General features: G+C 38.3%; 4 protein-coding genes across 5 annotated transcripts; 2 read left to right on the top strand and 2 right to left on the bottom strand.

Moving 5' to 3' along the window:
- The first annotated feature begins 1,622 nt into the window (after positions 1–1,622).
- On the top strand, positions 1,623–10,292 carry LOC134743856 (uncharacterized). Of its 2 annotated transcripts, none has more exons than XM_063677483.1 (9): positions 1,623–1,685; positions 2,241–2,381; positions 2,717–2,788; positions 3,628–3,708; positions 4,662–4,788; positions 5,108–5,294; positions 5,932–6,105; positions 6,712–6,784; positions 9,944–10,292. In XM_063677483.1, exons 1-9 carry the CDS (start codon positions 1,635–1,637, stop codon positions 10,088–10,090), a joined length of 1,053 nt encoding a protein of 350 aa, XP_063533553.1. In that variant the 5' UTR covers positions 1,623–1,634; the 3' UTR covers positions 10,091–10,292. The 2 variants fall into 2 exon arrangements, with proteins under 2 accessions (XP_063533553.1, XP_063533552.1); XM_063677482.1 differs by having other exon boundaries at positions 2,229–2,381.
- LOC134744048 (NADH-ubiquinone oxidoreductase 75 kDa subunit, mitochondrial-like) lies at positions 7,360–9,602 on the top strand. The gene has a single exon (XM_063677708.1). It carries the CDS (start codon positions 7,408–7,410, stop codon positions 9,538–9,540), a length of 2,133 nt encoding a protein of 710 aa, XP_063533778.1. The 5' UTR covers positions 7,360–7,407; the 3' UTR covers positions 9,541–9,602.
- A 639-nt stretch (positions 10,293–10,931) lies between the features above and the next one.
- LOC134744046 (thrombospondin type-1 domain-containing protein 7A-like) lies at positions 10,932–176,271 on the bottom strand. The gene is made up of 29 exons (XM_063677702.1): positions 176,181–176,271; positions 130,553–130,648; positions 44,529–44,625; positions 35,537–35,644; positions 27,944–28,089; positions 26,165–26,293; positions 25,807–26,015; positions 25,178–25,283; positions 24,311–24,519; positions 23,282–23,477; positions 22,922–23,073; positions 22,193–22,305; positions 21,892–22,001; positions 21,347–21,532; positions 21,112–21,259; positions 20,772–20,870; positions 19,586–19,686; positions 19,089–19,269; positions 18,727–18,888; positions 17,689–17,839; positions 17,382–17,535; positions 15,666–15,754; positions 15,367–15,509; positions 14,899–15,022; positions 13,945–14,115; positions 13,644–13,795; positions 13,026–13,150; positions 12,828–12,918; positions 10,932–12,645 (listed from the first exon to the last, which is right to left on the bottom strand). The coding sequence occupies exons 2-29, from the start codon at positions 130,638–130,640 to the stop codon at positions 12,603–12,605; spliced, it is 3,783 nt and encodes a 1,260-aa protein (XP_063533772.1). The 5' UTR covers positions 130,641–130,648; positions 176,181–176,271; the 3' UTR covers positions 10,932–12,602.
- On the bottom strand, positions 163,680–166,295 carry LOC134743977 (uncharacterized). Its single transcript, XM_063677608.1, has one exon. The coding sequence runs from the start codon at positions 166,293–166,295 to the stop codon at positions 163,680–163,682; it is 2,616 nt and encodes an 871-aa protein (XP_063533678.1).
- Positions 176,272–208,713: the final 32,442 nt, after the last annotated feature.

Genomic DNA, 208,713 nt, shown 5'->3' with positions numbered 1-208,713 from the left:
AACAGCTATGATATCGAATAGGTAACTCGTTGTATAGGTGGGTATAGTAAACGTGTTACTCACCTATTCCACTAATGATGTGTCGTGATTGTGACTAATTTTATACCTATTTGCTGTACTGTCCCATGGAGCTATTAATGTAATGCGGTTTTGGATAGTTAGACCAAAGAGTACCTAAAGTAAATATAATAGGAGTTAGACCAAGTTAAGCTGGCAGCGATTTTGATAGACTGTGCAAGTGTTGTTTTAGGTCCCTACCCCGTCCCTACTACTATTTAGGTAGTAGTATGAAATAAATAATTTTATTGAATTTATTTTACAAATTCAAAACATACCTAGAAATACCTATATTCAATTATTACATTAATAAATTAGGTACATTAAAATTAACTATAAATAAATAAATAAATAATTATTCTTTATTCAGACACAGTGTTCCAAATTTGTTAGTTAGTTACTTAAAAGCTAGGTTATTTATACTAAAACTATTTTTATTACACACTAACTTAACTTAAACACTAATTTAGTTTTACTATAAACTAAATTAAAATTAAACCAAAGCCACAACTAAGACCTTAGTCAAACAACTCGTCCCGCGCCCTTCCAGACGCAAAGGTGCCCATCACACCATTACCATGCTGGATCGCGATAGACAGCCTCTGCATAAGGAATGACCCGGAACGAGGGTCATGGTCTCTCCCTCAAACGCTGCCCTATTTCGCCCAAGAAAAGTTTGGCCTCGGCAACTAAATATGTAAGTAAGTAAATATTCTATGTACCTAATGGCCAGGCATTTGACGGATTGCAAAAGCGAGTGTGTGAATTAAGAAGACGAAGTGCGCTTGCTATGCATTAGGTATACATCAAGACCTTTCCAAAAAGTCCAAAATTTTAAGCTCTAGCATCTAGCTCAATACCCAAAAGTCTAACTCAATCGGAGATCAGAAACCGCTACAAATCTTATTTACATACATTTTACCTAAACTGACAGAGCTAACAACCACGACAGTTAAGTAAAGCCTGACCAGTAATACATGATCATTGTCAAGAGGGCGCTGTAGTTGTGCATGTATAGGGTGACAGTTCAATATAGTATGAAAAAATAAGTTCCAGTGAAATTCCGCAACATGGCGCGTGATCATATATTCCTGGTCAGGCTTTAAAAGTTTTCTGAAACACGACAGCTTTATGGGGCACAATAAAGAATATTTACTTACTTACTTACTTACTTTCTGAAATTAACCTTTTGGACGTCAATGGCGGATATATCGGCAGCGTAGGTCCAACGCCAAAGACCGATTAATCCGCCACAGACCACAGAGCAACATAGACCTACGTGCATTCGCATAAAGTTAAATTTCAGTTTTGACACTTCGGTGACAGCTTTTGTGTTTGAATGGCGTCGAGAAGGTTAACTGTGGATACCGCATCAAATAAAGCTCCTTCGCACATCCAAACGGCTATTTATTTAAATAGTAGCCACTCGGTGCCACCCGACACCGCTACCCTATTGTGCGCGGATCGCATATTTGCCAAACAAATAGTGACCTTGGCACATTTACCCACTCATTAGTCTCGTGTAAATACTTGTAAGATAGCATTTACGTAGTCAGTATTAGGGTGATGGTCCTAACATGGGCTGCGTGCCGACCACACCGAAGGTTCACACGGACATATCGTCACCAGTGAGTTGGATTGGATTTTTACAGTTTTTACACTACGCAGTACAAATGTTATCAGCCCTCTTACATAGTACCTATATCGTGCATTTGCACGCCGTTTGTATCAACGCAAAAAAACAGTGCACTCATTATTTAGATCCTCATTCGCATCGTATCGCTTCACCGTACCTAACATTATCCAGGACATGCACGGTCGTACGAACTTTGCAAGATTAACGGAGAGGCGCCTTGGTTAGGGTTCCGTACCTAATGGGTAAAAACGGGACCCTATTACTAAGACTTCGCTGTCTGTCTGTCCGTCTGTCACCAGGCCTTATCTCACGAACCGTGGTAGCTAGACAGTTGAAATTTTCACACCGTTTTATTTGCGTAATGGTACGGAACTCTTCGTGCGCGAGCCCGACTCGCACTGCCGCACATTAAACTAATAAGTGCAATAAATAATGTGCTTCAAAAACCGACACGACTTGAAAAATTACACACTAGTAACATTCACATAACCATTTGCAACTGTAGTCTTGATCATTGATCAAAAACATTATATAGTTTCCCCAACAGATGGCGTGGCAATCAGCAGTCAAAGGCGAGACGCTGGTGGCGGCACTTGCGCGGCTCGACGATGAGATCGCGAGCAGCGAACGCACATACCCCGCCGCCAGGCTTGCTGTTGTATCCGCCGAACTTACTAGCATACAGGAGGTACGAATTGTCCGCTAGATGTCATTGTATCTGTTAAGACAATTTCTACATCGCGCTTACGATGGGTCGACGAACATGTGACAACATACTAGGCTTCCAGAATACCTACATGTGGGGGAATCTAATCTACATCCATGTAAATCGTCCATCTTCACTAGCTCGGATTTATCAAGGAGGTAGTTTAACTACCTCCGTCACAACGGTGCTTTTGGTAAGTTGAGACGCTGATGTTACTGATCATTCACTTACAACAGAGGATGTTCTTACCCGCAGCAAGCAAAGGGAAAGTGTAACATTATCCAAAAACATTTATTTATGATTTTTTTTTCTTTCAGGAAATCAAAAGTTTCGAGGACGCCACATTTACGATGACGAACAAAGACAGTTACGCCAAGACGATTCATCAGGTAATTACATTGATAGATTGTCTTACCAAATAACGAATGTTAAATCTAGATAATAGCTAGGTGCCACTACAATGATTTATTATAACTCAAGATATGTTATAGGCGTTCCAATATTGAAGCGCTTACCTTCTGGGCAAATTGTACAATTTGCCTTTAGTCGCACCTGGCCAAGCGAGAAATGTGCACGTGCTAACGAGCTCCCACTCACCGAAACCGAAAAAGATGAAGTATGACATGGATGGATGGAAGATGAATGGAAAGCAAAAATTAATCAAAAATAACAGATTTCTTCGTGGGTATAGAAATAAATATGGAAGTATTTTTTTGTACTCCTTATGTATGAGTATATAACCAAAGAGAATTTTAAATAGAGGCGTATTGACAAAGTCAATTTTGTAGTCACAGTAAATTTACTGCCATCTTTCGACAGATGATTAAAACTTTAAGAACGCTATTTGACTTTGATCCTTATTCGTTTACTAATATGTGTTAAAGTTGTTAAATATCAAAAAGTATCGCCATCTACTCGAGTATAGGCCAAAGGTATGGTGTCATCTTTTCTATCTATAAATAGTTACTTAAATACATAATATCATTGTGTCACTAGCGCCATCTGTTCTTTGCGAACGCAACTTAAACTTTAATTAGGTTATGGGCTCAGTACCTACTAATACTAGCCCCGGAATAGTTATAAGTACCTACAACGTTGACAGCATACTATTCTTATTTTATTACTTGATACAAGTGGCAGGCCAGGAAATGGTAGTAAAATTAATAGGTTGTTAACCCTTAGGGTTTTCGTCTACAAGTTTTTATGAGTAGGTATTCTTTGGTTCTAGGTTTTCGTCAGCTTGGACATATACAGACGTCCGGTGCTCGCGTCAGAAAATGAAGACTTCGTGGCTAATATTAATCGGAAGGTAGAGTAAATATAGGCAGTTAAAAAAAAACTTCCACATCAGTGTGGAAATGTCAATATAAACGTCCTATTTTTAGAAATTGGTCGTTTATGGTGACATGTCCATACTTTATCATTGTCTGTGCATAGGCTTGCTCTATGATGAGTTTGTGGGTGTGCAGTGAGATGATGGCGGAACATTAAAGAACGACCGTGTTGTGTAGAATACAAGGTTTATTAACTGTAACGTACATAAACTTATATAATATTAGTTTTATAACCTAAAGATACACGTGTAGAATATAATTCTCTGGGTTATGGACGTTATAGAAAGGACGACAATCTCTTATTGCAAAAGTGACCAGCTTTTAGCTGTAAATAATAGTTCCTAATCTCTCCGGTCGCGCTAGTTAGGCTCTGGGACATGAGTATTACATGAACCATATAAGGCAACAAATAACCCGACCAAATTACGTAGGTTGTTTTTGGTAGTATATCGGTGTATGGTGGCGCCGCCTAATTACTGTGCTTTGATGGACACTTTTCATACATAGAGATTTGGATATAGTCTCCATGCTCTGGGTTATGGATGGTATAGAAAGGATGCCAATCTCTTATGGCAGAATTATTGCAAAAGTGACCGCTTTCAGCTTTAAATAATAGTTCCTAATCTCTCCGGTGGCGCTAGTTAGGCTCTGGCACATGAGTATAACATGAACCAACAAATAACCCGACCAAATTACGTAGGTTGTTTTTGGTAGTATTTCGGTGTATGGTGGCGCCGCCTAATTACTGTTTTTTGATGGACACTTTTCATACATAGAGATTTGGCTCCTTTATATAGTCTCCATGCTCTGGGTTTTTATCTCTCTCTCTCTACATGACAGCTTAGTGTTGCCGTGGTTTTTCTGTAAAGGTGGCTTCACACGAATGTACGTGGTCGCCACAAGCTGATGGTTTTCGGGTTTGGTTCAGGAAATGCGTCGACTGGAGCTGAGCTGGCTACAGACACGGCTGGGAGAACTTCAACGAGAGCGCCGCACTCTACACGCTCAGATTCTGCGCACGCGCTCCCTTTACGCGCAACTGCAGCAGCTACTAGGTAAATTTTATATTCATTCATGTCATATTAGTACTTAGAACAGGCTAGTCTCCAATAGAACAATTAAGTTAAAGCCAGTTTTAAATGGTTCAAACTGTCTTAGAACCTGTGCTTGAATCAAACAAAAGTCTGTAGTCTAACGTCCTGGCCACGACATGGCGCGACTGGCATCGGCTAAGGCGAAAACCATAGGTGAGAAAGAAAGGTCCGATCGCTGTGTCACACTCCAATCTATGGTTGTCGCCGTTAAGGCTATTAAGCACCTTGACATTTTAGCCTACCAATTCTAAAGAAAAAAAAAACCACGTGTTATCTGCAGATAGCGTCTGGGCCAATACTCTACGTCCCGGCACGCCGCTCGAAGATGCGCTATCACGCGCTCGCGGGCTGCGAGACGCGCTGGCGGCAGTCAGCGCGCGTCTTCGCGCCGCGGCCGAATACGCGCATGCTGCTGTGCGGTTGCTGGACGACGCGCTGCCGGCTTGGAAGCTTAGCGGCGTGGGCAAGTCAGTGTATAAACCCTTTTACTCTATAGCCAACTTGTTAGCACGATGCTTGAAGACGCACTACGAGTAGGTATCTCGCGCTCGCGGGCTGCGAGACGCGCTGGCGGCTGTGAGCGCGCGTCTACGCGCCGCGGCCGAATACGCGCATGCTGCTGTGCGGTTGCTGGACGACGCGCTACCGGCTTGGAAGCTTAGCGGCGTGGGCAAGTCAGTGTATAAACTCTGTTACTCTATAGCTAACTTATTAGCAAGATGCACGAGAAGACGCGCTACGAGTATCTCGCGCTCGCGGGTTGCGAGACGCGCTGGCGGCTGTGAGCGCGTGCCTCCGCGCACGCTGCTGTGCGGTTGCTGGACGATGTGCTGCCGGGTTTGAAGCTTAGTGGCGTGGTCAAGTCAGTGTCACACACTCTATGGCCTACTAACTCGCCTATATTAAGTTAAGTCAAGTCAAATTTAGTATCTAAACGCACTAGCGGCAGTCAGCGTGCGCCTTCGCGACGCTGATAACTATAGGTACGTGCATTCTGCATGCAATGAAAAAAAGTAGGATGCCGGGAAACGGCTATAATATCTAAACTTTTCCGTATTGTAGTTGTTTTTTTTTAGTATTTTAATTATGAACTGACATTCGCAGAACTGGTTGGGAGCGCACAGCAGCTTGCGCCGACGCATGCAGACTATTCGTCCAGGCGCGATGCCTCGAGCGCGGAGCGCGGCGCGTACTTTCAGCGCCCGCAGCTCCCCGCGCTGCTCGCGCCCTGCGACTAGCACTAGACTACGCGTTCACAGATACGTCACATGACTATAAGTAAGTAAATAGTGTGTCTACTGTAAAACCGCCATTGTAGGGTGTCGACTATTCGTAGGTACAGGTTTGTTTTTGTTGCCTCGAACGCGGAGCGCGGCGCGTACTCTCAGCGCCTGCCGCTCGCGCTCTGCGACTAGCGCTATACTACGCGTCCACTTTTTGTACAGGCGATAATGTGCTTATTCAGCTCTCTATCGCGCCAATATATCTAAGAGCGATTGAGAGGCAGATAGAGTTAAACCAAGAAAAATCTGCAACGATTTTGATAGCACACGCAGTGCAAGTGTTCTTTTATACGTCATAATTTCATAGAAGTATGGCGTTTAAAATAGTGTTATTTTGTTTGTTTGTATTAAGTGTTTGCACTGCGTGTGCTGCCAAAATCGTTGCAGACTTTTCTTGGTCTAACTAAACTCTTAACTAAATTTCGATTTTCGTTTTTCGTGGCAGGCCCTCTGGCCTCGAGGCCTTGACGTTCCTAACCCACTATATGGCAGACTACGAAGCCGAAATTACGATGTGCAAAATTTATCGCCGGGTACTGGACTTATTTTCTTTCTCATACTTTCGGGTTACGTGAAGTCTTACTTAGGAATTGGTTTTCAGGTACCAAAGGGCTACGGAGATATTTGTACAGTTTAAAGAAGCACTCGTGCAAATGATCAACTCCATTCATCAAGTAAGTGAATAATTACATAAACATTATAGGTACCTAATACATAGTAATTAAGTTACCAATAATTAAACTTAACAATAATTAACATTTTTTTCTTGAAATCATTTCATTTTAATTTACTGCACACAATTCGTCGGTGGCAACGACCCCACCAAAACTCAGTACAAGATACAGTCACCATCAGATATATCGGAGCGGCCAAGGTGCTCACAAATATCTGAACATGCCTCTGTTGTCAAGGCGTTTTAGAATCCGTGTTCAGATATTTTTGAGCCCCCGGTCGCTCCGATATATCTGATGGCGACTGTACCTACAGAGAGTTTTGGTAGTCATCTGACGATTTAGTCTGGTTTCCCAAGAGTAGTATAATAAGGCTGGTTTCTATCAAACTTCACAATGGTCAAATAAAACCTGCCTAGCTAAACTATTCCTTCTACATTTCTACATACATTTGATTGACAAAAATGAAGGCTTGTCAAAAATAAAATAAAAATACTTATGCGTGTCATGTTCGTGTCATTATTCCCTGTTATGTCAATTTTACATATCAAACGTAAACACAACAAGATTTTATATTTTAAATTATTATACTTAATTTATAAGGCACAATTTAACGTGTTTGAACAATGCTCAAAACGTCTAGGAACTTATTGAAGCGTAACATTATTATTACTCTACAAAAGAGAAAGCAGCAAACGGGAACAACGCCTATATTTATAAATGGAAAGCCTGTGTCAGTGCCAAGTTACTACAGCATCCTTCAAGCCTGCCGCAGCCAGGGAATCTCTATGCCAAGCTTCTGCTACCACGAGAGACTCTCGGTCGCTGGAAACTGTCGGATGTGCCTCGTCACGGTGGAAGGCATGTGGAAACCACAGATAGCCTGCGCTGTCCAGGTCGGCAAGAACATGAAGATACGAACCAACAACGCTGTCACTCTCAAAGCCCAAGAAAGTGTCCTCGAATTTCTACTAGCTGACCATCCTCTCGACTGCCCAATTTGCGACCAAGGAGGCGAATGCGATCTCCAAGATCTATCGATGAAGTTTGGGAACGATCGCACGAGGTTCACCGAAATACATTTCACAGGAAAAAGAGCCGTCGAAGGCAAAGATTTAGGACCTCTAATCAATACTGAGATGAACCGCTGCATACACTGCACTCGGTGCATACGCTTCGCGTCTCAAGTCTGCGGGGTCGACGTTCTGGGCTCAACTGGTCGCGGACACCACATGCTCGTAGGAACCTACGTTGACAAAATGTTCCTTTCTGAACTCTCCGGTAACATCATCGATCTGTGTCCGGTTGGAGCGTTGACATCCATACCTTATAGGTTCAAAGCTAGACCATGGGAATTGAAAACGACAAATTCGATCGATGTGACGGATGCTACTGGAACAAATATTGTACTTAATAGCAGATACAATAGAGTAATAAGAGTGTTGCCTCGCGAGCACGAAGAGATCAACCAGGAATGGCTGTCGGACAAGGGTCGATGGGCCATAGACTCTACAGAGATGCAACGATTAGTAACTCCGATGATTAAATGCGGCAATTGTTTAAAACCCGTTGAATGGGACGTAGCATTGTGTGAGGTCGCTAAAATAATTTGTCGATCTGACGCCAAAAAAATGATGGCCATAGCTGGTCCCCATACCAATGTGGAAACCCTGGTAGTTGCAAAAGATTTTCTCAATTTGCTCGACTGCGATAATACTTACATCGAGCGAAGCATGTGTTGCACCGAGTCGGACACAGATATAAGAGCTGCTTATGGATTGAATATTAATATGAAAGATGTAGCAACCGCAGACAAAATACTATTAGTCGGTACCAATCCCCGTTTTGAAGCTCCCATATTAAACGCGTGGATACGTCAGGCATACAGGACCAACGAATGTGATATCTATGTAGCCGGACCACGATGTGACTACAACTACCATGTGACATACATAGAACCCAATGAACAAGGGTTGAATTCGGATTGTTTGAAAGGTGCAAAGAGACCCCTGATATTTGTAGGTGTTTCCCAGCTCGGTACGCCTGTGAGCTACCAACTTATGTTTAATGTGTACAAGTACGCTAAAAAGTATATGAATATTAAGGATTGGCAAGTCGTACACGTAATAACTAAAGAAGCCAGTTTTGCTGGTGCTTTAGAGGCCGGATGGAAACCAAATGCGCTGCAGGCGCTGAGTACGGTCAATCCAAATGTAGTTATTTCTCTGGGAGCGGACGAGGTCTTTTACCAATGGAGTCCACCGGGTGCGTGTAGTATCATTTACATCGGTTTTCAAGGTGATCGCGGCGCTCAGAGTGCGTCGGTGGTGTTACCAGGCTGCGCATATACGGAAGCCGGGGGCACATACCTGAATATGGAATGCAGGTCGCAGTACGCGTACCCGGCGGTGTCTCCTCCCGGAAAGGCTCGTGTTGATTGGAAGATTATCAGGGCTATTGTAGAAGTATGTGGTTTCTGCATGTCTTACAGCGACATAGCGGGTTTGAATGTGAGAATGGGTCAGTTGAGCCCTATCTTCAACTGCCTGGGTAACTTCGAACCGAAGTTGTTCGTGGACTGTGTTATGTCGACGTGTAAAAACGTGTCCGCGCCAAATACGAATGTAAAATTGGATGTTTGCATGAAGACTCTGCCAGACTACTACTGTTCCGATATTTTCTCGAGTAATTCGTGCACCATGATAGAAGCCAAGAAGGCAGCTACCAAGTTTCTGACCATGCCCTACAACAAAGTCTGATGTAGTTGGGATTTGGTAAATGAAACAAGAATATACATATAAATAAACAACTAGTCTTAAAATACTTGAGTTGTATGTTTTTAACCCCTTTTACTTTTATTTGCGATCATTTGAGAAGTTTCAAATATTTTTAGAAAGCAACCACTTACGAGTCCAACATTTTGTCCTATTGAATGTATCCCAATTTCAGGTTTACTTTATTTATCTGTGTGTCTAATTTCATCACAAAATAAGTTCATAAATAGTAGGTATATTGTGTAACGAGGGGGATAAGTTAAATTTTGGAAACGAGGGTAGTAGATAATTCCCGACAGCCGTAGGCTAATCTGCCGTTCTAATTTGCCGTTGTTTTCCACTGACAACGGTAGCTTGCCAGAGTATAGTATTATTTTGTATTACGCAGGTGCTCCTCACCAACCTGGAGAACCTGGCGCTGGCGGCGAAAGACGTAAAGGAACGGCGACGGGAACTGCGGGCCGCGAGAGTCAACGCCATTGCTGGGAAGGGATTGGCGGATCTGCAATATGAGCCACTAAAAAATCCCCAATAGATATTCCAATCGTCCAACTCCTATGTCTATACTGCTCATAAAGCTACTTGTATTATTATTTGGTATGCAGGTGCTCCTAATCAACTTGGAGCATCTGGTCCTTAGTGGCGAAAGACGCGAAGGAGCGGCGACGGGAACTGCGAGCCGCGAGACTCAACATCATTGTGTTGAAAGGGATTTGTTGGATCTGCGATATGAGCCTGCTAGTTTGAACTGTTTTAAATTAGTCGTCACCGAAAAATGCCCTTATTGACTCCGTTACCCCAATCTTTCAACCTTTTTATGGCAGAGCAATGTTTGTACGCGAGGTCTACAGTTCACGAGCCACTTGTATTATTCAATCCTCACGAACTTAGACAATCTGAGGGCCTACCGAGAAACACGAAAATCTAAATTATCTGCCTCTCTATCGCTCGAATATTCAAGAATGATAGAAAGGCTATAAAGGTATTTAAATTTTCCTGTTTCGCGGTAGGCCCCTATACACACTTTACCCCTACCCTACCTTTACCCTATATATACTTTACTCATTATTAGGCCCTCTGGCGCTGGCGGCGAAAGACGTAAAGACGGTTGACAGAAAAGAGTTTTAAAGACTAACAAAAATTTGTGTTACGAATTTGACAGCTGATGTAGATGGCGCCACTATGTAAATTATACGGTAACTGGCTGTCCAGTCATCATTTGACAATCGTGTCGAACAGCGGCTTGGTCTATACTATACAACAAAGGGTTGGAAGTAAATTATTTTCATAATATTTATAGGTGATTGTTTGCACCATCATAGAAATTTATAAGTAGTTTATTTACTTACTGTTGTATGTTGAAAATAAAAGACAAGTTTATCAAAACACAATCAAATTTTATTAAATATCAAATATTGTATTGTCTAACACGATCCCTTAACTATCATGTTTCACATCAATATCTTGTATGGCGTAGGTACATACCTAATGATATACATGGTTACGATACGGTACACGAGTCAGTTCAGGGCGGAAACTATAGCAGTGACAAGAATAGAAAAGTAGACATAGTAGCGAATCTCTCAAACAAATGTTGCTTTATAAAAATAAGTTATTTCAATATTGTCGTAAAGGAACGAGATGAGGCGAACAATTTGCCGTAAGCAATAACATTAGATTTTATAGTAGACATATAATAACTTATGCGTATCGGAAAATAAAGATATTTTGATATAAGTACATAGAGATTCCTTTAGACAGACGAAGACCAAAGAACGGAAACGTTGAAGGTAGTCGAGAACACACTCACATTATAAATACCCGTCACAATACATGGGTTTAAATGCAAAATCTACAAAAAAGTGTTATACACGATTATTATCTCGAAACTGTATGATCAGGTTAATATAAGTACTTAATCTATTCATAAATTAGTTATTTGTGCGCCAAAGCTCTACGCAATGATATCTGAAGCTGTTGGTCTTCTGCGAGCGGGCAATATTCCCGTGACCTATCAGTCGGTACAGAAGACGATACGACTTTATAAATTTAGCTGATATGTGGAATGATGTGTCACGTCTTACTTGGTCTCTAAGACAATCTAATCAAATCTCCTGCGCCTACGCTAGACTTCTACGCCCAGCGTTTGGCGGATAACACACGCCACCGCATTTTCCTATTTTCCACGCGGTATTTTGACCACATGGTTTACTTTCCTATCTAAATTAGCATTAGTACATATTACTTCTAGTGTTGAAAAAACTCGAGTCTTTGTATTTAGATTTTTTGTAAGAAAAATTAGTTCTAAATCTCTACAAAAGCCCGAGTCTACAAGTTGTAACGACTTTAGACTTAATTATATGACCACGACCAGTGAAACTTGTGTCGAAACGTCGGTAAATAAAGGTAACATAATAAATTCGCGATAGACCCGATTAATATATGAGTCTGAAAAACACAGTCTATTCATAAAGCAGATGACTCAAGGGATCCTAGTCTTAACCGACACTAATTACTTCGCACGAAGCGCAGTACCGTGTGTAATCCACCATACGCTGCCATTAAAAACAAGTCTTAAGGACGAGTGATACGGGCGGACCCCACGCTAAGTGGGTACGACCACTACACAATACATATTGTCAATCCAGAAGCCCGAAGCCGTCACTCGGTGATCGTTTGCTTGGAAAAGTTATCAAAACCGTCTAAATTAGCATAAGTCGTATAATGGAAGCACTCCTGCGGACAGACTGTTGCTGGCTATAGTTGATATATCAATAATACTAATTACATACTGTCATACACTGTAAATGTAGCATATCTTAGATGATATGAAGTTACGGAATCCCTTATTCGCAATACATTAACAAGGAAGAGAGCAACATATCACAAACGTTAAACGTAATCTTTGGTAAGCGGAAAGTAAACTTAACGTTTAACAGACACGTAAACTTAAGGGGTAAACAGACAACAAAAAGGACCTGGGGAGGTCCAGTAAAGGGCCTGGCTTGCGCTCAGGGTGACGAGTCTCAGAGTAAGTCCTTGTTGGCTTACACCTTGGTGACGGTCTTCAGCTTTCGGCTCCGAAGACATCTACACAGATATAATTAAAATTACTTCCAGGTACTAGGTACTCTGAACAATTCAGTGATTAAGTAACGAGATGGTTTTCAAACTTTTTGTACAGATATAAGCTTTACGATATAGGCAAAAAAGAAACAGTAGGATAGAGTGGGACACGGTATTTTTGTACAAGATGTGCTTATTATCCGTACCTGATCAGTCCGCGGTACAACATGAAAGCGCCGTACACGCTGAGTACGACAGTGGCGGTCCACACCACGGCCAGCAAAGAACTGCTTCCCTCTGTCAAAATAATAAAGCCCAGCGTTATCGTTAGCAAATAACATATTAGGACATTAAGGAGGTTGATAGCAGTGTGAGAAACAAAAAGGATTGCAATAAGAACACACCGATATAACCATCGTGATAGTCAGTGTCGAGCCAGGCGCGGCGCGGAGTCTCGTCGCGCGGCTCATACACCAGCAGGTCAGTTTCCTCGCCTACGGTGCAGTTCGCCCACTCGATCGTCACGTATCTGGAAGTAACATAACATATTTAAATGTGAAAAAGTTAAATAAGCAACTGTACAAGTAGGTCTCCAAAATCGGATGTGTTTGCGAACGTGTATTATTTATGGAGCGGCATTTCAACGATGGGCGTCTCATGGGACGAAATTGAAATAGCTCCTACGCGCCTAACCATTCTGTTTAGTAGAATCGTCTCAGCACTTCTCTTGGTTCATGTTTTTTTTACTCCAAGATCCATAATTATCAAATTTCAGTAGTGGAAACTGTTTTGGCTTATGTATGTATTTAAGTGTAATTATCTATATGTGTCATTTTTCGCTGTTTGTTTCCCATTATCAATATAAAAAAAAAGATAAAATCGATGATAGAAAACACCAATCAAGACTTAAATAATGTATCAAACAAAACAGTCACGTGATAATTCGTAGCATCTGTCATCCTGATACATTTATCTTTTTGTTTGGTGTTGTGCGATTGTAATGTTAGCTAGGCCCCCGGTACCTGGCGGGCGTGCGGCAGGCCTCCCGGGGCGGCACGAGCAGCTGCCGCGAGCGGCTGCGGGCGCCGCCGCGGCACGGGCCCCACGCGCCCCACGGACCCGGCTGTCCCGTCTCTGACTCCTTGCAGCCGCACTCCACTTCACACGTCTCCTCCTGCAAATGAACAATCGTTTAAACAAAATCTAAGTATGCTTTGAGGTAACGGTTGTCAGCGACACTGTAACAGATCTCGACAATCGAGATCTTCAAGCTTCAGCTACACATACGGTCTCCTTCCAGTCTTTATCCATACACCAACTTACCTGATAGTGCAGCGGTGGCGCCACGATGCGACCGGGCAGCGCGGGGGCGCAGCGCCAGGGCTCCAGGTACGCGTCGGAGCCGTCGTCGCCGGCGCCCGCCAGCTCGCAGCGCACGCGGGAGATCTTCACGCCCCAGCCGCAGGCACCGTCGGCTTCTTGACCTGATGATGTCTGTAGAAAAAATGGCCGATACAGTTCAAGTTCATCAAGTTTGGACCCTAGGTAGATTTTAGAGATTTTTTTCTCGAACTACATATAAGTAAATTTCTATACCTGGCAATTTGGGTAGTATGTGACATAGAACAACAGGATTAGTCCAACTTGAAGGTGATACGCTGATTGATTACTTGTCAAAAGAGTACAGAAATCCTGCTTGGTGGTAAATGACAACAACCAGAGACCTTCTATAGCCCGCTTTCGATGGGTGTTAAATATTAAGTTAAGCGCGTCAACTTATAGTATGAATTTTCTCAAATGATTTTTACGCCTGACAACCTAATCTGTTAAACAAAAGCCTTTGTTTCTTTTGCTCAGCGGTTACCAATGCTACCGCTACTGACTGAACGCGAACAAACTCGTTTAAAAATAAATTTTACCGTCCTATTTATATGGTTCAAATTTATGTAACAGCTCATTCTACACACAGCCAACCGATGGTCCTTCATTACCCAAACTCGTTATCTCAGAATGAGCTCTTACATTTTGAACCTTAATACTATCACGATAGTTGCTTTTTAACGACATAGTTGCTTTGGCACGCGCCCGGTACACGACTAAGGCGCCTCCCAATAAAATAAAAGCTTTTGTTTAACGGATTAGGGTCTGAGGCCTAAAAATCATTTGAGAAAATTCATAAGTACTATAGGTACCTACTAATCAGAAAAAGCCGCACTATTCGTGTGACGCATTAAACGCGTTATAATGGTACATTGGTAGAGGGGTTATCATGATCACCTGCACGTGGCAGCCGAGCACGGGGCGCGCCAGCAGGCGCAGGCACGGCGCGCGCGGGCACGGCGCGCGCTGCTCGGTGGCCGGGCACGAGCGCCCGGGCCACACCGCCATAGTTAGCCGTTGTCTGCAAATCATATCGACATGGTAACTGGGACATACATTTCGATATACCTACTTTCATAGATAAACACATCGAAATGAAAACTTACCTGTGACATATTTATCCAACTAATATAACGCATAAGTAATAAGATGGCATACGCATAAGTGCGGTTATTTACGCATTAGAAAAAAAATGGGTGCAGTGTAGAAAGGGTGATATTCTAATAACAAAAAAAAATTACAATTACAACCTTTTTTCCTTCAAAGGGCGTTAGGAGGGAGGAAACTTCCTTTTTTAATTGTGAGGATTTCTCTTTATTGAATGGGTGATTAGGAAGTAGTAATAACCACTAGTAGATGAATTACCTGATGCGTCTCATATGTCGGGCAGAGGCCGCGTCTCCACAGGAACAAGCGGAGGCGTCCCAAGCGCTCCACTCGCTTAATTCGCAGTCCACTCCGCATGGCACATAGCACCAAGACTCACGCGCTTCCGTTGATGTCGTGTTCTGAAATAGTCATTAAAAATAAAGCATCATCGTCATACCATTTCTCTACCATTCTCCAGATAGTTTCTACCACTATTTGCTTAAGCAATTGTGTGCTGGTTAGAAAGTGTCATAACATAATCGAAGAGTTTCAATTTAAATAGAAGAATGGCTTACGGGACAGAAAGTGTCGTTGACAAAGACGCCATCACTTCGCAGGCAGCGGACGGATCGTCTCTTCGTTCCTTCACCACACGGTGAGCCACCTGGACATGAAATAGTAGATTGTGTCACAAGGGAGCAAAATGACATATTTACGGCGAGGGCGTACAATTGAATCCTAAACGAAGCGAAGGATTCTATAATAGAATCCTGAGCGTAGCGAGGGATTCTAACATAGAATCCTGAGCGTAGTAAGGGATTCAAGTGTTAACGCCCAAGGTGAAAATAATTTTGCTACCATGTGACACATACTGCTTTTCACATCACCTATGAGGAAATTACATACATATATTAGGTTTCAAAACATTATTGTTTTAAGCAAAAATCGATACGGACAAAGTGCCAAAAATATGTATACACGACCTTAGTATAAATTAAATAATCATTTATTTTCAGGCATGGCCCATAGAAGTGTATAGGTAGGTAGATACATACTTTGGCACTTTGTCCGTATCGATATTTTCAGACGTGACTGTACTGACAAATTAAAAGTACCTACAGCTCATAATTATGTACCTAATATATTTTCAAAGACAGCAGCAAACACCTAAAATGATACAATGAAAATCAAGTACATTATTTTTGTAGATTTTTCTGGTAACAAATTAATAGCTCTTACCCCTTTGAACCAAATCTTCGGAAGAACACTATGATATGATATGATATGATTTATTTATCTCACAATATACAATTGCACTTAAAATTACACATGGTAAATTCTTAGGAATTTATATTGTATGAAAACTGATATCACTTATATTTATTATTATAAAGTTATTGATTTAAACTAAGTATTTACAAATTTATACACAATACAGAACCGCATAATTATGCTTTGTGAAATATTTGTGCAAAACTTTTTAAATATAAACTTTTTAAATTGCATAGACAAGTATGGCTGCGTTTAAGGAGACCTAAAATGTCAAAATAAAAATTAAATTATTAAACTAATGTTTTTTTACGTTTCTTTGTAAATATTACGCTAATTAATGAATTTACTTCATTTAAATATGCTACTTACGCTAATTACATTTATTGTTTACAATTACAACAAAATATTATTTAAGTTAGAAAAATTATATGCACGTAATCGATTATAAAGAAATTGTAATCGATTATATGCATACTAATTTCATATGTCTGTGTCAATATTTCATACTGGCAACAAAATGTCCTTGAACAGAAAAGTGCCACTTTGATCCCTCCTAGCAGGGAAGAAAAGTTCCCTTTTCGAATAGGTGATGTGAAAAGATAATTACTTACATGCCCTGATATACTGAAAGATAGTTACTCGTGAGAAAGTAGAGTTTGTTGACAGGCAGATATTTCTTTTTTCATTGCGTACCACAAAATGACCCTATGAGGTACAGTCGCCATCAGATATATCGGAGCGGTCAAGGTGCTCACAAATATCTAAACACGCCTCTATTGTCAAGGCGTTAAGTGCGTGTTCAGATATTCTTGAGCACCTAGGTCGCTCCGGTATATCTGATGGCGACTGTACCTACGCCGCTCAACCCTCAGGACTTCACACACAATTTCTGTTAGGTCCATACCTCTGGTGACAAACTAGTCAACGATTGTCTTACATTCTTAACTAACAATTTATGAACCTTATTGTATAGGATTAAGGTTCACAGATAGTTAAAGAATGTTGCTGTAAGTCCATACCCAACGGCTGGCAGTCATCCCAGGGCGACACGTGCCAGGAGTAGGAGTGCGGGGAGCAGGGTTCTGCGCTGACAAGTGCAGGGCAAGCAGTTCCACCTTCAGCCGCTGGACGTAGTACCACTCGTGTTCTGTCACGTCTACCACCCCATTTAGTCTGATGACAAGAATTTACACGTTAATTAGTGCACAAAGACATTATTGCTGTCCTCGAAAATATAAATGATGTTGATGTCCTATTGTCGTCGGTGTTCAAGGCTTTTTAAAATATGAATTTTCTTAAAGGATCGTTGTGTAACGGTTGCCTAACCTGTTCGCAAGGGCTCCAGTCAGACCAGGCGCTGACAACGCAGTCCCCCGGGCAGGGCGCGCGGCAAGTTGCGTCACGTGATGGCGCGCCGCCTGCACCCGCTGCTTCGCACGCTGGGTCCTCGAGGACGTTGCCTTCGCCGTCTTCACATCTGCAACAAACAAATATATGAGACATTTAATCAGCACAGAAGCCCCGTTTTAAAAACTTGAAATGTTAATTCCGATAACATAAGGTGGTAGACCCTTCGTCGCGATGGCTCTCTTGGGGCCACTGGCACCATTCCACTAACCCGGGGTTAACCCGTTAAACCGTTAACCCAGTGTCAAACTGTACTGTCCAGGTTTAACCGGTTAACCCCGGGTTAGTGGAATGGTGCAAGTGGCGCTTAGTTGGGTACCAGGAAAACCCCGCTCAACTAGAGCAAATCTGGGGTGATCCGAATGGATGGCTGCCATGGGCCTGCTGCAAAACAACATAAGCTGTTTACGTAATTTACACATAAGCTGTTTGCTATTATCAAAGAGGACATAATAAGATAGAGCGGTACTGTCATAGTAAATTTTGTAACCACTGTAAACTCACTGCCATCTATCGACATACTTAAAAACTAAAAATGAAGATTTATAAAAATACGTCTAAATGTATTTAAAAATGAATAAATGATTTTTTTACTTGCATTAATTATTTTTATATGATTTTGACCCATGTTCTTCAACAGATATGCGTTAAAATTATAAATAACAAACGAAACCGTCAACGCCCTCTATACTAGAGTAGGCCAAAACTAATGGCGCCATCTGATCGAGAATCAAATTTTCGTGATTTTCGAGGCACGTTTTTTTCTTAGACTGTATCCATCTATTACGGAGTTATATCTATCTTTGCTATTATTCTGTTCTACTAATCCGGGTGCTACACTTTCTCATACTTATGGATCTAAGTGGGTATTGCACAAGGTAAGACATACCTCGTCATTTTTTTTGGGCTACACTCATGTGTCTATTAAATATTATCTGGGTAATCTATGGTCCTTACGCGATGGTGCGGTTGATGATGGCGCGGCCGCAGAGAACACGATGCGGGGCGCACACCGACCACTCGCCGAGCACCCAGCGCGGTTCGGAGACGACACAGGTTGCTCGTTGGAGAGTCGCACCGCACTCACGGCCGCCCGCTGAGCCTTCTTCTAGCACTTCCCTATAGCAGAAAATTACGTTAAAAAAATGTCAATGAAAATTCACCTCTCACAATACAACCAAACCAAAATTGACATGAACCTCAGCAAGCAAGCAATAATTCCCTTGGACACGAGTTCTTTTATCAACTTGCCAGCACGGTATACAACTGATGTCCGTGGGAACAGAGATCCCGACAAGTGGATTGTACTGCTGTCATACCTGGTCCGGTACCGGAAGGCGGCCCGGGAGCCGGCCTCGGCGGCGCAGGGGCCCCACTCGCCCCAGGCGCCGGCGCCGCAGTCGCGCGCGCAGCGCACGCTGCACGCTCCACGCAATAGTGATGGGAACTCCTCGTCATAGGTGTAGCCGTCGGTGGATGCTTCGCGGACTCGACTGGGACCTGATGTACAAAAAGATCGCGAATAATATTATAAGTTTAAAGCATGGTTTAAACGATCAAAATAAGCTTGAAAGTACCTATGTCCATATCCAGTAAATAATACGATATGTACGATAGAGTCGGAGATCAAGCTAACGCTGCACTAATTTGGCAAGCGACACAATTTTGAAGGGCCATCATAAGTGTCAAATTCTTGTGAAAATACGACACCTTATCATTGTAGTCTGTGCAGAGATATCTAAAATGGACTCTAAGCTACATTGCGTAAAATCTTATTGCAAGGAAAGGAAAACGGGAAACGTCGGGGCATTTATACCAGTGAGAGGGTGGAACTTCTTGCACACATCCATGGGCACATCTCGTCCGCCGAACATGCAGCGTGCGGCTCTTAGTGCTCTCCCTTCTCCACATTCAGTGCTGAAATCACAAACATCATTAAAATATTACGCAAAAAATATTGATCAATAATTGCATTTTTCTTGCCCAGTGACACTATTTACCAAAGCAACTACGCAGGCTCAGCGTTTAAAGCGGACCATCAGAGAACGCCACTATTTATTATTCTGAGCTATGAGATACACACACACACACTCACACCAGTTGGACTTTCCAATTGTTTTTAAATCTTTAAGAGATTAGATTATATTTATAATTTAGTTAATCGCAGGCAACCAGCCGATCCTTTTACACTAGGAAGCCCTATTTATATAATAGGGCTAAGCCTAGCCTAGCATGATCGTTTCCCATCCATTACTTATCAAGTAAATGAAAACTGAATATTTAATATTGTCTTCGGTTACCGCGATAGTTACTCATGAAATAAAACTATGAAAACGGATTATATCGCGTATATTGAATTTATAATACATCCCGACGTTTCGAACTCTTTACAGCGTTCGTGGTCAACGGGTGACTGAGGAAAAATTACAAAATGCAAAAATACCCACATACTAAAATAATGAACAATCATAGACTACAAACTTTAAGGCTGGTTGTACATGCAAAATCGGTTCATAAGGCTAGTTATACACTATAATTATTTTTCAAAAAAAAAAAAAAAAAAAAAAAAAAAAAAAAAAAAAAAAAAAAAAAAAAAAAAAAAAAAAAAAAAAAAAAAAAAAAAAAAAAAAAAAAAAACTATGCCGGCTCCAACCCTACACCACGGACCCGAGAAGATTTAATTCCCTCCTAAATTGTAGGAGGGTATCCCAATATGGGACCGGCAACAAACTCGGCGGGACACATCTTTTCAAAACATCAGAATGTCCAGCATCATCCAACACTACCGATTTTGCATGTACAACCAGCCTTAAAGTTTGTAGTCTATGATTGTTCATTATTTTAGTATGTGGGTATTTTTGCATTTTGTAATTTTTCCTCAGTCACCCGTTGACCACGAACGCTGTAAAGAGTTCGAAACGTCGGGATGTATTATAAATTCAATATACGCGATATAATCCGTTTTCATAGTTTTATTTAACTGAATATTTGTGAATTGTTACCCGGGAGGCAGAATGCAGTCAGAGTCAGTAGGCAGGAGTTCCAGAGATACGTTCTTGCAGGTGCATGTGGGGATGTCTGGGTCAGATGCGTCCAAGAATCTGAAACACATTGCTGATATCAGAGAGCTACTTAAATTTTCAAATGTGAGATATCCTCAATGTAATGCAGAACTGTAGTGGAAGCATTTTCATTTTTTACAAAATACTACTCTTTTTGGGCGTTAAACTAGTTCCTCCTGGAGAGCCCGCATGGAGGTAGTAGTGATAGCTGTTCTTTAATTTGAAATCTAATAATCAATGTTAAGTAAATATCAATGTTAAGAACTCTTGGAAAGCTTACTTTAGTGGGTCAGCGCAGACGTGCTCACAGGTAACCGAGGCAACAACAGTGTCGTAAGGCACACGACAAGCCGCGACACTCTGCGGCACCAGCTGCCCGGCGCAAGCTCCCGCGTTCACGCGATGAGAGGCGGAGCCACACCAGATACCTGCAAAGCACAGAAAACATCAATTAACCAGTCGCACAACGCGAGCCCGCCACGGACATGCGTGGGATTCACGCGCTTATTACTCACTTCTGACTCTATGCCCGATGCCAGCTCTCTCCCCAGGCGGCAGGCGACACGTGCTCCACTCGCCGGCGACCCAGGCCGCGTCACGCGCACGACACGAGCGCGCCACGGGACATGCACGAGTCTCCTGTGCGGGACCGCAACTCGGCCCGCCGTGCACAACGCGGACGCGGATCTGCTTGCCGGGATCTGTGGAGGTCGATGTCAGATGATAAGGGACATCGAGAGTCTAATGCTTGTAGCTGCACTTATAGCATAAATTTAAAATCCTATTGTGAAGTTAGAATATTGAGAACGCGATGTAAACCCATAGATTATCAATTTATCACTAATCAATTATATTTGGGATAAAAACGTAACCCTCTCAAGACGAATTTTAAAGACCAAAAAGCATTACAGCATATTCAAACAGACCATCCGCTGTTGATTTTATGCAACCGAAAGGACATGACAAGTGATTTAAATAATATGTAATAATAAATGTATTACACAACAAATGGAATTACTCAGTAATTAGAATATAATATATCCAAATACATTAAACGTACCACAAGTATTAGGACAAGGAGACCACGGCATCCAGGCCTCGACACGGCAACCTCGGCGACACCGCACCGTGCAGGCGCGGTGGGAGGCTGGCCGACGGAGCGGCGCACATCTGTAAAATAACAATCGGTTAAATACTTTCTTGGGTTTTGAGCAAGTGGCATGGTATAACCCATTTGCTTCAATGTCCTTTTCTTCATTTGAGTTTAAATTAATTTGTTTATAATTGAATCTCGCAGCGAAAATGCCCAGAAGCCTGAGGATCAGTTAACAAAGACAGCTGTTTATACAGTGGGTACTTACAAAGCTTCACGGACGACGTCTGCATTATTTTGCACGCACATCACGTCTCTGGTCATTTCTCCTTCTTCAACGCAAGGCTCTTCGTCGGCGCTTTCGTTAAATGCTTCTCCGTCCTGCAAAAAAACAAGGTAAATAAATTAAGAAAAGTAGCTTTCTGCAAATGAATTACTCTCATTATATTCAGACACGCGTAAATGTCATATTATTTTTGAGTCCTTACATAATGAATCAAATATTGGCTTTTCCCTATCAATAGGCCAGTCAATAGGAAATGCCAGAACATCATAAATCAAAATTTACTACTCACTTTGTTAAAAAAAATGACATTGTTCTATAGTCTTATGTAACGTATGTATGTTTGTAAGCATGATTGATACTTAGGTGCTTTATTAGTTGTGTATCCAATTGTTACTTTTGTGTATCTTCCTATTTATAGGCAGTGCCGAAAAAGCCATGTTTCTACTTGTTATCATTGTCAGTATGTTATAATTAATGGAACTATAGGTCTTATCGTATATCTGCAAGTTTAAAAGTATCTGTATGTGACTGTTTGTTTCCTAAATAAAAAAAAAAAAAAATACTTCTGACATTAGACGGCATTGTCCCCGTTGTCTTGGAGAAGACTGGCTAAAGTTACCATCAACATCTTCTAGCTGTGCGAGTTTTTAAACTACCCACACTTGGTCTTGTTTAATTTTGTTTGCATATCAGAAACAATATCCATCATACCAGCAGGTCGGTGTAGTTGGAGACGGGCATGTAGTCCTGGCGGCGCTCGCAGGGCCCCCAGGGTGTTGCCAGCCAAGAGTACGTGGCACAGGCGTGTGTGTTGCAGGTTTCGTGTTGGACTAACTGGTCTTCGGATGGACACGGCCAGCCATCTGTAGGAGACGAAATTTATCAATTTAACTTTAACCAAAATGGTAACCCACCCGAGTTTCATAAGTTAAGCGGCAGACAAAAGCAACTGATGAGGAACATTCTTCCATTCTATACTAATTGTATTGGGATTGGGCACCTCAAGTGCAATCGCCGGAACTAGGAACCACAACGAAGGTAAGTTTCCCTCGTCGGGTGTATAGCAGTTACCTGGTGAGGCGTGGGCCAGGATGTGGCGGGCGCGGGTCCGGGTGGGCGGCGGGCGCGCGGCGGCGGCGCAGGGCGCGCGGCACGGGCGCCAGGCGGCCCAGGCGGACACCACGCAGTCGCCGGCGCACGCGATGCGGCAGCGCTCCGTGCGCGCCGGCGCGCCCGTGTCGCTGCACCATGCAAGAGGGGCCTCCTTCTGCAGATGATAAGGGAGTTTTCAATTCAATAGGAATGAATGATGACACACGTTGAATTTTATAACAAAATCTAGTAACATATTCTTTACATTTTATCCAAAAAAATATTGTACGGCAACTATATACATAAACGCAATATTTCACCGACAAAAACGCAATTTCCCTTTTTTGTCCATACACACAAGTTCATAGCCATAATTAACCGTATTATCATCCGAATAAGGTTGATTTTTGTTTAACTATTTTTCAGTAATTAGTGAGTTTTGCTTGTCACCTGACGAAATGAAACCCTTTGTTTTCTTTATCCCGTTTATCCTTCATAGGTATTGATACCATCATTTGGCTCTTTGGGTCCCTTGGGCCTTGAGTAGTCCGTTGTCCCTTGTCACAGCTCTAACCTTTTTTTGGATTAGAGAAGCACCCCTAGTTACAGTAACCTTTTAAAGAAAGTAGACTATGGGCCAGTTTCTAAACTAATGGGCTGATCAACATCAATCAGCAGATAGCTTAGGAAATTCCCATAAAATTTTATAAACTTTTTAATGCGCGCGGCAGCACCAACGGGCTCCTGAGCGCGGTCGCAGGGGCCTATGACAGCCAGACAGTCGAATATCGACCACTCGGCGAAATCGCACGCGCCACATGCAATCTATCAAAAGTAACTTTTTAAATATGTTAAGTTTAAGTTAATTTTAAGTTTAGTATTAATTTATTTAATTTTTTTAATTTTAATAATGTGTAATTCTATGGATGTAATATGTAATCCGAAATAAAAGCTTTTTAATTTTATTTAATTTAATGGTAACAAAACCTTTGGCGAACCGACCCTTACCCCATTATGTCCAATGCATCTTAGTTCTCGGCTTCTCCGCCCAGGACCACACGTAGTGTGCGGTTGGTTTAACACACAAGAACCCCAAGGCAGGGGTTTCCACGCTGCACAGCGTGGGGCGGCGCAAGTTCGCTTCTCTTCTAGAGGCGGGCAGGGCGCGCCGCCGCCGGACGCGGCTGCGGTTACGCGGCGGTGACGGACGCTGTAGCCTGCAGGGCAAACCATAAAGGCTTTAAAAAAATGTCGAAAGCATTAAAGAGTATATAGCCAGATAATCCTCGTGGTACTTTGGTAATAGAACTGATACTTTTGGTAACTTCCCTAAATCATTTAGACACAGTTTCTCGCTACTATGGTATATCGTTAACCCGGTTTTTTTATATTTTATGCCGAATGGAAGAATTTATGAGGTTGGATGGTTCAGAAGAATTTTATAGATTCTGAATCAGAAAAATTAATAAAACAACACCCCGAAGAGACTTTTTGTCCCAGTTCTACAACAAAGAATGGACAATAATTTTTCACCACACAGCATTAAATAAAAAAAAATAAAAAAAATAATAAAAGCTGGTACAGGCTCTCTTAATTCTTCAAAAACTGATAAGAAAATTGCATTTTATTCACATGTAAGGAAAAGTAATCAAATCCAAATGTTGAGTTGTTTTCTTATGTTTGCTGGTAGAATTGACTTAAATTATAATTTTGAATGATAAATATTTAATAACATTCATTTTCAATCGAGTTACTTTGATTTTGTTTGATATTTTACAGTTAGTAGTTTCTCTTTCGCTTGCTCGGGTATTAATATTAGCACGAGAGGTTAAACAACAACTTTGCTCCCTTGTGAAACAAATAACTATTACTTACCACTGCTAGTTAGCTGCTGCACCGGATTTAAGGGGCATTTATCAGTAGGTTGGCAGGCTTCCCATTCACTCCACTCCCCTACTTCACAGTCGCGTGGGCAAGGGACCTGGAACAATAATTAAAATAAATATGATATTTTACGTAAGATTCCATGCAAAAGATACTAGGCATAAAATACTAAACGTGCTCTCCCAGGTAGCAGTGACGTCAGTGACATCATAATGACGTAATTATGACGTAATTATGCCATAATAATGACGTCGGTGACGTCATAATGTCGTATATATGCTGTTAGGGCTGACACAAAAATTAGTAAACCGGTTTGTTTATTTTGAAGTAATTAAGCAGTTACAGTTACTCATCTCGCAGGGCTGCACAAGAACGGTGTGTACTGTTGCGTAATACCCACAGACTTTGCTTTTCGTCTTTTATATACCGCCGCCACCGCTTTGCCAGAAAAATATTAACATATTGTCGTCAACGCTCTTCCATCAACCCTCACCTCACACGTCGCTTCTCACTTCTCTACGACGCCGCCGCAACTCACAGGACTCCCTGTAACTACTGGTATAACGTCACCTAACTCGCTTTTACTACTAATAACATATAATCTTGTGCCTCGCTCTCACCTCACAGGGCTGCACAAGCGTAGGCATCGGCGCATGAGCACACTGGACAGGATGCAACGCTCTTCCATCAGCCCTCACACAACTCGCTTCCCGTCTTTGTACGCCGCCGCCGCAACTCGCGGGACTTGCGTCACGATCGTCCAAGTCGTCCGACTCGTCGTCGTCGTAGATTGCGTCGTCGTCTGCTTCGTCGTTGTCGTCGTCGTTTGCTGGAATTTGGAAAACAATGTTGTGGTGTATCGAAAAAAAAACACATGGGGCGGCGTCAAATGGCAATAATCCCTCTGGTGTTGCAAGTGCGTTGCCAGCCTACACCCTCCACTTCGTAGTATGATGTTCGTTGGTAGTATGTTCTTACCAGGTTTAGGCGTAACAGTCATCTCAATGGCCACATTGCAGTCGCCCCATGGTCCAGGGGTCCAGTGGGCTGTCGCTTCCAAAGCGGCTGGTCGGACCTCTTCCACTACGTCGCATTCCTTTCCGTTGCCTGGAAATTAATTATAGAATAAGATCAGAGTACCGGCCAATATTATTTTTAAATAACTATTTCGAGCAAGGCTTTCCTAATGGAATTACATTTTTCCCCTCACTAGCTCGGAAAGTTGTCTTTTATCCTTCAATACAAGCGGGGAAAAACGCGTTTTATCCACTAGTGGGGAAAGTAATTTGACCTTGGATGGAGCGTGTTTAAGTAGCTTGACAGATAACAAAACGTAAATCGTTTATGATAATGATTCGTTCGATATTAATTATCATTAAATAAATGGTTTGAGAATCTAATGAAAAATACCAAATTTAGCTTTATTTAATGATTTTAAGTCATAAACCTTAAAATTCCATAAGAAACGTTTGTTTTTTTATAATGATGTTAAATATAATTCTGAACGCACAAGTTGAGTCGATGCAATTTCAAAACGCATCGTTGACATTTCGTACGTCAGAAATGTCAACATTGTCAACAAATTTTTGCTAAAAAACTTTTCTCACCGACTCGCATAAAAATACCCAACTTCCAGAGTTTTCTGTTATAATATCGTAAAGAAATGAGTGATTCCAGTGATGAAGATGATCTAACGCCTGTGGATGTTGCATTTCCCTCGCTATAGTGAGGTGAAAAGTTTTGTGTTATACACGGGCGCAAATGTATTTTACTTCTCGTGTGTTGAAACACTCGCTACGCTCAGGATTCTATTTTAGAACCACTCGCTTCGCTCGTGGTTCACCTATAGACTCCTTTCGCTTGCTCGTGTTTCAATTCTACACTCGCGGGTAAAATACAACTTTGCACCCTTGTATAACAAATAACTATTTCATGTACCTAAGAAGTTGAAATTTTTTGTCGTTTATAACACTAAGACGTCATGATTAAATGTGTGCAAACATATTCATATTGACTACACCCAGAAAGAGCAATGAAAAAGGGTCACTTTTTTGGATAAAAAAAAAATAGAAAGTGACTCACTTGTTGTGCTCGAGTGTATATGTGAAGTTCATAGTGGGGGATTGATTCCTTTTCTTTTGTGTATGATATCTATTTCAGTTTATAATAATATTTATATATAGTAGTGTAAATACTTAAAAAAACACAAATAAAAAATATTTCACAATAGTTATTTGTGCAACAAGAGAGGAAAGTTGGTTTTTCTTGCGAGTGTTTATTTTGAATCCCGAGAAAGCGAAAGATTCTAAGCTAGAATCTTGAGCGTAGCGAGGTACTCAAAAACACGATATGTAAAATAACTTTGCTCTCGTGTTGCACATATTCTAAGCCTTATTCACGTTCCTAATCCCTAATCTACATATTTAAACAAAATGTAGTCACCAAATTTCGACATTGGTGCGGTGACAATCTTTTTGATTTCATGGTGTCAATCGATCCTGATTTTTGCTTAAGATCAAATAAACGCATCAAAGTAATACAAAAGTTATACGTTGTTTGCTATCGTGCTTGTGTACAGTATATACCTACAGGCTTGAAACATGCCGAGTCGCTTTCTGTATGTATGCTTCAAAGGAAGCCTGATGATAGAGGACCTCAGAAGAGATATTTTGTGTGCTTCCTGAACCGTGCTTACGTAATATTTTTTACCAATTTTGTTCAAAAAATCGTCAGTGGAATATCTGAAAGTCGTCTTACCGTGTGGTAACCTCCGAACGCGCCTCGTCCGTACCAGCGCACCATCCGTCCGCGGCCTCCAAGGCATCCATTCGGCGAGAGAGCAGTCTTCTTGCAAGATACAGATGCGTGAGGTCCCGACACGTGCTAGAGCAGCGCCGCAATACCTGTAATGAATATCAATCATATTCAATAAAGAATAAAAATAGGGAAATTATACGGATTGAGTTAAATGGCTTTTACGCGAACGTAGTGCCCAGAGGCTAGTCTGTCAAGTATATAAGAGCCATAGCGCGCGTACCTTAAACGGACTCGGCGAAACCCCACTTTAAATCATTAGGTATTTTGACATTGCCTTCACTTTTAATCCTGCAAATGGCAGTGACTACGCGAGAAGAGGTAAATGCGACACCCGTGATCAATGATGTGGTTACGCGCAGGTACGCGACCCGCAGCGCTCGCTCTGGAAAGTTGCCCCTTGTCTCACATAAACTCGCAAAATCGAGAAAACTTACGAACGTCATGCGTCGTAAGGTGCTCAACCACCTACTAGCTGACATTACTGCTGCACCAAGTGCGCCTATATTTAAGACTAAGCTCAAAAAATGGCTTCTCGAGCAGGCGTTTTACGACCATAGGGAGTTATTCTCTAATACATAGTGTAAGACGCTCTAATAATAATAATGCTATATGTAATATATTTTATATTAAGGTTGACATGTAATTAAATATTACCAAATAAAATGAATATGAATATGAATATTGAAAATACCAATTAGTAATTAAAGAAACTACAATTCTCATACAAATGGTCTTGAACGATTCTTTTCCCAAAATAAAACTTCAATACACACGTACTGACATATAGCATATTCCCGAATTAAGCTCACGATAAAAAAAAAAACATTTATTTCGAGTAACAGGGACTCATAATTACAATAATATTATATTACAATTTAACATATTATTATTATTTTGTACCCCTGGCGTTTGAAACTACTGGGTGCTGGGGGTCAGAGGCCATTGCCTTTATCAGGGAAGTGGGACGTCGCGTTAGGGAGAGGGGATCTGACGCCCGCGCGGGTTCGTACCTGGTGCAAAGGTTGTCCATCGCAATTCAACGTGGTAACGCGGCTAGTGTGATGGGCACCTTTGCGCCGGGGACAACTCGTGGGGGATTCTTTGACTAGGCTTAAGTTTAGTCTTAAGTTTATTGAATTGTTTTTGTTTTTGTTTTGACTTTTACCTGAATAAATGACTATATTCATCGTAAAAAAAATAAATATACAGAACACTTTATATTTGTTGATATACATAGTGTTACATAGTAGCACAAAGGTTCTTTATAGTATGCATGCTGGAATACTGATTGGATTACGTAAGGCTTTAATGTTAAGGTGTATAGGTACAGGGTGCCTGTAATCATGGGGTTGCGAATTAGAGAGTTATATTTACTTGAATCTTCTCGGGGCAGAGGTGTAGAGTTAGAGCCGGCGTAGCTTTATTTGACGTTCATAAGCGCATTGTGGCGAGCCTTGGGGGAGGCCTATGTCCAGCAGTGGACGTCTATCGGCTGACATGATGACGATGATGATGAAGCGCATTGTAATATGCCTACATAATAATAAACTATCCTTATCTTTAAATATAAATTTTGATATAAAATACAATATTTGATCTTATTTAAGATCGTACATAGAACTTTGCAATAAATATAGAAATATTGAAATTTCATCCAATATTTGTTACGGCCGACTTATCAAAATACTTATATAAAACAGTTACGTCGCGTTTGTTTACTGATTATTCTGTATGATGTTTGTGTTTTGCGTTTTTTCTGTACAATACACAGTGTTTGAGTTAAAGTTTACGGCAAACAATGTGAAACGTTCATGTCGGCGTACGATCGATAGAAGGTTACGACTGTGCGAATTAAAATATTCATATTCATATTCATATATTTTATTGGTAATAAATAATTACATGTCAAAATAATTACATGTCAAAATAATGTAAATACAATTGTAAATAACATTCTTAGTTTAAGGTACTATTGCTAAAAAATAATTCTTTATGGTCATAGAACGAAATGAAAAATAAATATTCCTTCTAATCAAACGTAAGAATAGAGTTAACAGACATAGACAGACAGACGGGTATATTATAGTAGGGATAAGTAGGGATTAAAATTTCATACAGTGTTTGTTGTAGTGAATTTATCAACTTAACAGTTGCGTTAAATTGATCTTTGTAAAGCTTATTGTGTATGATTGTTGTTCGGGCATTGTAATCTTTTTAATATGAGGGTATGCCGTTTCGGAGCAAATTCGGAGGTAGATTCATCACCTCTGACTGTCAATCACTTCGGCTCGGGCGCGGCCTGCAACGCATGTTCCTCTGTGTGTTAATATTTCCAAAATTCGGTATTTCGGTGGTGTTTGCGAACAATCAGTTTACAAGGCGTGTGTAACGACCTCTCAAGGCCCTGGAAGTGCTAGCTAGCTGAAGAAGGACCAGGATCCCTGAAAATCATCGACGTGTGCTCAAGGTCAGTTGCTATCCCATATTGGTTAATTGTAATGCCTGTCCAAAGTTTTTAATACGCTAGGGAACCTAGGACCAGCTGAGTTATCGAAGGGTTCATAAATACGTGAACAATTGTTTTGTGTTTATTTTGTACTAGCGACCCGCCCCGGCTTCGCACGAGTTACACAAAACCTTAACAAATTATACAACTCAACCTTCCTCAAGAATCACTCTATTGATAGGTGAAAACCGCATGAAAATCCGTTCAGTAGTTTTTGAGTTTATCGCGAACATACATACACACAAGCAGGCAGACGCGGCAGGGAACTTTGTTTTATAAGGTGTAGTGACAATAAAGTGTTTATACATTACACACAGTGTTAGGGCTAAATTAGATAAACATTGTGAAACGTTCATGTCGGTGTAAAATCGATAGAAGGTTACGACCTGTGCGAATTAAATATTCCTTCTAATTGTCAGCGACGGGGGTATACTGGTATGCTAAACGCGGCGCCCTTATGAAGGTTATACATTATAAACACTGTGGCACTGGTTTTTTGTAGCTAACATACACAAAAACAATTGTAAAAATTATGATATTAGAGACAAAATAACAAGATCAATATAAATTGTGTTCATCTAATCTAACACTGCACCGAGTTTGAAAGAACAAAGCGTAAGTATGTTACAATTTTTTTTATTTTTTTATAGAAAATTGACGCTTTTGATGACACTTTCAGAGTTCGTCGGTGTTAAGGCTAAGTAGGGTTAGCTTGGTCTGACTAAAGAAAAATCTAAATAACCTTTCATTTGGTCTCGTTTAAGGTTCAATCGTTTAGATAAAAATTGTAATGAATTCTACACGGACGAATTTGCGGATGGAGGTTAGTTTCATAAATCCTCTGCCTACTTTACTAGCCGCTTTTATAAAATTAAAGGCGCGCTCTTTAACGACATTAAAGTAATAACCTATATGTCGGGTACCTAATAACATAAGAACATGAAATAAACACATATTAATCGATATTCTAAATAATATAATCAATAAATTAATGAGGGACAGGGGGTGCGACCCTCTGTCCAGATCATACCTGGTCCAAGAGATCTCGTGGGCCATTCAGCGCGGTAACGCTGCCAGCGTAATGGGGACATTTGAGCTAGGTACGATTCGTGACGGTTATTTTATTTAACTAAGGTTATTATTTAAACAAAAAAAATGATGAGGCCTGTTGCGGATATCATCATTGGTATTTTTGGGACGAAACATGTTGCTGATTTGCATTTGTAGCCACCAGACGAAGCCTGCGTTGCGGATTTTTTTTACATGTAACTATAGGTAGATTATTTTTTTAAGATATAGTGTGCATAGACGATAAATTAATAATATATTTACATACATATATTTATATATTTTCATTTTTATGTAGTGTATCTTTTTTATGTAGTGTGCACAATAAAGCATTTTATTATAATTATTATAATATGTGGACCTATAGATTCTTATAGGTGAGAAACTTTGGCCAGGGCTATAGTTTTCTATAACCACCTAATTGTCAGCGCCGGGAGTACACGGTGTATGCTAAACGCGGCACCATTCCGTAATGGGTTGCCCCACTTTGTGAGTTATTGCTTTAAATTACTAACAACTGTGGCAGCTTTTATAGCAATAACCCTAGGTGTTGGAAGAAATATTGTTTAATACCAAGAATAATGAAAATAGGATTATTTTTATACAAATTACCGTTTCAATTGTTCTTACGAATGTTTAATAGGTTTTACTATAATCTATAATCCATTTATTTACATACAAGATATATACAGTGGTACTACGTAAACGAAATTAATAAGTAAGCTTAAATCTAATAAAATAGGCCCTTGAGGCATTGTACCTTGGTACAATGCCTCAAGCATCCTTGCAGCATCCTTGGATGCTGGCGGCAGGATGCAGACGGTGGCTGGTCGATACAAACCCGATAGGATTTCACGGCACTTCTCTGTCTGATTTAATGTAAGATTTTAAAATAGAATAAATAAATAAAAAAATAGCACAGATTTCCTCGCTGTATCGCAATGCTGATACGTTGTGCGAGGAAGCCGCCAGCTCTTCGGTTTAACTTAGGTATTTAGGTGGTTGTGTCGTTTCGAGCGAGACCCACGGGTTTACAAACAATAGTTATTTGTGCAACAAGAGAGGAAAGTTGGTTTTTCTTGCGAGTGTTTATTTTGAGTCCCGAGAAAGCGAAAGATTCTATAATTGAATCACGAGCGAAGCGAGTGATTCTAAGGTAGAATCTTGAGCGTAGCGAGGGACTCAAAAACACGAGATGTAAAATAACTTTGCTCTCGTGTTGCACACATAATTTTTCACCTCAGTAGTGAGAACATATTAAAGGTTCAAATGTATTTCGAATTACACAGAATAAACAGAAAAAAAAAGTATTATAATATGTACGATACGATAAGATACGAGACGAGACCGGACCGGACCGGACCGTACCGTACCATAAAAAAAAAGTAATAAAAGTATGAAGTTCATGGCCTTCACTAAATTAAAAAGCTACATTGTTTCACTCCCTGGAGTGAGGAAAGTCGCACTTTCCTCACTCCAGGGAGTGACGAAAGTAGGCTTGTTCGAGCTGCTGAGGTGAAAAACAAAATTACATTACTAAGATATAATTTTGATAATCGAATTTAAACTATCGTGAGACATAAAACTTTAAGCTATATATGCGGTTGCAAGACATCAACCGGTTATCTCATAGCGCGCGCAGCGTAATGTTTATATTATGTCATAACAATATCAAAACTATATAACAAATTGTAACACTTGAATACCGCTCTCGGTGGCACACAATCACAATTTCTCAATCAAAATCCATTCAGTTATTTATAGTTCTATAGTAATAATATCGGGATGGATTTTGATTCTGAAATTGTGATTGTGTGCCACCGAGAGCGGTATTCAAGTGTTGTGTCTCTAGACGACATACCAAACAATGACATTGTCGCAATCACAACCTGTACCACGCGACCAAACGTCGTAAGCGCCGTAAAATTCATGGCGCTTACGCGTTTAGGTCGCGAGATTCACGCTCCGCTTCTATGGTTTGATCCCAAAACGGCAGCAACTCATGGCGCAAAATACCGGTTCTCTGTGCCGGTTCTAAACGTTAGTAATAATAGTTCAATGTCTAAGTACCAGTTGCACCATCCGCACTTGAAAGACTGATCAACGTCACCCGGCGCGCCGCGGCGGTTCACTATGAAACTTTCCATACAATACAATTTAGCGAACTCTTTAACGATGACAAACAGTTGGTGCAACCGACCCTAAATCTAAGTAAATACTTATAGCAGGGAAGTCAATAGTAGCAGCAACAGTTACAAGAAAATGCAAATTTACATTACTCTATTACGTGCTACGAAACGGGTAGACCCTCTTTCCGGCGTAGCGCGTAGCTTCATTCTCCCCAACATTAAGTTCTTCATCACTTTCATCTCAATTCGACATTAGTCTTACAACCTTGAGCCCGATTTAGATTAGACGATTTGTTACCGATTTGATCTTATTTTCACACGAATTTGAAGATCGCTCACTCCGATCGGTGCATGCGAAATGAGATGTGAGACTCGCGTCAATCATCAAGGTCGTGTTATAACCAGTTCAAAACCAGAACAAATGTTAAATTGAAATCGACACAAATCCTGGATTTTGTTTTACCAACTTGATAAGTTAAGGTTTTCATTTTGTTTTGATACGACACTGAGTCGCTTACGATAAGCGCTAGCCGGACACGACTAAGAGCGTTTTCACATTGCCGATCCGATATCGAATGTCGGAACAAAGTAAAATGTAAGAAATATGTGTTCCTCTGTATTACTAATATCATTATTCCAAAATATTTAGATCAGTACGGTTTTTACTCACTATTATTTTTAGTCGCTTTTGGCGACATGTTTCGGATTCTTTGGGAATCCTTCTTCAGGCACGAGTGTCCGCGGCGGTTGTACGTCGTGCACTGCCCGCACCGCCCGCCTCGTCGCTCGTTGCGCACGCGCTGATGGGGCGGGGGTGGGGGGCGCGGGGCAGTCCGCAGATGGAGTCGTCAAGTGAAGTGAATATTTTGAAATATGTCTCACGATAGTTTAAGTGCGATTATCATTATTACTAAAAAATGATAGATAACTCAAAAAGGCGGACTTAATGATATGGCACTCTCCTCCAGCTGTTTCTCTCATAGGTCATAGGAGTCCGACATCCGATATCGGAAAGGCGCTTTCGATCAATTCAGCCATGTCGGAGCCCCGCGTCAGCTGTCGGACCGATAATATTTGTGTGTGTGTGTGTATGTGTAGGCATAATGCCTTTTGTAATGTGCGTGACCGCTAAAGACGGCGCCCGGGCCGCTTCTGCGGCCTGATGACACGTCTCACTCGTATCAAAACAAGATATAAACCATATCACATTGTTAAAACACAATCGGCCTAAAGCTCCGCTATCGGGAAAAATGCAAATGGCGGCCATAAAACAACCGCCAAGTTCGCCGGGATTGTTCTCAATAAACCCGTAAGTGGTTACGTAAGTTAAGTTAAGGTTAGTTTCTAGGACGGATTTAGCTCTACATTCAGCTGTGACCCAGTTCTTAAAGTCGTGGATGCACGCGACCTGAATTGAGATAAGTTGGTTATGGGTTATAAGTTTTAGTTATATGCAAACCTGTGATAATTCAAGGCACATTCTAAGGATTTGATAACGACAAAAAAGATATTGATATATATTTTGCATCTGCCAGCCGCCCATTAGTCATTATATTGTCAAAATAGTTTTGATAAAGAACTCCTTCCAGGCATATTTTACAAAAAAAATAAGGTTTTGCCTTGAAATCGTTTAAGTAACATAAATCATACTTAAATTAACTAAATGTCCATAGTTTCTTTCATAAAATGTCTGAATGTCACAATGACTTTTATTCATGTCATTTTGATGTCAAAGTGTACGTTCGAATTGTCCTCCAGTGTCGTGAGCTAGTGAAAGCTTATTATACCACTAGGATAGCATAGGGGTACAGGAATTCAACAATTACTTACATGTTCTCCACAAACTGGCCATCTTTTTTCCGGCATTGCACCTGCCGCCGCTGCAGCCCCAGCCTCGGAGAGTGCACCAGGGAGTCCGACTCAGCGTGCACATTGAACCTGCATCAAAAATGTTATTGTTAAATAATTTAATAATTTAAATAATTAGCGGCATGACAGAGCAAAGGTCCGTCTCAAAGGACTGTGAAATCAATATTATGGATCATATACATAAGGTATACTTATATAATACAATGCCTTATTAGTCTTATTAAAAATGGCATTATAAAGAAGCCTCTTTGCTCATTGAAATATTAACATCATCAGATATTTTTGGCCTACTTTCGAAGTACATTACTTATCTAGATTTTAGTGGTATATGGGCGTGTTTAAGTAAGGTCATACACAATATTTAAACTACTTACTCACAAAGGAAATACAGAAACAATAGAAAGGTTACATCTCAAATCCTATCCAATAAACCAAAGGGCAAATCCTAGGTCTTTCAATAAATTAAACTAGTAAATTAAATTAGGTCCCGTTATCGGGCACGGACAAAAGCGAAGACCGGCGGGTACGATTTGATTACTAGACACAATAAATTACGTATTAGATTTGTACGAGCTCGGTCCTTAGCGATGAGATTGTCTGATTGTCTAGGATAAAGGCACACACAGGGTAAAGGTAAAACAGTTTTAGTTCTTATGATACTCAATGTAGCATAGTTAAACTCAGATAATATTACAATGTTCTAATTCAGTGTTTTTCAAACTTTACGGTGCCACGGCCCTTTATGATCATTAAAAGTCTTTCGCGACCCCAACACTCTGTTTCAAAAAACCTTGTTTAAAAAATCTGGCTCTTCCAATTAGAATCTAATTGGAAGAGCGAGGCTTTCTGATACAGGTGTACACTACATCTACTAGAAGGTCTCAACCCCCTGTATTATGTATTACTTTAAATTGTTTGAAAAATAAACAATTATTATTTATTATTAAAATGAGAGCGTAACTACGTTTGTATGGAGAACCGAGTTTGCCGGGGACTTTTAAGAATAAGCGTCAAACTTTTTAGATCTGTGTGTCCTTCAGCCCCAGTAAATAATCGATCGAACGCCCCTATCCCTATCCATACTATACTAATATTTATAAATGCGAAAGTCTGTCTGTCTGTCTGTGTGTTACCTCTTCACGCTTAAACCGCTGAATCGATTTAGTTGAAATTTGGTATACAGATAGTTTGAGTCCCGGGGAAGGACATAGGATACTTTTTATCCCAGAACTCACCCCTCAAGGGGGTGAAAAGGGGGGTGGAAATTTGTACGGGGAATCAATAACCGCTGAACCGATTAAGATGAAACTTGGTATGGGGATAGTTTGAGCTGTGGGAAAGGATATAGAATAACTTTTATCCCCGAAATCATCCCTTAAGGGTGTAAAAAATGGGGTGGAAATGTATAGTGTAGACCAATTTGGGGGTGAAAAAAGGGTGGATTAAAAAGCAGATTTGTTTAAGAATTAAGGTACCCAAATTACTAATTCCAAGCAGACGAAGTCGCGGGCAAAAGCTAGTGTAAAATAACGATAAATAACTTAGTTTCCAAGCTACGGAGTAAGCCTAAAGACAAAGACTGCCTCTGGGCCACTGCTCTATTCTTAGCAATGGTAAACAACCCCATTTCACGCCGTAAGCTTGATTAAGTTGAAACTCTCGTGTGGGTTATATTATTAATTAGTTACAATAGGTAAACAAGTTATACAACGAAGGTATACGCAACTCTTGTGTAATTACCCGATTGTTATTCAGTTAAAACAGGTAAACAAGTTATGCAACGAAGGTATACGTAGAAAGGTTTAGTTATATTCTTAATTTTTCATGGTTGCTTATATAACAATTCAAGTCTTGAAGACCCATTACACCTCTAAGGATAATTTAATGATCGTTTTTTTTATTATATATATTTTATCTCTGACACCTAAAGACTTTTACATCTCTAAACAATTTTAGTAATTGTCTGTTGTTTGTATATTTTTTATTAGTTTTTTTTTTGTGTTATTCGACATTTAGAATGGATACATCTCTAACAAAGTATCCAATATTTCATTGATTCCATATTTGTAATTGTTTTTCGTAAATTTTGGTTAATTGTATTGCTTGAAAAAATTGACATGTAAAAGTGCCCCTGTGGCATAAATGTTTGATGTTGTCTGGAAAGGATCGCTTTTTAGCGATAAGACCGTCTGTTGTCTACCTCTACTTTAGTTAATGGATTCATTGCATTGTTTTTTATATTGAGGTACTGACATATTAGTGCGAGCGAGATGTATAGAAAGTAAGTTACGTAGACATTAGCGTATATGTCAGTGTTGACATTGTCAGGGACTCATGATCATTTGTCAGTTATTATTATGGTGAATCGATTTTTTTCACTGGTTGCTTATGGTTACGCTTTCCTGCGTTACTCTTAAAGCCCTAATTCATGGAGACTATATAAAGGAGCCAAATCTCTATGAATGAAAAGTGTCCATCAAAAAACAGTAATTAGGCGGCGCCACCATACACCGAAATACTACCAAAAACAACCTATGTATTTTGGCCGGGTTATTTGTTGCCTTATATGGTTCGTGTTATACTCATGTCCCAGAGCCTAACTAGCGCCACCGGAGAGATTAGGAACTATTATTTAAAGCTGAAAGCGGTCACTTTTGCAACAATTCTGCCATAAGAGATTGGCATCCTTTCTATACCATCCATACCCTAATTCTTTTGCATTCATATTAACCAATCATACATTAGAATTATTAGAACAAATTAAATTATTTTCAGAAAATATTTTAATTTGATTTTATTTCAAGTAGAAACACTACTATATAAATTATAAACTGAAATAAATGTCATATACTAAGAAAAAGTGACCAAGGCCTCCAGTGCCCTAGGCTGGAATCGAACCACCGTCCTCTGCTACCGCGGCAGATGCCTGTGCCATTCGGCCACCGGGCCACAGCGGCATAGGTAAAATTTTTCCAAGTATATACACTCCTTACTGAAGCCCTTACTGCAGGCCTTGGTCACTTTTTCTTAGTATATGACATTTATTTCAGTTTACAATCATGCATTTTTGTGATACCTAATGTCATGATTTATTTATGTTTACATGACAGATAGCAGCTGAATAATAATTATAATGTGGCAACATCATTGCGTTACCCCGATTAGTACGGGGTAGTTGGGAAAATACCTGGCAACACGGTAGGTAGCTAGACTAGCTAGGTAGTGGGTAGTGGGGCACAGGAGCCAGTTGGACCGGCTCGTGAGACTCGTTCACTTAGATCGAGGGAGTCAAAGAGGACGCATCGTGAAGGATCAGTCAGGTCAGAGTACCTGCAAGTACCTCCATTGTTGTATAAGTAATAATTAGAGTAACCCATAGAATCAGAATCTTCACACTAGCTATAAGCACTTTCCGTAATGGACCATTTACTTAGTACATATTTATATTATATATTTACATGTACCTACCTACAATGTTTTCATTTAACAAATTATGTTACTATTTAACCCCGGGCTTAAAGGATAAAACAACAACATGAAATAGTTGATTCATCCATTATGTAAAATTAGAATACTAACCTTAGTTGTAAGACTTCATACTGCTACTAACAAATGTAATTTATTGTAATTTATTATATAATTTAATATTAATTTTACATGTTATTCAATTGTATATGGACATGGTCCGAAATAAAGAATATTCATTCATTACTTAATGTTTTTGATCTCATCACAACAAGTTCTTAACAAATCCTAAAATGTAAAATTTTATCGTCGCCGTCATTATATTTCTTCTCATTATTCTTCAAAGAAAAAACAAGAGGTCAAGTTTTTCAACAAAACAATGAGCCGCTGAGAGCATTTGCCAATATTGATGTTGTAACTTAGTTACCGAGGAAAGACATTGCTGAAGGGCTGTTCGATTTTATTTTTAGCCTTAAACATCGAGCCGCCATTTAAAACTCTGTTATTGATTTGTTACACATATTTTATTACTTTGCGTGAAATCATTCACATCAACTCTCTTGCCGACAATTATATAAAAAATATGCTTAGGTTTTTTTTTAAATTCCCGACAATATTTTGCGATGCGAATATATAGGTCACACTGAACAATTTTTCCTATGGGACCAACCTCAAATCGTGAAAAAAAAATTGGTTCTTCCATAGAAAACATCAATATCTGACCAGTCAAACGGTATGAAACAGTCAAATTTTTCTCATGATTTCGGACTTGATCCCATAGTGGAAGTTGCTCATGCAGTATGACCTGTATATTCATCACGCAAAATATTGCCCACAATTAAAAAATATATATAAAAACCCGCCAACTGCGAGTCGGACTCGCGCACGAACGGGTACGGAACATTACGCAAAAAAACGGCAAAAAAATCACGTTTGTTGTATCGAGCCCCACTTAAATATTAATTTTATTCTGTTTTTAGTATTTGTTGTTATAGCGGCAACATAATTACATCATCTGTGAAAATTTCAACTCTAGCTATCACGGTTCATGAGATACAGCCCGGTGACAGACGGACAGACAGACAGACTGACAGAGCGAAGACGTGGCAGGCCCAGACGGAGATGGCGGGACGACTTAGACACCTTCATCAGTAACTAGCCGGAAAAAGCACAACAGCGGGTGTTGTGAAGATCAAGGGGAGAGGCTTTTGCCCAGCAGTGGGACACTTTAACGGGCTATTAATTAATTAATTAATTAATTAGGTAAGTACGAACAAAATACACAGCCAAGGCACGTCCAACTGAGATCAAATTGACATCGACTGATAAGTTCGAATCTGCCTCATTGTGTTGGAAACGTAAATATTCCAGAATTATAACTTTAATAACGAGACAGGATCCAATTTATTAAATTGAAGCTAAATCCTATTAACTGAGTTTGTCGTTTCCGCGCCAGCTTTCGTTTTGACGTCGTTGTTTAGGTATGGAGAATTGAAGATTAATATTTGATGGTCTTTGAATAAAAATCTGTGGAAAGCATATAATTTGATTTATGCTCAATTACATGTTCAATGGTAAGGTTTCGTGACTATTTTAGTATATATTCATTTTAAATCCGCTTTTTGTATGTTAAGCTTTATCTTTTATGCAGCAAGATCATTTAATTAAATAAATTATGCGGGGCATAATGAAATCGACTACCTATTTTGAAATAGTTTTTTCCCCTCACTAGCTCGGAAAGCCGTCTATTATCCTTTAAAACAAGCGGGGAAAAACGCATTTTATCCACTAGTGGGGAAAGTAATTTGACCTTGGATGGAGCGTGTTTAAGTAGCTTGACAGATAACAAAACGTAAAACGCTCATAATAATGGTTCGTTCGATATTAATTATCATTAAATAAATGGTTTGAGAATCTAATAAAAAATACCAAATTTAGCTTTATTTAATAATTTTAAGTCATAAACCTTAAAATTCCATAAGAAACATTTGATTATTTATAATGATGTTAAATATAATTCTGAACGCACAAGTTGAGTCGATGCAATTTCAAAACGCATCGTTGACATTTCATACGTCAGAACAGAAATGTCAACATTGTCAAAAATTTTTACTGTTCTTCTCACCGACTCACGAAAAAATCAGAATTTCTAGTGTTTTCTGTTATAATATCGTAAAAAAATTAGTGATTCCAGTGATGAAGATGATCTAACGCCTGTGGATGTTGCACTTTCCTCGCTATAGTGAGGGGAAAAGTTTTGTGTTACACACGGGTGCAAATGTATTTTACTTCTCGTGTGTTGAAACACTCGCTACGCTCAGGATTCTATTTTAGAACCACTCGCTTCGCTCGTGGTTCAACTATAGAATCCTTTCGCTTGCTCATGTTTCAATTCCACACTCGCGGGTAAAATACAACTTTGCACCCTTGTATAACAAATAACTATTATTTCAGCTTAGTTAAATACATTTAACTAGAGAGATACGAACAGACATATCGGACGGACTTATATATACGCATATACCTAACCTATCTATAGTATTTATCCTATAGCTGCTGAGGCTGTGCATAAAATCCGAGTGGCACAGAGAGCCATGGATGCTCGGCATCAAACTTCAAGACCGAGTGAGGAATGTCGAGATCCGACGCCGCACCAAAGTGTAAGACGTCGGATACGTCATTACCAAACTTAAATGGAGCTGGGTGGGACATGTTGCCAGACAGAGTGATGGCAGGTGGGCTAAAATGTTAACGGAATGGTGGCCGCTTTCAAACGAAAGGAGTGCCTGGCTTCCGTTGGCTCATTGGGTGGACGATATTCGGAAGACTGCGGGTCACTTCTGGATGAGATTGGCTCAGGACCGGGATAAGTGGCGTACTCGAAGAGAGGCCTATGCTCAGCAGTGGGCGATAAAAGGCTGATATGATGATGATGATGATGATGAGTATTTATCCATCAAAAAGTCTGATAGAAAATTACAAGAACCGATTTCCGTCTGCGATTCCTTGTAAATAAAAAGATGTGCGGCTCCCGGTGTTCACGTTCCGCAACTGTTTGTTCAGTTTCCGTATTGTGGCATGTATAGGCTCTGTCTTAGAGGCCAATTTCAATATACATTTTAATCTCAGTTGGTGGTTCTGTACAAAATAAATTACAGAATAAAATAACACTTACTTTTATAGATAACTGAATTATTCGCACTTAACCCAGATCCGCACTCACGGCAACACACTTTAAAATAGCGTACGTTTTCAAAATAACCTTCATCTATTCACATGTTTTTATTTATTTTTCGATAGTAATTAACAAATTACCCGATATAAGAATAACAATAGAATAGGAATAAGAAAACCGAAACTACGACTCGTCTTGTCTCGTCTTGGCGGGGGCACGGCTGTGCCCCCAGATATTTATAAGCACAAATTAGATATCGATAGTGTAATAATGTATTGAATTCGTTTTAAAATTAATTAGTTTTTTAAATTTCCTTTCCGTCTCACAGAAAATCTAGTCTCAGGTTAAAAATATACATAGTTAAATTTTCCAAAACCTTATTAAATGTATACGGGTCACTCACATTTTTTAAGTAGAAGTTTGCTTGACATATTTCGCTCCATTAGGTATGAACGGTTTGATCTAGAGCGTTAGCTAACTGATCTCATTGTCATAAGTCATAATATTGGCCTTATTGTCATACACATTTTTTGAAGAATCGCCCGCATTGATATTTTAATCAGACAAAATTGTGGCAGTTTCATTTGTACACAGTGGTGCGGTCGGGTGGATGTCTTTGTCTCGACCGGGCTATTATTTAAGCTACGTTTGGACGGCTGAAATTGCCTTCTATGTTATGTGCGAATTTCGACTTTATCGACATGTTGAGGTATACTATATTCAAGAAGCGTTCAATATCCCTATCCCTACTAATATTATGAACGTGTTGAACGTGTATATGAATTTGTTATGGGAATAGTTTGAGCCCCTGGTGAGGTGAGGTAAGTCATCAAGTTTTTCTTGTTACCTGTCGTGATTCTTTCACCGGATGGTCTCACCGGAAGATCAGCGCTGGAAGTCGCCAGCAACATGCTGAGGTGAGACCATTTTGTGGCACTTTTTCTTTTTTATGTTTCTCTGTTTGGTATAATTTTGCTATTTTTGTGTCTGTGCTAACGAATAAACTATTTCTATTCTATTCTATTTCCATTCATCAATACTTTTACCGGAATTCGAACCCACGGCCGATCTTTTTGTACGAAGAGTTATATTACTACGCTAAGCGGCCCGGCCGTTTTCCTCAGCAACTCATTGTAAGTTATTCTTAGCACCTTTATAAACTTGTCACTGTCCATCCCTCCATCTAAATAAAGCCTAACCAATAATATATGATCACGCGCCATGTTGCGGAATTTCATTGGAACAATTTTTTTCATACTATACTTACTGCACTGTCACCATATGAATGAGAATGACAGCGCCCTCTTGACAATGAACATATAATACTGGTTAAGCTTTAAATAATAAATAAAAAAGCCTCTTTATTTCCTTATCAATTACAAACTTGGTTATAGGTACATACTATTATCTCTTAATTTATTTTAGCTAATATCACTTTATTTTTATTTTCATTTGTTAGTAGCATATTTAAACTTAATTTTTATATTTGTGTATTTTAAATTAAAACTTCATAGGAACCCCTTTTTGTTGGGTAAAGGCCTCCTTCAATTTGTTCCATTCATCGGTGTCTGTAAATACTGTTTCTTTTTGTTTTCAATTGGAGGGTTCCCTCTACTTTTATACTGTTATAAAATATATCTCAGGGTCACTCCAGTAAAGACCTCGTGGGATGTTCTTATGAATGTGTCAATGTATCCATCTGGCTGTCTATTTTGTGATGGATGCATTACAGCGCGCGTAGACAACATGCCAATCGTTAACGCTTAGTAGCGAACGAAGCGGAACTGTCACTGTCGCATTAATATGGAAGAGTGATAGAGAGAGATGACTACGCTACGCCAGGCGTGGAACACTCCGCGATTTCGTCGCGTCGCTACAAGTACATGCGGTCCACACCAATGCTGGTGTCTAGCCATAGTAGTTGCCGCGCACCGCTACGGAACGGACTCTTGCTCGCGCTTGCGCCACCTTGCGGTCATATCTGTCGTAATAAACGCGTTTTGTTAGAGAGTGAACCTTCTGTACTTGGTACTATTATTCTGTGGCTACGCTTGTCTGCGAGACAGCGTTATATTGAGTGTCTATATCCTGTATATGTATTATCTTTTCACAATTACGCTTATTTTAAAGTGGGTAACGACATCTAATAATTGACGACCGGTCTGGACTACTCGGTAGTGACCTTGCCAATGAAGCCGATGGTCCTGGGTTCGAATCCCGGTAAGGGTATTCATAGGCAAGGTCACTACCGAATAGGTCAGACAGGCCGTCAGAACCATTTGATTATAAATACTAAGTATATCTCAGACTGACCTCAGTAAAGACCTGGTGGCATGTTCCCCCTCACCTAGAGGGGAACACTCCGTCCATCGCCCCACGTACACAGAGTAATCTGTGTTAGGCACCGTTTCTGTAACAAACAAAAAACTTTATTAATACTTACGTATACGTATGTATAATTTGGATATCTACTTTAAAACCTTTCATTTGTGTGTGGTGGTCAAAAATCGTGAGTTCAAACCTCAATTCTGCTGTATAGAGCAGAATAAAGACTAAAAAATGCAAATAGATAACTAAAACTTCGGTCAGGATCCTTATCATACACAGACAAGGGATTGAACCATAGCCTAGCGTTGAAGGTAAGACAAAGAAGTATGAAAAAAATATTCTTCCAATTTTCTTGAGCTGTACTAAAAAGGGATTCCTTGAATACAACTCTTTGGGGAACAAAGACGGTTAAATTTTTAACAAGTTACGAGCAAATCCGTACTTTGAATTTGGTGCTAAAATCGAACTTGATTTTTTGTATTTAATATATTTGTGAAATCTATTTTAGCCAAAGTAAATACACATACTTAAGTCATTACTTACTATGTACGTAAAAGCAATATGAAGTTAAATAATTAAAAGTTTTTACATTATGTCTGTAAATTATAAAGAACCTGTATATTTAATACCCTAAATTAAAATATTCTGCAATGTCGTTAATTAATACAAACCTCATTAAAATATTCTTGGAAGTTACAAAAGTGCTGAAAAGCTAATTTGCTTCATAAATTTTAAAGTCACCTTGGAACAAATCGGTCTACAACACTATCCTCAAACAATTAAGATTAAGCTGACAATGAATACTGTTTAATTTGATTACATTTTTATTACAAAAATAAATCCCGAGCAAAACGATTACATATTCAAACAAAACACGTTCGTTTACACTTTTATTTTAGTAAAATAAATGGCCAGCTACTTAGACGATTAAAGAAGTTTCTATTTAATAAGTACGTAATACGTCCTCATCGATAGGTGGCGCTTTACTACTTACTCTCAGTGTCCTCGTCAAAGAGTAGTATAATGTCCTCGGTCTGCTGAGTCTTTCTTTACCTATGCTACCTTTCCCCTGTTACCGTTCCAATAGCTAGCCATACACGCACGGATTTGCCCGTCGGATCTGCCTGAAAGATGTGTCTGGCGGACACATCCGTCAATGTGTGGCGAGATATAGACACAGATGGGCAGCAGACGGGCATCCGGCGGACAAATCTGTGTCTATTTCTCGCCACACTTTGACGGATGTGCCCGCCAGACACATATTTCAGGCAGATCCGACGGGCAAATCCGTGCGTGTATGGCTAGCTAATGACTTGTTGCCTTTTTGCTACGTTATTATGTCATGCTACACCGTAGAGGGGAGGCGTAGACAAATCCATTGTTTTTATCCGACTACGAGACGACTACGAGAGGGATGTGGGTTGCAATATGGATGGGTGGTTTAAATAAAAACTTGTACTTAAGGTCACTTTATACTAAGTTATTCTGAAGTCATTAGTAGAAGCGGTAGAGCGTCAATCATACACATTGTGAAAGCTCGAGCCAATATGGCATTACTCTGTGATAAAACAACGAAACCTAATTGTGTTTGGGGTTTTTAGAATTGTCTCGATGAGTATTAGTTGCCTGTTGAAAGAAAAGTACAGTCAGCGATAAAAGCTTGTATCAAAAATGAAAATTTTGACAAAAAATATTATAACTGTTTTTAACGCCCTATGCTAGAATCCCATGAACCTTTAGCTATTTGAAATGATTACGGTTAGAGCAACAGATCAAGCGCTAACAATATCGTAGCATCCAGGCACTTAATTAATTACTTAATTAGTATGAAAACTCCGTGGGCGCGCTACTGAGCGCTCGATAATGTAATAAGGGGTAATTTTATTGTCTTTGGAAAAGCAAAGAGTATAGAACTTTATATATTAACGTTTTTATTTGTAAAACAAGGGTGTAGTTGTTATTCTGTCCTGTCAGATTATATACACCAGTACAGATGTATATAGTGCATAATTGTTTTCCATCGTATTTTTTCGGAAACGTTCGTATTTGTCATGCTAGTTCAGTCAATGTTAGTACTTTTTAGGGTTCCGTACCTCAAAAGGAAAAAACGGAACCCTTATAGGATCACTCGTGCGTCTGTCTGTCTGTCTGTCCGTCTGTCACAGCCTATTTTCTCCGAAACTACTGGACCAATTAAGTTGAAATTTGGTATACATATGTAAGTTTGTGACCCAAAAACGGACATGTAACGTAAACAAATGAATTTTAAACATCAGGGCCACTTTTGGGGGGTAAATGAGAAAATGAAAAAATGAAGTTTTTCTAATTATATCTTGTTACATATCAAATGAAAGAGCTCATTGCGAGAATCTCAAATATATAATTTTTTTTATAATTTTAGGATTAAACAGTTTAGAAGTTATTTAAGAAAATAAACAAAAAATGACCATTCCCCTTTTATCTCCGAAACTACTGGGTCTAAAATTTTGAAAAAAATACACAAAATAGTTATTTACCTATAGATCACAGGAAAACCTATTAGAAATGTGCAGTCAAGCGTGAGTCGGACTTAATAATATATTTAATAAACGGTCTGATTCTTATTTTAATAATCGTGAATAATAAGATCTCGATACGATATGGAACGGATCTGTCAGTGTCAAAAGTGACGTTTTTGTTGGAAGAAACGTCATTTTTGACACTGAGAGATCCGATCCATATCGTATCGAGATCTAATTTTTGACATTTATTAAAATTACAATCAGGCCGTTAGGTTAATGCTTTTAAAACGCTCTGCTTGTAATATCTTCAAATCGTTCTATACAATACTGAAGAGTCATTACACTCGTATGGATTACCATTAAACGTACACATGTAGCCCATAAAGAGTTCAATACACGCCACAAGGCTATTCAAATGAAAACAATAAAAGCTGAACCCTAGCCTAGGTTACACATACAATAACCTGATCCTTAGCCCTAGGGCAAACATAAAATGCGATCACATGTACCTATATAGCTAGGTAGATATATTTGTATTCCACTCACGCACTAGTTCAATGGTCTCATTACTCGGGTCCAGACTGACCACACAGAAATACAGTTTGTTTTCTAGCTACTTGTAAATTGGCCATTTTATTAAAACTTTTAGGTACATTTATTAAAACTTACGTACATTTATTAAAACGTACGTAGTTATTAAAACTTGTAATGGATATAATGTAATGTAATGACTGGAATAGTGTGCATATTACTTATTTTATTTGGAAATGTTTATTACAGTACATATGGTGCTACTTTCTCGCACTAGTGCGCAAAGAGCACTTTTCGTGCATATGTCCAAAGTTTAAAGGGCCATATGTACTGTAAAACGTTGTACGATACACGTCGGTCGTGTTTTAATTTAACGCCACTCGTTTCGAATTTCCTCTTTTCCGCACTTGTATCGTAAATAACTATTATGTCCACTCAGAATCATGAGCTCTTTTCATCCTAATATACATTATATACATTTTATCTCTGACACCTAGAGACTTTTACATCTCTAAACAATTTTAGTACTTCTGTTATTTGTATAGTTTTTATTAGTTTTTTTTTCTTGTGTAATTTAACATTTATATTTATGTAATTGTTTTTTGTAATTTTGGATTAATTTTATTGTTTGTAAAAATTGACATGTAAAAGTGCCCCTGTGGCCTATTTGCTGAATAAATGTTTGATGTTTGAATAGGAGAAAAAAATTATTCTAAAATGTTTAATTTCCATTCCGTTACTATGCATTTTTCATGCAATTTGTAAAAACTATTGTGAATCTGTTGTGAAAACTATTCTATGTCCTTTCCCGGATGTCAAAATATATCCATATAGCTACGAACTTTGTGAAGAGGTAACAGACAGACAGACACACTTACGTTTGCGTTTATAATATAGTAATCATAATCATAATCATTTTATTCATAAAACCAATTTACATGTCAAAAACTTATAATTACAATACAGTTAAAATATAAATCAAGATAAAACTTAAAATTAATATCTAAACAATAAATATACAATTAGGTGTAACAAAAGCAAAAAATTAAATAGAGTAAATCAAGGTCGAAATTAGAAATAAATATCAAAAAACAAAAAAAGAAAACAAAAGTCAATTCACATGTCACAAAAAAATTAGTATATTAGTAATAAATTTAGTATGTATATGGGCAACGGGTGCCTATCTCGTCGTATAATAATTGATTGTCCTAATGTAATGTTACGCATAAAACTCTTTTCGCATAATTTTTCTCCAGCTGAAACAGAAAGTATTTTCGAAAATGTTTTTCATAGGTTGTGTAAATAGGGTAAGATAGATAGATAATAGTTTATTCATCAACACATGGTAATAGATACATTTAAAATATACATAAGTTAGGTTAGGACTTATGTTTGTTTTATAATTTTTCAGAAATTTGAATAGTTTCAGCACAATAACAATTATGCGAAATGAGTTTTATGCGTAACATTACATTAGGAAAATCAATTATTATGCGACCCAATATAGACCCGTAGTCGAGGTAAAGTAGGTTATATAGTATCACATTATAAATACTATGTATATATGTTTAGGCGTATTCCACATTTCGTTGAAGATGATGCACCCTCGCTCGGAGACGCTGTAACCTCGTTGTGCACTTCACGAGTAAAAGCACACGACGGTTTGGTAATTCGATTTATACCGTGTCTTTGCCTGTTTGTTTCAAGCAATTTCATTATGGCAGGTTAATGTTTTGATGCACTACGTTTATTCCTTGCATTTTCATGAACTTACATATCAAAAATAATCAATATTGGCTTCACACCATAAAAATATGAATAATGTAACAGTTTTGAATGATTCACGGTTGTTTTCACTAGACTTATGTATATTGACCGGGATTGTATTCACTAGACTTATATTGACCGGGATATAGACCGTGATTATCTTTTGTATTATTTTTATTTTAAGCGCTGTCTACACAACTTTGACACCCACCCGCTATCTTCAGTCACCCGTGAACAAGATGCATGTAACTGCGTCGAAATATCGGGAGCTCACAAATAATACAAAAGGTAATCACGGTCTATATCCCGGTCAATATAAGTCTAGTGAAACTAACCGTGAATCATTCAAAACTCGGGATTGTATGGTTTTCTAGCTCCCGATATTTCGACGCAGTTACATGCATCTTGTTCACGGTACAAAAATACAAAAGGTAATCACGGTCCATATCCCGGTTAATATACGTATAATGAATAATGTAGTTATTATTACAAGAGTTATTTCGTATATGAAGGCTACCGCAATCATTTCATGACTATAACCTATAACTTACAAATATGAACCCAAATTAGGTTAATGTTGGCAAATATTAACAGGTAATGTTGACGGAAGCTAACGACCAATTTTAGCAACCCCTATTTAGGGGCTAGCGCCCTTGTATTAAACAATGGGTACACACGAATTAGTAAGGTATTTTTGATACTAATGGCTGACATAAATTATTTTGGTAAAATGGTGCAAAATTGGCATTTGTTTAAAATTGTCAAGAGCAGTGCATGTTTTTATCTAAAATAAAGGCACAATTCTTCCTGTAATCAGTTGTGAGAAGGCTTAGGCTACGGCGCAAACGATTGTCATCTTGGTTAGGCCCTCTGGTCAAGTTCGTTCTTGGTTACATCAAAGTCGAGGAATATGTATATACTAGACTTATATTGACCGGGATATAGACCGTGATTACCTTTTGTATTATTTGTGTAAAAAACCAGTGATATCCGAATCAAACACGCGTAGTGACACCGTGAGTGTAGTGTGTTTGGACAGACCAACGAGTGTGAACGCGACCGGACCAACAAGTGTGAATGCGACCGTTAGTAACGTTGAAAGTGAACGCAGCCGACGCGCAAGAATGAGGGTAGACAGAGCGCTGTCTACACAACTTTGACACCCACCCGCTATCTTCAGTCACCCGTGAACATGATGCATGTAACTGCGTCGAAATATCGGGAGCTCACAAATAATACAAAAGGTAATCACGGTCTATATCCCGGTCAATATAAGTCTAGTGAAACTAACCGTGAATCATTCAAAACTCTAATATGTATATAAATAAATATTTGGGGACAATCTAGATGACCTAGACTACGAGTCGGACCACGATAAGTTTTCATGCGAAGTGCTATGTCAAGAATGGAGCTCATAAGTTAGCGTGTTTAGAGTATATCCAAAGACAGATATAACTTCGTAATAGATGGATACAGTCTAAGGAAAAAACGTGCCTAGAAAATCAAGAAAATTTTATTCTCGATCAGATGGCGCCACTACCTTTGGCCTACTTTCGTATAGAGGGCGTTGACGGTTTCGTTTGTTATTTAACATTTTTAACGCATATCAGTGAAAGAACATGGGTCAAAATCATAAAAATAATTGATGCAAATAAAAAGAATCATTTATAACACATTCAAAAAATTCAAATTCAAAATGTTTTATTTGCATTTTATCGTATTTTTATAAATCTTCATTTTTAGTTTTAAAGTGTGTCGAATGTCGATAGATGGCAGTGAATTTACTGTGGTTACAAAATTTATTATGACAGTACCGCTCTATTCTATTATATCTTCTTTGGTATATCTTAGGTTGTGTTAACTTTAAGTGCTAACTTTTGTCAATCAAGTTACCTCAAAACGTATGACGACGCGTTTTCTTTTTTTTTATACCACGTCGGTGGCAAACAAGCATACGGCCCGCCTGATGGTACTCGTAAGCAGTCACCATAGCCTATGGACCCCTGCAACTCCAGAGGTGTTACATGCACGTTGCCGACCCTTTTGAAAACCTGTACACTTCTTTTTTGAAGAACCCCATACTGTAGCTCGGTAAAACCTGGGAAGGGAGCTCATCCCATAGCCATTTGTGAAGAAACAGCAAAATAGGTATTTTTACATTCCGATTTTAACAACGTAGGTAGCTATGGCAATATCGTCAGCTGCAAAATTTGTAAGTTTTCTAATTCCTGAAATCCTTCCCAAGTTTTACTAAAACCAATTAAATTAACGGCGCTCCGGCGAATTTCATTAAGAACGCCGAACTCTGTCATTACGAAGCAAAACTTGTGTTCTCCGGACAATGAACACTTCTGGAGACATTCGGGTTTATAAATTATGATACTAACACTAATCAATCTCGGTAAGTAACGGAGAGAATGATTTAGATTTAGATTTAGATTCATTTATTTCTCAATAAGTATTACATGTTTCTATTACAATCGAATATAAAAATGAATACATATTAAGATCGTCAATATATAATAATGTACAATTAAAGTATTTATAGAATTAATTGGCAGATAATATACTATAATTTAACAGTACATACCTTACACATTATTCATTTACAATTTACGGATAAAATTACTTAAATAGTTTAAATTACATATTTGCGGTGGAATCATTGTTTAAGTATTCCTTTACACTGTACAATGTCCTATCGAGTAGCAATTTCTTTACTTGGCGACTGAAGGTGTTGATTTTAGTTTCGGCTTTAGTTTCTTTTGGCATTATATAATTTCTGAGCCATTATCTTGGGGCATTTTTTTGTAATGTTCAATCTACATTTTACTGGCCTCAGATCGTCTGGATACCTTGTCGGTGCTTTTGCATCAACATAGTCAGTGCGAGTGAGGGAGAAATAATAATGATGATTAATCAAAACAAAATTATTACTATGCTAATCCGCGAAATTTAACATGCTAGTCGATTAGTGCCAGTTATACTTACTTGCATATTTTATGCATGCAATTAATGTTCCCACCCTTCCCCGCAAAAATAAATACGCAAATAAATAATATACCAAACCACCACCAAAAGTACAAAACTCGACAAGTGTTACCTCTCTAAGTGAGGCATCATCAGGAGATACTGGAGATGTTGACGGTCCGGCGTCCGTTTTTTTCGTTCTGTTTTATTTCGTTACTTTGTTTTTTCATTTCAACATGATAGTCGATACCCTCCACGCGTTCCCGAGATATATAAAGGGTATAGACGGACGGATGGACGAAGGGTTCCGTTATCTTTTGAGGTGCGGAACCCTAAAAATTACATAATTATTACATAAAAATTCGCGATAAACCCGGGTATAAATATGTTTTATACCCGGGTAACAAATAAATATCTTATCAATCTATCTTTTAATAAAATAAACTGAGTGAGTAACCCTTTTTAAAATACATAATATATCTGTATAGGAATTAAATGGAGGTTTCATGTTTCATTGAAATGTTTGTGGCTGTGATTGCAAACTTGCGTTCAATTCAAAAGTTGGAATTAATTTAGGTTTTAGTTTGCATGTATTCAAGTTTGCGTAAGCGCGAAGCGATGTACCTACGCTATTTAATAGTTATGGGAGCAAGTTTTGCTTTAGAATAGGCTTTTGTGTTGAGTACAGGTCCTAAACGGGACTTGGCGTAGTGTATACAGTGGTGCGCTTTATGCCTTTTTATAAGTTTTTTATATAAAATAAACTGTAATAGAAAAAACCGGCCAAGTGCGAGTCGGACTCGCGCACCGAGGGTTCCGTACTTTTTAGTATTTGTTGTTATAACGGCAACAGAAATACATCATCTGTGAAAATTTCAACTGTCTAGCTATCATGGTTTATGAGATACAGCCTGGTCACAGACAGACGGACAGACAGACGGACGGACAGCGGAGTCTTGTAATAGGGTCCCGTTTTTACCCTTTGGGTACGGAACCCTAAAAACTTGAGATTCGAGTTAATTACTCGAGTCTGAATAACATAATCGAGTCTTAAAATAAAGAACTCGAGTCTTAACATTAAATGGCCTTCAGGCCAATTCAACATATAATTATTATTTAGTGCGACTCGCCCGCGCCAATACGAATAAGTACGCGCGAACTGCCAGATATTTGAATAACATCAATTAGAGACATTCTGATATCAGTGTACGTTCAAATTGGCCTGCTAGTCAACGCAACGATAAATCGGTTCCCAAGGTCCAACGTACCTATGTAATTTAAACGTTCAAGTCGAGCCACGCCGTGATATATTAGGGTATAATGGCTTTGGCTGAAATAAAGCTATTATATCAATTTAATAATGGGAGGGATAGAATTACACACGTCACGTTCAATTTGAATTTGAAACTTTACCCTTATGGAATAAGATCGGATTTAAATTGCTGAATTTGATGCGAAAGTTCTGCATTAATTAGTAATGAAAAACGAGTTATGTTATAGAACTACACATTTGCGTATTGCATAATATTAGTTCTAATTTATTGTTATAATAAGCAAGGCAACTAATATTGGGTAATATTTACTTGCTTATATGTGGGCTTAGTGAAGCTACAATCGTTTCACACCATTGACACAGTATTACAATATCCATTGACGAGGGCAATTTATGGTATGACGTTAAATAGTGCAAGAAAAAATTAAAGTTGCTTTACAAGTATTTTATAAGTCGATATCGATAAACTTTAACATATCATCATATCATATAATTACCGCTATTTTAGATCAATCCAAAATATTATAATCATGATATCAATAATATGAACTGAATTTATATTTAATGTAATTTAATACTTTTGTTATAGTGACTCGAATGAAAGTCAGATGTTGGATATTTATAGTTTCATCAATAAATGAAACATGTTTGCAAGCAGGTAGAGAAAGGGCTTGACGCTTTTAGTTAATAACGCAGAAGGAGCCACATTTGTTATATTGAATACAATTTTTTTCGATCGATATCGATAGTCGATATTTAATTAATCACTAGCACTGGTGCATATTTGCCCCCGTCAAACCGGGGTATTATGCCCATATTGGCCATGAACCACCAAAATTAAATAGGTAATATCTGACGGAGACTTTGTTTTTGATACCTACTAGCGACCCTAATAGAATGAATTGCTGATTGTGTTTTTCTTTGGACAGTCAAAAACTACGAGTAGGTATTCATCGTTACATTCAAAACTGTGTTGATATTGAAAACGAAAAATTGTATGAGCAACGCTGAATGGCGCGGACGCGTGCCGCGAATTTTTAATTTTTTCACTACAATGGCACCCGCGTGCGTGCTCCCGCTCCGCTCCAGCTCCGCGCCAGCTAGCGGATGCCCTTAAGATTTTAAAGGTTTGAAGAAACATCTGTTCCTGACTTTCAAACCTTTCTTTTGTCTCGTTCCTTTATTAAAATGAGTAAAGTTAAACAAGTTTCCAACTTTTAACAGGTAAGCATTAAGATGTTTGGAAGTTTGTATCTGTTTGTAAAGATCGTTTTTATTAAGAAAAACGCGGTGAAGTGGGAAAGTTATTAAGGAGAGCGCGTAATGAGTTAGATTGGACTTCGAAGAAGCCCCGGCTTCGATTACATTTCGTCAAATTAACGCTCACGGCGTCGGCAGTGCAATAGGGGATGGGACTGTAATTAAATTCACATTAAGTAATAAAAGAAAAACCAAACATATACAATAATGTAAGTTTGACTTGTTTAAGTACTAAACTTAAGTTAGATCAAACTTAGTTTGATCGTATTTGTTGTTGTTCCTCATTTTCTCTTATATTATTGCCTATACCTAAACTATTCCCGTCAGTAGAAAAATGCGTAAAAAACTTAGGTGCAACTAGAACATTTGTATTTCGCGCCTTTTTCTACTGCTATAGTGGGTTTGCCAAAATATATCTAATATAAATATATTGATAGAGAAATAAGTACCTACCTAAGCTTATTTATTTCATTATTACATTCTTAGCCATTTCACTCTTGAAAGAGTGGTCGTGGTCATACATATACGCAGTTTTGGCCAAACGTTAATTGCAATTAACCATTAACCAGTACAAATTGAACCGTAAACCGTAGCGGACGGTTACAGTTTACGGTTCAATTTGTACTGGTTAATGGTTAATTGCATTAACGTTTCGGCCAACACTGCATATATGAATATCTGTAGAATGATACAAATATTGAAACACGAACTGAATTATCAAAAACCGATATCAGAAGAGCTTGGTGACCGTTCACCCCTCATATCAGTTGATCAAACAATTAGTATAATCAATTGCATGTAGCTCATTTAGTACTTAATGTCAATACGGTATTTTCCATTTCTATAATTAATTGTACTTAATGTAATTTATGTGCGTGATCAATATTTGCCAGCAAATATTGTTAGTAAAAACATACTGCCACAGAGCTAAGCTGTATGTGCTGCAATGTAAATAGTAGTATATAATAGTAATCCCTTTTTATTGTACACATCACATACACAACACAGGTTCACATACAATTTACAGAAATTGAGGCACAAAAGGGAACTTATTCCTATAAGGGATCTCTTCCAACTAACCTTCGAGTGGATGAATAGACTATTGTAACGACGATTTTAATGATGTGTAAGAGTATGGTACTGTAGGAAAATCGTGAAGGTTAATTTTATTATTTGCTTCATTTAGATTCTCTCTTTAGATTACTTAGTTATTTTATAATATGAGCGCAAAAAATCAATATTAGAGTCGGTTAACGCTAAGTTTTTATGCCAGTCCTGTCAAGTTTGTGCAAAGTTAGTGTGGTTAGTCTACATTGTAAAAATACCTCGACACTAAACTAGAACGGGGATACTCGTTTCTCTGTTAGCAGCTACAGTTGTATGCAATATAATATAGCAGTCAATAGGAAAATGAAAATTAGGGGAAAACTATAACTTTAGATCAATTATATTGGATCTTTTTTTATAATTCTTCTGCATTACTTGACATTGTTTCTAAATTAACTGTAAAGGTTACAGTAAAATCTTAAATAACATTGGAACATTGATTGTTAGGGTTCCGTACCCAAAGGGTAAAAACGGGACCCTATTACTAAGACTCCGCTGTCCGTCTGTCCGTCTGTCACCAGGCTGTATCTCATGAACCGTGATAGCTAGACAGTTGCAATTTTCACAGATGATGTATTTCTGTTGCCGCTATAACAACTAATACTAAAAAGTACGGAATCCTCGATGCGCGAGTCCGACTCGCACTTGGCCGGGTTTTTTTGATATTAATTTCTAATTTAGATCTTGATTTACTTTTTTTTGTTACACCTAATTGTATATTTATTGTTTAGATATTAATTTTAAGTTTTATCTCAATTTATATTTTAACTGTATTGTAATTTTAAGTTTTTGACATGTAAATTGGTTTTATGAATACAATGATTATGATTATGATGAAGTAAAAAAAAATATCATGAAAATCGGCTTCTTTACTACCGCGCGGAAATTCTTATAAAAACGTAATGACTTATAAAAATCACATGCTCCATCTAGTAGTTGAGGTGATCTGTGGCATGACCTCTTTCCACGGTAAATATTTGAGTTTGAATTTTAAATTTCTACTTATAGCTAAGGCCCCGCTTAAGTAAAGGGAGCCCAAGGCTTTAATTTGTAAATGTTTAACTTCAATTTAAAATCATAATTATTCAAGACTTTTTGCTTTCTCGTAATAATTTCGATATTAACCTGCAATGATAATATATAACTATTGATAGGTTACTCATAGATAAGGAGCACAGAAAATACTTCCATAATATTTATTTAATTACCTAAGAATAAATCTGTTTTCTGTTTCGGTTGTCAATGATATGCCAGGACCAAATGCTTACATACTTCGGACACCTCTCACGTCGTTCTCCGGATAGCCTGGAAAGAGTAATAATGACGGGCAAAGTTGAAGGCACGAGACCTCAGGGCCCTCCTCCCACTAGATGGTGTGCTCAAATTACGGCACCTATGCAACTAAAACTGCACGAGGCCATGCGCTTGGCGAGGAACAGAATATGGAGGAACCTGGTCTTCAGCAGAAGGACATGACGTCACGATCCTCAGTATTGAGGGAACTGAAGAAGGGTAAATCTGTTTTTGTTGGTTTTCACATACCATTCATCTGTGTTACACTCGTTGTTGAAGATAAGCTTGTCTCTTTCTCTTGCGATGTGCACATCTCTCGCTTCCCTAGGTGCGTCTAAAGAGCAACTGTACATTTTAGGCGCTTCTGTTTTGGAAAGCCTATAACCTATCTGTAGTTATAATAATTATTGTTAACCTACATTTATACCACCATATGTATCTACACATACGCACACACACAAAAGTAATTTAATTAACTTGTGAGCGAAGTACTTGCAATTTTCATTTAGCAAATTGAGCAACTAAAATGATTACAGTCTAATTGACCTGAAACTAATGGTTTTATGTTGAACTTTATTCCCGAGAAACGAGATAAAATAACAAGTTTTCGGTTGTATGTAGGTAAGTAAAATGTTCCAAAACCTACAAGTATGTTTCACTCGCGTTTTGAACACATATTTATGTGGTCTTTCCGTGACCACAGCTCTGCTGACACATGATTGGCGCGACAGCATCTCGTCGCGAGATAGACTACGCGTCTTTTGCTAACTGTATGAATTAAAGAGGGACGGGTAGTCTATGTCGCGGCGAGATACTCTCGCGCCAATCACGTGCTAGCCCGGCTGGTGCAACTCAGCTGAAATGTCGGAATTTCAGGTAAAAACAATACAATTAAATCGCGGTAGACCCGTTCGTATAATTAAATATATATGTTTCACTTTCACAGTTCTAATAGAAAAGATTACCGGTCAACACGAACAACGTGATAATTACTAGATACGAGAACAATACGAGATCTAATAGATACGTTATAGTTTAGTTCTCAACTAGTTATCTTTTGCAGTACGATTCGAGAAACCAGTTTAATATCTAGATGACATAAAGATCATTGTTCGAATTGGCCCGATAGACTATGAAAAGGAGACACAATGGCGGTATGACTTCGACGCATTGTATCTTCCAAAACAGTTTGAAATGCGATTCAAAAAAATTACTACCATAGTGCTCCGAATATAATCCTTTTGATTTCATCATCAGAACTCTTCTCGACAAAATTCTTGCTTGAAAACCTAACGTGTACGAACGAGTAAGGCTTTATAAAACAGTGGCCTGGCTCTCATAACCCTCGAGATACTCGCCCATCGAGTGCACTGGATAAATCAATTGCGCGCCAATCTGCGGCGTCCGTAAATGGCTGCGCTGCCGGGTTATCTACGAGTATGACATGTTGGTGCAAAATATCAGTTACAGTGGAACCTCGATTAAACAAACTAACCGAGACTAATTCGGATAATCGAAATGTCAATAAAAAAAAACCGGCTAAGTGCGAGTCGGACTCGCGCACGAAGGGTTCCATACCATAACGCAAAAAACGGCAAAAAAATCACGTTTGTTGTATGGGAGCCCCACTTAAATATTTATTTTGTTCTGTTTTTAGTATTTGTTGTTATAGCGGCAACAGAAACACATCATCTGTGAAAATTTCAATCGTCTAGCTATCATGGTTCATGAGATACAGCCTGGTGAAAGACAGACGGACAGTGGAGTTATTTATTTATAATAGTAAAACTTTTTAAACAATCTGACAATCTTCGTTATTAACGGTCCCTTACCCCAGTCGGTGGTGACCTAGTGAGTCCTGACTGGGATCGAATCCCGGTAAGGATATTAACAAGTAATTGTGTGTTTAATCTAAATAAATATTTATTAATTTAGCTACGAGGGGCGTTCAATAAATTCTCGGTATGTGAATGAAAACAAACAAATACGATAAGTTTAATATTTTTATTTTTCAATATACTCCCCCCCTATGTTGATACACTTAAAAGATCGATCTATTATTTTTTTTAATCCCTCATAAAAATAATTTTTATCTTTGGTGTCAAAATGCTCCTCCACTGCCGCCTTCAACGCTTCATCGTCAGAAAATCGATTTCCACGCAGATCCTTTTTAAGATTGGGGAACAAAAAGAAGTCACTGGGGGCTAAGTCCGGACTATACGGTGGGTGAGTAATAGTTTCAAACCCAGATTCAAGAATAGCCGCCTTGGCAATATGAGCAGTATGCACAGGGGCGTTGTCATGCAGAAGCAGAACACCTTTGGTTAATTTTCCTCGCCTCTTGTCTTTGATTGCAGCCCTTAATTGACGTAGAATATTAGCGTAGTACTGTCCTGTGATATTTACACTCTTTTGTTTGTAATCGATCAGTAATATTCCTTCACAATCCCAAAATATTGTGGCCATGACCTTGCCAGCTGAAGGGATGACCTTGAACTTCTTGGGATGAGCTGTACCCTTAACGTGCCACTGCATGGACTCCTGTTTACTTTCTGGGTCATAATAATGAACCCAGGTTTCATCTCCAGTAACTATCTTTTGCAGCACCTCATCAGGATTTTCACCGCACAGGTCAATAAAATCGGAACAACAAGTTACTCGCATATCTTTCTGAACCGGTGTCAGCATTCGCGGAACCCATCTCGCACTTACTTTTGACATATTAAGATGGTAATGGATAATATCATGTATGGTACCAACAGAAAGACCGGTTATTTGAGCTATTGATTTTACCTTCACTCGGCCGTCTTCCAATATAAGTTTTTCCACTTTGATAATATTTTCTTGTGAAGTAGCTACTACAGGCCGGCCTGGTCTAGGATCATCTTCAATACTCTCTCTCCCACGTTTAAATTCACTTGACCACTTTTGAATGGTAGATAAAGAAGGAGCAGACTCACGGTAAACACAATCCATTTCTTCTTTTATAGTTTTTTGATTTTTACCCTGATTGGTCAAGAATTTTATTACGGCTCGATGCTCTAATTTAATTAACATTGTTAAATCGCTCATGGTGCTCACGTTTGTTCGGCAATTGCAGAAAAACAAGAACATATCGGTTTGAATTTTACTTTTTTTTTTAAAGTCTATGAATGACTCTTAGTGGCCAGTAACAAAAGAAATACTCAAAAAGGTTGTAAGATATCAATATCGAGAATTTATTGAACGCCCCTCGTAAATACATATTTTATTTGGTAGGAATTAAGTAGGTGTATTATGCATATTCGTCGTATAGTTTTGCTTAGTCAAGGGTTGTGTGTAACATTGTCCCGAAATGATTTTAGCTTTCTTATCGTTCATTCGGAACGTGTTTGTACTTTTGTAGGCATGGAGAAGAAATCGCTAGAAATTACAGTGATAATTTTTTCGACTGAAAACTTTTAGCGATCTATATGTAAGTGAACAAATACAAAACTTGTGCCACTTCAAACCGAAGACATGACGACGGGACTTTAAATACTCCAAGTGGAAACCTAATCAATCGTACACATATTCTGAACAAAAGCTATAATATAAGCTATAAACCTGTGCGTTACCAAAACCCTATTGATGTTTATATCAATGGTTGATTAGAGCGGATCGAGGACTCACCTCATTTCCAAAACCTCTTATCTTTGTCTCAATGTAAAATGAGTCTTAGGTGTAGAAGATAAAGTAGATTTTGCGTGTACAGTGTTAGGGGCCTGTGAGGTAGAAAGGACCTTCATTAAATCCGCCGGTTCGATGAACTACGGCAGAGTTTAATGTCTATCTGGGATAATGGTTGCATTAATTTAATATTCGAGTTAGAGGCGTTTACATCTTAACTTGCTTGATAGAAGGTTTTTTGAGTTTAGAGGGCACGTCGGTTCGATTCGTTAAAAGTTGTTTTCACCACCCTCGCAACGCTCAAGATTCCATTGCATTTTTTGGATCTTTCGCTTGCTCGGGTATCAACGGGAGGTTAAACAACAACTTTGCCCCTTTGTTAAACAAATAACTATACAACCAAGGCGTTACGAAAAACTAGTTTTAACTAAAAAGAACGCGTCTTCACAAAGACAGGCGTTACAGAAAACTAGTTTTAACTAGGAAAAACGTATTTCACTTAAAACGGGGTTTTACGGTAGCATATCTAACTTATCTAGGTAGGTAGGTAGGTACAACACCAAGGACATTTTGTAAACAAAGGACAGTTAAAACACTGGTTTATTGCAGATAGACACCATTACCTCTTTTGATATTCGCGTGCAGATTATCTCGACGTTTTTGCCTTAAGTCTCCTTATTTAAAGAAGTGAGTGTTTTAACTCGACACGAGTTACGAATTACCTATTCGTACACGTATCGTATAACGTTATACAGTACATAGTACATATGGCTCTTAAAATTTTCAACATAGGCACGTAAAGTGCTAATTACCACATCAGGGCGGTAAAGTAGCACCATAAAGGATGACTTACGTTAGACCGGGCCGTGTCCGGGCCGGAGCTTCCGGCGCTTCGTTTTCTATGGAAAGCATCACGTGATCATCTGTCATGTCATAGAAAATAAGCGCCGGAAGCTCCGGCCCGGACACGGCCCGGTCTAACGTGAGTCATCCTTAAGAAATAATAGTTGATACTCTAATATACATTTCAAACTTCTACTAGTTCTTTCGAAGCGAAAGTTCGTCACCGCTCAGTGAGCAACGTGAACAACAAACAGTTGCTGGAAATGAAATGCGATAAAACGGACAGTTCAAATAAATAGCTTTAAACGATAGCGGGAATATACCTGTCTGTATGCAGATTATATGCATAAAGCTTGATAAACATTTCACCTGTAATAATGTAGGTAATTGTATGGCATGCTCTCCATTATCTTTCGTAATGAATTCGCCCCAATGCTCGACATGCTACTATGCTCAAAAGATGACAATCTTCTGTCACCTCTATTTCTAACGACGTAAGATTAAAAATTACCTTATTAATTTTTTATTAACAATTTGCAAATAAAATTAAATGAAACTATAATAAACAGAATAAGTAAATGCATTATATTGTATATCATTTATTTATTTAATCTTTGTTGCACAAAAGAAATACTTATCGTACAAAAGGTGGACTTAATGCCAAAAGCATTCTCTACCAGTCAACCTTAGGGCAAAGCAGAGAGATTGTGGGCGGTGCTACTACTACTAACAAAATATAATACGCAAAGCTAAATTAAAATTTAACATACATATGCAAGACCATCAAAATACATATACAATAATTTGGAAAGTCTGAATAGGTATGACAGGCCAACTAACCTTAGAGTACTGTTAAATAAAAAATATTTCAATATACCAAGTAGCAACAACTATTATGGGCAAAGAGTCTGGTCGAGTTATTTGCCACACATCTTAAATAGTCTTCCTAGAGATATAATAGATAATTTAGAAGAGGGTAAGCCCCATAAAATTAAAATCATGATAAAAAAGCACTGCCTGAATATTTAAGTTAACCTCATAATTGTTATATATAGCATATTATACGTGTTAAATAAATAAATAGTAATAATATAAATGTAATAGAAATATTAGAATTAAGACCATACTTAGCATACAATCTATTAGAATGTAGATTAGGCTAAGTCTGTAAATAGTCTTTGTAATCTTTCTTGAAATAAACAGTTAAAATTTTTTTTTTTTTTTTTTTTTTCAATATCATTATTGGTACTTATCACATATTTTGGTGATATGACTTTAGAAACCCTAGCCAGATTTTGCTAACCTGTTAAACTATACCTAGCTATAATGTTAAAACCTATACCTACATATCTATCAATCTGTTAGATACCTATACATAGCTCCAGCTTATCTCCAGACAAATTTACTCACATCTATTCCTACCCGCTTCTATTAAGAAAGGCCTATGAATTGTGTAACCTTACATGCACTTACGGCATTTAAAAACTGCGGGTATGGACCAGAGTATCAGTAGTATGCAGCCCAGGGCCCAGAAGAGGTTTATGCAAATGCTTTCACCTCGGATATGCGCGAACGTTGCCACAAGTATTTGTGCGAGATTATGCATGGGGGATACTTGTATTGATTAGTAGCCGGAAATTATGTACAGGCCTTCTAGTTAGGTATCTAACTAGTTAGGTATATGGTACGAAAAGGAATTAAGAGGAATTGTGAGATGGGGTTTTCTCTACACAAAAATTCAAAATCGAGCTTGCTTGGCCGCTTGTACAAAAATATTTACTATAAGTGTACCGTTCGGATTCAGACTAGGTTCACCAGCATTTTACTGCTGCAGTATTGCAGCGCGACATTACTCTTGACTACACACAAAACACACTACACTTAAAATAGACACAAGATGTAAATATGTATAATAAAATTGACATGTAACTCTTGTTATGAATTAAGAAACTGAACTGAACTGAACTGAACTACTTTTGCGGCAGTAATAGTAATGCATTCGGCATGGAGTAATGTCACGCTACAATACTGTTACAGTAATACCGCCGACTGCATTGTAGGTACACTTTTGAAGGAGCAAATAATGGCACATTGAAACTTGTCATAGAAGGTTAGTTGTAACAGAATACATTTGTACATTTGCACGTTTACAAGTTTTTGCGTCCTGTACACGTTATAATTTGTAAATTGCACAGACAGCCTAGTCTCACCTCGCAGCCGTAAATCTCAAAAAATTAAAGAAACAAAGAGTCCACGTTTCCAAGCGTTATGCATTACAAAACGCCTACTCACTAGCCCCAAAAAATCGCATTATCACAACACCGCACCCGACACGTCTCGCTAGATTTATAACAATCCTGCATCCCAAACACGTGTAACAATATGTTACTTATACCAGTTGGTTAAGGTCCAAAATCGTACAAGTGTTACAATTTCAACTGTAACAACAAGTCTTCGCAACTTTATGTCAGAGGAGCAAGGTTCAAAATTGTCCTTCTTTTGGTACAAATTCAAATGCATTGTCCAATTTCCGAGGTTATCGTGGCTCATACGGTAATTGTGATATATGCCCGGCAGCTGCGACGTGTATGCGTTGCACGTTCAGGTGATATGAGATGGAGATGAAAATATGGCAAAGAGAATTTATATGGGAAATTTTCTTGGTAAAAAGATCGGCCATACCGCTGCTCAGAAGATGTTGATGCATAAAATGATTAAAATGTATGACAAAAACACAACAACTCACTAATCTAACCTATATTATGATAAGTTCCAAGTTATAGGAATGCATACACTAGCGACCCGACTCGACTTCGCACGGGTAAACCTAAATAAATTATACACTAAACAGATTTGTTTAAAAATTAAGGTACCCGAATTACTAATTCCACGAAGTCGCGGGTTAAAGCTAGTGGTTAATATATACTTTGTAAAATACCGGCAATACTCACAATGATGTTGCGAAAACATTGTATTAGGAACAGGTTAAATATTTTAACTTAACATTTTATACACTTTCTTTGTAGACCAACAAAGTGGTATTTACGGGCACTAGTAATTTTATGACTCCGAAAAGGCTATCGCACAATAAGGATAATGGAAAACCATTGTATTCGCCAGATCTAAACAGAATTACATAAATAAGGAAACCTTTTCAGCCAGAGTTGTGATCCGATAGTTCTACATACCTATAATAAACTACCATCAATAGCTACAACATAAACAACTTTGTAACTAAACATTTGTGACGTTTTCAAGCAAAAGGTACCATATTGTGAATTATAATAAGGACGAAATTTGCGTGTATTTTTATACGAATAAACTGTCAGAGCAGAGGTACAATAGTTAATATAGAGAGGAAATGGCCCCTCCCCCATTTGCCTGAATGAGATGCTTTTATGGAACTTGTTGCAGTCTCACATTTTTTTTATTCCCCACCGTACATTTGTATGGTTTATGGTGGGCTACAAATCTACTCCACCAATCATATTGTCGCATTGCGTATGTTCTGTCCCTCACGGGCGCACGCGTATAGCACATCTATGTAATACTATGTCTATGTGTCATAGCGTCCTTATGGCAAGCGACAATGTGGTACCTTTTGCTTGAAAACGACACATTTGTGTCGCCGCGGCCGGAAAAACGTCCCACTTTGTCGCTTGCCATAAGGACGTATTGTCAGGTTATTCGTATAAAGATGGCAAATCTCGTCCTTATGGCAAGCGACAAAGTGGGACGGTTTGCCGGCCGCGGTCACATTTAAGGCCGTAACATTAAATAGCTACTGTGAAGTAGATTCTAATTCAGCTATTTGTAATGGTTTTGATACAACCTTGAAAATCGTCTTCAAACGAAGCCTTTACTTCACTTTGCATGCACCAATCAGCGTAAGTCAAGGTCGTGTCAAAATAAGATCAAAATCGTAACGAGTTGTTATATTTGAATCGAGCTAGATATTATGCAAATGATATTAAGGAGACAAATCGCAAGTAATAGATATTAGATTAGAATTATATTAGTTCATGCCAGTATTTTTCAACGTACCTAATTTGCAAGCGTGTTTATCTAGTTTCAATCAATCAATCAAAGAATCAAACTTTTATTGATGAAATAGAAGTATTTTACATGTCAACACTTTATTTATATTTAATAGGATCACACATTTATTTTAGAAATAAGAACATTACTTACACAGAATAATCATATATTTCACAGGAATGATTACATCAAGGTACATTATTATTTTGGGTCAAATTATTTTAAAATGAATTATTCAGACTGAGAGTTTAATCAAATATTTTCGTTAACTTTAACTAATTACAAAGGATTAATGTTTGAAACACAATTTTCTAGGCATTAACGATGAAATCCGGCGAAATTTAAATTTAAAGTGAAATCAGCCAATCAATCATTATTTATCGCTCTCAACTGCCGCAGATAATACAATCATCACACGCAATCGTTTCAAAATTAATGTTTCATCGCCTAATGAAAATTTAAAACAAAATAATTAATTTAAGACAAAAGATAAAAGATAAATATAGTTTATTATTCAAGTAGGCATATTACAAGTAGGTTTGTGTTACAACTGTTACAAGTGGTTGTAGGTTTTCAATGAGTTAGGCCTAGACTCGTAGTCGTGATCGATATACGTATATTTTTAACTAGCGATTTTTTAATATTTTTATGTTGATTTCTATTCTTGTTCTTGTTACGTATTTATGCATTATATGCCGCGAAGGGATGTCAACTTCGGACTTAGAGATAATAACGCTGGAAACTCGTATTCATCTTCATTTGTGTGCGCGTTCAGTTCAATATCGTCGCTATACTTACTCAACCTCATATCTGCAACAATCATTTGATGGAAATATCGCTTTTCTTTCATTCGGAATACGGGTGTTTTTGTCATGAAATGAGTGTTGCAGATACGAGGTCGAGTACGTATAGCGGCGATATTCAAGATCGAATGTTATCTATCTATTGAAAAAAAAAACTTGAAATCTCCCAGTAATAAAGGATTTTAAATTCAACCCTCAAAAATGGTGTCGAAATTTTATAACGTCTGTTACATAATATTAGACGTAGACTAGTTTCCGCTTGTAAATTCTACAAAAAACGCAGAAGAAATGTTCTAAAACGCTTTAAAACAACGTTCACATTGATTGGCCCCTGCCTCCGCCGCCGTCTTGCTTAATGAAATCAGCAGCGATACGGCGTCAAACACGTTAATATATTTGAGATATCAACGTTACTACATCTTCCTCTCTGTCTCACTTAAGTACGAATTAACAAGTACGACAGAGAGACGTACGACATGTCGTTCGCGGCTCGCAGTAGACCCTCTGCCTCTGCCGTCCCTCGTAATAAAATCAGCAGCGATACGGCGTCAAACACGTTAATATATTTGAGATATCAACGTTACTACATCTTCCTCTCTGTCTCACTTAAGTACGAATTAACAAGTACGACAGAGAGACGTACGACATGTCGTTCGCGGCTCGCAGTAGACCCTCTGCCTCTGCCGTCCCTCGTAATAAAATCTGCAGCGATACGGCATCAAACACGTTAATATATTTGAGATATCAGCGTTACCACATCTTCCTCTCTGTCTCACTTAAGTACGAATTAACAAGTACGACAGAGAGACGTACGACATGTCGTTCGCGGTTCGCAGTAGACCCTCTGCCTCTGCCGTCCCTCGTAATGAAATCTGCAGCGATACGGCATCAAACACGTTAATACATTTAAGATATTAGCGTTATTACGTTTCACGACGGGAAAATGTTACTGGGTTTCTTCCAGTTAGGAAATACTTGAATAGGTGTAGAGCCCGATTTACCCCCTTATTCATAAAACATTACGGGCCTGATTTAGTTAAATTATGTTTTATCTCTTTCTTTCAAATACACAAGTCAAAATGGCAGATAAAGACAAACGATTCATAGCTAATTCAGGCCAGTAACGCGTTTATAAATAACGCCATTAGACTTTAACAATTTGTTACGGTTTTGATCTCATTTTGATACGAACTTGAAGATCGCTCACGCTAAAGACGATCGTCAAGGTCATATCAAAACCAGTTCAAAACCACAACGAATTGTTATATTAGAATCGACCGCTACAATTACATACCTAGTTGTAAGAGGAAATGCAGCGAAAAAATTTGTAGCTGTGAAAATTTCAACTCTCTAGCCTAGTGACAGACAGACGAACTGACAGACGGACAGCGGAGTCTTAGTAATAGGGTCCCGTTTTAACGCTTTGGGTACGTAACACTAAAAGCGTCTCGGGATGACAGATGCTACGAAAAATCAAGTGACTATTTCCATACATTATTTAAGTTTATATTAGCGTTTCATATCAACGAATGTCATCTTGGCTAGGCCCCTTGAGATGTCTTCCTTAAATATCTCAGGAAATTACTAAATTAAGTAGGTACTTAATTTAGTTACTTAAAGGTAAATTAAGTGTCAAGCGACAAAGTAAATGAACCCCGTAAATTACCGTTTACCTATGTACAGTTTGGTTTGGTTTTGGGATTATACTAAGCGATTTTTACTAAAGGACCAACCACGAAAACACGAAAAAAATTTTTACCCTCCCATAGAAAATAGACCAGCCGAAATGTATGAAACAGCCAAATTTTTTTTCGCGATTTCGTGGTTGGTCCTATAGTAAAAGTTGCTCAGTATAATCCCAAAACCTCCCTTCCAACAGGAATGCCCTTATTTTTTAGCCACCCTGTATAAAACCAGCCACCCAGCGGCCGAGGTGCTCAAAAAATCAGAACCCTAAAAAACGTGACAATTAAACTTTTGAGATTTTCGATAACACAGATGTGTTAGTTTATCAATTTTAAGGCCTATACTAACTAACCCTAAAACTGTGGTCGTATAAAAAATAACACTGTATGCCGTTTATGCTCCATCAAATAAATATGGTCCGCGGTGGATACCTAGAGCAGAGGGCGTACCGCGAACCACGTTCGACGTGTTGCCTTTCTGTCGCACTTGTAAATTCGTACGTAAGTGTGACAGGGCAGGCAATACGTCAAACGTGGTTCGCGATAGGCCCTCAGAACACAACACCGCACGGACAATAAATAAAACAGAGTGCCATTAAAAATCCATTCCGCCCCGTACAGTAGGCACGTTTTATGCTCGTCGCATGCTGTACCGTTGTAGGGCTGTGGACACAATAGCAGATATAAATTTAAACAGTCCCTAAGTAAACTGTAAATGGTCCATGGCTACTTAGAGCAGAACACAACACCGCGTGGACCATAAATAAAACAGTGCCATTAAAAATCCATTCTGCACGTTTTATGCTCGTGTGTTTATCGCGGGTATTTATTATACTTGAAATTTCTATTAGACTACACTAAAAACACCTTCTTTCAAATAAAACAAAAATTATTGAAATCGGTTCACATGATAAAGAATTATTTATTTATTTCTTTATTTTTCGGTTTTTTTTTATCCCTGAAAAGGTCGCGCAAATTAGTTAGACAATCTGCCGATAGATGGCGCTGTACACAGTTATACTTAGTATACTTCTGATCAAAAGGTTTTCGTGTTTTCAGTTACATGAGATTATTGAAAGTTTTTTTTTCTGCTCTATACCTACAGCACAATCGAGCACAGATTAGCGCACACAAGGTTTTTAACCTTTTAGGCCTCATTAGGCCGTAGGCTTAAATAATTACGCTTAGCAATATGGCAATCTATTTTAAATTTCTTCGAATATTGTTTGACATGTTCCTTAAATTCGTCACTTGTATTAAACCGCCGTTCCTCATACAAGGCATACAATGCACGTCTTCGTTGATGTAGCTCTGCAGTAGCCCACTCACTAAAAACTGATGCATCACTAACCATGACCGATTTTGAAGTAAATATCGCATTAAAATTTTCCATAAAAGTGTGAAAGAATGAATTATACATATTATTCGGACTCATGTTGGAAGACAGAAAGGGTAGCGCCTGAATTAAATTTTGTTTCAATCTTTCCACGCAGTCAGAGGTTACTGGTACAAAAGTTATTTGTTTTCTCAAGGTATTTTTCCTTACAGTCTCAAACACCACTAATTGGCCTAAGTGGTCTGATTCTAAATTGCTGATTACATTTTTAGTGATAGGAAAAATGTCAGTGAAAATATTATCTATACAGGTGGCACTAGTGGCAGTCACTCTAGTAGGCTCCATAAATATGTGGTTGAGATTACATGTCTCACGAGCGCTTTTTCAACGCGCGTTATAAAAGCGTTTGAGTGACAAATGGAAACATGTGTATTTATTCACACGATGGCGATAGCGCTTTTTATCAAGCGTTGTTGGATTTTCAACTTTAAGCTGTGGTCTTTAAATGCGGGCAGATTCAAGCGCTTTATTAACGCGCGTTGAAAAAGCGCTGGTGTGTAGGGTCACTTCAGGTCTCCGTCTGCCCTTGTAAATATCTAGTTACCGTATGAATTTGTTCATGGCATTTGCCCGTGATTAAAACGTGTAAAAATTCAATTAACTTTAATTTTGTGCCAGTCCCAGTTAATTAAAAACCAATAGAGATAGTGTTAATGAATTTTCGTTCAACAATTAGATACATTCCTATAAACTGACTTTAACTATAGTTTATTTAATTACGTAAACTTTTTCATTTGCTAACATTGTCTCAGTGTGTAGCATCCTTATCCTCCCGCCGGCGTATTTATCCCCCCTTGCACCGTCTGAATTCCAAAAAGACATAAATTCACAGGAAAACCGAAACAGTTACGTCTCTTTAAGCAAAGGAGGAGAATCGATCGAGTCGCTGTCTCCGCTTAAGAACTCATTTCGCTTCGTTTTAATTTAAAATATCAAGCTTTTTTTAAATATAGTATTTAAAGTGAGTGAGATTTTATTGCTCTGCTTATTATTTTGTAAGCACAATTCAGCATTTCGCATTACCTATTTCCTTTTGGCAATTTCCAAATAATTATGCGAAATAATTATTTGTAGTGTAAAGTAACATACATGATTATGCGTTTAAACCAAGTACACTAAAAGCAATTCTTGTGGGCATATAGCGAAAATCGAAATTTTGTTATCTGTCTCTATCAATCGAATATGCAAGAGTGATAGAGACAGATAACGATATTCCGATATTCGATTTTTGCGGTAGGCCCACGAGTCACTTTGAATGCAATCTAATTAACTAGTTTTCATTGCTGGCTGTCATATAAACTATAGTCTGTCAAACAACTTTGTCAGCAGAAAATGGCGTGAAATTAAAATTTTCTATGGGACGATTACATTTTTTAAATTTGCCGCTTTTTCTACTGAAGAAAATGGCTTAAGGCCGTTCCCTAAGCCAGAAGGCGAAAAATCTCCTTATAAGACCATATTTTTCTAAGAGACGTTGATATTCGTAGACGTGAAAAAAATATATGTAGTTCTTGGTACAGCTTCCGATACACCCGTTCTTTCTTGCGAAATGTGACAGTGATAGCGGCAAACCGATACAAGCTTGTCAGTAAATAAGAATAAAAAAACTATCCTCATCCTTTTCTTTTGGGTGCTAGTACTAGTGTAAGACAAAGATAGTATGATTCTCTCTGTCTATGTTTGAAATGAGACAGTCCTTTGACAAACTATATATACATACCTATATTTTTTCCACGTCTACGAATATCAATGTCTCTTAGAAAAATATGATCATATAATGACATTGTTCGCCTTCTGGCTCAGGGAACGGCCTTAAAGCTTCTTAAGCGCCTTTAGGGCGAAGAAGGCCGAAGTTTCTCAAACTCTGTCGATTAAAAAGTGTCCGACAGTTGCCGGAAGCGTGGCTAATGAAAATTGATGTCGATCGGAAACCGTCGATTTGCGGCCATTACCGGGGTGTGAATCTGCGACAATTGGGTAGGTGTAACTTTTTTACCACTTCAGTGGCAAATAAACATACGGCCCGCTGGATTATTATTATTATTTATTGAGGAGATAACACAGAAAACATACATGGGATGAACAAAGAACTATGCATCCATATATGTATCTCACGGGGAACATATATATGTATACTTTACCACTAAACTTACTTAACTAAAACATTAACATTAAAACATTAAAACTAACATGCGGTTCGCAACATTACAAGTGTTGAGTGTATTGATATGATTACCGAACCGAACCGAACCAAACATTTTCTTTTAAAACGTTTATTTTATGTTATTTTATTTTATTCGGGATGCTTACTGCCTAATATAGGTTAATAGACTTATTTATTAAATGCAAATTTCAAGCTTCCACATGTATAATGCTGTAAATAGTGTAAACAACATAAATATGAAGTTATTTCTAATAGGTAACGTAACTTCCGCGAGACACAGACATATAGTAAATAAGTATTATAAAATGGGTACATCGCGTATGTTAAGTTGAAGGTTGCTTGACGGTTCGCTCCATAACGAGGAGCTTCAACGGAAGCACGTGTTGGGGTACCGACGCAGACTTCCGCTTAGGATTAAGTTTATTTTTTAAATATTGAAAGTGGCGTAAGTCAGATTAGTGACAAGCTACACAAACATTATTAAAAATACAATGTACAATTAACTACACTCAGTTGACCAGGCATTATACTGGCAGAGACGATTTAAAGTAAAGGTACACATTACCTGTTTCCTAAACCCTGTGTTTATATCAGGGACATAATGCTATAGTCAGTTATATCTGTTGCATATTTAGTATTCTCATTCTGAAAGCAATCTCCCAACGCTTGACATATTTAATATTAAAATTCCAACCCGCCCTTTAAAGGAAAAGAGTATAAACCGTCGCGTTTCCATTCTTCTATTGTTCTGCAGTTATTTTTATATTTCGTTAAAACTTGAGAGAAGGGGTATAATCCGCAAGAAAAACGCTGGGAAGTAAAAGTGGGGTAAGATTAATGTTTCCCAAGGCGGGGATAATCGGTGGAATTCATTAGTTCACTAACAGATTACCTCTCACTAGATCTAATATGGAGTATGTACAAATAACGACTCTCGTCGACCACTCATAGTGTAGATAAATAAGTAAGCTTAGACTTATATTATGACTAATGAATTAATATATATTTATTTAGAACAGAAACAGTCATATATTATTTTATTTTATATATATTATTTTATTATGATTATTCGGGTTGTAAAAACGAGTCTAATTATATTTAATTACCTATGCCCCGTCTAGTGGAATACGTATAACTGATATTTAACCCTACTCCTTAAATCAGACACTCGGTGCGGTTGTCGCGCAGTAATTTTCTGGTCAAATGTTTTGGGAGTAGGTTAATCTTAGTAGAAAGTCTCTGATTAAATCTTACAGGTAATTATTTTTGTCAACCATAGTAACTGTACGCCTGAGTTAATTAACTGACTACCACCACTACCACTACCAAATTGGTACACCTGTATTTGTGACAAAATGTATGTTTGGTTGGGTAGGTTTTTTTATTTTATTATTATAAACTGATGGGTGATTGACCCTAGTCACACCTGATGGAAAGTGAAGACAGGGCCTTAAGGCGCCCACTGACTATCAGTCCGCCGGACGATATAGGCCTGTCAGTTAGAACAAAAATTTGACAGCTCCGAACAAAGTTGACAGGCCGATATCGTCCGGCGGACTGATAGTCTGTGGGCCCCTTTAGATGGCGCTCACCTCACCGGTTCAGTAACAGCCTATTCACTCTTGTTTTAAAGAGACCGAGGTCATATTGATCAGGGTACCTGTATAAATAACTGCCATAGAAGGCATTGACGATGTGCTAAGTGAGTATCTGTCCTAAGCAAACATAATCTACGCAGTGTCAATGTGAATTGACATCATTACTCTCAACTGCTTTTAAATGAAATTTTGAAGTTATACGGGCGTTTTCAATTAACTGTGTAACTTTAACGATAACGACCGGTCAATAGTCGTCACAAAACTTACGTCAATTTCAAACATCATAGTTAAGTGGGTAAATTTTGGTTATTGGTGGGTAAAAACTTGGTTCGTACCTATGAGTTAGTGGCTGCGCAAGTGTGATGAAAAATAAATTACTTGAAAACAAGCAAGAAGTATTTCTTTACATATTTTTACTGTAATTATATGATGTTTTCAAAAGTGAGACTCAAAGGCAAGCAAATAGCTTTATTAGTAAAAAAACCTGCTAAGTGCGAGTCGGACTCGCCCACCGAGGGTTCCGTACTTTTTAGTATTTGTTGTTATAGCGGCAACAGAAATACATCATTTGTGAAAATTTCAACTGTCTAGCTATCACGGTTCATGAGATACAGCCTGGTGACAGATAGACGGACAGACGGACAGCGGAATCTTAGTAATGGGACCCGTTTTTACCCTTTGGGTACGGAACCGTAAAAAGCAAGCAAATAATTTATTGTGATGGGTGTTGCCAAACTGTAACACCTAAAACATCGCCGACATAATTTAGCTGAAATCCCGTCATTAAAGCTTTTCCATGCGGGAAAACAGCATTCCTGAATTTCGCAGCGCCCTGCAGACAGGTCTCACTAATGAGTCGTGAAAATTTAAAAGCGGACCCATATAAGAGAAGCCTAAAAGCCGATGATTAACCATTGTCTGCTCACAAAAGGACAAGCCTTTCTGTCCTTGCAGCTCTTCTGCTAAAAGCAAGTTAGTCTCGGATATAATTGAGAATTGTATGTATGTATGTATGTAAACACTTTATTGTACATAAGACAGATTACAAACACAATAAAAGAACATAAATATATACAATGTACAAAGGCGGACTTATCCCTATAAGGGATCTCTTCCAGTCAACCTTTGAGCAATTGAGAATGAAACAATAAACAGATCAAGATAGACAAACGAACACTATGAACAGAAAGTAAATTATGGTTCAATTATTACAAACGTAAATAATTAAAACCTGTAATCTAGAATATAAAATAAACATATATATACAATACATATCCATATAAACACAAATATATACCCATAAATACATATATATACATATATATATATATATATTATCACAACTAAATAAATAATCTTAGTACTCAACTAAGTACAACACAAGTCATCAGAAAGCCACAACTTATGTAATTTTCCCTTGAGTGATGCTACCGACTGGGAATTGATGAATTGTCGTACTTCGTTCGTTGAGAATGTGGAATGAGTTGCCTCCTGAGGTATTTCCTTTGCGCTACGACATGGGATTCTTCAAGAAGCGGGTATTTACGGTTCTCAAGGGTCGGCAATGCTTAAGTGGCTCCTGTGATGTTGCTTATGGGCGACGATGACTGCTTCCCATCAGGCGGCTCGTCTGCTCGTTTGCTATTGCATAAAATAAAATAAATTTGTTCGTCTTTAAGTTCCCCGTTTGAGAAGACGCTTTTTAACTTTGTTTTTTTTTTATATTATTTAAATTAGTTACATTATGAGATAAACCTCTGATTGGTAAAATAAGTTATTTAGTAACTTTTCTTTCACAGTCAAGTGTATTACAGTTAGACCAACTGTGTCATTGGAGTTCTATAGGAAAACAACAAACATTTATGTTGAGTGACAAAAAAGCACACTATTGAGTTGTGACGACGTTACATTAGACATACAGGCCAATTCGAGTTTTAGTTATTAGATCTGTTTCCAATTTGATACTGATCTGTCATTGTCAAAAGTGACGTTTTTGGTTTCTTGTAATAGGTACCGTCGAGAAGACTAACCATGACCTGTGCGTTTTCTCAAGAATTAGGAGCATTTACTCTGCTTTAGGCTGCCTTTTCACTGAGGCGAAAATGAGCGGAGATGAGAGGAGACGTGCGGGACCACCAATAGCATTGGTTCTTTTTTTACACCGGTCAATTTATAATATAATATCAAATATAACATAGTCATTATCTGCCTACTGTTCGTGCGCCAATTCCGTGCATTCGGAGGTCGAGGAAGTGGGAGGGTGAGCGCCGCGCCCGTACGTACAAAATGACACTACTCTGTCATGACGCCCAACATTCCTAACATTCCTCAGCCGTGCACGGAATTCGCGCGCGGGCAGTATAAATGCTTATAAACTCTGTACACCTAAGAGCGTTTTTACATTGTCCGATTCGATATCGGATGTAGGAACCTACATCCGCGTAGGACCGTAGTAGTCAGGGCACCTACCGCGAACCACGTTCGACGTGTTGACTGCCTGTCACACTTACGTACGAATTTACAAGTACGACAGAGAGGGAACACGTCGAATGTGGTTCGCGGTAGGCCCTCAGGCCGCGGGGGCGCGGGCGCCGGCTATAGCGGTCTCGCACATTACAACAAACATTATGCATACACATACGCACACAAACAAATATTACAGACGGACAGCTGACGGGGGGCTCCAACATGGCTGAAATTATCGGTAACGCCCTTCCGACATCGGGTGTCGGAAGGCGCTTATGAGAAAAACAGGTGCAGGAGAGTGCCATATGGCATCAAGCCTGCCTTTTTGCGTTATATATCGTTTTTAGTAATAATGATTTACTAAATGAATAAATAAATACAGAAAAACATAGTCTTACGTTTTACTTCCATCCGACATCCGATATCGGATCGGGCAATGTGAAAACGCTCTAACACCCTAGCTTCATGTGTAGGTACGCTGTAATTTGGTCGAGATTTATGATGCTGCCAACGTGTCAAATCCAATTCCACGCTTTATTTTTCACACGGAATTAAATTTATACTCCGCGGGAAATGAAACTCCGCTTCGCTTGTAAGCACTTTTCTCGTTAATCAGGCTGATTTTTAAGAGTTTTGAATGATTCACGGGTAGATGAAATGAAATGAAAAATGCTTTATTGCCACAAAAAAGTAGGTACAGAATATAAACTAACCTAATTTAAATAACCTATTCTAATAATATTAAATATAATAAAACTATGAAAACGGATTATATCGCGTATATTGAATTTATAATACATCCCGACGTTTCGAACTCTTTACAGCGTTCGTGGTCAACGGGTGACTGAGGAAAAATTACAAAATGCAAAAATACCCACATACTAAAATAATGAACAATCATAGACTACAAACTTTAAGGCTGGCTGGTTTAAGGGTGGTCTCATCATGATAGGTCTGCTGTCTGTGAGCATGTCATGGATAAAGCCAATCACTCAATCAAGTTTGATAAGCCTCTGGTTCTTGCCAAGGAGAAGCGTTACATACCCAGAATGCTGCGCGAGGCCATTGAGATTAAGAAATATTCAAACTTTAATAGGGAAGATGGCTTTTCTCTACCACCAGCTTGGGATCCTGTAGTCCACCTGATAAAGGAGCAAGCGAGACATAGACTGTGAGACCGTAGTGTTGGATGATGCTGGACATTCTGATGTTTTGAAAAGATGTGTCCCGCCGAGTTTGTTGCCGGTCCCATATTGGGATACCCTCCTACAATTTAGGAGGGAATTAAATCTTCTCGGGTCCGTGGTGTAGGGTTGGAGCCGGCATAGTTTATTTTTATCGCGTATATATATATATCTTTACTTGAAAAATAATTATAGTGTATAACTAGCCTTATGAACCGATTTTGCATGTACAACCAGCCTTAAAGTTTGTAGTCTATGATTGTTCATTATTTTAGTATGTGGGTATTTTTGCATTTTGTAATTTTTCCTCAGTCACCCGTTGACCACGAACGCTGTAAAGAGTTCGAAACGTCGGGATGTATTATAAATTCAATATACGCGATATAATCCGTTTTCATAGTTTTATTTCATGAGTAACTATCGCGGTAACCGAAGACAATATTAATATTAAATATACCTTATAAATTTTTAATATATATATATTTCTAAATAATGTGGCAAACGGTTTTGGCGTCAGCATGATGCTGAAAATGCCCGCCCATATGAGTGATGCATGTAACGGCGTCGAAATATCGGGAGCTCATAAACAATACAAAAGGTAATCACGGTCTATATCCCGGTCAATATAAGTCTAGGCTGATTTTTAACAGTTTTCTCGTTACACTTTATAAATAAATAAATATTATAGGGACATTCTTACACAAATTGACAAAGTCCCACGGTAAGCTCAAGAAGGCTTGTGTTATGGGTACTCAGACAACGATATATATAATACTTGTACAAATACTTAAATACATAGAAAACATCCATGACTCAGAAACAAATCTGTGCTCATCACACAAACAAATGCCCTTACCGGGATTCGAACCCAGGACCATCGGCTTCACAGACAGGGTCACTACCCACTAGGCCAGACCGGTCGTCAAACTTTGTTTCTTTGAGAAAAAGTGTGAGCTTTTTAAAACTCTCGCGTTTTGTACACATATTTGTACGAACGGGTCTACCGCGATATAATTTCTTTTTTTTTAATACCACGTCGGTGGCAAACAAGCATACGGCCCGCTTGATGGTAAGCAATCACCGTAGCATATGGACGCCTGCAACACCAGAGATATTACATGCGTGTTGCCGACCCTTTAAAACCTGTACACTCCTTTTTTGAAGAGCCCCATACTGTGGCCCCTCGGGAAAACCTCGGCAGGGAGTTCATTCCACAGCTGGAGCGTCCGCGGGAGGAAATTCCTCTTAAACCGCACAGTACGCGACCATTTAGGTTCTAGGGTGTCATTGTTTTCATTGCACCACATGTGTGGCATGTGTTGTGTTTCGTCGGAATTTAAGGTAAAAACAATGAAATTATAGGTGTCGCGGTAGACCCGTTCGTATAATTTTTTTAAATTATATATGCGACAAAGGCACAACAATGGTGTCCCTGATATAAGAAAAATAAGTAATCTAAATAGCGAAATATCAACTTATTGTGGGTGCAATTAAGTGACTTTTCTACATTGACAACAGACAATTCTTGGTTTTTCAGATATAAGGTTCCAAATAGCCCACTTTAGGATAATAAATGTCGGGTTATCGAAATAACCCTGGGTATAGTTACCGACTTAAACTAAAGAACATCTTACATCCAGTGTAAAGGTACCTGCTTGTTATCGCTTGCAAATAAGAAATCCGCAAATACACCAAATAAGCCGTTTCACAAACTTATCTTTGAGTGCGCTAAAATGTTTGCTGTTCGATTTTGAATCTTAACACATTGCCATAGGAAGTAGGATTGTTATGGAAAACAATTGTAACTTTGTAAGAGTAAGCTTCTTTCCGAGATGGGCCGTATGAAGGCTCAGCTTGTTATTTTTACCCACGACGAAGCAGATTATGTGTGTGCGATGAAAGCACGGGATGCCTTGTTAGCAAGCATTTGTGCAATATTCACCCATTAATTGGCCTTATTATTATTACAGACCTCCTGTCGTTGGTACGAGTAAAACTTCTAATTTTTTTATTTATTTAAACTTTATTTCAAAATGTCTTGTGTTACCCTTATTACTCGGAACGACCAGCTTATTAAAGAGAATGTCATTTGTATGTAAATTGAAATTGGCTGTCATGCCTCCGACGCCATATTGAGCATTTAGTGTGCGGTGTGATGGCGGTGTGGTATTGACCAGTCAGTAATGTCTCGTCATGACTTGGCCACGTTTTACGCTTCTGGCGTGATAAATATCGCTCACGGTGAAAACAATTTTTCAACATTTTTTTTTCTCGTTACTAGCTGTAGTTAAAACTCAAAGGATTTTTTGCAAACGGCCTAGAAAAACCAAATAAGAATAAAATAGAATAGTTTTTATCGTAAACACACAGACAAATAAATAAACATACATAAAAAGAACATAGTGAAAATAAAGTGTCACGAAATGGCCCCATCTCAGCATACCTGTTGGCGACTTCCAGAGCTGATCTTCCGATGTGAGCCGATGCTGAAATTACGAGTAATATCCTATCCCTTTACTATTAAAGAGGATACATCTGTATTCAGTTATTTTTCCTGCTGTGTTATATGAAAACGTCCTTATCCATGAGGAATCGTAGCTAGGAACCGTTAATAAATACCTACTCTATTGTGTCAATGCCGTAAAAGTCCAAATACCTGCCTATTGTTTCCATATTTTATCAATCTTAAGTTCTATAAAACTCCCGTGAGACTCAAACATATTAGATTATTTTAAACCGGGTCACTCACGTATTATTAAGTCGAATAGCTCGACATGTTTCGGTCCAATTTACGAGGACCGAGGATTAAATTGGACCGAAACATGTCGAGCTATTCGACTTAATAATACGTGAGTGACCCGGTTTAAAATAATCTAATCTTAAGTTCGTTAACACCAGTGTTCAGGTCAGGTATACCTAAACTTGCTGTTGCGATAACGAAATTAAAGGATAATCATCTACCCCTAAAAGGGTTAATGTAATCAGTTCCTTTGTAACGGAAACTTATTTTGCACAAAAACCCCTTACCCACAGCAGAACAATAACCGCGCACACAAAGCACTCAAAAAGCCAGCAGCAAACGGCACAATTGCAAAAAATGGCCGACTTTACGGGCATAAAATATATGAGCGTCGAATAAAATGGCGGACATGTAGGGTCGTGTCCGATTGCGGTAACAATGGGGAAATATAGCCGAGGAAAAAACCGGAATTCGGGCGAAATCTGTGGAGTACTTAGGGGTTGCTGAAGCGAAACATATTGATGGATGAATTACAAACTTGTTGAGGACCGACCATATTGGAACTACGTAGCGTTACAATCATGGAGACTATATAAAGGAGCCAAATCTCTATGTATGAAAAGTGTCGATTAGGCGGCGCCACCATACACCGAAATACTACCAAAAACAACCTACGTAATTTGGTCGGGTTATTTGTTGCCTTATATGGTTCATGTTATACTCATGTCCCAGAGCCTAACTAGCGCCACCGGAGAGATTAGGAACTATTATTTAAAGCTGAAAGCGGTCATTTTTGCAACAATTCTGCCATAAGAGATTGGCATCCTTTCTATACCATCCATAGTTACGATGCTAAATACGGTTTTGTGATTCCTTTTTTTACGTAAACGGCGGTGCGTCAGCGTCTTTTTCACCACACCAGCTCGTAGGTATAGGCTATCTTTATTCAAAAGACAAAGTAAATTGATGCAAATTTTGAATTGTTCTCTCGTGTCGGCTGGTTGAATTAACTTATAAGTGAAGATTTTGAACGGGCATTGTCTATAGTAAATAAGGTTAGCCTTTTCAAAACTGTTATTCCAAATTTCAAGTGGATGGCGTAAGTAGTTCCCGAGATATAAAAATACCAATGTGACAGACAGACGAACGCACAGAGTCACACTAATCACACCATAAGGGTTCCTTTTGCCTTTTTGTACGGAACCCTAAAAATAGGAATGAGGATCCTAATAGGTACGATGATCTACGCACGATTCAGTTTAAAGCAAAGATAGATATAACTCCGTAATAGATCTAAGGAAAAAACGTGCCTCGAAAATCACGAAAATTTGATTCTCGATCAGATGGCGCCACTAGTTTTGGCCTTCACTCGTATAGAGGGCGTTGACTGTTTCGTTTGTTATTTATAATTTTAACGTATACCAGTGAAAGAACATGGGTCAAAATCATATAAAAATAATTAATGCAAATAAAAAAATCATTTATCCATATTTAAATACATTTTATCGTATTTTTATAAATATTTATTTTTAGTTTTAAAGTGTGTCGACAGATGGCAGTGAATTTACTGGGGTTACAAAATTTACTATGACAGTACCGCTCTAGTATAAGTTACTCTATGGTTTAAAGGGAGTGTGCTACAAAATGGATGGATGCTCGGACGTGGCGGCTCATAACGGGAATATGTTTATAAAGTTGCCAGCTTTTCCAATATTCGTTCACTTGTGTACATTTATTTGGGAGATATTGATTTGGCGATGTGACCTATTTCTGCATTCACATCAAAATTCACCTTTTTTATTTATAAAATACCATGTTTTCCCGGCACGCTGTTTCCCTGTTTCCGTTCATTGGTGCTTTCGTGATGTGGACGCGAAACTTGGCCGCTCATTATGGAAGAAAGCGCATTCACGGGTCATTTGCTTAAGCTTTGTTTCTAAAGGCGGAGCGAGAGAAATATTCTTACGATTGTTTACGTTTAAAAATTAAAAATTAAATTATCGTTTATTTCGAGCTCATGGCTCATAAAATGTTAGTACTTACAATAAAACTTAAAAAACTATGTTAGTGACAGTAATAATTTCTTAACTAAATTTACAGTTACTATACACTGTTACTGGGCTTGTGAAGCCCACAACAGTGCATTATGTACGGACAATCCATTCTATCCGCAATCATAGACAGGATGGTGTTGGGGCTGGCGCGCACGCGCCGTACTAGCGATGCGGCTCGCAGGCGCATTGCTGCTTTAAAACAGGTTACGCGCGCCTCGGCGAACATTTGTGTTTGTGTGTGTTTAGGGATACCGGATTATGGGTAAAAATAACTTAATAACGTCCTGAGATCCCGGTACAAATTTTTGCACATATTCCATCTATTTTGAACTTTTATTGAATAACAAAGAATTCCTAATTAAAAAAACAGAACAATTGCTTCTGTGCAAGTGTGTCTGTGCGTAGTTGTGTAAAGTACTAAACTTTGGAAAATTGAAATTCATTAAACCCTCAGTGTTTTCACATGGTCCGAACCGATATCGGATGTCGGGTACGATCTCAAAGAAGCAAAAACTGTAATAAAGTGTCATTTTATAAATGATAATTGTTCAAAAGGAAACACTGACCCAAAACTGAAGTTGTGCCATAGGATACTCTCTAGCCGCTGCCTTTCCCTAATGATCATCTGAAATCCGATATGGGATCTGTCCGATGTAAAAATGCTCTAATTCTATGGAAATAGAGAAATTAAAAAAATCTAATTGCAAAAAAGATTATGTAACTAAACTTATTTTAATAGGCACAGTAGGTAAAGTTGCTCTGATACGTCGAGAATAAACCAAACTCGTAAACCCTTTTCAAAAGCTAAACGATGAAAGTTTTATCTCGTCAGCTCTCGAATAGATTACCAACTCGTTGTGCAAAATACAAGTCAGGCGTCGTGTCAGCGCCTGCAAGAAAAACGTCGTAAGAGAAAACACAGCTAAACCGTCGTAAGACAAAAAATTCAAAAAATACTAAATACGCGATTTTATGGATATTTTGTACGACAGGCGAGTGTGAGACCTAATGTTTCTTGGATTTTTTTTAACATTAACATGAACTGTATCGATTAGTGTAATAAAATAAAACTAAACATTACTCTAGGTAAAGTCTGTGTGGAGAGAAGGGTCATGAAATATAAGGGAACCAATAATTCTATGACTTTTCTTTCTGCACAGACTACATTTAACAATCTACTTATTGCCTTTTTCGATCGTTGCCTCTCTGTCGCACTTGTAAATTCGTACGTAAGTGTGACAGGGAGGCAACACGTCGAACGTGGTTCGCTGTAGGCACTCTGTTGTACAAAACTTGGAGAAACCATCTTGTCAATTGACGCGTGCACCGGGGTCATTCACCCCGGGCTATTTTCACAAACAGCGAATTGGAAAAGTTTCCAGGCTCAGAGGAAGAGCCTTTTGAAATATGTTTCTGTGAATTAAGGTTGGGCTGGCTTCGTAAGGGACGTGGGGAGTTATATCTTTTATGTTGTGATTTATGTTATTTTTTATATTTGTGTCATCCAATGTCACTTTCATTACTTCACTTATATTATAATTGTGTATTTAGAATGACATCATTTTGTGAGGATGCTCGGGACGAAAAATTAAGAATACTTACTTGCATAATACCGCCAGCATGTAAACTTTTATTAATTACCTGTAAAATAAATAAATATATATCATGATTGTATTCAGTAAGACTATGAAAACAAAATAAATGTATAAAGTAAAAAACTGAAATTCGGAACATCGTTTCAAACAAATACGCGACATGTCCATGTTTTAATATTGATTTACTTAACTGCTACATAATGAAAGACATTAAAATACGAGTGTGCGTTTATGAAACGAACGAAGCGAGTTTCATAATAGGATCACACAAGTGTTTCAATGTCTAATTTATGTACAGTTACATACACTGCTACATCTACAATTATAAACTCTATTACGAGTTCAGGAACCGCATTCTGAAATTTCTGCTGTTAACCGTACTTAAACAGCCGACTGAAACTCCCGACGTACCCCACAATACGAAGTCTATGAAATTGTTTGAAATATGAGAACAAATAAATATCTGCGTCGAGAAACTTGGAGTGCTTTACTTACAGAGGTTTCTTGTTACTCAGAAACACCGACACCCCTGTTTTATACAAACAAAATGCTTTTGTATTTGAGAACTAAAAACCCGTAGGCATGCATATTTACTTTATAAACGTTAGTTGAAAATTCCAGCCTGTATATATTAAAGGGCAGCTACCATTGACGTATTATATCTAAGGACGGGCCTTACGGGCAATCATGGGCAATAAGAATGGGGCCAGTACATTGGTGTGCCACAGCTATAACGCGATTGGTTGATGAGTTCGCATCACGCGCGGGATTGGTCGAAATTAGCGCGCGCTACGTGCACGATTGGCTCGAATTCGTGAGGCACACCGCTGAACTTTTCTTAGTGCCCGTAAGGCCCGTCCTCAGATATACCTGATCCAATGCTGCTACCATCAGGTGATTCGTCTGTTCGTTTGCCTCCTATACCATACAAAAGTAAACAATATACGGTTGTTTACTTTTGTACAGTAATACGGTTATTATGAGTGGTGGCCGTTCCTGCCCGATGTAGCCTCCAGCTCAGGGACCGGACAACTCTTTCCGCGATAAAACCCTTTCAATGGGCGACACTTAAACACGGCTAACACATTGAAAGACTTTCCCTTTTGAACTGCAAGCCCATTCATACCCTTACCTTTGACTAACCCTTACCGAAAAGCTAACCAAAAATAAGGCTAGCTCTTAATAAGGGTTACCCTTATCTTTAAGCGCTTTTTATAAAGGTTTCCCTTTGCGTGAAAGAGACAGGATTAGTATATATCTACGGTAGTGTATGAAAAGGAAAGAAAATACGTGCCTAGTCAAAGAACGCCGCCATCGCCGCCGACGATCGCTCGGATTCGAAGTAATGTGTGCTTTATGAACAAGGTAAACGACTTAAATTAGCACGCTTATATGCTAAAAGGGAAGCCCTTTATAAGGCTAACCCTTATAAGCAATATGCAAGGTGTTGGTGAGCGGATGATAAGGGTTTTGTAAGGGTATTTGGGCTACCGATTACTCAAATGTGGTAGCTTTATATAAGGGTTTTTAAAACCAAAACAAAGGGTTTCGTCTGGCAAAGGGTATGGTGAGTTAAGGTGAGGGTATGGATGGCAATACCCTTATAAAACCCTGATAAGGGATAGTGGGCCGGTCCCTGCTCCAGCTACACCACAAATCTCGTTGCTACTCGTATTTGCCTGTCACACGCAGGCCCGAGTACTCAATTGATCACTTGTGGACGTTATGTCTTTTCATTAAGGTTTACTATTGTCAATTTACTGTGTACGCACGAAACCTCGTCATTGATACATTTCGCCAATTATCCGGAAAATTACATGGGATTAGAGATATGTATGAGATCAATAAAATAGCTCGGAGCAGTGTTATTGACTGGATATTAGCGTAAATACTATGTTGTGAAACTCGGTAAAAGTACTCAATTAACAGCTGTTTTAAGTATAAGGTATTTAAAAAAAAACTGTTTCAAAATCACCCCACGTATATTGTCGATGTTTTAAGTTAGTTGGAAACTGTAAGTGTAAGTATTTAGGTATATGTACTTATTTCTGTTTTAAAATTTAATTATTATTTAGCCAACTAAAACTTGTATGTATGTATGCTAGTATGTATTTTATGTATTTTAATCTATAGTGTTATTTCTTTTTTAAATATTAATTTGTACATCCTGTAAGTTTGTCTATCTGACCTGGCTATAGTTTTCCACTCATCTACTCGAAGGTTAGCCGAAAGAGATCCCTTATAGGGATAAGTTCGCCTTTGTACTTCCATTACTGTAATTTATTTTTGTAAACCTGTGTTCTGCATTACAGTATTTTACATTTGAACCAATGAGGATATAATTAGATAGAGCGGTACTGTCATAGTAAATTTTGTAACCCCAGTAAATTCACTGCCATCTGTCGACACACTTTAAAACTAAAAATAAATATTTATAAAAATACGATAAAATTTATTTAAATATGGATAAATGATTTTTTTATTTGCATTAATTATTTTTATATGTTTTATTCCATGTTCTTTCACTGGTATGCGTTAAAATTATAAATAACAAAAGAAACAGTCAACGCCCTCTATACGAGTGTAGGCCAAAACTAGTGGCGCCATCTGATCGAGAATCAAATTTTCTTGATTTTCGAGGCACGTTTTTTCCTTAGACTGTATCCATCTATTACGGAGTTATATCTATCTTTGCTACTACTACTAAAACTAATTATAGCATTACAGTATTTTACATTTGAACAAATAAAACGTTTGAAAAACTACTTTCACTATTTACGACTGCGTTTATAATTCGGCATGAACCTACCAAATAACGTAGTCAACCAGTACGGCTACCACCAGTTTGACACTGACATTTTTTTAATACTACGTCGGTGGCAAACAAGCATACGGCCCGCCTGATGTTAAGCAGTCTCCGTAGCCTATGTACGCCTGCAACTCCAGTCTCCAGAGGAGTTACATGCGCGTTGCCGACCCTAACACTCCTCTCCCTCGCTGAGCTCTGGCAACCTTACTCACCGGCAGGAACACAACACTATGAGTAGGGTCTAGTGTTATTTGGCTGCGGTTTTCTGTAAAGTGGAGGTACTTCCCCAGTTGGGCTCTACTCTAGATCTGGAATGACATCCGCTGTCCTGTGCCCTACCACACAAAGCGAGATGACATTCACAGTGCCCATATCTCTCTTTTGGGCGTAGTTTAAGGATTTGCTAACGTGTGCGTAACTTACTCTCTATGTATCTCGCTCGTACTCGCGTATTAGTGCGAGCGAGATGTATAGAAAGCAAGCTACGCAGACGTTAGCGAATGGGTATGTCAGTTTGACACTACTAAGGCAGTCGTGGTAAGGCTACAGGCATCTAAGTTGATAGTCGAATCGTTTTAATTAAAACCTTATTCATTACAATCGGCTCAGCATTTTTAACTCTACTTGGACGATCCAAACATAATACTAAAATTTTATTACCGTACAGAAAGGACACTTCCTACAAACTCGAAGTTTGACAGCGATTCAAGGTCGAATAATGCTGCCTCTTTCTAATGTATGTCACTATCCCTTTCGGCTATTTAGGGTTGTCAAAATTCAAATCATTATCTTATCTGTGGTCGTGCACGAAATGGACGTCGAGTTGTGCCAACCCTAATAATTTCTCGCAGCAATGCTGAGCCGAACCGAGCCGAGTTGGCCCGAAAGGAGGAGTGTCCCCCCACTGCCTTAAGTACATTTCCAAAGCATTAATGCCACTAAGTATGACAAACGGCGAAGGTCTCGGAAAATAAATGTGGATTTTATTCTTAAACCGTTACATTACGTAAGCAGATGTAAATCTAAAATAAATGGCACGTACAGTCGAGTTCATAAAAATGTAAACATTTTCTCACCTTAATCCATTGCAATAAGGTGTTAAAATGTATACATATTTATGAACTCGACTGTACATGTACATACCAACTCGGTTCTATGTTATTAAAGCTTAAGTAAGTAATACAAACGCGAACACGAAATCATTTTTAATGTCCATTTCAGGACTAAAGAATTTCAGGAATCTATTAAATGTTCTTTAATAAATTCGTTATGCTTTTAAACAAAAACAAACAATTTAAGGTTGTGCTATATGTATAGAGCCGAAAAAAACCGTTCAAGAAAAAAATGCTAAAAAAAGATGAGTAAAAATTATATCAAGATCCTTATCCTTCACAGGCAAGAAGTTCATTTATTGTATGATGTCTAAAGGAAACACGTGTAACGCTAACACATACTAAAATGTTTTTAGCCCGCGTCGATTTTGAGTATATCGTGATGGCTGGCAATAATTTGGGACAGTATTTTGAACCGCTCAACAAGATGAAAATGATCACGACCTGAACATTACACGGCTATAACGAGCGTAATCTAGGCGCAAATTCACGCCCCGTTTGCCTTGCGATTCACATATCACAGGGCGATGGGACACACACGGTATCACACTATGTGTGTGAGCGCCATTCACTTATACAGGATGGCTAAAAAATAAGTGCATTCCCATTGCCAGGGAGGTTTTGGAATTATACTGAGCAACTTTTACTATGGGACCAACCACGAAATCGCGAAATTTTTTTTCATTTCATTTCATTTATTTGCACACATGGACAACATATTAATTACCCTCCCATAGAAAATGAACCAGCCAAAATGTATGAAACAGCCCAACTTTTTTCGCGATTTCGAGCTTGGTCCCATAGTGAAAGTTGAATAAGAATAAGAAAACACTTATTACCACACAACAAACGAGAAATTACAGGAATATATTTACAAATAACATCCGAATCATCATCATCATTCTTTGTCAGTATAATCCCAAAACCTCTGGCAACGGGAATGCAGTTATTTTTTAGCCACCGTGTATATGTAGGTATGGTGTTCGGAATTGCGGATCCACATCCAGTGTGACTCACATAGCTGAGCTGCATAATATGTGACCATTCGTTTGGCCACTGTGCGAGTCCGAGCTTGAGGGATAATTCAATGTGGGCAACGCTTAAAAGAGCTTTTAAGAATTTTTCTATGGTCAACAACATTTAGCTAACGATCAGCTATTGTTTAAAGATAAAACGTTGTTTTATTATTCTCAAAAATGTCCGATAAGGTGTTGCTGGTTAAAAATTAGGTGACAAAATGGTAACAAAAATTAAATTGTGATTAATCCAAAATTAAAAACCAAGTTAAAAACATTAGAGGCTCTATTATACGTAAGAACAATTTTGCACACCAATTCCATCCGCAGTCCGAACTTTAGAAAGGTTGAAATTCTTATCAAGGTCCTCCGTTATTTTTTTATACCACGTCGGTGGCAAACAAGCATATGGCCCGCCTGATGGTAAGCAGTCACCATAGCCTATGGACGTCTGCAACACCAGATAAATTAATATACTCGTCCAGCAAATATGTCCAATTGTCCATTCCCCGCCCCGACAATAATGTAGTACTATTATAAAGGAAACACGTATTTTCATCTAGATTTTTTGTCTTCTTGGGCCCATTTTTGTACAACAGGTTAAATGTAAAACTAGACCTATACCCACTTAGCTATGCTTGTTGTAAGAATACTCTACGACGCGCCCTTCAAAATATGACGTACGATGATACAGAGAACCTACTAATAGTCGTAACATGATTGTGTACTTTGAAATTTAATACTTAAGACCCATTTTGTTAAGGCGATAAGACTTCTATTGTGTAAGTACTACTATTAATTTATAATTAAGTGAATAATTAAAAATTTATTAATTTTGTCCTTCGCTGCCTGAAACACAGGAACTCCTAGTTCAGGCATTCGTAAACCACTTTCCTCTACTAACAACTCTTAGTCTTTAAGATGAACCTCTGTACAATACTTTTTTCAATAAATTATTTGTATTTGTATTTGTATTTCTCTTCGATTTCTGCTATCTATCATGTCGCACATAACTTTACTACGATTTCCGTCCTTTTTGGAACATTTTTACTGAACCTGACACTTTACCCCAGATAACTAATGGTGTCCGCATCCCGCATGCAAAACCTCTAAAAACGTCACAAGCTACAAGAATACCTTATGAGGATAAACCATTTCAGCAGGGTCGTATGGAGATAAAACACCACGAGAAAGGTCATAAGTCACCAGTATATCTTATGAGGGTAAGACATTTTTAGCGGGGTCGTATGGAGATAGCCTGTCAAAACCATCCGGGGTTATTACGAGATCCGTGAGTGCCCTATTTATGGCACAATAGATGATACACAAAGGAAAACTCAATTTAAATATCTGGAAAAGGGATTTGAAGATGTTTGTCGTATGTTTGCTTAATAAGTTTAAGTTATCATTGAGTTATGAATAAATAAACTTACTTGTCAGATGTACCTGTACCTATATACATCACTATATACAGTTTCGACCAAAAACATAATCCTTTCCTTAGGCGCATTAAATAGGATGACGTATAAAACAAGGCTATTCCAAAAATTGGTAATTTCTACTAAACTATTATCTTTTTATAGTTACTACGAATCTAACACTTTAAACTCGTGTAACATAATCGGAAAAAAGGTAAAATAATGAAATTTAATCGCGTTAGACCCGGTAATGACGTTAATGAATGTAATCCTTAGTAATTCCTAGGAATTTTATTTGATGTCTAAAGGGGATTTATATTGACGCAATAAGGTATTGTTTGCCAACCTCTAATAGATTTGCAAGCAAGTATATAAATATCTCTACAGTTCGCGTTCATAAGCACCTGCCACACTAATGGTTTTGCATATAGAGACATATTCTCTCTCTGTAAAGCTATTATATTAGATAATGGTAGATACTTTTTAAATAAACTTGGCTTGGCTTTTTCGGTAAATTCGAGTCTACAAGACTGTAATTAGGCAAGTTTTGATGTACGGATGTGAAGCTTGGACGCTGACTCAGAAAGAAGAGAACAAGCTCTTAGTGGCGGAGAGGAAAATCTGGCGAAAGACTCTGGGGCCTATCAGAGAAGATGGAACTTGGAGGCGCAGGAATAATAGGGAGCTAGAGGAGCTGGTTGCGGTGCCTAATATAATTGGCGAAATCAAAGCCACACGACTCCGCTGGCTTGGTCACCTGGAGAGGATGGGAGAGGATCGTGCTGTGAGAAGAGCGTATGTGGGGCACCCGGGCGGAAAGCGTCCGTCTGGGCGTCCCAGATACCGCTGACGTGACGAAGCCCTAAAAGACCTGTCCGCCCTCGGAATACCCAACTGGCGTGAAGTGGCGCAGAATAGGGTAGAGTATTGTGTCGGAGGCCAAGATCCTTTTTGGGTCACTGAGCCAGTGAAGTAAGTAAGTAAGTAAGATACTTTTCACATGTAGTCCTATTCGCAACTATTTAAGTACTTTAACTGCTCCTCGATATCCCATGTTAGTAGGTCATTTATTATTAAAATTTATTAAAATGATTAATATAACATGCAAGTCACATATTTTTTTTTATAACAAATCACATAAAGTTTAATAGTACATACATTCAAGTATATTATTTAATAATCCATTAAGTATTATAATTATATCTAGTCTAGTGTCTAGTAAACAGAATCAGTCAGAAAATCGTTTAATGAGTAAAAGCATTTGTCTTTTAGCCATTTGTGTAATCTGGTGGTAAATAATTTGTCAGGTAATTGTCTGATTTCATATGGCAACTTATTGTACACAAGAATACTCATTACATAGCAGTTTTTTTTAAATAAAGAGGTGTTACATAGGGGCATTTGTAGCTTAAATTCATCCCTGGCTCTTAATCTATTGTTAGTAGATGACGGTTTAAAATAAAGTGGAAGTTTCCGTACAATGCACCCTAATTCTAGTATGTACACGTCAAATAAGGTTAGCAGTCCAAGTTTCCTAAACAAAGGTCGGCAAGAGTCTCTCGGCTTAGCTCCGCATACCGCTCTAACACACTTTTTTTGAATCAAGAACGCTTTATTAACATCTGTGCAATTGCCCCATATTGATATGCCATATCTTAACACTGATGCAACATAGCCATGGTAGGCAAGCAATGCTGTTTTTTCTCCAGCTACGGTCCTAAGCTGTTTTAAAGCGTAGACAAACCTATCGAGTTTGTCGCATATTAGTTTTACATGATTTTTCCATGTACAGTGTTGATCTACGATAATGCCTAAAAACTTCATTTCGTTAACTCCCTCAATTATCTGATTCCGACAATGTAGTTCTAAGTCCATTGGTTCCGTTTTGTAGTTCCGAAACTGAATATAACATGTTTTTGATGTATTAGTTTGTAAGTTGTTTCTGTTTAACCATGAGTCTATTGCGTTTATTGTTTCATTCAATTGGTTTGTATAAGAAACTGTTGTGTCATCAGCAGGTATTATAACGGCTATATCGTCAGCAAACAGGGACATCGAGTACTGTGTCTCCTTAGGTAGATCATTTATGTATAAAAGAAACAACAGTGGACCAAGAATACTTCCCTGAGGGACCCCGTACCCATTGCATCTGTACTCCGATCGATAAGCGGCATTAAGGTTGGAATTGTCAAGTTTATTTAATTCGACACATTGCATACGATTGCTCAGATAACTCTCGATCCAGCTAAGAGCAGGTCCTCTAAGTCCATAATGTTGGCACTTCTGAATCAACAGTTTGTGATCAACAAAGTCGAATGCTTTAGTCATATCAAAAAATGTTACTACTACTGGTATTTTATCATCAATATATTGAGTAATTCTACGAACAAGTGAGTATGATGCATGCGTAGTCGATTTTTGCTTCTGAAACCCATTTTGTTCCGGGGCAATTATGTTGAATTTATTCAAAAATTGGGTAACTCTATTGTGGAACGCTCGTTCGAATATTTTAGAAAAAATCGGAACCAGTGTTATAGGTCGATAATTCCTTACGTCAGTTTTACTACCTTTCTTGTGAATAGGTTTTACTATGGATTTCTTAAGCCGTTCAGGAAAAGTACCTTCAATGAAGGATAGGTTGACTAGATGAGTCAAAATTGGAGAGATCTCCGAAACACACTCTTTGAGGACACTAGTTGCTATACCGTCAAAGCCTACAGAGTTTGTATTATTTAATGATTTAATAATTTTCTCTATTTCATCTGCTGTGCATGGCATTAGGAATAAACTATCCCGAACTCTTTCAACCTTCAATGATGGCTTTTGACCGCGTGCTGTCGTTTTAGCATTAATGTTGACGTTCGTTGAGTCAATCAAGAAGTCATTGAATACCTTGGCAATTTCAGCTGGGTTGGTTATGGTTTTAGAATCGAACTCGATGGAGTCGATTTCTTGTCGAGATGTATTGCCATCATGCTTGTTTTTAATGATATTCCAAACTGCTCCGCATTTATTTTTCGATTTATGTACATATTTATTGTTAACATTTTTTTTGGATATAATAACGCATGCTTTCAACAGTTTTGAATATGAATTAAATTCTAGCCTACTTTGGGTAGTTTTTTCTTTATAGTACAAGGCTCTAAGTTTTCTTTTCGTCCTGCTAGATTTTATAAGTCCTTTTGTAATCCATTTAGGGCCAGAGCTGTTTGCTTTAATTTTTATTTTACTTTCAGGAAAGCAAAGGTTGTAGAACAACATAAAGGTATCATGAAATGTATTAAACGCCGTATTTAAATTAGTAACGGAAAACTCTTCATCATCATCATCATCATCATCATGTCAGCCGATAGACGTCCACTGCTGGACATAGGCCTCCCCCAAGGCTCGCCACTCCGACCGATCCTGTGCCGCTCGCAACCACCGAATTCCCGCGACTTTCACCAGGTCGTAGCTCCATCTCGTTGAAGGCCTACCGGCAGTTCGTCTTCCGGTACGCGGACGCCACTCCAGAACCTTCCGGCCCCACCGGCCATCAGTTCTGCGAGCAATGTGCCCCGCCCACTGCCACTTAAGGTTTGCAATTCTGCGAGCTATATCGGTGACCCTAGTTCTACTGCGGATATCATCATTTCTGACTCTATCACGCAGAGAAACCCCGAGCATAGCTCTCTCCATTGCCCTTTGCGTGACCTTGAGCCTTCTTATGAGGCCCATCGTTAGCGCCCACGTCTCAGATCCGTATGTCATCACTGGCAACACACACTGGTCAAAGACTTTTGACTTAAGACACTGCGGCAATTTGGACGAAAAGATACTGTGGAGCTTCCCGAACGCTGCCCAACCGAGTCGGATTCGACGAGTGACCTCTTTCTCGAAGTTGGACCTACCTAACTGGACTGTTTGTCCTAGGTATACATAATCGTCAACAACTTCGAGCGCAGAGCCTCCGATTAATACGGGAGTTGGCACAACATGGACGTTAGACATGATCTTCGTCTTGTCCATGTTCATTTTCAGACCAACTCGTTCAGATACTCTGCTGAGATCAGCGAGCATCGCACTGAGGTCCTCCATGGTCTCAGCCATGACTACGATATCATCGGCAAACCGAAGGTGAGTGATGTACTCGCCATTTACATTGATGCCTCGTCCTTTCCAGTCCAGAACCTTAAAGGCATCCTCCAATGCAGCGGTGAACAGCTTTGGGGAGATTACATCTCCTTGTCTGACTCCCCGCTGCAATGGAATAGGCTTCGAGCTCTGGCCCTGTAGTCGGACGGACATGGTGGCGTTTTCGTACAGACACTTCAGCACTTCGATATACCGGTAGTCGATTTGGCACCTTTGGAGAGACTGCAGCACAGCCCAAGTCTCGATCGAATCGAAGGCTTTCTCGTAGTCCACAAATGCAAGGCAAAGGGGGAGGTTATATTCCTCAGTCTTCTGTATAACCTGCCGCAACGCATGTATGTGGTCTACGGTACTATAGCCTTTACGGAAACCTGCTTGTTCGGGAGGCTGGAAGTCGTCAAACCTGCGTGCGAGACGGTTCGTGATGACTCTCGAAAACAGCTTGTAGACATGGCTCAGAAGTGAGATGGGTCTATAATTCTTCAGCAAGGTGTTATCACCTTTTTTGAAGAAGAGCACCACCACACTTCTGTTCCACGCTTGCGGCGTTTTTCCTTCGCGCATGACGGAACTAAACAGCGTCTGAAGGGCCTTAAGGACTGGTTTACCACCCGCCTTCAGGAGTTCGGCCGTAATTCCGTCATCACCTGGGGCTTTGCCATTCTTAAGTTGTTTGAGAGCCATACTAATCTCGTACAGGCTGACGTCCGGGATATCTTCGGTATAGTGTCGAGTTAGTCTAGCTCTAGGGTCTCTAGCTAGATCCACGACGGGTGCTCGGGTTGTTGTGTATAACTGTCCATAGAACTTCTCGACTTCTCCCAAGAGCTCAGGTTTGGATGAGATGATCCTGCCGTCGTCGGTCTTCAGTTTTGTCAGTTGGCTTTGGCCAATAGACAGATCTCTGGCAAACACCTTCGAGCCTCTGTTGCGCTTGATAGCCTCTTCAATACTGTTAGTATTGAATCGGCGTATATCTCGCTTCAGAGACTTCGAGATCCGTCTGTTGAGCTGCCTATAACGACAAACGTCACCTGACGACTGCAGAATCATCTCACGCCTCACCTCCATGAGCTTGAGAGTGGAGTCCGAGAGTTTCTTGGTTCTTGTACGACGAGTCTTGAAGAACTTGGACCCGACCGTATGAACAGCTTCCACAAACCCGTCGTTGTAATCGTCCAGGTCGCTAGCTAGGCATTCGAACCGGTTTTGAAGTTCGAGCTGAAAGCTCTCGGGGTTTTGGAGCTGGGCCGGTGCCGGGCGGAGCGTAGACTTTATCAGTCGAGATCTCTCAAGCCTAAATTGAATATTCAGTGTGCCTCTTACCATACGGTGATCGCTCCCGGTTTTGACCGAATTGATCACAGAAACATCACTGAATATTTGCTTCTTCGTCGACATGATAAAGTCGATCTCATTCCTTGTTGCACCGTCAGGGCTCACCCAGGTCCACTTCCTGTGCTCACGTTTCCTGAAGAAGGAGTTCATCATATAGAGTCCTTCCTTCTCCATGAAACCAGCCAGTAGGTGGCCCCGGTGATTCCTACGCCCCACTCCAAATTGCCCCACTCTCAGCTCTTCACCGTCTCGTTTGCCCAGCTTAGCGTTGAAGTCCCCCATAACAACTGTGAAGTGAGTTTTGGAGCTATGCATGGCTCTGGAGATATCCTCATACATAGCCTCCACCTCATCGTCGGAGTGTGTCGAGGTCGGTGCGTAGACTTGTATGACCTTCAACGAATAACGTTGGGTCATTCTGAGTACAAGGCACGCTACCCTGTTCGACACACTCTCGATCTTCACCACGTTGTTTACGAGGGACTTGTGGACGATAAACCCGACACCTCCCTGGGACCGTTGTTCGCCCTCCCGGAAATAGAGCAAGTTGCCGGAATTCAGAGTTATCATGTCCTCCCCCTCTCTACGGACTTCCGATAACCCTATGATTCCCCAACGTAACCTGCTTAATTCTTCCTCCAGTTCTAATAACTTTTCGTCGGTCCGCAGCGTACGGCAGTTGTATGTTGCCAGGGCCAAGGGTCGTCGGTTATGGTAGCCGGGCCTCTGCCGGTGATTCACTGTAGCACCCCCTGCCCCGCCATTACCCTGGCCGCTACCGGAGCCAGGAATAGCGGGGCTGCCGGGGACTAGGGGTCTGGGTTTTATTTGTGTCTGCATTATTTTGTTTTTTGTTTTTATCCCTTGGGGGGGATTGCCGTAGTCGCCACGCTTGGCAGGCGGGTTGGCGACCGCAGTTTGATAGAGGTAGTTCTCGGAGGACGCTGCTGCCCATCCACCGGATTTCCTTCAGTCGCCTCTTACGACACCCACGGAAAGAGAGGGGGGGTGGTGCTATTCTTACCCGGCACCACACGGGTCAAACTCTTCAAACCATGAAATTTGGGATATATACTCCTTAAACTTTTACACATTGTCTTTACACATGTCTCGTTTAATCACATACCAGTATTCCTGCACGTGATTCAATGTGTTAACTTTTATCGGAAATTCAATGACTTGACAAGTATCATGATCAGATAACTGGACAGGGAAGACATACCCCTTAGCATCACTGATGTCACTTGCTATATGATCTATGCATGATTTTAAACGTGTTGGCTGAGTTATATGCAATGTTAAGTTAAAGTTTTTCAATAGTCCCTTTAGTGCGCATGACGCAGTATTTTCTTTTAGAATATCAATATTTAAGTCTCCTGTAATTATTATTTTCTTTTTTGATTTACCGGAAATTTTATGAAGAAGATTCTCCAAATGTTGGAAAAACAACTGAGTTAAATTATTTTGTGGTACTCTATATATGCAAATAACAATACAATTGAGTGAAGGTATGTCTATACCGCAGCATTCAAATACTTTTTCTATAGAAGATTCGTTGCATAATGGTAGCGCTTTACAATCAATCCCTTTTCTCAATAGAATACAAGTGCCTCCTCGTTTTTTGTCAGCCCTGCAGAAACTAGATGCCAACTTATAATTTTTTAAATAAATACTTTTTTCACTACCACGTTTGACAAAAGTTTCAGTCAGGCATAGTATGTCAATCAACATGCCATTTCCAGCAAATTCTGCTAAGCACAATTCCAAAGTATGAAGCTTGGATAAAATTCCCTGGATATTTTGATGTAGTAATCTTACTGTTAAAATGTCCCGATCCCGATTTAGATGTGGTAGTTTATTCGCGAAAAAACAAGGACCTTTCAAGCAGTGAGACGTTATTCTCTTCTTCAATTCCTATAAGTGTATCTCTTAGATCTTGGAGCATAGCCTTAAAACCATTATTGTTTAGACGCCCGGTTTGCTGAGAAAACATTGCACTGTCATAAGTCAGGTTACGGTTACCGTCAAGTATATAAGCATATTCATATTTAGACACATCTTGATATAGTAATTCATTAAACATTTCAACCCTTCTGTTATACATATTACTGAAATGCCCACAGTTAAAAGTGGGGACACATATGATTACGTTAGTATGAGTGATTTTTTCTAATGACTGTCTTATCAATAACACAAGGTTTTCATAATTTTTAGTTACTACAAAGTCTTGCTCGCCTATGAATATAATGCAATGGTCATTCATTGTAAAATTTATCAACTTGTTATATAGGTTAGTTAAGAGATGCTCCATATCCGCATTTGGAGTGAGGTAATGACATAGTTTATAATTTGAGCCTAGGGTTTTTTCGGTGTTGATGAGAACCTTGTTATATTTGTTAGAGCTTAGAATACAAATTTTTTGTTTTACTACTTTCTCTTCATTCTGCAGTGGCAGTGTAGTCGAATGTTCCTTGTGAGGAGGTGACATCGCTTCTCCTTCCGCAGGCGCTGGTTCATAAGTTCTCGGTTCTAGTACATGTGAGTTCTGTTCTTCACTTAAACTATGGTCGTGCTGGCTTTGTTGGAGGTTTTCAGCTCTCAACTTTTTTTTCTTTTCCGTGGTTTTGTCTTTACCCAAATGTTTATTCTTTGCAGGCGTTTTCTTTATGCTAGGTGATGTACTTTTGGTGAGTAGTTTTTTGTAGGTATTGATCAGTTTCAGTTTTTCTTCAATCTGTTTATTGAGTGATGTGACTTCGGTATTAAGGCGATCTATTTCCGAGTGTGCGCTAGCAAGTTGTGTTGATAATGTGGCGACTTGATTGTTCAATTCGTCTATGTCGTATTTACGGGCGATGTTAGGTAGGCTTCGTGAGGTTGCGTCGCGATTGTCAGATGTCTCCGATAGTGTGTCTGTTTCCGATTCATCCTGTTCGTCTGAGGACTCTGAGTTCACATCATCTTCTTGTATCGACTCGTTCAATGGAGTGTCACATTCTGAGGCCTCATCATCTTGTCTCGACTCGTTCAATGGAGTGTTTTCTTTGAGTGGGGTTTGAATGCCTTTTAGCTCACTCGTGACTTCTTTAGGTAATGTCTGCTGCGAGGTCATCGATATGTTATTTCTAGTGTTCGAAGTAGGTGAAGCTTCATTTCGTGTGCTGCTGTTAAGAGTTGAGTTTGCCTGATTGGTATTGGTATTTAGGTCTCAATAATCAATAATTTTTCAATCACTTCCCTCTTCTTCCGTCTGACTTAGCCGTTTGAAAGCCGTACACCTAAATCACTCGATTGCCATCGCTCAATGTATAGGGTTTCGTTTTCCAACAAAACGGTTTATATTTATAACATGTATTGCGTAGGGTGCGCACCCTCTTTACGAAGAAACCTGCGCTGAAGAATTACGCCCCATTAATAAGATTAAACTTTATACTTATATAATAATAATTCAGCCTATATACGTGCCACTGCTGGGCACAGGCCTCCTCTCAGGCGCGAGAGGGCTTGGGCTGTCGTCCCCATCGCCACACTAGCCCAATGCGGATTGGGGACTTCAAATACACCTTTGAATTTCTTCGCAGGTGTATACAGGTTTCCTCGCGATGTTTTCTTTCACCGAAAAACGTGGTATATATCAAATGATATTTCGTACATAAGATCCGAAAAACTCATTGGTAGGAGCCAGGATTTGAACCCGCGACCTCCGGATTGAAAGTCGGACGTCATAGCCGCTCGGCCACCACCGCAAGATTAAACTTTAAACGTCTTTTTAATCTAAACAACATCCATACTTCCATACTAATATTATAAATGCGAAAGTCTGTCTGTCTGTGTGTTACCTCTTCACGCTTAAACCGCTGAACCGATTTAGTTGAAATTTGGTATACAGATAGTTTGAGTCCCGGGGAAGGACATTGGATACTTTTTATCCCAGAACTCATCCCTCAAGGGGGTGAAAAGGGGGGTGGAAATTTGTATAGGGAATCAATAACCGCTGAACCGATTTAGATGAAACTTGGTATGGGGATAGTTTTAGCTGTGGGAAAGGATATAGAATAACTTTTATCCCCGAAATCCCCGAAATATGATTTGTTAATTTCACTGTTGTCTCAGATAGCATTTCTTAGTATTAAGTTTTATTAAAAATTTACATACAGGAAACTATAGGTCTACATTGTAATAAATTCTAGCTGTCAGCTTATTCACCTACATGTTTTATAAGACTGTTTGTTCCTAAAAAAAAATTACCTATTACCTATTAGATGCTGACGAGCAACGCGCAACGCATAGCTTAAACCGTGTAGAAAGATCTTGATTTTGGAATTTTGTAGAGCTCCACCAATAGTCCAATAGTCAAATATTGTATCGCCGAAATGATGTTTAAACTTTAAAAGATTTTGTTTTTAAATCAACCCCTGGGTAAAAATTGGGTTGAAACTTTAACCAGTTCCCTGCGGACGATGTCGCAGACATAAGCTAGTTTTATAAAGGTTTCGATCGAACGTGTATGTAATGTACGTGTAACATGTGAGGCGTGAAGCGGCCGGCGGGCGTGAAATAACGCTCCACCGGCGCCCGCGGTAGAAATATAATGACGGAACTTTGCCGACATTTTGTGACGATGCAATGGCCATCATCCATTAATATAGGTACATTTACTTATATACACGAATACCCACAATAATGTAAAGTAACTAAAACACTTTAAGTATTAAAGGTAGCAACCTTTTACTAGAAAATTACGCCGCAATTTATTTGTCGAACCGCCGCAAGTCGCAAGATGAATGCATTACCTACAATTCCCTATTAAGTAGGTATGACTGGTAGGTACTAGCTATATAAAACTAGGTAACTATAAAAACCACACTTTACTTTTATACTACGATAACTTACCAAGAAACTTAACGTTTCAGGTCAGTGCTTAACTTTCATTTCCAAGAACAACTGGAGGTAGGTAGACAATTTAGAAGCACTCTAGAAGTTGATGATGCATCCGCAGACCGTGTAACTCGCGAACTTTAAACTTCTTAAGTTTAACCTTTTTAGTTTTAGCTCATTAATCGTTAACAAAGTTTCTGAGTTTAGATATTTTATAAGTAACTAGCTTTTGCCCGCGACTTCGTCTGCGTGGAATTACTAATTTCCGCTTTTTACCGATTTTCCATACACTATTCCACCCCCTTTTCACCCCCTAGAGATAGCTAATTGAACAGTTATTTCTTACGAAAAGTGAAAGGTTAAAAGTAGAGATGCCCTGAATAGTGGTTTTGGCCGAATACCGACTATTCGGCCCCTCTCTCGGCCGAAGCGCCGAGTATTCGGCGACCGAATATTCGGCATGACATGCGAACAGCGGTTATTTGATTCTCCTTACAAACTTCATCCCCCCTTTTCGTCCCCTTAAATGATGATTTCTAGGATAAAAACTTTCATATCTCCTTCCCCGGGATTTAAACTCTATAAAAATATTCAACTAAATCGGTTCAGCGGTTTAAGCGTCAAGAGGTAACAGACAGACAGACACACTTTTGCATGGATTTTACTAGTCAGTTTGGGACTAGTTCGATTTATGTAAGGAGTTATTTTTAGGTTTATTTACCCACTCGTTTAATCTACTCCAGAACAACAATTTCATATAATTTATATTTAGTACTTTTCTTATTTATCAAGCAAGACATCCTAAAAAGAATCTGAAGGATAAAAATTAGCTTTCAATATCTGTCTGAAATAACTTTACTTTAGCATTAGCCTAATGTACGCAAAAGTCTATGATCAAACGACTTTTATATCGTTTGATCTCAAGCATCTTTTGTGTCATATCGAATTTATAACCGTTCTAAGAAAATGTTTTCAAAATTTTGCTTCCCGCGCGTAGTGTCTACGTGTCGTAGGTACTTATACCAAATAGGTATAGAATGTCTTTGAAAGTAAGAACAATCCCACCAAAAACATTTTCATATAAAATGATGCCAAGACGAAACTATAAGGCTCGCACTGTCAAAAAGTTATCAGATCTCACGTAGAGCCAAGCTTCTAACTCTAACTTCACTTCACAAACTCTACACCTTACTCAAAATATTATGTGGCTTGGTCGTTTCGTTACATGAACTACACTTTACGCCCATGTCTTAGATTTTAAATAGCGATGACATATAGATACAGGGCGACCTTAGCCATTGGAAAAACCCTGAAATCCCACGTAGGGTTACTTCTCAGGAATGCTCTAACGTTAATATTTTTTTGATTAGAACAAAAGGTAAAAAATAAATTTTCAAACAAAAATTAATTTCAATGATCGACAACAAAAATAAACGTACTGAATTAATCATTGGCACTGTTTTTGAGAGCTTGTTCGAAAATGTGCGGCAATGATGACATTTATCAAAAGTCAGAATTTTATTAATGTCATAAATAAAAAAGATAATCAATAAGGTCGAAGAACGTTTCATACTATTTATTACCTCAGCCGGGCTATGATGCTTTGTCACCATTTCATTTATCATTGTATAAGTGAAAAGACGGCATATCTGATAAGTGATTTAATTCGGTATAAAGTCGCGAGGATAACGTATAAGTGACAAATGATAGCGATGAGGTTTTGAAAAATCAATTTTAAGCTCGATGACTTAAGGTGTATTTTAAAGAATAGATTGTTAAATCACATTCTACCACTTATCCATGTACAAATGACATAGACAGTTATAAATTATCCATGGTTTGAGCTTTTGAAAAATCAATTCTAAACAAGTTTACTTAAAGTGTATTTTAATGAATATTTGGCTAAATGACATCCTATCACTTATCTATGTACATGTGATATTGATAGTTAAAAATTATCCATGGTGTAAGCTTTTGAAAAATAAACTCTAATTGAGTTTATTTAAGGCGTTTATTAAAGTAAAACTTTTATACCGTCGCCTCAAATTTAACCGTCTTTAGCATGTCGCATTACAGCAGTAGTAAAATTCTACTTTAATCATATAATATACATGTAAAAATGTTCTTCTAAAATGGAAATATGCAATGTAAGAATTTTGTGCTACGGTTTGAAATTGTGTTACGATTACGACCCTATCGAATTCATTGTTTACCGATGTCCCCGAAGGCGCCTGTAAAAAACTAGGCCTACCCATTGGAGTGCCGGCTTTCGCCTGCCGTAAGGCCCCTTTCGTTTCGACGCCCTGTCTGAGGCCTAGCGCTCCGGCTCCGACCAAGTCCCCGCTGCCGCCGCTAGTCGCGACGGTGCACCGTGCACCACACATCGAGAGAGTATCGACTCTGCAGTATCGTGCCAGACGTTAATTTTGAATTGTTTAGTTATACATAATTATATACTGTAGTTTGTGTTTGTTATTTTTCTCATTTACTATGTTACTATTTTATGGTGTTAGATGCAATGAGTTCTCTGTCTGAGTCGTCGTGCCCCTTACTGTCTTGACTCGTCGCGAGTGTTCACGTCCCGAGGTCTTAAGTCGCATATTACTCGTAAACACAAAGATGTTCCCCACCTTATGCCTCCGCAACCCGCCGGCGAGGCCTCTGTTCGCTTTAATATCACACCACCAGCTCCAGCTTCACAAACACATAGCTGTAGCCTGGACCAACTTGTTTCATTAAGGGTCAGTGCGATCTGTATCAGAAGAAGCAGGATTTCTTACCGCCATGCCATTTTAAATGCGTCTATCTTTCTCAAACATGCATGAATTAGGTATTTTATTTAGTAACTAGCTTTTCTATGTGACTCTGATCCTATTAGCAGATGCTTTTAGGGGTAAAAGCTATCCTATATGTTAATCTTATGAATGATACTTTTTGTTCCGCCATGTAAACAGTAATCTTCATTTAAGAGTCCCGGGCAAGCTCGGCCGAATTTCACCTTCCCATACAAGCGGAGTTTCGTTCTCATTTTAAAACTAAGTGTTGGATTTTAATGAAACCTTGCATATTCGATAACATGAGGTATATCTAGGTCTGTAATTAGTTTATATAGCTCTCGTAAACGTAAACGAAATAGAGCAAAAACAAGTTTTCTGTAAAAAAACTTATATTCGCTGTATTTTTTTTACTATGGTATCTGAAGCTACATAAACTAATTACAGCCGGGCTAGCACATGTTTGGCGCGAGAGTTTCTCGTCACGACATAAAATACTCGACCCCCTTTAATTCATACAGAAAGACGGGTAGTCTATCTCGCGGCGAGATACTGTCGCGTCAATCATTAGGTAAGGGAAATTAGCTAAAATTACGGCATAATTAATGGAAGACTTTTTTAAATTGGGATATGTACGTTATGGACCGAAGTTATTTTTCATCAACCCTCCCCATCCCTCCCCCCTCTGCGTCACCCCCCCCACCGGGCCCGGGCCCGTAACCCGGTTTTTCTCAATTTTTAAGGAAACCGTTCAAGATACAGAAAAAGTGTGTAGGAACGAAGTAATCCTTTATAAATTTGCTATTAATCTCTTATAGACACTACAGTGCTATCACTTATAGTTTTTGTGCAATCTGTCACCAAAGATGCAAATTTTTTAGCATTTAACGTTTTTTTTCTTTTTTAAGATAACTTTTCTCAAAAAATACTCACGATATCGCCCAATTTTGTTTTATTTAAGTACCTAGTTAATATGCTCTTTAAAACTAAGTATTATTTATTATTAAACTCCTTCATTTGACGATTTTATGCCATTTTGAAAATACATCCTCGTCAAACATATTCAAAGTCAGCGAATATCCTTATTAACCACTTGTCTGTATGAATCGGACCCTAACCGAAATTCATACCTAAAGCACAACCCGAGGGTGAACCCACGATTTTCGACCACCACATACATATGAAAAGTAATGAGCGAAAGAAATATAGATAGATGGATTTTGCTGTTAGGACACTCTTTACGAATGGGAAACGTAAACATTTCAAAAGTTCCCTACGTGTGTCCAATGTATATGATTCCGTGGTTACTTTTTAGGTTTCCGTACCCAAAGTGTAAAAACGGGACTCTATTACTAAGAATCTACTGTCCGTCTGTCTGTCACCAGGCAACAACACGTGCGCTTGTTCTTTAAGAAATTCAGCACCTGAATAGATATTCAGGTCAATTTGGTATAAACTGGTCGGAATGTCTATCCTACCTATTCATAAACATTTGTCTTAAACTGAAACTGAAAAGTTCAGACTCAAGGTTTGTCAGGGAGCAATGGAACGCAGCATGCTGGATGTTCGTAGAACCGACCAACCGAGCATATTACATATAAACACCGCACTGCGATCCAAAACCGGTATTGTGGATGTGGGCATGAAGGTCGCAAAGCTATAAGTGGGCTAAATGGGGCTGGGCAGGGCACGTTGGCCGAATTAACGAACTAGCCACATACTGGATCCCACAGGATGGACCTCGGAGCAGAGGAAGACCAAAATAGAGATGGCAGGACACTTATTTAGAAAAGAAGTGGGAGTGTGCATTGGACAATTTGGATAGGACTAAATAGCGGTGAGAGGAAAGGCCTTTGCCGAGCAGTGGAACACTCTTATATATGTATAGGCTAGTAAAAAAATACACAAAATAGGTGACATAGACAATATCTAAATTAATTCCGTGACCATAAGAGGTTCAAGTGCTGAATATCTAAAAAAAAGGCATAGAGCATGTCGGGCCATGCTCATTGTAGGGCTCCGTAGTTACCCGTCCGTCACAATAGGCTGCCTTGAATGGAGCCTATTAGTAAGTAACAACATAACAGGCAAAAGGGAGTAGGTAAGAAGGGAAGTTTTAGCGATAAGTCAAAAACGACTTTTCATTGAATGTCTTTCTACAGCTCTACATTCACGATATTTTTTTTTGTTTTGAACCCACGGTTCAAATGATAGACTTATGTACGAAATATAATTTGATATTTACGAGTCGCTTTTCGGTGAAGGAAAACATCGTGAGGAAACCGGACTGATTCTAACAATGCCTAGTTCCTCCTCTGGGTTGGAAGGTCAGATGGCAGTCGCTTTCGTAAAAACTAGTGCCTACGTCAATTCTTAGGATTAGTTTGTCAAGCGTACCCCAGGCTCCCAGGAGCCGTGGCAAAATGCCGGGATAACGTGAGGAAGAAGGGGGTTCAAATGTTAGGCACACATTGCACTTGGCCGGTTTTTTTTTTAACCCATCGTAAATTTGAATGGTTTATGGTGGGCTACTCGACCAATCATATTGTCGCATTGCGTATGTTCTATCCCTCACGCGCGCACGCGGTAGGCCACTTCTATTATAGTACGATAACTTTTATTATTCGATGACAATACAGCCCATGAGAAAAATCTAAGATCATCAGTATTTTTGTTGAAATGTTTTCAATCCTCGATTTATCGTAGGAAATGTCAGAAACTGTTTAAAAACCTAATATATTTTTTTTTCGGTTGATTTATATTTTATATAGGTATATGTCCATGCCAAATTTCAGCTTTCCAGCACTAACGATCACGGAGCAAAGCCTCGGACAGACAGACAGACGAACGGACATGGCGAAACTATAAGGGTTCCTAGTTGACTACGGAACCCTAAAAAAGAAAAATCCTAATTCCCAACGATAGGCTACTCGCAAGCATGTAGACATCTCGGAAACCCCAGTATAACGTGACCGTGAGATTCGTAACAACCTATGCGTAATCGGAGAGCTTACTTATACCGGTTTCTTTAGCCATTGACTCGCGTATACACAATACTTGGTTGTATGAAGTAACATTGAGAAGGTTGCATATACCTACCAAATTTTTCAAGCCCATTCTTTATTTATAATTTATAATTGATATAAAGTACATATTAATTACTTTCATTAGCTTTATGCATACTTACCTTATGAACTTCATCTTTAAGTTCCACATTTATTTCTATTAATACAAAAAAATACCAAAAAATTCATTAGCTATATGTGTATTTATTTATATGCATGCTGCGCCGACCCCAAGTGAATGGGACAAGGGCAAGCGAATGATGATGTGTATTTATTTATATTAAAAAGTATACAGAAATTTACAAACTTAAAACCTACATCTAAAAATTATGGATACTATATACTAGGGTCGACTCGACAGGTACCCGGGTAAACCTCTGGCGATGGATTGCCGGGACCGCTCGTCTCCTGGGAAGAGATATCCATTTGTCCTTAAGTCTGTAAACAACCCACCACTTTTATGATTTGGTACCTTAGCTACACGTAGCTAATATTGAATAATACTTCCATAAATATGGAAGTACAAGCTTCGAAGAGTCCTAAAGAAGTTGCATTTAATAACAAAAGTTAGGTACATATGAATATGAATATGCATTGAAATATTTAGAAACACTTTAATTTTCAAAAATACACATTCAAGCCTTATTTTTTTTCATAGTCCTCGAAATTCTACGTAAGTATGTATTAGGAAAAATGTACAAATATAATGTTACTGACTATGTATGTGATTACGCCGTATAAAAGGAACATCATTATAGTTCTTATCACCTGCGTCAGTGGTGTTCAGTACCACAATGGACATACCTTCTATTCACCGCAGTCACAAATTGATCCAGGTACTTGCTGGCGGTAGATTAAGCAATGGACAAGCCATGGTCTTGTCCAGTTCCCCTTTGGTAACTACCGTCAGTTAATAGGTGCAGTGATTTTAGAACCTAAATAAAGAGTTGTAAGTTGGTATGTCATTATTAAACAAGTATTAAGATCAAGATGGTGGTAAAGGTGACAAGAATGATTTGAGGAACAGTGCAACATTATATCTTTACTTTAAGATGTGGCGAGAATCCATCGCCATATTGAGGTTTGAGCTCGGCGTCGAATTCGCCACACAAATAGAGTGCCAATTTTTTGCGCACTCTATATATGTGACGAAACTCCTTGTTAGGCATATCGAATGGGTTGCATGCATCCCTTATGGCCCGTCGTTGCAGTTTTCTTTCCTCTTTTTCTTCAATAGCAGCAGCTGCCAAGAAGAAATGGTATCTTGCCATCCCTACAAAGAATGTATTGATAATATTATATGTAAATAAATGGAATCCAAATTGTATATATTATATTGAAAAAAAAAACATATACTTACTGATATTTAACTCCAAAAACTGGTATATTTCAAAATTTATATTCCACAAGTTTTTTTCGCTAATTTTAGCAGAACAAACGAAAGATGTACTATCCTCACAAAAAGACCTTAAACCAAACTTCACGGTAGAATATGATGGAACTTGCATTAATTCTAACTTAAGATCACATCAATGTACCATATTCTGACAAATAAATACTTTTCATTTCATTTCATTTCAAATCCCCTTCTAGTATTCAAGTCCATGTGTTTCCACTTATCGTGCCCAGTGAGCACTACGATAAATTAATCAAAGGCTAGCCGTCAAAAATCGACTATATGTCTAATTATCCAACAATCGTAGCCATTTACCGGCTATTGCTGTCAAAGTGGACAAACGTGTATAAAAATGTATAAATCTGGACAAGTGTCATATATATCATTTAACTTATCCACTTATCATCAAATTTTAAGGGGGAAATTTAGACAAATGACATATTATCCAACGACCATGTTATGCAGTATATCATTTACCGGCAATCGTTGTCAAAAGTGGATAAGACGTCAAAACTGGATAAAATGTCAGTTTTATCATCATTTATACAGCTATATCATTTATACAGTCGAGCATCATAGCCCGGCAGGAGCTATTAAAACATACAGGCTGCTCCAAAGTAAAAAATCGTAATTTGTTAATTTCTTCGTAACCGCTACACCTGTTGTTATAAATAATAAATAATAATAAATATTACAGGACATTCTTACACAAATTGACTAAGTCCCACGGTAAGCCCAAGGAGGCTTGTGTTACGGGTACTCAGACAACGATATATATAATATATTAATACTTAAATACATAGAAAACACCCATGACTCAGGAACAAATATCTGTGCTCATCATACAAATATATGCCCTTACCGGGATTCGAACCCGGGACCATCGGCTTCACAGGCAGGGTCATTGCCCACTAGGCCAGACCGGTCGTCAAGTGTGTTATGATACTTGGTATACTGATTCTAAATACCCTAATGCATATAGACATTTCGGCTTTGTCCAATGGCTAAGGACACTCTGTATATGTACGTCTACGTACATGATGGCCCAGAAATACGTTGGCTTATTTTTAGGAATATTGTTCTTACTTGTCAAAATACAAAATGTTAAAACTACTATAAAATGTATTATGTTCAAAATATTTTTCTTAAGCTTTGATACACAAACGCAAACGTTTGTAAATATTATCAACATGCCGCAGTAAAAACTTTTTCAACGAATTTTGGGGCCATCTGGTACATTGAAAAAAAAAAAAAACATGAAATAAAACTATGATTGAAAGATTGATAGATTGATGATGAGATTGATGAGTAACTATCGCAGTAACCGAAGACAATAAAAGAAAAAATCCTTAAAAATGGTCCGACATCTTTCTGGTAGGTACACAATAAAATAAAATATGATGGTTTCCATTATTTGTGGATTCCATGCCATATCCTTACACAATAACATCTGTTCCTTTTAACACATCCATTTCCGCAATAAAATTACTTTTAGTTTTTGTTATAGATTTAACCGGGTTTGATTCCTCACCGTGAGGTTTTTGTTCAAAAATCTGTGAATGCGGATTTTACGGTTTCTCTATTTGTATTTTTTTTTAATCTTTACTCCTAAAACAAATTTCCATATTATGCCTCGTAAGTAATTTGACAGATCTTGTCACATATCCCCAAACTACCATAACCAAGAAAACGAGAAGCTTCGTAATACATTTCAGCCCCAGACTTACAAATGTCTGGACGCGTTCCAAGAACTTTCGTTTCTGTAGAAAGTCTTACCTACTAACGGCAACTTAACTGGCCCTCGGTGAACCTTATATCTTGTTAATAGAGTCTAGGAATGGTCAGTTATCGGTGCGGCGGATGGTTTCGATGTAGACAGGTAAAGAGAAGAAAGGCACGTAAATTCGTTTTTCATGAGGGTATTCGCATTTACTTTCCCTGTGTTGTAAGGCTAGACGGGCTTTGTAAATATAGTACCTACGTCTCTTGGGCTAGATTGAATAACTGAAACATGCAAACTGGCGTTATAGTCCGACTTATTTCCCTTCTTCTTCGCCTGGCCTTTTCCCATATAATTTGGGGTCGGCTATTCGAAAGTATACAATACAATACATTACAAATCCTCTCTATTGCACAACCTCAGAATAAATGTACATGGAAACACAAATAATACAATAGGTAAGTATGTACATTTATAAGTATGGTCCCAACCGAAAGAAAGCTAGAAATTGGCATATAAGGAGAAGCAACTTGTCAACTGGATACTGTTTGCAGTTTGTCATTGTCAGTTTGTCATGTAACAAGTTTACACAAAATAGGCATAACAAAGTAAAAGATGTAAGTTACCCCCGCACCCCCCGAACGAACTTACCCCCTAATAGAGATCTCTTCCAGCTAACTTTTGAGAAAATGAGACAGGAACAAACATTAAAAAGTGAAAGACAACTAAAAATTAACATGTATGTGACTATATTAAAATTCAGTTTGTCATTGGTTTTAGAAGAATAGTTAGTTACAAAAAACTTTCAATTACTTAACAAATATTCTCCATTAAATTTTCTACAATAAATATGTATATAGTGATTTATGTTGCTAGAACTTTAATTTTTAAAATTATGGCATCGTGCAGTTCGCTGTACCGATACCCGCCTATATTACCCGCTTCGTAAAAATGAACCATGAAAACATACACAATTGATTTGACCCAAGTGATTTTAACAGTCAATGTATGTATGCCTGTATGGGTATACAGGCATACACACATTGACCGTTAAAATCACTACGCTTCCCCTAATCAGGTGGAAAAAAAACTTTCAAAAGAATTTTGTGAAAATCTGTTGAAAACACGCAAAATAACACGCACAGTGAGTGTTCGTAAATATTTTACGCAAAAACGCGAGAGCTCCTAAATAAGCGACGGTAATGAGCAAGGTAATCGAATGAAGAACGCGAATGTCTCCTGTTGATTACGAGTCAGTTTATTTTTCCCTGTTTTAAGCACAAGTGCGTAAATTACGTAATTAATCAAGTCATTAGCGATGCTTGCGCTGTGTTGGGTTTACATGAGCATAGTGATTGATGATTAACTCTAATTAGATTCCCTTTCTGCATACAGATGATATTATATTTTAGTACACTATTATTAGCCATTATAGGTCTACCATTTATCTCAGGCGGTTGGTAAAGAAGTTGCGCAGTGAGTTTTGGGACTACAATTAAAATATTATATATTTACTTACTTAACATCTTAACATAATACACATACAAAGCGCTGGTGGCCTAGCGGTAAGAGCGCGCGCGGCTTTCAATCCGGAGGTCGCGGTCGAATGAGTTTTTCGGAACGGAACTTATGTACGAACTACGAAATATTTTGATATTTAACAGTCACTTTTCGATGAAGGAAAACATCGCGAGGAAACCGGAGTCTCATGCTTTTAAAATAATCAGAAGTTTTTTTTATGGTTTTAATTAATCACATTTTTTAAGGCTTCACATGGTTATCTATATATATAGGTAACTATTACGCGAGGCCGATTTTTGTTCATCCCATCAGATCTACAGTTATGGTTCCATTTTAATAAATTATATGTCATTAGATTCGTCTTATGCTACAGATTTGCAATAAGCTCTTAGTTTTTTGATTTTTTTCCGAAAAAGTACAAAAAAGTTAATTTGAAAAAATGTACCACGTGACCTTTGTTCTGACTTAAGATTGAATTGAATTCAAACCTATATCCAATGTATGTAAGGTATCCAATCCATTCAAATATTTGTTTTGAGACTGTAACATGCATACACCACACTAAAAAATATATTAAAACACCATAAAATTTTATTATTGTGTTTGACAACATGTCAGACATGTGTCATCCACATCGTACTCATCAAAATGACACGTTTATTTTATTGTGGCTTGGTACATAGAAGGTAGAGGATCCTATAGAAGTAGCGTACCGCGTGCGCCCGTGAGGGATAGAATTTGTAGCCCACCAGGCCACCATAAACCATACAAATCGGTCAAAAGCATCTATATTTACTTCAAAAAGCACGTACGGCGAGGTTTGTTCTTATGAGGATATTAAATGATGTCGGATCTTTAAGGTAAACGGTCAGCCAATGGGGTTGGCAACTGTCAAAGGTTTGCAGAGATGGCGCCATCATAGCTTGCCCCTTTTTCTATAAGATTTGGCTTAAAGGGCTGGCATCCAGGGCATTAAAAAAACAAAAATTTGACACAATTCTAGGGATTGACAGGGCAAGCTATGCTGGCGCCCTCTGTTAATTATTTCGACCGGCCAACCCCATTTTCCGCATCGGTCCGCGCCCTTGGTGCAGTGCGGCGTATGTGCGATCGTGTGTAAAAGCCGTAACAAACTACCGCACCGCACCGCGATCTTGGTGCGCCACACCCATAAGTGAGAGCGAGAAAGATAATATTTCGAACAGCCGTATTGGTGCGGTCAAAATATCTCTTTCTCGCTCTAACTTATAGCTGCGTCCTTAACGTATGTACAGTGACAACCTTGCACACTATCGATACGTGCGCCGCACCGCACCAAGGCTGCGGTGAGGTGTGGTAGTCTCTAACGGATTTTACGATAGTCTGTTAAATACGGCTATAATATTTCTTTCTCGCTCTAACTTATAGCTGCGTCCTTAACATACGTACGGTGACCACCTTGCGCACTATCGATACGTGCGCCGCATCGCACCAAGGTCGCGGTGAGGTGTGGTAGTCTCTAACGGCTTTTAAGATAGTCTGTTAAAAACGGCTATAAAGCGGCTAATACATTACCGCACCGCACCAAGGTCATTGTGTGACGCACCCATAAGTAAGAGCGAGAAAGCAATATCTCTTTCTCGCTCTTACTTATAGGTGCATCGCACAATGACCAGTGCGGTGCGGTAATGTGTTAGGCGCTTAAGGTGGGCTGCCGTACGCCGAGAGCGAGAAAGAGATATTTTGACGGTACCAAGGTCGCGGTCCAGTCGTACATACTTTCAAAAGAGTAAATTAAAAAAAAACTAAATTAGGTTCAAGGGCCTGACACTCTTTGATAGAGAAAGATAGTCTTATTGCGATTCCTATAAGAGGAAAAAGAAAGTGCCAAGCTTTATCTTTATCACCGACCGGGCATTTTTTCATGGTCGGGTTTGCTATGATGGCATAACCCGACCATGAAAAAATGCCGAATGAAATGGAGGCGATGGCGAAATACCGAAATTTATAAGTAAAAGAGAAAAAACCGGCCAAGTGCGAGTCGGACTCGCCCACCGAGGGTTCCGTACTTTTTAGTATTTGTTGTTATAGCGGCAACATAAATACATCATCTGTGAAAATTCAAGTGTCTAGCCAGGTACCAGGTAGCACAGGTTCGTGAGATACAGCCTGGTGACAGACAGACGGACAGCGGAGTCTTAGTAATAGGGTCCCGTTATTACCCTTTGGGTACGGAACCCTAAAAAGGATTATGCTGCCATACATGAAACTGTCAATACATGAATGTCTTTTTCTTACCCCTGGTCGCTCGGTTTCATGTCTATAACTACGTGTATTTATATACTAAGTCTATTATTAGGTCAGAGGGTCTACCGCGAAAACCGAAATTCGCAAATTGCGGGGATCTTTCTCTTTTACTCCAATGAAGGCGTAATTAGAGTGACAGAGAAAGATGCCCGCAATTTGAACTTCGATTTTCGCGGTATAGCCCAGACACGGAATGTCACGGAATGTTTGTAAAATGTTTGTAAACTTCAGTCTTATAAATAATAGGAAAAAGAGAATTAAATATAAATTATACTCTAGCCTTTAGAAATTTTAGGCATGAGAGCCAAATGACAAGAAGGCATCCTATCCACGAAATCTTGATTTACCGTATCATATCGCGGTCGCGTATCATGATTTTTAGTTTAGACAGATGCGAAAAGATAGACAATAATTATGTCTTTTTTTCATCAAAACTAACGATCACAAAACATGCTGGTAGGTGCTACGCGACCGAAATATAATACGCTAAAATTATACAAACGTGTCGCCATTTTATAAGAAACTAGCTTTTGCCCGCGACTTCGTCTGCGTGGAATTAGTAATTTGGGTTAACTTAATTCTTAAACAAATCTGCTTTTTAATCCATCCTTTTTTCACCCCAAAATTGGTCCACACTATACATTTCCACCCCATTTTTTACACCCTTAAGGGATGATTTATTGAAAGTGACAGCCAGTGATTCATCTGAAGACGTCACATTTCCTGATTTCATTAAGCGTTCAGTCTTAGGCTGCCTGTCCACAGGAGCGGAGCGAGGTGGCGAAGCGATGAGCGAGGAAAAATCTCCGCTCTGAAATTTTAATGAAATTCTATTGCTGGATTTTTTTCCTGCTTACCGCTCCGCTCCAGTGGACAGGCAACCTAACTTTTAGAACCATACTCTAGCGGCGTGTTGACGCCGCAACGGGTCTCTAGTCCTAACATAATGATTAACAAAAAAGTTTAAAGAATTTCAAATAAACAGTTCCTCCTCTTTGGCTCTTCCTCTTTGGTTATCAATCACCTGCCACAGTATTTATGAAGTAAACTCAAAGTAAACGTGTTTTGATTAGTAATTGTCACTTGTCAAAGAAAATAAGAATATGACAGTAAGGTATTTAATGTGGGGTCACCACACTTCGGTATTTTAATTATGTGTTATTAGAAAATTTGCTATAATTAAATACAGCTAATTTTAACAATGAGGTTAATTTAACTGAGTTACAATCAAGTGTTTTGTATTACCAATTTGAAGATCAGCGCTAGGCAAGCCAGGCTAGCACCATGCTGAGTCGGGACCATTTCGTGGCTTATATTATTTATGTTGTGTTTCCTATGTACGTGTTTTTCTCTTTTTTGCCACGAATAAACGCTATCCATCTATCTATCTAAGTCACCCTGTATGTATCACCAACTCTCCCGCCGCCGGTACTTGTACAAGCATAACTAGAGGCAGAGAGCAGCCTGTCACCAGCCCTAATGCGTTCTAATGGAGGCAATTTGGCGTGTTTTGTCATTAGGAGTCAGTTTGGCGTGTTTCGACGACGTTTCGTCGCGGCTGCCGGCGGCCGCTAAATGTTGCTGCGGTAAGAGCTTCGGTAACGCGATTCCTATTAAAGTCAAAGTCAAAGTCAAATCAAATATAGTATACATGCAAATATACAATAATTAATAGTACTTACATTACAATAATATTTTACATTTAGTTTACAAAAAAAAAAGAATATATTAAATTATTATTTACAGCCGCACCTGATCATTCAGTTTACCGAATTAATAAATTAAATTAAATCATGAAATAAAACTATGAAAACGGATTATATCGCGTATATTGAATTTATAATACACGGGTGACACCCGTTGACCACGAACGCTGTAAAGGGTTCGAAACGTTGGGATGTATTATAAATTCAATATACGCGATATAATCCGTTTTCATCGTTTTATTTCATGAGTAACTATCGCGGTAACCGAAGACAATATTAAATTAAATCATCTTAAAAAAACATAAATACTAAATGTAAATCTAAATAAAAAATATAATAAGTAATTCTAATGTCTAATCTAGTGCCTTTGCAAAATATTCGTCAATTGTATAATAAGGTCTGCTTGTGTATATGTGTGTGTGTGTGTGTGTGTGTGTGTGTGTGTGTGTGTGTGTGTGTGTGTGTGTGTGTGTGTGTGTGTGTGTGTGTGTGTGTGTGTGTGTGTGTGTGTGAAATGAAATTTGGAAAGAACGTAGTTTGCATAAATGCAATTTTTAAATTCGAAGTCGAAAATGATCAGCTTGTAGGGTAAGTAAATACATACAGGGTGACCTTAGCCATTGGACAAACCCTGAAATCCCACGTAGGGTTACTTCTCAGGAATGCTCTAAGGCTAATATTTTTTTAATAAGAACAAAAAATAAAAATAAAAATTTTTCAAACAAAAGTTATTTAGACAACAAAAAGAAACACACTGTATTAATCATTGGCAATGCTTTTGACAATTTGTTTGATAATATGCGGCAATGATGTCATTTTTGTAAAAAGTCAGAATCTTATTTGTGTCGTAAATAAAAAAGATAATCAAAAAGTTCGAAGAAGGTTTCATACTATTTATTACCTCAGGAGCTACTAACACATACAGGTTGCTCCAAAGTAAAAATTCGTAATTTCTTTACCGCTACACCGGTTGTTATGATACTTTGTATACTGGTTCTAAATACCCTAATGCATATGTACATTTCGGCTTTGTCCAATGGCTAGGGACACCCTGTATATACTTAGTAGTCAGATGGACCAAATACATATTACGCGAGGTCTCTATTCTGGGCGACCCACAACTTAGTTTATTATAAAACCGGGATCTACTTGTCGATACGATTTGACAGTTCTGGGCCAATACCAATAATACCCTTCGAAAAATGGGCCCCAGAATCGACAGTTTATTTATTGTATTTCAAACCTATCGGAAATGAAGTATCCCAATCATGGAAAAAGGGCAACGTCCGCAAGGCGCCATTTCTTACACTTCTCACCTTCTGTCATCCGAGACATCGGAAGGTAGTTCACCGAGCACTTCATTTCCGTTGCATCCGGTGTTCGAAATTCGAATCGTATTCCTGTCCACCAATAACAACCAGTTCGATATGATCTCTGACTGCGCATAGTTGTTAAAGATCTTGATGTCTCTTTTAGATTGGTTAGGTGGAGGTGTGAGATGGGAATATAGTCCTGTATAAAACGTCGCGCAGAGAATCGGCGTGACAGTCAGTGTGGCACTTTACGAAATCAAATATAATAAGGAATCGGCCTCGTTCAGGGAGGTTGGTGTATGTGTGTGATGTGTGTTTGCGTGCGTGCGTATTGGCGTGTTGGCGTTTATCCCAGCTTTTCGCCACGGCTCATGGGAGCCTGACGTCCGCTTGGAAACTAACCCCAAGAATTGGCGTATGCACTAGTTTTTACGAAAAAACTAGGTTTTCGTAAAAACAAGGTGTGGACACCCAGAGGGGAAACTAGGTCTTACTTAGAATAGTCCGGTTTCCTCAGGATGTTTTCTCTTTACCAAATGATACGAGTATATTAGTACATAAGTTCCGAAAGACTCATTGGTAGGTAACGAGCTGGGGTTTGAACACTCTGAACCTGCGACTTCCGGATTGAAAGTCACACACTCTTACTCGGTTACCAGTGCCTTTTAGTTTAAAAAAAAGCTCCTAAATCGTTTAATTTCAAAGTGGTTCAAAAACAATATCACACAAAATGTTTCCTTGAGTTTACGAAATGTTTATTGGACAACTTGAACTTATTTCTACTCGTAGTTGGACAACTAGAACTCATTTCTACCTTCCGTCGCGTTATTCTTGTAGTTGACAACTAATTTCAGCGTTATTACGAAACAGCGCCGCAGCGCAGACATCTTAAACTTTCTTATAATGCTATCTTATCTTAAGTTCTTCTTTGTCCTTTGAGTAATACAAGTTAAACTGGGTTCACGCGGATGCTGCAATATTATTTTTTTGGTAAGTTATTTTAATTATGTAGGTAAATCGTAAGTAGGATAAATTAGAGTTTTGAATGATTCACGGTTAGTTTCACTAGACTTATATTGACCGGGATATAGACCGTGATTACCTTTTGTATTATTTGTGAGCTCCCGATATTTCGACGCAGTTACATGCATCATGTTCACGGGTGACTGAAGATAGCGGGTGGGTGTCAAAGTTGTGTAGACAGCGCTCTGTCTACCCTCATTCTTGCGCGTCGGCTGCGTTCACTTTCAACGTTACCCACGGTCGCATTCACACTTGTTGGTCCGGTCGCGTTCACAATCGTTGGTCTGTCCAAACACACTACACTCACGGTGTCACTATGCGTGTTTGATTCGGATATCACTGGTTTTTTACACAAACAAATCACAGGATTCCACACATTTGACAATTGACAGTATACACACACAGTACAGTTTGATATCGGGAGCTCACAAATAATACAAAAGGTAATCACGGTCTATATCCCGGTCAATATAAGTCTAGTAGGATAAATGCTACTTCTGTAGTGATATCATAACCATAATGCTGTTTTAAATAAAGACGTGTTTTCTATCTATCTATCTAGCCCTTTTATTCTGAGCTAGAGTATGTCCCGTAGCTCAGTGTGCCGCTTGGCAAAGGCCTCCTCTAGCTCTTTCCATTGAGGTCTGTCGTCTTTGAGGTCCACGACAGACGACAGACCTCAAAGACGTGTTTTAGTCTAGAATAGAATAGAATAGTTTATTTCACAAACAGTTTTACAAAAGTTGTAAAAACTTAAGGCGGTTCCCTGAGCCAGAAGGCGAAAAATCTCCTTATATGATCATGTTTTTCTAAGAGGCATTGATATTCGTAGACGTGAAAAAAATATATGTAGTTCTTGACTATATTATCTTTAATATCATAGCTTCCGATACACGAATTATGACACTTCGCTCGATACAATTAATTCCCAAAGTAACCTCTAACTGAGACTTTTAATCCAACTTTACTCGGTAATTTATTATGTGATACTTTAAACAAAAAAATAAGAAAAAACAATTATAACTTGAATAGTAATATCATAGCTCTCGAATTTCGATATTGTAAGGTAACGTTTTTAAAATAAATAAAAATCGACAAAATTCGATTAAAATTGACACTTGGCGCGCATAATCTTTCCCGTTCTTTCTTGCGAAATGAGACAGTGACAGCGGAAAACCGATGGAACGGCCTTAAGAGTTAAGTCATCATCTTCCAGGCAAATGCCGCTGCATTTTTCTACGACTTACTTGGGGAGCTGAAGAGGTCCATTTGAGAACTTAGAAATTTTTGCACGGGGACTCATTTTTACTATTTTATTATTCTACTATTCTATTCTGTAATATATAAGGAGTACTTCTATAGTGCTGAAATTTTCTGTTTCTCAACTGATGTAAAGGACAACATTCTTGAATTAAATTAAAGCTATTAAAGTACGCCCATAAAGTTTTATTTATTTATTCTAAACTTTATTGCACAAGAACAAGTAAAAAGTACAAAAGGCGGACTTAATGCCGCGGGCGGTCCCACTAGACTTATATGACACTAAAAAAGTTTACTCGCTCAGGAAAGTAATAAAAGTGGAAACGATAGTTACATTCTGATACTTTTGCGGAGAGCTGGGTACATTCCTTGGGAAAATTCTGGTTTAATAGATATATTTTAACTAAAGAGACACCAATGGTAAAAAAAATAGAAAATACCTACTAATAAATGATGTGTGACAAATCGTCAAAGTTTAAATCTTAGCTACTTACTCGTAACATTTTAAACTCCCATCAAACTAAGCTAAATCAAACGACTTAAGCTGTTAAACTTAACTTTTAGTTATAAAACCATTTATAAGAGTTTATGTCCTCTTAAATAAGTTTGTAACAGTTTAAATCGTGAATAGAGTAGTAAAAATGGAAGTTCCCATCACAGCAGAAACGCTAAGCGCACTACTTGATTCCCCAGCGACCGCAAATACCCTGTATGTTCCCTGTATGTACGGATAAATAAAATGTCTCCGTCTGTCTGCTATCTGATCCCAGTGGGAAATAAGATCTGCTTTGCTTTGACAAACATTTTTTTTTTTTTTTTTTTTATGAAATAGGAGGCAAACGAGCAGACGGATCACCTGATGGAAAGCGATTACCGCCGCCCATGGACACCCGCAACACCAGAGGGGTTGTAAGTGCGTTGCCGGCCTTTAAGATGGGAATACGCTCTTTTCTTGAAGGTTTGAAGGTCATATCGGTCCGGAAATACCGCAGGCGACAGTTCATTCCACAGTTTAGCTGTGCGAGGCAGGAAGTTTCTAGAGAAACGTACAGTTATGTGTCTGTACAGTGTAAGAGCTAGTGCCAGGCCAGTCAGACTCAGTAGTCTGACTGGTCTGGCATTATATAGCTACTAGCTTTTGTCTGCGACTTCGTCTGGGTGGAATCAGTAACAGCAGCTGGAGTAAGTTTGGAGCCTGGAGAAAGTCTAATAGCAATCATTCAATTTGAGCATATGCACAACAATTATCAGGCAATTCATTAATTATCTCAATTCCACCCAGTTTTTCACCCTCTTAAGGGATGATTTTCGGGGTAAAAACTATCCTATATCCTTCTCCGGGACTCAAACTATCTCTATGCCAAATTTCAACTAAATCAGTTTAGCGGTTTAAGTGTGAAGAGGTACCACACATACAGACAGACAGACAGACAGACTTTGGCATTTATAATATTAGTATGGATTTGCAAATGCTTATTATCTCTCACGAAACGGCGATGGTAAATGACTTTAGATTGAGAGGCTGTTTGTGAGTTTGCGCATAAGAATAAAATGCTTCGAATCATCTCCAAATGAGGGCTATCGTTTTTTTGCTCACCAGTTGGCGCCTCTGTTGATGGTGGTCCAAAAGACTATAGAACAGCTGTCAGTCATTGAAGTGACAAATGACATTTGACATTTCGAACTATGGAAAAGACCACCATCTACACTAGCGCCCCTAGCGGCGAATTCATACGCGATAGCCCTCATTGTATAGACCTGATTAAATTGTGGTTTCATTAGAAGGATTGAAGGACACCTTTGTTTACCACAAAAGTAAAGATGTATCGATAAATTTAGGCACTTGGCCGTTACTATCTATTTAATGCTGACATAATAAGTTCATCCCACTAGCTACATCAATAAAAAACAAAGGAAAATTTTAGGGCCAACCTGCCCGCGCAGCATGGTTCTCCTATCACTAAGTCCGTCACTTTCGCACTCACATACTTGTTAGAACGTGACAGGCATGGTGATAAGCGTACCGTGCTACGACCCCTGTATACTTATTATTATGTTTTACTAATAGGGGTACTATCATTTCGTCCAAAGCTTTGTGTAATAGTGCGTCACTTGTGAACATGTCATACGATAATCAGCAACATACGAGGGCTCAATATATCCATTTTAAGGCGGTTCCCTGAGCCAGAAGGCGAAAAATCTCCTTATATGGTCATATTTTTCTAAGAGGCGTTGATATTCGTAGACGTGGAAAAAATATATGTAGTTCTTGACTATATTATCTTTAATAACATAGCTTCCGATACACGAATTATGACACTTCGCTCGATACAATTAATTCCCAAAGTAACCTCTAACTCGGACTTTTAATCCTACTTTACTCGGTTATTTGTTATGTGATACTATAAACAAAAAAAGAAGGAAAAACAATCTTAACATAAATAGAAATTTCATAGCTTTAGAATTTCGATATTGTAAGGTAACGTTTTTAAAATAAATAAAAACCGACAAAATTCGATCAAAATTGACACTTGGCGCGTATGTTCTTTCCCGTTCTTTCTTGCGAAATGTGACAAAGACAGTGGCAAACCGATGGAACGGCCTTAAGCGTGACTGCCAACCCTCGCTCTTATCGCGCGACGCAGGCCTCTGCCTGTACTTATACTCGTAGACCGGGAGCCGAATAGAAGATTATATTGTGTCATCGAATACACGAAGCGGCTCCAAGTAGAGGAAAATAACGTTGATAGTAATGTATTGCGACATTACGCTAGCAAAGGTGAAAATAAATCGTATGATGGATGTGTTAAAATAGTAAATTGTATGACTAGGGAATAAAACGATCCATTTTAGGTGAGGCGTGCATATAGCTAGTCGAGCCGGAACGGCGAGGGTCGATAGGCACAGCGAGGTTAAAATGGGTTTTATTACCGAGTTATACACTCTACTTTTCACGTTGAATAAAAAAAACAACAGGTAGGTACTTATTTTATATTTCATGAAATATTAAAAGTACAATTGGTACAATGTTTAATATGTAGAGCTATGTTTTTCCCGGGTAGATTAATTGTATTCTGAGTCAATTGGGGAGGCGAAAGACGTATTCCGGGCAGATTTATTGAATTCTGATTCGATTCGGGAGTAAATGTATGCGATATCAAAAATATGTATACATATTTTCCCTAGGGACTAAAATACGATTTTTGCCCCGCTTTACAGGTCTAATATGAAGCACTTTTAGAGCATGAGAAGTGAAAAAGATTTTTTTTTGTTTCTTAATTTTTATAGAGGCTTCCGTACACTCGTGGTGACGATGCCAGCCTCATACGGGAGTTCACGTGTGTAACTAACCTTCAGACCTAAGTTCCAGATATTGTTTATAATATGTAAACATTTTCTCAGCACCTTCTGATAGCGGTTGAGAAAGCAAGCTATTCAAGGATAATGCGCTGTCCAAAATATTTCCTAAAATGTTTTTCCGCTCCACTTGGCCTCTAGTGCATTCTATAAATATGTGGACTAAGGGCTTATATTCTGTTACAATGCTCACACAGGTTTGTATCTCTTTTTTTCATGAGGTGATAAAATTTATTACACGGAATATGTCCCGAACGCAGACGTAAACTTTGTATGGTAAACTGTGTAGGTCGGAACATTTTTCAAAGGCGCTTTTTCTATTGACAAAAATGGCTTGCTAAACTATATCTATATATTGCTGATTTAACATACGAATATGGAAAAATTAAGGCACACTAATTACATGCTATATAACATCCAGCACTTACTTTACATAATATGACGGTTAAATATTTGTTTATAGCTCGCCCGTGTAAGTCCATTAGAACTTTCTAATAAAATATTTAATGGGGGATTAAACTGCTAATGGACTCAGATATACCTACAACGTTTGCCCTCGTTTTTGGCTGCACTGGTAAAGTAGAAAAGCCTGTATATGAGGCATAATTTAGCGAGTAACACTTTTATTTTATTTTTTTGCTAATAGATTCTGGTGCGTTATTAGAAAACTAATAAATTTAGGGCTATGTATATTATGTTGCTATATATTCAATTCAATTCAATTTATTTATTACATAAAGATAACAATGATCTTAATTTTTGTTAGTATATTCTTAGAAATAATATTAGTACTTAAAAATTAAATTCGATTTTACATTTAAAATTATTTCATTAATTACAGGACAACACACATGATTAGCAATCATCTTTAGGATGCTGTTTGGGCTGTCCCTCGTTCTGCTCAGCAGAGACGCTGCATTTTTGCGCAAGATTGCTGCAAACCCATCGGTGCGTGACTCCGCGAACATGGTGGATGCGCTGCAGAATTTGGGCAGGTCAATTCACACATATAGAACACATTTAAAAGACATCGATAAGACTTAAAATTGGCAGATCTCGTACCCCCGGCACTAATTTTGTTCAAATTCTTCTTCTGTAGGCCTAGCAAATTATAGGCGCAACAGTATCTCGCCGCGAGATAGACTACCCGTCTTTTTTTCTAACTGTATTCATTAAAGAGGGACGTGTAGTCTATCTCGCCGCGAGATACTCTCGCGCCAATCATGTGCTAGTCCGGTGAGATCTAGTAAGTAGTTTTTTTGAATACGTCACAAATCTCAAACCGCAATTTACCTTTCACTTACGTTTCACATAAAAAATACATTGTTTAAATTGTGTAATGTACGGAACCCTCGGTGCGCGAGTCCGACTCGCACTTGGCAGGTTTTTTTTAATAGAAAGTGATTCAAGAGGAAGGTTTATATGTATAATTTGTACAGGTTATGTGTAAATAAGTTGAACTACCTGTGCGAAGCCGGGGCGGTTCGCTAGTACATAATAAGATAAAAACGTACATACCTACTTGTACTAACAAATAAACGCACTTGACAAAGATTAAACATTCACAAAGTAAGGATCTGGATGAAATATCAAAAAGCAAAAATAATAAGATCCCATGGCTGTTATGAATAAATAAAACTCCAAAGGTTTAAGAACCACTCGCGATGGATATGAATAAGATAACGCCCGGAAATATGTCGCTCCAGAGCGGGAAGTATGGGTTTCCACCCCCTGAGCAGGATCAGGGGATTATTCGATTAAGCTGCGTAAACTTCCCTCAATATTAGATAGATATACAGGACTACGAGGTTATGCTGTCAACGGTAATGCTGTACGTTGCGAGACCGGTATTATTTATTTAGCAAGACAGTTCGTAATAACCTATAAAGTATTACTATTCAGAATGTACAGTCAGCAAACCAATTAGCTTAACTCCCCTGCATACAAATATGTATGAATTGTTACACATAGGTTAGTTATTTACGCGAGCAAATTGTTGATCAATACTTGCTTTCCATGACACTGAATAAACCCAAATTGTAGAAATAAAACTAAGATTTTCCAACTATTTTAGTACTTACTTATCAACATCTTCCTCGCGTTATCCCGGCGTTTTTGCCACGGCTAATGGGAGCCGGGGTCCGCTTGACAACTAATCCCAAGAATTTACGTAAGCACTATGTTTTTACGAAAGCGACTGCAATCTGACGTTCCAACCCAGAGGGGAAACTAGGCCTTATTAGGATTAGTCCGGTTTCCTCACGACGATTTCCTTCACTGAGAAAAGCGACTGGTTATTATATCAAATGATATTTCGTACATAAGTTCCGATAACCTCATTGGTACGAGCCGGGGTTTGAACCCGTAGCCTCCGGATTGAAAGTCGCACGCTCTTACACTTAGGTGTAATAGCGTTAGTCGTTAGTCTGCGCTAGTACTAACAGTCATAGGTATACGTACATATGAAATCAATATAAACTCAAACGGAGAATTTTAACTGTTCAAATTTTGCTCATGCTTACTGTACGCCTCGCCTCCTTGCACATAAAAAAATAAAAATAAAAAATGTTTTATTGCCAATATCAGAAAAAATAAAAAACATTGCACAAGAGACAAAACAAAAAACACAATACACTTAAATTTCACAAAAACATTATAGAAAACATGCACAGAAAGAAAAAAAAAGAAAATTGAACAGCAAACTACATCTAGGTCTGTGTGTGGTATAGGCAATGGGTACCAGTCTCAGCTTTTGCTAGATATATGTGGATTTTCCAGCGCTGATTTTCAGACGGGCCCCTTTTGGTCGGTCGTTACACATCCATTGCTCAAAACCAGTATGTACCTATACTGGTCATATTTATATTATATACATAACGGCTTATCTTACAGTGTCGGGTGCAGCGTCAATATAACGCTATAAAAGCTGCGCTTGGCTATTTGAGATATGGCCGTCAGCTTACGAACGCGAGAATCGGTATCATCATCGTTCATTTTACGATTATTTCTTATTTTGTATCCTTCTGTATTCGTCGCTCGTTCTTTACTCGTCTTGTTCGCTTTTTGTCATAATCTTCTTCGGTCATATTCTGTAATTTATCTGTGTTTAATTTGTTTTTCGTCATGGTCTTCCAGTCACATTCGTCATTCGTCGTTTTCGTTTTTTATCTCAATTTATAATTAATTTTATACTTATCACCGAATTTTTTTTGACTAGTTCGGGTCGGGGCACATTCTTAACAAGTCTTTTTCGTTTTTGGTCGCGTTCTGAGTTCGTCACTCGTCTTCGTCTCCATCTCAAAACAAATGAAGACAAGACGAGCGATGATGATAGCAGGTCAGGCGGCTTAGCCAAGGCGACAATTGCGCTTCGCCATCGAATCGCTTTGTGTCTCTCTATCACTCTTCCATATTAGTGTGACAGGGACAGTTGCGTTTCGTTTGCTACGGAGCTACTAAAACATGAAGGACTACTTTGTACAGTATAAATAACATCTCCATATTACTTTACTCATGTTTGACAAATAAATTATCTTTATCTTTAAAGATTGGCATGTTGTCTACGGGGCCAGAGCAACAGTATCTCGAGGGCTTTAAGAGCAATTTATTTAACCTTGAACATATACAAGGGACCATAATTTTTTTCCACGCTGTATAGAGCAGCGTTAGACAAGCGATCCGAAGTCAGTGTAATATATTATAGGATTTGCTGTTTTTCAGTCTTTCGCTCGCATGCCCTAGCCAAGCTTTGAGAGTAACACTGCACTTTGGCACTCCTTGCTATCTCACGAGATTTTACAACCCGTTTACGATGGAACTCGTAAGTGTAAAATTAACTTTTACGTCGGGCGATAGAAGGTAGTGCTAGTGCTTAGCTTTATAGATAACTAGCTTTTGCCCGCGACTTTGTCTGCGTGGACTTAGTAACAGTAGCTAAAGTAAGTATAGCGCCTGGAAAAATTCTCTAGCAATCATTCAAATTAAGCATATTATGCACACAAATTAGGCACTTCATTAATTATCTCAATTCCACCCCGCTTTTTAGTTTCTTAAGGGATGATTTTCGGGATAAAAACTATCCTATGTCCTTCTCAGGGACTCATCGATTTAATCGATCGAATCGATTCAGCGGTTTAAGCGTGAAGAGGGAACACACAGACAGAAGACAGACAGACAGACTTTCGCATTTATAATATTAGTATGGATAATCCGGAAGTTATATTGTATTTAACGTCTAAAATTTTGTTTTACGACACGTATTTTAGTTTACTAAGCTGAAAATAATAGAAAAGCGCTTAAAAACCGAGTCATATCGTCCACTGTGTCGTGGTAGCCTCCGCGGCTGCATAATAACGTATGCAAATGCATCCATGATTACGTCCAGTATAAATCCTTTTACAGCAATTAAAACGCTTTTGCACTGACTCCAGTCAATGGGAAATATTTTATTGTACAGGGTGGGCCAATGAAAAATGCATTTAAAAAAATAAAAAAATTATAAATTTTTATGTTTTTAAATAAAAAAATTAATTAGAACCTGGGATAAAGAAATAAATTTTACGTTTTAAAAATTAAATCATCAAGATGTCGTCGTAAAGTTGTTCTGGACAACCCCAAAGCCGTAGCTCGTTTACGCGTTGCGTTCCTTGCATCCGCTCTTACAGACGCTCTCACCCGTTCGATGTTGTCATTAGTAGGTACGCGCAGACCGTGCACGTCCTTGGCGTCGAGATTTTAGTGTCGATCCAGTAGCCTCAAATCTGCATATCCATTGTTTAATTAAATTTGTGCTTGGACACTCACGGATATTGCGTAATCCAAACTTAAGTCGAAAACGCCGACGAACAGTCACATATAACGATTCTTTCCAAAAAAGGCTTCAATACAAAACGCTCGCTGCTCCCCCGTGTAAGGCACCATTTTAAATAAAAAAGTGTTTTTTTTTCTATTAAATGACATCTTTCTCGATTGCCTATATTTCATAAATAACGAAAGAGGTCGAGATGAAAAGTTAATTTATCACTGGCCCACCCTGTATTATAAAATCCATTTATTTACATACAAGATGTATACAGTGGTACTACGTAAACGAAATTAATAACTAGCTTAAATCTAAAATAGGCTCTTGAGGCATTGTACCAAGGATGCTGGCGGCATTTCCTCGCTGTATTGCAATGCTGATACGTTGTGCGAGGAGGCCGCCAGCTCTTCGGTCACCAGTTACGTCAACCAGATGCTTCGCTTTATTGTATTTATGTACACCCAAAATTGCAAGCTAGGGTACGTAAAACGTACGCACGCAGCCATCGGCGTTTATTTTAAAGTTCACCTGGGGGCTTGGCCAGGATGACACGTCACGTGTTTTGAAGGGTCAGTTATTATTCATAATTCATAATTTGTTTATTAGGTGAACGGTGGAGTCCATCACTATCAGCAGAGATCCAGCACGCAATATATCATATTGTTTATATAACACTTTAAACTCTCGCGTTTTGTAGACATAATTAAATAGATATATATTTTATTTATATATTATATATATATATATATATATATATATATATATATATATATATATTTATTTATTTAATATTTATTTAGTACTATATATTTATGTATGCCAGTACATATTTATTTTATTGCATAATGCTATTGATGTATTTTAGTTATTCGTAGACGTTAATATTGTAGTTTTCCTTTTTAAATATTATTGTACGTTCTGTAAGTTTGTCTATCTATCTAATTCGAATTTTCCACTCATTTACTCTAATGTTAGCTGGAAGAGATCCCTTATAGGGATAAGCTCGCCTTTGTACCTAAATGTATATGAATTTCATGTTAACAATTTTTGTTTTGTACAATAAAGTGATTTACTCCTACTACTACTAAATAGAAATAGAAATGTTTATTTGCCAGAATACGTTACAATTAGGTCTTAATAGAATAGAATAGGATATATTTTAATTGTAGTAATTGTACAGTTTTAGAGTCAGTATTCAGTCGAAATAAAGCCAAAATGCAAAAAGATAACCTGGCTGAATCGTCGGAAAAAAGGTAAATTAATGAAATTTAACCGCGTCAGACCCGTTAGTGACATTAATTATTGTTTAGTTAATTAATTTAGCTCGCCTATTGACATGTACTTCGCCTTTGGATTATTTTAACCCCATCTTCTTTGCTCATTCCCACATTAGGTGGGGTCGGCTCTCTTAATTTTTCTGCGCCATGACATTCTGTCACGAAGTTTCTCACTCCTTTAACAGGCTGGTCATACTGGTCTGGTCTGGATTATTAGGGTTCCGTACCCAAAGGGTAAAAACGCATTACTAAGACTCCGCAGTCCGTCTGTCCGTCTGTCTGTCACCAGGCTGTATCTCACGAACCGTGATAGCTAGACAGTTGAAATTTTCACAGATGATGTATTTCTGTTGCCGCTATAACAACAAATACTAAAAATTACGGAACCCTCGGTGGGCGAGTCCGACTCGCACTTGGCCAGTTTTTTAACCCCATATTTCTTATAAACTGGTCAAAAGCCTCGTTGACTGGACTAAATCTACACGGCACGTAATTACAGCTTATCGCTGTTTGAGCAGCGGACGCGGACCGGCACTGCACGGGCGTTTAAAAAAACACCCGCATTCATAATAATATACCATTCACATAAAACCACCTGACCAGGTAACCTGCCAGGTAGCACCAGGCAGGAGCCCAATTCAGATTTAACAACTTGTTACAGCTTTCATCTTATTTTGATCTATTTCACCACGGTGACAGGTGCGACAATTGTCGACATCACTGTTACTATAACGTCACAGACCCTCATAGGCTACGGTAACCGCTTACTATCGTACGGGCGGTGTGCTTGTTTGTTTGCTTGGTGCCACCAACATTTTAAATAAAAAAAACTCCATTATATCGCCAATAAATAAGTACTTATTTTGCGAAGCTAATGACAGTTGTCACAAGATTTAAAAGAATTTTCGGTAATTCTTGACAGGAATTGAGTTCTATGTCGGAATTTCGTGACAATTGTCGTGTTTCTTGTGACAATTGTCATTAACTTCGCAAAATAAGTACTTATTTATTAGCGATATAATGGAGTTTTTTTTAATTAAAATGTTGGTGGCAAGCAAGCACACCGCACGTCCGATAGTATTCGGTTACCGTAGGCTATGGAGGCCTGTAACGTCAGTAACAGTGATATCGACAATTGTCGCACCTGTCCCCGTGGTAAAATAGGGGCTTGGAAGATAGCTCACGCTGATTGGTACTTGGTGCATGTGAAATGAAGTTCAATAAACGCCTCTAAGACACTGACAATAAGGTCGTATAAATATATTTTTGAAATGTTAGTAATAGCTATTTATGCAACAAGTGCGGAAAGTGTATGATTTCCGACGAGTGTATAAAGGAATACGAGTCGAAAATCATCTTTACGCACGTGTATCATACAATGTTTTACTATGCATTGTGCGAGTAAATAAAAAAAAACATATAATGGCAAATAAGTTTAATTATTAAAGAATTGAAAACAAAAAGCACTAGTGCGGAAAAGTGCTCTTTTCCGCACTAGTGCGAGAAAGTAACACCATATGTACTGTAAAAAAATTATTGAAAACAAAAAGCACTAGTGCGGAAAAGTATTACTTTCCGCATGATATGGCCCCGTAGGAAACGGACTTTTCGAGCACATGCATTGATTGTAAAGCTGTTTGTGAACCCGATCGTACATACATTGTAGCACGGGTGCACATTGTGCTACGACATCGTAGACCCCTACACGATGGCCCAACGTAGGCTAATGTAAGGTACGCAGCTATGCGGTGGAATGAGATAGAAATATCACTTGCTCCCCTCTAACGCATAAATGCGTCCCTTATATTGGCCTACGTTAGACAACCGTGTAGAGGAGCCATTAGACGTGCTACGAATTACGACACATTATAACAATATAGAAATCAACTAACGTAACGCTCATGATAACGCTGTCCCGCTTCAATGCTCCGCAAACGCTCGTACGTGAGCAGGATAGATATAATTTTATTAGCTCCAGATTGCGTAATAAACCAGTTTATTGAGGAAAACGGTTGGTACTCTACTGGAGTTATTATTTCATCGCTTGGACTTTATTGCATTCGCAGTCGTCTAAATTTGAGTTTAATTTCCTTGGTATTAATATATAAATTGTATTTTTATTTAACATCATGTTTAGTGTTAGTGATATAATAACAAAGAAAACTAAATTTTATAGACGAAGAAGTCCGTAGGAAACTCTACCTCGGGTAGCAAGATTTAGCATAATAGTTGGTCAAATTCAATCAAAGTAAATAAGAACAAAAAAAACTTTACTCATCCTTTTCTTTTGGGCGATAGTACTAGTGTAAGACAAAGATAGTATGATTCTCTCTGTCTATGTTTGAAATGAGACAGTCCTTTGACAAACTATAGGTGTAACTAGGGCCAATCGCCGATCAGTTTATTAAAAAAAAACAATATGTTGCATATTATAAAGTTATGTCTTTTCGTAAATGATTGCTTGAGCCAAACCTGAATCATTCAGAATGCAACCAACTAAGCTATCTATTAGTGTCTAAAAATAATTTCTAAAATTGCTGGAGTGAATCGACGACTCGAGTTTGCAATATTCTTACCCCCGGACTTACACACAGTGTTTTTCATTACACTTGCAATGAAAAATTAAGCGAAATAATTCATAAATACGATGACATCTCAAACATTCGTCCGCCATACTGTCATTTTTTGACAGGTTAGGCATCGAAGGCACAGACCCATCAGCCATTCAGCCACGATTAAAAATTGTGTAAAAATATTTTAAATGGCGATTAAATTAATCAATTAAATATTTTTAAACATTAACAAAGTTCCTCAAAAACATTAATTGAACCCCCAGTCAGTTTTATTGTTCTTGTTGCTGCTAAGACCCAAAAATATCACAAAACTTACCTGCAGCCACGTCCATCAGACCCTCAGGGTCCTGCGCCTCATCAGCGGTGGCACAAGCCAGCAGCGCCAGCACTAACCACGCTCGCATTATGTTATCTGCAAACAATAGATAACAGAGCTTAAAGATCACATATGCACATAATGCACATAATGATCTGAGCCTGTATTTATAGTAAGGACGCTAAGTGGGACGTTAAACACGAAGTTTCGTATAGTTTTGTTTCCATGAAAAAAAATTAAAAACATGGAAATATGGGACACTTGGCAACACTGGCGCACGTGTGCGGCAGTCTGTAAGGTAGGACCGCACCGTTTTGACGGTTCGGTGCGATAGTGTGGAAGCCCACGCCAGTAATACCTATTCCTAGAACTGCTCCAAGGCCGCGGTGCGGTGCGATGGTGTGTTACGGCCTTTTGCCGTAAAAATTATTTGAGAAGATTCAAACTATACATTGACCCGCCTGTTCCTTTCTCTATCGTACGCCGTACGCCCTATTTATATAACTGTCCCGCCGACGATCAATGCACTGTGCGAGGGGCACAGCAATATAATTATGCGCGTGCGATAGAGATAGGATAAGGGCGGTTCAATGTACGAAATTATGTGTTTAGCGTCCTTACTTTAATCATAAACATGTCAAATGATCAGAAGACATGTGAAATTGTATCTGCAAAATTTGACTTCATTTTACAAAAACTACAAACAAAAATAGTTTGTGTTTTACAAGCATGCCACTATCGGAAACATCTAGGGTTTATGCAATAGTTGGCGAGATCACGCGGTCTAATCCGCCTTTGCTTAATACTATTATAACATGCTTAGTTGTGTTTCCGGTAAACTTAAATTAATCTATAAACATCAAAGTTACATAGTTAATTAATAATAATTCTCGATAAAAAAGGTTGACGTTGATTTTGCATTTTTAGGACTAAAAACTACTTTTATCATTTACTTACAAATGTTTAATCATTTTTTATTACTGAATTTTATATAGGTCCGAAATTATATAATATATTTTTTTTTCTATTAAGTAGTCAAGCCAAGATGACAAGATGAACATCTTGACTAATATAAAAATATTTACATGTGCTCGAAAAGTGCGTTTCCTACGGAGCCATATCATGCGGAAAGTACTAGTTTTCCGCACTAGTGCTTTTTGTTTTCAATTTTTTTTTACAGTACATATGGTGCTACTTTCTCGCACTAGTGCGGCTAAGAGCACTTTTCGTGCATATGTCGAAAGTTTAAAGGGCCATATGTACTGTAAAACGTTGTACGATACACGTGCGAATAAGTAATTTGCAACTCGTGTCGATTTAAATCACTCCTTTTAATAATTAAACTTATTTGACATGATATGTTTTTTTATTTACTCGCACAATGCATAGTAAAACATTGTATGATACACGTGCGTAAAGATGATTTCCGCACTTGTTGCATAAATAGCTATTTCAGGCTATTATTTCTAATATGGATTAAAATATTGATTATACACAAACAAAAAAAAACAGGCTCGGCGTGGGCATGTTGTCTTAAATAATTATGGCCTGAATGCAAGTATTTTTAGCCAAACATTTACGTGGGCATGAGGAGTGGGCCGTTTTCACTTTAAGCTTAAACGTTCGGCAAACACAATCAGCTACGCTGGTGAATCACATTAATGCAAAGGATAATTTAATTCGATTAAGCCAGCGTTACACTCTCCGGTTTCCTGCATCCCGGACGTTAATGTATAATCCATATAGACATAAAACCCTTTTAACTCAATTACGATTTTATTATTGTAAAATACCTTTACTGGTCTGCGAATATGTTAGTGACCTGTTATGAATTTAAAAATATTTTTTTACATAGTTTTGCCACCATTTCAGCTACAAAAAAACAACAAATTTTTTTTTATTGCCGCTTTTTGTATGACGGAAATGGATAGCCAGTGGCATTTTTCACCACGGTGACAAATGGCACCTGACACTGGCAATTTTTTGTCCATCGCTGGGTCGATAAGTTAGCAAAGGTACTTATGATCAATAATCGCACTTAAACTATCGTGAGACATATTTCGAAATATTTACAACCGCCGCGGACACTCGTGCCTGAGGAAGGATTCCCAAAGAATCCGAAACATGTCGCCAAAAGCGACTAAAAATAATAGTGAGTAAAAACCGTACTGATCTAAATACTTATGGTTAATATTTACTTGTTACCGATTTATACCGAGTAGCACTGTACGGCGGTTGTCACTGTCAGCCTGCCGGGTGATAATTGTCACCGTGTTGAAACAAGGGATGTCTTTAGTAGTTTCAAATCAGTGACGATGGGTTAGAAGTTGAAGTGCTCGCGCGTGAGACTGAAGTTTTGGTGAAACATTAGAATCATATTAGTTCGGGCGAGACGCGCTGACAATCAGATTAAATTTATATTATGTTATGATTGAAACGGTTCTTGCTAACTGATCAATCTAATCGCTAATGTTCATAATCTAATTTAAACTGTATGGGAAAGGGTATCGTATTTTAAAGGGTTCGAAACGTCGGGATGTCTTATAAATTCAATATATATATATATTTTTTTTATGAAATAGGAGGCAAACGAGCAGACGGATCACCTGATGGTAAGCGATTACCGCCGCCCATGGACACCCGCAACACCAGAGGGGTTGTAAGTGCGTTGCCGGCCTTTAAGATGGGAATACGCTCTTTTCTTGAAGGTTTGAAGGTCATATCGGTCCGGAAATACCGCAGGCGACAGTTCATTCCACAGTTTAGCTGTGCGAGGCAGGAAGTTTCTAGAGAAACGCACAGTTGAGGACTGCCAACCATCTAAGTGGTGATGATGGTAATGTTGTCGCGTAGGGCGATGGCGAAAAGAAGCGGCAGGGATTAATCCGAACAATTCCTCGGAGCACTCCCCGTTATACACGCGATAGAAAATGCAGAGCGAGGCCACATCTCTACGCAGCGCCAAGAAGTCAAGCCTTTCCGGAATACGCTGGCAGTCGACAATTCGAGTCGCTCTTCACTGGATGCGGTCCAGAGGGAGAAGCTGGTATTGGGGTGCCCCTGCCCATAGATGAGAACAGTATTCCATGTGTGGGCGAACCTGCGCTTTATACAGCTGTAGGCGGTGGGCCGGCGTGAAATACTGTCTCGATCTGTTGAGCACACCGAGCTTTTTTGATATATGCGATATAATCAGTTTTAATAGTTTTATTTCATTTGTATGCAAAATATTAAACTATTCTGTAATAGTTGAATAAACTTTGGTACTACATGAATCATATATGTATGATGTATGTTTGTACTTTGTACATACTACCTCCTTCATTAATATATTCAACTTAGCAAATTACTTAAAGTAATGATAAATGTTGACTCTTTCTGACAAACACAACTGTCAAAATGATGGATGGGGAACAATTATTATTATCTTTGTTAGATTTGACAGACGCCAATGATTTATTCATTCAACTGTGATTTATCGACCAAACACATAAGTAATAGACACTAATGTATGTGTGAACCTACCCGGAACGCATTATTCGATATTCGCCACAGAATATCGCATTAAACCACAGATAATTTAAATTCGATTAAGCGCGCTTCACACGCTCTGATTGTCGCATCCTGCGTCCTGCATAACGTTCGAATTTTGAACGCTCGCCAAGGAAGCGTTCCAAAACGGGTGACGCCATAAATAGGTAGTCATGTGCTGTTGGAAACATTTGGAAGTAATTGGCAAAGGTCGGTAACTATAATAGTGTTCACAGATGGATCGATGGACCTATAACTACGTGGCTACGTTAACATAAGTTAGACTAATAATATATCTATATAAAAGTAGTATATTTCTCTGATATATTACTATAAATAGCCTACAGACATTGGAGTTTTACTCGGAAATTTCCATGACAAAGTTAAATAGTTTAAATTTAAAAAGCCAAATAGTTACAATAGTTGACATAATGCTCCCAAGCTAACTAATGGACCGATTTCTTTATTTCTTATCGACCCGCACCAAGCTTGGCAAGGTTTTGCTTTCAATATTTATCTTAGCACCGACTTCAACGATATCATTTGTTAGTGGGGAGAATAAAAGGGGTAATACTTTGTTTTATTCATTTTTAAGTCGGTTCTTCTTTTTTAAAGTTATTTTTATAAATTTAATGACAACATCGAATTTTTATTGGAAACGCACATTTTCCGACAATATTTCATTTGAACATGGGAATATTGGAAACGGAACATCACTATGAGTGGCCGAATTTTTATTATGAACGCGTTTTTGAACGAGCCAAGCTTTTATGAATATGTTCGAATGAATTTGCCTTTGGCATGACATACCGTACTTATAGGTATTATGTTTATCCATTAATTTCATTTAATTTAGTGCGAAAAAGATACCTGATATGAAATATAATTATGTGCCACAAAAATACGTTAGGTAATAAAAATCTGTACTGTAGCATATTGTTGGTAATTTTAACAAGCGTTTGCGTTTGTGTATCTAAGATAAAGAATAATATTTTGATGAAACATAAAACGTTTTGTTTTAGTATAAGATAAGTAAAGTCTAATAAAAGAACGTGCCTCGGAAAAAAAATGCTATACTCGTGTAAATCGCGTTGGAGACCGTTTGATATTTAAGAACACGGGACAAAGTCTTAAGGCGTTCTGAATTTATTTTTATCTATTTAGGTATTTTTAAATGTATATATTTTTTATTATTTATTCTCATTTTTAGTTTTAATTTTACATGTGTCCAAAGATGGCGGTAAATTTACCGTGACTACACAATGACAATAACCTTCTATACACTATTTTTTTTTATTTTAGTGAAATGATCGTACCTAGTGGTATTTTTAGTGAATGTGTAAAATTTAAATAAAAATGTATATAATAAAAAGTATTTAAAATAAAAATCACTACACAGTATAAAACAGTCGCTTCGCTGTCTGGATGGATGTCTGTCCCTATGTATGCTTAGATCTTTAAAACTACGCGACGGATTTTGATGCGGTTTTCTTTAATAGATAGAGTGATTCAAGAGGAAGGTTTATATGTATAATACATCAGCATTGCACCCGTGCGAAGCCAGGGCGGGTCGCTAGTAAAATATAAAATTTAGCTTACGTTTGTTTGGGCTAACCTGTATATTTTATACAAGCGGCAACGTTATAATTAAACCGCGAAAATGCTGAACAAAACCACATCAAAGGCGCATCCAATTGCTTGAACAGTTCAGCTGAATGGACTACAAAGTGTTTCGTTAAAAATATTTGTGAACTTTATTACATCGCTCTTTCATTCAACACTCGGTTATTTAATTTAACTTTTAATTTAATCCGTAGTATTAAATATCAATAATAAATCATTAATTATTTAGGCATTTAAAATTGACGCTAAATCGGTCATTCTTAAAAAAATATGTCTGCGGTCTAATTCTAATTGCCGCGACCCATCCAAAATGTATGAAAAGAGTCGTGGCAATGAGACGCAACTGCAGACATACATATTCTCAGAGAATGACCCAAATACAGGTTTAAATTTCTGGCAGTGCTCATATTATCATTTTATGCCCCATTACCAAAATAAAAATTAAAAAATAAATTGGGGGCCATCTTTCACAGATCGACCGCTAAGGAACTAAGCATAACTTGTACTATTATTGTTACTAGGGGTCGATATACGGACTTATACAGGATTGCTAAAAAATAAGTGCATTCTCGTTACCAAGTGGGTTTTGGGATTATACTGAGCAACTTTTAGTATGGGACCAACCACGAAATCGCGAAAAAAATGTTACCCAGAAATAAAGAAAGTATTAAATACAGAAATAAACGGGCAAATAATAATAATTATTTGCCCGTTTATTTCTGTATTTAATACACTGACAATTATCTGATTCAATTCGGCTCATATGTATAGAAACTACTAAATTGACCTACTTTTATATTATACACATAGATTTAAGATTAGATCCTAAGTATGCATGTAATATTGCTATACCCCCACGGGGTCCATGTGGAACTACCAAGAATTTGTAATACCTATAAAACCATGGTTGCAATAAATAAATATGAAATACCCTCCCATAGAATATGAGCCAGCCAAAATGTATGAAACAGCCAAATTTTTGTTCGCGATTTCGGGCCTGGTCCCATAGTAAAAGTTGCTCAGTATAATCCCAAAACCTCCCTGGTAACGAGAATGCACTTATTTTTTGCCACTGTGTATACAGGTCGTCCCAAAACTATGCATAGGACATGAAGGGAAAGTACCTTAAATATCCTATCTACGATATTTAAGGTACTTTCCCTTCTTGTCATATAGTCTAAGGGCGTCCTGTAGATAAATACACACTTAGATATATAGCACATACATAGATAACATCTATAACTCAGGAACAATTATTTGTGATATACGCATAAATTGCCTTTACCAGAATTCGAACCCGGGAGCTGCTGCTTTGTAGGCCAGTTTGTTGTTACTTGTATATTTTGCGGTACGTACACTTGTATTATTACAAACTTGTAACTTGACACTTGTAAAATTGTAATTGTAAGTTTTGTGGGATAGGCCACAGGACGCCATCTTTTAAAAATGCGAGGTCTATATTTTAACGTCACATATTCCCAACTCGCGGCATCTCATCCCCGTTTCCGCCCGTCACACTTTGAAGGCCGCATTTTCATAGTTGTCGCTCGGTGTGCATTTTTCAAACGAGACGGATGCGTGCCACTATCAAAGATTACTTCGCATAGACTCTGCATTTTAGCATAGCTATGTTCTTAAATAATCATGGGTATTTTTATATAGTTACAAGCTTTTATTTTTAACTCGGCATGTTTGTTTGTAATATGTTTGTTCGGGTCCAATCTTGCAAGCTAAACCCACTTCACATTATTCGATTGAGCTAAAACTTGGCACACATATGTAAGTTGGGTGACAATGCCATATTATGGTACCTACCATTAGAGCCGATCCCATGCCGCACATCGGAACTCTATGATACAATAACGCAACCTCATTGTGTTTGGGTTTGTTAGAATTTTATCGATGAGTATTGGTTGACTGTTGAAATAAAAGCACAGTTTGCGTTAAACGCTTGTATCAAAAATGCGATTTTTGCCAAAAAAGTTATTTTTATCGAGCTGTCAAGGGTTATTGGTAAGGCGCATCATATTTTAGAATTAAATTTAAATATACTACCTACTCAAAACACTACCCAAAGACTTGGTCAATGCCCTACACATAGGAGCTTTATAATTTTAAAGTACTACGCCGGTAGGCGCACCATTCAGTGGCCCTTGTAACCCTACAACAATTATTTGGTTGATATTCTTAATTTTTGCTCGTAGAGGTATTAAATTATCACTGAAATTTCTGACTACACTCGGTAGTTATCGTAATAAAATATTTAATTTCGCTTCGATACAATATTTGACATTTAAAATGTACCATAGTAGTAGCTGTACCAAGTACGAATTATGAACAAACTTATAATAATTTATAGGTAACAGCGAGCCGCCTTAAATGCTCTTTCTAATGAGTGAGTAATCTGTGACACAATTCTCGCAACAATTCCATCACGACAATTCTAGCTCGCGACAATCCCTGGCCCGTAACAATTCGCCGACAGCAATTTCAGTGCTCTGCAGCCGGCACTAACGCTAAGGTTGTCACATAAGGAATGACCCAGTTTTGTTTCTCCGTAATATGTCGTGTTCGAACACTAACAGCATCTTGAGTCATATAAATGTTCCGCAAATATGTGCGCATAGGCAGTGTCTTACTCCGCGATTTCGTCGCGTCGCTAAAAGTACCTGCGGCCGCCTCAATTTTGAGGTTATTTCCATAGTAATTGCCGCGCACCGCCACGTAACGCACGCCTGCACGCGCTTGCGTCGCCTTGCGCGTTGTAGACGCGTTTTATTAGGGAGTGAATCTTCTGTACCTACCTAGTACTATTATATATTATGTGGCATAGGTTTAATCCTAAACCTGAGTAGGACTGCCTGATAATGGACTATTAATTTAAAGTTGCACACAACACTTTTTTGCGATTTGGAATTTTTTATGTCGTAGATTTGCTGGAAAAAGTAAAAAGCTTAGTTAGACCAAGATAAGTCTGAAACGATTTTGATAGCACACGCAGTGCAAGTGTTATTTTATCAAACTTCTATGAAATTATGACGTATAAATAACACTTGCACTGCGTGTGCTATCAAAATCGTGGCAGACTTATCTTGGTCTAACTCTGACTGAGTAGGTACTAATACATTTTATATACAACCACTCCTATGAATTGGAATGTGGATAAAGAGTATACGAACCTGCAAAAATATCTAGTTTATAGAAATCGAAGCAGTAATCCCAATGTTACTATTTATTGTAACAAAGAAAGTGTCCCCAGTTTTTCATACAAATTTTGGGTGTCAGTTTTGTGACGGTCCATACAAAATGTATGTGAAAATGCGCCACGAAACTGACTTTTTTGGGACACTTTTTTTACGTCTTTAAATCGATAGTCCCACGTGTAAACTGAAAACCAAGATCTTACAAAAATACTTGTCAGTTCTTTTAACTAATAGTAATAGTATACTAATAGTTATGAGAGAGATGAGTGTGAGAGGTCTTTTATTACGACCCTCTCCGTCGGAGCCCCTAAAGGGCCCTCCACACTCGGCGCGAAGCCGTGAACGCGAGTGTGGAGTCTAGTTCGCTAATCATTCGACTCCACATTCGCGTTCGCGGCTTCGCGCCGCCTAGTCTGGAGCGAGCTTAATAAAAACTCCTAACACCGGCCTTAACCTTTTTTCTAATTTATGTAAGTGCCCGTTTTTATAAACCCGGATTTCCTGTTGCTGTCGCTTTAGATGGAATTAAAACGACTCTGACTTAAAAAAAAAAAAAAATGCTTGTTTTGAATTTTTGCAGAAATAGGTACATACCTGTTACGTTTACATAATAGAGCCCCCTCCACACTCGTGTGCGGGGCTTAGAATAAGTAATAAGGTGCCTGACCCATGTAAAAACTCACCTTATTTATGATTAGATATATAAATAACATTATGAACTTGAATGTATTAAATTATTGACGTATTAATAGTAGTAGCTTTGACTTTGAAAACAATGTTGCAACAACAACAACATTACATGTTACAATGCTGTAACAGTTTTTATAAAAAGGATCTAATACTTAAAAAAAACCGGCTAAGTGCAAGTCGGACTCGCCCAACGAGGGTTCTGTACAAATTAAATATTTAGTATTTTTTGTAATAGTGGCAACAGAAATACATCATTTGTGAAAATTTCAACTGTTTAGCTATCACGGTTCGTGAGATATAGCCTGGTGACAGTCAGGCGGACACTGGAGTCTTAGTAATAGGGTCCCGTTTTTACCCTTTGGGTACGGAACCCTAAAAATTTTTACTAATTATCGGGTCTCTTTATCTGAAATCTAACATGAGGTTTTTTGTGCGATTTGTTGCAAGCAAAGAGGTCATATGTACAGTACTCATTATTTTGAAATTTGAATGAAAATCTGACAGGATTACCAACAAATGAACACATCGATCCATCATTTAAAATAACATGTTAAGTATGAAAGAGTATCAAAAAATACAAAAATAATAATTATTTAATAATTTGGTCGAGATTAAAGATATGTTATGTTTACTTACACTTTTGCACCTAACTTCTTTGTAATAAGGCGAAAGAAGAAGAAGAAAAATGTAAACATATCTTTGACACGGACTGCACCAAGTTTAAAGGGGCCCACGGACTATTGGGCTTGCTTTGAGTTACTCACGATAAAATTGCTGATTTTCTGCTAGTTTTCATTGTAAAGTTGTGCTTGTATTAAACGATTTATATAAGTAAAGTTCGGTTCTGTCATTATTTTTAATAGCATTTTGAAACTTTGTTAAGGGGCCCACTGACGATCAGTCCGCCGGACGATATCTGCCTGTCAGTTCTTCGGCACTGTCAAATGTTTGAACTGACAGGCCGATATCGTCCGGCGGACTGATCATCAGTGGGCCCCTTAACAAAGTTTCAAAATGCTATTAAAAATAATGACAGAACCGAAATTTACTTATATAAATCGTTTAATACAAGCACAACTTTACAATGAAAACTAGCAGAAAATCAGCAATTTTATCGTAAGTAACTCAAAGCAAGCCCAACTTTTCAAATCGAAAGCTTCGAACTCCATTTTACTCGTACAGTCTACATTTAGTTTTCCTTAATCCCCGCTTCTACTTCGACATTTGGTCGAAACCAAGGAACTCACAATCGAACTGGATATTCCATAGGATATACCATTCAGGCGCGGATTTAATATATGAATTTAAAACTGGATGGCGATTCCAACGTGATAGTCAAAGTTATATTTCGCGATTTCAACGATTGAAATCAGGAAACATTTAAATAGAGAAAATGGTTTTAACTTAATGGTTAATCACTAACCAGTGATTCAAAAGTTAAAGCCAAGAGATCTATCTTCGGATGAGTGCGCACAATAATTATCAAATGTGTGGTGGGTGGTTTGAATTTGTGATATCAAACCCAAACATTATTATACTTTTCACCGTGTAGTTACACAAATCTCTGCTGACATTTTGCTCAGTTGGGACATCATCAATTATCCGCGACCACGACTAGTAAAACCTGTTTCTAAACGTCGGAAATAAAGGTAAAGTTAAGATAGACCCGGTTTCAAATAAGGTTTCAAGGACCTTTTATGCAAGTTGGACATAGACTGTCCATAACACCACCACCATTGAAGTGTGCCAAAGGGAGGTGTACCAATTTTATGAGTGCGAAAGAGGCTGAATTCAAAGGTCAGCTTAATAGCGGCCGCTAACGGCCGCTTGAATGTACTAAATCGTAAGTTTAGCGGACTGGAAAATACGAAAAGCTGTATTTGGGAGATATGGTAGGTGATTATAACTTCCAAGTATTATGGTGTATTCCAATACACAATTACAGAAGCAATCACATATGTATTAAGTTTTTCTGAATTCAATAATTCCAATGATACTTGACATCATTCCGAATTTGGACGCACTTTTTATATGTAACAGGCATTTTTTTACATTGTATTGTGGTCTGTATCGTGTTCATGGTTATACAGTTAAATCCGCTTAAAAATATTCTAAAGGGACCATCGACAAAAACGTGTCTCACGCAGGAAAGCTTTTTAATTGAGATAAAATTTATAAAAACAAGCTGCAGGGACCAATATTAATCAGCGTACCTTCTTATTACCAAACACCGACCACTGCACTGCCGAACTAGCCGATCATGGCCAACCTAGCCCGAGACAAAGTTTCCACGGACAAGTTTAATTAAACTAACATTAATACAACTATTCTCAGATTGCGGAGGGCGCGATAATGAACTATTTCGAAAACGCAAATATGCGATAATGACGAGGGTGGTTACTGTTTAAAGAGGGTACGACAGAACTAATGGCCAAGTTGTTATGGACAGGTGTGTATGATAAACAGTTGCTTAAGTTATATAAGTAAGTTGACTATGGGAAGACTAGCTTCCCCCTGACTTTCAAAACCATAATAAATTCGTAATGTTTATTTCTCACTACTTTTAGACTAAGGCTTACTTCCAAAAATTACCTTATTAAGCTATGATTCTTGGAATAAAAAAGTATAACAGAACACAGACTTTAAGACTCTTCCTCTAAGAAAATTCTTCCTCGGCTTTTGGGGCACGCCGCCTATAATTTGTTTAAAAGGTCAAAATCACGAAATTGTTTTCAATACAGACACAATCTCTAATATTATTAACAACTAGCGACCCCGGCACCTAAGCCTTCCTCAAGAATCACTCTATTGATAGGTGAAAACCGCATGAAAATCTGTTCAGTAGTTTTTAAGTTTATCGCGAACATACAGACATACCTACAGACAGACGCGGCGAGGGACTTTGCTTTAAAAAAGGTACAATTTAGTGTCGTGAATAAATTTTTTTTGCACATCAACTTTTGTAGGTACAGTCGTTCAAACGTCAATGTCCTTCCATGAGACTAATAAGTAATCCATATTATATTATATTATCCATATCCATACTAATATTATAAATGCGAAAGTCTGTCTGTCTGTCTGTCTGTGTGTTCCCTCTTCACGCTTAAACCGCTGAATCGATTTAGATGAAATTTGGCATAGAGATAGGTTGAGTCCCTGAGAAGGACATAGGATAGTTTTTATACCGAAAATCATCCCTTAAGAAAGTAAAAAGCGGGGTGGAATTGAGATAACTAATGAAGTGTCTGCTAATTTGTGTGCATATTATGCTCAAATTGAATAATTGCTATAAGACTTTCTCCAGGCGCTATTCTTACTCTAGCTGGGGTTACTAAGTCCACGCAGACGAAGTCGCGGGCAAAAGCTAGTAAGTATATAAGTAGATATGTTGTAAGAAGATTCTCTCCAACCATTATATTATTTGCACCTCATAATAAATAGAGAATACCACAGCTAGTTAAACTTGCAAGACAGGGTTAAGTGAATCGGGCGCCGCGGGGAATGAAATTAATTACGTTAAACCTAAACACTACTGCTACTATTACTTACTGTTCAGAAGACCGATTCAGATAAACAACTTGTTACAGTTTTGATCTTATTTTGACACGACCTTTTAGACCGCTCACTTTGGTGCATGCGATATACTAGCTAATTGTATGTTTTTAAACGTTCCTTTTGCATCATAATTTCAACTAAACACTAAACCACTTATTCATAAAACTTTACGGGTCTGATTTAATTAAATTATGTTTTATCCCTTTCTTACAAATACATAAGTCGAAATGACAGATAAAGACAAACGATTCATAGCTAATTCCGCTAAATAAATGATTAGCTTAACTAGAAAATGCACCCAGCGGTATCATGGTCGCATTTTTATCACCTGCCATGTCATGCGTCACTTTCGCACTTTCATACTTGTTAGAACGTGACGGGCTTGGTGACAGGCGATAAAAATGCTACCGTGCTAAGCCTGCTGGTCAGCACGGGCGAGTCATATCAAAATCAGATAATAATTTATAAATAATGTTGCAGGTTCAAATCGGCCTACTCCTTATGAAACATTTACGACGGGCGGAATGTCACCACACAAGAGTACCTACTCATTTGCTTCTAAGAAACTACACAGTGAGCCTCATATAACATAATTAATCAAGCGATATTAATTACATAACTAAATATATAAATACACATTCATATTACACAAAAGTTTACCTATTTAAAATGCGTGAGCGATCAATTTACCTCCAATAGCTTAGCGCACACACGCGCGTACCAATCCACGTTCACAAAAACATTCGGACCAATCGGCATTCAGGTCGTTTTCATAACTTTTCATCTAAAACCCACTCCGCGTAGCAAAGCCTTTCATTTAGGCATTTCAATATCGAGGCGGTATTAATAGTGATGTGACATGGGATACTGAAAAGGTCCCGGGAATGTTGTTCAATCAACGGGGTTTTGATAGTTTAAACACGATAACACATTGTAACAAAAATATAGTTTATTTTAATATTGTTTTCAGGGTTCAAAAACAGAATAAAATAAATATTTAAGTGGGGCTCCCTTTCAACAAACGTGATTTTTTTGCCGTTTTTGTATAATGGTAAACGGAACCCTTCGTGCGCGAGTCCGACTCGCGCTTGGCCGGATTTTTTTTTTAATACAGACAACCATGCAAGCAAGCAAGAAGTAGGAGCACTTAAAAACATTTGTTTATAACTTTTTATTTCATGTATCTAGTTAATAATTTTTATTGGTATAGTTTCTTATTACGGGTATAGGATAAAACAACAATACTTTTGCTACATACGAGTTGCATTTTGTAATGATTTATATGAAAATTTTAACAAAATTGCTATTTATTTTAATATTGAAAACTAGAACCTTAAAAACTGTTTAAGTAATATAATTTATTCGATTGCAGGTTTGAAACCAAGGCCCAAAGACTAAAAACCACTTTTTTTTGTATTGTATTGTATTTATTTATTGCATTTCACATGTACATTACAGGTTTTACAAGTACTTAAGAGTATAGGTAGGTACACAAATGACACATGAAACCCTGATGGGCGCAGCAATGTAGGTAGATAGCTAAACAATATTAATCGTTTCATTATACAATTAGGTACATTGTTATTATCGCACCGAGACACAGGTACACAAACAAATATGAGCAGATAAACTGGATGAGCTATATTTTCCAGAAGCCATCGTTTTTTTTGAAATAGTGTAAGCAAGTGTGTTAAACCAAAATAAAAAATAAGCTCACATTTAAAAATTTCCCAATATTCCCTTCGAGTCAGGAATGTTCCTGACACACGCACGTCACTAGGTATTGAATATGCCTCAGCAGCAATATTGCGAGTTCAGTAGTGATTGAAATTTTAATATTGCCCAATCAGTCCTGCAGACATCGTGGGAATAAGAACCAGGGACAATTACCTATTCCACATTTAAAACTTGACAAGCCTAAGGTCGGTCACGACCAGATTTGATTGGCTTAAACAGCAAAATGTTTAAAGGACTTGGATAATTTTATTTTTTATACCACGTCGGTGGCAATCAAGCATACGGCCCGCCTGATGGTAAGCAGTTACCGTAGCCTATGGACGCCTGCACCACCGGAGATATTACACGCGCGTTGCCGACCCTTTAAAAACCTGTACACTCCTTTTTTGAAGAATTTTCATAGATACTACGAGTATACACAACCTAAATATATATTTCTATGTCCTCTTATATAAAAATTGTAAGCAAGTTTTAAATTAATTTTTTAAGATTCTTTAATTAAAAAAAATTTGGCTAGAGAAGCAAAATTAATGGTTTGTCACACTGTCTGAGTGTAAATGTATTTACCTCTACCAAGCTGATTGCTTTAGAGAATAGACGCGCTGCGCAAACACTTGACACCGAACAAACATGCTCGCTGTCACGACACCAAATTTCAAACTAATTTAATGAACAATGTACATATTTAAATTTTATTTATTCAAAGAGTAACTGAGTCTTAGTGATATGTGTTGTTTCTAAGAACAAATTTAGCTTCTTTCTCTTATAGTTAAGGGCCAATTAGATCCACACTGGATATCAACAGGCCATGTAGAAAATAATACCTCGCTTACGGTTTAAGCAAGTAAAATCATCGCAAGTTGATTGAAACACAGAATTCTCCCCATTTACCAATACCAATCGCACCTCATATGGCACACTACCTCTACACCTGCCTTATAGCCTGTAGGTTCGTTCACTCGACTGACTGAAACACCCGTTTGCCAAGTCGTTCGTTGCCTCGACGCTTGCCAACTCGGGGGCGATGGTTACCTATTAATCCTATTATTGCTAATACAGGCCCGTTGCTGGTTTGTGCATGTACTTACTTTGGTTTAATTATGAATTTGGTTATTTTAGTTAAGGATACCACAGGTAGCGTAGGTAATCTATTGAGATTTTTACTAGAAAGGAGGGATCGGATGGATAGTTACTATTTTAGACGGACGGGCCATAAAAGTTATGTTCTTATAAAATACCAATACTTAATTCACAGAGGAAGGACTTGAAGTAAAATATTTAAGTATATTTTCCTGCCATGGACGATGCCAATTATCCTCTAAAGACAAATTAAATTATTTTCTATGAAAATATTTAAATGTGTTTTTTTTAAGTAGACACACTACTATTTAAACTATAAACTGAAATAAATGTCATATACGAAGGAAAAATTACCAAAGCCTCCAGTGTCCAGAGCTGGAATCGAACCAGCACCAATTATATTTTGTATACAGGGACGTTAAACATAATTCGACATTTTCCACGAATTTGATAATATTTAAGGCAAAAGGTACCCACTAGAATTAACACAATATTTAAAAGGTTTCACCCATTTTATAGCAAAAAAGCGTTTGCTAACGAAGCAAAGTAACAATTCTTAATTAAAAGAGAACTAAAAATCGGCTCATCGTCCTTTTTACGTGGCTTTCCGGCGAAGTCGAGTTTCCTTTTATACCGTGGCCAGCGGAGCGCGGGATAACAATGTTATGAAGAGATTATTCTATGAAGCCAATTCCAAACTTTAACATTTTAACTTCGCAGTGCTTGTCACGCTTACCAATAAATCAAATTGAGAATTATCAAATTTGATATTGAAGCCATCTTTGTATGATTCGTAAAATATACGAGTAGGAATGCCTTGATATAATTTGAATTAACTTTAACAGTTTCCGGATCATACGTTTATTCTAGAACTTCAGCATTTATTATTTATTTAATCTTTATTGCACAAAAGAAAATACAAATGTACAAAAGGCGGACTTAATGCTACAAAGCATTCTCTACCAGTGAACCTTCGGGCAAAGCAGATAACTTGTAGGCGGTGCAACATCACGTTGTAATTACAAAACAAAGTAGGTATTTTACACAACTCATACAACTAAACAAATACAAGTAATATAAATAATACATAGGTATAAAACATACATATATAATAAAAAAATATATATAATCATATAAAGATACATATACATACACATATATAAGAAATCAGATGAAACTAACAAAATAGAAACGCTAAGAATTTGCCATTCTGCCAGCAAAGTACTCACTTAAAGCTTTATAAAACAAAATCATAACATTTTAGATTTTGTATATCAGTAAGTAGAATTATTTTTTAACACCTTGACAAATACTTACACATGTTTATAAAAAGTAGTCCGTATTTTTATTTCTTTCATAATAATTACAAATAAATTAAATTACGATATATATTATTATAAGCTTATTTATTTAATACAATTTACAACATACGATAATCATCAATTATTTATTATATACACTTGTTATTTATTACCCGACAGCGTGACACAGAGGAGGAGGAGGAGGAGGAGGAGGAGGAGAGGAGCAGAGGAGCAGAAGAGCATGTATTTATAAACATCGAACCACGCATCAACAATAACCTGAAGTTCCAATTTTCTACAATTACCTATGCATAGTATCCACCAGTCCTTTGTTTCGATACGATAGAGTGCCAACGAGCCCGCTTCTCCCCGCTCGAACGGAAATTCGCCAACGCGTTCTATTGCCCGCTTCATGGTATTATTATGAAGGCAATAACGTAGATTAATGCTGACAATCAGGCCATTATGAACGTGCACCTGGTACCAAACCGATGTTTGAATTATATGACTCGTCCGTCCGTATGTGAGCGAGACGCCCGCGCGAATGACAGCAGCTAACTGATAGAATTAGACCAAGAAAAGTTTGCAACAATTTTGATAGCATTCGCAGTGCAAGTGTTATTTATACGTCATAATTTTATAGAAGTTTGACGTTTAAAATAACACTTGCACTGCGTGTGCTATCAAAATCGTTGCAGACTTATCTTGGTTTAACTATATAAATTATATAATTCCGCCAGTCCTTTGTTTTTAGACGATAGTGCCATCGAGCATGTTCCCGATCGAACGGAAATTCGCCAGCGCGTTCTATTGGCAGCTTCATGGTATCGCTAATGCCTTCGCCAGTCGGAAATGCTTACTCTGCCTAATCTAATTATAACGGATTATTAATGTGTAAAATCTTTTGACGTGCACATACAAACGCATACACATTCATCAATATGTCATACACATTGTAGTTATCACTAAAATATAGTAGCAACCACGTCAATTTGATACTTTTTATATATTTTTAGATGAAAATATAGTTTTAATGTATGTAGTTTTAATGTTTTTTTTATTTGTTTTTTTTTATGTACTTTGTTATGTAAGTTATTTTTTGAAAATATTAGATAGATTGATTGGACATTTAATTGGTCACGTATATCGATAATAATCGAAATTCAATACAGATTGTTCATTATAATTATAATGATGAAAATAAACTGTTTCAAATTTAACTATTATTTGAAACTTACATCTCTTGTAACCAACAGCAAAGCGGATTCTCGATTAATCGCCACTTCCCTTCGCTGGGGAGACAAAGGGTTACCTTTGTTTCGGCAACACACAACCGTAGAGTACCATCGAGCCCGCATTTCCCCGTTCGCTCTCAAACTACGGTTAAAAGGCTTATGTCATAATCGTTTGTCTGAATTATTGTGCCTATTAAATACAGATTCAATATGACAGAAATATGACTGTTGAAATTAATTTCATACCTAGGTATAGCATTTAATTACTATTTTAATATTTTATACTAAAAATATTAAAATAGTAATTAAATGCTGTCATAAAAAAATACTATTTAAAAATCTTAAAATCTACTTACTTACAAAAATTACAAAAATCTTAACCTAAACTAAAAACTAACAAACACAAAAACTATTCACAAAATTCGCCCCGCGCCCTTCTCGATGCAAAGGAGCCCATCACGCTCGCCGCGTTGCCACATTGAACCACGATGGACACCCTTTGAATAAGGAACAACCCGGAGCGAGGGCCATGACCACTCTCTCTCTCTCAAACATCTGCCCACTTCCCCAATGAAAGGATAAGGACAATGATATGATAGGTATATTCATTCACAAAAATTAGCAACTATTTTATACGGTAATTTAGACTTTTCGACCGAGACGAGTCCGATGAACACGACCGAGACGAGTCCGATGAACACGACCGAGACGAGTCCGATGAACACGACCGAGACGAGTCCGATGAACACGACCGAGTAGACAACAAAAATTAGTTCGGCATCACGGCAGACCTCGAATCACGAAATCACGGAAGACTGGCCTTAATATTGAATAACGGAAGATTGTCATAGACCGAGATACGTGAAAGGAGAGGGAGGCCTTTGCCCAGCAAAGGGACACAATAGGGTAACAAATAAACAAATATAAGTAATTAAACAGTTCAGTACAAGCCTAGCGATCTTATGAACCTGATATAAAAAAATGCATACGGTATACAGTTTGTATTGTGTGTGACACAATACAAACTGTATATTTGTGTCGTTCTCAAGTAAAAGGTACCACATTGTCGCTTACCATAACGGTGAAATTTGCTTGCATCTATGGAGGACGCTCCTTGGGCCTTGTGGTAAGCGACAATGTGGTACCTTTTATTTGAGAACGACACATTTGATGGTATAAGAAGTTTGTTACTATATAATTAGGATAGTTTTTAACACGGACACCATCATTCTATGTAGACGAAAGCTATATATAGGTAGTGTATGGATAAAAATAGTTATTTGTGCAACAAGAGAGGAAAGTTGGTTTTTCTTGCGAGTGTTTATAGCTACGCTCAAGATTCTAACTTAGAATCACTCGCTTCGCTCGTGATTCAATTATTGAATCTCGCTTTCTCGGGACTCAAAAACACGAGATATAAAATAACTTTGCTCTCGTGTTGCACATATAATTTTTCACCTCAGTAGTGAGAACATATTAAAGGTTAAAATGTATTTTGAATTACACAGAATACAGAGAAACAAAAAAATTTGTAATAGAAGTATAAAGTGGCAGTTCATGGCCTTCACTAAATTAAAAAGCTACTTTGTTTCATTCCCTGGAGTGAGGAAAGTCATACTTTCGTCACTCCCTGGAGTGACGAAAGTAGGCTTGTTCGAGATGCTGAGGTGAAAAAGAAATTTCATTACTTACATTTGAACAGTCTTAGTAACTGTAATAACAATTAATTTTTCTGCAAAAAATAAGAAACGAAGCAGACTGGATTACCAAGCTAGTTTGTTATTCCCTCGATTGGCAGGAGCACCGCCTCCACTCATCCAATATAAAACGCTGATAGAAACATACTTAAATCATGTTTGGAAATGACGTGACGTGTCATCACCATACATTACTAGGTACTTTTAATCGACATTCCTCAAATTACAATTTTTATCTTGACTACAGCTTTCAGGCCTCACATCTCACACATGACACAAAGATGCAAATGACATAAAGATGAATGAATAGAATCACAATATCTACACAGGTGCAAAAAGGATGGGATAATTAATTGTAAACTCAAAATAGTGCTGCTAGGTTCATTTCTAAATGCGAAGAACTTATTGATGTATGTGTGGCCATTTAATTTGTAACATTTTTAACTCGGCAAGCGATGAGAACAGCCTAGGCACTGAATGTGACCCAACATTTAATCTGTTTGCCTTCCTTTGTCCTTCTGTCGCCCAAAAGCCTACGGCACAGCCGCTTTTAAACCGGTTGAAAATACCTTTTTTTTATGTCATACGATATTTTAGTTCCTTATTTTTTCACTACTGACATATAAATTTTAAAATTCTAAGCTTAATAGCATCGGTCGCAGACGTTTCTGCTTATTCAAAATTAAGTTCTCTTTTGTTAAGTCATTCAAGTGCATAGTCAGATATTTTTGGCAGCTCCAATAATAATAATAATAATAATAATAAATATGCCCCCAGGGCAGCTTGTGGCGAGCTGAATGGGAAGTGACGTCCCTTGGGTCCCATACCCCCGAGAGTCGGTCAGGCCCCTCCCTCCGGCTTGCCTTCATTGGCCGGCTGGAGTGAACACTGAGCAGGGGCCGCAGGACTCTCACCTCTGGCTTGCCTTTACCGGCCGTCCAGAGTGGGGTGTCAGAGCTATATGCTCGCAGGGTGGAAGTGAAATATGCATAAGACGCGAGTTGGCACAGTGGCTGTGAGTGTTTACAGCCACTGGGTAGAAAGCGGTGCACACCTCTCCACACCCTGAGCCACTCACGCGATGTTGTCCCCTTGTCGCTCCGTGCGAGCGGCCGTTTTCGGGGACCCATATTGTGAGTTGGCGAGTCACCACCTGTCCATTTTTTTCGTGTTTTTAAACATAGATTGGGGCAGGTGCCATAGTATTTCCATAGACCCGGTAACCAGTACACTAACATCTCAACACAATAGTCTAGTTTATTTTGTTTCTTATCATTGCAATAGTCCTGCACTAACCGGGGCTTGTCCTTGGGTGCACTACTATAGTGCATACAGGGATAATCGTCGGTTGGTGTCACATCACCTTTTAGAGTAAATTGTCTTTTTACAAGGGGCCTCTGCGTGTTGGCTTCGGCCCCACGCACGCCTTCCAAATGTCCGGGACCCCATGGTCCCGAGATTATGTAAAGGACGAACATAATAATAAATATTCTTTATTGCACCACAAAGAAACAAAATTTTTAAAACAGATATACAATGTAAATAATGGTAGCAACAGGCGGTCTTATCGCTGTGAGCGATCTCTTCCAGACAACCTTAGGGTAGCAGGATATGAAGAACAAAAGTTTTTATAAACAGGTAGTGCACGAAATAATTAGAGGAACAGGAATTACACATACATTAATCAGACAGTACATATAGTAAATTTTAGATAAATAAATAAATAATATAACACAAATAAATATATAAATATATAAATATATATATATATATATACATACATACACAATATATACACAGCAGCACATTAAGGAAGAGATAAGTAATGATTTTTAAGTAAGGTTTTAAAACTTTGAAGAGTTTTTAAGAGTTTCCAATATACATTTACTTGTGTAATAAATGAACCATAATTTCACTTTTCTGTACATAGTGTTCGTTTGTCTGTCATTTTTAATTGTCTACTCTCAATTGCTCAAAGGTTGACTGGAAGCGATCCCTTACAGGGATAAGTTCGCCTTTGTACATTGTATACTTTCTGTTTAATTGTTTACATACATACATATCTGATGGCGACGACTGGAGAAGAGCGAGCGAGCGTATAATATCAATAATATCAAAACCGTAACATATTTTAAAAACGGAGTACTCCAGCACTCTTCTGTCGCGTAACTATTTAAGTGATTTATGGTTGTTCCATTAACTGTGCACTTTTCGTCCCCAAATTGGATTTATGGCTTTATTACAGTTTTATATTTAGATATTTTGATTGTATTTTTTTTGTTTGCATATATTTTCCTGCATGCACTTTTTTGTAGTTCAATTAATTTATAGTTCATATTTGATATCTCTCGTTCAATCAACGGCCATCATACTCAGTATTGTTAAAATTTCTCAGTAAATTGTATTTACCCGGTTCCCGAGATACAGGCTGCGCCTAGTTTGGGGCCGATGGATATTAGCTTAATTGTAAAATCTAATTTATTATTTTTTGTTCAACCTGTGATGTCAACTTGTAAAATATTTGGTAAATAAACGATTTGAAATAAACGATTTGATATATGCGTAAATAGGCTAAAAAACGCTCGAGCATTTTGCGTACGTCTATTTCGAATGCGTGACTTTTAACAGGCATCTTAGTTTGCTAGAGTAGAGCTAATGGCCCGTTGTCACAAAAGGTCGCAGGTTCGAATTATGATCGAGACGGTTATTTTTCCATTTTTTTATTCCATTTTCCGCTACGAAGTACGTTCATTTCGTAACAAGAAAATTATGTTATGGGCTACGACGAAGCCCTTCGAGCGAGCTTGGCAATGAGTTCAAAAAAAGCTTTATTTTGTATCTAGGTAATACAAATACATTCCAAAAACTATTAGAATAGGTACTCAAATGTGACCCGAATTCACGGTACCTAGATAATTACATAACTTGCGACTAAACCTGCGTTAAAATCTATTAGCAAAACCGAATAAAATTATTAATAAAATAAGTTACGTTTATCTCCAACGTAGCCACATCATAAGATTTTATCCAAGCAAGCCGTTAAAGAAAACAAATGGATTTTTAAAAAGCAGCCAAGGAAAACCTACAAAGTTATTCAGCTATAAATAGCACCCGCGCCACAATTCCACAGAAAAACGAAGCCAACTGGGTATACGGGGTGAATAATCCTAAGGGATAGAATGTAATAGATTTTTTAGCACAACGTCGGTGGCAAACAAGAATTCGCCCTGCCACGTAGTTAGCAGTTACCGTAGCTTAATGGACGCCTGCAAGGTGTTACATGCGCGTTTCCGACCCTTTAAAAAGCTGTACACTTCTTTTTTGAACGAACCCCATAGGCACTGTAGCGTCTGTAGCCCCTCAAGTAAACCTTAGCAGGTAGCTTATTCTACAGCCGGAGCGTCCGTGAGAGAAATTTCCTCTTAAACCGCTCAGTGCGTGACAATTTTATTTGGGTTCTAACGTGCTTATTTGCGTATAACCAAACTGCGCCGTGATTAAAATCAATGTTTTATTTATTGCAGGTTTAACGCCGTTGTTGTATAAAGAAGTCTCAAACTTCTCTTCTCCTACTTCCAGCAAACATACCTATTCTAGATAGATAGTTTTAGTTTTTCTAATTTAAAATAGAATATATACCTTTTAGTTTTTTTTTATATGTTAAGTTTAATGAAATAAAACTATGAAAACGGATTATATCGCGTATATTGAATTTATAATACATCCCGACGTTTCGAACTCTTTACAGCGTTCGTGGTCAACGGGTGACGGGGGGTGGGTTTTATTTCATGAGTAACTATCGCGGTAACCGAAGACAATATTATGTTAAGTTTAAGTTAGTTTTAAGTTTAATATTAATTTTTTAATTTTAATTTTAATAATATTTAATTCTATGGATGTAATTAATCCGAAATAAAAGCTTTTTAATTTAATTTTTAATTTAGGTAAGCTTGTATTATCCTCGACCTCGTTATCATTATATTGTTAAAATATCGAGTATACTAAGTATTTCTATGGGTGCAAAACTAAACTAAACCTCTCTTCGTCTAAAAATCTGAAAACTTACATTGTATTTACAGATTTTAAAGACCCCTAACCAGAAGCCACCCTGTTGTATGCAGTTTACAGCAAGTTATCTACATTTGCTGTGTGGCAGCGCTTGTTTACTGTTAGTAATTCTTTTACAGATACGAATGCGACGCCTCGTTACAGATACGGATGGCTTTGGCGTCGCTTTTTAACATTTAAACCGAGTAGCAGTTGAAAAACTCCCGTTTTCCTTACTTTCCTAGTATGTCTAGTAACGGGTTGTATGATTAGTAATATACAACCCGTTTAGCTTCTACCCGCAACCTCGACTGCGTGGAATAATGATGATGATTGATAAAAGCCGGCCTAGTGCGAGTCGGACTCGCCCACCGAGGGTTCCGTACTTTTTAGTATTTGTTGTTATAGCAGCAACAGAAATACATCATCTGTGAAAATTTCAACTGTCTAGCTATCACGGTTCATGAGATACAGCCTGGTGACAGACAGACGGACAGACGGACAGCGGAGTCTTAGTAATAGGGTCCCGTTTTTACCCTATGGGTACGGAACCCTAAAAATGATCCTATTTCCCCTATGAGTCCTATGTCCCCGGGCCTTAAGCTACCTCCAATACCAAATTTCATCTATCGGGCTAAATTTCATCATTATTTCCACCTTGGGCGTTAACACTTGAATACACTAAGCCCAGAATTATATTTTAGAATTATATACTTAATCCTTCGCTTCGTTCAGGATTTAATGTACGCCCTCGCCGTAAATATGTCATTTTGCTCCCTTGTGACACAATCTACTATTGATCATTGATGAAACATCAAACCATTTTTACAGTGGTGTTTGTAAGCGAGACGCATCGCTTAACGTCACAATGCGTATATTGTGAAGAATTCCTATGACTTTTTGCTTGATTGATTGATTCTCGCACGTCTTTTCGCATTTTTGCCTAAGTAGAAAGGCAGCCTGAGTGGAGCTTTAAAACTTAACGACTGTATATTCGATAATCGAGTATTTAAGCCTATTTTGACATCAAACCGCAGCCACTCATTAAACAATCACTAAACGCCTGCTGCACATATAACCATGCAGGCAGCCTGTGGCCGTCAAAAGCACATTCGACGTCACTCGAATGCACCGTTGTTATTCCACACACTTGGCTAGTAAAGGCGAACCACACGCTCAAACGAGCAACTTAAAGCAAGACCAGATCAGACTGATTTTGTATGAAGATATTTGTGTGGATTGAGCGTCTTTATGTTTATGTACTTTAAATTCGTTAAATGCAAAATTAGGGTTACCTTTAAATTTTTAATTTTATTTATGGGGCATTCTTATTCAAATTTTGTATCAAGACCCAATAGATTTTTTTTATCATCAATTCTCATGTACTCAAAGGTTAACTGGAATAAATCCCTTAAGGGATAAGTTCGCCTTTGTACTGCCTGTCCTGTGCCATATTCACGTTTTGTGTTTTGTACAATAGAGTATATATACATACATACATATCGGCATATATCGGTTTCAAAAATAGACAAAATTCTTATTATATGTGATTTCGTGAAATTAAATGCGATGTATAAAAAAGCCGGCCAAGTGCGAGTCGGACTCGCGCACCGAGGGTTCCGTACTTTTTAGTATTTGTTGTTATAGCGGCAAAAGAAATACATAATCTGTGAAAATTTCAACTGTCTATGTCTATGGTCATGAGATACAGCCTGGTGACAGACAGACAGACGGACAGACGGGCAGCGGAGTCTTAGTAATAGGGTCCCGTTTTTACCCTTTGGGTACGGAACCCTAAAAACAAACCCTTGATAATCGTTTGTCCTTATCTGTGTTTGTTAGAAAGGGACAACATTCAATTAAAGTTTACTAAGTTTTATGAATACGGAAATCTGTACCCACTTCTCTTTAAAAACACATTGTAACACATCTCTTACAACTTTATTATGTTGTCAAGTGCCCATGCTCTTGGTAATCAATAGGAATGTTCGTCAGCTGTCATGCTTGCAGCAGGCACTCGAGCTCGAGGGGGCTCACGTCTGCCATCTCGAGGCTCTGATACTCGTATAACCGTTTGTCGGGGCTATTCGAGTGCTATTAATGACAGCTTGTGGTCCGTATTTTGGTGATCCGTAGATATTGAATTTGTCGAAACTTTGGAGGAGTGAGTGAAGCAATGAAAATTGTGAATCTCTAATAAGATTTGAAAGAATGCTATAATACTTTTGTAAATCCTCTTCTTCTTACGGCTACCTTTCAATAAATATCCATGTAAAAGTTTACAACTTACAAAAACTTACAAAACTTGATTACAGTTTTTGTATAAATAGACCTCTTCATTTTTTAAAGTACCTAAATTTAAAATGTTTAAACCTTAAGTTTGTTACCAAGTTAAATGACTTAACCTCGTGAGTCTAAATGTACATTAAAATGTACATATTCATTGCAATCTAATTTGAACCTTTTGATGAAACACATAGAATTTCTTTTGTTTCACTGCGTTGTAAAACAAACGAAATTCTATCCAATTTACTTATAGAACAAGGTTCAAATTCAAAATTGAAAAACTTTATATGGTGGGTCTTACGAGTTTAAGTTTAGGGCACAATCAAATCTAAGGAACATAGTTCCATCTAAACCAAATTGTAGTCTATCGCGCGAGTCTTCAACAAATCAATCAAAAGTTAGTGTTTATTTTACACTACATAACACATAGGCAAATATTTGTGATTACATGGTTCAATAGTGAGAATTAAACTCACCATTCGCTATCCTTGTACATTGAAATTCAGCAATTCCATCCATCCGAATTTCATTCCACTAATTGTATTTACTTGAGTAGGCAAAACACTGACACTGAAGCAGCTGCAGTAGTCAGAGCTACTCATAGCTATATCTAGCCAACAAATACCAGGAAATGGAATGACGTCAAAGCGAGCCGTATCAGCAAAAACAATGAATGCTGTGCTTCTGTGTATAGCAGATTAAGGATAGCAGGATGAAATGTTTTAGTACAAGCTTTTTTTAACTTCCAATGTGTGTTAGTTTGCTTGTTTGTTTGAATGTCCATTATCGATGTCTGAGTAAGACTCACTTTAGAAAAAGAATAAATCAAACGATTACTGACCAATGACTCCATTCAATTAGAAACGTAATGACAGAAAGTTAAAAATATCGGTTGCATGTTAATTACTTGTGCCCTAAAGAATTTTCACCCAAATTTCGTACTATGGGACTATGGGACCCACCATTCCTTATGCCTTCGACCAAGAATTTAAGTAATGTCAAGTTCGAACAATCAGAATGCCTACTGTTAACTGATAATTCCTTAAAAATACTTTTTGTTTTTAGAGGCCTTTCTAAACTTAGAGCTGCCCAAGCTCTAAGAATACACGGGTTCAATGCTTTCAAGTTTCCAACTGAGTCAAATTTAACCAAGTTGTTTACTGTTTATTTCTAGAATAATGTTGATTAATAATATGTACAAGTCGACAAGGCAATTATTTGCTTAACCTTTTATAGATGTTTGTGAAATGACATTACATTTTGTATTTTAACGAAGTAATTGCTAACACTTTTAGATAATTGATTTACCGAGTCATTGAAAGGGCACTCATAGACGAACATTGATATAGATCGAGAATACTTAAGAAAGAAGAGAAGAGTTCCTAAAGAAAGGCCAGGTAAGAAGCACCCTAAACCGGCGAGCGTGTATGAGGAATGTTATGAAATTGAAGGAAGCGAAAGAGGTATGTCAGGATCGTAGCAAGTGGAAAACCGTGGTCTCTACCTACCCCTCCGAGGAATAGGTGTGATTATATGTATATATGTGTGTAGAACACAAGAGAACCAAAGAATTTGACGAAGCGAGATTGTAGAAATAAAGCTGTGTTAACCAACGTTGCTCGTAGATTCCACGGCTGCTGCAGGGGCAGAAAGATTCTTACGTAGCGTCCACGAACCGCAAAAAACCAAAAAAAAAAACGCAAGAATTCTTTGGATAAGGCTACCGTACAAGGTGGATATATATTTCAACTGATGATATAGTGATGATGATACTCAATCCTCCTGAAACCCAGAGACCCTTATAAAGGTTAAACTCAAAAATTTAATTTTAACTTTTGTTAAGCTTTTGGGACTTATGATACATATGTGCAACAGCATTAATCAGCAGCTGCAACAACTGCATATTCCTTGCAATACCTAGTCAATTACCTACCTACTTACAAATTCAATAAGTGCAGAATACATTATGCGTCGATTTTTAAAAACCTACGTTTCCCTCATTTCTTCTTCAGTCAGATAAAACGTAGCTACCACTTACTGTAATGTAAAACGCAAGTACTCGAGAGCGTACAACGCATCGAATATATAAAGGATGCACTTTAGTTATCAATGCAAAACAGCTCTCCACTTGGCAATACATCCATCCTATTCTTACACGCCAACGTCACGTAAGAGAGAGCTGGATCACTAGATTTCACGCCTTGTATTGAACACTCGATATGGGCCTGTCAGTAGACCAATAAAGCTATATCTAAGTATATAGGTGTACAAAGGCTGGTGTGTATATTTCAGGTAGCTTCCGACACGCGAGGCAGGGCACAAAGCGGTGATTTACATTAAAGTTCCTGGGGGCATGAAGATGTCAATCTACGTGATATTGCTTAGCTAGAATGATATTATAGCTGATATTATTAATAGAAAATTAGAGCGATAATCACGCTCGACATGACCTTGGATTCAAAGTTTACGGTTTTTTTGATGTGTGCCAACTGTCGAATAACTATAGTCTCATTATATTCCATGACTTGACTTAAATGTCTGTTGCACACGACACAAGTAATTTGCGCAGACTGAGGCCAGAGGCCTATGGAACTCTCCGCGCGAGCTCGGATTTATACCTACGAATCGCCTCCCGTTCACGGTAGAAAAGCAAGCCAGTTGGTTGCCACACGCACTCACGCACGCACGTCACCGCGCGCCGCACTTGCAATTTTTACGATAGTTACAAGCTACGTAGGTACTTACTATTGAATTTCTTTCATTAAATATGTAGTGTTTATTACGACAAATTTATAGTTACAAAGTAAAACAGTTGTAAATGAATGAATGAATGACTAAAATACATAATTTAAGATTTAGATTTCATTTTATTTCACTCCGCTGTTAGAAATGGTATTTATCATTTGTTTGTGTGAGGGCGCCACTTCCTACGTAACTGTCACATAAAATGATTATTTTTAGTTAAAGGTAAAGATAAAGATTCTTTATTTGCAAGAATACTTAATTCTAAAATACAGGTGTTGTTTTGTTAAAATATGTTGTTTTAAGTTTCATTTTATTTGATTGCTACTATTATTCTAAGACCTATACACCATACGGGTGGTGACGGCGACTCGTCCTATAAGCTCGTTCTATAGGGGGTGGTCTGTGACCTTTTATAACCAAGATTCTTATAGAAGTGCCGATATCTCAAAAAAATACATTTTCAATAAGGGTAAATTTGCTTAATCTTGTAGCCCATTAGCTATGTGACAGACGTTGTTCTAAAAAATGATGGGACAAAGTTTAGTTGTAAAAAACATGCATTAGATGCTATGAATTGTAGGTTTCTGGGTGCGGCGGAGGCGTGCGGGGCGCCGCGCGCTGATGTTGCCTGCGCCCTGCGCCAGCTGCGCGATGCACGGCCCGCCGCCGCCGCGAACTACTTGTTTACCCTCCGTCCTTTTACAGCGGATGAGGTACACCGGCTAGTTTCTTCATGCATTCCACCTAAGGCTTCAAAGGACGTTTATGGAGTAAGCATGAAGCTGCTAAGGCTGGCGCCATTCCCATTAGCTTTTGCGATGGCAGAACTCTTTAATCGCTGCATAAAAGAAGGCACTTACCCAGATCCGCTCAAAATAAGTAAGGTCGCTCCTATCTTCAAAAGGAAGGGTAGCAGAGGGGATATGGATGGCTATAGACCGGTATCAATCATCCCGGCGATAGCTAAAATATTCGAGCATGGCCTAAGTTCCCGTCTCTCTCAGTTCCTAAAAGAGACTAATAGTCTATCTGAGAGACAGTATGCGTACCGTGAGGGCCGATCCACTACATCTCTGTCCCGTGAACTGGTACGGCGCATAGTAGCTGCCAGAGAGAGTCAGCAGCAAGTCGCCGTCTTGTGCTGCGACCTCTCGAAGGCATTCGATGTGGCCGACCATGCAGTGCTTACAGGCAAGCTGCGCCACTACGGCATTCACGACAAATCGTTGTCCTTGTTCACGAGCCTACTCCAGAATAGGACACAAGTTGTGGTAAGTGATGGTGGGAAAGTGAGGTCGGATCCATTGGGCGCACAGATGGGGGTTGCGCAAGGATCGTCAGTTTCAAATTTGCTTTTTTCGCTGCTCTTAAATGACCTGCCAGACGCTATAAAAGCCGGCGAGGTATTAATGTATGCTGACGACGTTGCTGCAATTGTTACTGCTCCAAATGTCGATGGCGTCGAGAAGGCGTTGAACGAAGCAGCGGCGCAGCTTGCCCATTGGTTTAGAACCAATGGCTTGGCTCTTAACCTACGGAAGACGCATTTCATGCAATTTGATTTATCAGGTCGTCAGGCAGCGCCGCTGGCAATAAGAATTGAAGAAACGCTACTCGATCAAACTACTAGCACAGCTTTCCTGGGCTTTGAAATAGACTCGGGCTTGAAGTGGGATCGTCATGTTGACAAACTGTGCGGCAAAGTAGGCAGCGCGTGTTTCGCCCTAAGTCAAGTCGTCAAGTCTGTGACTCCGGAGGTAGCCCGTACATGCTATTTTGCTACAGTCCACTCTCTAATACAATACGGGGCGGAGCTCTGGGGGCGCTGCGCCGAGTGGGAGAGAGTTTTTCGCCTCCAGAAACGTGCTATACGCATCATCTCACGGGAGCCGCTAGATGCTCCGGCGAAGCTACTGTTCAAAAAACTAGGCATTCTCACATTACCCGCAGTAGTAATTATGCAAGTGGCTGTGTACGTGCGTGAACACCTTACGTCCTATAAAATGAACGCAATGGTACACGAGTACAATACGCGAAACGCACACAAGCTCGTGGGTATTAGCCACAAACTTGCGAAGTCGTCCAAGCTAACTCACGTGATGGGCCCAACGGTCTACAACAAGTTGCCAAGCATTGTCACTGAGGCTACAAGTCTGCATAGCTTTAAACGCCGTCTAAAACACTGGCTTATTGAGCGCTCGTTCTATAATTACAATGAATTTTTAATGTATAAGGGCAGCTAAATGCTGAATTTTATTATTTTTATATTGCTATTATAGATGTTATAATAATTTCAATGAATTTGTGACTTTACTATTTATATACTTAATGAATTATTGTAATTTTTAATGTAAGTTATTTTACTGTTATTTGAATATGATGTAACTTAATCGATGAACTTTACTGTATAGTAATTTGATGTTATTTAGCAACTGACTTGTAAATTGGCTTTATAAAATAAATGACTATGACTATGACTATGACTATGACTATTCCATAAGCCCTTTAAGTCTTGGCGTTGATTTTAGGCACAGCCCTGTATAAGAATGGCCGATATGCCCCAGAAAACAGGAGCAACGGACCTTTCCCCGAACATTCCTTTTTACAAAAAGTAATACGCGTTACAACGAGCGGACGCCTCGGGTTATTTTTAGAACCTTTAGGTAAGGGCGGTGATACAGGTGCGTTTGGCAGGTGTTTTATGTGCTTCGTCTAATAAGGGCGTGTTAGGATATTCTTAGAATTTTGACATTTACCTATATAGATACTTGCTTTATATTTTGGAATAACAGCTGCCTAAGTTGAACGGCAGAATATTTCAGTAAGTGATTGTCAAAGTATGAACAGCAAGCTGCAGCATTACATGAGCACGTGGAAGGTGAGAAGAGGTTGCCAGAACTAGCTCTTTTTTTTGTAATCATAATTTATATCGTTTGAACACCGGAAAAAATTAAAATACTTTGTAAACCTTCACATTATTTTATTAAAAAAATATTTAAAACGTTGAAAATTTTTGAGCGGTTGAAACGCTCATAATTTTTGGCGCTAATTCGACAGAGCGTGATGACGTCACACGTTGGACGGTCCAACTAACTATGCAACTGTTTGCTACTAATGACGCTTATGTGAACTAATCTGTCGAACGCGTGACGTCACGTGACGTTTCGCGCTTTTCGCTCACTAACTTTTCGCGGGCAAATTTTTGTAATTTATTAATTATTTTAAGCAATTTAATGATAATTTAATAACGGAAATGCATTTGTAACATGATATAATACTAAACACAGTACATAACTTTTACTCTGTACTTGTTTGTTCGGAACTTATGTACGAAATATCATTTGATATTTACCAGTAGCTTTTCGGTGAAGGAAAACATCGTGAAGAAACCTGCATGCATAAGTCTGCAAAGAAATTCAAAGGTGTATGTGAGTCCCCAATCCGCATTGGGCTAGCGTGGGGACTACAGCCAAAGCCCTCTCGCGCATAAGAGGAGGCCTGTGCCCAGGAGTGGGACGTATATAGGCTGAATTATTATTATTATATTATTATTACTTGTTCCCAACAAGTTCCCAAGATATTTCCATGCAGGTAGGTAGGACTATGAACGATATTTAATTCAATGCGTCGTCCCGAAACTTTCAAAACCTTTACGCAATTAACGACCCAACGCAAAATTTAATTGAAAACTACCCCGACCGATTCAAAGGACAAACAGGAACAGTTCGCTCCAATTTTGTTATTCAAATACGCTCCAAATTGAGAACATGTAGTTCTCAACATTCAGATAGAACTACATACATTCAGATTTTTGAAATCTGTTATTGATTTTATATTGATTTGGTACTATTCTGAGTCGCGCTTGTTTATTAGTGCGATTGCGATGCATAAGAAAGTACATAAAAAACCCGTTACCTAGTCGCTAGGCAATAATATAATTCCATAAATACAAAATGTTGTAACTCATTGGTCAATGACAAACTTCTTCTTCTTCTTCTTTATCCTCTCCTTATCCCATTATTTGGGGTCGGGTCTCCTCACTTTTCTGCGCCAAGTCGTACGATCTTGGGTTGTCTGCTCAGGCAATTGGGCTTTTTTTGAGGTCTCTTTCTATGTTTTTCCACCATGTGGAAGGGGGGCGACCTCTGCCTCTCCTTGTCTGTTCTGGTAGGTTCAGCGCAATTTGTACCACGTGGTCTTCTTCTCTTCTTTTGACATGGCCATACCAACGAAGACGATTTTCAAGGATTTTATCCGCGATCGGTGCAACTTTGAAACTACCACGTATGTATTCATTTCGGATTCTGTCCATTCGGGTTACACCTCCCGCCCACCTGAGCATCTTCATCTCATTGGTATGTGCCTTTTGTTCGTGCGACTTCTTTGTTGTCCAACATTCAGACCCGTATAGTAACGCCGGACGAACCGCCGTACCGTTTATACACCTTACCCTTGACCTTTATGGGGATACGTGGGTCACACAGCACACCAGTAAGTGATCTCCATTTTTGCCAGGCGACATTAATTCGGTGTGACACGTCCGCGCAAATATTGGCATCGGGTGTAATTATAGAGCCAAGGTATTTAAACTTTTCTACAGTAGGAATAGGTGTTGTTCCGATGCAGATAGTTTCCGGTGTACTGTTGCCACTAAAAGGACATTTCAGGTATTCAGTTTTGCTCCTGCTAACCCTCAACCCATATTTTTCAAGTGCATTTGTCCACATGTTTAACAGTTGTTGTGCGTCATTTGCCGTGTTGGCAGCCAGAACTATGTCATCGGCGTACATCATGGTCCACGGTAGCGGAGACGGTATATCCCGGGTCAGGTAATCCATCACCAAATTGAAAAGAAGTGGGCTGAGCACAGATCCTTGATGGACACCCACTTTGACCTCGAAAGCTTTACTAACACCAGCTAGGCTTCGGACTCTAGTGCTGACATTGTTGTACATGTCTTGTATTAGTTCAATATAGTATTCTGGTACCTGTTGCGTACGTAAAGCCTGCCATACTAATTTGCGGGGTACTCTATCGAAAGCTTTTTCGAGGTCAATAAACGTAAGGTGTAGGTCTTGGTTGTTGATCCTATATTTTTCCATCATGATCCTTATAGTTTGTATTGCGTCAGTGGTTGACCTGGATGCTGTGAAGCCGAACTGGTTTGGAGATACCTGCGAGATATTGGAGATTCGTTTGTTTATCACTCTTTCCCAGATTTTAAGCGTATGTGATGTAAGTTTTATGCCTCTATAGTTTTCGCAGTGGGTTACATCACCTTTGTTTTTGTAAAATGGTAGTATGTAGCTTTGACGCCATGACTCAGGTATGCATTTGGTGGCTAAAATGATGTTGAATAGCTTAGTGAGCCAAACCGCGGCTATGGGTCCGAGGGCTTTCCATAAGTCTGCAGGAATCTCGTCTGGCCCTGTAGCTTTTCGGTTTTTCATCTTTGTCACCGCTTGTTTTACTTCAGCTATATCTACCTCGGGTATTGGTCCGTGCGTTGGTTTGCATGGTACCGGGTCTTGGTTAGGGAACTCTTCGTTTAGTAGTTGTTCATAATACTCCACCCACCTTTCTCTTATTTGGGTATTGTCTGTTAAAATGGTTTGATCTTTACTTTTTATATATTTATTAACTTTAATATCTAAAGTAGCTCTATTTCTATTTTTTGCTATTTTTAGTACTTCATCGGCCGTCTTGGCGTTTTCTAAACTATTATAGAAATTAAGGTTATGGTGGGCTATTTCTTGTGCTACGCACTTCTTTGCAAGTTTCTTCGCTTCTGTATATTGGTCCTTGTCTTCATTTAGTTGTGAGCTTTGCCATTTCTTGAAGAGCGTTTTCTTGTTATTGAGTGTCTCTTTTACTTTGTTGTTCCACCAGCTTGGGTCTTTTCCATTGCCCATGGGTCCTTTAGATATTCCTAGAGTTTCTGCTGCTTTTGCTCTACACTGTACTTCGAACTTAGACCACATATCTTCTGCGGTGTTATACCTTGCTTCAACGTCGGCTTCGATGTATCCCCTTACATAAGTCTTTAGTAACTCGCCCTTTGGGCCATCTAAGTCCTTCCACTTAGTTCTTGGAGTTCTATCGACGATGGTTTTTATTGGTTTCGGCAGGGTATATACAGCAACCAGTAAGCGATGTTGTGTTGTCAAAGGTTCACCAGGTATTACTTTACAGTCTTTGAATTTATTCTTGACATTTCTGTCAGCTATGATGAAGTCTATTTGTGATGTTCTTCCTGCACTTTTATATGTAATCAGATGTTCTTCTTTCTTTTGGAAGTTTGTATTTATTAGCGTTAAAGAGTGCCTGGTAGCAAAGTCCAGGATTTCTTCGCCCTGCTTGTTTGCTTCGCCTATTCCAAACCCTCCGTGAGCCATTCCATATGCCGTACTTTTAGCTCCCACGTGTCCGTTCAAGTCAGCTCCAATTACTTTATATTCATTTGATGGTATACTGTTTATAACCTCATCCAGGTCCTCCCAGAACTCCGTCTTCTCCGCTTCCGTACAGCCCGTCTGTGGGGCATAGGCTGATATAATGTTGGTAGATTGCTGGTTGTCTAAAGCTAATTTGATGGATATTAATCTGTCGCTTTTTCTTGTGATACTTAAAATGCGGGTCTTAAAATGTTTGTCTAGAACTATCGCCACCCCATTCCTTTTATTGTCGCAGCCATGGTATATTAACTGGTATTCGTTTCCTATGTCTTTTGATTTTGAGCCTTTCCATTTCGTTTCTTGTAGGCAGCAGATGTTAATGCGCCTTTTATGTAGTACTTTACTAAGCTCCTGACTTCTTCCCGTAAGAGACCCCAAATTCCAGGTTGCGAGTCTTATCTTATTGCTACTTAAATGCGAATGTGTGTTCTTGTCACTGTATCCGTCGCTTGGGGGGAACGCCCTAGTGGTATTCGCATTGGGGATCGCATTACTCGCATTTGCGTCGCTTACGGGGTACGCCCTAGCCTTTAAGCCCTTATTCCTTTTATTGTGCATTTTCATGTGAGGAGAGAAATGTATTGGCAATTGGGTTTTACGGCCGGTTGCCACCTGACGCCAAGGCAGTAACTCTTACAGAGCTCGGGAGCCGGAGTTTGACCGCCGCCATCCCTACTGCGCCACCCTACCTGGTAACGCAGCTCCAGAGAAGACCTGTGAACTTAATATGTAAGAGCAGCTCTATTCTGGGTTTTTGTGCTTCTTCCGCCTGCTCCGCCGTACTGATTTCCATTATCTCCGCCTTCGCAGCCGTTGAAGTCTTCACCCGTAACCCTGGGCACGGGGCCGCGATATACCCCGCGGCACTGGGTCCTCGTTTGAACTGATCAATGACAAACTTATCAAGATTAATTTTTAATCTTATTATTATTATTATTATTTTGACCTATTAATGTAATGTGCTTTAGATGACAAACTTGTTGTACTTAGTTTTTTGTTTGCATTCTCTTAAGATCCATATGGAATAGGCCATACGTATCAGAAATTTTCTCAAAAATGGGTGATGAGCGTAAATAAATATTTCCTATTATATTTCCCAGCTTAATTTATACCACGCCAATGGGAAACAAGCGCAAGCGGCACATTTAGGCTCCTTGATGTTAAAACAGCGCATCATTGGGAGTTGGGAGCCCTTGCGATATCTCACTAATTATCCAGAAACACAATAGTAATTGCTAATTTGGCTTAGCAGGGCAGATTACTTGACCTACAAAGATGTTGTACAAATCTACGACAAACGAAAGACGCAGGCAAAGATAAGAATTTAAATAGTACTGTTTAAGGAGAAAACACCATACATCATTAAATAAAGGATTTGTCTTCTGACAGTTCGGAAGTGGGATCGCTCGCCATTACGGCGTCGGAGTGTGATTTACCTAAGCCACCCTAAGCTATGCCTGTTTTCCGTGGTTTTATGTATAAAATCCTTTACTTAATAATGTATGGTGTTTTCTCCTTTAACAGTACTTATATGAAAGTAATACACTGAAATAAATGTCATATACGAAAGAAAGTGACCCAGGCCTCCAGTGCCCAAGTCTAGAGCTAGAGTCGAACCAGCGTCAAAATATATTCATAGAAAATTCGTTCAAAATAAATAAAAGTTAAAAAATGTTCATTAAAATGTTTTAATTTGTGTCCTCATAATATCAAAAAGGAATAGTTGAACACGAACATACTAGAGAATACGGCACAGTTTCCCGTCATAACTCAATTAAACCCCCTGTTCATTACCCCCGATACTTCATCCCCATGCCATAAGGGCGCAAGTGAAGATCCGCCCTTATACATGACAACTTACAGAAAGCACTGAATGTGGAAGGCGCTTACGACCTTAAGGCTTCAAATATTGCGGATGCTGGCAAACTTTGCCTCATATTTTGTTGCAAACATCGTTAGTCTCGTAATTGATTTGCTTTTCAGCTTTTATCGATTGATTGTTTTTAGGGTTCCATACCCAAAGGGTAAAAACGGGACCCTATTACTAAAATTCCGCTGTCCGTCTGTCTGTCTGTCCTTCTGTCACCAGGCTGTATCTCATGAATACGTGATAGCTAGACACTTTCACAGACGATGTATTTCTGTTGCCGCTATAACAACAAAAAGTAAAAACAGAATAATATAGATATTTAAGTCCCATACAACAAACGTGATTTTTTTTGCCGTTTTTTGCGTAATGGTACGGAACCCTTCTTGCGCGAGTCCGATTCGCACTTGGCCGATTTTTTTATTAAAAGTGATTGATGGGGAGGGGGGATATGTTAATTTTAATTGATTGATTAAGGGGATAGTGACGTAGTCTCCGTTTTCCTTCCTGGGTATTGATTTATGCAATATATTTTTACGCAATTCATTGTTGAATTTACCATAGCTATGGCCAGTATGCCCCTTCGTTTGCTTTATCGATTTTATGATTTTAATAAAAGTTAACACTTTCACCGCGTATACTATCAAAATCATTGCAGACTTTTCTTGGTCTAACTCTTAGCACTCTATCCTTACTTATTTATCTATGGTTCAATTTACTAAACCGGCTTCAATCCTATAATCAATTATAGTGAATTGAGTTTTCAATATCGAATTTCTCTTTTTCAAAGCAAAATGCTGTTGAGATTTTTTATTAAAGTTTAAGGTCAGATATGGAGCCCAATTATATTTTAACAATTTGATATGTTGATCTTATTTTGATACGTATGAACTTGAGTAGTGTCATCAGGCATCTCCGGAAATGACTCATGATTTTATTTCTTCAGCATCAATCAAGGGATGAAGAGTACCCAGTTAAAAAGGCTTTAGCAATCCCGGAAAAGAGAAAAGGCGGAGGGCGCCCCCTAGCTACGTGGTGGAGAACCGTATCCAAAGACCTGGAACGGGCTCAGCTTGAAACGCAAACAACCCAGGACAGGCGAGGAGAGCCGACCCCAAATGAAGGGATAAGGCTAGGAAGAAGAAGAAGAAGAATCAGTGTCAACAAGGCCGCGGAGGACGCAAGCGGCGCGCGGCGCGGCGAGCGGCAAATCAAAGCCGTTCATGAATTTGGTCTTCAAGCGCTATGTCATCATTGGCACAGGGCGGATACGCTATGCATTAAAAATCACTTGCGTTTCTTTGTGTGAACGGCACGTCTGTACACGCGGCATGCGTCATTGTGTGAGTAAGTTGCTTAAAAACAGTACTGAGCGGTAATCTGCAGTCGCGGCGAATCGGGGCGTGGCGGTGCTTGGCCGTTCTGTATGATAAATACTATTACTTATTCTGTGTCATTGGTGTGACAAAGGCGCAAAGGCTTCGGTGGCTCGGCCATCTTAAGGCGATCGGGCGGTGAAAACAGCGTTTGAGGAAAACCGACAGCGCGCCGCTCGGTCGGTCGACCTAGGTATCGATGGGCGGATGTGGTGGACGCTGATCTGCGCGAGCTCCAGGCTCAAGACTGGCGAGAAACTGCACAGGACCGGGATCAATGGCGAGCAGCCGTGTTGAGGGCCAAGACACGCTTTGGGTCGCTGCGCCAGAGGAGTTAGTAAGTAAGCGCTATGTATGAATGGCCTTGATTTGCCGCGCGCCGCTTGCGGCTTAACGCTGATTGATGCTCAAGTTCAAGGTTGAGTTAATCAAAATAAGTTGAAAACGATATCAAATTGTTAAACCAGAGTCAGCCTCTGGGTTTTATTCAATATAAAATAATGAACGAATGAATGGCGAAATCTCTATTTTATCTGGCTCTTTCAAGTCTCACCTTTGACCTTAGGCTTATAAATGGAAATGGACCGATCTTCATAAATAAAATGTTTTCAGTGATATTTAGATATATATGTATATATATTGGCTGTCGTGTGGCTTAACATTGAAATAATTTATTTAATCAATTAAAAACTTAGCTCAAAGGCGAATTTAATGCTATAAAGCATTATTTACCAATCAATTATCGAACGAAGCAGATATACATAACGAGTATTAGAGGATTAGAGGACCGATGCCGATCGGTAAAAGCTCGAAATGTTGAATAATATTAGTTTACATCGGGCTTTTACCGACACTGAATCGGTAAAAGCCCGAATTGATAAATAATATAAAGTAATATGCCCGAAATAAAGTTACTTAAAATTTCTTTGTAGTTTTACATGTAAGTAAAATGTATAATTATGGTGCAATAAAGAATATTTACTTACTTACTTCGGGCTTTTACCGACACTGATTCGATAAATCCTAGGATTTACCATGGTGACCGACAAATTTATGACATAGTGCATGGCTGCCATCTCGGATTCTAAACACTGGTACAAGATTTTATCTAATAATTATTTATACCTCATACTTATACAAAAAATCTCTCTAACCAATTATTAATTATACATTAATTCAATTATTAATTATAAATAATAGCATGCATTGCCTGTAAATGTAATTTAGTAATAAGCTAGATATAAGACTTTGTGTGCCCTGACAGGGTGTCATGGAAGCTTCCTGTATAACTTCAATAGCATCTCATGTACATGACTTTTACAAATAAACATCTTATCTTATCTTATCTCAAGATCGCCGTGGTAAAACCTAGGATTGACCGAATCAGTGTCGGTAAAAGCCCCAAGTAAATTAATATTATTCAACATTTCGGGCTTTTACCGATCGGCATCGGTAAAACCTAGGTTTTACCGCACTTTGGGCTTATCGGTAAAAGCCCGAAGTTACGGTAATATAACACATGCACTTTATATAGTAGACAAACTTAATTATGCGTGCAAAAATAACTTTGTGACGCATACATTTTGTAAAGCAGACAAACTCAATTTTGTGTGCAAACATAACTTTGTAATGCCTACAATTTGTATAGTAAACAAATTTAACTTTGCGTTCCAGTAAGGGCCATAGATCGCCTGGCAAGGTTAAAGACCCCGACCAAATGTTCTGGCTTATAATTTTTATTACTATTTAGATACTTATCTTTATCCTGTAAAAATTACAGATTGCCTGTAGAACATTTTTTTTTTAATTTTGTGAAAAATTATTTTGCTCGCGTCTGACATGGTTGGGTTACTACCGTGTGCTACCGTTTGATCGCTGCACGCTGCCTCGACGCACAGCGCGGGGCGCGCAAATGCCGCGCGTTTGAAATGTAATTTAAATATAAGCACGGAATGCATACGTATCAGTATTTAGTGACGCCGTGATTTTATATTTCTAATATTTTAGGTGGGAACTAAGATCATTGTCATGACCGTTTAATATTAACTCTACAAACTTTAATTCAATATTGGCTAAACTGCTTAACCAGAAATCAATATCTAGAGAAGCACATTGTCTACATTTCTAATTTTTTACAAGTAAGGTAAGTTGATCGATAATATCGCAATTTTGCAATATCAGCTACTCTAATTTTTTATTTACAAAATAATTCGTGTTTTCACGTTCACCAGAAAGCACATGTTCCAGATTTCTAAAAACCGAATATTTTAAGAAAATTAAAGTGTTATTGAATATTTTAAAGTTTTTTGAAACTTTAATTCTATATTTACAAAGTTATTAGCCAAAATTAAAATATTTCAATATAGCCGAACGCTCCACCTAAAAATTTCCAACTTTTTACATAAGTATTATTTAACATGCTTACAATGACATATCAAAAAAGAAAAAACTTTAATGTTATAAAAACCTATTTTTGTCCCACCGCTGGTCTACAGACAATCTTGTACATTCTAGACCTGTGCTTTCACTATAGAACGAAGTAGTGCTTTTTATTTTAAAATGGCCGCCACCAAAGACTTTAGCGATCCCCATTACCATAAACCGTACAACCAAAACGTGCTGACGACGCGCAATTAGACCAGTCTTAATTTGCCCGAGGTCAAGGGGCCGGGTGAAGGGACTGGACTGAAAAAGACTGGAGTGTACTCAAGCGTACCTCGGCCTGCCCTCGACTGCAATGGAGTTCTGATTCTTTCATTGTTAGTGCCGAATATAGTACATATAAAGTGCGGTGCGATGATTAGAGATGTAAGTACGAATGCTGAAGCTTTGCCGTTCCTTCCAACTTGCTAAGAGGCATTTTTGTTTAAACCAAATTTATACCAAAAGCATTTGTGTTAAGGATGAAACCTTTAAAGTAACACCAGTACATTTAACTGATATTATTTTATGGTTCTTGACGAGTTTCGTAATTAGGCTGTATGATAAAAATACTTTAACATTTAAGTGAATGGCATCTCTGCATATATTATGCATACCTACTCGTACATAATCATTTTATTTATTCATTTAGGTAACACGTTTAATTTTCAGAAAACTGGAACTTTCTAACAACTCTATCGAGAGAAAGGTATCAAAGATTGATACAGTCACCCGACAGTGACATCGTAAACAAAAATATTGAACACAATCTTATTTATTGAAGTTGACCGAATTGGGCTAGTAAGATTGAATGGCACATGAATTCTTTCTGTTTTCCTTGGTAGCAGTTTTAGCAGCTTAAATAATATATTATTTCCAAAACCACTTACATAACTACCGAGGCTCACGGTTGGCAATCAATGATGCCAGTAAAGTGCGTTGGAGCTTCATTACGGTGCTGTAACGAGCCCCGGGCCCCTAATGGCTAATTTTCTACACGAAACGTTTACTCAGTAATGTAAGTAAGTAATGTAAGTAAATAGAGTAAGGACGCTCGTCACGAATAATATCGTACATTGACCCGTTTCCTCGCACAGTGGCAGTTGTATCAAAAATATCTATACTTAGGCCCAACAACGAGACTTAAATGCTGAATTAACAGAGGCCATTTATCCACCCTTTCCACCGGACGCGCGACGTTAAAAAAGCTTCGCGCGCGAAAACATTTGTATTAAATGGGTAGTCATTTTTCCAGAATAAGCTGCTTTGATGGTGTTTATTATTATTATTTGTTATGCAGGCAGGCAGTTTAAATTACTGATAATGCCTGTATCCAGAGTTATAAACCGAGTTTTCAGTGTTGAGTAGAATTTTCTTTGTGCTTATCTAATTTATTCTTAAACTCATTGACACTTTGGGCCGATACTACATCCTCTGGGAGTTTGTTCCAAGCGTTGACCACTCTGTTGCTAAGGGGCCCACTGACTATCAGTCCGCCGGACGATATCGGCCTGTCAGTTAGAACAAAAATTTGACAGTTCCCTACAACTGACAGGCCGATATCGTCCGGCGGACTGATAGTCAGTGGGCCCCTTTAAGAAGTGTCTATGTGGATTATTGTAGGACCTGTGAGACACCAGCTTATACTGATGACCTCTCAGACGGCTGTTACTATTGCGTTCTAGCATCTTATGGAAATCTTTGAGGTCATAGTGTAGGTCATAGTTTAGAATTGACTCGTTTTGTTTTTTTTTATACCACGTCGGTGGCACACAAGGATATGGCCCGCCGGATAGTAAGCAGTCACCGTGGCCTATGGACGCCTGCAACTTCAGAAGTGTTACATGCGCGTCGCTGACCCTTTAAAAACTTAAGTACATTTTTTTTTGAAGAACCCTATACCGTAGCCCTTCGAGAAAACCTCGGCTTATTCTACAGCGGCTGTTATTTACATATTTTTTTAGAGTTCCGTACCCAAAGGGTAAAAACGGGACCCTATTACTAAGACTCCGCTGTCCGTCTGTCTGTTCGCCTGTCTGTCAGCTGCAGCAGGCTGTATCTCATCAACAGTGATAGTTAATAGACAGTTGAAATTTTCACAGATGATGTATTTCTGTTGCCGCTATAATAACAAATACTAAAAAGTACGGAACCCTCGGTGGGCGAGTCCGACTCGCGCTCGGTTTTTTTATACTACGTCGGTGGCAAACGAGCATACGGCCCGCCAGATGTTAAGCAGTCTCCGTAGCCTATGTACGCCTGCAACTCCAGAGGAGTTACATGCGCGTTGCCGAGACACTACGCACCCTCGTTGAGCTCATGTATTTTATTTTTATTCTCTACCGTAAATAATTGATTGTTGGAAACATGATTGTCTAAAAGAAGCACTATTGTTTTCATTGTGAATAGAACTTACTGAAGTAAGTACTATCCTTTGTGTTCGGTTCTTGCTGTCCAAGAACAAAGAAGTTCAATATAAACAAAGAATTTGTTTACGAATCGTTTCTTTCATAAATAAACTAATAATTTACTTAAGTAATTTTGATGATACGATCACAAAACGTTTATTTTGATGTAAAAATAATAATTCATTAATTAAAATTTGTTCTAATTAGGTGCAGTAAGTGCCCCGACTTAAGTATAACGCGTCTCCAAACTACGAGTCGGACTCGCCCACCGAGGGTTCCGTACTTTTTAGTATTTGTTGTTATAGCGGCAACAGAAATACATCATCTGTAAAAATTTCAACTGTCTAGCTATCACGGTTTATGAGATACAACCTCGGTGACAGACAGACAGACGGACAGCGGAGTCTTAGTAATAGGGTCCCGTTTTTAACTTTTGGGTACGGAACCCTAAAAATGAGTACTTAATACTTATGCTAGGGCACTAAATATAACTACATGTACATGTACAGTCAAGGGCATAAATATATATACATTCCCAAAGTTTCAAAAACATGTGTACGCTCTTACACCTTAGACAATAAAGTCGTGTTTACATATTTTTGTGCCATTTGTCTGGATCGATATTTTTGCCTTGGCGACAAAAAGAAAAGAAATGCCTTAACTAGGTACCTACTTGAAGTATTCGACGTAGCTTAGGTATTTACCTATTATATATAAAACTTAAGAAAATTAATGAACGTCGTATAGGTATAGGTACCTATACGATGCTCATTAGTTTTCTTAAGTTTTCAACAAAAAAGATAGAACTACCCCATCATGAATGGAACTACCCCATCGTGAATGCACGATCTACAAATCTACATCTTTTTAATGACATTAATTGCATTGCACCCACCGCATTATAAATAAAATCGTATCCCAAGTGATTAATTAATAATTTCCATTAACTTGTAATTCATTTAATACATTAATTTTCAATTCTGACAGGTTATTAAAATTGCTATAACTTCATTACTCGATAATTTGAGTGCTTTTTCAGCCCCTCATCTGATTTCAATAATTGCTTTGTTACTTTCATAATTTATTTACTTAATTAGTAACAGGAATTCATAATTAACGGTGTTCATTATGTTCCTTAATTATTTTTAACCTTTGAAGCGTAAAACCAGTATTCAATTTTTTTTTCATATAAATAAAGCTTAAGCTTTTATACTTATATGTATACCCAGTTACTATAATAACGAAATACAGAAATTAAATACTTAACATCATAGCTTTAAATCCAATTAACCATCGGTTATAATTAAATACCAAAACAGAATTGGGCAACACATTCAGTGCCAGCGCGTGCTACGCGCTACGAGCGTAGCCGATAACATGACAAAACATGAATGTAACGAAAAGCGACTACGGACTGTGCGCCCGCCTGGCGCGTTGCTGGCAGTGAATGCGCTCATTCAGTGCTAATCACGACACGTAGTTTAGCCTCTACGAAGCATTTTCGCTACATGGGAAACCAAGGATGTTATCGGCTACGACGTAGCGCTACGACCGTAGCTCAGTGGTAAATGTGTTAAAACCGGTCGAAAAAATCCTCAGAAAGTTAATTTTTTTTCTGAAATCATGTAAGGTAGAGTTTAAAGCAGACACCTTTACTTAGATCAACACTAATATTTTTACTGTTATGTTTTGTATCCAAAAGACCATGGAAAAACCTATTTCTAACCCATCCCGACTCAATAAAGAATATAATACCAATTTAAATTCTTTGTCGAACGACTAGAAAGATTCACGCAGAATATTCATGTTCTTTGTTACTATACCCCGTTCTTTAGCATTAGAAAAGACTACACGATCTTGACGTGTATTTTTATTGAAATATTCTTTTAAAAAAATAGTAACTATTACTTATGAAACCAAAAGAATGTAAATGAACATGTATGCTACATAATAATTACATACTTGCTGAGACTTGTTTTTCAAAAGTGTTTTTCAATAAAGAGATACCTCATAATCGTGTAGTCTTTTTCTAATGTTATAAAAACGAGGTATAAAATGTAAAACTCCTTAAATACCAATGAATGTGCACCAATAATTTAGTATTTATAAATAAGATTAATATCTAAACAACAAATATTAAGATGTATTTTGTTCGTCGTTTGCGAAATTTCATAAAAACTATTACATCATACGATTATATATACATTTTCATTTTCCTTAATGTTTCCGTTTTATAACAACATAAAATTTAGATGTGTTTTCATATCTAATAATATATATATAGATATGATCCGTTAACATGTAAGTATATCTTCCTGTAAATCAAACATGTTTTTAAAAAATCACAATAACATTAAAAACACAAGCTCACCTGTGATTCACTCAGTACACATAGTCTAAAACACAGTAATATATTCGGCGACTATCACAGACGCGACAGACGGGCGCGCGGCTTCGCTGCGCGCGGGGCACTGGCCGAGATGCGCAGAGGGTGGGGGTGGGACGGGGTAGAAAAGGGAAATCGTGGTAGTGGAGTGTAGGTTCTACATGAAAATGGGAGGTAATAATGATTAAAATAAATGTCATAAATATACTTAGAAAAAAAATATAATGATTAATAATGATTGTTGTGTTTGATGGATAAGGAAAAGAGTGTTTCTTTTTTGGGAAGTACAAGTTTTAGAAATTTTCGGGTAAAACGTGTTACTAGAAAAGGTGATTGAAATTGTGGCAGTGGAGTTGTTTAATGAAATGAAATAAAAATCATTATTTTCAGGCAACTATATATATATAGATAAATACCTTAAAACTAGCACACGCGTTTTAAATTAATTCATTATCTCAAAAAACATGCAGGAGCGTACGTTTGTGTGTAATCAATCATTAATATCATTATCTCAGTCCAATTCGAAAATACACTGACATTAGAATTATATTTGAATTATGTCATGTCATTTAGTTATCGTGCGTCTCGTCCGCACCAATACATGTATGGACAAGTACGAGCGAAATGTACGATAGCTGAATGACATCAGTTAGATGTCATTCTGATATTAGTGTACAAACAACAACACTCTTATCTATCCATCAGTGGATCAGAAAGAATGGGACAGTCTGATGGGTCTAAAGCACTCAAAGCTCTTTATGCGAGGAGTAGACTCCGGCTGGAGCATAAAGCTTTGGAAACGTATCAAAAGACAACTCCAAATAATAACAGAGGTGTTTACTGGTCATTACGGGCCATGGTGATCTTTGTTACATTCTGCGCGCCATTAGTCTGTGGGCGGGCGGTCGGTACGGGTAGGTCGCTCGCCGTTTGACGGACCATTGTATTGTTAGCCCTATTCTAAACCCGCACATCTTGTGATATAATAACCAATAAACTTTGGTGATAATTTTACAATCTTTGTTACAAATGTCCATATCGCTTACATTCTGCGCGCCCTTAGTCTGTGGGCGGGCGGTCGGTACGGGTAGTTCGCTCGCCGTTTGACGGACCATTGTATTGTTAGCCCCATTCTAAACCCGCACATCTTGTGATATAATAACCAATAAACTTTGGTGATAATTTTACAATCTTTGTTACAAATGTCCATATCGCTTACATTCTGCGCGCCCTTAGTCTGTGGGCGGACGGTCGGTACGGGTAGGTCGCTCGCCGTTTGACGGACCATTGTATTGTTAGCCCTATTCTAAACCCGCACATCTTGTGATATAATAACCAATAAACTTGGCTGATAATTTTACAATCTTTGTTACAAATGTCCATATCGCTTACATTCTGCGCGCCTTTAGTCTGTGGGCGGGCGGTCGGTACGGATAGGTCGCTTGCCCTTTGACGGACCATTGTTTTGTTAGCCCTATTCTAAACCCGCACATCTTGTGATATAATAACCAATAAACTTGGCTGATAATTTTACAATCTTTGTTACAAATGTCCATATCGCTTACATTCTGCGCGCCTTTAGTCTGTGTGCGGGCGGTTGGTACGGATAGGTCGCTTGCCCTTTGACGGACCATTGTTTTGTTAGCCCTATTCTAAACCCGCACATATTGTGATATAATAACCAATAAACTTTGGTGATAATTTTACAATCTTTGTTACAAATGTCCATATCGCTTACATTCTGCGCGCCCTTAGTCAGTGTGCGGGCGGTCGGTACGGGTAGGCCGCTCGCCGTTTGACGAACCATTGTATTGTTAGCCCTATTCTAAACCCGCACATCTTGTGATATAATAACCAATAAACTTTGGTGATAATTTTACAATCTTTGTTACAAATGTCCATATCGCTTACATTCTGCGCGCCTTTAGTCTGTGTGCGGGCGGTCGGTACGGGTAGGTCGCTCGCCCTTTGACGGACCATTGTTTTGTTAGCCCTATTCTGACCCCGCACATCTTGTGATATGACCACTCAAATACCTCTTCAGTTTGCTTTGCTAGGAAACCAATTAAAGGGGAGAAATACCACATAAAGATGTATATAGATAACAATAATATATATGACCAATACACGGAGTACCAAGCACAACACAATGTACAAAGTACCTTTAAATAGAGTTCAGACGTCAATGAGTTAACACTGAAATTAAAACATTTAAACTCCGGTTAATAAAATATCATAATTTGTGAGTCATGTGACATACTTATTCAAAAATGCAAAATAAGGTACCAGTTTATGTTAATAATATTTGCTTTGGCCCAAACAATAGTAATTGTGTCACAAGGACGCAAAATGACATATTTACGGCGAGGTACAGTACAAGTAGTGTTAACGCCCAAAGAAGAAATATTTTTGGTACCATGTGACACAGGCTGCTTTTCACATCAGCTATGAGGAAATTATTATGTTTCATATTTTATATTATTTAAACTAAAAAAAATAGAATGCAAAAAGAAATGTGTCCTAGAACAGAAAAGTGCCACTGATCCCTCCTAGCAGGGAAAAAAACAGCCCTTTTCCGAATAGGTGATGTGAAAACTTGTACTTGTAAATAAATATTGTAAATATTGCATGCCTTCTGTCTAGTAGAACATAAGACGAGCTTCTTTTAAATTTTTGTCTACTTATGTAATACTATTTTCTTGCAATAAATTATTGATTGATTGATAAAAACTAATATTCCTTACAGACATTAAAAAATCATGACTAAAATGATTCACCGATACTTTATTTCATGGCCGCATTATGTCGCAGTGCTGAGCAATAATTTGATGAAATAGTAAAGCAGCGGTAATATAGTTCGTCACGTTTTCCAGCTACCCTTTACTCATCGCTGACTCAGTGAATTATTCAGTCAGAACAAGTAATGAAGGAATAATCTACGCCTTAATAAATGCTAGTCACGAAAAGTATCTTATAACCAATTAAAAGTAAAGTTACAGGGAAAGCTCGTGTTTCAAGGATTCTGCGAGAAATAATATTAATTTTAAATTTTATAGGATTATCTTTTTGAGTATCTATGATGTACTCCACACAATCCTTCGCACAATTGTGGAGTAAGTAAAACTGTCACCCATAATATTTCCGGACCGATACGACCTTCAAACTTTCAAGAAAGGAGTATATATACTCCCATCTAAAGGCCGACAACGCACTTGCAATGCTTCTGGTGTTGTGTATATCATAAAAAAATGTTCCCATTTTAGTCGATGAGATGTCAATCCGTCAATTTGTTTTAATTTCTAGTGAAATAGGCTAACTTTGACTGATTTATTTCTTCTTAGCACAAGGAACTTTCTCATTGAAGATTCCGGCAAAAAAACTTATTCGATATAAAGTTTTTAGACTCTTTAAGTACTTGAATTCTTCATGTTTAGAAAAGTACCTACATTTTATTGAAAAATATATATAAACTAGGCCAAATTTTCAAGAAACAAATGGTTAACAATCTGGCCTATATTCCCAATATTTGAAAACAACTTCCCAAAATCGATATCTGCCAGAACCGTGTTAATAAAATAGAGCGGAGGTCATAAATATCGCAATCTCGGCGCCGGCATGAATTTTAATGAGACGTTTTGCGTCCATGTTGTTTTGCTGAAGCCTGCCGACCCGAAGCTGTTCTGTAATGATTTTGGACAGTTATGTTACGAAAACAAAGAAAACTGGTGCTGCGGGTGGGGAAAAACTGAATAGAATAGTATTTTTGTTTTATTTTGTGTGTTATAATGTTGCGTCATACTACTAGTGCCTACGTCAATTCTTAGGATTAGTTGTCGAGCGGACCCCAGGCTCCCATGAGCCGTGGCAAAATGCCGGGATAACGCGAGGAAGATGATGATGTTACAATGTTGCGTCATAACTATATTAATGACTGAGGTGTTAGTTAATAAGATATGGGATATAATATTGTTTTTCTTTATGTTATTCTCGAACTCCCCATCGGCACACAAACCTCCATAAGGTTTTGCCTACGATGGGTCTTGTAATGATCTAAAACACTGTAATTTGCTTCCTTATTCAATAAATAAAAAAAAAATACAATTATGACGCAGCAATGTAAATAAATATGTGAAATTCTTAACTCGTCACAACTGTTGTCCAATAAAGTTTAAATAAATCAAAAAAGTGTGTGCGTGTAATCTTTACGCGCGATTGAAGTAAAACTTCTTTGACGATGACGTTTATCGCTATGTTGGCACTTTGACGTGTGTCCTATTGTGCGTGTGTTACTACTGAGCGTTACTTCCGTCAGAAAAAAATCTGTCACCCTCTAGTCGCGCCTAAAGAAGTTTTACTTCATCACCGGACATCCAGGCGCGGGGAGCGAATGCACCCGTTCGTGGTCCACATTCCATTCGTTCGGACGAAACGTTTTGCCTCCTCCTTTTTGGTACGGTCGGCTAAGGAATGGAATACGCTCCCGCCATCTGTATTCCCTGATCAATATGACCTCGGTCTCTTTAAAACAAGAGTAAATAGGCTGTTACTGAACCGGTGAGCTCCATCTTAGGCCCTGTCTTCACTTTCCATCAGGTGTGACTAGGGCCAATCGCCGATCAGTTTATAATATAAAAAAAAAAGCTTCAATAAATAAACACAACGTGACAACACAATATAAGCCTAAAATGTTGCCCTCAACAAAATACTCTACTTTAAACCCCAAACGTCCCAACAATAATTAATTTCCACTTTAAATTTGCATGTTCAATTGTTAGTAAATAAAACGCGCACCTGAAACTTTGAATTTAGATTGTTTCCGACATAACTTTGTATTAGCATATACAATTCCAATTCAAATTTGACCGAATTTTATGGTTACACCTTTTTCGTCTATTGTGTCCTTAGAGGATATAACCAAACGGAGACGCTATGTCTATAATTTTGTGTACAAAACAGTCTGCCGATTTTTGCGGGGGGGGCACGTCAAATGTATACTACGTAATGTTAAATTAGCCATGTAAGATAAACGTCAGTCCATACATTCTGTATGACAATTGGCCGCCTATTTTCGACAGAGGGGAACGCCTTTTAATGGCTACTCCGTTTGGTTATATCCTCTAAGATTGTGTTATGTGTCACTCTTACACTTATTTATTTTAGAAAGTGACAGTCACGATGACGTATATAAGCGACGTGGCATTTTAAATTTATACACCACCATTTTGAAACCACGTTATTAAATAGCCGATAATTATACCATAAAAATGTACGTAATTTAGCTGGTAGGAACCACAGCCTTGACCATTTGTACTGTCGCCATCAGATATATCAAATACAACAAATACAAATAATTGATTGAAAAAAGTATTGTACAGTGGATCGGACAAGGTGCTCACAAATATTTGAACACGCCTCTATAGGGAATATTACGCTGCCAGTTAGATTGTTCTGACTCTAGCTAGATGTTATATTAATTTTGGTGTCTACATTAATATTTCACAGTATGATTGTGAAATGCTGGGCGACGAAAGTGACGGATGAAAGAAGAGCGGAAATGAGATTGTTGAGATGGATGTGTGGAGTGACGAGAAAGGATCGGATTAGGAAAGAGTATATTAGGGGAAGTTTGAAAGTAGCACCAGTAACGGAGAAGATAAGAAGTAGTAGGTTAGCGTGGTATGGGCATGTGATGAGGAGGGATGAATGCCATATAGGCAAAAGAATGTTAGGGATGAATGTTGATCGACGGATAGCAAATGGTAGACCCAATAAACGATGAATGGATTGTGTGAAAGAGGATATAAGAAAGAAACGAGTGAGTGCTGAGGTGACGAAAGATAGAGGAGAATGGAACAGAAAAACTGTTGTGCCGACCCCACATAACGTGGGATAAGGGCAGGAGGAAGAAGAAGTATGATTGTGAAATGAAATCAGTGCCTAGCACTTTTTTCCAATTCACAGTATATTTGAACGTCGGCAGCCTCCCTTTTCATGATAATATAATAGGAGCACCGTAATCAAAGGAGAAGTCAGCACGATACTGTCGGGTAGTAATGTAGGTGCGATTTATGGAAGGGTCGTTATTGAAGGACACGGGTCCGCGTATATCTGGGGGCGCGGCAGTTCCCCCGCCAAGACGAGCAAAGCGAAGCGCAAGGGCACTACCCACCTTTTCTCGAAGCGCTTCGTCGTTTTTTGAACACTCGTAAATTGGGTTTGCATTATACCAGATAAACAAAATTCTCGGGATCTGATGTCAATAGTGGACTTATTTAGCTGAAAAAATTTAATTGCATAGTTCTTCATAGATTAACTGAACTGTAATCCTGCAAGTTTTTTACAAAAAAAAATGTTTAACTTGAATTCAGGGGGCAATTATTATTGACAGGTGGAGAGTTCCTATATCTATAAAATCAATTATCGATGCTTCTCCTATGTAGAGTAGGGGCAATTCTGATTTAATAATGTGTTAAAGTTTTCATCTTGCTTTTTTTTCACCACCTTCACTTTACCTTCACCATTTTCACCCAAACATCTCACCTTTTCTCACCTTGGAACAAAAATATATGGAGCATCCACAGGCAAAAACAAGTAATGACAGGTTTGAATTAGCCATGACATCTAAGGGGCGGACGCAAGCATTGCAACGAAATTTGAATTTGGCATGAGAATTTAAAAAATACGTTCAATGATTAAGTTATCCATGACTCAGGAACAAATATATGAATAAGAATAAGAATAAGTTTATTGTTTACCGTGCGTGTTTATGTGCTCATCACTCAAATAATTACCCTTACCGGGATTCGAACCCAGGACCATCGGCTTCATAGACAGGGTCACTAGGCCAGACCGGTCGTCAAAAACCGGCCAAGTACGAGTCGGACTCGCGCACGAAGGGTTCCGTATCATTACGCAAAAAATCACGTTTGTTGTATGGGAGCCCCACTTAAATATTTATATTATTCTGTTTTTTGTATTTGTTGTTATAGCCGCAACAGAAATACATCATCTGTGAAAATTTCAACGGTCTAGCTATCACGGTTCATGAGTTCCTGGTGTCCGACGGACAGACAGACAGACTACGGAGTCTTAGTAAGAGGGTCCCGTTTTTACCCTTTGGGTACGGAACCCTAAAAATTAGGTTGGTGTTATGTAAACTTTTTTTTTTATTAAGTACGGAAATAAATACAACATAATATTCAGTTTCAGTAACAGCAAAAAAATCAGTTAGGATTAAAATAGTTGCTCAGATGACAAGATTTTTTCCGTCGGTAAACATTTAAATTTCCTTTCAGCAAAATAAGACCACCTAAAGGTAAAAATAAGACCCAAAGGTAAAGCTTAGTAGAAAATATACTCTCAGATTTATCTACGTCAATCGTTAAAAACGATTTTAAAACTACGTGTTGGATTGTAATGAAACTTTGCACATACAATGACATGAGGTATATCTAGGTCTGTAATTAGTTTATATAGCTCTAGTATATAAAACAAACGAAATAGAGCATAAGTTAGTTTTGTATGAAAAACTGAAATCGCTGTATTTTTTTATATGGTATAAAACTACAAGTTGATATGTATGTAAGTGTATTGAAATTGAGTCTTTATTTCAGGCCTGCCGCCCCATATTCTGTTAGTTGCGTGTATTGCGCAAGTCAAGGAGATTATTTCATAGAAAACACGAAGTTCTAATATCCACTCTATCATGCATAAATACAAAATAAATTTATTTCAAAGTAAGCAGCATAAAAACTAGGAATATATCCGCAATCGCAATCGTGAAATCCGTAAAAAAGGTAAAACTCATTCGGCAGTGCTGCTCTGCCATGCTTCACGTAGCAAAAGAGTGCTACGGCGTAGCCGCGTAGCACTTCATAGCGCGTAGCAGATGGATCCGAGTGATTTTATTTAAGTAATAAAATTTAATTTTACGATGGAAATGGAAAGGAACGGGACTTAAATATTGAGTTACTGATTTGTCATATGTCGAACGATGTATCGTACTTTGAAAAAAATTTAATGTCTTTTGTTCCCGAAAGTCAATAATACAGTTAAAACTAAGGGCCACTTGCACCAATCCAGGGTTAGCCACTCGAAGTTAACCGTTAACACAGGGTTAAATTTACCTCCGGGCCTAACTGGTTAAACCTGAGTTACCGGTCAATTCGAACAACGTGATAATAGGGTATTCTACATTTTTTTGTGAATGGTATCAGTCGATCAGGTTTGTTTTGAGGATCAAATGTCTGTATGGGACCCACTGGCTTAAAGCAAAACAAAAGTCACAAATGATGGTCAAAGTCTGGCACCCGCTCTTTACTGACGAAACGCTTCTACAAAATGACATTACATCGTGACGTCAGCATGTAACGTCGCTATCGCTTAGAAGAGTTAAAAGCCGTGGAAAACAAGGAAATTGCGATTTTGTCGGTGAAATTTTGCGTTTATGTATCTTGTTGCCATACAATCTTTTTTTTAAATAAAATGTAAGGAATCGAATGGTACCATTAATTTTTCCTATTAGGGAGGTTATTTTTTTACTTTTTCTTTTAAAGATATAACTACAGGATTTAATTATTAATTTTTTTCTTTTACAACTTGTACAACATATTATTATTCAATTAAAAGTAAAACTAAAACTAACTAAGAATAACAACTTATAAATTATAAAAATTAAAAAACAAAACTACTCTTAATTAAAAAAAATCTAAATAAGTCCCCCGCGGCATTGTGCCAAAGATGCTGGCAGCATTCCCTCGCTGAATGGCAATACTTATGCGCTGCGAGAGAAAGCCGCCAGCTCTCTGGTCACCGGTTGCGTCGACGAGGTTTTTGCTAAGTTCTTTAAAAAGAACTTTTGCGCTTGGACCCCACGGCCCCAGTGTCTCGACACCAAATGCCACAAAGTGGTATTGTGGGCCGAGACCTCGGTACTTTGCGAACTTTTTACTTGAATATCTTGTATTTATTTATTAAACTCATACATTTTTTATGTTTCCAATTTATTGTTATAAATTGCTCATTTTCTATCTATTTAACTAGATTTAGTTATAAAATTCAACATGTGGAAAATACCCTATTAAATATACACGTTAGTGAATCTTGTTATGTTAAAAAACTTGTGTTAGAAAGTGTGACCTACCTAGCAAATCGAACCCAATCGTTAATACTCAGTAGATGAAGCGCGGCGGAGGACCCTCGTTTTTAACGAGCGTGGAGGGCCCTCCGCCTCCGGCCGCCGCTTGTTGGCAACGAGGCCCCGTTGTTTCCTGCCAGCCATTTGGAGCTGTGACGGGTTCAGAGAGCCTTTTGGGATGTGTAGAGGTGAGAATGAATAGAGGTAGAATGAATACAAAATGTTACACAATATTTTCAGATATACGAGATTCCCGATGAATCCGAAACATGTCACCAAAAGCGACTAAAAATAATAGTAAGTGAAACCGTAGTGATCTAAATATTTTTAATTAGATTTGGATCGTATCTCCCTTATTTAAGGGTCGTGTAAGTGTAACTTACAATCATATTATCATTATATTTGCTAACATGCTCATAAGACTCCTAAGAAACCTGATTCCTGTTAAAATTCACACATAACCAGCCAATCTCGCTAGATGAAAAATCTATTTACACAAACAAGATGGATGCACATGCAGATCCGACGACATCCTGTGAAATTGGATGCACGCGGCAGCTGCACCACGACCGACTGAAAAAGGGCGTATGTCACGAGGTAATCGTATGGAGAAGGGACGTATTCCAATTAGCAGGGTAGGACAAAACAAGCTGATGTGATGCGTGAAATGGCTGCAAAGTGGAGATTGAATCGCTTATCTTGAGATCTTATTAATAAGTAAGAGCGTTTTGACATTTTCCGATTCGATGTCCGATATACTATGTACAAAGAAGCAATATGTTAAAAGTGCCTTAGTATTTTTTTTTATACATTTAATATTATTATTGTTTGTGGTTGTTTGCATTTACGCTTTAATTTAATGCAAAAATAAAAGGACTTGATGCCATAGGGCATTTTCTAGTAGTAATATTTATAAAAAATAAGGTCTTAAATTAAGCACATTGACCACTTATTGCAGCGGGACGGCGTTATCAGTGCTCCGCCCACTATGACGCATAAAACTTAACGGCCAGACGTGTTAATGGTCTCGCTAGACCACCTGGCCTGCTGTCTAGCCGTACATTAGACGGTTAGTTTCTGGATATAACGTGACTACGTGAGATAAGTAAGTAGTGTTAGTAGGAATAATATCTTTGTCTCTATCGTTGCTTGGCGCCATAGCTGATGCCAAGAGAAGCGTCGGTCGACCGATGCTACGGCATAAGGACTGCGCCAAGCGAGACATGCACGCCTTCAACATCCCGGTTCATCAATGGGAGAAGCTTGCCGAGGACAGAGATAAGTGGCGCAAACTGGTGTCCGACGGTAGTAAAATCCACGATGACGCTTGGTTTAAGACACTCGTCAGTAAGCGTGCCAAGCGTCATCAGCGCGACAACTGTTCGCCACGGGCACACTACACCTGCCTGTCTTGCGGTCGTGGTTGCCGCTCCTGTATTGGCTTACACAGCCATGTGAAACGTTGTCACCCTACCTGACACTGTCTATATGGTCTGCAATAGACTGAAAGACCTGATGTAGTGTATTGACGCTTCGAGCGCTTACGTCATGGTGACGTCACTGACAGATAGGGTCAGTCGATATTATACCGTGAGCAGAGCCGGACGTACCGCGTGATATTTGTGTTGGCGAATCGTTGGAAATACATTACATCGTATGATATACTGAGGTAAATACAGTACATTACACCTATGATGATCGTTGATGTCAATAAGCACATCGACCACTTATTCTTCTTCTTTTCGTGTCGTGGTTCCATTTTTATTTTTAAACGATGGATGCCCAGTAGGAGTGCCGTTGATCGTATATATATCTCGTTGATCGCATGTATAACTTGGTGGAACCATCGTGGCGAAAGGATTAGCCGCTCGATAAATGAATACCGAACGTTGCCCGGGGTACGCCAGACGCTGTGTTACAATCGTAAAGGCTTCGTGCGTCTTGCGGGGAGGCTCCTTTCATGTACCCCCTTATATTACTCGGTTAAGGAATTTCTGGAAGGCTAATTGGGATCACTCCTAACGTATTGGACGTTCCAATTCCGTTGGGGTATGATTATTTTATTGACAATTGAATTATTATTATTATTTTTTGTTATTATTGTTATTCTAATGTTTAATAAAACCCAATTTTAATTGCACATATTTCTGACATATCTATTGTAAATAATAATATTAATAATGTAAATTACGCATCCATGACAATGTATGATTAATACAAATAAAAAATATGAATATAAATATTGAAGGTAAGCGGGAAGGCGTTATCAGAGTGCCGTCTAAACATAAATTACGTATAAACATAAATTCGGCCTGTCAGAACAAAAATATGACAGTTCCGAACAACTGACAGGCCGATATCGTCCGGCGGACTGATAGTCAGTGGGCTCCTTTAACGACTAGACGTGTTAATGGTCTCTCTAGACCACCTGGCGTGCATAATAGAGCGTGTAGACGTTTTGTATGTTAAACTAAAAACCGTAAAACGGGGTGGCTTTAGGAAAATTTGGAGCTACTTTGATAGTTTATAACGGCCATAAAATTACCATTATTCATTATTTTTTACTGACTATTCGTGTTATTAGTTAGAAACATAACAATAAACAAACATAAACATACATAGACATAGACATAGACATAGACATAGACATAGACATAGACATAGACATAGACATAGACATAGACATAGACATAGACATAGACATAGACATAGACATAGACATAGACATAGACATAGACATAGACATAGACATAGACATAGACATAGACTTAGACATAGACATAGACATAGACATAGGCATAGGCATAGACATAGACATAGACATAGACAGACATAGACATAGACATAGACATAGACATAGACATAGACATAGACATAGACATAGATATAGACATAGACATAGACATAGACATAGACATAGTAGACGTAGACGTAGACATAGACATAGACATAGACATAGACATAGACATAGACATAGACATAGACATAGACATAGACATAGACATAGACATAGACATAGACATAGACATAGACATAGACATAGACATAGACATAGACATAGACATAGACATAGACATAGACATAGACATAGACATAGACATAGACATAGACATAGACATAGACATAGACATAGACATAGACATAGACATAGACATAGACATAGACATAGACATAGACATAGACATAGACATAGACATAGACATAGACATAGACATAGACATAGACATAGACATAGACATAGACATAGACATAGACATAGACATAGACATAGACATAGACATAGACATAGACATAGACATAGACATAGACATAGACATAAGCATAAACATAATTTATGTTTATCGCTTGAGCCTAATAGTGTTCAAAAAACAACAAAAATAAAAAAACACCGCCTGAGTTAACAAGCGTAAAACACTATTAAATAACTTGGGCCATGACGCAAACTAGCAAACAGCATCCGCGGACTTCGAGGACGCGCAAGTTTCCTGCATGCAATTTAACTTCGACGCGCAACCGCGAGGCGACTAGTAATACGCCTTTGGCACTTTGGCAGTAATACCTACTGCCACAGACATCGTCCATCGTGAAAAGAGATCTGGTATGCAGTAGGTCAGCCATCCCCTAGGGCTCCGCAAAACGTCTGTTGGGGCTCCGCGAGAATACTTGTAATAAAAAAAAACAGCTCTTCTATAGGTATATCTGGTCCACGGTGACGAACGAAAAATTTTAATTAGGGGCTCCGTCAAATACTTCGGTTTCCAAAACTAGTACCGTCAAAAAAAGTTTGAGAACCGCTGCAGTAGGTAATTGTTTCTGATCATACTTACGATACGGTACTTACGATGATAGCCGTACTGTTTAAGTTTACAGTTTAAAATTCAATTGACAAATACCGCTATAAGGTATTTATAAGACAAGGTTTATATTATAACATTTAAAACTTTCGCGGTTTGAACACATATTCTTCTTCTTCTTTTAAAATTATGGCTTCAGCCCAGTGGGACTATTTCGCCAGTATCAAGGTATTAAGAGGTTTAAAAACGACAAAAATTGTACGGTTGTACAAGACAGTGTACGGTGATTTGTTAGCTCTTGTAAATCGATAGCTAGACTTTACAAGAAGCACGTGGACTACCGGCCGTTGACTCCAAGATGGTGGTTAAACGCGCTTCAAAATTAATTCTCCATTTACTGCACACTACCACATTAGTTTACTGTATAATAAGCTATCGATATTACACTTTAAACAATATTAATGAGCAAAAAACAAAGTAAAGAATCACGATGCTAACTATCAAGATGGCGCTCGAACCGGAAGTCCTGAACATATATAAAATCACATTTAGAATTTGACAATAATTAACTTGTATGTGTAGTGGGTGGTTTGAAAATGTGATGTCTACCTCGAACTTTAAATGCACTTTTCGTGGGGTAGTCACACAAATCTCTGTTTTGACATTTTGCTGGGACGTCAGTTAGCCGCGACCACGACCAGTGAAACCTGTGTCGAAACGTCGGTAAATAAAGGTAACAAAATAAATTCGCGAAGGTTTATATTATAAATACATTAAAGACTACGATACAATATTTCTTAAATTAAAAAAAAAGTGTGTGCGTGTAATCCAAAGAGTAAAGTAAGTATGGTGTAATCTTTACGCGCGATTGAAGTAAAACTTCTTTGACGATGACGTTTATCGTTATTATGGCACTTTGACGTGTGTCTTATTGTGCGTGTGTCACTACTGAGCGTTACTTCCGCCAGGAAAAAAGTCTGAGACCCTCTAGTCGCGCCTAAAGAAGTTTTACTTTATAAATAAATAATTCGGACAAAAAGAACATCACTAAGCCCGGCCACCAGAAGCTGTTATCGCTGCTGCCGTGTTGATCTAGCTGTGAACGTTATCGTCTGGCATCTTATTGATACAGAGGAAGTCACATTGGCATTAGAATCAGAATCAGAATTTCATTACGAACGCTTTACAGCAAAATACGATACAAATCTCAATCCTAAAAGAAGAGGCAACAATCGGTCCATTAGTGGATTAACTGCAACAAATAATATATTTATTTACTCGTATTATTATTCGGAGATTCCACACAGCTGTTAATATTGCTATACATAGGTTTTACACATATGAAACAAAAAGCCAATTACAGGTTCTCACCAGTAAATACAGAATAACAAAAACAGCTGGTGGTTCAGTATTCAAAATTGCTATTTATAGTTTAGGTATTTAATTATCGTCGTAACCAAATTAGTTATTTGCTTAGAGCGTTTTCACATTGTCCGATCCGGAATCCTACATCCTCGTAGTCAGGCCGCGGGGGCGCGCCCGTCCGCCGTCTTTAGCGGTCACGCACACTATAACAAGTATTATGCCTACACATACGCACACTAACATATATTATCGGTCCGACAGCTGACCCCCGCTTCGACATGGCTGAATTTATCGGAAGCGCCTTTCCGATATAGGATGTCGGAAGGCGCCTATGACAAAAACAGCTGTAGGAGAGTGCCATTGGTATTAATTTCGCCTTTTTGCGTTATTTTTTAGTAATAATGATTTATTAAATGTATAAATTAATACAGAGAAACACATTTTTTACATTTTACTTCCTTCCGACATCCGATATCGGATCGGATAATGTAAACACGGGTTTAGAGACTAGAGAGGTTTCATGACGGCTAACTATGTCGGTATGACGCAGCGTCCCAAGGGTTTTACGATTCATCATTCATCATTCCGACTGAGCTCGTCTTTTGCTCTAGCAAGTTTGAAATTACTAATATTGTCTTCGGTTACCGCGATAGTTACTCATGAAATAAAACTATGAAAACGGATTATATCGCGTATATTGAATTTATAATACATCCCGACGTTTCGAACCCTTTACAGCGTTCGTGGTCAACGGGTGACACTACTAATTTGAGACATTTGAGCAGACGTTGAAACCTAACGGCCTATTAGAAATTACGAACTGATGCATAGGTATTTTGATCTCATTTGACATTAGTATTTACGCTACATCTTACGTAAGCGAACAACTCGCGAACGCGAAGCGAAGCGGCGCTGCGCAACGGCGCGGCGGGTCCACGGCGTTCGCGTTCGCAACAAGAACGTCCACGTAGGACACTTAAGGTATCAAAGGATTGATTCACCCCGCGCCGCATCGCTACGCGTTCGCGTGTTGTTCGCCTACATAGTACGGTGCGTTACTCGTTTATCTCGCACGTACTTGTACTCGTATTAGTACGCGAGCAACCTTTTAATCGTTCTCAAAGTACCTAAATCTTTAGTATACATTAATAAGTAGGTAAAATAATTAAAACGTTTGAGTCGCTTAACTTCAAACTCGGGTAAATCCATTTGCCAGATTATGCAATTTTGGTATTAAGAAAAGGTAATAGGGTAGACATTTGCTGAGAGGTTCGAATGGATTTACCAGAATTTGAAGTTAAGCGAGATATTTTGCAAATACACCGAAAATTTGCATACATTAATTGAGAGCGGCATGTAACATCCCTGCAGTTATAAATGAATAAATAAATATTGTAGGGACATTCTTACACAAAGCAAAGGCTTGTGCTGTGGGTACGTAGACAACAATATATATAATACTTATACAAATACTTAAATACATATAAAACATCCATGACTCAGGAACAAATATCTGTGCTCATCACACAAATAAATGTCTTTACCGGGATTCGAACCCAGGACCATCGGCTTCACAAGCAGGGTCACTACCCACTAGGCCAGACCGGTCGTCAAAGGCAGTGACAGGCTTGTTGCAAAATACAAAAGCAGTTTAAGTGCCTTTGCCAAAGTCGCGTGGATCGGAAATCGATTGGCTCTATGCTAATGAAGCCACGGCTCTATATTTACGCTTTGAACTTTAATTAACAGGGAATTTATGTATTAAGGGTATTTACTATTTACCCTTAATAATGTACAGAGCCCTCAAAGTTTTCTAGGGGCTCCAAAATGGCCTTTTATAGCCAGTGAAGTCACAATACGACTTCACTACGACTACGGAAATATTTTCTATCGAAATTCGAGAATAACACAGGCAGTTAGTCTATGATAATAAAATAATGGTAATGTAATAAAACTAATAAATTGTAATATCAAGGGCATAAATATATATACATTCCCAAAGTTTCAAAAATATGTGTACGCTCTTACACCTTAGACAATAAAGTAGTGTTCACATATTTTTGAGCCATTTGTCTGGATCGATATTTTTGCCTTTGACTGTAATGAAGCCAATGTAAAGTCGATGTCAAAGATATGTTTACACTTTTGTGCCTTACTCCTTGGTAATAAGGCGAAAAATGTATACATATCTTTGACGTCGACCGTACCACTAGTAACACTCTTAACTGCCCATCGTTGAAGCTTATGTCGACATAACAGGGTTTACGAATTGACAGATATACAGTCCGAAAAGAAATTGTAGAAATTTAAAAGTGGCAATACTGTAGTGTCGTCCCGTTTTCTTAGATTGATTTGAAAGGGACAACAGTACAGTGTTGCTTCTTTTTAATTTCTACAATTTCTTGTCGGACTATAACAGTGTTGATGATAATGTTGCACAGCTTACCTAAATAGACAAATAAATAAATAAATATTATAGGACATTCTTACACAAATTGAGTAATTAGCTGGCCACGACATTGCGCGACTGGCTTTGGATAGATATAACCATAGGTTCCAACCTCCAGCGAGACACAGCGATCGGACCTTTCGTTCCCACCTATGGCTTTCGCCTTAGCCGAAGCCACTCGCGCCATGTCGTGGCGAAGCCGTAAGCCCCACACAGTAAGAAGGCTTATATTGGTACTCAGACAACGACATAATATAGGTATATAGTTTGATTAGTTTGTCAAAGGACTGTCTCATTTCAAACATAGACAGCGAGAATCATACTATCTTTGTCTTACACTAGTACTAGCACCCAAAAGAAAAGGATGAGTATAGTTTTCTTTGTTCTCAGTCTCATGACAATTTGGTTTGACCAACTATAATAACATACAAATTATATACAAATAATTAAATACATAGAAAACACGCTAATCACACACCCGGATTGGAACCCAGGACCATTGGCTTGACAGGGTCAATGACGGCCGGTCGTCAAACAAATTAGGTCTCCTATAGAAAGTTTCACTGATTTATAATTTCTTTCCACAGCAGCCATTACAGCAAAAAAAACCGGCCAAGAGCGAGTCGGACTCGCGCACCGAGGGTTCCGTACTTTTTAGTATTTGTTGTTATAGCGGCAACAGAAATACATCATCTGTGAAAATTTCAACTATCTAACTATCACGGTTCATGAGATACAGCCTGGTGACAGACAGACAGACGGACAGACGGACAGACGGACAGCGGAGTCTTAGTAATAGGGTCCCGTTTTTACCCTTTGGGTACGGAACCCTAAAAATCATAATTAAGTACCCAACTAATCTGGCCCCGGACATCCATCGTATCGAAAGATTATCTATTCGAAGCAAACCTGTTAAAGAAAATGTCGGGGGTTTGATTTAATTTCCTCCGTCCGATGGAGGCATTCTTCGCTCGGCGCCTGGTTGGAATTTAATTTAGCTTTTGATCTGGATGTTTTGAATAATTCCGCGCATTGGAAATCTTTCTTTGGGTTTGGTAATTATGGCGAAACGGGATATTTCGGAGACTGAAAGTTTAAATTTGAATTTGGTTTTTATTTAAGGCATTTGTTGATATGGCAATTATAGACTGATAAACCCGTTAAATGAAGTACCTACCTACGTTTTTGAGCTATTCAATTTACGCGCAGCAAGTGAATAATTGTGGTATTTTCTATAAAAAGGGACCTTATTGTCGATGGCGCTTACACCATTATTAACGATGCTCCGATATAAATACAATGCCGCGCGACGCTGTGCGGCGTAAGCGCCATCGACAATAAGGTCCCTTTTCATAGAAAATGCCTCCTATAGGTCAATTTGGCCGTTACAAGCGTTACCACGGACAAAAGGGAACTCAAGTATTCTGTCTTTTCATTCTGTGCGGAATGCCTGAAATGAGCGCGTTATTCTGTTGCGTGAGCGGTAGCATGGTGCTAATTTACTGTGCAATACAATAATTCTTTATTGCACACATTTTTTAACTCCTTGAACTAAAAAAAAACCCGGCCAAGTACGAGTCGGACTCGCGCACTGAGGGTTCCGTACTTTTTAGTATTTGTTGTTATAGCGGCAACAGAAATACATCATCTGTGAAAATTTTAACTGTCTAGCTATCACGGTTCATGAGATACAGCCTGGTGACAGACAGACGGACAGCGGAGTCTTAGTAATAGGGTCCCGTTTTTACCCTTTGGGTACGGAACCCTAATAAAACGATGTATTTCATGCGGAAAATGCCTTACATCATTTCGGTAAAGAGCTAACACTCTTCAAACTGCTGGATTGGTTTCTATGAAACATAGCTAAGAACCACCACAAAAAAACTCGCTTTCACTTTTTAAAAAAACCGCATCGAAATCGGCCCATCCGTTGGAGAGATACGATGCCACAGACAGACAGACAGACAAACAAACAAACAAACAAACAAACAAACAAACAAACAAACAAACAAACAAACAAACAAACAAACAAACAAACAAACAAACAAACAAACAAACAAACAAACAAACAAACAAACAAACAAACAAACAAACAAACAAACAAACAAACAAACAAACAAACAAACAAACAAACAAACAAACAAACAAACAAACAAACAAACAAACAAACAAACAAACAAACAAACAAACAAATGCCAACATTAAACACCCCTCCCCATTTGATGGGATGTCGCCATGCTAGTCCAGATAGATTTATTGAGCTGCTTATGAGCACTTTCCAGAAATTCTACCGACAATGATAAATGAACGCCACATTTGAGAGTAATGCAGTTGTTGAGATTAATGTTGTAACACAGAATACATAATAGTACTACCGTACAGAAAGGACACTTTCTACAAAACCGAAGTTTCAGGGACGAATTCCGACAGCGATTCAGGGACGAATCATGCTGTCCACAATGTATGGCACTATCCCTATCGGTTATTTAGGGTTGTCAAAATTCAAATCATTCTTTTTTGTGGTTGTGCACGCAAAGGGACTTCTTGTGTCAACCCTAATAATTGCTCGAAGCAATGCTCAGCCTAACGGAGCCGAGAATGCCCGAAAGGAGGAGTCTCCCCATTGTTTGTAGTTTAAATACATAGGTATATACATACGCTTTCTTGTATAGACATATGTATAGTGTTGTATTAAGTAAAAGCCGCTTGAATGAGGGCTATCGTTTTTTTGCTCACCAGTTGGCGCCTCTGTTGATGGTGGTCCAAAAGACTAAGGAACAGCTGTCAGTCATTGAAGTGACAAATGACATTTGACATTTCGAACTATGGAAAAGACCACCATCTACACTAGCGCCCCTAGCGGCGAATTCATACGCGTTAGCCCTCATTGAGTGGTGTGAATTTTACCCTCTTGTATGATAAAGATTCTGACCGAATTTTTAGTTACAACCAACAGTTCAATTATGTTTTATGTATGTCTAAATCATGTCTAAATAAATAAGTACAACCGAGGTTTATGACCACCACACACACAATTATTAGTTATTTTTCAAGTTTCTTACTTCTTGGTGGTGGTATCCGACATTCGATATCAGATCGTGCAATCTGAAAACACTACAGGTGTTGAGGAAAAATTAAGGGTAACTTAATACACCAATGTGACAAAAAACATCAACGTACTTCTTCTTCCTGGCGTAATCCCGGCATTTTTGCCACGACTCATGAAAGCCTGGGGTCCGCTTGACAACTAATCCCACGAATTGGCGTAGGCACTAGTTATTACGAAAGCGACTGCCATCTGACCTTCCAACCCAGAGGATAAACTAGGCTTCTTTGGGATTAGTCCGGTTTGCTCACGATGTTTTCGTTCACCGAAAAGCGAATGGTAAATATCAAATGATATTTCGTACATAAGTTACGAAAAACTCATTGGTACGAGCCGAGGTTTGAACCCGCGACCTTCGGATTGAAAGGCGCTGTGACATCAACCTATTTACAAAGTAAAAAAAATGCCATTTGCCTATTTTCGCAATTAAAACCAAGTATTTATGCATCTCCCCAACCAAGACATCCCCAACGCTCTTACAGGGTGACATTTTTGACAGTCTAACAAGCCGGCCAGTTATACAGGGTGTCACAAAAATGAATAATTCATGGTGCCTTTGTGCGTCGACGTTTTGACTAACGATGCGACCCGGGTGTCGTGTTACGGATGAAGAAATGCTATTATTTTTAAGATTTTAATTGAGGCCTCTGAAGGTTTTGGATGTTTTTGTTTTTGCCGCTGAACGGCGGACAACCTTAAAAAGAATAGAGAGTGGCTTGCAGCGAGTGTGTTGGTAATCATCGTTAAAAGAATTACATTTATAATATTATGCAATCGTGATATAACAGAGAGCTTTTCAGTCAAGTACCGTGTTTAGGCCACAAAGCTTGCTGAGTGGCCTAATGAAGGTACGAGATTGAAAAGCTTGATTCACTATTGTATACAATACTTTTTCTACGAGTCATCTAAAATAATACTTTTTCTATTATAAAACCTAAATAATTAAAGAAAATTAGCTGAGTATCTCAGTACAATAGTACAAAAGACATCAACGAGTACATAATATATGAATAGGTATTACTCGTGAAATAGTCGCGCGTTGATGTCTTTTCCATTGGACCGCAGCGCCACGTGATTGGTCAAATTCATTATAGTTTACTAAACCGTTTCGAAATGAATATTATAGTTGTTGGGAGCCCATACATGAAAAGTACCCAATTACAGTTTGGTATACGAAATCTTAATTCAACCATTACAGTCGAAGAGTAGAAAAAAAGTTATACAGCTCTATTTTTTCTTTATGCAATGTCAGCTACCATCGCCATATTTAATCATAATTATAATCATAATCATTTGTTCATTTCTTGAATGCGGTACAATAAAATAAAATTAATTAGTTTAATTAGTGTCCACGAGTGGAGAGAAAGAACCAGAAAAGCAGACCCCACAATCAGATGGGAATAATAATGCTAAGGAGAGAGAGAGAGTGTCCACTTCACCCTACGTAAGTATATGGAAAATGTGGTATTTTCTGTAAAAAGGGACCTTATTGTCGATGGCGCTTACGCCATTATAAACGGTGCTCCGATATAAATACAATGCCGCGCGAGGCTGTGCGGCGTAAGCGCCATCGACAATAAGGTCCCTTTTCATAGAAAATGCCCCAAATGTGAACCTTAAATAAAGGAATGAGGTTTAACTTAACTAACAGCGGTTTCACTCACGTATTTTTAGTCACTCGCGCGACATGTTAATACCTATGTCTCACGATAGTTTAAATTCGATTAAAGGAATAAAGGTTAGTTTGTAAACGTACGCCGTTATTCTTAAGCGTTTTTGGCACTATAGGTACTTCAAACTCAAAGGTTAACTGGATGAAATCCCTAAAAGGAATAAGTTCGCTTTGTACTTTTATTATGTGTTTTTGTACAATAAAGAGTTTACTACTACTACTAAAACTCCTGAATTCCTGGTGAATGTTTTTTTGCGTTCAAAGAGTGTATGTATGCAATCTTACGCTACGTCTTACGTAAGCGAACAACTCGCGAACGCGAAGCGAAACGGCGCGGCGAGCCCACGGCGTTCGCGTTCGCAACGAGATCGCCCACGTAGGACACTTCTATAGGTATCAAAGGATTGATTCACTCCGCGCCGTCGCTTCGCTTCGCGTTTGCGTGTTGTTTGCCTACGTAGTAAGGTGCGTTAATAAAATCTTGATAAAAAAACAAACGCATATTATAGTATTATGCATCAAATTAGGAGTAGCGTTTTAAAGTAATCTTCTGAGATACATTGTAAAGCATGCCCCAGATAGCAAGAATGTTCGTAACACAAATAAAAAGAGAAAATTCTCTTCACGAGGTTTGAACCCGGGCTTGCCTCATCAAGCTTTTGGAAATTACGTAAGGGTTATTTGCGGAGGGTAGAAACGATGGCCCATTTCTTTATGCTAATGTAATTAAAACTTTTTTGCAAATCACGTGAATCAGAGATAACGCAGCCTGGGCAAGGTTTGTTTCAAAATAGGCTAAATGACAAATTTTCATTAATGGTATCAATAGATCAGGTTTATTTTTAGGATCAAATGTCTATATGTGACCCACTACATTAAAGCAATGCAAAAGTCAGAAATGATAGTCAAAGCCCGACAGTCGTATTTCACTCGCGAAACGCTCCTAACATAACAACGTCAAGGTCACTGAGAGCCCATTTTGACTGTATGGACAAAACAAGAAAATTGCGTTTTTGTTGGTGAAATATTGCGTTTATACCTATATATATAGTTGTCATACAATCTTTTTTTGGATAAAATTTAAGAAATTATGTAATCACAATTACACGTCATAAGACTGAACCCGCTGAACTTGGGCTGAAAGAGTCGAATCAGTTAAAGCCTGACCAGGAATTGATCTCGCCACGCGCCATGTTGCGGAATTTCACTGTAACTATTTTTTTTAATACTCTACTGAACTAACAGCGCCCTCTTGACAATGATCATGTATGGTCAGGATTTACAAGCCATCATATTTTAATGCAATGCAAATTTGTTGTTATCAGCAGAATATACACTAAGATCATTTTAGATTCTCGACTAGGTACCTACTTATATCAACATACTTCTAACTTAGTTCCGCCTTTTAACTCTTTTAACACATAAAAACAGTAAAAAGCTTTTTTTGTAGAGACTTTTAGCTGTCCAACTCTAACCCCTATCCCAAAGAGATAAGATCTACAAGACTCTTATCATATCTACTGTTGTGCAAGAAGAAAAGGCTTCCCAATGGCTAAACGATACAAGGAGGTTTTAACTTTATGAGCACTTAAGTCGTTTTTCTTGTCAAGAGAAAGGGGGCACAAAGAATTAAAACGTACCTGTAACTGGAAAGAATATTATGCCCATATTGGCAGATCAAAGGCCATACCTAGAGTTCATCTAAGCTAACTTTGCACTCTCTTTTTTCGTCATTGGATTCGCATTCATTCTCATTATAAGAGCGACTTGGAATCAGGGTGGTGAGGTTCTTTCTGTAACAGGTACAGCCGCCGATAGGCTGTTGCTCGTTTTATGGATAATATGGATATAATATTGTATTTCTTTATGTTATTCTCGAACTCCAGTTCATCGGCACACAAACCTCCATAAGGTTTTGCCTACGATGGGTCTTGTAATGATCTAAAAAACTGTAATTTGCTTCCTTATTCAATAAATTAAAAAAAAAAAAAAAAAAAAAAAAAAAAAAAAAAAAAAAAAAAATGGAAGACGTGCAGCGTAATAGTGGCAATTGGGACAAAGTGTGATAGTGCCAATATAGTTACTTAGGATTTCACTTTTGTGGTGACACACTGTCGCTCACCAAGGAGTGCAGAGTTAGCTTGGACTGACTAGTATCTAAGTGATGCCGACAGTTTGATAAAATACTTCGTATTTCAGGCTAGGACTAGTCAAGTTACTCTTACATAACGCCATTATGTTTTAGCGCCAGGGGGCGCCACAAGCCCTCGGAAATTGTCATTTACTTGGAAATTTCGACCCATGCCACCGAGCCTGGGTGGCCGAGCGGTTAAGGCATCTGTCGCGTAAACGGAGGACGCTGGTTCGATTCCAGCCCCGGACACTGGAGGCCTTGGTCAGTTTTTCCTTTGTATATGATATTTATTTCGTTTATAGCCATTATGTTTATTTATTTTTTCAAAATAGTCCTTCCAGTAGTCCTTGGAACTTCATACTTCCGTGAAGAAGACTGCGTCCGGCGCGGTTGCCATGGCAACATCGATTGAAGCGCATCCTACACAACACGACCTAATACCGGCGACGCACAACCGACACGACGTAAGCACCTAGCATCTTTCTAACCAATCTTAAACCTTATTCAATGGTAATAGTGTACTATCGGTCGATTACATTAGTTGGTGTTTACGTTCTTATGACTTTCTTTGGTAATCAACCGCGAAAACTAGAAGGACGTATTTAATATGAGTTTGTATGGAACATAGGATCTTTGGAAAGTAAATAGTCATTTACTGTGGAAGTCTGTGACCACCTGTTTAGTAATAAACTGGCTTGCAGTTAATGGCACTTTGAATTTATATTAGTTAGTGGAATCGGGTTTGCTATGGAAGTTAAGGAAAGCTGTGAGTTTCTCTAAGACACTAGTGACGTTATTTATAAACGCGTTACTGGCCTAGCTGTATTAGCTATGAATCGTTTGTCTTTATCTGTCATTTTAACTTATGTATTTGTAAGAAAGGGATAAAACATAATTTAACTAAATCAGGCCCTTATTCATGAACTTTACTCATGAATAAGGGCATGACGTTTTAGTTTTATGAGATTCTTCGACACATTACGGTGAGGTGAGGTATTATTCTGGTATCCACCCAGAAGTATCAGAGAATACATGTTGCCTGCCTGATTAAGATCGACTTTTAATTGTACTTGCCTTTAAGAGAAGGAATAATTTCCTACTTACACGACTTTTACAAAATATTATAAAAAAATTAAACTACTATATCTTCAAAATCCTTCGGCTTTGATACACAAACACACAAGTCGAGTTTCGAACCGAGTTCCTAGTTAATGTTAATAATTTATAATACCGTCATATCATTATACAAGACATAAAGTAGACACCTACACATAATTATTACTCAAATATCAAACACTAGAATGAATAATTTGCGCCTCAAAAGCACCTAAGTTAATTCCATTGAAGCCTGGCCCCTAGCTGGCGTAGCCTAGGCAGTGCCGAGGCAGCATCGATTGCAGTTTGCTGTACGTTTGTGCAATGTGCATCCCGAACAACACAACTAATAATGAGTCGGCTAAAGTCGCAAAGATCTCCTACGAAATGAGTTGAGAGGTTTTCAACTTTAAGTACTGTCAGCTAAGGTAGAAAGTCCCTTATGTCCTCAAGTGGAGTTACGAGGTTTGCAACTTTACGGCCCGGCCACGACATCGCGCGGCGGCGGCAGAGGCGAGCGGCGGCCATAGGTGGGAACGAAAGGTCCGATCGCTGTGTCTCGATCCAACCTATGGCCGCCGCTCACCGCTGCCGCCGCCGCGCGATGTCGTGGCCGGGCCGTTAGCCGACTTAATAATGTCTGCTTTATTCTAATACTGGCGGGCAGAACCGCGTCTACTTCTGCATAGAATTAGCAATTACAGTCCACCCCCTTTCTACCTCCTTAAGAAATGATTTTGGTGATAATAACTACCTATTTTATATCCTTCGCAGGAACTCAAACTATCACCATACGATATTTAATCAAAATCGGTTCAGCAGTAATATAAGCGTAACGACGAGTGAAGTGGTAAAATACAGTAGTTTCGTATTTTGCTTTAATTAGATTTTAGATATTTATTTCATGTAAAAAAGTTTAAATTTGAACTATAAAAAACCAATAGCAAAGGTATACAAAAACTATCGTTCGATCTTCTCCATTCACCTAAATAACACATGCGTAAGGGGAACTGATGTAAGTACATACATACCTTTTAAATTGGATGCCTTGGTTCAATCTAATGAAATGCGATCACAAGACGTAAAATGAAATACCTTATAAATCCTCCCACCGCAACTTCAAAACACAGCAGAATTCAATTTGTCATAACCGCAACGCGGCAGTACACAATACACAATTGGCCATACAGGTTCATAATACAGGATACAGGGAATATGCCTCGGGCGCCTGCCGCGGGTAATGTCTTCATCGGAGATATATTGCCCGTAACTTTCTTGAAGGCGCTGTGGAATATTGAGTTATGTAAAAATTTATTTTTGGATTACTTTTCGTATTTTTCTCTTTGATTATATGGAGGATATTATTAATGAAATTATTGATAATTTTTTTTATTAAACCGCGCAAAAGCATTAGCATAATGGCTAAATCTAAGATTGATTAAATTTAGCCAATGATTACAATGAAAACATGTTCTACTCTAATAAAAAAAAAACTGCGTAAGTTATCGTAAGAAAGTTGTAGGTTACTTAGGTGCCCTGTGCCCTGATTACTATCTAGGTTTTAGGTATATGTACTGCTAAAATCAGGCTTTATTTTTTTAAATTACAAATATACATATGGATATATATGGTTAAGCTGTAGGTTACTTATATAGGTGCAATGTGTAAAAAAGCCGCGACATTTTTTCGCCTTCAGGCGTGAATTCCGCTGCCGGTGTCGTGATAAAAAACCATGAATTTTCTGTCCGAAATTGGGTCAGTGCCGTTTCGATCCTTCGCGATTCATAATTATAAGAGGTTTATGTGTAATACAGTAATAACACTTCAGGGTATCCGTTGTTATGATTTGTTGAATCTCCCGCAGAAGTTATAGCGACTCGTGTATGGTATTTAAACATAACTGTATGCTACCTGCTACGATAGATATAACTCCGTAATAGATGGATACAGTCTAAGAAAAAAAGTGCCTCGAAAATCAAGTAAATTTGATTCTCGATCAGAGGGCGCTACTAGCTTTGGCCTACTGTCGTATAGATGGCGTTGACGGTTTCGTTTGTTATTTAACAATTTTAACGCATATCAGTAAAAGAACATGGGTCAAAATCAAAAAAATAATTAATGCAAATAAAAAATATCATTTATCCATATTTAAATACATTTTATCGTATTTTTACAAATCTTCATTTTTAGTTTTAAAGTGTGTCGATAGATGGCAGTGAATTTACTGTGGTTACAAAATTTACTATGACAGTACCGCTCTCTGCTACCTACCTGTACAATTTCTTTCTCACTCTAGCAATCGCAGCTTCCTGCTCTAAAAAAGTCGGGCCTGGTGTTACCGGCAAATAGAAATATAGGTATTATGGCGCGCAGTACAAAGTAAAAATTATTGTGAGCGTAGATTAGTTTAGATGATTTGAAGATTGCATGGACACAGTATGAATGAAATTCATTCATAAACTGGCCAATTGGAAATTCACCAGTAACGATGCGCTATCCCATACTAGTGTTTTTTTTTTACTTTTAATTTATTTTTAAGCTTTATATGTAATTGAGCAATACTTGTCATCACGTTTTAGTCTTCGCGTTACTATATAGTTTGTCAAAGGACTGTCTCATTTCAAACACAGACAGAGATAAACATACTATTCACCAGTAACGATGCGCTATCCCATACTAGTGAATTTTTCAACTTTTAATTTATTTCTAAGCTTTATATGTAAATAGTTGAGCAATACTTGTCGTCACGTTTTAGTCTTCGGGTTACTATATTTTGTCAAAGGACTGTCTCATTTCAAACACAGACAGAGATAATCATACTATTCACCAGTAACGATGTGCTATCCCATACTAGTGAATTTTTCAACTTTTAATTTATTTCTAAGCTTTATATTATATGTAAATAGTTGAGCAATACTTGACATCACGTTTTAGTCTTCGCGTTACTATAGTTTGTCAAAGGACTGTCTCAATTCAAACATAGACAGAGATAATCATACTATCTTCTGTCTTACAGTAGTACTAGCACCCAAAAAAAAGGATGAGTATAGTTTTTAGGGTTCCGTACCCAAAGGGTAAAAACGGGACCCTATTACTAAGACACCGCTGTCCGTCTGTCCGTCCGTCTGTCTGTCTGTCACCAGGCTGTATCTCATGAACCGTGATAGCTAGACAGTTGAAATTTTCACAGATGATGTATTTCTGTTGCCGCTATAACAACAAATACTTAAAACAGAATAATATAAATATTTAAATGGGGCTCCCATACAACAAACGTGATTTTTTTGCTGTTTTTTTTTGCGTAATGGTACGGAACCCTTCGTGCGTGAGTCCGACTCGCACTTGGCCGGTTTTTTTCATTTGAGCACAACACATTTGAGGATAAACAATAGTCACGCTTAGCTAACTAAATTGTATAGGTATACACTTAATTAATTACCTTCGCTATATTAATCGTGAATAAATCCTTAGGACTGGAAAACGCCTACCTAACGACAATACGTTTCACGTCAAAATACCATACTGACTATGATACTGACATACTGACAACTACTGACAATATATAAGTTACTCTATGCTGACAATGAAGCCACTAGTTCATGGAGACTGTATAAAGGAGCCAAATCTCTATGTATGAGAAGTGTCCATCAAAAAACAGTAATTAGGCGGCGCCACCATACACCGAAATACTACCAAAAACAACCTACGTAATTTGGTCGGGTTATTTGTTGCCTTATATGGTTCATGTTATACTCATCAGAGATTAGGAACTATTATTTAAAGCTGAAAGCGGTCAGTTTTGCAACAATTCTGCCATAAGAGATTGGCATCCTTTCTATACCATCCATACACTAGTTATGCCACTAGACTAGAACGTAGTGATTATATCATAGACATAGTACAGTAATTATAGACATGAAACCGAGCGACCAGGGGTAAGAGAAAAACATATTCATGTATTGGCAGGTTAAATTTCGGTATTTCGCCATCGCCTCCTACCTATGCTGCCATAACCCGACCATGAAAAAAAACCTGGTCGGTGATAAGGACAAAGCATGGCACTATTTTCTCTTTCCTCCTACAGGAATCGCAATAAGACTATCTTTCTCTATCAAAGAGTGTCAGGCCCTTGGATTATATGCTCTTTGGAAGCCACTACAAGTCCAAAGAGGCTACTTAAGTATTATTATTTTTGGTAAATAACAAAGAGTTGAAAAAATAAGAGAATCACTGTTGTCATAAGTACTACAATACATACATAAATACATACCTATAAATATAAATGTTGCTGAGCAATGCAGCAACTTTCATTTTAGTACTCAATAGATTGCCTGAAACACGCTCAAAGTGTTCCAATAAAGAGTAAATCGTAACAGCAATTTGTAGGGAAATAACTATTCCGTATCGAGGAAATTTACATACTGAGCGAGGATGTTTCACACAAAGGCTCATCAAAATCGCATTACAATCAAAGTTTTAATCATTTTCTTTTGTGTACTGTGTGAACAATTTCTTACTAAAATATGGTCAATATGGCATAGTATAAGTTCCATATTTTACCACAACGGTGATAAACAATCTTACAGCCAGCGGTAACAGGAAAGCTAAGCTTTGCTGACTGTACAGTCGCCATCAGATAGTATATCTGAGCGGCCAAGGTGCTCACAAATATCTGAACACGCCTCTATTGTCAAGGCGCTAGGTGCGATGGCGACTGTACCTATTTAGTGTACCTACAGATGTAGTACATCATTATTCTCCATCGTATTTTCACAGAAACGTACGAACTTGGTATTTCAATCAATCTCGGCACAGACTACATACTACAGGGTGGGCCAGTGATAAATGCATTAAAAAAAATTAATATATATTCAATTTTTATGTTTTTAAATAAAAATTATAATTATAATTTGGGATAAAGAAATAAATTTTACGTTTTAAAAATTAAATCTTCAAGATGTCGTCCGTAGCGGTTGCGGCACTCTTCCAGTCTTGCTTGTAAATTTTGAAAGACTTAACAAGACTTTCGAGATTTCCTGGCCCCGAAACTTCACGAATCGTATAGTTACAACAACAACACATGGTTTCAGCAAGACGGGGCCACCTGCCATACAAGTAACGCGACCCTGGAAGTTTTGCGTGAAATGTTTCCTCAAAAATTGATATCGAGGCGAGGTGACATTGCTTGGCCTCTCAGGAGCCCTGACTTAACTTCGGCAGACTACTTTTTGTGGGGTTACTTGAAGAGTTAAGTGTACTCCAATAATCCGACAACCACAGCAGAATTATTCGTCAAGAAATCCAATCAATATCTCCGCAACTTCTAACGAAAGTCTTTCAAAATTTACAAGCAAGACTTTCCAGTCCGTAGCGGTTGCGGCACTACGGACAACATCTTGATGATTTAATTTTTAAAACGTAAAATTTATTTCTTTATCCCAAATTCTAATTATATTTTTTATTTAAAAACATCAAAATTGTTTTTTTTTTTTTTAATGCATTTATCACTGGCCCACCCTGTATTTATGATCTCGGTACAAAAAGTACTGAGGTTGACTGAAGTAGCATAACAATATACGATGGAAAAAAATTATGCACTACATCTGTAAAGGAAAGGGAAAGTCCACTATTAAGTAGGTACATATCTGTAAATAGTAGAGCCCAAAAGTTTCGACCTAAATTTCGCAATTTCACCTACGACGTTCCAATTCCCTTAGAAAATTCGAATAAAATAATAGCTACGTATACGCGTATTATCCTAATAAACTATACTACCAAAAATATACCTAAAATCATATGACTAAGGTTGCTTTTCCAAGAAAATAAATGTTTGATACGAGCTCCCTATAGTTTCGTAGTGTCCCTCGAAGTTCCAATTTCAAATTCGCGCCAACGATTCCTTTTGCCGACGGACAGGAAAGGTTTTCCCGGGGTCATCGAACCCGTTCATCTGGCCATTCCCATCCCTTATCGAGTACACATGGAGTACCTATCGGACTATAGGACATCTAGCTTATATACCTATGGTCTTGTTGGGCAGAAAACATGAAACCGGGCAAGCATGTATAATATTTAGCCAACTGTAAATCTAAATCACACTAAACTTTGACCACGCTAACTTTGTACAAACTTGGCATTGGCAGTAAGAATGAATAGAGAAAATTATAAAATGTAGGTAGATATAATAGGCATGGAGACTATATAAAGGAGCCAAATCTCTATGTATGAAAAGTGTCCATCAAAAAACAGTAATTAGGCGGCGCCACCATACACCGGGATACTACCAAAAACAACCTACGTAATTTGGTCGGGTTATTTGTTGCCTTATATGGTTCATGTTATACTCATGTCCCAGAGCCTAACTAGCGCCACCGGAGAGATTATGAACTATTATTTAAAGCTGAAAGCGGTCACTTTTGCAACAATTCTGCCATAAGAGATTGGCATCCTTTCTATACCACCCAAAATAGTAGGCAATACAAACATAAAAGAGTGATGCAGATAATATATCTCTACCCTGTCCATAGACATAGTATAGTATATATATATATATATATATATATATATATATATATATACAAGTAGTTATAGACGCGCCACCGAGCGACCGGGGGTAAAAGAAAGAATATTCATATAGAATTTGGGCAGCATAGAATTTTTTCTCTTTCACTCTTATAAATTTCGGTATTTCGCCATCGCCTCCTACCTATGATGCCACCCGAGTGCCACCCGATCGGTGATAAGGACAAAGCATGGCATTTTCTCTCTCCTTTTTTAGGAATCGCAATAAGACTATCTTTCTCTATCAAAGAGTGTCAGGCCCTTGACCCTGTCTTGTCTAATGTAAAGCTGGATCCCTGTCGTCATTTACAGAATTAAAGGCCGTAACACACCATCGCACCGCACCAAGGTCATTGTGCGAAGCAAACATAAGTAAGAGCGAGAAAGAGATATCGCTTTCGCTTATTGAGATCTCGCATTAAAAAAGCGCTTGAATCTGCCCGCACACTAAATTCGATTTAAAGACCGAGGCTTAAAGTTGAAAATCCAACAACGCTTGATTAAAAGCGCTACCGCCATCGTGTGAATAAATATAGTTGGTCAAACCAAATTGGCAGTAAATAATAACAAAAAAAACTATACTCATCCGTTTCTTTTGGGTGCTAGTACTAAGACTGTCTCATTTCAAACATAGACATAGAAAATCATACTATCTTTGTCTTACACTAGCACTAGCACCCAAAAGAAAAGGATGAGTATAGTTTTTTTTGTTCTTATTTACTGACAATTTAGTTTGACCGACTATAAGTACCTAAAGGGCCCTCCACACTCATGCGCGAATCACGACGCGAAGCCGCGAACGCGAGTGTGGAGTCTAGTTTGCTATTCAGCGAAATCGACTCCACATTCGCGTTCGCGGCTTCGCGCCGTGATTCGCGCATGAGTGTGGAGGGCCCTTAAGGCGTGTGAAGCGTTTATGCTTGGTTTTATAAAATTATAATCTGAACGCAGTTTAGTTTAGAATAGCTATTACTAAACGCATTCTCTCTAATGTCGTTCAAATACTTTATGTTATACTATATTTTACAACGCAATGTGTTTTTGATTCGCAACAAATATTGACAACTATATTTTTTTGTGAATAAACACTGAATTATAATAAGAAAAATAAAAGAACACACCTCTTCATAATGTTTCAATAAAATTAAAATTAAACGTGAACTATGGTTTCGGAACGTTCCCATATACAGTGTTACCAGTGCAAAA

Source organism: Cydia strobilella, chromosome 9 (assembly GCF_947568885.1).
Source record: "Cydia strobilella chromosome 9, ilCydStro3.1, whole genome shotgun sequence".
In the NCBI taxonomy this organism is placed as follows: Eukaryota; Metazoa; Arthropoda; class Insecta; order Lepidoptera; family Tortricidae; genus Cydia; species Cydia strobilella.
The sequence above is the reverse complement of the archived record's forward strand: the minus strand, read 5'-3'. Positions and strand labels throughout refer to the sequence as shown.

Bases quoted from the DNA above. Each gene is read 5' to 3' on its own strand.
- LOC134743856 (XM_063677482.1), top strand. From the start codon at position 1,635: ATGGGCTGCGTGCCGACCACACCGAAGGTTCACACGGACATATCGTCA. The intron at 4,789-5,107 runs GTAAATTTTATA...TGTTATCTGCAG, and splicing joins GCAACTGCAGCAGCTACTAG to ATAGCGTCTGGGCCAATACT. The intron at 5,295-5,931 runs GTCAGTGTATAA...TGACATTCGCAG, and splicing joins AAGCTTAGCGGCGTGGGCAA to AACTGGTTGGGAGCGCACAG.
- LOC134744046 (XM_063677702.1), bottom strand. From the start codon at position 130,640: ATGCGAGCGTGGTTAGTGCTGGCGCTGCTGGCTTGTGCCACCGCTGAT. The intron at 44,626-130,552 runs GTAAGTTTTGTG...TGTTTGTTACAG, and splicing joins TCTGATGGACGTGGCTGCAG to AAACGGTGCCTAACACAGAT. The intron at 12,646-12,827 runs GTACGGATAATA...ATATCTGTGTAG, and splicing joins TTGTACCGCGGACTGATCAG to ATGTCTTCGGAGCCGAAAGC.
- LOC134743977 (XM_063677608.1), bottom strand. From the start codon at position 166,295: ATGCACAATAAAAGGAATAAGGGCTTAAAGGCTAGGGCGTACCCCGTA.
- LOC134744048 (XM_063677708.1), top strand. From the start codon at position 7,408: ATGCTCAAAACGTCTAGGAACTTATTGAAGCGTAACATTATTATTACT.